Source organism: Vidua chalybeata, chromosome 4 (genome assembly GCF_026979565.1).
Source record: "Vidua chalybeata isolate OUT-0048 chromosome 4, bVidCha1 merged haplotype, whole genome shotgun sequence".
Taxonomy (NCBI): domain Eukaryota; kingdom Metazoa; phylum Chordata; class Aves; order Passeriformes; family Viduidae; genus Vidua; species Vidua chalybeata.
In genome coordinates, this window is record NC_071533.1 from 49,542,156 (window position 1) to 49,830,513 (window position 288,358).

The following is a 288,358-nucleotide window of genomic DNA, read 5'->3' on the forward strand; positions in this document are numbered from 1 at the left end:
TATTTGTACAGGGGAAAACTGCAGCTCTGTGTTGCAGTGTGGACAGAGAATTTAAAGCGTGCTTTGCAACGTGTCTCTTACATACCTGAGCTGCCATAGTCTGGCAGCAGACAGTGACACCTGCTAGGTTTGGGAAGATCCCTGCACTGTGATACGTGGATCCTCTGTTCTGCTTTTAGTCCTCCTGTCTGCATGTTGTAGAATGTGGATGACTTTAAGGATGTAAACTGAAGGTGGCTGCTTGGGTTACTCAGTCATTTGTCAGTGCTGCTCTGATTCCCAGGCTCCTGCTGCTTCTTCTGGTATCCTGCACCTTTGCAAGCTCAGCAGTTTTCATTAATCCCTCTTGACTCCTCATAAATTAAAATATATTATTTGGTTTTGTTTTGCAGCTTGCCTGATTTCTGCAGTGATCTGAGGGGTGCTGGTGCTCCAGAACTTGGTGCTCTTGTACGGGCTTTCCACAACGAGCTGGGAAGAGTAAGTAACCTGCTCCATGTCTGGGGATCCTCTAGGGTGGAGGCACTCTTTCTGAACCTTTCATGTCTCACATCTTAAACACTGAAGTTTTAGCACAGAGACTGGAGTTACCTGCATTTCTATGCAGTACTTACATTGTTTATCATGATATTCATGAACAATGGCAGTCTAGTTCTTCTAGTACTCCAGCAAGAGTTCTTGGTGTATCCATTTTTGCAGATTTGCTGTACTGTAACTTGCTCTGCCATCTCATGTGGGAAAAAGCTGTACTCAGCAGAGGTGTTTCACAGTAGTGCTGTTTCTCTGTGGTGTCAGCAATGCTATCTGTTAATGCAGACACCTGTGCTGCATATCAGTGTTCTGTGCAGTCTCCTGTGATGTATCCACATGGTTCTCTGTGGGTCTTGGAGTGGGAGGGAGGCCCACAGCCACAGAGCTTTGTGACTCCAGCTGAGGCTGCGGGTGTGCAGAGATTATCTGGTGTCATGCTCCCCAGCAGCATCTGATGCATTGGCTTTCCCTTCCTTCTCACATGAATTTACCAGGCTGGGGATGTATTTCCCAGTACCTGCCATGCCAACAGGGTTTCTCATCTTCTGAAATAAGGTGTGTGAGAAGTCTGGAACTGTCTGCCCACACAGCAAGTGCTGTTAGCTGGATGACTTGGGCTAAGCATGTCTCCTTGTCTGTGCTATGCAAATAGTTGTGCTGGCAGAGCCCCGTGGAGACACTGCTCTGTTTGCTGATAGGCAGGAAGATTTTTCCATCACTATTGCCCTCCCAAGTTTCTGGAATGCAGCAGCACCCTTTTGGGCTTTTGCTGATGTGATCCTTACAAGGGTGTTACTTAGTACAGTCCTAATGGATGGAGGTGACCTGGCAGAGCTTTCAGCTGTATGCCAGCCTTGTCAGCCATTGAGCAAATCCTACACATGCCATAAGTTCTTGTTTTACGTGTGGGATGCACAGCTGCAAGCTCTTATCCCATAGGTTTCCTCTTTAGCTGGTTAGTTAATATGCAGAGAGAAGATAAATGCTAGTACCTAGACCTTGATTTAGAAAATGTTTTTTCATGAGGCATGTTACTTTTCTTAGAGAATTTTCTTTCTCCTCACTGAGAAGAATGTCAGAGGCCTTTATGATTTTGGGCATTTTTTGATGGTTTTGTTTTTCTGCCCCTACATGAAGCTACACTCCAGTGACACATTTCTTATTAAATTAGCCTTTGTACAAAAAGAGAATGATGGGACTCCAGCCAGCAAGGGCTAGTGTCATGCTTGTATGTAGTTATGTGAGATGGGAATGTTTTAGCCAGTCCAGTAAAGACATCTTTTAAGGGCTTCTGGAAGGGTTCAGGATTAGTCATGGTCTTCCTGATTTCCATGAATGTTAATCAAGCAGACTCATAGTCTGTAATACATAGGAGGATGGGCTAAAGATGCAACTTGTCTTCCCAGGTTGTTGTTTAGTCTCCATACCTGCTGGACAGACCCTCAGTTCTTACATGGGAATGGGGCAGTATTCTTCTAAAACATGGAGTTGCCATGCAAGTTATTAATCAGCACTGGCTATCACAAAGTTCCTGTCATGCTATCATCTCTTAAAATCACAGAACCATAGAATAATTAGGACTGGAAAAAATACCTGCTTGTTTGTGAAAGATTTATGTTATTCACAAAATCAGGCCAATTTTCTGGTGCTTGAGTTTGTTAGTAATAGGTTGAGAAGGAAATCCTGGGGGAACTTCTCTACTTGCAGCAGGCAAAGCCTGTGCTTCTGCTCCCAGTGCTGCCATCATTCATCATTGCTTTTGCCACTGGTAACAGAAGATGTAGTACTGGATAGTGTAGGACATGATTCATCCTTTTGCACTAGCTTAGTATATGATATTTTCAAGAAAAAATAAATTTCTTGCTATATTGGTAGCAGTTGCTCTTGCAAAAAAGGACTCGGCTCTTGCCTTGTGTGGGGGAAGAGGGTGTTGAGGAGAGGAGAGTCCTAAAAAGTAACAATTGAATCATAGCTGGTTGATTGTCTTGAGGTGGTATTGTCCCCATACTCATCTTATTGGTCAAAAAATGGAAAAAGACACCATGACCAGTATTTTAGAAAGTATTAAATAAATTGCTTTTTAAATGAAATTGTACAATATTTAATGTGATTGTTTATGGCTGAGTTAGGATTATGAAGTGTGAACAACAACATGAAACTACTCTGATTATTCTGACAGATGTTTAAATATTTAATTATTAATTTTTTTTTCCTTAAGAATAAGTTCTCCCATCAAGAAAGGCAGAACTTTTATGTGATAACTGCAGGTAATGAACCATATGTTAACATGTGAATCAGTTAATAATTTTTTTTTTTTTTTGGATGCTGACAATCCTTTCCACTGCATTGTCCCCAGGTAAATACGTCATGTTGCATCTCAGTTTTATGCTGTTTTTTGGCAGTTGTCAATACAGTGTGGGTTGTGAAGGAAGAAGCACCCAGGAATATGCTTACAATATGCTCTAATGACTGTCATCCTTAGCTTTGCAGAAAGTACCAAAGAGCCCTAACAAGAGTCTGTCTCACTACTAGTCTATTTATGCAAGAGATTTGGGTGACTGACATTAGGATAAGACTGCATTCAGGATTCAGATGCATGTCTCTGTCATTTAACATCCAGAAAGGCTGTCCATATCTCAGTATACTACACATGGGTTTCAAATACTTTTTCACTTAAGTAAAGCTACAAATCCTGCATAACATGGTTTGTTTGTCTCTTGTCTTTGGAGGGCTTTCTAGTGTCTGTGGCAGTTAGAAACAGCTTTGGCTTGAAATCCCAGTCTTCAAGCAGTAGGTGGGTTCTGCTGTGCTCACTGCTTTCTTGAAAGGGTAGAACATAGGGAGTTCAGATTAGATTATTAAGATGCAAATGGATAAACTGGGAATTTTTGTCTTGAGTAATAATGCAAAGTCATTCTCTTACTTTTCAGTATTTAATGAAGGATACTACCAAGGTCTAGAAGGTGGTAGGTTTGGGTTTTGTTTTTCTGTCTGGACAGTTGACAAAATTTTGGGGTTTAGCAGATACATCAGTTTGGAGAGAGAAGTTGTAGCTCTTCACACTAGTTAATAGAGAGCTGGCAAATGCAGAAATTATAACATTTTTCTGGAGAATCTGGTTCTGCTTTGTCTCAGCTTCCAATTTTGCATCCATTCTTGGATGGGTGGCAGCAATGCTGTGTTGATTCCTACAAGATACAAGGAAGATGAAAGTGGAGAGTAGTGGTGAAACGCTACAACAGAAAACCTAGCTGTGCTTGGAAAGCTTCTCACAGAAATCAAGAGCACAGTGGCATCTCTAACTTCAGAAGAAATAAGTACCTTCTCATTTAGAAATACTGTTTTTACCAGACAGTCAGCTTTGAAAAAATACTCTTCATGGATCTTGGTGTAAATGAGGTTCAGAATATATGTCTGAAATATCGCCCTCTTGGTTCAGGCTTTATAGGGAGATCTGTGTTACCCAGTGATGACTGCTTTGATTGTGTAATGCCTTTGCACTTGTACAGCTGCTTAGCTTGCCAGGCTTCCTTTTGGCACACAGCCCAACCTGCTGCAGCCCCAGAGGCTCAGAGCACCACAGTTCTTCTCTTTAATGGGCAACATTACTTCTAACTTAACAAATCCTTACCAATGAGCAAGTAAAATTGAGATTGCTAACTGATACCAGTTCAGATAGCTGCACTGAGTGAATGAAGATAACTGTATTGTTAACAGACTTGCAAGTGCTATAGACAGTGCTTTCCTTTGTGTTAAAATATATATGTAGTTATGCACAGAATGTTCTGATTATTTCTGTTACTGTTTGGAGAACAAAATCTACTTTAAGATAGTATAGAATAAATGTAAAAAATATGTGTGCTTTACTGAGAAAGTATGTATTGTCTGTGCAGGGGGCTGTGGTCGGGGGACCATGAATGTTTTGAATTCAGCTTGCTCTGTGTGATCTGGCTACAGTAGAAAGGCTAAATTTCAGAAAAAACATGCTTTTGATGAGTTAGGGACTGTATGATAAAACCTTAAACAGTAGGAAATTTGTTCAAGTGATTAACAGTGATGATATCCTCCAGAACAGAGTGGGAAATAGCATCCATCCCCACATGGTGTATGGGAACCTCAACTAAACAGGCTGGCACAGTACCTGGAAAGGGTGACCAAGAAAAAGAAAAGCCCTCACGAAGAACTGCTCAATTATGGAGAAGAGGGAAAGCATCCAATCACAACTTGTTAGGGGAGAAATTGGAAGCACAAAGGCAGCCAAAAAGTATACAAGACAGAAATGCAAACAAGAATGTCTGCATGCAACAAGAATTTGAGTACTGAGAATTTGCTGGAAGGAGAAATGATGGAGTTGCCAGACTTTTTGGGCAGGACAGGACTTCCCAGATATCTGAGCATGTCAGGTCCAAGTGTGGTAAAACCATAGAAAATGCAGCAGGGCTGGAGTGCAGGCAGGACATCCTCTTGTCTGTGGGACTGTTCTTGTCTTTCCTGTTCCCTGAAAACTTTAATCCTGTGCCAGCAAGTGGAGGTGATGGGGGAGGGAGTTGTTTGGAAAGCAGGGTGGCTCTGTCTCTCAGCAAAGACAGGTGGAGGGGACAGCATAACCTCCTTGATGTGAGCATTGCCAGACAAAACTGGAAGGATGGATGAGGTCTCTTAGGTAACAGAAAACTTGGAAAAAAACCTTCCTGAAATGAAAATACCTATTTTTAAAAACTGTTGGTAGTTACTAGATGAAACTAATGCTTAGGAATTGTTGATGACCTCCAAAAAGGTAAAACATGTAATGATACAAGAGATGTGGCTAGTAGACAGCATTGTGCTTTCTCCAGGAGGCAGTTTGATATGAGAGATCCACGTCTGATAGCTGTTCTTAGTACAGAAAAGGAAAGTGCTGTCTCTGTAGGTGTCTCCAGAAATCAGCAGCACAACTTCCTAATGGCCTGGCTGGCACTTTGCTTGCTTGTTTGAATTGTGTTTTGCTACTGTTATCTAACAGGTGATGCTGCCAGTTACTGCTTTGAATGCAGGCAAAATGAAAACCAATAAATTTGCATAATATATGCAAATATGTACACAAAATCTGTGCGTATATCGAATTGTGATTTCTTAAAATGAGCCATCCACCAGTCTTACAGACTGATTTTTATTTTTTTTCCCTCCCTTGATTAGCCTCTTGCAGTGTCTGAACCCTTTGCTGTAATGGATCTGTTTTGTATAGGACCTGTGGGCTGTATGTGCTTTTAAAACAAGGCACAGCATTCCTCTCACCCATTCCTTAGCAGACCTATTTCCTTGTATTCAAAGCATGACTGGGAAGGTAGGATTGTATTGTTTGTCAGAATATCACACAGAGAGTGCTGGAGTGTGATTTCTTGAGTAGCTGTCCCCAGAGAAACATCATGCAATAACCTTTTCTTTCCCTACACTGTGTGCAGCAGTTCCTTGCAAGTGTTGAGTGATGTAGTCAGTCACACTTGGATGACTTCTGTAGCTAATTTGCAGTCATCTCCTTTTTTCATATGCTTTTTCTTGGGTATGTGAGGGTAGGCTGTGCAACAATCTGTTGTATGAGATTATGGCAGACAATATGAATGTACCTATATTTATGTTTGAACACAAATGTATTTATAGCAAATATTGCTTCTAGAAAACCAGGGAAGGTCAAGGAGTCAGCTGACCTCATAAGCAGCAGCTTGTGTGAAAAAATAAATTTGGGTGAAACACAACATAGCTTTAGTGACCATTAATAGTACAGAGATTGGACTATGAATTTTTTTTTTTTTTTCTGAAACAAAAGGGAATTAGTTCAAGCAAACTGGATTCTGTGTTCCAGCTGTATAGACAGAACTCTTGGTTTGAACTCACTCATTGGAAAAAAACAAGTCACGATGACTACCAGAATTTAGTTTGTCTTTTGTGATTTTTTTTTCATAGTATCAAAACATGAATACAAATAGAATGAAAATTTTATGTAGCAGTCATAAAACCTGAGAAATGTGGAAGAGTTGCAAGAAAAGCTCAGTAAAGAAAATGACAGTCTCAGTTGAAAGTCATGACATCTTTGCAAGATGAGGTATGTCCTCGTTATGTGTGATGATGAGTAGCTGGTAGCTCTGTCACCCAGCTCCCAAAAGGGACTTGGCCTGAGGTGAAGGGCTTTCAGGTGCTCCCTGGGGAGCAGGTATGCAGTGCTGGTGCTCAGGTTTTATTTCCATGGTTCTCTGTAACTGCTGCAGCATGGGGATGGCCACCTGAAAGGAAACAGGGAAGGTTATCAGGAAGGGACCAAAAAAAAAAAAATCTTCAGGCAGAGCTATATCAATTTTTTTTCTTGAAGAGAAGCTATAAGGCTATATGTCTATTTGTGTTTATGTAGTTTTAAATTGAACTATAAAGATGGAAAAATCACTATAAAACATTTTTAACCAATTTTGCAGTATAACAATAAGCAAAACACCACAGAAAGCTGTTCAGAAACATATTTGTTAGAAAACAAATGTGAACCAACAGCTTAAAAACTAATATGAAGACTTGATCCAGCTTATCAGGTACGCTCAGATTTAACTCAGATTTATGTGGAATTGTGGATCTCTAACAAAGTTCACCTCTATAAGTGGATGTGTTTAAAGAAAAGGGAGGTTGCTTTGGCTAGTCTGAACCACAAAAGGTGGTTCTTAAGGAAAAACAAAACAAAATGAAACAAAACCCAACAAACAACACAGAAAAACCCCAAAACCAAACCCAAGCAGCATCTTCATTTGACTTGATCTGGGTATGTCCTTGCTGGTACTTACAACCCAGTATCAATATTATTTTGCAGAGCAGTTTAACTTCACTTACTGTCTGACACCTACTTCTTAATTGGCATTTGATACTTGACTTTAATCCACTGGGTAAATCTTTGAAGTTCACACTTTATGCAGTAACTGATGAGACCTTTGCTGTAATGAGAATCTATCTTTATGTTATCTTTTCCACTGAGATTTATGGAGTTTTTAAATGTGATATTTAAAAATGGTCATACCTTTGGGTCTTGACTTCTACAAAGAGTGGTTTGCTCCCAGAGTGGGCACACTACTTTAGGAAGACCATACTGTACTTTATATTAGCTGTTTGACAGCATGATTGTAAGGTTTGGGAGTCTTAATTTTTATCTGTTAGGATTTTTTCTTATGGTATGGTGCAGAAGGCCCCCTTTAATACTGTGGTGCTGGGTAGAGAAGGAATCTCAACTGCAGACATTTGATATAATTAGATATAATAGACATTTGATATAATTTAGTGAGATTGCTTTGGGAAAGTGTATGCCTTTTAGAAAGACAACAATGTATTTATGAAAAATGAATAATCTTTCAGCTCCATACGTACTGATCAAACTCTTTCACAAGCTATGGAAAAGAATGGTAAATACTGTCTTCTCTTTACAGTCTGTTTTCCCCTCAGTAATTTTCTTTTCTAATCCTTGCACAGCTAAGGACTGTTTTGTTGTATTTTGTTATGAATTTATGAGTTTGGCCCATTTAGGGTGAGGAGATGCTTAATTTTTTTCAACTAATAAATATGTATTTTTAGTTTTATTCCTATAGAACAGGAAAAGGGAAGCAGCCATATGCAGGTTTGTTCCTTGCACAGCTTTACAATGAGTTGAGCTAGTAGGCCACCAAAAAAACTTGTAAAGGTCTCTTTGACCCATGGCAAGGAGTTGTCCCATATTGTCCTGCAAAAGAATGCAAAGATTTTTGAATCAATATTAATTTACTGCATACCACTCACTGCACTCACTTAACAGCAAGAGAGTTACTGTCTCATTGATTCACTGAACTTTCCCCATTGAGGGGAGTTGAACAGGACATGCTTTTTTAGCACTGATTTGGAAAGCAATGGAGATCTTTACCTGTTGTTTGGATTGTCAGGTGTACAGCCTTATAGGTGTCTATTTCAGAAATAATCTACAAAGGCTATGTAGCAATGTTATGCAATTGCATTTGAAGTCATTTTAAGCTCAGGCTCCCATGGTCCTATTTCTTCTGTTTTTTCTCACTAGCTACCAGTACTTGTTCAACCACCATCAGCCATTTCAGGAGCCTAATCTGACTGAAAATGTGTCTGTATAGGGAGTTTTCATCTGTGTTGGCTCCCAGACCACATCACTAGAGAATTGCATGGATGCTGGTATATAGAATAGGCTTATCTAATTCAGGAATAAGCTAGCATTGTGTTCAGTAACAGAACTAACCTTAAGATTTGGGGAGATCTCCCAGTTTCAGTGCAGTGCTATTTCGTCTGTGTCCTGATATTTCTTTTTATTTCCTGGATAGAACAAGTTTGTATGTGTAGCTGCAGCCTGAGACATTAAAAATCCTTAATGAACAAGGAAAAACTCTCCTCAGAATGCTTTTCCTGGTGTTTCCAGCAAGGGAACAAATGAAATAACAGGGAATGTATCTAAACAAATGATGTGGTTAACTTTCAATATATATTGATAGACATCTGAGAATATGAAGGCTATTCAGGTAAACTAAGAAAAAGGTAAAGCTGAAAAGCAATTGAAAGTCATATTTTGGTACAAAATCCTACACCAAATGAAAAAACAATGGGACTTGGTTTTAGACTAAAACATTTCATACTAGTGATTTGACAGCTTCAGTACCACTTCAGTTAAGATTTTGGATTTTTGTTATTCCAAACTGACCATAAGATGTGCCATGCAATTTTTTGTTTGCTTAGGGTTTTGATAGTGCAAGAAAATTGATACATGGGTTAATAGCCTGCATTCCTGTGAAAACTCTGCTGGATAGAACAGAATAGAACAAAGCAGTCAGTGTTATGTAGCAAGGATAAGTTTTGCTTCTATAGTAAACAATTCATAAATGATTGTTTAATGATTGCTTCACAAAATTTAAGACAAACATTGTTTTCAAGTCTCATCTACTGGCTATCTCTATTAAAAGCCAATAGCAAGCTCCTTCTTGCAGTGTTTGTTGTTCTGTGTCATGGACCAAAAGGAGCTACTGTATGACCTGAGATTTCTTTGTGTCTCAAAATTTATGTAAGCTTATTAGTGGAGGCCAACCACCAATAATAAATTTGTGCTGCATGTATAGCACAACAGTTCATCTCCTCTGACATCACGACTGAATAATTTATAGACGTAGTTATCCTGGAATTTGTAGGGATCATTAGCATTTTAATGAAAAAGATACAGCTGTTGTACTAAATCTTCACTTTTTTTTTTTCTTCTCCCTCAATAAGGACTTTGATCTGCACTCTGGAAGCAGCTGACAGCGTGTGGGAATGTGCTGACTGGCACTATGGGCAGGCGCTACCCAGGGGCTCACTATCGGCCAAGCAGCTCATGTATGTATGCAGTCGGTCTCATTTATTTGTTGCTTGGTTAATTTTGAAGGCTGCTAAACCTATCAATTTTGAAATAGTATTTATAAAGAATGCTGACTTATTCTAATCAATGGCAGCCCTTCTGTGTGCATACCCATATGGTAAGTATATTATGTTTAAACTGCAAAGGTACTTTCTAGAACTTTAAGAAGTGACTTGCCATATGATTTGACCAGATCTACTGCAGTGTGCTGTGGTTTGTGCTGTGGTTTGTGTTCAAGGTCTCCAGCTTCATTTATGATAGAGTTCTAAGCTTAGCTGCTGTTCCTCTTCCCATCTATCTCAAGCTTTTAATACCAGATACCTTCAAATTAACAAGCTACTGGAGCTCAACCTAAAATGTCACTGTGCACTGTGGCTTCAATTGCTTACAACTGCAGCTAACATCCCCAGCTCAGATTATTTATATTCTTGAGCTCAATCTTATTCACATTGTTTCTTTCCTCTGAATTGTATCCTATTGGATTGTATTACATCATCCCTTACTGAAGTTTGTCTTCTCTAGAAGTACAAAAAGGGAGTTTCTAGAATTTATCACCTCACTCCTTCCATCAGCAGCCACACTGCAGTGGTTCCACAGTACAGACCATGGGAAGTGAGCTGATGTGACCTCCCTGGAGAGCTGTGGGGTAGCAGCCCACCTCTAGAAGTCTGCTGCTGGTTCTTGTGCACTTTCTGTTGATCCCTCAGGCTACTGAGGTGAAGTTGTGGTAGGTTAACTTTTGTATGCACTCTTCCTTCTGCTGTAGCAAAAGAATATGATCCCACTGCATGGTAAGATCCTGCATTTAGAACCTGACATTTGGGGTTTTGCCTAACCACAGGGCTAAACCCTAGGAAGCAGTAAAGCATGGTTACTTTCTGCTGCAGACTAATCAGAGATATCCTAAGGATACACGTTAAAATGGTGCATTAGAGCCAGCTTAGATACTGTGTCCAAAGACTTGTTTGAGGGATATTGTCTATACCACAATGGAGGAAATAAATGGCTGTTACAGTTTTGACAGATCTTTAGTGGTCAGGTGCTGGAGTACTGAGTTGGACTAATCTGTTTGAATCAGTAGACATTAATTCTGGGCACTAGCTTTCAAACATAGCCTCTCGGTGTACTGCCAGACATGATATTCACATCCCATGCCTAGGCTTAAAGCTCAGACATTTAAGATATTCTAGTGTAGAATCAAATCCATTCCTGCTTAGAGAGAATGAGTAATAGGCATTAGATTCTTATCAGAAGAGCCTGAAATGCTGTTCCTGTTCTATAGTTGAACAGTTTTAAGCATTAAGAAGTAGAATTGTTTACTTGGGGAAAGGCTGGGGCTCCCACCATCAGCCAGGGCCAAAACTTGTGTCAGAATCAATTGGCACCAGAACTCCCTCAGTTTGAGGACAGAGATATCAAAACACCTACTTCATGAGTGCTTTGTGCTTTTGTTAAGCTAAGTTTCCCCTTTCCTTAACCTGTCAAGGTTTCTAAGCCAGGAAACATTATTTGTTTTTTGGTTTTGTTACTGTATGATTTGTGCAGCTTCCTGGTGCTTAACATAACATGTTTTGGACATCCAGCAATAATGGTATTGAAATTGCCCAGTATTTGGGAAATGCGGATCATAATGAAATCTCTGATAATAGATTAGATCTTGATGGAAGTGCTGGTAAAACACAGGATTTTGCTTTTGTGTTCTTTGCATAAATAATGAGTAATTGCACCATCTCTGTTACTGTATTTCATGTTTACAGTTGTTGCAATCTTAATGCTGTACATCAAGGACTTGGTGCTGCCTTAACCTTTAGTCCCTGACTTTTATCTTGTGTCTGTATGTATAGCTATACCTAAATAAATCTGTGAAGGGAAGAATTTGGTCTGTGTGGAATATAGCAGCTGTATTGCCTTTTAGGTGGTAAGGTAACATTTCATCCATTTATGGCATTGACTGTTTTGTTGAAGGATCTCATAAATTTATTGGATAGAATAGTGTGTGGTCTTATGAGAATAACAAAGGGTTTTATAGTCAGTTTAAATAGAAAATGGCTTATTTGAAGCCTAATGCTAGGAAATATATTTCCTATACAGGTGCTGAAGGTATAAAAAACAAGCAAGGTGTTTAAATTGTAAAATGGAGAGTTGTGAATTTAACAGGTGCCTGAGGTTTAAACTTTTAAAAAGTGTAATTAGAGAGCAATGATCTCCCTTGATTATTGTCAGCAAGCAAAACAGTCTTAGGCGTGTCCCTGGCACTATCTAATGCTGCTTGTGCTGATTGAACACTCCCTCGTGTGCTGTTTTGTTGGGTTTTCTTTTTCTGTATTTTCCTTGTGAAAACATACAGACTAAGGATGGATGTACAGTCTCCACCTACTGAGAAGCTACGTTTTGTAAACAGACTTCTTTCATTAATTTCTCCTGAGCTTTTTTATTTATATTTTTCTAATTCTTGCTCACAACTCCACTTTTCTGCATTGGCTGCAGCAGCTCTTGTGAAAACATGGTTCTGTTTGGGATGTTTAGGTAGACTCAAATTTTATTTCATACTATAATTTTTTCTGTGCACAAAGAGTTTTGTATGTCTGGAAAAAACCTTTTTAAAGGGCTTGTCCATGCATATCCTGTCCACAGCATAACAACTCATTTATTTTACTTAGTTGTAGTCTTTTGCATGACATTGAAATCTGACCAAGTGTTTTGAAGAAAATGGGTTTGACTCTAGTGCCTTCCTGCTGGCATTCAATGTTCCCAAAGGGCTTAAACAGCAGCAGCAGCAGCAACAACAACAATAATAGTAATAATAACAAAAATGAAAAATGCAGAGTTTTATGAGACTGTTTTAAATTTTAAAAAAAGCCCAGTTTCTCATTGGAAGTGAGAAAGTACAGAAGTAAGCAGGAGGTAGTTTTCAGCACTTGCTGACCTTTGGAGTGTTCGGGGTGGAGGCTCAGTCCTGCAGTGCCACATCAGCTCAGTCCTGCAGTGCCACATCAGCTTTCACTGCGAGGAAGGGACCTGCCTGCACCTGCAACTCCAAGACCAGCCCTCGCTGCCCAGAGACAGTGGTGCCACATGTCCCACCCTAAAGTCATCCTCTTGATTTGTGGCAGGTAGAGGTGGATTTCTGGATTTTTGACCTCTTAGTGACTCAGACTAAGGTCCATATGAAATGATTTTTTAATGTGATTCTGCTATATAATTATTAGAACTGACTCAGGTTTTATTTCAGAAACTTCAGCTGAAGGGTGACTTTTTCATCCCAAACAAACTTTTTTGGGGAAATGCCATTTTTCTGAAGCATTCATAAGTCAAGGATGACAATGAAAGGAAATATTCCTCATGAGACGGCACTCCCCTGGACTGCAGATGGGAGAGGTTTGAGTCTTGGTTCTTCATGATCATTTGCTTCATGATAAAGCTGCTCTTATAAAGAATTCGAAGTGCTTGAGGGCAGAAAGAGCAGGATTGGTTTTATATACTTAGAGTTTGATTTCCCTTGAGGAACACTCAAATTTCTGCTCTGCCTCTGTCTATTCAGCTTCCCAAGAAATGCCTAACTGTGCCTTTCATTGCACTGAGCTTGTAAGGGAGCTGCTGTTTTATTGAAACTGCTGGAAAATCTTAGTTTCACTGCAGTGAGATAAAGGAACAAATGTGAGAATGGTGACATAAATAACAGCAAACCCCTGAAAGAACCCCAAACTGCCAGTCTTGCAGCCAGTGCTGACAATTACATTGCTATCATTAGTGCGAGATAAGTTGGTATAAAAATGTCTTATGGTGTGGCTCTGTGGGCTTGCAGCTGCTCCTAGAATAGCAGAGTACTGACTCAGAGGCACCTAACCCCTAGGAGGAGGAGTGTATGCACTGTGCAACTCTTGGTAGAAACATCAGTAAAATTCTACATCTGCAAAATCCTGCCCTGTATCTCCTGACCTTTTCTTTCCAGACAAAGACATCTTGGTGTAAATGAGATTCAAGCTTTAGAACTGCTCAGATCATGCTTGGGCAGGTGACACTTTCCTGTAAAGTTTCCTTAAGAGCTCCACATAATAGCTGAGGAAAAGGCAGGAATACAGCTGACTGGTGGAGTGGAAATTGCAGAAGTACCCAGTGACACGTGTTGCTCTCTTCCTTAAAGTCTCTCTGGTTTCTGCCTTTACTAGGAGGCTGTGTGGAGACTGGCATAAGAACTTCATCTTCCTCTTGAGTGATCCTTGGTGAAGCTCTAAAGCATGTGCTCTTGTTGGCAGATAAGAGCTGACTCAGAGCCTGCAGATGAAAAGCTTTCTTTAGGGACTGTGTAGTGCTCTGAATGCCTGTTGTCACTTATGCACTTATTTCTTAGCATAATTAAATAGTAACCCTATCTCAGGATCCTGACAGGTCAATTTCTTCTTCATGGGGGGGTCAGAGATAGATGCTGAAGGTTTCCTTGTAATTCCACTTGGGGTTGCATATAGTCATGGAGAGCCACCACGATAGCAGATTTGCATTGTGTGTTTGTCTCCTTTCACAGAAACTCTAGTTCCTTTGGTTTTTGATACCTTGTTGAGATCTGTGAGTTTGTAGATAAGAAAGAAGAACAGAGAATTTTGGCTACCATGTCAAGAACTCAAGATTCTATGTTGTAGTTCAGGCCAGTAATACTGGTAGTTTGTTCTGTTCCACTTGTTCAATGTCTTCTACAGCCAAGTTTGTTGAAACTGAATCTACTTTCAGCTACACTTCAGTGTAATTAATATAATTGCCAGTAAGTGCAGTTGCTTTTCTGTTACGTTCTCGTTTCACTTTATTATGGATTTATCTGCTTAGCTTATGGGGGACCATAAAGCAAATACAGTAGTTGATTTCATTTTCAAGCATGTGGTTTGTTTTATATGTGAGCACTATGGGCAGAGCCTTCTCAGGGAGCTCTACTGGCTGCATCAGGCCAGGATTCAAGTTATTGCTGTATTCTATACCATAATGATACTGGGAGAGTTGCTGTTGAGTATGGCTCTTTCACAGTCATCCCTTGGCATTCTGTCAGCTTAAGCAGTACTGCACCACTTGGTTTATAAACTGTTGTATATTTAGAAATATTTGTCCCGTTGAGGTTTGGTTGAAGACAACACGTAGCTTTGCAGGGAATTTTCAACCTTGCTGAGATGTTTTGTGTAATGAGCCTTATTTTAGTTCAACCTTTGATGAAAAAAACAGACTGGAAATGTAGAGACCTTTTTTGGTTTGATGTACCTGAGCTCTGTTCCTTTACTGGAGGCAAGGAATATGTGGGTAGGACACGAATCCAATTTTCAGGCAATTTAGCAGATGTAGTTAAAAGTGCACATATATACTAACCTTACCTAGGTGAGGTACAGAATGTTTTTAATGTACATGGAACACAAACAATCTTTTCAGCATGCAAAATCCTAATTTGCTTTTCTTGAGAGCCCTGATAGTCTCATTGTGCAAAAGCTGGCATTCTCATGTTCTTTTCTGTGTCTGAGTCTTGGGCTTTTTATTTTTATTCACTGGTGTAACTAACTGGTTACTAACATACTGTTAGCAATTTGAAATTATTTGCAAACACTTAGGAATTAATGAAATTAGATGTGTTCTTTCTATGGATACTTTTGATAGAAACATACTTTTATTCTTTATTTCCATATAGATTCGTAGAGAGTCAACTGAAGGATTATTTTCCATTTTTTTAATATTCAAATTTTCATCTCTAGAGCCTAATTTGATAATAAGTACAACTTCACAGTAAAGAGAAAACAATTTTTGCTGTAGAATGCTCTTTCAAATGCTTTCTAAGATCTCGACTGTGAGGCAGTAAAAATAGGTGGGTCAAAACTATTGCTACCAGTCTGGGTAATTTGAGGATAAAAACATTTCTGGATAACCTTGTATGATAAAAGTTTAATGTATAACTAGCCATAAATTTTTAATATGTGCTTCAGAGGGTAAATGAAGTTGTGGCAGGTGAAATCATGATGCTAGGCCATGAGAAGTTTAAAGTAAATTGGTTTAAAAAGGGAAACTGAAATGTCTTTCTTTATGTGCATGCAGTTAGTTGTTCTTGGAGAAGCAGATTGTGCTCAGCAGTATGCAGCCTTGTTTCTGGGCTTTGTGGGAACAGGGAGTGTTTGCGAGCTGCAAATAGCAGGGCCATAGACAAGGTGTGTGGGAGGTGGTTTCTGATAATAATCTGTTTAATTTTTTTTTCCCCAGCGCAGCATCTGTGCTGGAACCTTAACCATTCCACCTGACAGGATCTCAGTTAACATTCTACCTACTTCTCTAACTATTACTGTGACCTGTGCTTTATGTCCTTCCCGCTTTTGGTGCCTGTGTCACCTGATCAAAGAGCTTGGGATTGGTCCAGTGCTCTTTCAGACAGCTGGAAAGCTGGTCCTGGACCTTGTGGGTTTCCTTAAGCCTGGTAAGGAATAGATCATCTTTTGAGTGGCTCTGTTTCCTGATTTAGGAACTGATCAAAGTTAAATTTATGTGGAGCTGAAAAATCCCTGGTTTGAAATCAGTCTGAATCAGTCAAAGTAATTTTATGTGCAAAATCTGTAGCCCTTGATTCGTTTTTAATGCTCCATCAAGCATATGGGTAGGCTGCCTGTCCTACAAAACATTTTGGTTATGTTTTTTCACTGAGACAGCTTATCCTAACTTTGTTTCATATGACATTTTGCTTTTGTTTTGGTATTTCTCATCAGCTTTGATTACACACTGTTTACCTTCAGGCTTGGTGAGAGTTATTTTTGGATGGCACTTGAGATTAAAGCTGCAGAATACCGAAGTCCTTCTTGCCTTATTGGTCGTCTCAATTGCAGAAATTCAGGTTACAATAACTGAGTTTGTGTTTCTGTTTAAGGAGAGTGATGTTTATGTTTGTGCCCTGTATTAGCACTTAGATTAAAAGTAGGGATATTTGTAAATTAGCAAATAAGTCCAAGGCACGATCCTTATTGTACAGATTGAGTAATTTATATGGCAATTAAAAAAGCAGAATGTTAGGGCTCAGCAGTTTAATTTAAACAACAGGATTAGAAAAAATTACAGCCATTCACTTAGCCAATGTTGCTGTGAAGGTATAGATCTAATGACAGGTCTTGTTATCTGTGATCACAAGTAGCCAGCAGATAAAAGACACTCCATCTTCTTGCTGTGACAAGACTGGTTTTGCCTACCAAACTGTTCCATTCTACACATGGGGAGAAATCTAATTAACGGGAGAAAATTGAATTTGGAAAAGACTTAGCATGCCATCTTGGTTTTTTCCCCTCATTAAATGCAGGATTAGTCTTTATGGCATGTCATGGCAATACCTTATATAAATGAAAGAATTGCTCTTTATTTCCTAAAGTGGTTACTTGATTTAAGAGTACTGTAGTAGCACAAGATGACCCATGTTCTCTGCTATATAAAGTTTCAGTCAGCTAGTCAAATATACACTGATTATTTAGATGTATCTATCTTAAATAAAAAACCGTACAGGAACAATGGATTTAGCTGGTTTCTTTTTGTCATTAATATTTTTTATTTTTTATTTTTCTTTTTTCTTTGTATCTGTTAGAATCTGACTCTGAGAAGCATCTTGTCTTGGAATTTTTTCTGGATGAGGAGTTTTGACTGGCTTGTGGGAAGGGGGAAGGATAAAAATGGTAAATGAGAAGGCATACTCAACTTGAGTGCTACAACTCATTGAGGATCTGAAGTTTGTTTTCCTCAATTATGCCACATAAAGACAGATCAGCTTTATGATTCTCATGAATAAGAGCATCACTAGAACAGAAACAGCACTGCTGCTAGGCTGTTGCAGTTCATTGGCAGCAAGATTAGCTCTAAAAAGAGAAATGTCATTCTTGTGGCAGCAGGGACTGGCAGGGTGCCTCTTGGGGATGGAGGAGCCAGGACAGAAAGCTGGTGGCCAGATGGTGATTTCAGTGGGACTAGGTGAAGCAGGAAATAGCTGGAAATGGGAGAAGCTGCATTTAGCAATCAGGTTGAAGTGGGGATTTTATTCTGATGTGAGGACAGATCCAGGGTGGAGTAGAGAGGGCAGCAGTGATTACCTGCTTGGGCAGGAGTGTTGTATTTGATGATCTGGAGAGGTCCTTCCCACCCTCAGCAACTCAGAGATTTGTGTGGTCTCATCTGCAGATAGATTTGAGAGTACCATGTGTAAGGTGCTGGCAGCCTTGCTCCTTTCTTGCTCTTGCATTCCCCAAACTGCTCTGCCCACCCTTCGTAATTCACTTTCTTGGCTTTCCTGAGCTTTCTCTTTCCAGCTTCCAAGCTCAGTCCAGCTAAGATGTCATTGCCAGAGGGAGCAGCAAGAAGAAGATCATTGGCTGTAGTCTCTGATCTACCACAGCACTGCATTTGAATGTTTTCTTTCCTTTTCCATTCTCAAAGTGTTAGGTGTTGCCTGGAATTTGTGTAGATATCTAGGTAAGAAGAATCAGATGGCATTTGATACCAAGAAAGCTTCTAGTCTGGATTCTGATTTCAGCTAATAATATAAATCTGGAGTTTATTAGGATGCTTTTGGCTGACATCTGTTTAACTATTACCATTTAGCTGGTCATAGAATTCACCCTTTGAAGTGAAGGGAGTTAACTGGTGTTGAGCTGCAATCATTGTAGCTCAATGATTCCTGCAGCTGCTTAGACTTAAACTAAAGCCCAGGTGTATAAGATCTGTGGCTGTAGCCCTGTGGCATGAAGATGTCATTAAATGTTTTGTGCTCAAGAGATATCCTTCCAGAAGGGAAATCTGTTTTTTGGAAAGATTTATATTATTTTTTTCCTATGTTTCCTAGATGCAGTGGCAAAAAATTTCATGAGTACCTTGTCTCTCACTGTGTGTGCCATTCATATCCAAATCAGAGACTTTAGGGCAAAATGGTTTATTTATGAGAATATGGCCAGGAAAGGGTCCAATACTGGAATTTACTGCCTAATTTTCTTTTTATGATCCCCTCCTGTGAGATCAACCCTGTGCTTCTTAGTTTCATATGCTAGATCTCATTCTGCAAATTTTCTTGTGAACCTGCCTTACTGCTGTGTTTTCTTTTACAATGCTGTGGTGATTTCCTGAGTAAGCTGTAATTGGAAAAACCTCATATTTTCCAGTGTAATTAAGTTTTTGCTACAGTATGTTGACTAAAACTGAAGAATATTTTTGAATTTGTGCTCCTAGTAAAGCTGTACATTAACAAAAATATAATAGTTATTTTTAATTACATGTTTGTGTTGTTGCAGACTAGCCTCTCCTATACTTTATTGACTGTCAAATATCATTAAAAACTCAGAAGATCCTCACTGTTATGCTGTGAGCTTTATTTAGAATGCTTAACACCTCTCTGGAGCTTCTAAAATGTGGTATTTTTCTTTTGTGTTTTTCTTTGGTTTTAATTCTTAAATGGTCCCTTTTTTCAGATTTCAAATTATAATCTATTTCCTGATGCATTGCTGACGCCCCGCGAGCCATGTCAGAAGTACTTCCAGGTCAGATGCCCTTTAAAAGATTCTGCTATGCAAATATGTGAAATTTTCTTCTTATTTTTCTTCTTCTTTCCAGGTCCATATTTCACTTTCATTTTGCAAATACACATGAAAAAGAGAAAACACTTCATTTTTTTTTTTTAACCGTGCCTTTTTGAAGAAAGTCTCTATTGAACTTTTTAAAAACTTCCTGTAGATAATACGATGCAAAAAAGTCATTAGATGGCAAAGACAAATTGGTCATGCACTATTCTTTGTTTGCAATGACATTTCCTCTCTCTTTCTTCTAGCTCTGAAAGTTACATGACAAGATTGAAAAACATCGATAAAAGCCATTCAAGTGATAGCATTATTTGTATTATTATGATCCTTAGAGAGTTGGCACTACTCTGTGTTAAACACATTATAGTGGTAAAAGTATCTTCATTTGTATCTGTAAGAATGTTAATAGTCTACAATTGAGGCTGGGAGTTCTTTTAAAAAGTAAGCAAGTTGAAACCCTTAATGAATTGCTGTGACAGATCTTCTACCGAGTTAAGTGCTGTCTTGAAGAATCAACAATTTAACCATATTATTATTCCCAGTAATGATAATGTTCTAATTGTTGTTAGCTTTTCACCAAAGTAGAATTTTTTTTAGTGTAATACCCTACTTTTACTCACAACTTAGCAGTGTTCCCCCACTTAAACTGAGATACATGTGTCAACTCGGTGATTCCTGGTCTAGTTGTCCATTTGTGTTTGCTTTTCAGCAGAAGGTAGAGAAATTGAAGATATGGTGCCCTGTGCCAGTAGCATGGTCCTTGCTGGTGGCCAGGCAGCACAAGGAGCTGTCTGAGAGGGGGATGGAGTCTGCCTGTGGCAGCCCTGGATGCAGGAATCTAGGGTTCCTGCATTTTATTGAAGTTTTTAATTACAAAGTTGGCATGTGCTTCCTCTGGGACAAGTGTTGTGTTTCAAGCGTCATTGTGTCCTGTATAAAGGAGGAGGGACAGGCTATTGCTCTTCTTCCTTACGCTGTTCTACTGCACAATCTTTCTTCAGTGCTCTTAGGCACTTCCTTGCATTTCAATTTTTCTGATGCTTTAGTTAGTCCCAGTCTCACAGCAACTTCTGCCCTTGAGATGGAAGATCTGCCCATCTTCTTCTCTTTTTTCCTTCTTTTCTCTTTTTTTTTTTTTCCTCCCTTTTTCTTATATCTGCCTGCTTCCAAGAGCAGAGGGAAGCTGGCCATGTGCTGGGAGTGCAGAAACAGGGCGCCTGCTCATTGATCATTTGATCATGATGGTTTGATCAACAGATCGCCTGAGATGAGGTCAGGAGGGGAGATGGTGTCTAGTGAAAGGTTTGTTTTGACATTTTTCTGTTCGTGGTCTTTACCAGCCCAACTTAACACCCATGTCACCAACACTTTGTGGGCCGCAAAGACTCCTTGGCTCAGGAATTGAACAATGTGCCAGTGTTCATCAAATTAATGGAGAGCCTTTATCAAGCAGATTAGTGAAATGTAATATATTTTGTTGCAATGCTTCCAAGGTGTTATTCTTAACAATATTTCTGAGCAATGAAACAATAACAGCGGGGACAAGTTAAAGATAAGCTGGCAAGTAAACACATTAACTTTATCTGGGAAGATTATTTTTTAATAAATTTATTCAGTGGCAAAAATAGTGGCAAATATTGCATGAAGTAGCTCATTTGTAGCAAAGGATAAGAATAAATTTCAGTCTTGTTCCATATTGTGGTAATTGTATTTTTTGGTGAAAAACATAAATGTTTGTTTTAATTTGCTGAAGCATGGAGTAAAATGTAATCTAGAGAAATCCCTAGATACCATGCAATTGCACAAATTCTAAAGGTCAGGCAGTGGGGTGAAGGGGAGTTATCCTGCCCTATTACTTTGCTTTTTTATGTGACTTTCATGTTGTCAGATTTTGAGTGATTCAGAAAAGAGTACAAAGCAGCCAGTTGATATGTAGAAGCTGTTTCATGTAAACATTTTGGTAACATCTGATCGGATGCAACCTTGCTTACATTAGACCTCACTGGTTTTGAACAAGATCCAGAAAGCTCTGCGTGTGTATATGACATGTTTATCTGAGAAGTAATTTATAAAGTTCCTTTAAATTTTTTAATAGTTGTGTTTTAAAGTCTCTTGTGGCTGAAGTTTTTTTCAGGATATTTGTTAGCCATTACCTAAGATGATGGCATGGCATGTCCATGGAGTGATCTGTCTTCTAAAGAATTTGCAGAGTTTTAGACTGACTGACCAGGGCTTGAGAAATTGGCAAACATGAAAAATTGTAAAATTTATTTTAAATTCTGTTTTTAACAAGTTTTAGAAATTGTTCTTCAACAGCTGGGTGGGTGATTCAGGGAACAAAGGGTATTATTACTTGATCTGCTTAGTTTCAAATGAACCAGAATGATGTTTGCAAGTGAGCAGCTTTGACAGCATATCAAAGAGGAGGGCAACTGTGCCTGCATTTAGGTAACAATGTGAAGTGCTCCTTTTCACTCTGTTTATGTATTATGTGTTCTTTTAAAACCCATATATTTAATCTCTTGTAAATCTGTAGAGCAGTCAGTTCTGTCATATATAAAATAGCCAAAGATGCAGCACAGCTCAACTGGAATGATCTGTCATCAGCTAGCTCAAATTACAGCTTTTCATTCCTGGATAAGCCCCTGATACCTTTTTATGTGCAACATAAGCAGTCAATGATAACTGAAAATTAGGAACAACAGAAAAGGTGTTTCATGTTGTGGCAGATGGGAGTGATTTATTAATTGGCCTCTAATTTAGTTGCCAGATATCAAACAACTGTGACTGCTACAGTAAATTGAGGTGTTCATGTAGTACTTGTGCAGATTAGTGGAAGCCATAAATAGACAGTACAGGAACAAATTACAGGGTTTTTTTAAGAGTTTTTTTAAAGAGCTATAATTTGATAATTTTTAATAGTCTAAAAATCTGTTCCCTCAATAAACTTAATATTTTTTCAAAATATGAGCTGTGCCCATGGCTAAGAAAAATCAGAAACTTGATTACAAGCAGGCAAAAGAATTTAACAGTGTAGTATGTTTACTCTGCCCTAGGATGTATGTTTTATCCTTACACTTGAACTTTGTGAGCTATAGAAATAGTAAACCATCCCTGGAGCAAGCCCTTTGTTTGAAGTTGATTGAATTCCAGCAGGGTATTTTGTCAAGGGATTTTTTTCCCTGCCCTTGAAAATCAAATATACCTTTGTGAAATAATCTTCTACTTGTACTCCCTGACCCTCTACTTCCCTTCCCTAAAAAAAAAAAAGGTGGCAGGAGAGGGAGGGGAAAGAAAGAAAGAAAGAGAAAATGCAAGTGTTAGGAGTCAACAACTGACCAGCCAGTCAGGTTTACCAGTAACAGCACTACCCAAAGATGAAAAAGAAGCAGCATCTGTCTGCAGTCTGCTTAGAAATAGTTCAAATTTCTGCTTCCTAGTGATGAGCACTTGAGGACTTGTTTCTCTCCTCATCTGAGACAGAGGTGAAATACTGAAAGAGTTATAGTAAGATAGTGAGAGTCCCAGGCATTTGTAAATGCCTGTCCCAGAGCCTGCCTGCAACACATTCAGAAATGAAAAATCTGCCCTAAAATTGTCTTGTATAGGGTCAAGCTTTCTGCTTCTTCTCATCTTTGTGGTCCTGATGATCTCTCTGTAATTTTTTTCTGCCTCTGTTCTTCCTTATTTAATAAGATGAGCTTTTGTCTCTTCTCTTACCCACCTAGGTTGTGGTAATTTTCCTCCTGTAAAACAATTACCTAAAGTGCTACATGCCTTCACCAGAAGCCCTAGCAAAAGAGTGTATGCAATGAATGTGTTTCACGAGTGTTCCTTTTGCTTTTCAGTCGATTCTGGTGTGGACGCGCTGGCAGTGTTTATGGCAAGCGGCAGCACGACGGACGCTGTGAACCGCAACAGCCCCGCCACCCCGCCCAACACCCTGAACCTGCGCTCCTCCCACAACGAGCTCCTGAATGCAGAAATCAGGCACACAGAGGCCAAGAACAGCACTCCTCCGAAATGCAGGAAAAAGTACGCGCTGACTAACATTCAGACAGCCATGGGTCTTTCCGATCCGGCCGTTCAGCCCCTTCTGGGCAATGGCTCTGCCAATATAAAGCTGGTGAAGAATGGAGAAAACCAGCTCAGGAAAGCTGCTGAGCAGGGACAGCAGGATCCCAATAAAAACCTCGGTACCACTGCAGGCGTAAATGTGACTTCTGAGAAGTTTGAAAGCAATGAGCCGATCCCGCAGGATTCCTCTGGCTGTGAAATATTACCCTCGCAGCCAAGAAGGACCAAGAGCTTCCTGAATTACTATGCAGATCTAGAGACATCAGCTCGAGATCTAGAGCAGGGTTTTGTTGGGATGGAAGATAAGTCTGCACAAAGCAACAGCCAGGCTTCTACCATTATTGTCAATGGGGAAGTCCTGCCCCAGAAACAGAACAAGATGCCAAGCCCAGAGGATGGCCAGGTTGCCACAGTGTCATCAAGCCCTGAGACAAAGAAGGATCACCCAAAAACTGGGGCTAAAACAGACTGTGCCCTCCACAGGATTCAAAACCTGGCCCCAAGTGATGAGGACTCCAGCTGGACTACCCTGTCCCAGGACAGCGCCTCGCCGAGCTCGCCTGATGAAACAGGTACACAAGCAAAGGCTCCTCACAGCCACTGTTTTAAAAAGGGATTGCTTAGCTTTTCTCAGCTGGTGCCAGGAAGGAGAGAGGTGGTTTAGCAGTTTCAGTGGGGAAGTGGATTGTATCAAAATGCAAGCAGTGGCATTGCACACAGCTGCTTGTCTGTTAGGGAATACTTGGAAGCTTCCTGGTCGATTGTAGCAGTTTTAAGAAAGGCACCAGCAGATGGCCTGTACAGGGTCCTAGAAATATGCTGACTGCACCTCTTGCTACTTTATAAGTAATTGTTTTTCAATAATCAGTGGGTGCATGTTGTGAGAAGAACATGGTTACTGGGAAATGCTGAACTACTGATAGCTACCTACTCACAACAAAAAAGCTTTTCCAAATGATGATTTTTAGGTTCGGTGAAGATTTTAACTTTTGTAATGCACAACTTTGTAAGTGTGCATTTGATGATGCTCCCTCCCTATGTGCCAACATGGGTAACGAGAAGCCCTTCCAGCTGAGAAGCTGTTCAGTGAGTCCTGGTGGTTTCTGTCCTGGAGGTCTGTGGTTTTGGCCATGGACAGGGCTCTTCACTGCCACTGCATCTAGGGCAGGAAGAGAGCGCTGTATAGGGTCATCACAGCTCAGTGCTCCCCAACCCTTGCACTTGTGCTCCAGTAGTTAGGGCCCAAAGAAAGGAAGGCATTTATCTAGGGGAAAAAAATATGCAGTAATGTTCTAGTCATATGTCTTGTGGGAAGTGAAGAAATCCCCCAGTACTGAGAACAGTTAATCCATAAAAGAATGTAGTCAGCAGATACCTAGGGAATTACTAATGTTCAGTCCAGAGATTGTATTTGGCATTTCAGTTTATGCAGAATAATTATAGAAATATGGTTTTCCTGAGAAGACACTGTTGAAAATAACAATATGCTTCTTTTAGGGCTTCTGCATTGTTTTGTTTTGTTCTTCCCACTCTTAACAGTATTTCATTATTCAAATCCTGGAAATCTGAATGTTGTTTTGTGAGGTATTTTTGTTGTTTTTTATTCATGTGTTTTCTTTTGGAGTTGTGTGATTCAAAAACCCTGAAATCTTTATTCTTAATTGATTGCACTCAGAATGCATCCTTATTTAGATAAAATCCTCATGAAGTCTGCTCAGGGCAGGATACTTCTACATGTGGTCTAATAAAAAGGTGCTTTCAAGAGCCTTGACCTTCTCTCTGAATGATGAGGTAAAAAATAAATACAACTCTATTTAAAAATACAAAACAACTGACTTATTTAAACACATGTTAATGCTGAGAAACAGATATGATAGAATCCATTAATAATGGGCACTGAACACCGCAAGCACAGTACAGTATAAGAAATATGTTTTGAGAAAACTCTTCTTCTCCAGCGAAACGTATGTGCATCTTGACAAGAACTACATAGACCTCAACTTTCAGATAATTTTATTAGCGCTTTCAGCTATCTAACCTTCTTTCTGAGATTTAGTACTTCAAAAAAAAAAAAAAAAAAAAAAAAAAAAAAGAGTCTGCGGTGATTTTAGAAGCAGAAAAACCTATAGTCAGCAAAGCAGTGGGATGTCATCGAGATCTTAGCACATGCCAAGCCCTAATGGGTTTTCAGGCAGCCTTCCTAGAGACAGGCAGTGACTTGCCACCAGAGCTGATTGACACCCAGCACTGCAGGCAGTCCCCCAACAAGGAAACCTGCCTCCCTTGGCCTCAGGCACTGCATCTCCCCTGGGACCTGCTGTATCTATGCAGCTGAATCCTCTGTCATTTTGGAGAGTCTTATGAAAAACCATACACCAGCTCCAGGTGCTTTTAATACTGCAAATGGACCAGAACTGGATTCACATCATGGGGAGTGCTTCCTCCTTCTCTCTCAAGAAACTTTCCTTAGTCTGGCTTTCAAAGGAAACACATCTTGTGTTATTACACCATCTACCTATTCCTTCTCTCTCTCTGTGTATTCATCAGTTTCACCTGGATAAATTTGTATGTTCTCATTGTATGAATCTATGTGGTGCAAGCAGCAGCAAAGCACATGCCCCAGAGCTCAAACCTAGGAGAGAATGAGAGTGATGTTTTCTGTTTGTCACTTGCTTTTTTTTTTGATGGCTTTTTGTTAAGAAGAAGGCAGGCACATTTCTTAAACTTTGTATCACCTGAAAAACAATTTCAGTGGAAAGTTATTCCGCCATAGTAAAGGGATAGTAAAGTAAACTGCTCTGTGTAATAATCTCTAATGAATTAGAAATGGGGATTCTTCAAGAAATAAAAAGAATTCTCTTTGTCTCCAAACCAACAAGAAAATTGGAATTTGCTTTTGCTTTCTGTTTTAATTTAAATAAACCCCCCTCCTTCTAGAACCAGGAATAGCCCCATAATTAGGCAAGTCCCTGAGATGTGGGACACATGGTGCTAGAGAGCCACAGACGTTTCTTGCTCTATGCCAGCTGCCCTTCTTGCCCTCTTTGGGGTTGTGGGAGGATGTGCAGGGGCAGCAGCCTCCTCTGGCTCCCTGGTCTCTCAGCCTTTGGGTCACATGGTGCCTCATTTCTCCCTACTTGAAGTCAAAGGGGTATTAAAACCACAATTGTCCTTTTTCAGGAGCGCTGCTGCTGTGTGCAACTGCAATATACCAATGCCTGTCTGCTGCTGGTCTCTGAGTAGATAGCAGAGGGCAGTTTAACAGCTGGTTACAAATAAACAAGTTCAATCTTGTGCAGAAAGGGCAGCTGGGAGAGTGGCCCTTGGGGATCAGGAGCGCTGCTCTTGCAAAGAGAGCCCAGTGTTCTGAAATAACAGCATGGCTGGGCAGAATGGCCCTCCTAATACAATAAAAATTACAGTAAATCATGAGCTTGTCAGAAAGACTTACAGCATGGTCAATTCTGCCTCTGATATTAACTGGCATCTTTGACCAGATTAAAATTGATGTCCCCTTAAATGCACGATTCTTCATTTGCAGTACCTATCTGATACAGACAATAAGTCTGTTACTTGCTCAGAACATGTTTTCTGTGTTCCTGAGTGGGGAAAAAGATTTATGTGCTAAAAATACATTCAGTTACCTTGTGGATTAACACAAGTCCTATAAAACAAGACAGAGAACTGCCTATACAGTTATAGGGCTCTAAGTAAACACCCAATTTTCAGATTTTTGGGAATAAGAGTCTCTGGTTCACACCTGCTGTGCATCCTAAAGACTGGCAGCTTTTAATATTGGGCTGTTGTATTTTTTAAAATCCTGCATGTTACTGATAACCATGTCTCAAGAACAGTGCATGTTTTATTGTCTCAGGCTTGACTGTTTGCTGACTGCTTATGAAAAAAAGAAAGGTGACTATTGCTCTATATCCCCAGTGTTTGTGCAGGTAACATTCTGCATGTGAAGTTACTAACTGCATGTTTGTCTCTATTTAGCCATCCCTATAAGAAGATTTTAGGCTCAGTTTAGAAGAAATAAAACTTCAAGGGCAGCCATGGTTATACAATGTTCACAGTATCAGGGTCTAGTAGTAGAAGGCTATAAAATAAATTTAACTTGATAGTAAATTGAACTTGAAGGATGAGCCTCTCAAGTACACATTGCCACCATCAGTTGCACAGGGAGGCTGCTTGCTGTGTTTAGGCAGTCAGGTTGGTTTTGTTCTGTGATTCTCAGTGGAGCTACCTAAATCCTTATCTTGGATGTTTGAGTGCTCCAAGTTGAAATCTAAAAATTCCACAATTAAGAGTAATAATCAGCAGCCTTTTGATTTGAGGTAGATAACAAAAATGGGTATGTAAAAGTGAATGAATGTGCTTAAATTCCAGAATGGGAGAATAGATGCTTTATATAGCAGTGATTAACATCCTCTTCAAAACTCTGTTTGCAATTACCAAGATTTGGGACTGCAGAAGAAGTTTTCCAGAATGTGTTGTATGGTTACAGTTACAGTTTTATACTTAACTGTTTGGCTAAAAGATAATGATTTTTCAGTTCATCAGAGCCATTAAATTTCCTCTCTAGAGTAAGCTTGGTTCAACTGCCCACCTGGTGTCCCTTGAGATGTCTGGTGGTATCCAAGACAGGCAGCAGAGAAGAGGCAAGAGCTAGGACTTGCATTTGGAGAAACAATCACAGGTTGAGCAGGATGCACATTAGGTAACACTCACAGATGAATTAACCAGCTGAATAGTTTGAAACACCTACCCTGTAGTGCAGAAATGAAATTCGTTCATTGACTGTGCCTTTGTTTTAAACATATGGTTAATGTTTAATCTCTGCTATATTGTTCCCAAAGGGTCTAGGATGGTTTGTCATATTCTTTGTAAAAACAGTTCTCTCCTAGTGTGGCATCTCTCCCTGGGTGCCCTGGGGCTGGGGGAGATTGAGTTTGAAGACAGTTGCCTTGTGGTGGCTGTGCTTTGACTACTAAAGCATTGCTGTGGCTAGCTTAGTCCTTTGGCTACAAGTAGTGTTAAATGTGGCCCAGTCCTAACTGACACAGCTTCATTGATTTTGACCTTACTCCAGCTGAACTTCTGGCCACTTGATGGGACTCTAATAACTGGGTTGTTTTGCCCCTGATATTTAATTTCTTGTTTGGTGTTTGTCTTTTCAGGGACACTTCCCATGCTACCTTAGTAAAGCACATAATACCTAATCCAGAAAATATCATAGTGCAGCTTTGTATAAGTGCAGTACTATGATTTTGAGAGTGTTAAAAATGAATATTTTTCTGTTCAGTAAAATGTGTAGTTGGGGGATAAACATATGCCTGCAGGGCCTGTGCCTGGAACATGTGGAATACCTGCATGGGAAAGCAAAAGGTGGCAATGGGGAGTCGAGGTGGTGCCAAGACAACACAGGGAAGTAAATACCAGCATCATGCTACTGCCTGAATGGTTCGCAAGATGCCCAGAGCACTGCTCATTTCCCTTAACTCCACAATGTACTTTACATCAATGTGTAATGTTAAGAGATATTAGGACATGCTTTTTGTGTGCTGTAGCAAAGTGGAAAACTGTTCTGAGCTTCTATAGGGCAGACTCAAGTTTCAGAAGTGGTAAATAACTTAACCATGTCAGGTACTTAACTTGATCAAACTGTTTTTGGAAACTTTCCAAACTTCTGAAGTTTAGGGAGAGAAGTGTGTAGTTCTGGATGCTGCACATCCTCTCTGAGGTTAAGTGCATCTTGCTGAATATCCTTCTGTGCCTAGGATAGGTCCTGGTCAGACACAGGACCAAAAAAAGAGGAAGGGAAAAATAAATCACAGAAGAGAAAACAGAGAAGGTAATGGGGATCCTGACTTCAGAGGGATGATAATGCAGGAAGTTGCACAGAAGAAAAGCCACAATAAGCTTATTGTTAGTCTGATACCAGACTAACCACCTCTCCTTAAAAAAAAAAAACTTTCCAGTTCATAAAGCTGTTCAAGTAATAAAAAATTATGGCCGAAATCGATCCAGTAAACCTCTGCCTCAGCACTTCTGAATGCTGCATAGAAGTCAGGCCAAACTTCAATCCACCTGATTGATGCTTTGAAATGGGTATAGATATCTCTGGGGAAGGGAAGGAAGAAACAGTATTACCTTTGGGAGGACACTGTATGTGCAGGCCCCTGTTTGTTAAGGCAAGCTGAGAACAAGGTTAGATTCTTCTAGGTGGGGTCTGTGTGCTCTGAAGCTCTTTGCAGCCTATCTGGGTGCTTGCTTGTTATCTTCTAGGCTCCTATAAATCAGCTGCAGGAGGTGTGGCAGGAGGAATGGTATAGCCACTCAGCAGAGTGAGTCTCTAGTCTTTGCAGTAGCTCTTGGAGAACATTGCAGTTGCTGGAGTAGCAGCGATTCACCAGGTGTACAAACTGGGGATGGCCAGCACAGTTTGGGGAGTTTCCTGCTCAGAAGATATTCCTGCCTCTTTGCGCTCTGCAGAGTGGAAATGCAAAGCCTGGGCCCCTGTGGTTGTTCCGGTGAGCACCTGCTGTGATCCCAGTGTCAGGCCCAGCAGTGGTGAGCTGGTCTCCCTGCTGCTCTCAGAGGAGAAAGCTGATGGGGGAACATGTGGGTTGTGAAGTGGGGAGGATAGGCTGGAAGATGGGAACATGACCTGGAGGAGGGATGCATTGGAGGGGGAAGCAAAAGGAGAGTAAATAATATGCAGCTGTGGAGATAAATAAGGACTTGGCACCAATGGCAGGAGAGCTGGAAGCAAGCAGGGATGTTTGTAGACAGTAGCTTAGGCAAGCAAGACTAGCACAAAGGCAATGGCAGTAAATCAGATGGACTAAGTTTGGCAGCAGAAATGAGTATTGGGGATTTTGCTTGTGCTGGGATGTTATTTCACGGAAGTTCTGAAAACTTAAAGAACACAAAAATTGAGAGCTGTGAGTTATTTAATTCTGAAGTACTGCTAAGAGAAAGTCAGATCTTAATTCAGGTCCCTGTGGAAGGAGATGTCTGTACAGTGAGGGACACAGACTTAAATCCTCCTCAAGTTCCTGATCTGGTATGTTTGCATGTGGAGGTATTTCTTATCTCCCCAAGTTAATGGCTCCTTTATACCCCAGTCTCTCAGTGCACTGGTTCTGCCTGTGCTGACTTCTGACATAAGTCAAGCATTAGCTAACTGAAGTTGAATTCAGCTTTAATTAGCAACATAGGATTGGCTGAAGTGGGCTTGTGGGTCCTTTGAGTCACAATGGTGCTGTTCAGTTATGGCATTGCACATAGAGAAATTTCCTATAGCATGTACCACCAAGACATGGACTGGATGGTGCTGCAGGCAGCTTGGGTTTGTTGCTGTGGCATCAGAAGGTGGGTTAGATTCAGAGCAGTACTGAGCATCTCCATGGGCCAGAAGAGGTGTTGTATGATGTGACCTGGCATGCTGCAGAGACCTTGCTCTGAACTCAGTCCTCGCTTGAGAGTGGATGTCTGGTCCCTGCCTTAAGGGGCATGAAGCCTTTTTTAAGCAATTCCATAAAAGCACCTGTATTTGCCGTTGAGACTCGATTGCTTCATTCTGAGAGCCCCTGGGTACTCAGGATTAGGCCATAAATGTCCAATATCTGGATGCCACAGAGCTCAAGATAATGACATTAAGTGGGTTCCTTGTAGTGTCTGGATCTGGTTTTGTAAACCCCAGCAGTGTTTGTCCTTTGGCTTGCAAAGTAAATTTGTCCATGATACTTTGGTGATGAGAAATCGTTGGGGAGAGAGGGAGAGGAGAACTCTAAATATAAAGCATATATTTTTGCTTCCTGCTTATAGTGTCTCTGGGGCATTTTAAACCATTTTTATGTGGTGGTGTGTTATAGGGATCATTTTTTAACTGCTATTCGTTATGTTGATTATTTTAGATCTACATAATTTGATACACTGGACTGATTTATTACATATTAAGACTATTTTGAGGCTTTAGCTTGAAAATTATTCTCAGAACTCTTCAATGGAACGGTTCCTTAACAAAACTATTTCATCCTAAACAATAACACAATTTAACTAAATGCATTTTTCCTGGTTTTAATTGCTTTTGAATTTAGATTCTGCAGAGCTCAGTTTAAACACTGCATCAGTTATCAACTCAGACATCATTGCAGGGCACTGAGAGAGGAATAGCACTGTCATAATCCACAAGTCAGAGCTTTAACTTTGTAGGGCACTTTTTTTTTTTTTTTTTTTTTTTTTTTGCACATAACTGATAAAAATACTCTGAATCAAAGGTTATGGCTTTTTCTTCTTGGAAGTGGATTTTGGGCACTTCTCTGAATCTGAGAAATTTTAAGTAATGAACAAAAGACCCCATCCCTCCTCCCCTACTCAGCATGAAAGCCAAAAAGGCACAACTCAGATTGGCCAAATTAATTTTTAAATTAGAATACCTTCCCATTCAGACCTTAATTTAATTTTACTTGTACTCTATAAGAAAGAGACAGTCAAGTTATCCTGGTCATTTTGGCTGACATGATTCTTGGCTTTGCTTAAATTATTGATTATAGCAAGGGGAGGGACTTTGCAATGAGAACAGTGCTCTCACTAATAGAAGCCTTTCACTAAATCAATTTCTACCATTCCTGCAATGCACCTTCAGGAAGTCGGAGGTTTAGAGCCTTAAGAAGAATTTTATCTTCAAAGAGTGGATCTTTGCTTTACAGTTTTTTAAAATTTTTCATTTATACAGGCAGCTGAAGAGAAAAAATCAACGTAAATATATTTCTGGGGGCTGATCTGCAGGATGAGGGACTGTTCTGGTTCCAAGTTGAACTGATTAGGTCTTGATTTGATTGTCATCTAAATCCTGTGGGCTGAAAGTACTGTTTCAAAAGCTTGTCTCTTAAACAGAGTCAGTCAGAAAATTCATCAATGTCTTGCAAGCTGGAATGAATTCAGTGGAGGATGCAGTATATGCACACACTGCTGAAATCCATGTATAGCCATCTCTCTTATTTTTTTCTTGGCTTATTAGAAAACGCAGTCATTTATATGGTCAACATGTGGTGTTTCCTCTGTTACATTTACCAGCACTTGAATGGGGGTGGCTTCTCTTCCCTCCCATCCAAAGTACTGCTCCTCATTTGACTAATTAAGTGAGTGTCTGTTCAAACACAGACGTGTATTTTCTTATATTTGAGTTGGAGATGCCACACAGAAGGAGAATATGAAGCTGTTGGGACATATATATAGCAAACTTAAAGGATGCTGGTAACAGATCAGTACATGTTGAACTATACAGGAGCATCTAGTAACTGTAAGTAACGCTTCTATTTTACTTTTTCATAGCACTGGTTGACAATGTCACTTAGGCCTGGATGCTGAATGCAAATATTTTATCTGTTAATAAAAATTCTGCTCAGTGGAAGATCAGTTGGTATCTGACAGTTTAGGTTGCAGTAGTATCTTCCTGAATGCTCATTATTTCAGTAGTGAATTGACAAGTGATGTTTTATACTTCTGATCCACAGAGCTTGAAGATCTTTACATAAATTTAAAATACATTAAAAACCAGACTTCTGATTTCTCCTTTACATGTGACAAATTCTTCCCCTGTATTTTTCTTGTAGTCAAAGGGAAGAAAAAATATCTCTAAACAGTGTGATAGTGGTACCCCTAGAGTTTAAGGTAAAGGAACTTTTGCAATATTGAGTGTGGGTTTGGGGATTAGAAAGATGAGGCAGTTTATAGCCAATATTGAATTGGGAGCTGTCAAAGAATGTTGACTAATATTTTGGATATTTTTTTGTCCTTCTTGACAGTTCTAAATAAATCAATTTGTTGAGGTAGAGAAAGGATGTCTTATTAGAAAGCTGACTCACACAAAACCTTTATACAAATTTTTCTTTTATCACAGGGGAACTGTAATTAAATAGCACGACTGTATTTGCTCCTTATAGAAACAAACTAATAATAAGAAACAGTTTGGTTTCGCTTTTGTAAAATTATTTGTAATTTAGTTCACTGTTTTCTTTTGTGGGTAAGCTAGCATTGTCACACTCCAGCTCTAGCAGAATTTCAAGATAACATTTGGTGTTAAACTCAAATTACCTTATTTTTCCTTTGTGCTTAACTAAATCAAAATAATGAGTCTCCCTTTTTTGCCCATGGAAGCTGTCAGCAGATCAACTAAGGAACTTTGTAGTCTCCTGGCTACATTTATTTCCTTTGGTTAATTGTGCTGAAATATAGCCAATGCTTTTTTTGACAAAGCTATCTGAAAAGTAGGAAGATGATGTCAGAACAAGGACTTCAGGGCTAAGCTTCCACTGGCATGGAAGAGGAAGTTTATTTCATTTTTCTTACAGGATTTTTTTTCCCACTAAAATGGGTGTGCTAGGCTTTGTAAAATTGTATTGCCTATGTGTATTCAGGGTAAGTATAGGAAGTAAGACTTTTGTGCAACATCAAAATTAATGTGTGATCATTAACAGAAGATGTGTTTTCTATAGTTCTCTTGATTTCATGTCACAGGTGAATTCTCTCTTTCAGAACTATACTCCAGATTTCTCTACTTTGAATATACCAAGCACCTATTACCTAAGATTTTCTAATCCTTCAATTGCTTCACAGTGAAAATGCAGCATCTCAAAAGAAGCTGCCTTAGGAATAGGGTGACAGTGGAAGTTTCCCCATTCTCTGTTCCTCCCAGTGGTTCCTGTCCACATCCACTTTAAGTTTCAAAAAGCGGGTCCAGAAAATAGTGGGGCGTGGTCCAGTGTACTCAACACTTCCCAGAGGAAATCACCCTTTTTGGTGGATAGGTCTCTCTGACTTGAGGGAGCCTGTTGTTAACCTGGGACAGGCTTTAGCTGTTCCAAGATAAAACCAATTGAGTAGTGACTCTACTTAGTTGTGGTTTTCCAGGAATGATGCAGGAGGGTAATTTTCTCTCTGCCAGAAGTAAGTGGAGACGTTATCTATGTGTTCAACCAGTGTTTGAGGTTCACTACTTCCAAATTTTGTTAACATCAGTGCAATAACTGTCGGACAGTATTTAAAAAAAAACACAGGCAAAAAGTTGCACTCCCTGCAGACCACACTTTAAAAATACTGTGAAAGTAATTATTGGTTGTATTTTAAGTATTCAAGTGTACTACTGAATGTTTATTGTAGATGGAGGAATACATCTAGTATTTGCACAGTAGACCTCTTTTGCTTTCCTCTGCAAACCACCCCATCTGCAGCCAGGTCAAATGGACAGATCAAGCACTAGAAGTAGAGGAGGGGGAAGGAGTTTTCACATGTTGCTCATTTTTAGTGATACATTTAATTTTACATCCTCATTTTCATTGCACAGGAGTACTTATAGATACGATGCATTTATAACAGCTAAGTAGAGATTAATAACTTCTTCAATATATGCCAGTAAACCAGTTAAAAACAAAAGGAAAACTAACATAGATTCTTCTTGGAACTAATACATCTTGTCCCCAAATGGGAGTTTAAAAACCATGTGTATTGAAAAGCAAGAATAAATTTCAGGTTATTGTTTATCTTCTTAGGGTTATGCTTTCATTTTAATTTTGTTTTTTCAGCTTTTACCTTTCTTTTAGAGGGAAATATGGGAGATTTGGTGAGTTGTAATGAGAGGTTTTTTGAATATTTGTTGGTTTGGGTTTTTTTTTAAGTGGACAAGCTGCAATTTTCCCATTGTTTCCAGGAGATAGGGAGACAAAAAGTTTCAGATATCACAAGCCACAAAGTTGTAAAAATTTCTGTCAAAAATGCTGAAAACAAGTGTCAGTTCACAAGAGTAGTGTTTAATTTCTTCAGTGTTTTATAAGTAAACCTTTTGAAAGGAATAAACCTTGCAGCTTGAATTTTGCAATAATGAACAAATCAACTACCTCATCTGGTAAAACACTAAAGCTCTTTTGGTGGGATGTGGTTTTATGACTTGCTGAGGGGTAAGGTGGTGGACCAAGTTTAAAAGAGGAAAAAATGTTTTCTCCTTCTGGTAACATTACTGTAAAAGGGTCGGTGTAAAGCCCACCACATTGGATTATTTTGACTTTTGGTTTATTGTTTTACAGGTGCTATGTCAGGATTGTGTGTTTGCCTGGCCACAGTTTTATCTGGGATAATTCCATTTTCAGGTGGCAGGATTCACTGAGAATTTGTTATCAGTGCATAAACTGAATTTCTGGCTAGCGTCTTGCTTACAGTATGTTGCTGTCATCTCTCCTTTCTACTTCTGAAATTTTCTGGAGTGCAAATAATATCAGGACAGCAAGACTGTAAACACTTTTTGACATAAGAGCTTTTTTGAACTGTAGTAATTGTTGTGTGTAAAAACATGTAGTGTAAGCAGTGCTAATTAGCTCTCCACAGCAGTTGTCCCTGCACTAATCACCAGACAGATCTGCTGTTAGTTAACTGCTCCTCAGTAGTTCAACTATGTTCCCCTTTCCTTATTCATACAGATATTTAAGACCAGCTGTTCTTTTTGTCTATAAATAAATTTATATTTGTTAAATGGTGATGCATAATTTACTATAAAAGCAGTAAAATCTTCCTTTTAGATATATGTTAATATAAATTGGAAGGGGACAAGTGTGAAAAGATAATAATATTCAGTCCCATAACTCCTGCATTTCTATTGTCATATGAGATTATTCTGTATCTTAGGGTAGGAAAGTTATAAAATACAAAATAAAAGTTATTTTGTATTTTCCTTCTAGGACTATGTATCTATATTTTTATATAAATCCCCTAGAGGAAGCTTGGAAATAATGGTTTGAGAATTCTTATATCAGATGAGGCTTTTTAATCTGATCCAGTATAACTGCTGTGGTAACTTTTATCAAAGTCCTTCAATAATGTTGTTAGTTCCACTATTTCCAGTGTAAACTAATATAGTAAATGGAAGGCAGAGCTTTCACAAGAGTTACAGTGTTTGCAGTTCCATGTTGTACATAACCAAATGGCCCTATATAACAGACCTTAGGCTCATGGAGTTCTTTATGGGTTGCTTCTCTGACAGGGGTCAGTAGCAGAAACTTATAGCTTCACTAAAAACAAAAACAGGGTTAGCATAAAGTGGTCCTCCCCCTATTATATCTTTTTCACTTTCAGTAATTGACAGTTTATGGACTTTCAGACTTGGTATGTCATTCATGTTATCTTCTTCAATTGCCCTTGAAAGACTTTTCTAACATGAATTTATTTAATCATTTTTTTCACATTTGTATTTCTGGCATCCACAACATCCTGTGACCGTGAGCTCCATAATCAGATTATCTATTATATGAAAAAGTATTTCCTTTTGTCATAAAATTGCTCTCCAATAATTTCATTAGATACCTCTTGCTTTTCTGTTTTAGGAAGCAGTAAATAACAGTGAATGATGATTTCCTTTCCATCCTTGCCTTCTTCCCATCATTCATGATTTTACAGATTTCTCCGACATCCTCCCCTCCTCCCTGTCATTTATTCTCCAAGCTGGAGGGAGAGCCCTACTTTACTGTCAATGTCTTTTCCTGCAGAAAGATTTTTATCTGTCTTTCTTTTCTAATTCTGCTGCATCCATTTTTATAGTAGGGCATATGAAGTGTATGCACTAGTCCTGTGATAGCTCAATCCTACATTAAAACCATATACATGAAGACTTTTATCTTGATCTTGGTTCCTAAAGTGTAATTTTTTCAACTGCCAGTGAGTATTAAAATGCTACCTTCAAAAAACTTTGTGACCTTGATCCTTCCAGAGTGGCAAAAGATAATTAATTGCCTGCCGTTGTATATGAGGATTTAAAGTAGCAGAAGAGTAACATTAAAGGAACTTGTAAGAAATTCATAAAAAAGAGGAGGTAGTTGTCTTTGTCCATTGAAGAAAATGAAAAGGTGAAGGTTGTGCATTGAAAAACAGCTCTTGAAACTGTGTGTATCCTAATCCTGTAGGATCTACCTGCAGTCTTTTGTTTTTGCTCAGCAACAAAGGTGAACAGAAATCCAGAAAGGGTACTCTTCTCATCCTACATAACTGGTTTTCCAGTTTTCCAAAACCACCTGCAGTCCTCTGGCATGTCCACAAATTATAAGGTTTCCACCAAAGATTATCTACTCTTTTCAGCTGGGGGAAAGGATCATTCTGTTGCTCGTGCATCTCTTGTTTTACTGTTAGTGACAACATGTGATGACAATCAGCTGTTTGTGATGGCAAACATCTTCAAGATTTTTTAACACCAGAAGGTCTTCTCCACAGTGCTTATAGAGCTCAGTGGCTTATGATTTATCATACACTGGAAATTTTGTCTATTGTTTTCCTGTGCTTTGGCATATTTTTACTCTTACCAAGCAGATGTTTGTGTTTAGGGGTATTCTATCTCAGGGTTCACAATATAAAAAACTTCTCAAGTTGTCCTCTGGGCATATGCATCTTTAAGGGAAGCTTATCCTCGTTTTCAAAGCATCCATTTTGCTAATGGGATTTTGAATTGAATGTGGTACTAATTGCAAGTGAAATTGTGTTGTGGTTCTGTGGAATTTTCAAATTAATCCGTTCATTTTTCTCTTTCAAATGCTGTCTGGCATAGGACTCTAGTTGCTGTGTGTTGGGTTTGTTACTGGCTACTAACTTAGACTTCCCAGGGTGATTTAGGCCAAAGTTATTTTTTCTAAATTTTCTTCTAATTCTTGCTAGTGCTTATATCAGAGATACCATTTGTATCTCCTTAAATGAAGATTTTTAAGTCTAGCTTCAATTACATATATGAATCCACTCTGTGAAAATTACAGAATTTTAATGCTGGAATGCCATGAAATAGATATGAGAATGAAAATACTGGTATTTCTAATGCTAGACGGATCCTTTCAAAGGTGATGAACATCTCTGAGATTTTTGAATACCAGAAGGTATTTGGACAGTATGACTAAAGATTTAATAGAAAATTGACATACCAATGTAGTGGTGTGAAATATTTGAATAACCTGCAGGGCTAAGAGACCCCTGTGTGCTATCAGCATGCTTCCCTCTTCCACAGCAGGCAAAACACAGCCAGCTCCTCTGGAGCTTCCATCTGCTGTCAGAAGCCCCCATTCATAAAGCCTTCCTGTTGTAGATGCTGTACATTGCACTTCATGTATGGCTCTATGCATTGTGCAGGAAAAGACTTAGTTCAGCTGAAGCAAAATTACTTTTGAAAAGGTTAAAGTTGTTTGGTTGTTGGCTTTCTTTTTTTATAAAAAGTCTCCAAGTTTGAAGGCTGGGAGGTGAAGCTTGAGTTCACCATCTTACAAGCCCTCAGCATGGGCTGGAGCTGCCCGACGTGCCCAAGCTTCCCCCTTAGTGTCTCTCTCACTGCAGGCAGGCCATGGGGCCAGTGTGCTGCTTCCTAGATTTGTGCAAAACTTCATGCTTATGCATCTCGAAGTGGATATTCACCATAATAAATTTTCCCATCCCTTCAGTACTGTAGCAACATGAAATTAATTTGCAGATGGGGAAATATTAGGTCTTTGGCTTCTATGCTGGAAAAAACCAGGAGCCTTCCGTTTGCTCTCTATTGCACATTTCACTACAGCTTTAAAGTGGCAAACAAATCCATTATCTAGATTGCTTAAAAGTCACGTTCCAGCTTTTACTGAGAGTACTAAACTGACCAAGTTTTGGCATACTAGAAAGAGCAGTCCAGACTGGAGGGTGGAGGGAATTCTGATGTGTAGTCACGCTGGAGCACAGTGGCTGATCTCTGTGCACTGAGTGTGTTTGTCTGGTGCTTGTGTGCACAGACCTGGAGTCTGGGCATGACTCCAGGGAGTTATTTAATGCATCTCAGACCTCTCCTCCTACACCTCCCTGACTTTGTTTAAAACAGGGCTTGCACTCTCCTGCCTCACAAGGTTGGTGTGAAGATAAAGCAGTCATTTTCATGGCATCCTAGAGCCTCTGCTGCAGTGTGTGAATTAAAGGATGAGCAGAGCTTGCATATGGGAGGGGAAATGACTTTTTGCAAAGTTTGCTTTTTTTTTTTTTTTGTGAAGTAAAACATTTAATTTCAGACAGTAGCTCCATTGTAATTCAATTTAATATTCTGTTTTCACTGAATCATTAAATTCAGAAAAAGGTTTTTCTAATGTATTTGCACAGTGCTCTAAATGAAGCTGTCAAAGAAATGCAGATTTTGTCAAGCCACCAGTTGAATTGTATGTCTGTGCCATTGGGTAACTTCACTTACTTTTTATTAGCCAGTCATATGCACAAAAACACTAATGAGCATGTCCCTAAAATTTCGGAGTATATCAATATATTTATGCAGGACATTCTCCAGAGAAGTGCAGTCCTTTCTCTCCATTGGCTCCTGAAGTCAGTAGGCCTCATTATATACAGATGAAGAAAATTACCTTTGCCCAGTACCTGACTTTTAATGCATATATTTTTTATGCTTTTCTTTTACTTGCTTTTCTAAAATGGATTTAAAAAATGGTGGTGACTGCTAGTCAGATTCTTTCTTCCTTACTCTGTTTTACTACTTGTGTCATTCAGATTAAAGAGACACATAACTAATACTCAATTTAAACTATTGAGGATACAATAGAAATAGAATAGAGAGCATAGAAAGCTATTCATCAGTTCAAACAAATGGGATCAAATGGTGGAGTCCAACCTTGTACCATTCTTTAGTACCAGGGATTAATGGCAAGTGTATTGGAGGGATTAAGATCTGTTCCTCTGTCTTTCATGGCTCGTATCAAGGTAAGAAGCACTAGCTATGAGCAGAAAGGGTAAGGGAACCACTTGTGTCTACAGCCAGTCCCAGTAAAATGGAGAGTTACAGGCTGGGAGATACTGAAATCTATTTGAAGCTTGCAAAACAACAGTATTAGCTGTAAGTAAAGCACAATGGTGCAGGAGTTCCTTTGTGGAGAGTGAAGCTGGTGAGGTGACCCTCCTGCCATATGCCAGACATTGGCATACCATCCCCTCCTGCTCTGCAGGCATCCTGTGTCTTGAAATCAGAAGGACATCTGTGTTTAACTTGAATACCTTTTGTTGTCAGTATTATAGACTGAACCTTTCTGGTTTGTGTGAAAATCCCTAACTATATTTGTTCATTGCCCAAAATTACTGGTTTATTCTGGTGGTGGTTTGACACTAGCATACCAATTCACTTTGAGGAGACAGGAGAATCAGACTCTTTATTTTAAGAGAGATATAAACAAATCCAGAACTACTACCAATGTGATTTTCCCAGTTTTTCTACCAAATGCTTGGCTGCAGCTGTTGTGACAGATGAATTTTGTGAAGGGAAGGAAGGCTGGACTCCATGCATGTGCACACTGCTCTCCCTTGGTGTGCTGTGCAGTGTGCCTCAATATGTTGTGAACCCAGAACATGAGATCATATGCTGCAGTTCTGCTCTCTGTGGGGAAAGGCATGGGAAGAAGAGATATTATGCAAGAAAAAAAAAATCAGAAAGCAGATGCAGATTGCTGCTGGGTTGGTTTAGCCCTGAAAGCTGACTTGCAATACCATTTTTAATAATTTGCTAATAATGATAATGAAAACACTCTTAAATAGCTCTTGATGAACTATTTGCTGCTTAGAGTACTTTAAGGTGAGGAGACCCTTTGGGTCACAATCACACAATGCATGATCACAGTGGGTTTAGACCAATTTAGAGGTATGCAGTGTGCTGTGTGAAGGACTACTCTTTAAGTAAAAGCTTTTGCCATCTAGTGGAAGGAGTAGAGAACTAGTGTTTCAAATAAGCTAGGAACTCACTTATACTGGTTGTATTCTTTACTGTGAGGGTGAGAGCATTGGAGCAGGCTGCCCAGAGAGGTTGTGGAGCCTGCTTCTCTGGAGATATTCTAAACCCAGCTGGGTGCAATCCTGTGTAACCTGCTCTAGGTGTACCTGCTTTAGCAGAGGGACTGGACAAGATGATCTCCAGAAGTCTCTTCCAACCCCAGCCATTCTGTAATTCTGTGATTCTGTGATATGCAAGAGGTATTTATAAGCAGTAGATCACTTGCTAGAACAGTAGCATATTATTCTGACTGCTTTGAAAATTAGTTGGTAGATATCTTCTAAGGTATTGGTGCACTTTGTTCAGACGCTGTCTCATTTAAGCACCAAGTTGGTGGAAAGGGCATTCATTTATATGTTGCCCTCACTTGTTTGGGACTCTCATTCTACCCCAGATGGTACCTACTTTCTTTTTCCTGGATCTTGGGTTGGCCAATATGCTTTGAATTGTGTGGTAGCTTGTTTCCTCCCACCAGGGCGGTGGGGAAGAGAACTGGAAGAGCAAAAGTGAGAAGTCATGACTCAGGGTAAAGAAAGCTTAGTAAGTGAAGAAAGAAATAATCATATATAAAAGGTGATGCAAACACTAGCACTAGCAGGCCTGCCTGCTTGAGGCTGAGAACAGAGACAATCTTGAGCCTATGCAAGCACTGCTCAGCAATAACTAAACCCACTTGTGTGTTTCCAGCACTTATTTTGGTTACAAATGTAATGTGCAGTACCTTACAGGTTGCTAAGAAAAAAAATTAGGCCAATTCCAGCCAGACCCAGTAGATCTTTTTAGTTGCCTAGCTCTCCTAATGTCCATCAGCACCCTCATCAAGAGATTGATCTCTTGTCACAGAGTAACATTTGTGGGAGAGCCGTAGGATGTGTCTCCAGTACAGCACCTTTCAGGTAGCAATTCATCAGCTTTTGCTCAAGCTGACATGATCCTTCCTGCATGTCTATAATTTCATGTTTTCACCACTGCTTCACTTGACTAAACAGCCACCCTCCTCCAGCTGGGACAGAGGTTGACTTCTTCCTGGTCCATCTGTTGCCACAACAGCTCCCTTGACACAGCAATTCAGGTCACCTCCAAGTCTTTCTTCCTTACTTTACCAGACTCTGTTTTGTTGATAGATGTTTTTGGTTGGTGAACAGTCTAGTCCTCTTGTGTTTACCTATTTTTTGCCCATTTTCCAGGAAGGAACATATAGACCTTTCCTCACAGTCTTACTGCAGTACTTTTTCGTGCTGCTGCTGCTGTTCTTATTAACTCCTGTAAACGCAAGCTGTGGTGCTGGCTTCTCACGGCTTCACCTCTGCACCTCAGACTGTACTGCCCCTGAGCAGACAACTTGGAGAGCCCCCGAATTCTCCCATTTGAGCAGGACAGCTAGTGTCATCCATCGCCCTCATCCACGGCTGTCATCAACAGTTCTTCAGAGTCCCTCTGCTGAAGTCACTGGCCCTTGTTTTCTTTGGTAATCGTGCTAGTATTGTAGTCCCTGTATCAGCAGCTTGGGCTTTGGTCATTGAAAGGGAAAATAAGCCAAGACAGCAAAACAAGTGGGTTTAGTTGTGGTCTCTGGATTTTTTTCCTGAATGTTGATAAATCTGCTTTCCTCTCCTTTCCTTTAGATTAGTCATCTCTGCTTGAATGCTTCTTCTGCTTGTAGTAATTCATTTTTGCAGCCAGACAAAGATCGCACATCATGAAAAAGAAAAATAGTACAGGCAATTCATCCCAAATTTCCTTAGGATTCTTACGAAGTCAGTCTTTTCTGATTATGGCTGATTTTACAGTTGATCAAAACAGCAAATCATTTTGGCACAGATAGAGTTTGGTTACATGTATGCCTGTAAATCCCACATTTCAGAATGTTTTCCTGGAAAGCGTTAGAGAATCTTCCTCTCCCCAGGTGCATGTGACTGGTGGCTGGTTCAGCAATTCGGCAGGGAGGATGACAGGGTTGCCATGACAACCAGTTACATGCTGTGAGCAAAGATGATGACAAATGACCAGCTTCTGGCTGGTTATCACTCCTCGTTGAGTAATGTTCCCCAAATTAGACAGACGTGTCTGATTTATGATTATTTGACCCGTTGACTTGTATTTTTGCTGCATTTGTTGCTGAGATAGCATCCATGCTTCTTGCAGTGATGCTTAGGTGAGGCTGCTTGCTGGCCATCACTGGTGTGAATTGTGCGAGTAGGTGAAGCTGCTGATTCGCTGTAGTACATAAAAAGTGAGAAGTTATCTTTGGAGACTTCTTTTCATTAAAACCAAACAATTTAAACTTGCACATTGAGCCCACTGCAGGAAATAGATGGGATTAAAATGTGCATGACTTGTGTTCTTCCTATTGTGCTATTGAATGGAGAGTTCTCCTTGGATTTCGCTTGCCCTCAGCTGTTAATACAAAGCCTTCCTCTTCCTTCAGTGCCTGATTTGATCATCAGTGTGTGTATGGGGGGGGGGTGATATGCTTCTCTTAGGCTGAAATCCTGGATCTGCTGAAGTCATTGGCATCTCTTCTAAAAGACTAAGTTTCTGTGGCCTTCTTTTCCTTTAGTTTTGCTTTTATTTAGATGCAGAAGGCTGAAGTAAAACATTTTCATTTCAAGATTTTGGAACTTCAGGAAAGAAAACAATACTTTCTCCCACTTTTTTCCTTTCATTAAAACCTTTTTAGCCTCCTGTCTTCCCAGTTCCTTTTTGTGCTTCCCCTTGGTTGCTCAGAGATGCAGCATCTGTAATACACATGTGATATGGTGGGCCAGCTCTTCATCATGCTTCAGCCCAGCTATGAAGACAGACATCAGATATGAAGCTAGTGAGTTCCCTATGGTGGCCAAACACTAGGACAACATGTTGGATACTGTTGCTGGCCCATTCTCTGCAATTGTTGTCCTAGGAAGCTTTGATGCAGATCTCTTGTTACAAACAAGGTGCTTTTCAGTTTGAATTCTTCATTTATATTGTGCATCCACTGCTGAAAAGTGAGCAATGGGAAGGCCAGAGATTCAGAAGTGACTTTAAAGATTTACTACTGGCCAGATTTTTTTTTTTTTTTTTCATTTGGAAAACACTGAAAGTGTTTCTATTTGTACCAACATGCTTCCAGCCTGGACAATGAACACTCCTTTTCAGTTAATTTTTTTACTGTGGAAGTGTACGTTTGTGGTGGTGATAGGCAATCAGTTTGGATCAAATCCGGTGTTGGGATGGTGTCCCTTTTCTTCAGAGGATCTTAACAGAAGAAAAATTGTTACAAAATCATCATAAGAATTGAGGTAGCTAAGCTAGAAATATAGAACAAAAAAGAGATGAGATATCTCATCTTTATCTCTGTACAGTGTGGGTATTTTATTACTTAACCTATTTAGATAGTGTAGATCAAGTGTTTGCCAGTATTGTTGAGCCTTGCAGACAAGCAGTCTCACTTGAGCATTCTGCTCCCACGCAGTGAAATAAGCCCTCTTTAAGCTAGAAAGACTGACTGAAAGTCTAGTGCTTCCACTAACTCCAGCAGAGCTGTATTTGCATTAGCCAGAGGCTGTGCACTCACATCTGCTGCAGTGCTTCCAAGGAGACAAAATGAGATCCCTCTGTTGAAACTAATCCCTGGAAAAGCAAAGCATGTGTCCTTTGAATGATGCAATGATATCTCTCAGATTTCCCTGAATATATTTTCTGTCTTAGTATGACTTTACCTTGCTGCTGTCTCCCAGTTTTCAAAAAATGTGGTTTTAGCATGTGAAATAACAGTTAAAATTGTCCTGTGGCATAGGAGCTATTACTGTGCTGCACCTCCCAGGAACAGAACTCCCAGCACTCTGATAACTCTGTACAGCATTTTTACTGTCTCAGTTTTGAAGTCATGTATACTGCCAAACTCAAGCCCTTTGGGACTACATTTCCTCTTACTCAAGAGTACTCTTTTTTGTCCATAAATTAGTGCCCTAGCCATGCTGATTGGTGGGATTTGTTTTCACCTGAAGAAGAGATGCATGTGCAAAATACAGGCTTTTTTTTCCAGTTCAATACAAAATTTATTGCGTTAGACATGTTGCCCTACTTAAGAGTATTTTCTTCAGGAAGGAAGTTTGCTTGGCCTTCAGTAAACCAGGTTCCCTCATGCACAAGGACCTAAGTAGAGAGGCACTGACTCTCTGTCCCCACACCTTGCTTATCATCACCACCAAGTTCTCTTGGAAGTGGAGATAACACCTAGCTGCTGTGCAGCAAAAATTACATGTTTTGAAATGTCATGCCATTGAATGGGGTCTTTCAAATTCAGAGGAAAATTATTTTTTACTGCCTGTAATTCCACATTCAAACAGAGTAAAGCCACTGATGTCCTGATATCCTGTAGTAGGTCTCTGGTGCCTCAAGCACATTTGTCTGTCTTGTTAGATTCTGTATGTTGATGATTATTTTGTTGTCTTTCTTTGTGCTGGTATCTCGTGTGATGCTGCATTACCTTTGACCTGCACACTGAGTGCTTTCATCTGTTAGAACAGTCAGTGCACTAGGGAGGCTTTCCAGTTCATGCTAGTAGGAAACCACAGCCTGTGAAAAGGTTATCCCAACAGTCTGCCATTCTGCAGCAGGGGCTGGGACACACATATGTTTTGGGTTTTTTTCAAGCAGGTTTGCATAGCAAACATGAGGCCTGGTGTTTCAGGATGAACACATGCCCTCTGGTGCTGTCCTGTTCAGCCATGTTTATCAGATGGTCTGAGACCAGTCTCTTTGCATGAGGAGCACCTGCACACAGACATAAATCAGTCATTTGGTGTGGGAAATGCTGCTCTTTGGAAATCCTCAGCTATGTTAATTGAAAATGAATCTAATTCCTGCTTTATTTCTCAGCATATGAAAACATATGTTGGTGTATTTATTTTTGCTAATGGATAAATTTTCAAAATAAATTAGTATTACTCAGCTAGGTGGTATTTTCTTATCCCAGATATTCTACTTTATTTCCTTCCAACTGTTTGCTCACATTCAAGATAATTTCTTGTCTTGTAACTAATTGTTGCAGAAATCTTCTTTGTTTAAGTGTCTGGGTTAAAAATTTTATTTCTGCTGTGAGTTTTTTCTGCTTTATTTCAAAGTAATTCCTGTTTAGGTCTTTCTGGTACTGCATGTCATTGCAACAGTAAATAACAATATGTTGGTTCCTCTGCGTCTTTGGTTGATTAGTTTGAAATTAGCAGTTTAATGCAACCATAGCTTAACACTTTGACTGTATGTTTGAGTAGCTGTGTATACATCCATATGTATGCATAGCAAGGACAGAAGCTGTGCCTAAACTTTAAACTTAAACTGGACTTGCAGATGTTGCACACATATTTCATTGTGATGTTTAGATATTTGATCACATTACTTCTTGCATGATGTGGCCCAAACTGTGGAAAGTGTTTTGCATTTATTTGCCTTTTATGTAGTTGAGAAGAGTGCAGTCAATTTATTCAGTTGGAAAACAAAGTGGGCAAGACTGAAGATGAATAGGCTTTAAAACATATAAGACCTTGGAGTCAGGAACTACATGCTTGAATGCCATAGAGACTACAAGAGAAGACATTTAAAAGCAAATGTTTAGAATACTTGTGAACTTCTGGTACTGATTATGGTAATGTTGCTGATTTCAGATTTGGGCCATAGGTGAGGCTTTTTATTATGTTTGAGTGTAATGATATAGTCTAACATTTCTTCTGCAGAATTTGCTTAGATTAGTCCTCAAATGGTAAATTAGTAATTTAATAACTTTTTAAGTGGCTATGGGGAAGAAATAGTCTGGTTTGTACCTTGGAGAGTAAGAGTTATTTCAAGTTATCATGACATTTCTGTGTCTGTTTGTGTGTATGTGCATAAATTTGGGTAGCAGAAATGAGAGATACTCGGAAAAAAGCAACCATAATAAAACACCTAGTAGAAAGCTTGAAGGATAGACTAAAAAGGAACTTCAAATTCCAAAAAGGGATTAAGAGCAGCAGTATAACAAGAGGTTATTCATTTATCATGTTACATTGAGTCTCCATAATTTGATATGTTTTTCTGGTGTTCATTTGCACAGGAACTGTAAAACAGCAGTACCAAGTATGCAGACCCACAGAAGAACTGTTTGTGTCTTTGTGTGATTTTTTTTTTCCTGTTCTCAGCAGATATATGGAGTGATCATTCGTTTCAGACAGACCCAGACTTACCACCTGGTTGGAAAAAAATAAATGACATTGCTGGGATCTACTACTGGCACATACCAACAGGAACAACTCAATGGCAGCGTCCTGTGTCCATCCCAACAGATCTCCAGGGCTCACGAAAAGGATCACTTGGTTCCATTACGCCATCTCCTACTCCAGAAACTGAGGTAACCTGCTGTATCTTCTTGTGGGTTACATACTGTAAGGAAAATTGAAATAATTTTTTGAACTTGCATGTTTAGCTGATGGCTAAGCTGGCCTGATAATGTCTCAAAGTGTAGCTACTTGTTGAAAATACCTCGTAAGTATCTATTCTCTATATTCATTTTATAATGGTGGTGCCTGATGAAACACCCTAAACTTTGGATGTGTAGGATGAAATCAGACATGTCTCTGATAAATTAGACAGGCAGTGTCCAATGAGTGTGAAACTTTGGCAGTTCTGAAGCATTGCTGCTTTATATGGGTACAGGATACATACAGTTTTTGCACGTAATAGAAGACTTTTGGCTGGACCCTTTGTTTGCATCTTCTTTTTGGCTCATTTGGTAGGAGTATCACAAAAGATGTATGAGTCTTCATTTGAGACATTAGTTCCTTTTCAGGGCAGTTTCTGTTGAATAAACATGTAGTGTTCTCAGGTGTAAGTCTCTGTGCATCCTGCCAGTACCAAATACCTATCAGGCTTTCACTAGAAACAGAGAGATACACTCTGCCCTCCACATGTGCTGAAAGAGCAGTACCTAGCACTGCCTTTCAAAATAATGCTTTCAGGCACAATCCAAGGGTTTGCTTGGTGTCATGTAAGTAGAAAAGTAAAATCAATTCTCATAAAGAAGAGCATGCTTCAAAAAATGCAATCACTTTGTTTTAGTATGCTGGGAAGACTTCTATGGAATTAAATACTAATATCAGATAATGTTGGTTTTAAATTATTTTTATACTGAATTTTCAGAAAAATGTCCACAGCTCTGTCAAGGGAAGTCTTTGTACTGGCTCTGAGTTTTGGATCAGGCAGTCCCTAGGGGTTTGTTTTTTTGTTTTTTTATTCATTTAGAGAGAATATTTTTTGATTTTGTTCATATATGCATCAAACTAACTTACATGAAAGTTAAGATGAGTTAAGGACATTCAAGTATGTATTACCATCTTGACACTAAAACTTTTATCCTGTGTAGGCTTAAATACCTACAATCTTGTTCATTATTTTAGAAAGGTTGTTCCCACATGTTTATAAATGCTACTCATAAGGTCTGCAAACTTGACCATAACATTTCAGTTATGGTTTACATCTGTCAAGCTCTCCTACTGTGCACCAGGCACGCTGGAAATAATTTCTGAGACGATTCATGGAGAAATGAATGTAAGATTCATGGAGGAAGAACTGTAACTGTTACAATTCTAATAGAAAACAAGAAAAAAATACAGAAATGCTGAATGTAAAGTGCTGCACAAGCTTCTAGTATAAATTCCTGTAATGTACATGTGAAGGATATAACTTTAGTATTATTATGTTTCTAACTCTAGAATGTAGAGAATGGGACCTTAATTAGTAAATTATAGATGGTTTTCACAAAAACCCAGAAATCAGTATGGTTGGTAAACTGCAGAGGAAAAAAGCTGTATTTTCATTTGAAATATTTTTCTACTTCTGTTTAAAGTGTCTTTACAATTAAAATTCAGACCTGCTGGTAAATGCATTACGTTTATTTTTAACTTTTCATGATTGTTTGCTTTAAATGAAATATAGTTTGTGATTATGAATAATAATAATTAATTCTTAACAGCATAATGAGAGTACAAAATGTATGAATTATAATAACATAGATTTTAATACAGTATAGATGTATTAAGCAAGACATACACATATGTGAGTACATAGTAGGCTCACCTAAGTTTTGATATAGCAAATTCTAATTCAGCAAGGAATTTATTCCAGCAAAGACTTATGCACAGACAGTTCTATGGCAGTACCAAGATCATGTGCTGTAAAAGGTACTATAGAAATAAGCACATCCCCAAAATTCATGCTAGTATGATATAATGCAGTTATTTTAATTGTAGATATAGGCAAAAGCATTTGCATTTTGTCAATTTCTACATTAATTGATCAGCATCTTAGCATTATTGAAGCAGTACTGGCTTTTTGACTCAATGATCATTAAGATAGCATTCCAATACAGTACCAGCAGTCTTGGAGTAGTGGAGCTCAAAACAAGAGCATGAACTGGGCTCGGGATTTTGTCCACTTCCAAATACTGAAACAGCTACAGAGGCTCTAGGTATAGCTGGAGTTATAGTGGGAACTGTTGGAAGAAGTCATGTGTTTCTTGAAACCACAGATGCCAAGCTTTAGTAAAAGGAAGTGGAGGAAGAATCTTTTGTGATTCAGCTGGTTCTGGACGGAACCTCAGTGCAGAGCAGTAAGAGAGAAATAAGTCATAGTGTGTGTTTGAGATAGGAGTAAGGGAATAATTTGACAGTGTCAGCTATCATGAGTTTTTAGGTTTTAGTCTCTCTGCAGTTGGTACATGCCTGCACTGTATCATCTCCAAGTCACTGGCAGGCAATATTTGTTTCAGTTCCTGTTCACTGCACTGCTGCATACCCAAGTGCTCCTCCTTTCCCTCCCTGGGAAAGAGTAATGCAGGTGTCTGTGATAAGGTCACAGTTCACAGAAGATTGGGAATTCAGTCTAGACTGGGGGCTCCCGAATGCCTTCATCCCAGCACTACCACTGACAGCATCACTTGTGATAAAGAGCCTCCACCTCCAAGCTGGACCCATGTGTGAGCTGTGTATTGCTGGTTCCCTCATTGCTCATGGAAGCCTGTACTTCAAAATAATGTGTTTTGAGAGGGCTGGTTTAGCTCATTCCCCCATGCCGGATTTGTATTGCTTCCTTCTGAAAAGGTTGGGAGATACATAGGTTTTAGGTGGATAAAAGAGTATAATCTAGGATTGAGGACTGGCTTGGGTAGTATTTGATATCTGAACCAATTGGCTTCTGTGAGCCCATAAAAATACTTTATCTAAATCACATTTGTCTGTAAAGGATCATGTGCCAGTCTTGAAATGAGTTTATTTGGGCTCTTTCAGGTTATGAATTTGTTGAACAAACATATAGAAACACCATTTTCCCCACCCCTCTGAGTAACACCTTTTTACCCTTTGTCTTGTTTCCTCCTTTTTTTGACTTCATTTTATTTTGTGTCCCTGTCTCTTAAATAATGTAATATACAGAAGCTTTGCTTCATTTGGTAGAATGTGGCTCACAGCTGAGGGCAGTCAACAAAGAACAGATCAATTCAGCCATTTTTGTGTTGTAGCTTAATCTGGATATTTAGCATAAAGAAAAACAGTTATTACTGCTGAACAGAGAATTTTTAAAAACTATAGGGAGGAATGATGCTGCCGTGCACAGAAATGGCAAAATGTTTTAAAAAGGAAAATAATGTGGAAATGTCTTACTTTTACATGAAATGCAAGGCAATTTTTCTTTCACAGGATAATCAGTAAATTTCAATCCAAAGCAATTATGGGTTAAGCATTATGCAAAAATCCTGCTGATTTAACAAAATTGCTAATAAATGCTAAATATGAATAACCTGAACATTCCTTCCCTTCCTCCCCCTCAAAAGCATGAAAATGTATTTTGGTTTTGCACAGCTGTTTAAATTTGACTTAGTTTTAGATCCCTCTTTTCTCTTGTGTGTTGTCAAATTACTTCGTTTTTGAATCCTTGTCTTTTGCGACATTCTCTTCCAAATTTTAGAAATTTTGCTGCCTCTTTCTCATTTCTTCTGCAGATAAAAATCTGTAGTGCTTAAGTTTCAATGAGAGCTTCTTTGAGATCATAGGAGAATTTGGTGATGGTAGTTGTGTCTTCTTATAGCCTAACTCATCCCAGGTCTTGAACACCTCTAGAGGTTCTTCTATAGGCAACATAACCACTAGCACCTAATAATGAAAGAGAAGGGGCTTGGGAGGAAAAGGTAACAACTCAATTAGTTCAAAGGCACATTAGGAAGGGGTTAGTCCTGAGAGTTGTTTACTACAAAATAATTCCTCCAGTGGGAATATATTGAGAATGCTTCTGGGGTGGGAAGTCCACGCTGCAGATGAATCCTTTGGGCCATATTAGTGGGTGCCACTTCACCTTGGGGCTGAGCTGGACAGCCCAGCAGAGCTCATCTTAGAACAGGAATTAATTTCAGGATTTCTTGATTTGGTGAAGCTATAAAGAGGTGGCTCTGGGTCTCCCAGCAATCAAATCTCCTGGCTTTTATTGAAGACTGTGGGAATTCTCCCCTGGTGAGACAGAGGAGAGAGGCACTTCAGCATCAGCTGTTCTTCTCCATCTTTATAGAAAAGCCTGCACCTCAGGTTGTGCTGAACTGTGTTAGTGCTAAACATACTGCTACTTGCTTGACTGTACCACTGAACACCTCTGAAAGTCTTTGAGAAACCTGAATGGAAAATGAGAGGGTGGGTGCTTTGTTTGGTTTGGAATTGTTTTTTAAAAATGCTGATGGACTTTTCAAAACTACTTTTTCAGTAAGAAACCTCTGCATTCCTTACTAACCCTTCTTCCCTTCTTGCCCTTTTCCTGTGCTTTCTCTCTAGAAATACTTGATCTTTACCTTATGTGTATCTTGCCCTTGTAGATATATTTTTTGTGCTTCAGTGTTTGTAGTTCCAGTACCGTTAGGGTCTTTTAACAAAAGTACCAATCAAATGGAAATCTTAATGTTTCCCCTTAATTGCTGTTGATCAAAGGCTGTAGCAGCTGTGGCCAACATTCATATTCAGATTCATTTTGCTTGCTTTTAAGATCATAGTTAAAGAGTAATTTCATTGTCTGTTCCTAATTTATATTAACTTCCCTTGTTTCAATCATTTGTTTTGGTAAGTAACTGTTAGAGGCATGTCTTCTCTCCCCTTCCCTCCAAATGCCATTATATAGTGGAGTAAGTAGTTGAAGTTTGAGGTGATCTGTTCCCTAACCCATCCTGTAAATATCAATGCTAACAACAGTGTCTTGTGTTTTTTTTTTCTTTTCTTTTTTTTTCTTTTTTTTTTTTTTATCAATGTGCTTCTTCCTGTGTGAATAATTATGTGTCTAGAAACAGCCATGGAGTGATTTTGCTGTACTGAATGGGGGAAAGATTAATAGTGACATTTGGAAGGCAAGTATATTGTCAGATTTTAGAATCTTTACTACTGTTACCCTTGTTTTTTGCATGGCAGTGGCTGTTTTCCCCTTTTATTTTTCCATGAATGTCATTCATAACCTAGGCCAAAGTGAATGGGGGTACTTCTAGTGACGTCTAGCTCACAAACATGCTGCCTTTTCTATCTTTCCACTTGGAATGGATTCAGTCTAAACTAGCAGGGCAAGTGCCATGATGTAAACAAATAAGATGCCTGCACTGAATAAAATGCAGCTTGAGAAATATATATATACATATATCTATATATATGCATGCTTCTTTTCAACTTCAGCCAGAAATACTATCGCTTCTTTGCAGGGAGGATTTAATTTTCCTTTGAGATAAGAAATAACATGATGGTGTACTTTATTATAATAGTATTAAAACTATACTAATAGCATTGCCTCTATCTCTAGGACCTGCATGCAGCCACTGTGAACCCAGACCCAAGTCTGAAGGAGTTTGAAGGAGCAACGTTACGCTATGCCTCTTTGAAGCTCAGGTACAATGACTTCAGAAGTCTCAGTGGAACGACCAACTCTGTTTTGTGGTGTGCTGTAATTTTCATATGACTTTAACACTGATCTTGTTTTGTTTTGTTTTTTTTTATGTCACAGAAATGGTCCACAATCTGATGATGATGATTCTTGTAGCATCAACAGCGATCCAGAAGCCAAGGTCTGTGTGAAGATCCACAATGGTATAACAATTAAAAATCTAGCAGTTGTAAGCATAAACTTGCAAGGTGCAAAATATCTCCTAAGTTTTGAAATTAAGTGTACCCCTCCTCTTGGCACAATGTGGATTGACCATGCAAGACTAATTCCATCAAAGGAATTTGCAGATCTAAAGCTTCATTCGGTTGGGTCAGGAAAGTGGGACTTATTTTGAAATCATGTACGCCAGGAAATTGGATTTTAGAGCTCAAGATTCCACTGTCCTACAGTTCTTGCACAACCAAATGAGTGTCTGTCTGAGAGAGGGCTCTGTTTTTTATTATCTCTAGATAGCTTCTAGGGGCATTCAGTGACAGAATTTGCTCTTTATTTTCAAGTTTGTCCCTTTTTAAAGTATTCTTCCTTTTTATGTCTGCTTCAACTTACAGCTACTAGCAAGGAAGTTACCTTTTAGAACAAGAAACTTCATTTTTTGGAAGAGAGAATGCAACCTACTTTGAGGATGCACTTCATAGAGAAAAATTAGACCACTATGTGACAAAGCACCATAATTAAATCAAAACTTTTACTGTTGGAGTCTAAGGGTTTTGAGGAGAAAGAAGCAGAAGAAAGTTTTGTATGCTTGCATATCTATCTCCAGATTTGTCTTGTTGATAGTTTTGTCTTTTGCTTGCATCTATTATTAAGAGTGTATATGAATCTCTGTGATTGAAAATACAAGTAATTTAAATAAGTATTTTGGCTGTGCCATACTGCTGCAGCAACTGACAGGATCTGAAGCTACTTATTTGCAGGAACAAGTATGTATGTAACAGAGTTGATAATTTTAATAGCGTTAATGATGTATTTTAAGAGAGAAAACAGACTGATCATGGCAATTAATTTTCTTTGTCATCTTGATTATCTGACTTGTGATATTTAATTCAGATGTAAATAGTTGTACTTTGCTTGGCTTGTTGGTAACTTAAAAGCAAGCGCTAAATTCTGAGCACAGTAAATGGAGTTGAAGGAGTGAAGAGCTTTAGGTTCCAGTCCTGAGAACAACAGAATTGTTCCTTTCATGATGAGCCTTATGGTATGGAAAGCTTTAAAGGGAGGCAGTATTTTGATATCTCTATGACTTTACCAGGTGATTTGCACTAAATATCTTTTGAACCATTCCTGCATGAAGGACCATAGCAGTAGTTTTGTGGACAAATAACTTGTGTCATCACCTCCCTTCCCTCTCCCACTTGCTGTTTAAACTTCAGTATTTATGGATCAGGTTCCTGTCTGGTGCCTGTGAAATGGGACAGTGCCAAAAGTTTGTCCTCTTTTGTCTATCACAACTGGTTTTGTTTTTCCAGTTCAGGCAAAACTATGCTGATAATGCATATAAGGGTAATCAAAACTGAGCACTGAAGCAGTCACAGAAGTGATTGAGAGAAAGAAATAGAGGAGAAACTAGACATGGTTTTGCCTTTTTAAAAATCATTTGGGTCAAAGCATCTTGCCTGATTTCTGCCCAATGCAGATGCTGTGCAGGGGCAGCAGTGACCACAGCAGATATTTTGTGGTTCTGCAGGTGAAGCTCAGCAGTGCTGACACTGATTTGCAGCAGGAGAGGCTGAGGGCAGAGCAGTTCAGTGCATCTGCCTCTGTCCCAAGGACAAGGCAAGTATGGCCCTATGTCACAGGAATGACAAGTGGTCCAGAAACAGCAGGGAAAATCTTCACCTGTGGAAAATGCTCTGAGATCTTTATTTCTCACATAGATGGGGAGGGGATGGGGTAGGTGGATTCCTTGCCAGTCCATTTTACCCCAAATATGGAGAGACTGAAAGAAGTCTGATAGGATTTGAAACTGATGACTTTAAAAAATCACATATTTTTAGCCTTTTAGACTCTCCCCTGCCATATTGTCTGCCTTAACTATCTTTGATTGAAGCTTTTGTGGGACAGCAAGCACAGATAAATACTTTTTCTTCATTTCATCATGAGAGAAGAAAGGTAGTTTTAACTCATTAAACTATCTATTGGAAGAATTTGTCAAAATGAACTTTGTTAGAGGTGTGTTAGAGATCTTAAACCTAATCATGACATTGGCCAATACATTTGTGGAAAAAACCAGCATCTCTATGGCACATTTAATGCTGTATTTCAGCAAAGGGAACCGTGCCACCTTGTGGGAAGCTTTAGTAGTTGTCTTCCCCCAGAGACTCAGCTTCTGCAAAGTTTGAAGCACCGCAAAAATGCCTGCTTTGGGAACAGCATGTCATATAATTAATGTAATTGTTGTAAAAAAAAAGTGACTTATGCAGCAAGGCATTTAAGTGTTCATAATTGTCAGTGAAGAACAAATGTTTCTGGATGTATCATGTGCTTAAGATGCAGTTCATAGTTTCACGTCCATGGCATCTCAGTCAGGTTGTCTACAGAAGGTCATAAAGATGAAGTGAAAAGAGGAGAATAATTACATCCAGCTTCTTGATACCATCAATTTATTTTGGTAGAAATTTCTTGAAGAGATGGCTTATTGTGCTTGATGAGGATCCTAATTCTGCATGTGAAACATGCACAGCTAGAAATGAGTTTTGAATTGGTGCTTCCCAGGAGACAGATCGTAACCTTCCTGCTTAATTTAAAGAGCAATGTGTGCCTTCCTAATTGAGTTTCAAGGAAGGCAAAAGATGCTTTTAACAATCCCAGACTGTAAATTCCTCTGGGTTGTCTTTTTTTTCATTGTTATAAAATACGATGTCCCTATTTAAAAACATAGGAAGGTGCTAAATTTTTTCTTATGTCCATATATAGAAGCAGAGCCTCCTGGGAAACCTGTCACTGTCCCTAGGAATGGCACAGATTTTCAAATTCCCTATCCACATTGGTCTGCTCAGCTAAGCTTTACTTTTCCAGCATCACCATTTTAGAGCAGTTTTAGCTATATACTATTATCTAAGAATGGGAAGAATATATTTAAATCTGTGCAAGTCCTAGGCTTTTACTCCAAAAGACTGCTTTCTACTTTAGAAATCAATAAATGCTCTGGATCTCAAAGGAAGAGAATAAGACTATTTCCAAGAGAGAGAGCATTAGGAGATGTTGATAACAAGTATTTAAATGTAGTGATTCACCTATAGGTGAATGAAAACACACTTGGAGTCATGGAAAGTGAGTTGGTGATGAATTTCTATGGATTACCTGGCCTTTAGCGTTTAACCAGATGGCCTTTGGTAAGCTGACTTATGGCTGTTGTGAAAGTGGCCTGTAAATCTAAATAATATATCTAAGCACTATCAAAATAGTTTTACAAAATACAATGTGCCCCCCAAAGATTTAATATCCATATCTTGGCTGCTTTTCTTACTATGGAAGCAGGTGTATGTGTTTTGGAGGCATTGTATTTCTGGTCTTTTCCAGAAGCAAATACCCTGCCTCGACACAGGATCATGTGTAAATAATCAGTGTGGGTGTTTGGGGATGGACATGAATCTGATTTATGATCCAAGTGAAGACCTAACCTAAGAGGAGCTTTTGCCATGTCCAGCAATCCTAATAAAGGATTCTTTTCCTACAGTCAAAGCAGCTTCTAAGTTCTTGGTGCAAGCAGGGAGTATTCAGCATTTTCCAGCAGTCCACCTCAGGTTGTATAGAGTCTTCTCATGAGCTCAAAAAATGCTGCAAAAAGCCTCAATTCAATTAATTTCAATTAATTAAATTTATTCCATCTTAAGTCTCTTTTCAAAAGCAGATTAAATCTAAAAGAGAAATAGGATATCTTCAACAGTTTTTCTTCTAAAGTGGTATTTTTGCTTGGTTTTTGGATTAGGAATTTGTTTCTTTCAAAACAATCTTTTGTTTTCATTCCCTAGGAAATAGCACTGGAAGAAATTTTTATCTATTTCTTTACCCTTATAAGGGAATCACAGTGTATAAACCCATACACATGTATTAATTTCAAGTTTCTTCTTAAGTGTGGGCCTTTTTTCTGCCTTCACTAGTCTTCCTGACAAACTGATTCAAGTGTAATCTGCCATTCCACCTTTGCACAGCTCCTGGGTAGCAATGGTGAGTGGTGGGGGTGGCTGTTTCTAAACTGGTTTGTTGTTCCTGAATTTGGCTGTTTGCCATTAGCAGCATTAAGGCACCCTCACATCTATAGAGCTGCTGCAGGTAAATGGTGCAGGTGCTTGAAAATGTTCTGCTTCAAAAGCAGTTTTAGAAATAGCCAACTAAAGCACTAAACTACGTATCCTCAATGATTTATTTTTTTAAATAATCTTTTTCATGTTGTGCATTAGACCTTTCAGAGAATATTTACTTGTTCTTTATCTCTGTGAATGATCATTATTACTATTGACATCCTGAATGTCATTAGGTAAAAACTCCCAATGTCATGATGTGATCTACATCATAATGCAGATTTCTGTCTAGAGGATATTTGCTTCCACCTTGTTCCTAAATGAAGTCTTGTTTAATCAAATATGAAGATGAGTTCAGGGCAAGGAAGGTGCAGTATTGTCCCAAATCTCATGGATTTACTTTATAAGGGCATACAGAGTTACAGTATGGTTTTCTGTTGTACTATATGTAAAATATAAATATCTGGGATAATGTAGCCTAATTGCTCAAGCCATTCAAGGTTATAATGAGATTCTGCAAAATATGACATGTCTTTCACTCCTAGGAATCCCATATATCTCTGGCATTGAATTAACTGTGAGCCTAACATGCACGATCAGGACATGAGTGCCCAAACAGTAGGAGGGATGTAGAGGAGTCTTTTTACTTGTAGCCTTCCTTAGAGAAACACATCACAAAGCCATTCCTCATGAGAAAGAGAATGGAAACTGCTTGAATATTTACCATTATTTTCCAGGTTTGTAATGCAAGAATTACATCTTGCATTTGGGGGCATTATCAGGATTTGTTTTGTTAAGATATGCTACACAAAAGGTTTGCACTGGGCTGTGAGATTTCTGCAGGATTGGGAAAAGAGAAGATGAATCATAGGGACCTTTGTTTCAAATCAAAACAAAAGATCTTCATGGCCAGTAAAGTTCCTGTATTGACAGTGGCTGCCACAGGTGTGTTGACCAGGAATTATTGCCTGGGTAAGAACATAGATGCCAAATGTGTGACAGGAGGATGAATGATGCAGATGGGAGATGTGTGGGTCATGCTTTACCCTTGGAACAATTACTGCCTTTGCCATGAGTGGCCAGGTTGTGTGGGCAGTTTGGGTGCATGCCAGTGACCACTGTCCTTGTGGGGAGGCAGCTTCCCTGCCTGCCAGTCAGGTGAGGTGACACTGGAGGGAGCCTTGCCTCTGGAATTGCAACTGTGAGACATCCAATGTGCAGCTGTGGCCCCTCAGGCATGGGATACTAGGAAGTGCTGGCTCAGTTTGAGAAAATATGAATATACCTATTTTAATTTTTTTTTTAAATGATGCTGTTTCTTCCATGGTGGAAATTTCTATGCTTCACTAGGTCAAAGTGCCAGTGTCATCCTCAGTACTTTTCTCAGGGAGGTGCACAGTCCAGTTTTTCTTGGCTGGATTCTGTGTAATGCATCTTGCTGTGTACAACCATATAACAAACTGGGGTGGTTCAGTAGAACACAGAAAATCCCAGGCTGCTGATCTAAACAATTTTTTTAAAAGAATCTTCACTTTCTAATATCTTAATGTTGCTTATTTTAGTAGTTTTAAGTCACAGTTTATTCACTGTTTTCTGGTGCAACACAGTAAACTTTTCATGGGCCAGCAGTACTTAGTGTGTGATTGTTGAAGGAACCCTAAGGAATGGGCAGAAACTGGCAGAAGCTGCAGTTCATCATACTCATGTGCCACAAGCAAAAAGTTTCTGTGACCATTCTGCAGAGCAATGATTCTGTCAGCAAGCAGCTCCCAGTTTAGCACAACCTGGGCTGATGCTGCTGGCAGACCTCCCTGTCAGCTCACCAGCAGCTTTGCTAGTACAGTGCAGAAGTAATCACAGCTTGCAACCCTTCATGCTCCCCACTTGAGACCAACCATTTCACCTCTAAAACAATCTATGTAGCCTCTGTCAGCTTCAGCTGTGGAATGGCCTGTTGACTGTGAATTGCCTCTTGAATGTCTGTTCATCAAAATACTACAAAATGAACTGACAGATATTTCTCTTCAATTATTTACATTACCTTGCCAGTTTAGGGCAGCTCAGGGAAGTAGCTTGTTCTAGTTTCAAATGTTACAGTGTTTACCATTCCGTGGCATAGATTTTTAATGGAAAAAAGTGGTTTGTTTTTATGTGTATATATAAATACGTGTGTTATGTTATGTATTGCACATACACGTTTTGAAACCAGCATGATACAAACTTGGTGAGTTATTTGTGCATTGTGGACTAGCTGAAAGGTGCATCTACAGAGGAAGTTCATTTAAAAATCAATTAAAGTGGAACATTGGGTTGAATGACAGAGCAATATTTAGATAGCTCTAGCTAGTATATCTATTTATTTTTACTTCTACTTCTAAATTTCACTTTAAAAATGAGAAAATGTCAAAATTTTCTGCATTTCATCCAAGAGAAGAAAGATATCTTCTCTTAAGATATGTAAAAGCATGAGATGTGCCATACATCAAAGTGCCATGATGCACAGTTATGCATTATTCCATATGTTTGGAGATGATGACTTCATGGTGCTTCAAGGAGACAGCGTGACAGTAAATGGGTCCTCAAATGTGGGAGGTCCAGGGTTTAAGATTGCTGGACTCTGGATTCATGCTTATTTTAGTCTTTTTTGAAAAGTGGGAATTGATCAATAGTGATTTAACTTCATTGACTTTGGATCCTGTTGTAAACATAATTTCTGCAGAAATCAAATTACTTGTAATAATGCTTCTAAGGAGACATGAAATTCTGACTTTAGGGAAGCTGGAAGGTTTTTCTCCATTGATTCAGAAGGTCAAGAGTTCATTTAAAGGTTGGGAGCTCTTCAGCAGTTTTTGTTTCTTTTAAAATTTGGATGTCATGCATATTCCCTTTGAAATTATGCACCACAGTATAAAATAAAGTACTGCTGGTGGCATTAGAAGCACTTATATTTCTGTCAGCCTGAAGAAGAGCCTACATTGGGAAAATACAATATTTAAGGTTAAAGTTAACAAGTGCAGAGCATTAGTTTCAAAGAAATAAATGCACACGTTCTTTATGTTGTGCAAACTCCTGCAGGGCTTGTCTCTACTGACAAGCATATGTGTGTGTTTGTTGAGGTCACTTGTGTGTCACAGAACAGTGGAATCTGCTTAAGTTATCCTACATTTCAGTTACTCTGCAAGGTAGACCCGAATTTTAATATCCTTTATTAGTTTCTAGTGAAAGATATGACTGGCTTTTCTTAAATGAGGAAGCACAGGTTTTATTTCACTGTATTAAAATGAAGCCCAAACTACCCTTAGCTCAAAGCTAAGTGCATAAACCCATCCCTTTATGATCTGAAGTCAAGGTATCTGTAAAGCATCTAAAATGAAAACCTGTTCTTGCTGAGAAGACTGGAGAAAATAATAAGATGATTTTAATTTCTTCTTCAGAAGGGGCTGTTAGAGAATAGTAGTGTCCATTCTATGTTTTACTCAAATGACTGGATTTTAAAAGATCTTGAACCAGCACAATGTTCCTGCAACATTTTCTTGCCTTGGTAGAGCAGATTTGACCTCTGGCTGTAAGCCAGGGGGAACCACTGAGACAGAAGTATTAAGCTCAAAATGAGAGAGGAACTTTTGTCATCCTACACATTGAGGTCTGCAGGTCTGGAAAAATGAGACTGTGGTGACTTGGAGAATGAGTAAGGGACTGAGAGCAGAAAATTGGATACTGACCTTCTCTAAAGAAGTAACGTTATAAAGGTTGTTTTATAGTATTTGTGAAGTCCCCATATTTAATTCTAAAGGAGTTTAGTTTATAATCATCTGCCTGAAAGAGCATTTATTAGTGGTTTCTGAATTCGGTCGTGACCTGAATACTTCTGTGCTTATTTTTGTATTTCATGTGCATTTTCAGTAATTCAAGTAATACAAGATGAACTGCAATAGGAAGCTGGAAATGTTGAAAAGTCTTATTAGTATGGTTTTGATTAAGCATTTTGAATTTTTTGTAGCTAAGAACTTTTATGTGACATCTGTGAATATTTCTTTGAGAAAGTAGATGCACTGCAATCTCTTCATGTCAATTAAATGAAAGTGCTTTTTCATTAATTGCATAAGTCCTTTTTATTCTCTTGTTACTCTATCTTTGATCTTCTCCAGTGTTTTCATCTGAAATCAATGTAATCTTTCTTGCTGTGTAACAAGCAAATAAACTGGAACATACCTCTTCCTCAGAATAGAAAGATATTATGTTATGCTTCCAAAGCATAAAATAATATGATAGGTTTTTTTTTTTTTTTCAAACTATCAAAGAAAATGCAAGTGAAATTTCAGAGGTTATGTTGGCTGCATAATAAATGGTTAATTATGTGACCTACATGCTGTGTCTCAGGCACAAACCTGCTCAGTGGTCTGTGATAAAAGGCCTTATTAAATATTGTAGTGATTTACGTCTCTGCAGGCAGATACAACCTTTAAAAAGGAAAAATATAAAAGAAAACAAAGGGAAACTACTCAAAACCAAGTCCTGTGGGCTTGGAAGTAGAGAAATAAGTAGCACATACTTAAAGCATCAAGGCAAACATACTCTTAATGCAGATGTGTTCATAGTGGCTGCCAACAGCTGTGTAATATCAAAAGCAATCTGTCTGTGGTCTGGTAATGTGTATTAGTTTGTACAGTTGTTCTAAAACTGATGTTCTAATTCATTTTCACCCTGTTGTGGGATCCTTTCTATCCACACTTTTATGATCCATTCAACTTCCAACACTACTCTGCCATCGGTCATGTGTACTTGATCTCTTGTCCTCTTTTTAGTAGGGAATTGTATTTACTTTATCTTTCTCAATTATTTTATTTTTATTTTCTTTAATGCTGCATGCTTAGCACTGCCTGAGGCAACAGCTAGAGTGTGCATTTTCTTATGGTTAGAACTTTGTCACAGTTCTCTGTCCCTGCCAAAGCTCTTTCCAGAGTTCCTCTTGGAAAAGCTGCTGCAGAGCAGGACCCTGTCCTGTGGTGAAGAGTTTGCAATGCCAAAGAGCAAAAGTGTAATCTATGGTTTGTTCATTTCTTCAATGCTAAAGTTCCACAGCTTTAGGCTATGTTTTGGATCAGAACTGTACTGCAAGAGAGGTTTACAGCTCTATACAGAGTTCAGATGACAGCATTTATGAGTTTGGTTCTTAGGTTACAAATCATTAACCTTGAAACATTAATTGGATTTGCAACTATTCAAACATAGGTTCCCCAGCATTGTAAAACCAAGCAGCAATACGTGTGTTTTCATTTTTGCTCACCTGTCTTTTCTTGAGCTAATGTGTGATAAGGTGTTTTTTTTTTCCTGTGTCTAACTTCTTTGCACAATGTCCTGTGTAGCCAGGCAGGAAATGTGAAGTCTCCAGTCAAGATAAAAACCACAAGATTATTGATTTACCATGGTTTAAGTGACATTTTTTTCATTCACTTTTCTCAGCCATGCAGTGTTTGTGGTAGTATCTTTGATCTTCCCAATCCCAAACAGCAATGTTTGCACAGTATACAATTCCAAAGTATCTTTCAACTTGCTGTATTTATGAACTTCTTTTGTTTTTCTTCAAATCTGTTTTTCTTTTCCAGCTCTTGAAAAGAGTCTGTGGGCAAGCAGACAGCCTGACCAGGCACAGAAAACTTTCTCTAAGAGAGAAAATAAATTAGACTACTGTAAGACAAAAGTTGACATTGGGATTACTTTGAAATTATGGCAGGCCAATAATTATTAATTGCCACTAATTATCTCTAAACCTTGAGTAGAGATGCATAACAAACTGGCATTGCCAGGAATGAGCTCATAGACTCTTAAGAAAGAAAAGCTACACTCTGTTTTTTAGCTTGGCTTGGTTTGCCTCTAGGTGTTAGTTCCAGAAGACAAGAGAGCATTATCAAAGCTCTCTGGGGTCAGAGGAAGTACTTTGTCTCTTGGCTTGTCAGTGTCATTGGTGGGAGGCAGGGAACCATGATGCTGTGTTAATGTGTTAGATTTCTAAGCAATTCTGCTCTCACACCTAACTCAGCCTGCCATGGTCTAAAAATTAGGTCATATCTGACTGGAGACACTAGGTGGTTTGTTTCTGCTGGGTTTTGTGCTCTTTTGTTTTAAAGAGAACCTCTAAGTCAAATAATGAAAGAGGAAAAAAGCAACCTACAATGAAACACAAAGTGGATCTCGTACAATCCAGCTGCTGGCAATATGCAGAGCAGACAGACATGCAGGCACGCTCAGACTCTCAGACTTCCACCTCTCTCCCACTCCACATTTATGTATTTATATACTTCTGCTCTACTGATGCTGAGTGGACCCTGACATGTGTCACATGTTACTGGGTCCTCCTATTTTCTAGTTCTGAAAATCTGACATGAGGGTCAGCCATGACTGCTAAGCCACATCAGCACAGATATTCACTTAACCACAAAATACAAAGTTTTTGGTCTTTAGGTGTATTTTGAGCAAAAGAAAGTTACTTTTATATATATGCAATATATAATGCAGGTACATGCATTGCCTTGTGAGTCTTTTTAGGGTTTATTGAGAGGTTTTTGTTTGCAGTGAGTTTTTGGGAAATTGGTTTGTTTTCTGAAGCTGTTCTGAAACATTTTATTTGGATTATGGTAAGGGCTTCTTGTGAAATACACAAAAACTTGTCAGGTGCCAGAAGCCAAGGGCTTTCTCATGCCTACCTCACTTGGAAGCACCAAGAGAGAATAGAAGCAGGGAAGGAAGCCAGGTCCTTCACATGGAAGGAAATATGTGGGGTAGACAAGAGTATTGTGCTCTGCTCACTGTTCTGCTTTGACAGTGGCCAGCATAAATACAGTGGATGCTGCCACCAGAGAATTTCAAACATAGAATAAAAAAAGACCAGGAAAAAATAGCAAAACAGTTTCACCATCTTTACTAATAAGAGATTTACCTGCTGTCAAGTTGAATTGATAGTCTTTCATCATTTTTGGCCTTCTTAAGATACACTCTGTTCAGTGCCAGGACTATGTAGGTTGGATGGACCTCTGAGCAATCTTGTCTGGTGAAAGGTGTCCCTTCCCACAACAGGGGATTGGACCTAGACCATCTTTAAGGTCCCTTCCAACCCAAAGCATTCTGTGATTCCATATTTATCCTTGTGTTCAGAAAGCAGCTAACAAATTGCAGATGTGGTTGAGATGTGAAGAGTAACAAGGAAACAGTGTTATTGTATATATTTAGTTCTTCACCTCTCTTATGATTGACAAAATGTTTCTCTCTGCTAGTGTTTTGCTATTCAATTTAATATTTAAATACTTGTAAAAAAACCCCTTTCTTCTGGTACAGTAGAATCAGTATTTTTAAAGCTTGCAAAGATAAATATTTAATACCCCAGTGAGTATAGCAGCACTTTTAGCATGATTTGTGAGCATCTCATGTGCCTGAAACAATTCTGCAATCTTAAGATTAGACCCCCTGAATAATTGTTTAAAAATGGGGGTTTTTTTGTATCTTGTGTAGCCCTGAGTACTGGCCCCTCCTTTGTCTCCTCTTTCACCTTCTCCTTCATGAATTGAAAGTCACCACTTTTGTGGGTTTCCAGCAGAGCTGGGTCAGGAAGCAGCAGTGTGGGAGAATTTGCATGTTGATTCCCTTGTTTGCAAAGCAAAGAAAAAAAAAATCAATCCACAAAAAGCTGGAGGCATGAAAGGCTTTAATTTTTTACCTACACTTGCTAAATTGCAGAGTGTATTTGCTGTCTGGTACCTGAGATGAGATGCAGCATTAGTGGCTCGTTGGAGTGGGTACCAGAGGTTCAGGAAGCAAGCTCTCATGCTTGGTGGAGTGAGCCTGGAGTGCATTGTGCAAACTGAAAGAAGGCTGAAGGAGAAGTTTTAAAGGGAGAGAGAAACTCATTAATCTTTTTATCCACTGGTGAATTTTATTCCTTCCTTAGTTTGCCAAAGTTGACACATTATGCATATTTAAGATACCTTGGTGTTCTGGGGTAGGGTTTTTTTGAGGGCAGCTGTTCCCAAATGACACACCAGTGATGGTGTGTGAGCTTGATCAACTCACTGACTTCACAGCAGGTTTTGGACAGTGGCAAGTGAAGACTTGGCTTTTGAGCTCTGAAGCTGATTTATTTACTGCATCTTAAGAAGGGTTGGTAGCTGCAGCATGGGCCTGCTGTTGCAGCTGCTGGGCTGTGTGCTGCTGGAGGCAGCAGGGCTCCCAGTAGTCACCAGCACTGCCTTCCTTCCTGCAGCTCCCAGCATCATTGTCTGCTTTCCCAAGGACCCGCAGGGTGCTGCCGACAGCAAAGAGAGCTGTGTGGCACAAGGCAGCAGCACTCAGCCAGGAGTGTTGGTCTGCTCTTGCTGACCCTTCAGGGACCATCTGAAGCATTTGGTGTGTCTGCTCAGGAGGTGCAACAACCAGCCTTTGAGCCCATTGCTGTAGCTCAGAGTGAAACACCTGTAACCTTCTCTGGAAGAAGCCTTGGTCTCATAGACAAACTCCTACTGACTTAGTGTGAGGTCTGTATTTCTCCCACCATAATTCCTGAGAGCAAATGAGCAGGTTTTGGTGTTGTTTTTCAGAATAAACACTTTTTATTCTTTACCTTAGTAAGTGTAGGGTAGAGATGGTGCCATCCAATTTCTTCCATTTTGTTTTGTTTGCAAAAAGTACCATATGTGCAAAATAATGGTGCCTTGGCTTGTTCTGCCAACTGAGTGCTCTGGTTGGCTAAACAACTTTCTGCTAACAAATGTATAATTAGAGTGTTTTATTTTAAAGGTAATTTTGAATTTCTTCTAGAAAAAGCCTGCTCTCCTCTTATGATAGCTTATCTTCTTCTTAGCTTGGAATTTGTTATTGTTTGCTACTTAGGTAAACTTACTATAGAAATGATTGCTGTAATCCACAGAAAGTGTATTTTTCTGGTAAAAAGCCAGACAGTGGATATCTCACAGGAGATATAATCCATTAGTGTTTCCTTTCTTTTCAATTAGAGCTCTAGATTCTAGCTAAAATTTCAATTCTACTCTATTCATAGTTGAGTTTTTTCCTTTATTGCTTTTGTATTTGTGTGTACCTAATATTTACTTTTCCCTTGTTTCCTCCTTTATGTTAACTAAATTATTTAGTTGGAAGGCATCACTGTTACCTCCACAGACACCTTTCATAGCAAGTCATGCATTCTTCTTTGTTCCTTTGAATGTTTTCACCTTGCCATTCACAAATTGTATTTTCATTTATTTATCTTTGAGTGTAAGCCCCTCTACAAGTCCTTAATTTTTTTTTTCAGTTCTAGATGGAGACCTTTAACAGTAAGTTCCTAGTTGCTGTTGTATGACAGATGGCTTTTGATTTATTTTTAGTGCTTCGCTGTGCGATCTCTGGGCTGGGTAGAAATGGCAGAAGAAGATTTGGCTCCTGGAAAGAGCAGTGTTGCTGTGAACAATTGCATCAGACAACTCTCTTACTGTAAAAATGACATCAGAGACACTGTTGGCATTTGGGGAGAGGTAAGAACAGAGGGAACTTCTCCACCTCTTGGAACATCCCTCATAAAACATCTCAAAGGAACAATTCTGTAGACAACTATTTCCATGTTCTGTGTTTGGGATTTCACTACCTCAGCCTGGCACTGCCAAATAGATAAAAGAGTTCAGGGAAAATGTTGACTTTTTTGTTCCAAACTGCTCAGGACAGCAGATGCCACAAAGAGCTTGCTTTCATGTTACATCTGTGCTAGCACACACCTGTGCCATGGCAGTGTTGGGGACACACAGGCCAAACTGCTGAAATTCAGTGTAAGTCTTCTTCTTGACCAGAGGTCTGAAAGTGATGCTTTGTAACAACATTTTCAAAGGTTTCACAGTGCCAAAGGGCTTTAAGGAAACCCACACTGGCAGGGCTGTGGTTCTGAAATGTATGAGAAGATTGGAGCTGATGGACAGATGGTTTATCTCACAATGATTATTTTATCAGTGTTTCAGAAGAAAATTAATTATATATCATCAGTCTGTCTGTTGGCTCCTCTCCAGTAACTTTTGAATCTCTGCACCAGTGTCATCCTGTTTTGAAGGATGCCAGATTCCCACACACTGAGGGAAAAAGAGAGAGCCCAGCTGTCCTCTTTCCTGGTTTGCTGAAGGGTCACTGTGCCTTCACTGACTGAACCATGGTTGCTCTGTGCTTCTTTCTGAGTTGGCAGCAAAGAGAGGATAACGCTGTGGGAACTCAGGGAAAATTGAAGGGAGCTTTAGGTTTTGTGATGTAGAAAATACTGTGAGGTATTCATCTGTCCCCAGGTGTGCTGGGGATGGATGAGGATGTGGAAGATGTTGAGGGGTCAGTAAGTGAAACAAGAAGGGAAAAGGTGGGACATAAGAGAGGGCATAGGAGAGAAAGCCATAGGAAAGCATCTTTGTTATTTGATTGTTCATGGAACAACTTAAACTTCTGCCAAATCTAACTTTCTACCCCTCTCCTGACATATGTGCATTGGCCACACAAGAGCTGAATACAAAACTGACAAAAGAGTGAATGTTGTAACTTTCCCTTGTGTGATCTAAGAGAAATGGCGCTGGCAAACGAAAAAAGAAATCAAAAGAAAGACTTGTCTCCATTTCAGTAAAAATTTCAGGAAAAAATAACATTCAGTCTCCCAAGTTATTGTTGCAGTCTACAGCTCAAGTTCACCATCCTAACTATGACCACAGCAATGCCGAGACGCTATGGGAGAGCAACTGGGAGAAAGTGCCCTTAAAAACAAAAGTTATGTATTAAAGAAACACATTTATAGTGTTCTATCAATGTATAATTATTTCAGAAGGATTTTTATATGTAAGAAATATATATTGTACATATAAATGAACAAACCAATATTGTTTTCCCTGCTTTCTTACACCTGGGAACAGTTTTCTTTAGATAATATAGCTAGACAAGCAATTACAGATGTGTCAGTCATGGGCTTTGGACTTACTGCTGACCCCAGGAGAGAAAAAAACCCAGTATGTACATGTATGTAAACTCATCCATATTTCAGATAGCAGCACTTTGATCAACTTGAAATTTATTGTTTACTTTGAACTCTCATTATTTGTTTTAAGATTAATGTTCACATTTTTTCTATTTCTCTCTGTCAGTCCCCTTATTCTTTGTTGGAAACCCTTGCAGGTTTTTGAGCTAAGCTGGTAAAAAGTTTTGGTCTCTTGAATGGATGTTTAAATTAAGAGTGCTATTCATTAAAAAAAAAAATCAGCCTGACAAAACAATAGAGACACTGTGCTTGAATAGGTGGCTCCTGAAGTAAATTGTCTTCCTGATTTTAAAAGAATTCATTACATGCAACCACATTTTCCTGCCTGCAATGTAAGGCTTCAAAAGTGATTAGAAGAGGCATGTTTTAGAGAGGAACCTGAAAAAATTATACTCCATCACTGATGTATCAGATGGAACAATTAAAACAGGAATCTATTATGAAGCTAAATGACTACATAAAGATTTACTTTAGCTAGAATGTAATGAAAGTGAAATTTGGGTTAGGACAAGCCCCAAGTTTTCATGATTTAAAAAACTGCAAAACAAACACAAAACCTCCCATACCCTGGGTAAAATCCTGACCCTGCAGAAGCTTTGTTAGTGGCTTTAATGTGGGATTTTGTGCCCTTTGCACGAAAAGAAAAGAAATTACCTATAAATTTTGAACTTCTACTGTTCTGTAAAATTTAAACAGAACAACACTGTTCATCTGTTTGTGTTGCTCTTTTGCCATGAATTACATTTCTGTACATTACAATATAAGTTACATGAAAAAGATACCTTCTTGCCATAGACCTATATATTGCAGGTTGTAACACTTCCAGAAGAACTGCTGGGATTGAGCCTCTCTTTCCTTTATTCACTTGCCCTCCATGGCTCTTCCTCATCTCAAACCATCAGATCTCTGCAGCTCTTCAGCAGGCTGAGACATTAAAGCCTATGTTCAAGCTCTCCTAGCCTAAATAATTTCTTTTTGACCTATGCAGTGCTTTCATCTCTAAAATAGCTTTTGTATAAGAAGGCAACAAAATTTTGCAAAATATATTGCTTCTGGCTGCAGACAAGTGATCCCCTGAGCATTGCAGAGATCATTTCCTGTGACTTATGTTGCTTATCTGCCCATTCTCCAATTTTCTTCCAGCTAATTTGGATTCTGTTTTGTTATTCTAATCCCAGTGTATTTTGCATGAATAACATATTTTTCCTTCTTGTAATAATTTCATTCTGGAACAAATATATACCAATAAAATGGGTCCAAAAAGCAATCTCTGTGACACTTGGTAGCATTCTTCACACAATTTATTTACTGCTTCTGTCCTCCAAGCAAATTTCTCCCTTTTTTTCTTCGTGATATTTCTTTTTCTGTCTGCTACTAACTACTACTATCTCAGTGCTGCTGGTTTACCCCATTTTTTTGCATGGCTATCACAGCTACATCTGTTTCTGCTTCTCTAGAAACATATATATCCAGCCTTGCATCTCAACCACAGATGTGCTTTTTCCATCAGGTAGAAAATGCTTGTGTTGGCTTTGCTCATACCAGGTGTCACCTGGTCTCCCACATCCCTCTTGGTACTTGCAGTGCCAGCTCTGTGTCACAGCTTCCCTTGGAATCCCTGTTAGGATTGGGAGAGGAGATGAGCAGTGCCTGCCCCTTGCTGCCTTGCCTACAAACAGTGGCAGAAAACCCTCACAGAGTGACATGAATGTATTTCTTATATAGACACAAAATTAGACATCAGAAAAACTTGAGCCTCTGTAACCAAGTGGGAAGAGGGTTTCTGTGTCACTGAGGTGAAGAAAAAGGTCAGTTTTGAAACATTAATCAGTAGGGATTCAGACCCATTCCATTCTTTCTGTTCATATATAGATTCTGGCACAAAAGGGAGGAAACAAATTACTCTGTATTTAGTTGATAGCTTCCACCTTCTGATCAGCAGCAGCTTGTCTTGCTGCTCAGCAATAGTCCTGGATCATTTCTGTGGGATCTCATGGTCTGAAGAGTATGTGTACAGCCTCCAAGAAGAGGGATATTACATGTGATAGAGGAGGCAGCAGACCTATTACAAATGCTGTCAAGAGGAGGAAGATAAGCATTTATGAATTAGCATCAAAAGGAGAATTTTCTCTAAATTTGTTTCCTGTAAGAGAAAAAAGCATTATCTTTGTTCTTACATGCCAGAAGAATTGTGGAGAAGTCCTGGCTCCAAGATTCTGCCGTCAGTAGCAGAATTCACATTTTAATGCTAGGTTTTCCCCTTTAATCTTTCTTCAAAGAGTAAATCCTTTGACATGTACAAATTGCTGTCTGTTCTCATAATCCATTGGTTAAAGTTTATGGTAACAAAACACTTTGAAGGAAGGAACTCTGCCTCAAAAGTACAGGTTTTGATACAAGCTTTTACTTTGAGGACAGACCATGATTTCTCATACATTTTGAAGAATTTACTGAAAAACAGATAAACAAATAGATTGTTGGATAACTCAGTAGTTTGTGTCTGAATGAATTGTATTTAAAAGACATCAAAGCTTTTTGTGATTGGGATTGTTTAAAAATATATTAGCAAGATAACATCTTAGAACTTTTTCACACCAGAAGCATATGAAGTTTTTTTCATTTGCTCTTGGAACAACCCAAAACTTTGAGTAAAGATGAAGCTAGTTTGAACAGCACAGATGTAACACCTTGAGCCCAGCCAATTTGAGAGGGTGATGTAGTGTGTAATTGTACTTTGTCTGGAATGGCAGGGCAAAGACATGTACCTTATACTGGAGAATGACATGCTGAACCTGATTGACCCCATGGACCGCACAGTTCTGCACTCGCAGCCCATCGTGAGCATCAGAGTCTGGGGCGTGGGCCGTGACAATGGTCGGTGAGTGTTCACTCTTCTTGTCTGCCTTGGTGCTATTTCAGTCTGCTAATACATAGTGCACATTATTCTGTCCCAGGGCCTATGATAAGGTGGGTAAATTCTTCTTTTTGTTGCTGGTGTTACTTTTTAAACTCTGCTTTTTGTAGTGTATCGCTTATATGCTGTTTTGTTAAACCTGCATTGAACAAGCCTTTCAGATTAACTCAGGTGCATAAAACTGCACATGTAACATTGATTTGTTTCAGATATATGTCATATTTTTGGTATAAAAGCATGTCTTCAAATATCTCTCATAGTATATTTCTCTTGCCTGTGTGAAAGCATATCTTCCTGCTCATCCAAGTAAATGTACTACCAATGCTCTGACTGTTTGTGTGTGTTTACACTTTACTGAGATATTTAATATGATGGAGAAAAAAGCTGGACTGAGGGAAAAATAATGGTCTTAGGTCATTATTATTACTTCTAGTTCTTGTTGTAAGAAAATCCCCAAGGGTGTTGCAAAAAACTGAGGTTTATCCCTGAAGTGTGTTTCCTGTGAGCTGAAGTTGTTCCTTGTGGTATGTAGCACACACCAGGAGTGTGTGCTAAAGGCCTTTCTGCCCTGGAAGCAGTCTTTCCTTAGGTTTCCTTCGTGACTGATCTCTTGGTAGCATTCTTATTTGTCATGTAACATTGCTGTGGAAACAGGGTTGCGAAAGTGTTACTTATTTGGAGCAGGACAGTGAGCAGTCTCCCAGTCTGATTGGGTATTTTGATGTAGTGAAAACATTGCCATTCACATTGAGAAAGTCCAGGATCTTAGCACAGTACCCATCCTGACACAAGGATAGTAAGGATTGAGTAACACTAGCAAGCTTCTGCTTTTTGTGTCCATGTGTTTCATAATGGTCAAGTAAGTCCTGAGTGACCAATACCAGCTGTAATGGAATAACCACATCACTGGACAAGGGAAGGGTTGCTGATGTCATTTATGTGAAAGGCCTTTGACAGAGTCTCCCACTACATTCTTCTTTCTAAATTGGAGAGAGATGGATTTGATGAGTGGACTGTTGGATGGATATGAAAGTGGTTGGACAGTTGCATCCAAAGTTTACTGGTCAATGGCTCAGAGTCCCAGGGGACATCAGTGATAAGTGGTGCCCCTCAGGGATCTGCACTGGAGCCAGTGTTACTTTGTATCTTCATTAATGGCATAGATGAAGGGATCAAATACACCCTCAACAAATTTGCTGATGGCACTAAGCTGAGTGGTGCAGTTGACACTTTGAAAGGACAAGATGCCATCCAAAGGGACCTGGACAGGCTCGAGAAGTGGGGACATGGAAATCTCACGAGGTTTAACAAGACCAAATACAGGGTGCTGCATGAGGGTCAGTATCAACAGGGGCTGGGGGATGAACAGATCCAGGACAACCCTGCCAAGGAGGACTGGGTGATGCTGTGGGTGAGAGGCTGGACATGACCCAGCCATGGGCACTCACAGCCCAGAGAGCCAAACATGTCCTGGGCTGCATCCAGAGCCCTGTGGGCAGCAGGGGAGGGAGGGGATTCTGTCCCTCTGCTCTGCTCTGCTGAGAGCCCACCTGCAGGGCTGCAGCCACCTCTGGGGTCCCAGCACAGGAAGGACACAGACCTGTTGGAGGAGGGCCACCAAGCTGATTAGAGGGATGGAGCACCTCTCCTATGAGGGAAGGCTGAGAGAACTGGGATTGTTCAGCCTGGAAAAGAAAAGGATTCAGGGTGACCTAATTGTGACTCTTCAGTACCTGAAAGGGACCTTACAGGAAAGATGGGGTAAGACAATTTACAAGAGCATGTAGTGACAGGACAAGGGAGAATGGTTTCAAACTGAAAATGAGTAGGTTTCAATTACATCTCAGGAAGAAACTCTTTACTGTGTGAGGATGGTGAGGCACTTGAACAGGTTGCCAAGAGAAGCTGTGGGTGCCCCAGCCCTGGAAAGGTTCAGGGCCAGGTAGGATGGAGCTCTAGGATACCTGGTCTAGTGAAAGGTGTCCCTGCCTAAGGCGGGGGAGTTGGAGGTAGATGATCTTTGAGGTCCCTTCCAACCCAAGCCCTTCTGTGATTGTCAAGATATTTGCAATAGTAGGGGGCTGGGGGTTTTTGTCTCTAACTTCTGATAGGAAATGTAATTTCAAACATGAAAAATCTTTACCAGTACAAGATTTTCTGAAACTTGTTTTATCTGCCTCAAAGTTTCTGATTACCAATGGCTAAATTTCTAAAAGGGAAGGTGACTCATTTTTTAGGTGACTAAAGGTTTCTAATTTTTTACTCTTAGAAATGACTGATAGTCAATTGAGCATGGGTTAACTGGCTTTCACTTCCATTGGTACACATTTTTGAGAGACCTGAAAGGGACAAATCCAGTTTGACATTCTGGGAAGTAAAAGGTTTTAACTCGTAATGAATAAACCATTGGAGTTCTTTGTTTGCATTGAAAATGGGTGCATTGCACATTTCCCTTAAAGTCAGTTTTTGTAGTGCCTTGCTTCTGTCAGAAAATAAATAGAGCATTTTAAGGGGCTCCTAAATGTGATGGGGCATTACAGAGTAAAGGATGCCAGCTTTGAATTTCATTTTTTTTTTTTTAAAGCATTTATAATTCTTTTCCCAAATACTTACATTCCTTTGTGAAACAAAATAATTCCATTATGTTCTTTATAAAATAAGATAATGAATCATATTTCTTCAGGCTGGCTACCTGCTTTTCCTAAAGACAGGACTGGTCATGGATGTTTTTAGGAAACATTTAAGAGAAATGTACCTTTTGCAATCATGTGGCGCTAACAACATTGGGTGCTTTTGGTGAAATGTGTCTGGGGGTGGGAGGCAATAGCAGACCCTCCTAGATGGACCTAAGCCCTATCAATAGGGCAGGAGTTGGGAAAGGCTGTGTGTGCACAGGTCACCCTGTCTGCCCTGACCTGCTGTGCTGCCCCGCGACATCTACCGAAAGCTGCGTGCGAGACACAGGAAATCTCCGATCCCACTCCTGCCTTCTTCATGCCATAGCTGGGGGCCAAAGGTGAATTCCAGCTCTGCTAAGAGTCCTGCAGAAACTTATGTCTCTAGTAAGAAAAAATGTTTAGATATGGAATATGTGGGAGAAGTGCAGGTCCAATTCTAAAAATACAAACAATAAGACCCCCTCAAACACAGTTCTTCCTTTTGGTCATAAAAGGTAGCCACTTTCTCAACTGTTTTCCTGAAAGGGAGTTTTGTGTGTGACACTGACAATACAGAGAAACTGGCAGAGGAAATAAACTAATTTTTTCTCATGTTTCTTGTCAGTAGTGGCAGTAGGCCTTTCTGTGTTCAAAGTGAACATCTCTTGTTTCTAGAGAGCATGACATTTCTTGATCAGTTGCTGTAAGGAACAGCAAGAAATAGTTTATTAAATTTTAATATATATTGTGTTTAGGTATTAAACTTAAAGTCAAAATGAGCTTTAATATTTCATTTGCTGGCACGTTAATATTCTTAGCCACTTTTATTGGAATTTGAGGATTTTTCATCATAAGAAATTTTATTTCATAACTTCTTATTCATAGCCATTTGTAAGAATTTTGATAGGCGCTTTTACAGAAATTTTCTGTCCAGAATGACTTTCAGGACTGGAGCCCACTTTTTTTGAAATTGAATTTGTTTAATGTTTTATTGACACATTTTACAAAATAAGATTGTAGGAGAAGCAGTGTAACTATTACTTGTAAGTAAATTCAGACTGCATGTGATGTTAAATAGCAGAAGATCAAAGTGGCAAGCAGAAAAAACAAACCTATGAGTGCATAATCAGATGTACAATGTGTTTCGGGCATAGAGATGTTCGGTGTAGGAAGCATGCTTTGAGAGGTAGCATAAAAGATGGAGCATTTGCTGAAGAAGTACTAACACACAAGAAAAAAACATTTTGAGACAAAACAAAAGGAGAACACAAGCTGAGAAAACCATATTGTTGAGCTGGAAACTGCACTGCAACTCTTTTCATGTATACATGCAAGCCCACAGTCCTTGCATTCATCATGGTAAAATCACCTGTTGCTACTAAGGTGAGAAATACCAAAACCATTCACTGACTGCAAAAGCAGCTTTCCCTGATTTTGGGATTAGCCATCACCAGAAAAAAAGCTAGGGATCACACTGCTGCTTAGGTGGATTAAGTGTTCATGAAGTTGATGAAATCCCAGTTTCTGGTGGGAAATTCTTCCAGAAGTTGTTGCACGTGAATTTCATTAATTAGTTATATCTTCTACAGTCCAAGAACCTGTATAATAAAACATATTGGATTTGTTGTGAAAGGTAGTATTTCAATTTTAAAATACTTTAGAAATGTATATTTCCCTGTATTTTGATCTATTTGAACTCCAAAATGGTCTGCAGGCCCTCCTTTTAATTCTTTTGCTTGTACTAATTTATTTGGGTAGTTTCTACTTTGGAAGATGAAGAGATTTTCTAATGACATGTGAGCAGACGATTTTCTAAGCTCTGCCATAATGAAAGATTGATGAAATACAGAGATCTGCTGATGAAAGTTTAATCTGAGGATGTGGCTGCTATCTCACCTCCGGCAGAAGCATCTTCCAGGAGACTGTAATCACTCTCTCCATAGGTTACACTATTATCCTGACCTTCAGAGTTTCTTATTTAACAACCCTGGGTAAACAAATGCTTCCTCATTTGGTTAACTTGGTTTGTGTAGTGATTATTGTGTTTCATCCCTTGTTTTCAATTGATCAGACAGTAAAATATGTTTGATTTTAAAAGGCCTGGAGTGCCTTCATAAAGCCATGAACAAAAGCAGATTCCCAAAAATTGGTGGGTATGCATGTATGTGTACATTGAGCTCCTATGTTTGATATGTATATATGGTCATTAAAGGAATGTAACATCCTGCACACGTGCAACCCTTTGGCAGACTTGGTTTCTTAGGTGATACCTTGTGATTTTTAAAAGTCAAAAAACACTCTCCTTTGTACAGTCTTCCTTTCCTGCTCTACTGAAAACAGTCATGATGATTCATTTAGTATTCTTTGTAAATAAGAACAGTCCTTGCAGTTGCATAAATAGTTTGATTTCAAGATCACTAAGGTCATTGTGACATGGAGGTGTCATAGGTGTATCAGTGAATAATTGTCAGTGCTGTGTTTGCTTCTTAGCAAGCCATGCATGCCATGTTTTTCTCCTCGTCGTTAAAAGTGTGTTTACAGCCTCAGCCCACTGAGGCTGTAAAAGGGCTGCTCTTCTCACTTGTGAGCAGCATGACTGTACATTAATCATTCCTCAGGTTGGGTTTTGTCTCTCCTCCTGGACTGCTGGTGCATGCCCTTTGCTTTCTGAGCAGCTCACTAACAAGGAAGAGAGAGAAGGCAATGGCTCATCAGTTTTGTAAATGAGATTCCGCTCACACGTTTCTGTTAATCCTCCTTTATCTTCGTTGCTCTTTCACCAGTCCAAAGCCCACCTCAAATTTTAAAAAATCTAAAGGACTTTAACTGCCTGAAAGATCACAATTTCTTCTCTCCTGGTGACTTCATACAGCAGCATTATATCCAGCTGAAAAATTCTGTAGTCAGCTAGCAAGGAGGGCTGCTGGTGAATTCAGGAGACATCTTTGATGGGTCTGAATATGGGACTGGATGGGGTGGGCACCTGGTATGTTGGACATAACACATAACATGTGTCTATTCACCCACTAGCTTTGTCACCACATGGAGCAGGTTTGTTTTCGATGCATTGTTTGTGTGTTTTCCTGACAGGCAGAGGAGGGAGCCTGGTTGCTTCTGGTTCTTAAGCGATGGGAGAGGCACATTCTCTGATATTAAAGTTTTCTTACCACAGACACTCTGACTGACTGGATGATGTGAATGCATTTTTCTCCTTCCTCTGCCTTAATGATGCCCATTTTATCAGGTGGGGATGTCCATTGCCCTGCTGCTCTGAACCGCTGCTGTTTTTCAGCTGCCTAGACATGGGAATAAAATGATGCTGAGATTCAGAAAGGAGAGAAAGGCAGACAGAGCTTTAAAGAAAGTAGAACAATGGATGCACCAAAGATGAGGCTCAAGCTGCCTCAGAAGGGGAGAGCAGACAACTGAATGAATAGATGCCCCAGGTCAGGTGGATGTAATCCTCTATGGCTGATAGATAAGAGAGTCCTGATAACAGTATGAATTATCTGAGCCCTGTTATCTTAGGAGCTGTTAGGACAAGATAAAACTTTTGGGGTGATATAAGAGAAAAATGGGACAAATCTGTGGCAAATGAGGACGATATGATGTAAAGTTATGGCTCGAATTCCTCAGAATATGGGGAATTAAAAATAGTATGCTGTCTTGCTTTTTCCATGGTTAAGAAAAATGTCAGGGTTTCAGAGGTGTTTAACACCTGTGCTGTCCACTGACTTCAGTAGGATCTCTGCACATTCAGTGTCTTTGACAATCAAGCGTCTAAATTCAGATTTAGTGCTTTCTACATGCATCATTCAGGAAGGTGTTTAAGTTTTTTTGGATTGCCTTCCCTCTGAGGTGATGACTGAATGTGCTCTCTGAGTCTTTTTTCCATTTTATGAGAGAAGCTTATCAAAGTGCACAAGATAATGAATAATAAACTTTCTTTTCTGCATTAGCGACATGGTCAAGAAAAGCAGAAAATAAATTAAAACTGAAATGGTGTTTGCACCTGCTCTTCTGAAAAGATTAGACCTCTCAAAGAATGTGTAATTTCAGCTGAGCTCTTCAATCTCTGAAACACCATTAATCAATATCACCTATTCCCTTCGGTCCCTGTAACCTTGGAATAAGGACAAAACATACTGTAAGGAATCACATAAATAGGGCATAGGTGAAGGATTACACTAGAGGAAAAGGATTTTACTGGCTTTTCTGACCTCTCTTCTTAGCTGGGTTTTTGCAGTTATCTTTTCTTTTTAGTTCTTCCCTAAGCCAGCTGCATTCAAAGACCCTTTTCGGTATGTTTTGGTAGCATTTTCTCTTCTCACTAAGAAATAGTTTAGATAGTTATTTATAAACTTCTCATTTATATCCATAAGTTCTGGCATTATTGTTTGGAAGTACAGTGTGTTCTAGGAGGTAGTAATGAAACAATACAGCTGTGAAAGGGGGAATCCAGTCAAGCTTACAGAATTAATATGTTTTAAAGCAAACATGCTCAAGTGGGTGCAAAAAGCTGCATGTGTGCATTCATACTTGGATTCATTAAACTGGTTTATTTTAGCTTTGGGTTTTAACATGAATGACACAGTGGACTGAAGATGCATTGAAATAGGCTGGCATTAACTTGAAATATTATATAATTTGAAACACCTGTAGTTTTGCACCAGTGGTTTTCTGTTGCTGGTGGTTTCAACTGGGACAGCATCCCCTATCCTGTCTGAGTTATCTCACTAATGAGATGAAAAATTATTACATAGAAACACAGAATCAATTAGGTTGGAAAAGATCTCTGAGATCATTGAGTCCAACCTTAGAGCAATCACCACCCTGTCAACTAGACCGTGGCACCAAGTGCCACATCCTGTCTTGAACACCTCCAGGGATGGTTACCCTGCCACCTCCCTGGGCAGTCCATTCCAATGTCTAGTCACTCTTTCTGGGAACAAATTCCTCCTGATCTCCAACCTGAACCTTTTTAAATAGCATTTGAAATTATTCAACTGTAAAAGTTTCAGTTAAGACAAATGACATATCTAGACGTGGACTACAAATAAGCACTGTGATATAGTCAGGCTGTCTCAATTAATAAGTTGGCATACTGGCTGAGTCCCTGGCTTGAAGCCTTTATACAAATTTGTGCTGGAAAATCTCCACACATTCCCTGTTATTTCAGCTATTAAACTCAAACACTTCAGGATACAGCTAGAGTAATCCATGAATTTAAGTGGCTATCACAGAGGTCCCTTGAGAACAGCTGAGCTACCTGTAAAAGCATCTGTGGCTCAGGAGAGCTACTGACTGTCATTTTGGGGTGGAAATCTGATGAGTTCTTCTACTGTTCTTTTCTCTGCATGTTAATTAAACAGATGCTGTGTCGAGGCTGGATTTCTGTAAGTAAAGGCTGCTTCAACTCCATGGCAAAACAGTGATGTAAGTGGTGCAGAAAGCAGCTGCTGTCCAGCTCTGTACCTGTCAACAGAAAACATCCATCTTCCTCCCAGACTCTCTACAACCCTCCTAGATTTCAACACCCAGTTAGAAGCTTTGATCTTACCTCACAGTCAAAGATGGTTTAAACTTACCTTATTTACAATGTGTGGTCACCACTTGGGTGCATATTCCTTCTGTTGATTCCTCTCCAAGGAGGCTGTGCAAACAAAAAACACCAACTTCCTTCCCAAACCAGCTGGAGTCAATAGAAGGTGCCTGTCTTTCATTCACCCCCTTTATCTTCAGCAGTGCTGAAGTTACTCTTAATTGCACATCTCTCAGAGGCTATATCAACATAGGGACTGTGTATAGAGGGAGCCACCTATGGAATAAATGGCTGTCAAATAATTAAATAACACTTTTCTTAAAAACATAGCAAAACAAAAAAGACTCAATAACAACTTTTTTGTATTATTTCATTCTCATCTCAAGACCTTTTCTAGTCTAAGGTCTCTGTAGCAGATGAGAGAAAACCAAATTAGTCCACTAGTGATTTCACTTTGTTAGTTTACTGTATATTGAAGCTGTTCAGTTAGTACTAAAGTGGATATATAAAAATCCTTTTGAGGAGAAAAGCCAAAGAAAGCATAGGCCATTGAAGAAAAGAGCAATGTTTTACGAAAAATTGTGCCAAGAATACTTACTAACACCTTGCTGTCTAAAAGTTCATGAAACTCTCTGCAACTTTGTAGTACGTTTGTATGAGCAGTAAAACACTTTTCTGTTGTGTAGTGGTTCACTTGAAAACGTCAGCCTTTTGCAAGACATGTAATTACTTTGCTTATTGTTTTCTATTGTAAGCAAAACTTTGAGTTCGTAGAAATTGTTACTGGGCAAATAATTTCAGAAAAAATAATTGAGAAGGAAAAATATTTGTGCAGCAGAAAGTATTTTATTCAATTATCTCACTGTTCTGCTAGTTAATAAAATATGGGAGAGTCACAACTTTCTAATGTAGCAAATTAAAAAGCAAAAGTACAGACAGAATGTGACCTGTGTCGCTCTTCTTCCTGCCCAAACACTTTATGCCAGCATTGTCCTGGTGGGTTAGAGAGAGAGTAGGATGTTTCTATGTACACCTTTACTGTGTAAATATTTATGTCCACCTGCATAAAAGCACTTTTGATGTTTGCATGAATGTTTTCCTGATATCAAGAGGATTTGTGGCATCTCTACATATTTGTAGACCACTGAATGTCTTCTGGCATTTGCTAGTAGTAAAATGAGGTACAGGCTTTGACCTGTGTCTCTCTATGCACACTCACAAACTCGACTACCTGCACTTATATAATAATTTGAAATGTGCCTCTAAGAGGATTCTCTTGCTATCAGTTTAGCTCTTCAATTATTTAAGTGTCACATCTACCTCTGGATGCTTTTTCACATTTGCTGCTAGATGATTGCAATTCAAATATTTATATGCAGTGCATGTTTATGTAAATCATAGCATATACTGTCTTATCCATTCCATGTATTTAAAAAGCATTTTCACTTCAGGATTATAATTTTGAGAATAGTATGGTGGCTTCTTTCCTAACACTGGCTCCACCAGGGAAAAGGGTCTTTGTTTGTTAGGGGTATTCAGCACAATTTGGCCTCTGGCAATGGAGGTAGATTACCTGCTGAAGCCTCTTTGATATGTGCAGATTGATTAGCAGAAATTTAAACACGAATTTGAGCAAATGAAAATAGTTTTGTCAACAGATAATTCAAATGTCTTAAATGTTTAGGGACTTATTTGCTGACTGACTTGGCTGTCAATTCAGAAATTGTTACATTAACATCTCTATCTTTTTAAAAGAATTTGTGCCTAGTGACATTGAAAAATTCATGTGCATTATACCCCTTCTGGTGGCAGTCATCTTCACACAAATGCTGTTCATCTTAATCCTATAAAAATGCTTTCAATTTCTAATCTGAATTGATGCATTAAACATAAAACTTAATTATCTCTAAAATTTCAGTATCTTATTGCTTGAAGTTCTCCTCTCCCCACCTTGATTTATTTCCAAGTTGGCTGGATGTACACTTGTGCCCTGAGTTGGACCAAATTCCCCTTATAATTGATGGGAAGTTTTCTCTTAGCTTCACCATGAGTTGAGTTAGTCCATAACTTACAGAGATGGACCTCCAAGACCTGAATATTGCTCAGCAAAATCAATGTAGTACCTCTGGGGCCATCAGGATGGTGTAAATGTTATTTCTTTAGCAGGACTAAGGTTCTCACACAAGCCAAAAATAGCAGGGGGAAAAGTAAGGAGCCTACTATGATTTTTAAAAGAGTATGAAAGAGTTAAAGGTCTGCAAGGTGGCTGTCTTCAATATTTGACATAGTATTCTCCTGATCCTGTGTTTAACATCAGTGAAGTGAGTTTTTCCACTTCAGACAAGACCCTGTGGAAGTCTGCTTGCCTGTGTTCTGGGATACCTCCTACTGGCACAGCAGTGTTTGTAATGATGCTGTATTTGCCAACAAGATGCAGAAAGAAGTACTGTAGATTGCTAACAGAATTATTTTTTAGTAGCTCAGATTGGAAGGGCCTGCCTGGGTCCTTATGGCAGACAATCTAAAAGCAGTGAAAGTCCTTTCCTTCATTTGGAAAGCTATCACAGGTGTAGTTCAGTTTGCTAAGGGTAAATTGAACTGCATTTGCTTTGCAGTTGTGTTTCATCAGTCCTTCTTCATTGATTAAAAAGTTTGTTTTCTGCCTGTTCCTTTTTTGCAGTGTCTGAAGAACCTAAAGAAACTTCATATATGTATCTCCAACAATGTAGATATGTGTTTAAGATTGATAGTTCCCATACCCAAGAGAAAATAAATAAGAAATATTCCATTTTTTTTTCTATTTGGAGGACACTTGTGTGTATTTAATTAATTTCTTATTAATAGCTTTTCATCTCTGCTTTTGCTCAACCACCATCAGGAGCATAATGAGATGGATTAGGCAAGCAAACTGAACAATTGTTCGTGCCCTCTGTTCATTTATGGATATCATACATGGCTTCGGGGGCCTTAATGTAAAAAAGACAAACAAAGCTCTTCTGGAGTTTTGCCAACTCAGGCCTTCACAAATGCTATATTCATTTTGTCACTTTGGAATGTTTAGGATTCAAGGTAGTATTTCAAATTTTCTTCATCTATCCATGGATTTTGGAAACTCATTTTGTGATGTGTATGGAGATTCACATATACCTGCCTGAATCCAAGATTTCAACCTTCTGAGATGTTTCCTCACTTGCCTCTCACCTTCTCTCCTCTTTTTGAAAATAACAGGAAATTTCAGATAAATTAGAAGATTGGCACTGCAGTTACTGTGTGATAATTTGTGTTGGAATTAGATGATCACAATGAGGGGAGGTTTTAAGTTTCTAGGTTGTTAAAGACTAAAGAATATTGTAGTGCTCTGAGGTTTGCAAAAGGGACATTTTTTTGTTTCGTGGAAGTGCCAAGATGTTTTGTGTCAGGGATAGGACGGATGCTTCAGAATAGCAAAAGGCAGGGCTAGTTTGGGAAGCATTTGTTTCTCTTCCTGTGGGGCAGAAGTGGAGCTTTTGAGTGCTGCAGTAGCATGAGCTGGGATGCAAACCTGTTTCATCTTTTACCTCAAGTGTAGGACTGCAAGGGTACAGCTGTGAGCCAGCAGTGTGAAGCAGCTGCTAGGACTGACTAAAATACACTCTTGGCCTCACAGTATGAATATGTTGCTATAATATAATTTTCCTTTTGCTCAAACTGAAGCAAACTGCAACCTGAATCCAAGTTGCGTACTCATAAACTCATTTTCTTTTTTCCTCAAAATTTTGTGTACATGAAACCCGTGGATCCAGTCCTTCCCACATGCTCAAGACGAGTATGAGGATCTCAGATGCTGACAGTGTTTTTGTTTCTTCAGCCCAGCTATAGCTCTGCTAGAATTACATGGGCTGTGTGTGATGGGACACTTGGTATTTCACTCTGAGATACAGATTCTGGCCATGCAATGGGAATATTTGGTCAGTTTAGGGAGAACATGATCCAGCCTGTGTCTAGAGGATAAGCTAATTTCATTTACTCAGGTGCCCTGCTGTTCACTGGCAGTTTAACCAGAGATTTGGGCACATCATTGCTACCAAGTGCATGGAGATGTGCCCAGATTCTTTAAATACCCATTCCCTCATTATGAGCTTGGCTGAACCTCATCCCCAGTGAGGAACACAGCAGCCTGGGAAACAGACCCCAGCTGTGGACCCGTGAGAGGGCAGCACAGGATAGCTGGGAGAGCCTAGAACAACACAGGTGTCATTTATACACCAGGCATGCCCCAAAACACCCCTTCTACCTTGATTTGGCACTTTTGGCAGTGCAGGAGTTGAATTTGTCGGCTCTTCACGAGCCGAGAGCTCTCGTGGGCTGTTTTGACCTTGCCAGGGCTGGCTGCTGGTGATGTTTTTGTCAGTGTAAATTTGACCCATTACTTGCTGTATTTGTTTTGCAGCCTGCAGGTAAATTGCAGTACAAAGATCCTTCCTGCCAAGGGGTTTGGCTGTAAGTTCGCAGTGCCTGGCTGGCAGTGGGAAATGGGACTCAGTGTGGTGTTCGTTCTGCAAATTTTTTCACTGTGTTTTTGGTAGCAGTTGTTGCTAGGGAGAGCTTGGCAGCCAAACTTGGCATCCAGTGGGGAGTTCTGTGACTTCCAGGACTGGTCTCAAAGCTTATTGATGATTATTCTTTACAATACAGTTCATGAAAGAAGACTTCTGTGTGAGCTTCACCTTTCATTTTCAGAATAAAACTTGTCCAAGTAAACTGGGAGAAATCAGAAACCAGATGCCACCCCTGAAGGCTATAACTAAAACTTTTAATTCATGTTTGAATTCACATTTTTGGGTGTGATTGAGAATTTGTAAAGCTAAGTTTTGCCACAGCAACACAGTTGGAGTTATTAAGCAAATTGTTTGTGCACAAATGGGAAGAGATTTGGCTCAGATTGTTTTTCATTTTCAGAAACTGCCTGCTGGTCAAGCCCTGGGAGATTTTCCTATACCTGGTGGCAGAGGTAAATCTGTTGCCCTTTTCATATGTATCAACTAGAAGTGACAAACTTGGAGGAACAGAGGGTGTGGGGCAAGGGAAGATGAAATGCTGAAACCAGGGCAAGTTATTCCTTGAAACATACTTATATCTAGCCATATCATTACTGACAGGTGCACAGGCAGTATGTGTGGCATCTAACAAAATATCAAAACCAACACAGGATTAGAATTTAACACCAGTTCACTTTTTGAAAAGCCAACTAATAACTTGAAAACTGAGATTTAGTTTTAATTATACTTTTTTTACAGGTTTATAAAGTTTTGCTGAATCTCTTTTTCTCTCTTCAGACTGAAGGATGATCAGAGAAGAGCAGTTCTCTCCCACAAACTGTTCCAGCATATTAAAATGGCAAAATCTGGCTTCTCTCCTTAAAAACTTCCAAGTAGAAGTCTGACATTGTTCTCATGAGTGCTGTTGTTTGGCCAGCTGGAAGGCTACCATACCCTCTTGTATTCTCCTTACCAAGATTAAAGAGGACATCAGCAATGAAGAGGGTTGTTGTAATAGTTAATAGTTATCAAATTAATTGTGTCCTCATTTTCAAATGTAAAGAAATTACATGGAATGCATACTGGAACCTAGATTATAAATGTAATGTGTTTATATTTTACCCCATTAACCAGGTAATTCAGGTGCCACTTTGTTTGTCCATAAAATGCCCCTTTCTTTCCCCACAAGTGAATTCCACACTTGTGTTAAGACTTTTGAGAAGTTACTTGGACAGTGCAAAAATTATTACATGGCTTTGAATTCTTCTTAGCAATGGGCATTCAGCACATCCAAGGAGCAGCTGGAGCTGTTTTATCTTAGGCAGCATCAACAGATTTGTTTATTAAATTCCCTCCTGTTACTCCCTGGAAATCAGTGGAAAGCTTTTGGGATGGCACAGGTTGTTGCTTGAGCATAACTGGTCCTGCCAAACCTTGTTGATGATAAGCTGGAGGAAAGGAAGGAAGGAATCCATCCCACTAGACTCACAGGGTATATTTAGGTGGTGAAAAAAACATCCTGCTCCTTATGCATCTGTGTGGCTGAAAGAAGTGATTGCCAGAAAATTGTCCTTAACTGCTTTCACACTCTCAGCTCTGCTGGTGGAAATATCCATGGTCAAGTTCCTTGCTCTACTTTCACTCACGGTGGAGTCAGATAATTTAGAAGGTTGTTGGTGGGCATTTTCGTGTTGGCTCATTTTCCCGGGAGATGACAGGTGTGATCCCACAGACAGCTCTGCTGGCACATTTGAAGGAGAAATTCCTTTGGATGGAGAAGAGTGACTTGCAGGGTCACCTGTGTCCTTGCAAACTTGGGGTTGTTCCTTTGTCAGAGTTTGCCTTGCCCCAGTCTTCCCCCTGCACCGAGGAGAAGTGATGTGCAATGTTGCAGGTAGCTGTGAAAGCTGAATAACCTGGAATGGGCTTTAAGCCCTGATACGTTTTAAGCGCAGTCCCTGCCAGAAGCAGGTCTTTGTTGCTGATTGAGCACATTTGATGGAGATTTTTGATAAAAACTAGTGCTCCAGGAACCTTGAGTGCAAGCAACACCTCTAAATTGGATTTACTATTACTGCATGCGCGCGTTCCGGAAAATCAAATTATTTGGTGTGTTTGTTTTTACAGCGCAACAAAAAAATCTCACTTCCAGCAAAATCAGATGTAATTTCATTGAAGTAAATGTAGCTGTTACTTGTGTCTGAATTTTTGGATTTAGCTGTAAATCTTTGTTGCCTTTTTAAGGAGACTTTCTTTCTCAGTTGCATTCAGTACAGATCTACGTAGTGTATGCTTTGCAGAGGTTTTGGAAAATTGAGAGGGGCAAGAATCCCTGAGCACTTCAGCTTTCCCCAAAAGAAAAAGATCTTTGTCACAAAAGATTAATCTTTGAAGTTTACTGGCTAGAAACACAATGCATAGCAGCGAGGAGAGAGACCTCTGCTGCGGGTCAGAGCACAGGGAGCACGCAAGGGGCAGAAGGGACGGGAAGGGAGGAAAAGACACACCCCTGATGGAGCCGGCCTTCCAGGGAGAAGCACCCACTCACTCACAGCTGGATCCGGCAGACACGAGCGTGCACAGTCCGTGGGGAGAGTGGGAGCTGGCATGATGTGCTTCAATGTGATGCAAAATGAATGAGCTGCTGTTCTCAGGGGTACTTGGCCCCCGTCGTTGAAGTACACGGCTGCATCCAGTGCACTGGCACCGTCGGATGCCTAGATACACGCTAGCGGAGATGGGGAGTGACTTGGGTGTTTCGTATGACGTGCTTGGCATTTAATTCCTGTTACCTGCAACAAAAAGGTAAGAAACTTAAAAAGTGACAAGGAAAAAACCTCAGCCCTTCCACCCCTCAGACAACAGTTTTGCGTTAGTGTAGCCTTTGTCTCGAGCCGTATTTTCAAAGCTATGGTCTATTAGTCTAAAGCTACTGTGCGGATGCCTGCAAGGCAAATTACAGCTCCTAGTGTGACAAAGGCAAGTCAGATTTCTTTTCTCCAAGAGCTGACACTTAACAACCTTCAGGAGAGCACTGTAGCAGAAATGCTGGACTCTGTGCAGAGCGGTAAGTATTTGATGCTGTTCTCCCTCTCCTTTATCCCTTCAGATGTTGCTCATTTGAGCAGTAAGCTAACTATGGATCCTGATGATTAATAGGTTTGGGGGGCTGTGTTCAGCTCAGAATTACATGTTCCTAAACTGGCTGTGGTTACTGACTGCATACTGACCAGCCTGATTCTCTAGAGGCTGATCATAATTTGTTTTTTCCTGGTAATGCCATGTTAATGTATGAAAAGATGCTGTAGTTAAGAACAGCTAAAGCAAAGAAAGCTCTGTGTGTTTTTGATCTCAACAATTATCTATGTCTAATTCCCAGCTAACTTCTAGCTAGACAGTCTGGGCTTTCTTTTTTTCAGCCCATAATTGACAATGAAGATTGAACAATCTGTGTAAATCTTCAAAAGATGTGAGCATGTTTAATGGCAAAAGTATTGCACTATATGTGGGTATACATGCATGTTAAATATATTTAGTTGAAGTGAAATGGTTAGCAGCTCTTTTGACAGAAGAGGAAACTTCATGATTAAATGTAATCTATTGCCTTGAGGTCTCTGTGCTTGCTTAATCCTATCTGAATTTATAAGAAATTGCAGCAGGAGAAATTTCATTGATTTGTTAATTGATATATAGCTTTGAATCCTTATTATGCTGGGTGCAGGGGGAAGGAAGGGAGACAAGCACATTTATCTATTTCTTTAAACTCAGCAGCTTCACTCTTCCGTTAGGTTTCTTGCATGTTATGGAACCTCATTGCTCTCCCTGTTCTGTGCAGTAATTTTTGCTTTCTTAAAGGATAGCTGAGTCTATGAGGGGAGTACATTATCTGTTCCATCTTTTAGAACTATGGCTTTAATTACGTTCTTGTAGCTGTTGCTTTGTGGTTAATGTAATTATAGTAACTTGTGAGTGAGGAAAAGAACATTATTTAGCCCTGGAGCATTTCTCAGTAAAAAGTGGCCTATTTATTTTCATAAGGATTTAAAAGAGAAAAAGGGAAAGATAGTGGGAGTTTCTTATGTAATACCACTTAAAATTTTTAAGGTTTTTTTTAAGTTTTAGCTTTTCTTTTTTAAAATGCAGGTTACTTTTCCCTTTGACAACAAGGGGGTGTATATACATAAACCCTTTCTATGAAGAAATTTTAAACATAGACCTGTTGTAATACAGATGGAGAACAAACCATTTGAATTAGTATTTTAGATAATCAAAGTGTGTATTCAAGGTCTGTGGTATTTCTTGTATTGTTGCAGTCTGTTGGGAATTCAGCAAGGCTTTCTGATTCATCATTCAGTTTCCTGTATTTCATGATATGAAGTAAAACTGTTACAGTGGACAAAGTTCTGCTAAAGTTGATATTAGAGTGCTAGTATTGATTCAACTGCATTGTAAAGCTTAAATTTGCTGTGATAGCCTTATTCTCCTGATAAAGTTAATATAGGTCAACTCTGAAATTTAACAGGGATACCAAGTCAGTAAAAAGTGTTATGTTTCATTTCCACCTATTAGAAAATAACTGGCATGACCTGGAACTTTTTTTTTTGTTTGTTTTTGGTAGTATTTTGATGTTGATGTGATATTAAAATCTTCTTTATACTTTTTAAAAATTTTCCTAAATTGGAAATACTTTTATGGCTTAATTTAGTAATTGTTTAATAACTTGAAATAGAAATTCTTATATCACAGATCACAGAATCAATTAGGTTGGAAAAGACCTCTGAGATCATCGAGTCCAATCTGTGACCGAACACCAGACCATGGCACTGAGTGCCACATCCAGTCTTTCCTTAAACAGTGACAGTCTTTCCAGGGACAGTGACTCCACCACCTCTCTGGGCTGCTCATTCCAATGCCCAATCACCCTTTCTGTGAAGAACTTCTTCCTAAATGTCCAACCTAAACCTCCCCTGGCACAGCTTAAGATGGTGTCCTTTTGTCCTACTGCTGGTTGCTTGGGAATAACCAATCAACCCATCTTAAATGGTGCTCTAGTGATCTGGGGGAAAGGTGGCCTGCTGTTCAACATTCTTTTTGTGCTTCCAGAAGTGTGTTTGTTTTCCCTAACAAGCCAACATGTCCTCATGAGAGGGAGATGATCTGCAGTGTATTATGGAAGATGTCTCTGGTTTACATCAGGGAGGAGGCACCTGGGGTGGCCGTGTGCTTCAGGGGGCTCTAAGTGCACCCACTCTTTAATCTCAGGTTTTCAGTCACTGAGTGTGTGCAGATGAGGGAAACCCTGAAGGAATGGCAGAATGACCTGAAGTTGCTCATTAATGGAGAGGACTTAAGAATAACAAGGAACCAAGCTTGTCAGATACCGATGTGATGTCAGATACCAAACTATGAAACTTTAATAGTTTGGGTCCTAGATGTCACATTGATACCTGACAAAATACCAAAAGCCCCAGTAAGTGGGGCTTACTGATTCAGAAAGTCTGTACTCAAAAACTCTTCTGGTTTTAAGAGTAAAATTTAGTCTTTATAAAACATGGATTTGTCAGGGTGCCTAATTTACTTTTTTATTTTAAAAATAGAATCTGATTTGGTTATAGTAGGCTTCATAATATATAATTAGCAACAGCATGCTAGATCAAGCCATCAATTTTTAAGCAGAGCTCTTCTTTGCTACCAGTGGAGAATTGCTTAAAAATTGATGGCACAATCTGGCACACAATGAACAGGGGATTCATGCAGAAAGCATTAGTTGTAATTCTACTCAGTCTCCATTCTGGTGGTGGCAGGGACCCAGAAACTCAAGACCAGTCTGCTGGAATAGTCTGCAATTTCAATACTTGTTGGGAGACAAAAGGCTTAAGGACTACCTGAAAAAACCCAAGCAAAGCCAAGCAACAAACAAACAAACAAAAAAACCAAAACAAAAAGCAAAAAAACACACAAAAACAAACAAAACAAAACAAAAAAAAAAAAAAAAAAAAAAAAAAAAAAAAAAAAAACACGCTAAAAAGTTACCAAACCCTTACAGAAATTATAAACCATAGCTATTTTCCTTTCATTAAAAGAAACTATTTCTTTTATGGCACACAAAAGTGAAAGACATAATCATTCTCTAAGCAACAGGAGGCTTTCAAATGCACAGAAATGAAGGCCGTTTCCTTTACTTTTCCATGTTGTGTTGTTGAGGTGTAACTACATTTTACATAGGGATTTTGCTGCATTAAGTGCTCCTAGACTTTGTAATTACAAAGTAGAGAACCAGAATGGGCCCTCTTCTGTGCCTCGGAGGATGTGCTCAGGCAAATATTGTAACTGTAAATAAAGATTAAAGACTCATGCAATGGACTGTAATTTTTAATAAAGTTAAATATGTTTTACTCCATTAAAACTCTACAGTAATTGACAGCAAAGACATTTCAACTGGTTATCTCTTAGGAAGGGAGATGGTCAGGGCTGCTGCTGGTGTGTGTAGTCCCATGTGAAAATGTTGAAGGACCATGGAAGTTGCAGGGCAGACCTTTGTAGTTCTTTGTGGTATAGTTAACACATGGCGTCCTTTTTTTTTTTTTTTTCCTGATCTGCTTAAAAAAGACAACTGAGGAAGTTGCAGCATGCCAGACTCCAGGGGAAGCTACACGAATGAAGAGGTGTGAAGTGTTAATAATGTCTTCACAAAGTTAGCTGAATGCATCAATCACAAAAATGATTGGGCTGTAAACCTCTGCCAGGTACAGGGGATTCAGCCCCTAACACTCTCCCAGGCTTATGTGCAGTGCAGTGCCACACTAGATCATCATCCACGCATGAGAACATCACCTTGATCCTTAAATACCTTTTTGGAGGTGACAAAACCAAAACCTGTCAGGTGTCTTGGTGTGATTTGCTCTCCATCCCATTGTAGTTTTACAGCAGCCCTGTTGAAGCAGAAGACACAACAGTAGCAACTGTGGAGTATTTGGAGTCCAGGCCAGCTCAGGCTGTCCCAGCCACAGGGTTGGATGCGTGGGGCACCTGAGCTGCTGAGGTTCATGTTGTTCCATCCCTGCCAGCTTCATTCTTCCCTCTTGAGACAGTCCCAGAGGTTGATCATCTGCAAAAGCACCAGCATCACCATGTCCATCAGTACAGGCATCTCAGATCTGTGCTTTGAGGTGTTTCTGTTACAGAGTCAGGGGAAAAAAGTTGTTCTGGAATGGACTGCAACATGTCAGCTAGACCAGCCTCCTGCCCAAGCCTGGGCAGGGTTCAGGATTACCTCAGAGCCACTTCAGGTTGATATTTACTCCAAGAACAGAGTGCACAGCCTCTTAGAGTATATATCTCTGGGTTACCTACTCTCTTGGCAAAGAAAATTGGATTTGCTCTATTTTTTAAACCTTCCCATGAGCAAGTGGGAGACATTAATTAAATCTTCTCCCATTACATCATCCCCAGGCTAAACAAGCCCACCTTATCTCCAAGCTAAACAAGCAGGGCTCCTACAGCCTTGGTTGCCCACAGCTGGGCTCACTCCAGTTTGTCACTCTCCATGGATTGGTGAGCCCAAACTTGCATGCAGAAGTGCAAATAGAGCCTCATGAGCATCATGTCAAAGGGTGTTCATTCACCTCTCAGTGAAATCTCCATCACCCTTTCACTTGTGAGGTGGGCATTGCACATCAATGTCAGCCCCCAGGATACAGTTTGCATCAGTCACTGATGTACAAAACGTGGCACTGAAAGAAGGAATGGTCTTGTTCTCAAGCAGTGCCCCATCACTTACAGTGCTCTACAAGTCTCTTGGCTCCACTGCATCCCTGGGCTTGGGGCTCTGGAGGAAAGCAGGGATTGGAGAGGCAGATGTCCTTCCAGTACTGCAATTCTCTGTCCCTAAAGACATTAATCAGAAAACAACCTGGAATAAATGAGCCTGGCAGAAGTGATGGGGAGGAAGAGACTGTTACCACCTTCCCTGGAAGGCAGTGTCCTCTCGGGGTTTGCTCCAGGAGGGAAGTCCTTCCTCACACCTCTGCAGGCTGGAAGGTCATGGGCTATTTTTCTTGGTCTTGGCCTTTTCCCCCTCAGAAATGAATCTCAAATCCTGTGTAGCAGCCCTGACACAATTTTCTGGGGATTGTCTTCCCAGGTTGTTGGCAGGCTCTGGCTTGACCCGTTTAAACTCAGTCAGCTTGGAAAGGGCACCACACCGAAGCACTTGTACAGCTGCTCTTGCAGCATTTCTGGCACTTAGAGCAATAAACAGAATCTGCCACTTGAACTGAAACTTTCCATATCAACTTTTTAGCCTTGGGGCAGTTTTTTTAAAATTTGTTTATTTAAGTTTAAAGGTAAATTATTTAACCATATTTGAGCTACTAGAATGTAAAGAGAATACAGGCAAATAGTCTTTTGTATGAAAATAATTAATGAATTACAAGACACTCTATGAGAAGTTGTTGGGTTAATTGCAAAGCTGTAATTAACTGATTAGAAACAGGAGGTAGCCTCCCCTGATTCATATTCATGCCACGGCAGCCAAAGCCCCACTCATTTCTGGATGCCTCAAGCTCAACTGCTTGTTTTTCTCTCACCTTCCTGAATTTCCTTCAGTGTTCTTTTCTCTGGGCTGGCAGCTGCAGTGGTGATTGTTCTGTCCAGTTGTATCTTGCATAACAATTGGGGAATTAACAGATCTCCCTTTCAGAGTTTGCTCCAGCAGGTCATGTTTTGTGTCTCTTTTCCTGTCCTCCCCCCAGTATGTTGTGTCTAAGTTACAGGACAATTTCCCCAGTGTAATGTTTTTTCTGGGAGATAGAAATCTCTGTTTGTCTACTTCATATAAAGTCAGTGATTAATGGATAGAGAAAAATAATGTATGTTTTACTTTTCACACTACTTAGAAACACTGTGTTTTCTCAGAAAGTGAAAGTGATACTACTTTTTCAATTCTGATTTTCATATTGGCACTGACATATTGTATCAACGGTGTTTAGGTTTGAAAGACTTCCAATATTTGCAATGTTGAGATTTTAGCCCTTTATTTTATAAAATGTTAGCAATAGTTGAAGTGCTTGCTGACTCTACAAAGCCCAGTAGAAAGCCCATGTAGCTGAAGCAAAGGAGTGACTGGGGTTTTGGCTGGGGAGATCCACACAGGATAAGGGGAAACTCCCAGTTCAGTGTATGACAGGAGTGGAGCAGAGCACCATGTGTTTCTTCTTTACAATGAAGCTAAGTTTCATGCTTCTGTTGTAAAATTTCTGGGAAAGTCCATTACATTTGTAAATATAGATAATTTTTCCAAGTTGACTGCTTTCTTAGAATCATAGAACAGCCCAGATTAGAGGGAATATGAAAAAACCATCTGATCCAGCCATTTATGGGAAGGGGAGCCTAAGTGAAATAATCTAGCACTCTAACAAATGAAACCTCCTGTGATGGAGCTCTGACATGTCCATGGAGAGGTTGTTGCAGTGAATTCCTGCTTGTCACAAGGAGCCACATAGAGATTATTACAAGGGACAGCAGGTACAAATTGCGACAGAAGAAGTTTCATCTCAACGTGAGAAAAAATTATATCTCTAGTTGCATGCGTACACATCTATTTTGGATGGCTTCATTAGGGAACCACATGCATGTTTAGCTAAAACCTGCCTTAGAAAACTTATGTTTATTCCAGATCTATTCACTAAGCCATTTCTAAGCAACAGATCAATTGCTGCAAGCTTGCTGACATGAGATGTCTAATGGGAATTGGATCCCTTCCCTTCAGTGTGCTCTGTCTTTAATCCTAGCCTTATTACTTGTTACATGATGATTTTTCCACTCCAGTTCTTCTTTTTTTTTTTTTTTCCCAATAGTCAGTTACAAGCTGGAATGATGTAGGGTCCCACACTTTTGTACACAGTGCACGAACCATGCTCAGATGCTCAGTACAGTTAAGCCCTTCTTAAAAAAGGGAAGTTGTGAGGTGCATGCAGGAGGCAGGAATGGGAGAGCAGGACTAAGTAGCTCTCTTCTGAGAATGGCCATTATCCCTGTAGAGACACTATGCCTTGCACAGAGTGACATCCAGTGTTTAAGGAGAGGTGCAAAGAATCAGGCAGCAGCCCACGTCCTTCCCCAGCCCAGCCAACCCTTCGTGGTAACATCCCAGGGAACTGTGCTTTGTTCACAGGACAAGCTCCAGAAGCACACGTGTCCCTGGCAGCTCACCCTACTGGGGTTTCGTGGTGGCTGGCATGACCTGGAAGGCAGCAGGCTGTGGTAGGTGCCAGCACCTGCAAGGAACCTCCTCCAGAGCTCCAGGGCAGGAGGCAGGCAGAGCAGGTCTGCAGGAGGAGGCAGAAGGGAAGCCACCAGCCAGGGAAGCTTGTGCCTCTCCTGCCTGCCTTCCCCTGTGGGAAAGAGGTGTTGGTTAAGTCATACCAAAAGTTAGTGCTTGCTGAAGTGTATTAGAAATGAAGGTGTGTGGTGATTTTATACATCCTGGCTTCAGTTCAGTGCTCGTGGAAGGTTGTTCCCCAGGCTGTCACTTCTTCAGGGTGCAACTTTCAGAGGACCCCAAGTGACCTTGAGGCATGAGCTTTTGGAAGAGGCATTTAAAAAACTGATGACAATCTTTCTTCTTTTTGAGTTTAAACAATGTAAGGTGTGCACAACCTGAAGAATTATTCTTGGTTTTTTGTCAGTGTTGCTGTAGAAAGTGTTATTTTGGAAGAAGGAAGGTTCATGCACTTTCTGTGTCTATTTATACTTTCTGCATACTACTTCCCAGACTTGTGTGTGGTATTTTAAGCTTTATTACCTCCCACTGTTGATATGTCTGCACTGCCTCACTGAATTCAGCTGATGCCTGTTGGCTTCATTGCATGTTTCCAAAAATACAAACTTTAGAGCAACAATATTCAATGAAAAAAAGGTGTTGAGAGGAAATGGTGGCCGTATGCTTGGATACGCTGTGCTACAAACAAACAGTGTACGGTAAATGTACAGCACTTTTCAGCTACCCTGTCTTATCATATGCTGGAGCTCTGTCTGCTTGAATGCTTCCTAACTTGCTCTTTCTGTTTCTTCATGCTTCCCTGGATTCAGAGAGAGGTAAATTATTTTCATTTTTCCATTTTTGTGTTTATCCTTCTGGCATGCACTGAAAAAATGTTGTATTGGTTTGCTTGTATCAGTGAACAGAAGCTCAACTTAAATGAATAAATTCATATCTGTCACCTTTTCAATTTGCTGTTAACAGAATTGTCCAATTGATACTGGCTGTTGGTTGTTTTGGTTTTTTTTTTCCTCAGGCCCCAAACCCTCTAATAACAGAACAGTTTAAAATCATGCAGTGCAGTGGATTTTAGTATTTGCTCCTAGTTTTGGGATTAAATTCAGATTATGATGTTTTCTGGAATCTGAAATGCAAGACAGTAGTGTTAAAATCCCAGCTTTTATTTAAAAAATTAAGGAAATATGGTACTGAGAGCAGGGGATTTCAGAGCTAAATTTAGCAAGATTTGAAAAAGTAAATGTTTATTTTATATTTTGGTATTTGTTTTGGGTCCATCTGGGTTGCTTGCTTGTATTTTAAGTTTGAAGAAAAGTTGTCCCCAGTACATTTGATTTGTGTGGATGTACAAAGGGATTGTTTGGAATTCTCTACAATGCTTCCTGTTTCATGGGAGCACAGACACTAAGGCATTGTAGTCAGGTGCTTTGTAGCACAAGGGCTGCAGCCACTCCAAAGGCTCTTAGCAATAGAATTGCATCCTCAGATGAGATTTGGGGTTTGTTTGCTCTTTTAAATTGCAAAAACTTGAAAGTGAGACTGGGTGGAAGGAATGTGGTTTAGAGATGCAGACTATTCCTTGTGTTTGCTTTGTGGAATATAATGAGAATAGTTTCCAGGCCTGACTTTTTTTTAATCAATTCTTCAGGCAGTATTGGCCTAGGGAAATATTTGAACTTTGTTGATTATGGTTTTGCAGTCTAATGTAGCTTTCATGCATGTGGAGAGTGATGATCCTTCCAGCCTAGCACTGGCAAAAGTCTGCTTCAAGCAGATTTGTGTGTAGTGTCTGTGCACAACTGCTGTGTTCTCTGTCTGAATAATAAAGAACAAAGGAGAACTAGGAAGCCTTGCTTATAAAACAAGTCACACTGGAGAGATTAACTATTCTGGTGTAGTCTTCTGTCTTCAGTTAAATGTGTAACAGAGCTTTGAGCATCTCAACTTCATGCATTTCTTTATTAAATCTTTAAATATTCCTTGTAAACAAAAGCCCATTAGATCTTCCAATTAGTTCTGGAAGACAGAAGCATTGTCAAAAATATCTAAATACTAATTTGTCAAAGTCAAATTTACAGGATCTGCTGCAGAGAAGCTGTCCAGAGGTTCACAGGCATAATAACACCTTCATTTACTTAAAGGAAATTCAGGATTCATCACGCTGGCCATCCTGAGGAGTTACATCACCACTTTACAATGCTTCCAGGGAGAAGCAGCAACTATAATGGCCTTGGCAAACTACCTCATTTGTGTGCCTTTTCTTTGAAAACTGCTGCACAAGGGTAGGAAGGCAGCCCCCGCCCGTGCAAATTTCAAAAATATTGTGAAGTAGTTAAGGAAAATACCAACATAACACCCTGAAAAATTTGTGTTGACCAAGTCAGTGGCCAGTGATTTTTCATACGATCTGTCCCAGACAGAAGTTCTGCCTTTTGTTAAATAAAACAAGCAGAGCTCTAAGCTACTGATGGACTTTTCAGTCTGCCATGCCTGTGTAGCAGTTGGTGAGCAGCAGTAAGCCCTGTGTGACCCCCAGGCCCAGCTGGATGTAATACACTGTTATCTGAGCCTCCTTGGGCTGCCAGGCTGACAGGAGCTCAGCTCCCAGGGCACCCCCTTGGTGGTGACCGTGGCACATGTGACAGACTGTCCTCCTTGCCATGATGGTGGTGCTTTGGCCATGTGATTGTGAGGGGAGGCTGGGAAGGACCAACATGGAACAAACATTTAACCTGTACAATCTGTACTGTTGTCACTGTGCTAACAGAGCTCATGATCTGGAGGATTGCACTGTGACATGACTCCAGTTGATGCAAACCTGTGGCCCTTTGCAGGAGTAGAATAAAACCCTTGGTGGCAGAGAGGGAAATGATTTGTAACATCTCAGAGCCACCTTTCATGCTAGTGAGGCAGTGGTGGTGAGGCTGACAGGGCTCCTGTCCCCTGGGCACAGGAGAAGGTGGCAGGCAGCACTGAGACCCTAAAAGCCCATCTGGGGGACCAACTTTTGCAGCTGCCTAAGTAAGCATCAGGCTGCAGGAAGGAAATTGGAGTGAAAGTCATGCAAATGCTTCCAGGCTTGGAAGTGCTGGGCTCTGAAGGGCTGAGCTGTGTACCAGACGTATCAGCTCTGAGAGGGTTTTAACAAATTCTGGAAGCACACAGAACTGTGGCAATGATAAGACATCAAAGAAAAACCGGCAGCTGTGAGTTTTAGAGCTGCCAGATTAAAGCCTCTGAGTATCACACAAAGTAGCCATAGCTCCTCCTTCAGAGTTAGCAAGTGACATTATCAAGGAATGAAGCAAACAGCCTTTCAGCAGGGGATGATTTGCCCTACAAACTTTATGCTTGAATTAGAAAAACAAGCTACACTCTGTCAATGCCGGACCATTTGAGGATAATTTATTAAAATGCAGAAGTGATGTTTTGCTGCAAGGAAATAAATTTTCAAATTGTGTAAAAACTGAAATAGAAAAGTCTCCCTCCCTCTTCTTGGGGAGGGCATTTTAACTACTTGGATCCAAAATTCATCATGTCATGATGGCCAGGTGTGCTATGGCTGGAGAGTAGCTAAAGAGGTGGAGGAGCTGTGTGAGGTGAAGTGCTTGGAGTGAAGAAAAATGGAAGGCTTTAATGTGTGTTTAGGGTTTCCAGCAACTGTCAGAAACAGAGGAAAAATTCTTTCTCCCCCACATCACTTTTAGCTCTCATCACTGAGGAGAGAAGGGTACATGTGGTTACTGTATAACAGAAATGGGAAGCAGAAGACTCTTGGGAATAGTTATTTTTCTTCCTCCTCCTCCTCCAGGATATGATTCCCAAGAGTTGGGTGTATATTCACCTAGAGAAGGGGCTATGAGTATCATTTGGACCAGGTGGAAGGGAAGCAGTGGTTTCACTTAGTATCTGTCTGGTATCTGGTAGTTGAAAGGTCCTCAGTAAATCTTTTACAAACAGATCTTGCAGCATTTGTAAATGCTGCTTGTTTCATCTAGTTATTGTTTTCTTACCTTTGGATTTTTCTCCCTAACTTTGCAAGTTCCTTAGTGTGACCATAATAAAAAGACAAGTGAACTGAACAGAGTCACAAACATTATTTCAGCCATAAGCCATTCTCCTTTCTCCTATGTGAATAAGAAGTATGGATAAAAAGCCTGAAATGTTAATCCAGAGGATCTGCAATTTCTAACATACATATTACTGCAGGGTTTCTTGTGCCTCATCTTCTCTGCCATTCATGATACTAGAATGTTTGTATGTCATGGAAAAACCCCTCCCAAGGATGGTCTTGATGGCATTATGTTTACCAGCTTTTATCACGTGCCTCCTCTCCCTTCTCTTGCTTTTCTCCTCCTCTGCTCCCATGGACATTCAATCCCGACAGTGAATGGCAACCCCCTGCCAGGTGCCTCTGACCCTGCTCTGCTGTAGAGGTGGCTGCTGTCCCCTTTGTGTTTCCTGCTTTCATAAGTCTCTAGTGAGCTGTTTCCAGGAAAGCAAAGTCAAGCCTGAAAGTTACAGACTCAGGAGATGGTTTCCTCACAGCCTGGCATACCCGTTCTCTGACCCTGCAGTTACAGGAGTCTATACACCAGTACAGAGAAATCATCTTCTGTAGGCTATTCTGGATGAATTTCAATCAATTTTAAGACAAACACAGAGAATATAATGTTGTGGCTCAAGGATTCCTGATACAATTTGTAACACATAAATCTGGGGGGAAAAAAATGTACATTTTCCTGCATGTGTATAATTTTAATGTAGATGTTTTAAATAGCAGCAATTTAATTTTATTGAGAAGAGTAAAAAATTTTTTTTCATACTTCAAGGCTAGAATGTTAGAAGTTTTTAACCAAAAAGAGTTCATGCAATTCTACATTCTTCTACAGTCCTTTGAAGAAATAAGTTTAATGTGAGAAGGTAATGGAGGATGTGCTACTCTTTTAGGCTGTACTTAATTGAGATGTCTCCTAGGACTTCAGCCTAATAGTGGCAAATGGTTATAACTGCTACTCAAACAGGACAGCATTAGCATAAATTGCTTTTAATGTGATTATATTCATCCAAGGTTGAGCAGCTAAGTGGTGGTTAGCCAGGTGTTAAATAGGTATGATTATCTAAGGTTTAGTCAATGACTGTAGGCATTTGCCAATTAAAGAGAGTAAAAGAGCAAATAGAAATTAAATTCCCTTCTACTTAGCACCTTACATTGTCCTTTCAACTCTCCAAATTGCTTTTAAAAATGTCTTTCTCTAGTTCTGTATTCTTTCAAAATAAATTACTATAAATTTTAACTGTTCAGCAGAACCAGTCTTATCCACTCTTGCACAAAGTAATTCTTACATTTTTTTTTTTGTTTTTCTAGCTTTTGTCCTGATTGCTGATTCCTATTCCAGTTCCTATAACTGGAAAGTTATTAGTGGATGATGTAGTGTGCAAATGATTTTTAAAAAATTAAAATTACCTTCTATGCAGTACTTCTCTATAATCCTGTACCAATTGAAGTGTTGCACTTGTGTTATGAAATTTCAAGACTATACAGCTTTGTTTGCAACATCATTCTCCCACTAAACACCTTGCTGCTCTCCCCACTGACATGGAATTAAATTTTACTAGGAGCTGTCATTCAGATCCCACCAACTTCATGTGCACACACACCCTACGGAGACAGAGACTCATCCAGCTGGATGAGATGTGATGTTAACCCTGTGCTAGCTCTCTATCCAGCTGTGGGCTTTGTAATGGCTTTTAAATTTCTTTTTTCACTTGTTTTCCTAGCAGAATGTAAAGGTAGGGGAGTGGTAAGAGGAGGCATTTGCCCTTTTCTGTAAAGTTCTATTACAAACACGTTGCTCAGCACTTCTTCATTATCCCAGGGGCCTGTTGTTGCACATAAATCTCACTTAAATGTTAATCAGCTTCAAGTGAGCTGCAGTCAAATGAAGCTTTATAGATGAAGCAACCCAGAAAAGATCTGAAGTGGAGGAAGAATCAGAGACTGGTCTTCTGGCTTACTTGGGATTCAAGGCTTTGGGCAAAAATTAAGCTGTTCCATTGTGGTCCTATGTAGGGAAACACAAAGCTTTTCCTAAGTTTTAATGTTGCTGTAGGAAGCAAATGCTCTGAAATCCTCAGAAAGCCATACCTTTCTTCTCCAAGACAAGCCATGGAGCTCTGTTCTCTGGGTGCCTAGAAATGCCTGAAGCAAGGCTCCTGCTGGCAGTGGAGGAGCCAGCTGCCACCAGCTGGTACCCCATCTCCAGCTCTTGGCTGCTGGGCTGCCATGTAGGGCTACTCATGCAAGCATCTAGGTGACTTCCATGAATTAATGGCATCAGTGGTACTGTCTGTGTGCTGCCAGAAGGGAGAAGGTTGGTTTGTGTGCTAATTTTGATTGATGATTTGAAAACAGATGGTGCTGGCAGGGTTGAGTGTGATGTGGTACCACAGGTTTAGAAGAATTCACCTTTCATACTTTGTCTCAGTAGATGCAGGCCCTGATCATCTAAAGCTTTATGTATATTCACAATCCATGAATGTGATTAGCTGATTTACTTTGTTCAAGCTGTTCAGGTACATAAAGTGAAACACTAGTGTGTGAGTCTGCAACACCACCACCAGGGTTCTATTAGCTCTCAGTACTCGAAACTGATGTACTGGCTGGTGTGTCATTTTCTTCTGTAATTGTGTTACAAAGCCTTGTTTATGACTGCATACCATTACAAGCAGAAATATTTACAGAAGCTCAGGACCAGGTGCTGGAGGGGCAGGACACAAGCCTTGCATGCAGCACTGCAGTACTGAGGCGTGGCCCAGGTGGTCCTGGCAGCTCCTTCCCAGCAGGCACCACCAATCCCATGAGGTTTTTGATATAGCACCTCGTTTCACGTTTTTTCCCCTTAGCTGCTAGTTTTTCATAGGCTACAGGTGATCCATACCCTCTTCTCCTGGAGTCCAGCTAGGAGTCTTCAGCCTGCTTTTGATGTGTTAAGCAAGGAGGAAACCATTCTAAAGAAAGGCTTGGCACATGTCCAGATGAGCCAAAAGCATCAGTCTTTTTCCAGGAGAAAGATCCCAGCTGAAACTCAGCATATTGCAGTACAAAAAAAGGGAACAACGTGCCAAAAAGCTCTTGTGGCCAAGGGACTTGTGGAGGAAGCCTTGGGGCATCGTTTGTAATAGACAGCACCTTCCTGGATTACTGCTTTGTGATTTTTCCTGCAGGTCACCATCAGTTGGGTAAAACACTGTCCCAAAGGATGCCTGTGTCTCACATGCTGGCAGGGCACTGCTGCAGCCAGTGACAGCCAATGCTGCCCATGGGCTGCATTCTCCATGCAGGGAGGGTTCAGGTGGCAGCACATTCCACGTGCTGCCCCACTGCCTCCTGTCCCTGCTGTGCCCTAATGTGTGCCATTGCAGGCTGGGATGCAGCGAGATGGAGAGGGGCCTCCAGCTTCACTGTGTTTCTGCATGCTTCAGTCACGTGGAATTGCTTTCAGATCTCATGCTCTGATAGTTTTGTGTGGCTTGGGGTTTTTTTTTAAACATCATTCATCAGGCTTCAGGTTGCAAAGCACTTAGATGGAGCAACCACCTGTACCTGTTACTGAGCAGCCCTTACATTGCAAGGGCTCATGAAGAGCAAAATCTGCAGTTCAATTAGATACAGGCACAGTACTGAACTGCAGGACAGTGTCTGTATCTTGTACAGAGCAGGATGGCCAGCAATCCATTTGTCACAGTCTCTGATTCTCCCTGGATAGCTGCGGAGTAAAATTCTTCAATTCACAGAACATTTTAAATGAATTTTAAAATTGGCTATCCATGCTACATTAAACCCTACTCAGAATATTTACAGACTTTTATATACAGAAATACTTGAATTTATACTAGGTCTGTGGCTTAGGAATATCCCTCCTATCTCTTCACCACTGAGAGCTTTGCTGGTAATTATTTATGTGTAAAGCAGAAAGGCACTGAAAAGAGACTTCAGGCATAAGAGGCTGGAGCAAAGTCCCAGAGTAATCTGAAGGTAGCAAGAGGATCACAAAGTAGGAATGAGCTGTGGTTGCTTGGAGGACATGAAAAAGCAGAGGTGCAAGACCAGCAAACAGAGTCTGGTATAGCAAGGATGGCAGCTGGGCAAAGCCAGGCTTCTTCCTGGCTCAGTATGTATCACTTTGACTGTTTCAGGAGAGCTCCAACTCTTAAGCAGGCTGAGAACAAATAAACCTAGTCGTGGCACTTCCTTCATCCATGCTAGAAAGCAATACTGTGTTGTGGTGACTAGCCAGTACCGTGCAAAAATCCCTTTTGTAGGGCAGCTTTATTTAACTTTTGAAAAAATAAGGTCAGAAATTTAGGGCAATTAGTGTGAGCAAAGCTCAGCAGGTTCACATCTCCCTTATGCAACCAGATCTCTAATTACTATCTGCATATTTTAAACACTTTATACAGTCCTTTGAAATACGATTTTTCCCTGACTACAGTGTTGTATGCTGTTTCTTGGGGTTTTTTAGCAGTTAAGAGCTGCATAAGGTTTCTGTCTTAATATGTAATTCTGTCTCTACTTCATCTTCAGTAACATATTTGAGTAAATTCTGCTATTTACAATTGCATTTGGAATTACAGGTTGTAACTTGAGTAAGTTGCATGGTTAGGAAAACATAATGAGCTTTTGAATTATATAGATTAGATATATGTTTCATGGGTAAGCAGTTTACTGCATTTGTAGACCTGCCTTGTTGAAGGCATGTATTTCATACCTTGAGAGCTGAGACATAAGCTGAAGTAGGACTTGCAGTTTTGGAAATACTACTGATTCTAATGTCATCAAATTTGTTTTGCATGTTTCTAATGTGTCCATTTATCTTGTTTACACAGAGACTTTGCTTACGTGGCAAGAGACAAAGACACAAGAATTCTGAAATGTCATGTGTTTCGGTGTGACACACCTGCAAAAGCCATTGCTACAAGTTTACACGAAATCTGCTCAAAGGCAGGTGGATTTAAAATCAGCTGCATTTGTCTGTTCAGAGGTCCTTGAGCCTTATACATGTAATCAGCAGTTGTATGCAGTGTTAGTTTAGTTTATATAACTGGCAATGAGAAACAGTGTAGAGAATTTGTAAGGGAAAGGATGCAAATGGATGGGAATTATGGGAGACTGGGCATTTAGATTTGAGGAGGATGATATGTACTTTTGATTTGACAAGTGTGTATAGAGGCCAAAGGCTTTCCTGAATAAAAAAGAAGCTGCAGGTTCAAAATGGAGAAACACAAAGGTTCAATTAATAATAAAAAATGATGTTAAACTCCATAAATACATCAGACCTTGTTTGAATGGTGTTATTCAGTGGTATTATCCTGCAGGACATAGAGGAAAATAGTTGCTAACTGTTAAAATTATTAACTGTTAAAATTGTTAATTAAAAAGAATAACCTGCTTAGTCATGTACCCTCTGACTTATTTCAGATTTCAGAAATAGGGTTGTAAAGGGAGTAGATTGTAGTTGCTGCTGTACTATATTTTTTTTTAAATGCTGTATTATCACTGTCTTCAGATTATGGCTGAACGGAAAAATGCTAAAGCTATGGCTTGCAGCTCATTGCAAGACAGGACGAATGTCACCCTTGATGTTCCTCTGCAAGGTACTGTGTATCACAGCTAGTATCCTCAGGATGCTCCTGGTTTAGATAAGTTTTGTTTCTGATGCAGATTTTGACAAAAATGGAGCATGCCAGGTGGAGAAGTCAGGAGTGTATTCCTGATGTAGCTGTAATATAATCTATTATATCATTAATCTATGATTAATGTATCTGACTGATTGTAATCTGTTCCTGTATTACTTTATGTATTTATCTTGGTTATGTTGACAGTTATGGAGTCCTGGTCAGTAATGTCGACTTGTGCATTTCCTTTTTTATTTTGAAATGCAAGTGTTTCAAACACAGTCATACTTATTTGTGGCTACTCAGGATATCGTATTTTTCAAATCAAAATACTTCCTGACTTGAGACTGCACCAGTTGGCCAAATCTTCCTTAAAACCAGAATATCCTCCAGTTACTCACTTGGATTCAGCAGTGCCATAGGAGTACTCCTAGGTTTCAGCATCTATTTTAGCAACTTCTGAGGCAAGGGTGCCAAGTGGGTTGTCACCCAACTTTTGCACACTTCACTGCATGGTAGAAGGAAGTTGCCTTTGTGTGCTGTTATTTGTCGTATCTTAGTAGCTGTTGTTTTGAAACTATTCCAGGAGAACACATATACTTTGCATTAGTTTTACAGCAAATTATATGGTTTTAGATCCACCAGTTTGTACTGAGTATCTTATTCCTAACCCATACATCAAATTGTGCAATGGTCTGTGTAATGTGTACTGTTCAGGTAGGAGTATTGATTACTTGGAGACTGTGTTTAACATATTAGCAAGGATGGTATTAAAGCAGATACGGATTTTACATAGTTGTTGCAGTGAAACTTAGGTTTATACATCTCAGAGACCCATTCATCTTTATTTTCTGTGTTTTAATATGCCAACATTATCATGTGTTTTTATTCTTAGCATAGACCAAAAATTCCTTTAGAAATTATTGAGGCTTGTTCTTGTTAGAAGGAATAAAAATTTCTTTAAATCGATGTAATACATTCAGAGTACAATTAATGGGTAAACAGCTTTATGTTACTGATGAAATGAGTGCTTTTTCCTGCTGTGAATGCTGATTAATAGAAATTGACTTTTGTTCCCATTGCAGTAGATTTTCCAACACCAAAGACAGAACTGGTACAGAAGTTTCACGTCCAGTACCTGGGCATGCTACCTGTAGCTAAACCTGTGGGTATGTAACACTTCAGTGAATTCCAAATTACCTTACTTAAACTCTAATGGCTTGTCAGCTGCCAGTGCATGACTTTTGGATGGTAGCAACTCTTCTGTTTCAGTCACATGAATCAGGCATAAAGACATCTAATATTCAGGGCATCACATGAACATGTGTTTTGCAAACAGGGTACTCTGGGAGCTGCCAAGAAGGTGGAGTTTCTTTCTACAGCTTTCTCTGAATGTGAGCTCTGCTACTGATCAGAAGGGCCCTAAAAAACTGAAACAGTACAAAAACTAAACAAGATGCTACACTGTTTTTTTGTAAGGCAGAGGCACCTGCTTTGGTCTTCCAGATGGAGAAATACAACTTCACAATACCTTCTTCCATGATCAAATTAATTTTAATAAGGAATCCAAAATAATCTGTTTTCTGTACTACTGTGTGAAGATTAAAAAATCTGTTATGTTTTATACATATTATTTTTCAGTAGCGCATTTTATTCTCTTTTAGGAATGGATACTCTGAACAGTGCCATTGAAAGTCTAATGGCTTCCTCTAGCAAAGATGACTGGTTGCCAGTTACCATGAACGTTGCTGATGCTACTGTCACAGTCATCAATGAAAGAGTAAGGCAGAGTGTATTGTTTAAAACACAATTAAAATGAGTGTTGAAACCCAGGAACACAGAAATGCTACTAGGGTTAATTTAAACTAAAATTCATTTGCTTATTTTGCATTTTATTTCTTTCCAGAATCTGAAGAGGCTCTTACTGCTCATATCAGTTTCAGTTTTATTTTTGAACATTCTGAGAACATTCCAAGCATGTTCTCAGAAATAAATTATTATAAATATTCATTAGATAAGTAAATTCATTGTTTTCCTTTGTAGGAATTTTGAGCCTAAAATGTTGTATGTTAAGGCCAAAGTAGTAGCAATCCTAAATTCCAAACTGCATTTGCCTTACTCTTGGTATGGAAGCCAAGAGTAATACAAAAATCTGTGTTACAGAAGAAAATGTAGAGCATTTTCCCATGGAATGAGACTTACTAATGCTGTATTTTATACATGTCTTTTGATGAGGTACTAAGCCAACATCTCTGTAACATACCAGTGATAGGGAAGCATGTTTTGGAGTCATTATACCTACGTTGTTTTGTTTCTTCACAAAACAAGCAGCTTCTAAAATGTACAACATTTTAAAATTCTGCGGTAATGCTCAAAGCCTCGGTGACAGCCTGGAAGGGGAGATCCAGCTGAGGCCTGAGCATGCTTGGTTTATGCAGATAGATAAGAAGGAATTATACAATACTGTATCAGGATATCCTCCCATTTAATCAAAATTGAAAGTTCCACAGAGTATCCAGTAGTAATGTCACTCCTTTGGCTCATGACCAGAATGAAGAGGAAGTCATGGTGGAGTGTCGTGTGCGGTTCCTGTCCTTCATGGGAGTAGGCAAAGACATCCACACGTTCGCCTTCATTATGGACACAGGAAACCAGCATTTTGAGTGCCATGTTTTCTGGTGTGAGCCAAATGCAGGCAATGTATCAGAAGCTGTTCAGGCTGCTTGTATGGTAAGTGACCTTCTTCAAAGGCATCTAACAGCACTTTAGATTTTCACTGCCTCCATAAATTACAATTTTTTATAAAATTTGTATATAATTACAATTTTTTTCAAATTAGTAATTATATTAATTTCAAGACAGAGAAAAGAAAGATAGAAATAGGAATTAATATTATGATATATTTAATCAATTAAAATCCAAACATTTTAATGTCTGAAGCACCAGCTTAGTGAACAATGGCCCTTTAATTATTTTCTTTCCTAACCTCTGCAACATCTATGTAAATTAGAAATCTTTTCTTTCACTACACAAGTTGCCTAATGCCAGAAAAACATTTTGCTTGGGGTCGTGTTATGAAATCCAGAAAATAATCCTTTTGCAAGAGTAACTGAACCCAGAAAACTTACTTTTCAGTTTTCAACTTACTTTTCAGGGTTTTTTTATACCCGTATCTGTTGTGTGCTAATGGATAGTTTCTGCCCAAACACTGACAGACCAATTTCCCATTAACTTCAGCTGAGCTTTTTGTCACAGCCAAAGCAGATGTTTGACTATATTTAATGAGAAAATACTAGAAGTGTATTTTAAATGGTCTGTGAAGTGATTTGATCCAGAAATGATTACAGAATGGCTTTGCTTTGTTGCAGTTACGCTATCAGAAGTGCTTGGTAGCCAGACCTCCTTCACAGAAAGTTCGGCCGCCCCCGCCGCCTGCAGACTCGGTGACCAGAAGAGTTACAACTAACGTAAAAAGAGGAGTCTTGTCCCTCATTGACACTTTGAAACAGAAACGTCCGGTCACCGACATGCCATAGCTGCTTAAGAGAGAAGGTTCTCCCACCATTTGACTGAAGACAGCAGTAGCTACGCTAAGGAAAATGAACGATGTCTGACCTTCCATTTCAGTTGCTGATGCTTTCTCTTCAGAGAATTTACCCCTATCGAAACAATGTTAGACAAGCATGTTCTCTCGTTCTTGCCACCATCGTGTGATATGAAAAGAAGCATGAATAATTTTTTTGATGTCAGTGAGTTACATCATGGGCAATGGAAGGTCTGTTTGATTGTAAATACACGAACATTACCTAAACTCACACAAAAAAGAGAATATGGCCACGTCCCTCCCAGAGAACTCATGCTAAAGTCCTTGGAGTGAATGATGCCTGAGTTAAAAGTTTCATCTTCTTGAGCTGGATTTGTCATAAACCAATCTTATATCCTACAGCACTTTGCTCTGTTTTCAACACTGGAATAGGTATCAAGTATTAGCTACCATTTAATTACTGTAGATTAAATACCAAGTTTTTTTTTTTTTTACAGAACTGCACCTGTTAGTTTTAAATTGTTTGTCAGCATTGGTCTAGCAACTACTTTAACACCTCCCTGACATGTTTTTGAATCATAGTGTCATTATGTCATCTTCTGGTTACACATTGTGGTCTTACAGAAGAATTTTGTTTAAAACCAAACCAGTGATGAAAAATCCAGAAGCGTTTTCAGTAATTGAGCTGCAGGGTGATCCACTGAAGCTTTTCAGCTTTAAACATACAAATTCAACTGCTGGCTGTTAAATTTATTCTCCTAAATCTATCATTAATTCATCAAAAATAGTTTGTTTAATGGAGGGCTCAAACCAATCAGGAATAAGAAGTACTTACTGATTTTTTTTCTCTTACAACTGTTATAGAGACTAAACTATTCCATACCTGTTCTATACAAGTGTTTGATTAAATGTTCAGTTCAGTGTCTGGTTGCATAATTCTCCCTTCCCTCAGAGTTTGTTGCTGAATACTTAGCATGCCAGAAGAAGAACAATTATATTTCTTGTTATTTACAAAACTTTGTGAAATTTATTTTACTTTTAATGCCCTTGTAACAAAATAAGAGAGTTCTTTTTTAACAGGATAGTGTTTCAGGTAGTACAATTGGATTTCACTGCTTTTGCTCCAAAGACTTCATCTAATTGATTTGCTTTACACAGCTGCAGACCCTCACAAATCAGCCCAGCATTGCCCTCGAAATTGTACCTCAGGCTGATTTTGAAATGCAGTCATGCATCTTCAGTCTCTCCCTTTGTCATCTTCTGTCTAAACCTGCAGATTGGTACAGATTTTGGAAATGGAACATTAAGTATGTTTAACTAGCGTTAAAAATGTTTTGCCTCCATTTATAGCTAGGTTCCAAACTCTGTCTCCCAAGTCTGCAAATCTTGTGATACTCCAATGCTAAAGAAGCCCTAGCAAAGTTCTTGTTACAATAACTCTTTTTTATTTTAATATGCAAGAGACTGTTATAAACAAACTATTTTCCTTTTTATTTCCTTGTTCAAAGAAATTAATGACCACACCTGGCAAAGTAACTTAGGAACACAACAGGAAAATAATGATGATTCAAGAAATTTCTGCACTGAAAAATGCAGGAAAATCATTACTAAAGTCAGTGTGATGTATGAGCAAGCGTCAGGTGAAGGCTGGCTATGCAACTATTGTAATTAAATTTAGCTTTCTACAATATCCTCTGAAGAGCTGATCCTCTATGGATCTCAGATCTCTTCATGACCACGATTCTGCACCTCAGGCAGTGAAGCAAGTGTTTCCCCCCTCAAGGCTCACACTCTTGCCACCTCCTTTGCACCACCTCTATTGCCTGTACAGCTGGAGATACTGCTTATGCAGAGAGAGCTGAGGGAGGAGTGCAAACAAACCCACCCCCTTTAGCAGTACCTGTGGTTCAACTGACCACAGAGCCAGGTCACAAAGCATGGGGATGGCAGCTTGCATATAGCTTCTATAGTTTCCAGTACTGATCCCAGTCACCTCTGTTAGGAGCAGTGTAAAACTCACTTCCTATCAGAGAATCACAGAACTGTTTGGTTTGGAAGAGACCTCAAAGGTCATCTCATTCCAATCCCCTATCGGGGGGCACTTTTCACCAGACGAAGTTGCCCATCCAACCTGGTGTTGAATATTTCCAGGGATGACTGCTCTCACACTGTGGTGGCTAACAGGTACCCTTAGGTAGGATTGTGAAGTTAAGAGATAAAAATTTCCTTGTTTGTCATTGTGCTAGTGATTCACATTTTAATTTATTTTAAATTAAATACTTTGACGGTGTCTTTTTAAAGTTCCTGCTGACATTCCTGTCGTGATTTGGGATTGGCAACTGTTGTACAGCAGTGAATTAATTTTAAACAGTACAATTAAATTTTGTCATTGCATCTGCACAGTGCTGATTAACTAGTGTTAAAAGAGAGATCCAGACTCTCTTTAACTAAACCACACTTAGCAAACAGAAGTGTAAAGGTTCTACATCTCTGTTGTCAAGGCTAGGAACACCTGGTTAGCTTCCATTAGCAATGTGTGCAACTGCAGGCAGGGCTGAGAAGACAGAAGGGTATTTGAAAAGCTGTACATCACTTGCCAGTGTATGTTTTAAGAGGTTTATGTCTGTAAACAAAATGCTGTTGATTTTGCAAATACTTAAGTAGTGTACTTGATGATTTGACTATATGTGGCCTTTCTGCTTCAGTAGAGCTCCTTATTCTCCAAAAGATTTAATATACACCAGGTGTTTGCAGAATCAGAGCCTAATATTACTAAGCCTATTATCTTTTGTTTCACAATATATTCAGACACTCTTTTTACCATGGCCAAAAAAGTACGTATGGAGTGTGGGTGTGTGTGTGCTTGAGCAATTGCAACTGTTTTAATTGATGTTATAGCAACCCTTCAGTTATCTATGCATTTTTTATAATACCTAGTCATTCTGTAGGCCGGCAGCCATGTTCACTATGCCTTGTATGTCTGATGCCATATTCTAACTTAACCTGTTAAATACAGCTTAAAATATTTTTATTTATTCTATTTTTACTGAAATATCCTGCTTTATTATGTTGATGTATTGTCTTTACTGGATGTGCTCTTGTAACATTCTCCACTCTGTATACTATAGGTTGCCTAAAAGAAGGCAGGCTTTGTAATTTTTTGTAGTCACATTTTTATTGAAGTCTGTAGAAGAATCATGTAAAGCAAAGCTAACTTTGTAATTTTTTTCAATGCAAGTAGTAACTTAGAGGTATCACATGTCAGTCAGTCATGTCATTAACAGGCTCCCTTGCAGAAGCAAGGAGATTTATATTCACAGTCAATGACTAATAGATAAAAGCCTTTCTTTTGAAATCTGTAGTACTGGCTGTAGGTTTTATTTAAGCCACTTACTGTTTCATTTACAGGGGAGCAAGGAGGTGTGGGAGAAGCAAGGCTATGGAGGCCACCTACAGGGTGGTTAACTGGGAATTACAAAAACAGCATAGGAACAGCATAGAATCCATTCACAGTAAAATGAGGTTTAGTGATATACTTCCTGTGCGGAGTCACCTGTACTTACAGAAATATTATGCCCTTCAGTGGCAGAGGGACAAAAATTGTGGAGTACCTAATAGCTCACACCAGTGCTGTCACTAAGGGTTCTACATTTCTTAATTTTATCAAGCATTTCATAGATCACTTGCCATGGAATCTAAAAGTGTTAGTACATCACCCGTGGAAAAGAGAACATTCTCATTTCAAGAGCCAGTATGGGCTCAGCATTTCAGCATTACCCCTGAATGCATTACTCCTTTCTTGGGCATGTTGATTAACACATTGCCACAATGTGTGCTGTCCCCTCAGCCCATGCAGGTTCGATTTAACAGCAGTAAGACAGAAGGAAACACACCACTGTTTATTAGCAGAGCCCAGTCTTACATAAAAGTACATGACTGACAACAAAAAGGACAATTTTCCCTGCTGTTGACCACTTCTCCATATTTAAATGTAATCTGTTCTGAGAATAAATTTAGCTGCATAAAGTGATTGTCTCAACTGTTACTGCTCCATGAAACTGCAAAATTATTTTGTTCAAATTAGTGGTTGAGGGAAGGGAAAAACATACTGGTGGTTTAGAGGCAATAGCAGCACTATGAGGGGTTTTGTATCTGAAAAGCTGAATCAACAGTTTCTATTTGAAAATTACAAATAAACAACTGTATTACAGAAAAATAGTTACATAAGATACAGTTTTACTGTAAAAAGTCATTGACTGTTACAGGCATCTACCTACAAGCCATCTGAAGTCAGTCCCAGATGTTGCCACCATGTGATGTTCCATGCTTACAAAGTAAACTGCTGACCTGCAGTTGAAATATTCACTCTCTGATATTCTTGGTAAGACATCAAGATTCTAACTGGTTTAACCTCCATACTATGTCAAAAATGCAAATTCCTGAAAGCAAGATGAGGCCGAGTGTGGGACATCATGACCCATATTACGCATGTAGCCCAGAAATTCTGCTATTAGAGACATGTATGTTGTTTTACAAGTAATTTTAACTTTAATAATGAATGATACAGATTTGATTTTTTTTAAAAAATCATTCTTTAACTGCAGAATCTCTTAAGTTTACTTTAAGCATTTCACAACCATATTGGGAAAAAAAATATCTCTATAGTGTCCATTCCTTCCATCCAATATGCAGAATCTCTCCTCCTCCTAGATGGTTTTGAAATAAAATAATTTTTTTTTCTGGTTCTACACTTGGCATGTGTACAGGTCTAAATCTATCCTTACAAGTTTGTTCAGAAATAAGAGTAGAGTTCACTGTGTTACTGGAACAGGTAAGGAGCATGGATTGCTCACAGGAATATGCAGAAGGTGAGGGATGTATAGTACAGGACAGCTGGCTCAGGTTAAAATGCTGAAAGAAATTTTCACTGATTCAGTGAAGCAATGATATTTATCAGATGAACAAGAGCCAGCTGTCTACACTACTGGGGTAATATCATTCACATCCTTTCTTAAAAAGGTACTGCTGATTCAGTGACACTGACTGGTGTGGGTGAAGACGAAATAGAGATGTTATAACATTTTCTCTAAATCCAGACCTGTATGTCAAATGGGTTAAGTTCCACACTATAGTGGTGATGCTCCTGGCAACACTCTTCCCAAGTATCTGAAATGGTTGCCTAGAGGAAAATTTCTGGGCCACAGATACCTTTGTCTTTCTGTATTGTTGTGCTGTCTCTTTCATTTTTACAAGTTCTAGATACAAATCAGATTTATTGTTAAAAGTATCTCTGTGCCTCCTTTTATCTTCTACTCAGATTACAAGACAGTTGTAGATATTTTACAGTTATTTTATCTTTGCTAGCAAAAGGGAGCAGCTTAGAAGCCCACAGCTGTTTACAAATACAGCTACTCTTTGTCCAGTCATTATTCAGCGGACTAGCAATAACACTTATAAAAATGTTACTTTGACAGTAGCAGCTCTTTTCAACTAAGAACTGTTTATGTTAAGAAATAGATAAAAAGCAGTTATGAACCATAACATAGTCTGATGTGACATTATGATGACAATTCAGTGTTTTTAACATGAGAATATTTGATCTATTTTTCACTGTTAGTTACTTCAATGAACACTTAAGAAGAAACCAAGACAACACATACTAGAAAGTTTGTGCATGGGCTTTAATGTACTTGGCCAGTTTCCTGTACAAAAATTCACATCTACTTTTAGAAATACAAGGCTTATTTTCCATGGAAAAGTGGAAACTCACAAAAATGGTATCTAGCACTTGTAAAGAAAAGCCACTTAAAAAAATTCAGTCTGATATTAAAAACATCAATTTGAAACTGATTACCTGTACAGGTTTAGATACAGTGAGGGGTTGGGTGTATGATTTAACTTGTCACTTCAAAGTGTATAGCAAGAGGCTATAGTTTTTTGACCTCACTTCCCCCAACAATCTATCAGCCTTAGGCAGCTCCATTCACTTAAAGTGTGATTACTGGATGAAAAGTTACTATCTAACATGGATGTTTCTATATATCTAGCACATAATATATCTTTCCCAAGGCCAGATTATCCTTGCATAAATATATGTAATTTAAGCCAATTGATTAATATACAGGAATCTTTACTTTCTTTACAAAGGGAGGCCAGAGTCTGAAGGTTCATACAGCCAAGTTGGCTTGACCATTTTTGACCAGGGTGGTGTAAATATCCAACCAGCTGGACGCTGTACTCTGGCCATGAAAGCAATGTTAAGTCGATACCCTGGGTTTGTTTCATTACAAGCTTTCATATGGTGTTATCAGTGAAGGCAAAGTGATTGTCAGGGACTTCAGTACAACCCTGTTCTCTTCTGCACGTGCCTTTTGAGCAGGTGTCTGTCTCTCATACACCTTGCCCAGAGGTGACAGATGAGATGTACTTTCAGTGCATTTTCAGTGGGGCTGTGTGTCAGTCAGGGTTCACAGATTTCTTCAGCTCAACACGACTGTCTGTTCGGGGCACGTTCTTTTGCTGTGTGTTACTGGCTGCTTTAGACGTGGATGTGCTGCTGGCTTCTTTAGCCATGGATACGTTACTGGCTGCTTTAGATGTGGATGTGTTACTGGCTGCTTTTGTCTGGTGCACGTTCTTTTGTTGTATGTTACTGGCTGCTTTTGTCTGGTGCACGTTCTTTTGTTGTATGTTACTGGCTGCTTTTGTCTGGTGCACGTTCTTTTGTTGTATGTTACTGGCTGCTTTCTTCCCAGGCACAGTCTTCTGTGGTGTGTGACTGGCTGCTTTTTTCCCGGGCACAGTCTTTTCTGGTGCATCACTGGCTGCTTTTGTGGGGCACACATGTTTTTCTTGTATCTTATTGGTTGGTTTTTTTGGGCACACATGCTTTTCTTGTATCTTATTGGCTGCTTTAGACACAGGAACTTCAGCCTTAACATCAGCTCCAGTATGGTGGTGAAGGAGTTTTGCAGCTTTTGGCTTACTATCACTAGCAGTAACCTTACGTCTACGTTGTTTTACTTTCTGCTTTTTCACTTCTTCTTTTGGTTTTTCTTCAACAATGCCATCTAGTAGACCTTTTGCTGCAGCAGAAGCCAAAATGTCTTTAGCAGACACTTTTTTGGAAGTATCTTTCTGAAAATTTCACAGAAAACAACAGTGAATTTAAGCCCCAATACAGAGCTTCTCAGAATTTACTCCATGAGAAAAAGAGCAGAATCTAGCAGAAGGACTTAAGTCATGTGTGATAAATGCTAACCAAATTATTTATTCACAAAATTAAGAACTTGACTTGTGTAAAGAGGTACTGGAGCATTTGCTCTTCAGAGGCTTTCTTCTCTACTGACCCAAAGAGGGGAAACTCAGTTCTGGGTTCTGTAATGTGTGTCTGACGTGTGTTTAACCCCAGCTGGTTCCAAGCCCCACACAGCCGCTTGCTCAGTCCCCCACCAACAGGATCAGGGAAGGAACTGGAAGAGTTCCTAAAAGCTAGGGAACTCCTGGGTTAAGATAAAGACTGTGGTTCCCTGGAAAGACCAGTGCCATTACTGCAAAAGTCCTCCCTTCTTCCTCCTTCCTCCCACTTTATACAGTGAGCATGATCTCACATGGTCTGGGATATCCCTTTGGTCAGTTTGGGTCACCTGTCCTGGCTGTGTCTCCTCCCAGCCTCCCACACACCCCCAGTCCCCTCACCAGTGTGGCAGTATGAAAAACAGAAAAGGTCTTGGCTCTGTGTAAGCCCTGCTCAGCAATAACAAAACCATCTCTATGTTGTCAACCCTCTGTTCAGCACAAATCCAGAACACAGGCCCACACCAGTCACTGTGAGGAAAATTAACTCCACCCCAGCCAAAACCAACACACTCCCACACTGACCTGGTCTATAATGTGCCTGTAAGAACAAAGCATCCATTTTTTGTGTGTGTGTGTGTGTGTGTATCAGAAAATACTGAAATTTCAGTAACATTAAATATGAATAATTTTCACAGTAATGAAAGTTCTTGCTCATAATACGTAAGTAAGGAACTCTCAAACTAGGAACCAGGTCAACATCCAAGTATATAAAGAGAAACTATGGGGGAGAAACTGTTTACAACTAGCTAAGAAGAACGTTTCTGTAAACAAGGAATTTCAGTTTAAATTGTAAGTACATGTTTTCTACTTTGTGGAAAATGTTCATCTGCTGATGAACATCTGCATTTAGGTGCTGAATCACCTAAAAATTGGCCATTGGAGCAATTGCTTCTTTGTATTAGAATTTGACCCAAAAAAATTACTTGAATTAACTACCTGCAACAGAAATGTTTGTTTCTCTGGAGAGAGACAATATGGTGGAGAGATGCACATAACATGATTAACTGAAACTCAGACCAAGTTAAAAATATTTAATATTGTAAAGAAAGAGGTCAATAATAGGTAACTTGAAGGACTTTTCATATGTTATTCTCTTACTTTTAATAAAATCTAACTTCCCCTAAGAGGCCAGCTTCTTTCAAGTGCTATAATTGCAGTATGACAGAAAATGGTACAAATAACCAAGTAAGATCTCCTATCTTTAATTTGCAATGAAATTGTGATTATTTCTTCCCCTCAGCCCTTCCACTTTTGATGGAAAAAATGTGTGTTTCTCTTAGAGACAAAATGTTGATGCTCAGAGATGCAAACTAGCCCTTTAAGGTCTTTCCTCAGGAATAATGCCAAGACTTTTCTGTTTACTCAGCAAAAGTGTCCTGCCTTTCAAACTAGATTTGCATATGCCTTAGTTTGGAAAGGAAGCATTTTCATACCTATTTAATTCAAATTATAATAGTGTCACCCATAGGGATTAAGATTTCAGCTGCTTGGATACTGGAAAACCTTGGTGACACATGGAACAAACACTAGATACCATTTATCCTGAGTCTAATCAAGCTCTGTATTTCATTCCAAAGTGTGATAACAGCAATGTATTTCTTCTAGGTCTTGCTGGCACTAACTTGGATCAAGGGTCTGCTCTGATCATGAGCTCCAGAAGAACAGGCACATCTTTTAAACCTGTGCTCATTATAAAACCCAAGAAGTGGCACATTTCAACTGCTCACCTGTCTTTTGGTCTTAAGACAACTAAAGAGCAGCCAGGAATTTTATTTCAATTGTTCCATTTTGTTTATTCTTCTGTGGAAAGTTGTAGTATCTTCTTCTATGAAGTGATTTTAAATGGTTATTTTCATAGCTTACCTCTCTCTCTAGAACAGCTAGGAAACAACCACTGGAAATTTCTGATGGCTCCATTTTGAAAAACATTTCAGTGGAAGACTCTGAATCAGAGCAAGAAGAAAAAATAGAAGGAATAAGCCTGTAAAAAAGAAATGGAAGAGCAGAAAATAATATTTAAGAATATAAAAGGAAATAAACATGGATACATTAAGAGTAATTTTCAAATTATGTCTTTCAATAACATAGCTTTATCATAATTTTTAAAAACTGCAATTCAAGAAAGGCATGAGAATTCATCTTCTTTTTAGAATTGAGTGGGATTTTTCTATTTTTTTCAGTAATTCCTTTTTTTTCCCCAATTATTAAGTATATTTATTACCAGATAATAAATACATAATATAACAATGAAAAACTGTGTTCTTTCTCATGTGTGCAATTATTGAGTTATCAAGTTGTCCCTGAAGTTGGGGAATGGTCTGAAAACACTAAGGAGCTTGCAGAAATTGTAGAGGTGTTAACTTCAAGTTATAATAATAATAGCAATAATAATAATAAATATAAAAATAAATACCTATCTAAGCTAAAAATCTTAGGTTAGGAAAATTTGCTATTTGTTCTAATTGAGGGCTTTTTCTCCAATATTACAGTGCATCACTGGGGAGGGAAGAACTAGCCTCTTCTCCTGTTCTTCTTGAATTCCAGAAATGCCTGGTTGTTATAAAGCAGTCTCAAGGACTTGGCTCATAAGGCTGACAAACTAGTACTAAGCTGTCTCAGTACAGAAAAACACTATCAAAATGCCCTTTTGTAATTATATCTCCCTCCTCTTCACTGAGGACTGTAAGATAGAGTCCTACTCATAAATGCTCCACTAACCCTCTGGTGACAGAGCTTTATTCAAAGATGGTTACAGAGAAATGTATTCAATATTTGAAAGCAATATCCTGATTTGGCTGGCTAGTTCACTTTTAATGGGAAGTCTGCAAAACTTTTTGTTTCCAAGTTCTCACTATGATCTGGATTTTTTTTCTGTGCTCCTTGGAACTTGATAAAAAGAGGCTACCAGGCTCAAATCCTCCTCATATTACTAAATAAAACTCTTATGTCTTATGACACAGATTTTTGATTTTAGATAAGCTTATTCAATGGGAAAAAAACTCAATGGTAATCTTTTGTTGATGTATACAAGTTACTGTTCACCAGAAATCCCTTCAATGACCCTGAAAAATTATGCAGAAATTAATTCAAATTTGATACACCAAAGCAAAATGCCCAAGTGGTTTAGACTACTCTATACACACCTGTTTGCCATGTGTACCCTCACTTTAGGTAAAGCTGTTGCTGTAAACTGTCATATCCTGAAGGTAAGTTCAGCTTAACCTGTGCAAACATGTTTGAAACCACCCTTAAAACTGCACAGCCCTAAGACCAGCTGTGTGACCCCAAACTCCAATACAGCCTTATTTTGTTTGGCACCATTTCAGTACTGCAGAGTAATTCTAAAAGATAAAATGCACATAAGCAAAAATGTAAGAGTTTCCTGAAAGCCTTCAATTTTCTTGGAAAAGGCAATTAATATTCAGTAGATCTTTGATGATCATACAACATGTTTTATTATGACTTGTCTCTCATACTACTGTGAACGTGGGGGCTAGTAACTGCAACAGCCTTTCATTCTATACTGCACTGGTTTAGTCAGATAAGTTCTCTAATTAATTCTAAGAAAAGTGTAAAAGGAATTTTTGTAAGTAGTGCAGGCATCTTAAATGGCTTGAGCTTTCATCTTAAGCATAATCACTCAGTGTATTTTATTTATGGCGTTCTATTACTGCTCTGTTTGTGCTGATTACCAGCAGCTTTAGTGTAGCAAGGACTACAATGAAACATCCAAGATATGGCATGACAGCGAAGGAGGGACTGAATCTGAAATTGTCATTCATGAAGTTCAATCAATCATCACTCAGAAATTTGCTCAGGTCTGAAAAAATCCTACTGTATTTTTATTGTCCTTTTCTTATCATCCAAGATTGCCTTTTTGAAAGTGTAATATGATTTAGTGGTTTGACAACATTCATGATGCTTCTGCAAAGCAGTGAACAGATTTTGGCTTGGCTTTGTGAGAGGGTGTTTCACACAAGAGGGATTTTTAAAAAAAAATAATTAAAGCACCAGGAACTTTTTTTTTTTAATAAAAAATATTTTATATGTTATGAATTTACATATTATTTATATTCAATAATTTAGAGACCATTACATTCCAAGGTCTCCTAAGTTCTCCGCATAGAGTAATAGCTGCACAGAGGTCAAGACAGACTCCAGAAAATTTCAAATTCCAAAAGAAAACACAAGCAAGAGGCCATAAATGCTTTTGATCTGGCACACCATCATTGACAAGACATACCCTCATTTCATCCCAATTGCTGTAAAAAAAAAAATCAAGCAGGCTGCTATTTTCTATCAGTGAATTTGAAGAAAGATGCACTTTGTTGCACTGTGTCTTATGAATAACATACAACTTTTAAACCTTTTTTGGACTGGCCACAGTTAATATTTACCATTTTAATCATGCAAAATTTACACTGAATACCTTGAGCCACAGTGCCTTTCCCTTTGATAGCCAGACTATTAACTAAAGTAATATAAAATCTAAAAATATAGTATTACTCTTCTGTGCTTTTTACAACATAAACTCTTTTAAACCTGCATCCTGTAATCCACTATTGTATCCATGTGCAAGTGCCAACTGTTTGCATTTATGTGACTGAAAGGAAAATCCAGAAAATACCCATCAGTCTTTTAACAATTCCTCTGGCTGACAGGGGAGACAGCTAACAGGTTACATAGGAAGTATACAGCATACATACTTTTTTCATATATATTTGTATTTTCCATGATTGCACAGGATGATCTTTACTGTAGCCTGTCCTTCCCACTCCTTCCCACAAGTCATTCATCTGAATACAGCAATGAGCAATCCTACAGCAAAGGGTTCTTATTCTTCTGTATGATTCTTACAATTTAATTTCTTTTTCCTTTGAAATTGATCATTCCACATCAGAAGCAGAGAGCATGCTAGTAAGTTAGTTTCATTCTCTGAATACTAATACAATAATAGCAATAGCTCTATCTGAAGAATGTTATTTCCAACCAGTGATGCTTTCCTCCCATCTTAATTTCAGATGAACAAAAATATTAGATGAGAAAGTCAATGGAATACTGCTAAGTAATCTCATAAACAGAAAGAATGGCAGGACAGGCAGCAAAAGCTATTTTAATTTAATGCAAGATACATATCAGTCTAGGATAAGAATTATGCTACAATTTAAAGTCATACTTTAATTTTTCCACAGATAAAACTACTCATTCTGTACCTATATGGTCGTACTTTATCTCCCTCCACTCCAGATTCCAGTGCTTTTTTCACTACAAGTTCATTTTCTTCTGGGTAAATTGAGCAAGTGCAGTAAACAATACCTTGTACTTTGTTAACTACAAAACAAAACACAACTTTTTTACTCTTCAGATTCTTCATACTGACAGTGGTTTGGTAAGGATTAAAAGCATCATAAAAATTATGTCTCTTTTAACCTCTTGATCTCTAGTGTTTTTAAATAATTCAAATATTTTCAAATATTTGAAGATTTCAGCACAAAGTCAAAGCTGTCTCCAGTCTTTTCATACAGCTACCAAAGGAGAGAGGAAAAAAGTGGCAGCATGCAGATGGAGGGAGACTACACTGCAGGATTTCTAAAGCAGAGTATAACTAAGCCATAAACCAGTTCTCTACACAATACTGAAGAGTATTATATTAATATCTGGTGGACACTAGGACATAGGAACACCTTCAGACTGGAGGAAATCATTGTTCAGGGAGTTTGGTAACATGCTTATTCTTAATTAATAGAGTAATTTGTGTATTTTTAACTATATTAGAACTGGTGATAATACAATGGAATTGATATCACAAAGTCTTCCCAGAAATTGGGAAACTAGCACACTCACATTTCAGTGCATGAATCAACTCGTTAAGCTGCCTCTCAGCAAGAATACTGAGTTTATCCTCAGACACAAATCCTTGGAAAAGGTCTCGTAGCAATCCTGCATCTAAAAGCAGAGAGCAGTAAATTTAGTCTTGCAATTTGTATTAGTGTCTGAAAATTCAGCTGTTTGCAGAAGCAGACCTGGTTATTACTGGTGCAGTGGGAAGATAGGTTTTACAAATTAGAATACTAAGGAGTGCCTGATTTATTTGCTTTACTTCTTTACCTGTAATTACTGGTGTCTCTTACTTGCTTCTAGTTAATGAAAATTGTACAGTGAAAGGACTAATACAAACAGTCAATAAAGGAATGTAATCAAATAGAAAATTATATACATATTGGTATATTGAAATAAATTTTCTGCCTATAGTCTTTTTACTTTAAAAAGAGCTATACACACTCTGCTCCCCAGAATTGCCCTCAAACTTTCATACTATCAACCTGAAGCAGTCACAGAATTGTGCAAATTAATTTGTATATTTTATGGTAATTGAAATAAGGAAGGTTTCTTTAAAAAAAATATACAATTTACAGAAGCACCTGCACAGTCCAGACCACAATACTTAAATATATTTCTACCAGAAAGCATGAGCTAGATATTGTATCAAAAGTTACCTCTGTGTTCACTTAAAATAAGCTCCATTGGATTGCCAGCACCCAGTCCAGAGCATTGTGGTAGCAGCAAAATAACTTTTGCCTTTTCAAGCCTTGAGTCTGTTGGCTGAAGCTCAATAAAGTCTTCATGTAACAACCAAATATCTGAAAATCAAGAAAAACTCAACACTTACAGACTGCAAGTAAGCCTGCCTACAGGTGATAGAGGTGAAGAGACTGTGGTATTACATAGAATTCAACAGAGCTAGAGCCTGCTAGATTCGGAGTCTCCATTAGTATGGCCTATGGATTTCAAACAGATTGAAAGGCTGCATCTTCTACTGAAAAGACACTTAATGGGGTTGCAGTATTGCTGCATTCTGTTCTGATAGTGTCATCCAGGTAAACTGGACAAGTGCATGTGTTTTGGATTAACACTCTCAAACAGCTGGAAATCAGACTGAAAGCAACAGCCAGAATACCAAAAGTTCCCCATTACCTGCTACACCAAGTAGCTACTTCTACAGAAAATATTTCAGGAACTTGCATCTATGATATGGTTAGACTGCAATTAACTTGACTGTAGCTGAAGAGCTATCAGCCCACCTTGTGGCAAAAAAAGGCTTGAGGCCATCCCCAAGCCTCCAAAGAGGGGATCTCTTGAGTTCTGATAGAATTAGTCAATATTTACAGACATCACAAACTGTATCACTGTATTGCAATACTTCTTCAATACCAACTGTTTTAGCACCTACTTTTACATCCCATGTGACTGAAACTGTTCCTCAGTTCTTCTTCTTTTGCCGAAGATTTCACACCACAAACAAAAATTCTGGAGCTGCTGTCATTTGTCAGCACTGACATATGGGCAATGGTCAGATGGGAGCCTATGTGAGCCATTATAATGTCACCACCTTCACTCAACAGCGCCTGTGCAGAGTGTACAGCAAGGCTGCGAGACTTATCCTACAAAACAATGACACCAAAATTAAGAATGATCAACTATCTTGGTTTCTGTGAATGCCAACCTTCTTCTCCAAATTAGGAAAGTCCTCCATTGTTTTCATAGGAAATGGAAAAGAAGGGAGGGAAAAAACTAACTGGGGATATCTGCTAATATAGAATTAAATACATTACAAAACCAAGCAGTCACTCAATAAATTTAAATAACTTAATTCTAAATAATACATGGAAAAGCCTAGCATCTATAGGTGAAAATAAAGTACATATCATCCTCATAAGGAGGAACTCCTAACAACAGCTTTTTCCAGAAAAGACAAACTTTGGCCACGATTCAGGCAGAATTCATCCTCTGAGGCAGCTTAAGAGAAATACAAAACTATTCACATAGCTCTTGATGATAATTACAGGAGAAATGTTGCCCTTGTAGATCAAAGATCAAGATTTTGCTGAAATTCGAACAACAGAGAGGCACATTGGAATGCAGAAAACACAGAGACAGCTCCACAAAAGTAAATGCTCTTGTACTACTGGTGATTAAGAGAAAACTTTATCAAATTACTTAAAAAGGCAAGAAGTGAAGATATTGACCACAGATACCAGGTCTTGCACCAAATCTGACAAACTGATGATAAATGGAAAGGGAAAAAGAAAGTGCTAAGCCTTTAAACTCACATCATTGTCTATGTACACACAGCATTCAAGCACCATCCACCTCACCACAGAGATGGAGGTTTTGACAGTTTGATTTACTCATTTTGAATACTTTTAAGTAATTACACTCAGAATTTGTTCCCATTACCTAGAGGGCTGTCTTCTATAGTTCTTTTCTCTAAGTACTGTATTTAAAATCTACAAACTGAAATGGAATATTGAATACTGAGTCACTTTTTAAGTTGAGCAATAAATTTTGAGGCTAAAGTTTTCAGAGATCTAGTGAAAATGCTGGTAGAAATGCTTCTGCTAGACACTCAAGAATCATCAGACCGTTCAGGTAATTCATGGTTATGTTGCATGGTTACTGCAAATCACTGCTCTAGAACAGAAACCTCCAACCAAACTTCACTGGGGAGTCTAACAATGACAAAAGACCAGTGGGGGTTATGGAGATCAAGGAACTACACTGCACAAAATACAAAGAAGTGTGATCATTCCATCACAAACATGTATTTGAAGAGGAAGAAATATAACAATAGCACATCACTATCTACTAACTGAAGGAAAGCATATGGACTTATATTGAAACTTTCCTCACATTTTCAGAAGTGAGACTGCCTCTTGTTGACCACTTTTTATATTTAGTTCAACAGCTCTAAGATTAAATTTAAAACATTCTACTAACTTAATTACAGCTATCAATTAAGCATTCACATTTGTATACTAAGTTTAGTAAGTGGATCAGTTTGTAACCTAATTATTACAAATGTCCAAAACCTTATGAGAGTTTGCCTGACTGATTTAATACAATAGTCACACAATACACAACCTCTTTCTAAAGCAAAGCAATTATTTCAATTATTTTATTATTTGCGGATCATCTGACTCAAGGCTGAACATCAACTCACCTGCAGTAAGAGTTTGCACTCCACAAAAAGATCTAAATTAAGCAGTTCTTCTCTAAGAGAGGAAGGAAAAACCAATACATCATGGCAATGTTGGTCCACAGCATACGTGTAATGCTCAAAGTCTGACACAGAGTCAACCTTTGTGAATCCCTTCATCTCCAAATCTCTGATAACATCTTCAAGGCTGTTAACATACAATTCTGACCATTAAATATACAAGAGTTACTTAAGCAATATAGTTTTCACTGATTATAAGAATTTTTTACTTCTGTTAATGTGTGTGTGTGTGTATATATATGCATACATATATAGGTATAAAATGCACACTGTCTAATGCAGGAGGGAAACTTACTCTCCTTTAGGCATGTAAGTTGTGGTTTGAAACACTTTAGTTAATAAGTCTGATACAATTAATTTAAAAAGAGGTATATGTCTCCAGAGGATGATTCAAAGCATCAAAACTGAAATGTCCATGTGCTCAGGAGAGGCTGTAGTAAATTTACTGCTGATATGCTTTAGTTCTTTCAATTGCTTTCAATTGCTTTCAATCTAGCCCAACTCACCAATAATTTTAATGGCTGACACTGAAAGAATCCTTGCGTACATGTAATGAAGGCATAACTGCTGAGGTTAGCAATTCAAATATCATAAAAATTTAAAGGTATATATAGCAAGAGATGTTTGTTAAAATGTTATTTCAGACAGTGACATGAGTTTATACAGTACATTAAACATGAGATGAAAGGAGCAGCTTTTATTTATTTCCTATTTAAGAGTTCTAAAGTCACACCTGAAATAAGGTACATTATCTTGAAGAGCCTATAACCTAAGCACTGAACACTGGTCCAAGACAAGAGTAGTAAAATAAAATTCTTGAAAATGTTATAAAATGGATTACCTGTCTAACAAAACAGGATAATCTGGTATGGTTCATGTATCAGTCAGTACAGAACTGGGGACTTCAGACTATTAAGATTTATAAAGAATATAAAGATTTTAAAATGCGTTTTTTTAATTTCAAGTTTACATTATCCTTACAGAATAAACAGCAGTATTGTATTTTAAAGTATTGTGTTTTAACACCCTTTGCCAAGATTATGGTTTACACTAATACACCTGCTTTTAAAGACATTTTCTCTTATTTTCTGTCACCAAGTTAACTCACCCATATGTTTTCACCCACATGTTTTTTTCTAATTTTATTTCCTCATTTATTTGGTGAAAGACCCACACAAGCAACAGAATAGTAAGAAGAACTGTTTCAAAACAGTGTATAAATACCACTAATGCAATAGATAAAAACTACAAAAAATATATAACACAATGGCATTGCACTAAGCATAATTTTCCTGTAAGAATTTTTAATTACTGGTAAAAATATAATCTGGAAATTCTAAAACAAGCATGCAGCAAACTATATCACTTCATATGCAAAAACATCAATATCAGATGATACTTTAAAGACCTTACCCGATTTTAAATGTGTTTATCCAAAAACAGACAGGTAAAGAAGAAGTCCTTTGTTCCTGCTTCGATATGGTTTCTGGTACAAAGTATTCAATTGAAAGAGCATCATATTTGATGCGACATCGTGCTAGTGCAGCTGCCAGTTTGGTCTTATACCTATAAAAATGTCACAAGTTTAGTAGGTTTTATAAATGTTTTCATCAGCTTTTAGCATGCAACATTTCTGTTACAAAACCATCTTGCTCACAAACCAAATCCCAAAGGGACATGTTCTTCTGCAAGCTGCAACAGGAAAAAGTTACAGAACATTTACTACCCCAGACAACAGCAGATGCAAGGTGGTAGTCAATAGCTAAGGTTATTTTATTTAAATCAGGCAGGACTGCAATTATAGCAGGGGACTCTCAAATGCATCCATTTTCTCAGATAGCTAAAAAAAATCTCTGTATGTTTTGGAACTGCAATGTGTGGAATACAACCATCAGATTCATTTGCATGTTTGAATATGTAAATACATACTTGTGCAGAATGAGCATTTGATGAAAGCTGCCCCATAGCATGTACAAAAACAATACAAGTATGATGGCAACAAGGAGTCACTTTCATTATTATTACATGAAAATGTCTGAGAAAATATTTCCAGTCTTTTCTTCCCACAAGCTTCATGCTTATTCCCGAGACTATATAATTCAAAATAAATAAAAATTGCTGGTGAACCACTTCAGATATCTTACTTACTGCCCTCCAGAAATACCTTGCACTTAAGAGATTCATGAACTTTTTGGGCCATTCTAAATCCAGCAGCCACACAATTTTGTCTAATAAATGCCTTTTTAGTTAAAGAAAATGTTGTTTGTATTTTGGTGGAAGAGATAATAAATATTAAAATGTTTCTGTATCCTGGTTTTTGTTCTAATTATTTAACATAATAAATATTTAACAAAGCTTCATAGTAGAAATACTGCAAAATAGATAAATATTATTCCATTCCATGACCTCTTGATTCTTTTACACTTGCATTTATGAATATTTACTGAATATTTAATTTCCTTCCTAGAATTGTATGAAAGTTTCAACAACGGCAAAATAAGATAAGATGTCTGCAAAAAACCCACAATATAAGGGTGGTTTCTTACCTGTATTTTTCATAACTATATAAATATGAATGTTTGCCTCTGAACTAGTCTCTCATTAAAAAAAAAGCCCACAAAATTTTAAGGTGAAAGACAGGTTTAATAATTACCTTTAAAAGGCACTAATTATACAAATCTTCATTTTTGCTGATCTGTAACAAAAAATAGCTCTTTGCACATATACCTGTATAAATAATGCCCTATTTCCTGAACTTCTGCTACAAGTTCCTCTTCAGCAAAAATCTTTCGTTTTTGAAACTTTCGGTCTTGTAGGTCATAAAGCATCACAACAAGCAAGCTGGTTAACTCATCTGGCTGCAAGAGAAAAGCAACTGGATAGAGAAAGTGACCCAAAGCATGCCTTATTTCTGCAGAAAGATCCATATCAAACAGCAGTCTTCCATGCAAAAGGCATTAAAAACCCTTAAATGCTTACTTGCAAGAATACGAAAGTAATTACTTGTGGAGCGTTAATAAAACACTTTTTTAAAAAATATTTTTTTAAAATTCAAATACATAACTTACAGGTTGTTTAGATTATCAAAATTAAAAATATTCTCTATGCACACAGATAAAATACTGTACCTTAACTTCCAATGTTATCAGAATTGAAACTTTGAAATTATTTTCTCTTAATAAAGTAGTTTGTTAAATAGCTAAGCTAACAAAAACTTCTCATCTATAAGTTCCTCTCTTGTGGGATTCTTCCATACATAGCATCCGATACACTCAGTGATAATAACCCTTCTGCTTGTGGGATACATAAAAAACCTCCTTTCTCTGTCTAAATGTTTAAACCAGGGAGCATCTTCTTCTTAAGGACAATAATTTCTTCATTTAAGTTATTCCTGTCTGCCTCTTTCCATGAAATTCTTACAGTTACTATGCCTTCTCAAATTCTCACCTTCTCACAGATATGACCAAAATTAGTTAGAAAGCTCAGGTTATTTGGGAAATATCACCAAACACAAGACGTTAGCATGAAAGTCTTGCTTCCTTACAAAAACAAGGCAAAGATAACAGTGGTAGATCATTTGCCTGCTCATATCAACCTCCACAAACTGTATCAGCTCAAGTTTATCTTGCAATTTTCAAAGGCATCAAAGACAACACTGGAAGGAACAGCAGAATATTCTGCCAGCTCTAGAATTTCTTTTCATATTAAAGCAGGAAAGCACGTTGAGAGAGTAAAATGGACCAGTTTTTGCCAGTATTATATTTGTACACAGTACTGTTTGCCCAGCAAATGAACCATGGGGTCAATGCATTTTTGTCTGTTTTTTATCACTCCATGTTTTCCAACTCCCAAGGATTGGAAGGAAACATTCTTTTCCCCTGCTCACAAGGGGACACAGCTGGGAAGGAAATCACATGGACATGGACAATATCACCGAGCAAGTACTATGCTGCAGTGAAGTTCATGGCTCGCTCTCCCAGCTTCTTTCTTTGAAGGTTTTGACTTCCAACAATCAGTTACAACAGAATCCCCCAACAGGCTTTGGGGATGGATGCTTTAGACAACTACGTAAGAAGGTCAGCAATATTTCAGTCTAAGGCTGTCATGTAGTTCAAAATAACCCAGGCTGTTTTGAAGAACGTGTTAGAATCCTCAGAAAAGGTACTAATTACATCAACACAGAAAACAAAAATGCCCCACAAAAATGTTCACTTACTATTGAGTAGCATGGGTAAACCTTACTATCTAACAATATTTCTTCAAGAAGATCTTGATCTGTAAAAAGAAGAAAATGTTGACAGTTTATGCCACTCTCTAGAAGATTCTATGGAAGTCACTAAATTGTAATTTTAAACATCATGAAAATTGAGGGCAAATTCAATCACCAACAGTAGCAACCCTATGTAATTCATTTACATGAAAAACAATAGGCTTTCAATGTTTGATTTCACAAATGCTAATAACACTTAGCTATATTGAAATATTTGAGGGATACGAGTAATCTAGTAAATATATATATTCATCCATAATTTGGATCTGAAAAGAACCACTGAGATGAGCTCAGCTGGTCAGAGCAACCACCAAGGTTGTGGATTCAATCCCCTTATGGGCCATTCTTGATGATCCTTGTAGGTGCCTTCCAATTCAGAATATTCTGTGAATTTGTGACTCTGTAATAACCTGAAGTTTAAAAAAAATTTCCCTAGATCTCTGCTGTCAGGCAGACATGGAACATTTCTTTTTCCATGTTTTCTCTGCTGCATCATTTCTGTTAGCAATTCCTGGGTAAGTTTTGTACTTACATTTTAGAGCATTGAAAGCCAGTTCATAAGATACACGCCTGGAATGCTCATCTTTAAAAGCCACCATGGGAGATTCGGACTTGTCGCCATACCGCACCAGGATTCTACCCGTACTCTTTTCGGTACGAATGCCTTGAAAAATCTTAGCTGCATTTATGTATATGGAGTCAGGATAGCCATTCTTCCCAATCTGAGTCACTGCTCTTTTCTTAACAGATCCCTTTTCATCCGAAATTTTCATTTCACTCAAGACTGAAGTACCATTTATAACATCCACATGTGAAGACACCAAATTACTTTCAGAATCTGGCATTTTTCCAGTTGCTGACTGTGTAAGTGCAAGTCACAATCCTGCTGCCTCTGCAAAAAACAAAGTTTGTATTGAATAATGAAATTTTCTTTCACTAGAATACACTTTTCCCTTCCTTTTAGGGTTTTCAATTGTCAGGCTCTAATCTTGCAAATACATATATATGTGTATCATCTGTATTTCTGTACATCTATCATCTTACACATCATAGAGAAGTATTTATAAGGGTTTTCTTACATTATTTGTTTTCACCAATGCACATGCAAAGACTGGTTACTTGTTTCAAAAAGGCTAGTGCTTTACAATCACCGGTCCTTTACGGAGTATACACACAGATCTGATTATCTGTGTCCAATAAGAACCATTATAATTGCAGCCAGAATAGCACCTCTTACTAGGAATTCTCCTTTAATAAAAAAGGCACCAAAATTTCAAAGCAGACATCATGTCTTCCAAAGAACCATCTCAAAAAGAGCTGCAGTAAACTCCAAATGTTTGTCCACTAAACTGCATATCTGCTCTTAAAAGTTGAAAACAGAGATCACCTAAATGTTAATGTATTTAATGTATTACCTAAGCACAATTTAAAATGCAGGAAGTCCATTCTGAGACTCTCTAGAGGTATTATCCAACTCTCTCTAAGCCCATGTGCTTTTCTTAAATTTTCTACACATCTTACATTAACATATCTAAAAATTACCTTCCCCAGAGGTGGAATAAGGCTTCAAGAAAATGAAAAAGTCCCAGAGTTAGTTGAATGCAAAAATATTCTAAAGTTCCACATAAAACATACCTAAAGTATTGGATTTACCCTACTTGCTCTGGTTGTTATAACATGCATTTATGATAATGCCTGGAGATGCAGAAGTCATATTAATTGTTCAGAAGTGGGTTAAGACAAAACAAATTTAAACACAGAACAAAGATCTAGTGTAACTAGTCTTCCTGCCTAGGAAAGAATAATACAAAAGAACTATGAAGAATTTAGTAGCTATAGCACAATAAGCTAAGCATGGATTTATACTGCCAAAGAATTCTGAGTATTTTAGGACTAATAGCACAAAATAGCAGAATTTGGTGAGGAGGGTGCCAGTTTAAAAATCAAGAAAAGAAGGTGCTATTCTGATCAAATGGAAGGCATCTTCTTTTTTGCTCTGTTTAGTTAATTACAACAATTCTCCAGCTTTTTCCCTGCACTCCCTAGCATCTCCTTTCCTGCCCCCCATCCCAAAAAACCATAGTGGCAATGGAGGATGGCAGCACACAGAGTTGGAGGGGCACAAACTGCTGCTTCTCCAGCAGGCAGCCATGAAATACTCCATGCTGAGCCAGCATTCCTCTATTCAAACTCCCTTTCCCAAACATGGGTGACACTCAGCCCATCTCTCTCCTCTCCTAGACAAGCACAAGTCAGTGTCTGACCAGCCCAGCATGCTCCACACAATGGACCAGTGTGGCTTCCTGAATTCTGGCAACTCATCTGGAGAAGGACACATCTCATTCTCCTTCCTCAGGATTTGCTCTCCAAAACTGAGAACTGCAAACCCTGCAGAAGCAACTCTTACTGTTAACTTTACAGAGGCCTCAGACAAAAGAGATTCTTCTAGCAGGAGTTTTGCTCCAACATCCTCATTAAATGCAGCAGTAATGGATCCATGGAGTGAAAATAAATTTACTTTATGAAGCCATATTGAAACAGAACAAGCAGTGCTATCAAAAGGAAGCCCTATTCTCCACTAGAATGAAGCACCAAAACTAAACCAAATTGAAACACTTGTGCTTAGAAAGGGAAAAAACCCCATAAATGCTTTCATGATCTTTTACACTATTTTGACCAGCAAACATACATCTCACAAAAACAGGGGCACCATCTCAGAGACCTGATACTCATATTCTTCTCCAGGTGAATGCAAATATTCCATTTTAGAATATGCAGCAAGTGAACTATGTCTATGGTGTAAGGACTTTGAAGATTTGTAGAGGTCCCAATTACTCTTTGTGACTTCTTTGCCAAAGCCATTTTTGCTGAGCCACAACACACACTGCTATTTGGATGATTTGATGAATATACTTTCCCAAAAGACAAATGTCATTCTAATAAAGATGAGATGCCAGCGTTCTGCCTTGTGCAGACACACTGCATGTTTGCAACACTGTAAATCACAGTCCGATTTACTGAACGCTGTGCCAAGCAGAGGACACCAAGCTGGATTAATACAAAGCTCAGCTGGGAAGAGCTTCCCAGACAAGGGAGAAAAGATCCTGCTTTTGTTTGTGGATCTCAAGCAGATTGCTCAGTTGACAGGGAAAAAAAAACCCACTCAAGATCCCAAGGTCTCCAAAACCAGAATGGCTTGAAGGATATCTCCAGCTTTGACTTAATAAACTCAAGCAGACAGAACTATGACATTTATTCATTGCACAGCATAGTGATTCACACACACACATCCGTGTAAAAATCACTAATTACTTTGTTTATATACCAGTAAGTGTATTCTTCCCATTTCTTCAGTTATCACCTTCTTCAGTAGACTCTACAAATAAGGAAAATAGATAAAGAGAAAACAGCCCCACGGCACTTGTGTTGTATCAGGTACAGCAGGCAGCCTGACCACGCAGTTCCGATTCACATTAACAGGGACCCCGTGAGAAGCGGGTTCGCGAGCATGGACGTGGCTGCTCACACACCAACGAACAGTAAATCCTTGACAGCCGTAGATACACCGTGGTTTTCGTCTCACTAACTCTGACATGGGGACACATGGCGGCATCTGCTTCCCACCATCACTGCGACTGACACTGCGCCTCAAAGCCTCTGCTGTCCCCAGCTGCAGCCAAGCTGGAGGGCAGCGAACACCAGAGAGAGTCAGGGAAACAAGTCAGCCACCACACCATTCCCCTACTGCGCTTTATTTATAAGAAACAGCTGAACTCGACTCACAGAACAAGTGGGGGGGGGGGGGGGGTGGAAGCAGCTATTTCTTTGTAAAATCAGGCAAAGCGTTCGTTCATTGAAACACTGCCCGGAAAGGCCCTGAAACGCAACCAGCTTCCCAAAGCCGCGCGGTCGCGGGCAGCGCCACTGCCCTTCGCCTGGGCAAGGGCCGCGGGGCTCGTACCTGGCCGGGCTCCTGCGGCTCCCTCGGGGCGCTACGGGCAGAGCTGCGGGCACCACCCCCGGGCCCGTGCCGGGCGCGGGTCGCCCCATGCCGGGCAGGACAGCGGGGCCCCGGCACGGCCCGTGGGCCGCACCCGCCCGGGCCCGCCGCGGCCCACACGCACCGCGGAGCCGCTGCGGGGGGCCGGGGCGCCGCCACCCGCCGTGCTCGGGCGGGGGCTCCGCCCTCGTAGCGCGGCCTGGCAGCCGGGCTCCATCCGCTGGGGCCGGGCCGAGTCCCCCGGCCCCGCGGCATCCACCGGGGCCACAGAACGCCCGGGCAACGGCACGCACGGGGGCTGGGGCGGAGAAGCGCTTCCAGAGGTTTCCCTGAACGGACCTCTAAGAAAATCCCTTCGCGGGAGCGAGAGCTGCTCGCACGGTCCTTTTGGAACTTTGGTTTGTTGGGTTTTTTTTTTTTAAAAAAAAAAAAAAAAAAAAAAAAAAAAAGTCCAAACAGCATTAATTGTCGCAAACTCCAGGAGCACGTTTACAGACAAGTGTTACCGACACTCACAGCATCGAAACGCCACTAGTGACAGGACTGGAACTCCCCAGAGTACAGGAATAGCCCCAGATAAGGAGCTGGGGTTTCACTTGCCCTTGAAATTGTAATGTTTTAGCTGTCTTAGCCTCTGCTTTTATTCAGAGTTTGAAAACATAATTGAAACATGCTTTAAAGTGGTTTCCAATTGTTTTGTTTTTTAAAAAAGGGAAAATGGGAAAAAAATTATTGAAAATATTCCAATAATCAATGAATCAGCCATAACCTTTATCAAAAACCAGAAATGCTTTTTCCCTATAAAGTTTGTTCCTGTTACATCAATGCTTTCATGAACAACTTTAATTCTCCTGAATAAAGGGAAAGTCACTGTGATTCTGTTAAAATCTGTGATGACTTTGGTGTGTTATTTCTCCAACAAGATCCTGCCTAGTACCTCACAAAAGCGTCTGTCACGGGTACGAGTGCCCTTACACAGGGAAGATAGAAGTACAGACTTCTGCAGCAGGGCTGCACAAAAGCTAGGTAACCAGGGCTTTGGTATAAGTCGGCTGCACATTTGGTAAAGCCAAATATATAGCCGTGTTTTTACAGATTGTGAGGTTACAGAGGTTTTGGGAACAAGCTGCATTGAATCACGCAAGCCAGTGCTTGTTATTCCTGCCAAAAACTTGGGTGTTAGCCAGATCCCTTTCAGGTATCAATCTTATCAGATATCTAAGCAAACCAAATGTGACTCTATGCAACCACATGCATCAGGACTAGAAAATTCGGGGAGTTAAAAACAGTGCTTAATCTGTTGATGTCATCCCTCTGGTCTGGATCTGCTACGTGCTCCAGCACGGCTGGTCCAACTTTGACAGCAGCAATTAGTTATAAAGCGAGCCAAATATGCTGGGTAAACTTTGAATCCTTCCTGATAAACGGGCAAAATACATGTTTAATAGGTTGTGTGGATCAATAGGGCACTATGCTAGCTGCAGTATAGATAAAAAGGAATTTTTTGTGCTGGTTTTTCCATTTTGTCCAAATAGCTATGGCAGCTCTTTTAAAAAGACACAGCTGGAAATTGCTGCCCAAAGTCAATTTCATTTATGTGTACTAACATTTCACCTTCACTTTGAAGTACTTTATTTTGCTAAAAGTTCTGCTAAGAATTTTCAGTACCTGGAGCTATTTGTCTTTTGAAAGAAATAAATATGTATTAGCACCACTATCTCATTTCCATTTTGTCTGTGACATTTTGATCTACTATCCCCACATAGGAAGCCCCTGTAAAACTCCTTCATATTTTAAGCTGGACTTTTTAGTCTACATGCTTTTAACTTATTCATGGACAGAGAAAAAAGGAAACAGTGTTCTGTTCCATCTGGGGCCTTTCTTCCCAGAGCTTAGGACGCTCTGGAGTTGAGCAATCTCATTAGGGTTAATTTGATGCAAGCTGAAGTGGCTCACTGGCTTGCAGACTCAGCAAGAATGAAGTGCTGACAAAGTTAGAGTAGAACATTAAGAATGAGAATAAAAGATTAAATCTCACTTCCTTTCAGTGTAACTTGTAATATTTGAGTGTGTTTGTTAGGCTAAATAATGTCAGAGTTGGTAAGTTGTTTCATTGAAGGTGAGCAATAGAAAACCATTAGGCTGTTTTATGTAAGATAGTGGTTTAAACTATATCTAGTACTACTCAAGGACTGGATATGGTAAAACTTGAACTTGGTGGCTTGAAGATGACACAATGCATTGTGTCAATCTTGCACAATCTTGCTCCTAAGTCAGAGCTTTCATCTCAGAGTCTACCTGCCTCTATTTGAAGCCAGGAATCTTTTTTTCCTATGTACATAATTTATCTGATTTTTATCTGATCATTTCCTCTGTATCATAATGTCTTTCTGACATAATTTCTAATGCCTTCCCTCATCCTCAGTACTCTGAATATTCTTATGTATTGGCAAACTATCACATCTCATTGCTTCTCTCCCTTTGCAGATTGTTGCTGAACAAAAAAAAGTCAGTATATAATGACTTTTATAATAAGACATCATATTCCCTTCACACCTTCCCTTACAATCTTTTCGCCAGTTATCCATCCATACAAGGACATTCTTTCATACCCTTCTTATTTTGAAATTACAATCCAAATATAATAAATTATGCCGTGGCAGAAAGATCAAAATCTGCCATACTGGTCATGCCCACAAACATCCACCTGCTGATATTGTCCATGCTAATTTCTGAAACTCTCAGTTTCTCCAAAAATCAAGAAACATCAAATATTTGATTTTTCTAGTGAAGTGGCAGGTGCTGACATGGTATAGTAAAACCATAGGAGTTTCAATTCATCTTAGCCTTTTACATTATAGAAGTTTTGATTACTCATTGAATCCACAGGAACTTGGGTTTAATGGCTTGTGAAGTTCTTCATAATTAAAGACCGGTAAGTAAATAATTTACTTAAAGCAAGTAAGATGTCATTAACATTCTATACCAGGATGCCTTGTGTAACAGCCACATCTGTACTTAGCACCACACTGTTACTGGTGGACGTGGAACCTGACCCTGTGTGGGGTTGCTCTCTTTTGGTAGCTCTTTCAGACTAGATTAAATACGTGAGAAAGGTTGCTATTTTTTTAACCCAACACAGGTTGCCAAATTAATATGTAAACAGACCTATTATGTAGTAAGTGGGAGTTGGTAAGTGAACAAAAACTTCACCAGTTTTGCCCCTTTTAATCACTCTCTAAGTAACTGTGGTTTCAGTGAAACTGAAAATAATTTTGATGCAGAAATGTTAAGAAATTGAATTGTTCAAAACTCATAGTCATTGTAATACTTTGTTTCACTCAAGGGTGTCTTTGGTTTACTTTTCAAACCATTTAACAAGTATCATGTGTTAAACTTAAAACCTTTAGGGAGCTATAGTGGGGAAAACATATGAGATGTTATCTTAAATTCCTTTTTTTTATGTCTTTCCTTCTTGTTGAAGTGTTACATTTAGTGTGAATTTCTGAAATACTCCTCAGTATGCTGGTTATGGTCAGCCTTCCTGCCTCAGAACTGGAAGATTTAAGCTCTAGAACAGTGTCTTTCATTAGATTTAGAAACTAATCTGAATTCAGCATAATAACTTCAACATTAAATCTTCAACTATTCAAACATACACAAACAGCTGCCTGGACTCATATGTAAGCTGAGAGCGTAGGACAGACAGGAAGCACAGGTGATAAACAAATCTTCCTCCTTTGCTTTTCTAGTTGATTTGCAAATCCAGTCAAAAATGTAAGGGGTTCATTTAAACCCCATTTTTTACATTTAGTTTCTCTAGATAATTTAATTTTATTTTTAAAGGTAATTGCCAAATGAGTGCAAAAGTTGCTAATGGCTACTGAATGATCAACTCTTCACTGGAAAGTTTGCCCAGGTATGTTTTATGCATAACAACTGAGATTTTATTTAATTTTTATCTCATTACACTTGCAAGAAATCTTGTATTAGGCTTTATAATAAGGAGGGAAAGTCTGTTTTGATATGGAATGTTATAAATTTACCTCATTCACACTTCTGACCAATTCTTTTACAGCTGGGAGGACTGTAACTCAGAGTAACACAGAACAACTAACAGGAGCTGACTTGAAACAAACAAATGCCCTGGTAGAAAACAGTAGGATAACTAAAACATTATTTTAGCAATTGGAAGTGTGGAGGACAAGGGAAAGCTGATGACAAGGAACGTTCAGGAAGAAATCTGAAGATCAGGCACCAGAATAGTTGCTATTAATAAGATGTATAGGAGTTTGAAAAAAGAATGGAGGAATATGAGCTGCTTAAGGGATAATAGGAGTAAGAGACAGAGGATAAAGAGCCAAAATTTCTAGCCAGAGGCTATCAGAGAAGGAGCAGAGCAAAATAGTGGAGTTTTCAGTCACACAGAAGCAAGGGGTACAAAAATCATTGCAGCAGAAATTAACATTTTGGTCACTCGTGACCTTAGCTTTCCAAGTCTTCAAATATTATTATTGATATTCTGTAAAAACACAGCTCCAGGGTATTAATAAAGCATTCCTCTTCAAATATACTCTTTCATTACAGTATAGATTATATAAAAGTATTTCTATCATTTATTTACGAAGAACATGCAAAACTGAGTTCCTTATTTCTCATGCTGATGACCTCTAGGTAATACAGTAATCATTACTGCTAACATTAAGATTCAAGAGTTATTTTCTGTTCACAAATACTTTTCATAGACAGACAGGCATAAATTCCTGTTGGCATGCATGGACAATTATCAAAATAATATTGTTTAGCAAAGCTAGACTTTGACATATTCATACAAAAAAACACCCAGTTCAGATACTCTTCATATAAAAAAAAAAAAAAAAAAAATATATATATATACATATACACATATACTTATAATTTATATAATATATATTATAAATTTATATTTTATATCTATATTTAAAGTATATATTTATAGTATATATATATATATATATATAAAATATTATTCCTGGAAGTTAAGAACAGGAGAGCAATGACCAGTACAAATATTTCCCTGTGTAATCTAATTACAGCTCAAATGTAAGGACATAACATATAAGTCACCTCAGTTACTAATGCTTATACTTTACCAAGGAAAATAAAGCTACTGCATACATTCCACAGAAACCATTTGTGCAAGACAATGTTCACTTATGTAAATACTAATAAAATTGCAAAGATGTCTGCCAGGAAGGTAAAGGAGATACAGCACAGAGAAGTACAGCACAGTCAGATAATTTGACACCAAAAGGCAGCAGCTATGTGGTCTGGCAAGATATAAGAGAAGACGTTCTTTCACCTTTCAGGGACAACACGTTCTGGTTTTAGTGATACAAACAGCTCCTTTAATTTTCATCTTGTACATAGGTAAGCACAGCTACACAGTATGGAGAGCCCTGAAGCTGTGCATGCATAATGAATCAAGCCTCAAAAGATTTGTTCACATCTCTAAAGTTGCAAAATTAAATAATAACCTGCCTCATTAGTACATATTTTGTGGTACATTTCCAAAGTGGTGCTCAACACTTCTGTTGTCTGTTTTCTTCCTTTCTTCTATAACTTAGGTTCAGAGACAATCTGAATGTCTAGGACAACTTGAGCAGGTGTGAAGAAATGAGACCTTCTGTTCTTTTCCAGCACCCCTGCACAGGTAACCCTAGACACCAAGACAGATTTAGGCTGCTGGAGGGGGGCCATTCAGCCTTTCACAACTTGCATCTACTAAATTTAAACTCTCCTACTGAGCTGAGTGATACAGGATCAGGCTTTGCCTCTGCCTAGGTAATATCCTCGTGTCGAGTTTGAGATTCTTAGTTCATTGTACCCATTGTTCCAAATTAATTTCATTCCATTCACAAGGAAATAGTAACTATCCAGTTCTTTGAGAGGACTGGTGTTGTAGGGTTGTACATTTTCCCTTCCCCACTCTGACATTTCACACTGTTGTTGATATCCCTCTTACTATGATTGCAGTTCCAGTTACAGAGACCACAGATCTGCCTGCCAGTTCTCCCTAAAATCCAAATTCACTGCTGCATATGTCTCTCCCCTGATCTTGTCTCTGCTCTGTAAATCACATATCAAGGCCAAGGTAAACCCTAAACAAAGCATTGAGGTATCTGTGATCTAAACCAAGTGAAGACACATACTGCTAATGCCCACAAGCACCCACTTCACTGCGTTTAATTTTTTTGTTATCATAATCAATGCTATGCCCAAGAATCTTCTTGAGCTTGGTTAATTTTTTCTCCTTTTTCTGGAGGGGAATTCCAGTTTTCAAATTCCTTCCATCTGCAAATGGGTCTCTAACCCCTTACAAAACTGAGCATCTATCTGCCAGAACAAACAGCTCTTACAGCTCTGGCTGTTTATACTGGGTACCTTGTAAGAACAGGGGTGATTTAGCAGGAGAGCCTTGCATTCCAGTAGTCTTCCCTGTGACTCACTAACATCTAATAGCACACTTTTCAGCCCAGACTATTTTCATGTGTCTCTTAAGAGTTTGTAATATGTGTTAGGCAGTGTTTATATAATAAATACTGCAAAGCCTAAAAAGACAGACATCAATACTCTAGGCATATGTTGTTATTATTGTTGTTGTTATTGTTATTTTTGCAGGCCAGTAGATTTTACAGGATCAGACAGAAAACTGCCGTCTTTGTGAGGGTTTTCCTACTTTCTCTCCCAGCTGGAAACTAAGTAGCATAGTAACCAAGAGTTGAATCTCAATTGAATGTCAACATGCTCAGTTTGCAACTTAAGATACACACCTGTGTTACACACACCTTTCTGATTAACAGCATTCATCACAGTGCCTGCATGCAATTTTCTCTGCTGATGAAGCTGATTTCTTTTTCAGAAATTTTTGGCACTGCTCTGCAGATAAGAATATTGCAGAGAAATCTGTGAGTCTAACTCTCCTTGGAATGCTGCCAACCATTTTAAGTCTCAAAATTAACTCAGCCCTATTCACGAGATCAATCACTTCTCTCTCAAATGTATTTTATGTGAAGCAGATTTGTGAAAAGTGTTTTTTAAGCAGTGCAATTTCAATGCAGCTATTGTGGCAGTGCATATGCATCATCAGATCATTGCCTAGGAATGGGATTGCTTGACCTATTATGCAGCCACAGCTGTAAGAAATACACTGTGCTCCTATTTATTGCTTTTTACCATTTGCAACTCGCTTGGTAAATTTTTTGAGTGAAATTGTCCATTTTTTCCCTTTTGAGTACTTCATCACAATTTTCCAGCAATAGTCTGTTAATAACATGAATGGACAAGTGTTTTTGTATGACCATTGCATTCTCACCAATACCTAGCAGAATTAATAATGAAAAGGCACATTCTTAGTCCTGGCAAGTCACAGTTGCATTTTTATGTTCTTGAACAAACAGGAATGAGACAGTCCTCCCAAAAAAAGATTAAAAGAATTTAATTCACTGAACAAGCAGAGGCAACATAGGAGTATTCATCAAAGCCAGGAGGATAAAAAAGAGAAACAGTGGTTTTGAATCACATTTCTGTTCTGGTATTATGCTGAAGCTCAATGTTGCTCAGGACATAACCTAAAATTAGAAGCAAGTTGTCACTGTTTGCCTTCTGATACATCTTAGATTAGTGGCTTTTTTTTAGAACTTTTGTCTGTAAAACAGGTAACCTGCATACCCCAGTGACTTCTAAAGCTGTCTTTATGTTGTGTAATAGAACACTGCTAGGGCTTGGAGCCTGTTCTCACAGTGCCCATCCTTTCCTCTCTTTGTGTTCCTCACTTTAAACCTGGTTTCTTTCAGGGAGTGAAGAACAGATGTGACCTGTTATGAAGTCTGGCACTTCCCTAGCCTGTATCCTGTAGTGTTTAAGTACTCTAAGAAATGGGGCAGGCTTTAGAAAACACAGCTTTCCAACTGATTTCATGCATCTAATAATAGCCTCTGAGGCAAGGAACTGTGCATGTGCCTTGTGCAAGCGATCACAGTGTCAAAGTAGACAGAGACATACAAGCTACAAACTAAGAAAAACAGTTTTACAGTAGGCTGCTGATAGGTTTCTATTCTTTCCATGCAGGAAAAGACATCAATTCAATATTGGAATGGCCAACATGGAGATAAGAAGACAATTTTCTTCCCCATGGTTTCAGTATAAAAGGATTTATGCAGTCCTCATTGAGGACTGGCCTGTGTCTTTCTTGTATGTGATTTTATGGCTTGTTTGCTTTTTTGCATTACTCAGTGGATGTTGGCGATAAGGTTGCACTTTCTGAGTGGTTAGATTTGTTAATATTAACAGCTAGAGATACCAAAAGCTGTTGTGCACTGATGTGATCGTATTAGCTTTCCAAGCAAAACTTTCCTGAACAGAAATAGCTTGTCTGTCCTAGATCAAAAGAGCCATCAGGCTTCCATTTAAAATTTCACTGATTCTGCATCTGTATTCTAGTCTGGTTCAAGCCAAAGAACACTGTGTACATTAGCATTTCACAACTTAGTAATTGTTCTCAAACATTATGAGTTTCCGTAGAGACTGTTGGAATTAGATCTATTGCTTTTCATAGGAGAAAAACCAGTTCTATTCAAAATACTGCAAGGAAACTAACAGGGAAATACTATAAAAAAGATGAGAGTATAAAAGATTGAGAGTATATTCCCATTCATCATAATCTCTTTTTTCCCCAAATCTTTACATATATTAAATTCTTTGTGAAGCACTCATTCAGTTATGCTAGCAAAGGATATCATTACATTAACTTGCAAAATGGCATGGAAGGTTGTTGCTCCTCTTCTTTCAGTTGTTAAAACCTTCAGTGATATTGTTAATCATCATAGAAGCACTGCAGCTCCCTGAGTTTTCATCTTTTTATGCAGGTGAATGAAACACTGATTGTTTGATATCAGTGTATTCATTGGAAATTTGAAGATTTGTTCTTTCTGACAGCGCTTCTGAATTTCCCTTGATCTGTAGAAATATCATTGAGAGGAAAATATAGGGATGCAAGTCTAAGCAGTTTTTTTCCTTTCTGAAACAAGAGTTCCAATAGGTTTATATTTAAGTTACAGAAAAAGTCCTCAATTATTTAATCTTTCTTTTCTAATTTTTTAAATCCCTATCTTGTTCATCCAATTCAACTCCATTTGGATTCAGCAGTGTATTATTGGTCATAGGAAGACCTGGGCAGCCAAAATACTACTTAGATCACCCAGTTTGAATTAAAAATATCTTTGTTACATGGAATTGCATATTTTCTTAATTTAAGTCTTCAGGTGATTGGCAGTTAGAAAAACTGACAAAGGTTTCTAGAACAAAAGAAGAGTATTTTACTTTTGCTTGAAGATATTCACCCTGCAGGTTCATATCACTTAATTAGTGCAACTTTTTACTTGAGATGTACCAGTGAGAAGGAGAAACAATTAATAATGGTCATTTCAGTGATATTCCAATAAGGAATCTGAACATTGTCTTCTAAACAGGCATTGGGTTACTGCTAAGAAATCTTCCAAATTAAATCTCTCAAGTTTGTGTTGCAAGTTCACAGCATGAAGTCCTATGATCCATCCAGATCTTACAGCAAAAATCTCATACTCTTTTTAGAGATTTCAGTTCTGGCACTTGGCTGCTTTGGCTCAGCAGTAACCTCCTGATGATGCGAATGATCCCATAATTCATGGAAAGGATATCTGTGGTGTAGGGGGCTACTCTCCTCATCTGAAAGATTTCTAGTAGTGATTTGTGTTATAATTTCAGCCAAGAGAACAGTTAATAGTAGTTTAAACCTGATCTGATTCTGGTGCTGAATTTCCTATGGTTCTACTACTTCCCGGCGCTGTTCAGACTCTTTCAGTTTACCTTGCAGAACTCAATCCACAGCTGTATCCTGATACCTACATAGAAGGAAACTGAAAAGAAGTGCCATCTATTTCTTCACATGAGAAGAATTCCAGAGGGAAAGCAATGTTCCCAAACTGAACTTTGCCTGAATGTTTTTTAAATTGAACATTACAATGAAATTCTGTAATATTACACTGAATTTACCATACAAATCATGTATATAATTTCAACAGAAGACATTGTCAATTTGGCAGTGTTTCATCAGACATCTTAGTTATCTGATTGCATTAATGCTACATATCCAAATTCTCCTTGTTCTGGTGGTATATCTCTCCCCACTGGAATCCAAGCCCTGGAGTCAAAGAAGAAAATATCCCCTACTCTTTGAACGTGTTGGATCAAAGGAATGAATGACATCTCTGATCTCAGAGAACAGAAAAGCACACACTTTGGTAAGATCTTGCTCACTGTTAAGAAACCATGACTGGAGACACAGCACATGGTTAAAAGAGTTAGGGCCAACCCATAAAGTCCAGAGCTCAAACTTCATCTGTAATTGAATTAATGTGATTTCTGGTGCTAATGCTCATTCAGTCCCACACTGAAAATTGCAGATCCAACATTTGTGTGTTTGTGTATTTAAATATCATAAAAGTCATTAAGCTTTTCTCTAGCTAACCTTAATTTAATCAGAGCCTTTCTGAGCCCCTTATAACAATCTGGGGTTTTTCTACTACATTCCTGATGCATTGACATCACTTCAACTGCTATGAAGAAATACCACCTTCAATCAAATAAAACAGCATCATTAGCTGGTTCAGCAAACTCCTCAGGCATTAAGGAGATGTTGTGGAGTCAAGTGCTCTCTGTTAATTGGTTCATTCAGACTGCTGGGGGAAAAGTGGCCATCTGCAGCATAGCGCATCCCAAAATGCATGCAGTCCATCAGCCCTCAAACGCTGGGGCTGTCAGGAGCAGACAGGGAGCCGTACCCCTGTGAGAGATGCCTGCCGTGCCCGCGGGAGCGCCGCCGGTGCCCGGCTCGGCATTGCCACCTCCCGGCGCAGCCGCGGCACTCGCGGCCGGCATTCTGCCGGATTCCTCTCCGTTCCGAGCAGCCCGAGCGTGGGCAGTGGCACAGGCGCTCCGAGCCGCCTCGCAGCGCTCCTGGCGGGTCTTGCCGCACTCTGGCCCTATAGGAAAAGCTGGTGAACAGGGCAAGATGGGACACAATGGCACTGGGAATCCCTGCGTGTGGAGCCCGTGTGACAGAACAAAGGTGTTTCATGTACGTGATGGTTTTGGGTTCACATAGGACACTGCAGGTCCTCACTGTATTTTCAAATGCTAAGCTATGCTGAGAATCCATTGTTGCACCAGGGACGTCCTCACCCATCCATTTGTCTTTACATGTTGCTGGCTGACTTTTGGACAACGTTCAGTATTTCTTAACTAGCACCCAGAACAAATGAGCAGTGGCCTCATTTTCCTTGCCTGTGCTTCTCCATTTATCTCACCCTTCTGTATAACCAATAGTTGGTAGCGACATACAACATTTGTCTATCACAAAAGTAAACCTAAGCCTTAAACATTTGTTCATTTGACAAATGAGTTAGAGCTAATGCCTTTTCACCACACCTCTTATCCTAAGATTTCTTATCACCTCTGTATCAGATATCATTAGTGTAATGGCACCTGAACACTCTGTGGCCATATCAGTGAAAAGTCTGACAGCTTAACTTAAGCTGTTGTGCAAGGCTGTTCAAGTGAAGCTGGGGGATATTGCATAGATGATAGAAAATGTCCACATATTTTCTTCCACCAGCAGAACAGAGAGGGACACACATTCAGAGGGGAGCATGCAGTTGGGAGCCATATGTATTGTCAGTCTCCGGTATTTTTTTCAGTGAATGCTTTGTGTATGACTTCCATCATGCCTTTCACTGGGGGCTTTTAATGAAAGTGTGCTTAGAGCTTGGTCTTATTTAGAGTCATTCCATTGAAATATTCCTCAGCTTGCTGTGTATGAAACATTTTAACATCAAATTTAGAAAATGCACCCTCCCCTTGCATTTTTTCAGGTGCATTTTCTATTTAAATCTCATTAATACATGAAAACATTAAAGTGCTGAGTGGTTAATAAATATAACAAAACCAGCAGAAAAAATTCTATAGTTAGCATTATATATCTTTTCTTCTGTGCCTCTGGTGGGATGAATATGCCCAGCTGAACAGCAGTCGAGGAGCCATTTTAATTAGAATTTAAATTAGATTTTGTAGGCCTGTGAGGAAGAAGGAGCCAAAAACAGGCCCAAAGTTACTACCAGCTGCAGAAACTCATCATGCACCAGCAGTGTCCTGGTAAATAATGTTCTCTAAAATGATGGCACTGGAGAACGAAGGTGTTGCAAGCTCTTTAGCAAAAAGAGTGCTTATGTGAGGACTTCAGACCAGCAGGCATGAAGAGGGTTTGAACCTCTCAGGAAGACACGTAAGACAGGAAAACCTGAGCTATCAGCAGTGGTTTAGATTTCCTGCATCAGTAGCTTTATATGTCGTTTTCCAAATGAAAAATTAATTTGATTAAAATTTTGTAGTAACCTATGTCAAAGCTAAGGCTAGTTTTTAGATACTTTTTTTTCTCTGGGTGAATAGCACATGCCAGTCTTTGGGACTGGCAGTTCAGCACTTCCACCACCTTTCCATTAAAAGGAATTTAAATGTTAAAGTAAAAAAGCCTATGGGTCTGCCGTTTCTCAAATGGAGCAGAGGTCATGGTGCTAATTGATAGGCAAACTTCTCAGATCCTGTTTTTTTCCTAGATGCAGGTCTTGAACTGAAAGTTAGCTAGATTCAAGGTACTGACTGGGTAAAAGCATCAACATTTGGGGTCCCACAGATCATAACATTTACTGCAAGGTCAATAGCTGTAATATGGATGCTGACTTTTGAGCTGTTTTTCCAGTTAGTCATCAGAGTGCTGTGAAATTAAGTGTCTGGATTGGTACTGACTAATGTGTGTATCACAGTAATTATCAGTGCATTCTGCCATATTTTTTTTTTTCTTGCTATGGAATCATCACAGTGTCTAACACGCATGCGAGCCAGAAGTGAACATTTTTTCTTCCATAAGGGCTAGTGGTACATAACTGCAGTATTTTATATCTGCAGATATTTTCAGGGTTTTCCCTTTATTAAATGACGAAAGGTTTCGTTCAGCTCGGGAAAATAACCGGTCTTGGCAGCTGCTCCCAAGAGCAGCGCAGAGAGTGAGGAGCCGGTCTCTCCTTTTTTTCCTGCAACTCTGCTTCTTTTCCAGCAGGAGGAGCTGCAGGAACAAGGAGCCAATTCCTCTCAAGCTTAGACTGGGGAAAAATACCTGGGAGCATTTGTCAGGAGAGTTCCCCTTCGTCTATGCTGCTGTACAATAGGTCAAATAGACGATATTTTTGAGAGAGTCATTTATTACCAACTGATTTGTTCTTCATTTTGCAAGGAGTAAAAGGTTTATCAAGTAATTAAGACAGTGTTTTCCAAGCCCCAGTGTTGAGTACTCATGTATAGCAAATCTTTTGAGTTTCAGCTGTCAATCATAAGCCACTGAGTACATGACAGCTCTGCAAATCCAGGTAGAAGAGACATAAATATGGTTGAAAGGGACAGTATAGGTTTAGCTTTTTATTACTTAGGACAGTATTTTTAAACAAACAGAATAGTGCAACTAAGCAAAGGAAACTGAAATGGCAACATAAGTGAATTGATTGTGCATAATAATAGATATTTAATTATGGATGAAAGGAAGTTTGGCTATCTATTCAGCATGCAATTTTTCCTGTACCTTTCTTGTATATTGGTCTGTTTCATTACTAAATGCATTCATCCTGCTGCCATATCTTCATCTATATCCTTACTCTTTTTCATGGAAGTTTTTTTCTTATTGTTCATTTGTCTTACCTTAGGACTCTGTCACGACCAGATCCTGTGACACATTCCCTGCATGGATTTGATTTCACTCCTACATGTGTACCAACAAACACTTTTGTACTTGGGAAAATTATACAATGGCAGCAAATGGACAACTTACATGCTCTAAGTTAAGCAAGTGCAAAGCTCTCTGTAGGATTTTGGCCTTATTCATAGTAGGTTTATCCAATAACTTACATCTGGTTAGGTTTTGCTGGCTGGTTTGGTCATTATCTTTGCTCCTCGTGTCTCTTTCGCAAACTGTGCAGTGTCACAGTGATATTTTTTCCCTCTCTCATTAGGTATTTGTTAGACCAAGACATATTACATTTCATTTACCAAGTTGGGTCCTGTAATAAACTGGAAAATAACTGGCCAGAGCCTAAAATCATTTGACATTCATGCACAAGGAATTAATATAAAGTTATTTGGCACCCCAATACCTGGATACCTATACCATGCTTTTTGCCTTGCTCCCTTTTTTAAATGCTCAGTGTGCAGCTCTGGTAGAGCTTTGCATTTTGGAACAGGATGTCACACTGCAACTTCCTTAATTAGGTGTGCTTTACACTGTGAAACAGAAGCAGCCTCCGGGCCAGGTAGAAAATATCCAAATCTAAACTTTATGGAAGTGTGGGTTTAGATATGAGTCCAGAACTTCACTATCTCTGAAGCAGTCTTTTTGGGTGGTTTTCTCGATGCTTCCCCAGAGTTCCAGAGTCATGCTAATGGGTGTTGATGTGGCAGTTTGCAGAATATATCACCTTCCAGTCATATTCATATGCTCTTCTGCCTGCTGGTTGTATCAGCCTGACAAGCTCCTAAATCCAGATAAAATAGTAGCAGAATATTACTGAAGTGCAGTTTGTCTTATCTGCCTGTTTCATCACATGGTCAAAGGATGCATTTGCAACCACTTCACTGAGAATAAATTTATGTTGGTCCTGCCACACACAGAGTTGTCACAGTCAGGAATTCTTCAGTCAGGTTGAGAGGGACAAATCCCCTTTCCAAAGAATGGGTGAGGCAAAGCCAGAGCTTGTTCTGGAAGCTTTCCAAGCCAGACTAGGCAATAATGTCAGATCCTCTCCTTCCTTTAATCAAAAGAGTGAACTTTCAGCATGTGTCACTGTGAGCATGTTTATTTGTTTAGTTACTTGATGAGGTGGAAACAGGACATGGTCACAAGGGATAACCACAGAGCAGCCAGGCTGGGAGTGGTCCTCACAGAGCTGTGCAAGTCTTCAACTAAAAAGGAAGAAAATATGAGGCTGGGCTGCCTCTGTCTCAAAAGGCAAGATCACAGTTTTGAGGGAGGAGATAATGAAAGGAGGCTGCAGCTGCACATATGTCACTCTGGAGGGGTTCTAGAAATTTCCCCATGTCTGCCTGCCCAAGATCCCGATGAGTGCAAAATATTGTGAAACTCTTGTGGATGTTTGTGTTTAATTAGGAAACTGAAGATCCAGTGTGTTTGGCATCTTTTCTTCCTGACTTCTAATATCTTTCAGGCAAGAATCTTAGGCTGGAAATAGGTGGATCTTGAGGTGTAAATCTGGTGTTGTTGCATCCTGATAGCTGCATGCACACACATACAATCTGGGCATTGAAATGCTGGCATTTGAAAATATGGAAGGGAGGAAAAAAGTGGACCTACAATTGATAGTATTGTGAAGGAATTGCTTCTGAAGATTGCCTGATGTCTGCATTTGTTTTGAAGTCAGGGCAACTAGATTTTTTCCAGTTTCTATGCCTGAGTTAATGTGCCTAGAGAAATACAGGGACTCTGTCCATCCTATTCTAAGTCTAGTTGATACTCAGAGATGGATGCCCAACATTATCTTCCTCACACTCATTTTTCTGGAGGCCCTTCCTTTGTTTACTGTCTCCTGAAACAAAATTTTCCTGCCACCTTGTTCAGACTACAAAGAAAGTGATTTTTGTTCCCCTTTCATCACTTGTATTTTATCAACTATCACCTTATCTGCAGCCTAAAAGGTGTCTTCATTTGAGTATAGCTCCAGGCTTCCACTTAAAACATTACAGACATGATGCTTTTGAGTCTGTTAAGAGCAGTGATCCTGGTCCAGTGGTCCTTTAAAATATGTAGATATAAAAAGACCACAATCAGTAATCCTTCACCTCTGTAAAATAAATACTTATTAGATTTTTATCAAAAATAAAGATGCTTAATTTGCTCTCTGAATATGTCTAGGGCTTACACAATTTTTTCATCACCAGTGTTCTAATTACATAAAATAGATGTGAGTGTGAACAAAAAGCATCTTTTCTCAATACTTAGAAAATATAAGTAGATATAAATAAGTACAATTTTGTGTTTGATTTTGAAAGAGAATAGATTTATCATCAAATGTCAGATAAACTCAGAGTTTGGCTTGATTCTAGCTCAATTTCACAAATTAAAGGCATTAAAACATAAGTTCACGGACTATCGTTTTAAATTCCCATCGCTGATGAATAACAGTTTTAAGGAAATAATCCCTGTATCTTTTTATTTTACATACAGTTAACTGTGTCAAATTTCTGAAGAAATGTTGCATCAAATGTGCATCTGTTGTTAGGTTCCCCAAACTTACAACAAACTGGGTAGAGATAAAAAACCAGACTCTTTGGTTTTAATACAGAGCAAAAGAATGTTGAAAGTATTCTTCTTTGATACAGATTCTTGTAGTGAATGGGTATCACCATCGGTGTGGAGTCTTATTCTGGCATTTCTTGCTAGAACAAGAAAGATTTGTATATTTTAATGGAGTATCTCTGTATAATAGTCTACACAAAGGTAGAGTCCCCAGTCCTTCTGCCTCACTCCACCCTGCCCTTGAAAAGGATACATTACTGCTGTGTATTTACTACAGTTTTTCTTTATCTTCATTTACTATGTGCCCTTTAGATCCCTGCTAGGTAATTAATAATATATTTGGTCTTGGGGTTATTTTTACTTGTAACTTTACTCTTGGGAATCTTAACCAGTTTGAACTGTATCTGACCTCATTTTTCAAGTTTTTCTTAAGAGCAAAGTTATTAATCTTCAGATTTTTCAAGCTGAATCATGCATTAATGTTCTCAAAGTAACAACCACAAAAAGTCCCTGCTAGCCTTTCACTTTTTTTTCCAATTTTATTTGAGTAGATACCCTACTAGCTAACCAAAAAAGGTAGTTTCAAGCTGTGGCCTCATGGATTTTTTTACACTTACACTTTTGCTCTAATGTCATGAGCAGTACAATGCTGGCATAATCAAAAGTATAGTCATGTCCTTGAAAGCTATTAAAATCACTTATACATTCTTTAAATCATGACAGCCATACATGCATGCTCATATGCACACATTCATGAGGATAAGGACTTTGCTAGTTTTAGTAGGAGTCACTGCAGTGATGCTTGTTACTAACTAAAACCTTAAAATAACAGTAATAATCACTACTGGACTTTCAGCTAAAATTTTTTGTCCATCTTTTGTATTGACATGCCTTCTCTTTTTTTTTTTTTTTTTTTTTGCCACAAAACTAGCAAACCTCTCCTTTCTAATGTAAAGAGAAGGAAGAGCATTAATTGTTTGAGTGGAACATGGGGATAACAATTACAATGATTCCCAGGATGCATTTAGTCATCCTGAAAGCTGAGCATCAAAGCATTTCCCTTTGTTTCACATTCTCACAAAGCAAATCTATAGAGGTACTTGATGAATGTAATTTTCCCCCTTTTCTGCTGCAAGGACTGTTCTGGCTTCCTGCTATTGTCCCTGTTCTCCATTTTGTCCCCATGCTGGTGCATGTCTGTGCCATGTCTGTGCCACTGATTGCTTTTGTTGGCATTATCACCTGTGCGGCATGTTGCCACACAGCTCCTCACCCTTCAGAAAACCCTTTAACTCCACTTGCTCCTCTGGTAGCAAGCAGTGTGCCAGCAGCTCCTTATTTTTCATATTTAAACCACCTAGGTTGTGTAAGAGGCACGATATTGCTTTGGAGAGTTCTTTGTGGTGGCTTTTAATATAGGAGAGCACAACCTGTACGTGGCAGAAAAGGCAGGAATGAGAGCTGTTTACCAAAGTGATCATTACTAGTCTGACCAGCTGCACCAGGTCGATGAGTGAACAATCCATTTCTCTCTGTGCCTGTCACAGCAAAAATATACTGTGTGTATATTTTTGTGTGCTGCTGATCCCAGTAGCATTGCTAATTTCACCCAAATTCATGTAGCTTGGGTTTTCAACTATGCATTAATTTTGGAGGTCCCCACTAGTGGTGGTATTACAGGGAGAGATTTCTATAGATGTAAATCCTACCCCAAATTCCTCTGAGGCAGAGAGTGTCCAGCTTTCAAATCTTCCTTTCCAGCTCAAGAGAAGGTGGTTAGAAATTACTCAGAATTTGTGAAACTGTACCCCAACTACAACCCCCATCTGCTGAAGAGCAGAGGATTCAGGGAACTGGTGTCAGTGGCCAGAGCCACTCAGTGGGAAAAGTTTTGCAAGGAAAAAAAAAAAAGGAAAAAGAGAATAATCCCTATTTATCTCCTCCAGAACTGACCAAGCAGCTGTATATCCTCTTTAGGGGTCGTACACAATGAGGACGGTAGGAGCAAGCTCAGCAGTTTCAGAGTTGAAAGCCTCTTGGGCAAGCAGAGGCTTTGCTGGTAGATGTAATGTTTGTGCTTCCTTAGCCTGCTTCAGTGAATCCATTCTTCACTGCTTGTAATCTTCAAGTATTCTAGATCTTGCTGTTCTGTTCTACAGACCTTTATTCCTTGACAAATAAATGAAAGTTGCAATTTGTGACCTTTTTCTGCCTCTATGCATGCTGAATTTTAAATTACCACTACAGTAGACCCAGGAACATTAATGTTTGCTCATCCCAATTAGATAATAAATAGATCTGCTGGTTCCTGTTCATGCAGTGGAATATTAGAAAACTGAAGTGTTTTCCTATGTCTACTACCCATGGCTGCTTATATTAGGGTATGCTTCCCCTACATGTCACTGTGGTCTTGCTTTGAAGTCTTGAACTAAAACCAGTAGTGCACTGATTTCCAAAGCCTTTGTGTACATAAAAGAGTTGCTCATGATGCCAAATACCACTAGCAAATGCTGGATTTCACAATGTAGAAGAGATGGGCTGGAACAGATTTCCAGGTTTCCATTCAAATGCATCATTCAGATGTCTCCTTAGGAAACAGGAGAAGCTTTTAATTCAAAAAAACAAGGCAAACCTTTTTCATGAGCTTACACAAGTCAGAGACCAAATGTCTGCACTTCACTTTGCTCTTAGGAATCTGCAGGTCCTGGTGCTGTTGAAGCTAAAGACTTGCATTATGTAGGTCTCATCACAGTTTTCAACAGATTTCTTTTAATATATGAGCTTCCTTAAATATCTTGATATCAGACAAAAGAGCCATTGTTTAATAATGTCAGATAATGAGATGGGCATTAGTATTATTCTACCAGTCTAGTATATGCCTGGATAAGAATTTTATTTCCAGTAAATTTTTGAAATTCCTTTACAAGGCAGAATGAACTTAAACAGAGGAAGTTGAACCATACATTTTCCTACATACGAATTCAACCCTGTACAGCTCCAGTGCAACAGAAATTTTGAATGGGACCTATTTTTAATTTCACCTCTTCTTTCTTCATAGATATGCTTAGGTACTCATTCCCACAACCGTACAGTCCCATCAGTTGTGCCTGCAAACCCAAAATTTTCTATGAGGGCTGGAAATGAGAACCAAAAATTCAAAAAGTGGGATAAAATGCTTATATTTGCAGTGCTACTGAAAAAAAGACCTGTGGAACCACAGGTGTACAATGGTACCTGGGCAGCTGTGAGACTGGTGTGGTTTTTATTGCAAACCTCTTGCTCTGTGGAAGGTGGACAGATAGTGAGGGTTTATCTCTTACAAGGTGAACATTTGGCTACCTCTTCTGTAGGAGTTTTTGACTATATCATCTCAGGAACACAAATACGAAAATTTGAAGCCAAAACAAGTCTTTCACACAACACCCAGAAATTACTCAACGCCTAGAAATTGCTCAGTTACCTGGTACTTTACAGTTCATCGAAATCTGGCCAATTCTTGAAAATAATTAAGCCAATCTAAGTCAAAATTCAGAAACATTCAGTCAGATTTATACTATGGCAAAATTTCACCAGGCTGGATCACACATCAGCTCTGTAATCAAGCAAAGGCTGTTATGCTGCTATTTAGTGTTATGCCAGATGAGAAAACAGAAGTGCTTCCACACATCACTCATTGAGCAAAGCTCCCACTAACTGCTTGTGGCAGGGAGAAATATCTTGAGGCAAGGAAGGATTCTCATGTCATTATGTGCACTTGATTTTCATCTCTCTATGTGCATTTGGCTTGTCTTCTATATGTTCTGTTTTCTAAAATGGCCTCACCTTTCTGTGGCCGGCTCATGTGGCTTAGCAGGAGATTCCATACAGCCTTTGTGATGGGCTGCATTATACAGTGCTGAGGTTCTGGGTTGTTGTGGAGGTTCCTCCAGAACTCAGCTTCATTTATCTTCCAGATGGTGTCCCCTTCTCTGCCAAGACATCTCCCCTGGTTGGGTTGGCAGCAGTGGCTGAACTGCCAAAGATGAATGACAGCTGCTACCTAAACTAGAATCAAACCAACAATTTGCAGGAAAAGCATCCTGTTCTGAGCAATCAGATTCCCAGTTTCAGGAAGAATTATCTGTGACACCTTCACACTAAGGCATGTGCCAATTTTTGGGTAACGAACATGGTTTTCTGCCATTCAAGACTTCCAAAGACTTTCATTTTATGGACAATCTAATTTGCTACATATGGGGAGGGAAGGCACAGAATTTCTGAACCTGTGTTTCCTGACAGTGGTAGACTTGACATGTTCTTTTTCCATTAAATTATATTGTCAGCTTTATTTTTCTTTTCAACTGTTGTATAGGATGTCGCAGGATTTGTTAAAAGGCCTTTGCTACTTGGCTGTATGTGTGAATCCATACTACAGCTGACTTTGAATAGATTGCTTTTCTGCATTCACAATCTATCTTTCAACAAACAGCACAAAAGAAAGAATCCAAGTAATGCTGATGGTTAGAAGTTTCCCCTGTTGTTCATCAAAAATAAGCACATTGTTAGCTTAAATCCAGCTGTGAGTTTTGAGGAGAGTGGAGAGAGGCTGCAAAACCCTGGTTAAAAATAAAGAGTTTTAAAAAAAGTTTTTAAAAGTGTAAATATAGTTTTTACAGATGTCAGAAGGAATTTAAGAAAGGTGCACTAGATCTTGTACTAGATCTTGTGTGTTTTTCTTTCACTGAAGTTTCCCCACATACTTTACAAATGCTTGCTTTAGCTGATGAATTTAAGACTATTATTCAGTACAATGTGTTTGCAAACACTGGAAGGGAATGTTTTTCTCCAATGAAAAGGGTTCTTTCACATAGCTGTGTTTCCATTCTTTGATGTGGGTGAGGTAATCTGTACCTAGTTAGTGCTTTGGAGTGTTTAAAAAGTGTTAAAAAAAAAGAAAAAGAAAATCTTCTATATTTTCTATATATTAGATCCCTTTTATCCCCTTGCAAGATGCCAAGAACCTAAACAAAAGCTTGTCTATGAAGAGAGCTATCGGGCCAAAGAGGGTCTCACTGAGCTTTTGTTCACCTGTTTGGTTTGTCTGAAGCCTTTCATGCGAGTCGCATTTCTGAATGCTGTTGTTCATGTTTTATGGGAATGGCTAGCTGGTTATACTGGATTTGTGAAATGCCTGCAGATAAAAAAAAACAGGTGATCATTTTAAAGGCTTTTGTAAAGGAGCTACCTTGAGATCTAGCCCAAGTTGGCCACAATCCTTTGCATTTGGGGCTTGAGGCTCAGCATGTCCTGTGCTGTTCCTGTGGTGTTTGAGAAAGCACAAAGGCTGGAGATCCCTCTGTTCCACCCTTGCTCCCAGGTATTAGCACTTAGCAGCAGTAACTAACCACAGAGGCCTTGCAGAGAAGCTAAACCCTATAAGCACAATTTGCATTTACAGCACAACCCCAGTTATGGCAAAGGAGCTCAGCCCTCTTGGTTTCAATTGCCATGTCACCCAAATGAGTTATGTCACCCTTGTATGATAAAACTCATTATGAGGAAGATAAGGTTATTCCCCTGTAACCTGAAGTCTGTGAGTTATATTGTTTCTGCACAGCACTATTATGTCCAACTTGAGAGACTTGCCTTAAACAGCCATTGCAGATAGGGATTTTAAACAGTTTTCTGTTGAATAGAAAGGATTTAAATTTGAAGGGTGTTTTCGGGCCTCAGCAATGCATTGTCAGAGTTCATATTCCTCTAAAGAGCTCATATTCAAAGGCAGCTGGTGCTTCTGAGCAGCTCTGCATTGCCATTGAGGTAATACACCAGTGCTAATACCCACTCTCAAGATCAGATGGGGTCATGGACAGGAAAAGAAAGCTTTTAGCTCTACATCTACCTCTTCCAGTTCTTCCCAGACAGCTTTGTTCAGCTCAGAGCAGGAAAACAGGAGGTCTGTCCTATCATTTCATACAGTCTCATGATGGACTTCCTGAGATGACACCAAAGAGACTCACCTGGAATAACCCTGGACTAAAAGGCTGCTGTGCGGCCTGCCAGATGGTTTGAAGGGATATTTTCATCCTTAATAAAAAAAGACCTTCTTTGTCCTAGTGTAAGGGGACAGAGGGAGACAGCATTATTGTTTCAGGAGCTCCTCATCAGCCTCCTCCTGGCCCTGGTCAGACTGATCTCACATACCAGCAGGAGAAGAAAGCTGTGTAGGCACCTTGGTGGCCTGTGTCCAAACCTAATCCTCTTGAGTCCCTGTGCAGAACAACCCAGTGGTGTCCTGTCTGGACAGCTTCAGGGAATGGTGGGTGCTCTCGAGGATGCTCTGCTTGCTGTCTCCTTCCAGTCCTCTACAGAACAATTTTTGAGTTTGTAACCTTTACACCCTTTCCCTTTTTTTTTTTTTTTTTCATTTGTTGTCTCCTGGAAACAGTTTTGGTTTGGGGTTTTGTGGCTTTGGTTTTTTGTTTGGGATTTTTTGTATTGTTTTGAGGGTTTTTTTTTAAGGCCTTTCCCTTCTGTTAGAGCCAGGAGCAGATGAAATGATATGCTGTCCTGGGTGCAGCCAATGGTTACTTGGAGAACTTGGAGAACTTTTGGCTGTGACCCCAAAGGTCTAACCTGCCTGGAGATAAAGTGCTGGGCTCCTGGGGCTGGCAAGAGACCAGAGTATGGTAAAAGCTGAATTGCCCAATCAGGCTGAAGGGGTAGGAGCTCTGCTTGCTCTGGTAGAGATGGGAGGAAATGTATTGCTCTTTTGGAACTTACTAGTTCTGTCAGAAACTTTACATCCCAAGAGAAGTGTGATTTGTGTTTCCTGGTAATTGTTTGGTGAGCAGTGTGGGAAAGAATATAGGAATTTTCACACAGTAGCTGTTTAATGGGTTTTCTTGAGGTTGGTAATGGCTGGGATTTGGCTCATGGTTTTGGAACCCCAGGCCAGGACACATAGAAGAAAATCTTAGCAGAAGTTTTTATCCAGAATGACTTTTTCTTTAGTTAACACTAACCTCACGGTCAGCTCCCAAACATGAGATTTCCATAAGCAGAAGATAACCAGCCCAGCTGAGAAGTTTGCACTGGAGATGTCAAGTTCGGCTGGAAGAAGTTTATATCTGGACATTTTCAGTCTGCTGAAACTCAGGAAGACAATTTCCCATGCAAAGCATTTAAGACTCTTAGCCTCAGACTGGATCTTGATGTTCTCTGGGACATTTGAAACTACTTGGGGTTGGAAAATATACCTGCAAATTGTAGGCAGTCATGTCTGATTGTGATGGAATTTCAGTTCTTGTAGCAGCCACACACACAAGTGGAGTATAGCTTGTACCGGTGCTGCCTGCTGGAGTTCAACTGGTGCGTGTCTTCTGCCAGGCCCCACAGCTAAATGTATGCCTAAATATTTAAAACACTGTGACAGTGTTTTTGAATATAGGGTGGCATTACAACAACTTTAGTCAGCAGTTTTCTGCAAATAATAGCTGCTTTATTAAAGAAATTCCAGATCAGCTTACAGCTTAACCCCAGTCATTGACAACCATTTATAATAACAAACCTCTACTTTTCAGCGAATGGGACTCATGTAAATTATTGAAAGACCAAACTAGTGGCTGACATACTTTTTAAAGATTTTTACAATTAGATATCTCAGATATCCTTCCAGAGTGAATTCAAATATAAAAGGTCTTTTAATCCTTCTGCAGGGGCTGCATTGGCAGCATGACCAAGTCTTAGCCAGGCCTGGAAGATTTGCATCCCCTCTATGCTTCTGAGCCCAGGGTGACTGCCCCTGTGCAGAGGGGTGCAAAGCAGAGGTCCCACAGTCATCACTGGTACAGGTGTTCATCTGTCCTTCAGCCACAATGATAGATGAAGAAAAGCCTGAAGATTGCTCTTCCTCCACCTCCCAAAGGAATTTTTTTGGCAGGTCTGGTTATTTCATCTAGACGTTAAATAGCTTTGTTTTATCTTCTTGCCATCACTGCCAAAAGCTCTGAATACTCTTGTGTGTCAAAAAACAGTATTCCTTTAGACCCCAGATAATTAAAATAAAATAGAAATAATTATTTTTTTTTTTAAGCTTAAAACCTGTGAGCTGAAATAAGCTGGAGATTTATTCATTTTTAAGAAATGGCTTCTCCGGTTGACAGGAGTTTAGAAATCTTCTTCAGGTACCTACAATCTGTCCATCTCTTAATTTCTTAACCAAGAACTGATGTTAATAAATGGAGAAGACATTAATTTCTTCACACACAAAGACTCATGTTGCCACATGGTCGCAACATCAACAGGGGCAAATTTTTCTGGCTTCACAATACAAAGACAGCCATCCACATTAGCTTAGAAACCTGGCTGCACTTAATGCTCTTTCTTTTTTCCAACAAAGGTTCATTCCTGAAAACATCTTGTTCTTTGAATAATGGCAATTTTTGGATGTTATTCTTTGATCTTAGTCTTAGCAGGTTGATCTTTGGTCTTAGGCTTAGCAGTTTGCTAGTGCTACTGTGTACCAGGCCTTCCCCTGAGGGACTCTGCAGTGGGTGCATTGCTGGTAACTGCAGCAGTTTGAGTCCATAATTTTCCTCTGAAATTTTCAGAAGCAAAATGTATTGCTCTTCCCACAGTTTTTCTTATTGAAATCTATGGAAAGTTAGACGTAAATTCACAAATGTAGCTCTTCCATTGTAGACAACAAAAACCCCTTTTGAGGAGAACTTTAAACCACATTGATATTGCTGTATTTAATCCCTCAAATCACTTCTGCTAACTAATAAGTAATTTAAAGAAAGTTTACATCAAAACTTAGGTACTAGGGTATTACTGTGCCTTCATACGGCAGGTTTATGTGCAACAGCTAAAATATACTTTTCATCATACTCTAGCAAGTGTATCAGGCTGGTCATGTAGCATTAGGTCTCATGTAACATAAGTCTCCTAAACCTTATGGACATAATCTTCCATTTTGCTCATAAATCAATAATAATGGTGCATTTGACTTCTAATTTTCTATGTTCTTCTGTTTCAGAACTAGGTCAGCAGATAAATGCATAAGTAAAGAAATCCCAGTTCCATCTCCGACTGTCTCTTCATAAAAGATTGCATATGCTGACAAAATACATAGTGTGACCTTCCTTCTGCATTTCTTATTTATAAGGTTTCTGGAGATGCACTCCAAAGATACATTTCTTATTTAGAAAGAACAATTTTATTGAAAGAGCAAATAATGACTCTGAACATTTGCTTATTCCAAAAATGTGCTTTTTCACAGGACCAGTCTGCTCCTCTATAGCAGCAGCAAAGTAACCTTTCCTGCTGTTAGATTATTACATCTTCTCTCTGCAAATTTTGCCATCACAGAACTGCACAGGGAGTGAAGGAACAGTGACAAGGATGGGGTGTGCCACAGGTGAAACACACTTCTTCCCATGTGAAAAATGCAAAGCAATACCCAGGAGTAATTCTGGTAGTCAGGGGCTTCATGGTCCCCTCCACTCCCAGTGCACCCCCTAGATGCTGGCTCTCCTACACGTGGCCAGCAGTGGCTGCCCCTCTGGCTTGGGCAGCGTGGTCTGACAGACAGGGGTTTCTAAGCATGCTAAGGAAGTTAAAACATAAACATTCCCAGAATAGCACGGTGGAATGATTCACTGATACACAGCTCCACTACATCATTAACTATCCCAAGTGATGCCCATGTCTCCTACATTTAATATGGAATTCTGTGCATTTTCTCCCCCTCCAAATAGGCGTTTAAAAAATGGTCAGTACAAGACAAATTAAATTATCTGTCTAATTACTTCTGGAAAGCCAAACTCCTCCTCTGACACTTTAAAGCTTTATCTCCAGCTGTGTTTTGGCATACCTCCTCTGGCCTGGTTTGCCTACACCCTCCTTGGGTATATTTTCACCATTAACTAAAGATTGTCCCCCAAAACACACCAGTGCAGCATCCTGTGTGGGAGCTGCAGCTCAAGAGCCTCCTGTCTCGCCTCCATTTGCCCTTCTGGTGTCTGCCAGGGTTTGCTCCAGTTCTGCTTATTTCAGGGATTCAACACTGTCTGCCCTCAAGTAGCTATGACTTTCCCGAGACTACTCCCAACTGTGGGAATTGTTCCCAAACATCTCTGCTGTTGCGACTGCCTTAGCCAGCATCTCTTTAAAATGCAGGCTCCAGGTGATTGACTTCCAAGTAAGAGGAGCTGAATGGGTTTAGACAGATTAACATTCTAGCAGTAAGTGGCAGTCATTCCAAGGAGCTAAATCAAATTCTCAAGTGCTCATTAGCAACAGGAGAGAAAGAAAAAAAAAAGAAAAAAGAAAAAAGAAAAGAAAAAGTAAGGGGAAAACTAGTTTAAGAACATAAAAAGAATGAGCACATAATGGAGAGAATTGGTGAAAGCTGTTTTTTCATTAGAGTTTTTAATTGATGGCCATCTCCCTAAAACACCAGGTCGTGGGGTGCTGCTGCATGGCATTTCCTTGTAACACAAAGTACGAAGGTGCAGTTGACCCAGGGTCACTCCAAGTTCACAATCAGCCCGGTGAGTTTGGCTGGCAGGATGTGTGTTAGCCATGCCGGGCTTCGGTGGCAGGGGGAGAACTACCGCAGCTGCCATTTGCTGTCCAGCCTTGGAAGAACTGCTCTGCACCCTGAAAAGCAAAATACAAGTCTGCTGCGATGATTTCACTCGGGTCATCCAGGGCACTTCGTGTGCTCGTAATAATTTGTCTCTTTGGAGTGTCCTACTAGGACAGAGTTGCAGCAATCGTTGTGAGGGGGAGGTAAGGAGGACGCTCATCACTTAGCAATCCGGGCAAGAAATACTGCTCTGTTTCGGGGCGTGTGGGGTCAGTGGCTTCACCGCAGGTTCTGAAAGGTGCACGGACACTGGCCATTGCCAAACTGTACGCTGAGGAGGACGGCACAAGCGGCCCTGCGGCAGCCGTGCCCCGCGCAGCCATCCTGCGCTCCCCTCCTGTGGCTGCGCGGCTCCCCTGCCCTCCGCTGCTCCCCGCCCGGGCACCCACCGCTCCTTCCCCTCCTGGCGCTCTCCTCGTCCAGGCTTGGGAGCAGGGTGAATCGTGGGTCCGAGTCCTGCTGGCGAGTGGAGTAGTTTACATTTATACAAAATATTTACACTTTTTTCTCAAGCTTGTTTTTCCTAGAGTTCTGCAAATAATGCAAACAGATTTTTGCAGTTCAGGCAGTTGCACTGCAGAACTTCACCTGTTCTCACTAAAAGCATATGAAAAGACATAAATAGGAAAGATTTGGAATTATTAACAACTCGTCCCCTAAAAGTAAAATCAGCTCTACCTGAGTGCAGAAGGAAGTCCCCATTTACCTTTGACATTTCAGAAAAAGCAGAGGCAAATCCTGCCTCAGGTTCCTTTTGCCGCTTGATTTACTCACAGAAATATTTTCACTGCTGTTCCACACAGCACTAATGAGTTTAAAACTCAGTGGGCTCACAGCAGCTGAATGGTGGTGAGAGCACAACCCTGAACTGTACCCAGCTACAGACTCGCCTGCAGGAAAGGAGGAATATCCAAAAGAACTCTACAGGCTTGAATACTTGAAGAAAAGTTGTCTAAGGGTTTGGCTTAAATCAGGCACCCACACCTGGTTTTGTACACACCAGAGTTCCTGATGCCAGCCCTCCCAAGTTCTACTTGGCTGCTGGCTCATGCTGCTCCATTCACTACTCTCTCTACCTGCTCTGCACAATGCACTTTGCCTAAGTGAATCTCACCCTTGGCACAGGAGTGTGATGGAAAGTGCCTGGGTGTTCTGGCAACAGAGTCAGCATTAAACCTGGAGACAGCTGAATACATTCCTTTGACTGGCACCCACATTTTTCAATACCTTTTAGAAAGCAGCTTTCACTGAAAAAAAAGAAACAGCAGCAAAGAGATCAAGATGTCAGGAAATGCTTTTGCTGACTTGGTGTGAAGAAAATATTTTTCTTATCCAAAACAGCAGAAGAAGCTGAATAAGTCACTTGACCTTCCTTCCTTTCCTCTCCTTACCCTCTAGGCCTTCTGCCTCTGCAAAGGACATTTCTTCAGCCATTTGCCATCCTGTCTAGCACATTTCTTCATTATTTTTTCCCTTACATAGTCAACTCCTTGGACTATTCAAAACACCTCTTGATTTGGTCCTACCTTGCATTGATGGGTATGGCAAAGTCTTCTGCTTGGATCCATCACACACACAGGGGTTATAGAAATTTGCTTAAACAGTAGCTGAAACAATAGTAAGTGAGTTTTCTTTCTGGTATTCCGAATCTCTGTGCTATACCCTCAATAGTTTACAAGCTGCAAATTTGTGGCTCAAAGCCCATTATGCTTGAAAGCACTGCATACTGCAAAAATTCTTGCAGGAATTTGAGTCATTTTGCTAGGAAGTGTCATGCATAGCTCTCATGATCACTATTACAAAGTATGATCCTAATTAAAAGAAACCTAAACCACAAAAAGCACCTTTGTGTTCAGAATCCTGATAGTTTGCTAGTGTAAGTTATTGTTTCTTTCCCTTCTCCTCTGTATTTCTTTGATCCTCTAAGCCAGTACAGGTAAGGAGCAGAAAGTTGGATCTTTTTTTTTTACTATATCATGCATCTGCACTGCAAGTACAGTCCTCTCTGCAAGCACTGTGGGCACAACATAGTCTCCAGGCTCATAATTAACAGTGATGGTTAATGGCAAAGTATGTCAGAAACTGTGGGAATAACTGCTCATCCCTTAAGGAAGAGGGATGCACAGGATGACCTCTCAAAGTCTCTTCCAGCACCATGACTCTGTGACAATACAAAGCCAAAAGTCCCCCAGCTTGTTTTTCTAGTAGTCAGCTCTTTGCAGGGCTGCAGCTAACAACTAGGGAAAACCATCCTTCTATCTGCAAGCAGAGCTCACTGATAGGTATGCAAAACTCTTCTGCCATGTAAAATTTTTATAAATATTTGTTTATTTTCTTCCAATTATTACCAGAAGTGTACTATGATCGTAGCTGCTAATGGCAGGCTCTCTGTTCAAAATTATGCTTTTTGTGACAGCTGTAAGGTATGGATCTAGAAATGGAGCCCCGATTGCAGTAGATGTCTGCTGTCTTGTTAGTTTAGAGACTTCAACCCAACGAACTTTTTTAGAATTCAGTCCAATGATATATACTAAAATTACTATTTTCTTACCTGTTACAATGGAAACAGGCTTATATTAGAGAAGAATGGAAATACCATATCTCTGAGATTTAGATTTTTGTAAAGCTATTTCCATCATTGCTTTTCTACCTTCCACAAGAAAACTAGGAACAACAGCATACAAGTCAATGAAAATTTCAATTTTTAGTAAAGATCCTCACCTTGAAAGGGGAAGATTACTTCACCTGGTGAAACTTTTATGATGCTGATATGAATGGAAGTGTGATGGCGTGAAACTGGTGCCACTGCAGTAGCTTGTGGGCATGAACAGGCTTGTTCCCAGGTGGTGACCATTCCTTGATAACTGAGCATTTATTTTCTCCCCTGCTGCCATCAGTGCACCTCCCTGATGGCTTAGGGGCTATTTATGCTGAGTAAGATGGCTCTGACCAGAACTACATTTTGGGAGTGCATACATGATTTCTTTGTCAGCTCAGCTTCAGCTTGTATTAGCAAAGTGGTAGCAGATGGGAGAGAATAGGGTCAGAGCACTCTAGGTTTTTGTGTGGTTTCTGTCTGAAATGTTTCTCAGGTGCTCAAAGCCTGCTTATAAATTTCTCCACTTGCTCCTGCACACTGGGTAGAATCTATGGTTTGTTGTTGTTATTTTTTTTTTTCCTACCTGCAGTTTAAACTGGTGAATTTTGGGAAAAACTGCAGCTGGGAGGGAGTGAGGAAGTGAGGAAGTGAGGAAGTGAGGAAGTGAGGAAGGGAGGGAGGGAGGGAGGGAGGGAGGGAGGGAGGGAGGGAGGAAGGAAGGAAGGAAGGAAGGAAGGAAGGAAGGAAGGAAGGAAGGAAGGAAGGAAGGAAGGAAGGAAGGAAGGAAGGAAGGAAGGAAGGAAGGAAGGAAGGAAGGAAGGAAGGAAGGAAGGAAGGAAGGAAGGAAGGAAGGAAGGAAGGAAGGAAGGAAGGAAGGAAGGAAGGAAGGAAGGAAGGAAGGAAGGAAGGAAGGAAGGAAGGAAGGAAGGAAGGAAGGAAGGAAGGAAGGAAGGAAGGAAGGAAGGAAGGAAGGAAGGAAGGAAGGAAGGAAGGAAGGAAGGAAGGAAGGAAGGAAGGAAGGAAGGAAGGAAGGAAGGAAGGAAGGAAGGAAGGAAGGAAGGAAGGAAGGAAGGAAGGAAGGAAGGAAGGAAGGAAGGAAGGAAGGAAGGAAGGAAGGAAGGAAGGAAGGAAGGAAGGAAGGAAGGAAGGAAGGAAGGAAGGAAGGAAGGAAGGAAGGAAGGAAGGAAGGAAGGAAGGAAGGAAGGAAGGAAGGAAGGAAGGAAGGAAGGAAGGAAGGAGAAAAAAACATAAAGCAAATGCCCATCTGCACCTTGGCTATTGTAGTAGCAAGTGCTGCTAAAAACCCAGTCATATCAGCATGGGCTTGAAGGAAGGTGCTCCTGACTCTGCACCCCAGTCTTTTCCATCACTCCTGCTTAAAACAATACCAATAGATATTTTGGCTGTCTCGAGGTTATTATTAACAAACCACTAATTACTAAGCTAATAGAATTAGAAGAAACACCCCACAATTAAGGCCTATAAAATTTATATAATCCCTTTACTTTTGTAGGAGCAGTCTGGCAGGCATGGCAGAGCCCTATTACATGGCACAGAGGGTGGCTGGCTTCCAGCTCGTCAGTGTAAGTCATCAGGTCTGTGGCAACTTGTACTTCTTACTGCTGTTAAGAGACTATTTTAAGGTGCACAGATTTATTTGACCTTCACTTACTAAGACCAGACTAAGCCATTCATTTTTCTTCTGGTGAATCCCATTAATTAACCTGCCAAATATTTCATCAGCATTCCTAATGGGAAAACCTACTGAAGAGCTAATGTATATTATGGTCACTAATGTGGCTTATCTTACTGTAGATCTGGAGGGACTTGGTAATGGATCAGGATCCTGTTATGCCAAATGCTGCCAAATGTGGATCACATCCCATGTTTTTCCCCACAGAACTTATCATCTGAATAGACTTTATCAACAGATCTTCTTTAGGGTAAAGTACGCCTGAACTGGAAAGATGAAACAGCAAGGATGGCTGTTTTTGTTTTGAGTTAAACAATATAAATATAACTTTAAAAGATTCATACTTATTGAAAAGTCAAACCTACTGTATCTGTGCCGCTCTTTGTGACTGTGTTCCAAATTCTTCCACTTGCACATTATGTATAATCAGAACCTATAGTTTTATTTTGATTTTATTCTTTTTCATGCCTCAGTTACTCATGGATGGGTAGACTGGAGACAGCTGAGGGCTCAGAACCTCCAAGCCAATGCACAGAAAAGAGAAAAAAAGCAACAGGTTACAGCAGTGCATGTGAACAGTCCTACTGAAAGCCTGTGGAGGAGCCTGGAAGAAACTATTTCATGATTATCTGATTTTTCCTGCATCCAGAAAATTCCTGGTTTTGTTGCAAATCACTAATTAAAAAAAAAATACCTGGCTATTTAAATCAAAAAGAAAAACAGTGTTTATTAACATAAGGCTTATGTGGCACAAGGGATCTTGTGTATCTGGGTGACCTTCCTGTCTGATGGCTTCCTTTTCTGCATTATAGTCCCACAGCCCATGTCCCTTGTCCTGCTGGAGTATTTCTGAGCATTGGCGCGTGGAAGGGGTTCAGTTCTCACCATTATTTTCAAGTCCCTGAGTCATCTGGATCCTTTTTTTCTGGTAACCACCCATGACTATTACGGGATGTGTGTGAACACCCCCTCCCTCCCACAGTCACAAACCTTCCTGGTTGCTCCTCTGACTTCTACTCAAGCTCACACCCAGCCAAGCAGATAAATGTCTACATGCACTGCAGTGATATCTGATGGTGTCTTGGTGGCCTCTCAGACCTCGCTGCTTATGTGTGCTGAGAGACAGAAGTGAATTTAGTCCATGTCTTTCCTCTCCTCCCCCTTTTTTCAAGGATTAATGAATAGCTGAATTCTACTTGGCTTGACTTTTGTTCTGTTCCTAGGTCTTGCTTCAGTACATAACGATAATTTCCTGCTGAACTGCTTCTGCTGCACTTTGCCTGTTTCACTTCCCTTCCAAAAGAAGTGGCTTCAGAGTAAATACCGAACCAGAACAGTGTGACTGACTCCCAGCCAGGGTTAAATCTGACCACAGAGCTTGTGATTTTACCCAGCTTCTGATTTCACCAGCAATGGCTTCCAGTTTTGAGCTAAAGTATGTTTGCTGTGAGGAGAGTGCCCAAGTTTTCAGCTGTGAATTCTCACCAATATGCAAAGAAGAAGATAACCTGTGCAAACTGTCTATTCTTCTGAGCTGCAATACTGTGAGACAAGGGTAATACTACATTCAGAGTGGTTTTCCCTTGCTTTTGCATGTCCTCATTTTATTATGAGGTCTGGAAAACCACTTTGTATGTGTGAGAGAGCTCCGCATAATAACAATGGAAATGACATGACTATTATTATTTCTGTGCTGGAGGTGGTGCTGCCTGTGGCTCTGTGAAAGCATGGAGCTCTCTTCCCTCCAAAGTTTTAATAAAATCAAGAGGGAAGAAGAGCAACAGCTTGTTGCGTTACTCTGTGAGTTGTGGGTTTGGTTGCAGGGTTATGTAAGGGCATGTTTGCATACAGCCAAGATGCATCATGCAGACACCCCTGAACTAAAACACCCCAATATCTGCCTCTGGCCAGAAACCCCCAAAGACTATTTGCTAGCAAACGCACCAGGAGCACGTGGCATATATACCAACATGCCAGCTGCCCTGAGTGAAGGGCTTACATCAAAGAGAAACAGCTGGAGCTGTGACACCCCCAGCCCAGGCTGATGGGCACAGAACCCCTGGCAGCTCACAGGTCCTGGGCCAAGGGAAGCAGCCATGGAGCCACTGTGGCTGCACCTCTGCTGCAGGGGGTTCCTGCACACAGCAGATGCAAACCCACTGCTTTGTACCCGGCTCCCACAGGTGTAAACGGCTGCACAGCGTGCACAGAGACCTGGAGCTGGGGCCTGGAGATGGAGGAGAGTTATTGCAGTGAGATGAAGGGCAAAGACAAGACAGCAGCTTCAGCACAAGCAGGCAGGCAACAGAGCTTCTGCCAGGGCCAGGTGAGGGCACACCTCCAGGCTTGTCCTCCCCATCCCAAAACACAACACTGGGAATCTCACTGCTGTCACAACAGATAGCCTTTAGGAGGGACTCAAGGAAAAGACACCAGTGGCTTTAGCTCATTCTTTTTTGGGGGGATTGTATTTGGTGCAAGGATGGCATGGAAGAACACATGAAGTTACTTGTAGAAAAGCAAATATTACCATGACCTGGGCTGGTGTTCCTGGAGTTGTGGAAAGACAGAGGCAAAGTGCTGAGATGGAGACATGAATAAGAAGGGATGAGAAATGAAGAGTTTAAATGAAAGCCTGAATCTGAAATTTATGTAGAGGAAGCAGCTTCTGAGAGGGGTAGGATGGTCAAATCACCAAGTAGGAAAGCAAGAGATACAGACTGGGAGGAGATGATGGGGGGGCCACAGTGACAGAGGTTGCAAACAGACTTCATGGAAGTATCACAAAGAAAACAAGATCTTTCTGAAGAAGAAGGTGCTGTGTTACAGAGTAAGCATATTGAGACCTTCTACGTAGGAAGGGACATGTTTTCACAGACCACTATCAGAAATGTTCACTCTCCAAACTTCAACTGGGAAAAAATCAAATGATTGCAGACTTATTTATAAACTCTTTGTTTACTGAACAATATTCAAATGTTTAACCTGTAGTAGGAAACATTCTGTGTTAGAAAACTTAAACAAAATTTAGAGTAGAAGTAGAGGCTTTTAAATTTTTGACAAAAGTAATGAGTGTTCTACTTCTCCAGTTACTTTTCTGATAATTAGAAATTCATTCTTGAGTAACATACACTCACTTTTTCATAGTTTCCCAATTAGAGAGAGAGGGAAAAAAAGTTTTGCCATAATCTCCTTAATGAAATGTACTCACCAAACTTTCAACGTGCAGTTTTCTTGCTGCAGTGAAGTCAGCTATTGGGCAGGAGTGACAAATTCTACAATAGGTATTTCACAGAACTGATAATACAGTAAGCCATATTCAGAAGGAAAAATTACAGTTCAGGAGACACAGCCCTCAAAAAACCACCCCAAACCCACTGACATTTTTAATTGCAATTTTAAGATCAGTTTTGGAGGACACCTTCCTTAATCAAATACTATTGCCTTTAAAGATCAGTGTTCACAGCCTAATCATGCTGCACTTAGCTTAATTTGCTTTGCTATGGTCTCATTAAATTCTTTCTTTTGGTCAGAAACCCTGCCATGGCTTGGCAGAAAACCAGGAAATTTCTTGTCCATGTTGGAGGGTTGTGACTGCTCTTTCATTTTAACACACAGACTGGAGGGTGCTGCAGCAAATTACATGTGGGTCAATCATTCCTTCCTATGTAAGGAGCTCACAACCCCTTAAAACACTTTGTCAGCTGGACAACTGGGACAAGAGGGAGAAAAATAATCCTTGTGTCAAAAATGTCTCAGACTGCTATTCTATCAGTTAGATCTAATGTTTAATTTTAAGTTACCTGAAACCTCAATGGCAACAATTCCTACAACTGATTGTTGAGACTGCTTTTATCTCATCTCAGCTTGTGATAGATTCAGCATTTGGTGGTCAAGAAGAGACTTTCCTGAATTGCTACTCTCCTTTGTGCTGAGAAAGTGCACTTAAGGAACCTGGCAACATTACCTGTTATTTGATCTGGAATCTGTGAATCAGAGTAAAGCACAAGTAATAAATAGTAGAGGTTTTGCACTATTGTTTTGCTGGCAGATGAGAAATGTAAAAATTGCTTTCCTCACCAAAGTTTGGAAGTCCATTAAAAAGTTGCAAGCAGATGTGTCACGATCATCCCTATGCCTGCAGGAGTATGCAGACAGATGTAGTACCTTGCAGTCTCAGCTGGGTCCATGGAACATGTCTCCTCACACAGATGGTGAGCAATAAGGAGTATTTTAATTGCTGGATGAGCTACTGCCAGGGATTAGATCTAACTAGACACCTCTAGTGCTGTCACGCACTTCACCTGCAGGTGAACTGAACTAAGAAGAAAATCGACCTCTTTCATATCTTTGGTGTCTTCCAAGGAAATCTATTTGCACAAGAAAGTCATGAGCTGGCTTTCAGAGGTAAGACCCACAAGCACATGTGCAGAGTCAGTAGAACAGGCAGAGCTACACTTTTAGCAGCATACCTTAAAATAGTTCACTTTACCACACTGGTGCAACCATGGCTTTTGGTAGTATTCCTGTGTTCTGGACATGCAGGACAATGCACTCAAATGTCTTTCCATTTTCTGTACTAGTCATTGTATTACAGAGATGCTCATTTAGATGTAATTTGTACATGTTTGCAAGGAACTACTTCTGCCAGTAAAGCCAATTCTCTCCTCTCAATGGAGCAAATGGAGCATAGGTTCTCTCTGCTTGAGATGGATTGCCTGAGAACTTTGTTGGCAAACTTACCAGATAAGGATTCTATGTGAAAACCTCCCTTTGGGTGAATGGGTCATGATTTTAAAGAAGAGTACTAAAGAATACTTAAGAGGTTTTTGTACCACTAAACCCCTCATTATTTACTATTCTGGACTATTTTTTCTTGAACAATTTAAGTGCATATTTGCTGCTAATGCTGAACTCACAATTTAATTCAAGTATTTTACAAAAGTTTTCCCCATGATTATTTGTTCATTAATGCAGGTAAGTTCTGAAAGTTTTTTTTTTTTTTTTTTTTTTTTTGTTCTTGATGCATTTGCTAAAACTGGAATCACATGCTTTTATCAACTTTTGAATTGCAATGGTTTAGAGAGAAAATACTGTTAACTTGAACTTTGCAATATTTGACTGTGAGCTTTACATATTATACCAGTAGTGGTTTGATTCATTGGTTTCTGCCTGCAGTAAAACTCTCTTAGGGAGTGAATGTGGATTTTCTTAGGTAAAACCTGTGAGATTTTTCTATACTTGAAAAATAATACAATTAGAGAGATTATTGTTTATAAGGACAAATTGCTTTCAAAAAGCATAGGTAATATCACAGAAAAAAAGGCAGTATGGTGGGTACCCGGCTCTAAATAAATCTTTTAGAATTTAGAAGAATTAAGAAGAATTCTTAATTAAAAATTGCTAAAGAATTAATTAAGAATAAAAAGAATTCTTTTTTAAATTAGGAGAAATTATGAAAATCAATTCCTTTCACTATTTTTGAGCTCCAATATTATTTATTCTTTAAAGATTTAGATTGCAGGACTTCTAATCTACTGCTGGGGATTTGAACTGTCCAGTTAGCCTAGGTGAAGATCCTCTGTCTACTCATCAGTTACAGATGTTAATTGGAGTGAGGGTCATGATACTATCAGTTGCACAAATGACCTACATGGAGAAACAAATAGATGAATAATATCTCCAGGTCACCACTAGTGGTAAATATTGCTTTGTTAAATATTTGCATGTACATGATGGAATATTGCTTGTTTGTTTTGGGATTTTGTTTGGTTGGTTGGGTTTTTGCTCTCCAGAAAAAAAAAATCATCAAAATAAAACCAAACCAAACAAAGAAAAACCCACCAAAAACTCCCGCATTTGAACAAAAGTGACTGAAGGGAGAAGCAAAACTTTTTTTTTTTTTTTTTTTTTTTTTTTCTGTTTCATGACAATGCTAGCAGGAATTACTACTTAAAAAAAAATCTGCTGGTGTGTGCTTCCTGTTCCAGTTTGTTTAGTCACAAGTCTGAGTTAGATCTCTCTTGGTTGGTTTCATTTACTATAAACAGGTCTTGTGCTTTGTTTCAATACATCAAAGCCCATAGCCAGGCACAGACAGGTAGCGTAAAAGGGGGGGAAGAAAGTTTACAGTCTCGCTTCATTGTTTCTTTAAGCGTTCCAGACAACGGTCAGAGGGATCACACGGAGTTTAAAAGAAGGCTTGGTTGTTGGTTTTTTTGTCTATATAAACTGGTTTCTCTTTTGTTCCTTGTCTAGAAACCACATGTAACTTTAGGTCAGAAAAGTGTAAAATGTGGCACTTCTTAAACCAGCGTTACCGCTGCCTTGGGCTAACTCGATCAGGCAAAGGTGCAGGCTCCTCTCCCTGCGACGCTGATGCCTGCTGCCGTCCTTCAGGTGAGTACCAGAGGTTTATTTTCTTTTCAAATATCCATCCACCTGAAGGAGGCAGATGGCTGAGAAGGGTATTTTCTCATGACTGACACTGCTAAAAAAAAAAAAAAATTCACCGTTTTAGCCCTTTAGAGATAAACGTGAATCACTCCCTCCCACAGTATTTTTAGTAAAGCTGCTCTAAAAGTTTGCTTCCTTCCAGTCCTTGCATCTCTCCAGGTTTTCTTCTCTCTCTCTATCTTTTTTTTTTTTTTTTTTTTTTTTTTTTTTTGACATTTAGGGTTTTTTGGGTTTTTGTTTGGTGGTTGTTGTTTTGGTTTGGTTTTGTTTCTGGTTTTGTTTTTGGAGTTTGGGTTGGGTTTTTTGTTTGTTTGTTGGGGGGGGTGCTGTTGGTGGTTTTTTTGGGGGGTTTTTGTTTGTTTGGTTTGGTTTTTTTTAATCTGCCCTCTTAAAACAACAGGAATGCTGGCTGGCCCTCAGCCAGCCAGAACTCGGCAAGCAGGGTAAAATTTCAGTTCAGATTTACGGGAAGGTGTTGGGAGTAAAAATCTGGTTTGGTGAGTTTAAGGCAGGGAGTAGTCCGGAGACAACCTTGCTACTGTGAGTGTAGAGAGAAAGAGAGGAGGGGGGGAGGAGGATAATAAAAACCACCCAGGCTGGAGATTAGAGACCAATTTTTCCCCTGTCCGAGTTTCAGTGCGTGTTGCTGAGCTCCTGCAGCCTTATCGAGTTTGCAGGCAGAAAGCCGGGTCTGGGGGTGCGAGAGCGGCGCGGTGCCGGCAAAGAGCTCAGCGCGCCGCTCAGCGCCCTGGAATGTGCGGCTTAGGGCAGGGGCGAGCAGGGGCTTTGGCTTAGCTGGTACTAATTGCAAGTTTTAGTGCTCAAAAACTCTGTTAAAAAAAAAAAAAAAAAAAAAAAAAAAAAAAACAAGAGCAAAGAAGCGAAGAGCCAAGAGAGGGGGTTAAGATTGGGAGAGCTGTTGCTCCCAGCAGCAGTGCAAGGAGTTGCTCAACTCTCACTTAGCAGCGCGGTAGGAAGGACAATGCATTAAGGTCGCTACCCCAAAACGTTGCCGTTGCTGCGAATGGTGCTGGGCGCTGAGGTGGGCTCCAGGTAGGTACCTTCGCTTTTCGGTTTGCTCTGCACTTCCTCCATCCTTAGCTGTGGATTGGGTTGTACTTACTCTTCTGTGATTGGATTGACAATGTAAACGACCAGGAGTTCACTCAGAAAATACATTTTAAAGTATTTTTGCAGAGGAGAGGCAAATGGAGAGAACTGCAGAGGTTTTCGGTGGAGTTTTGGTGGCTCTTTCCAACTGACAGATTTCTGGTGATTCTGAAGAAAGATGACAGATATGAGGCAGAGGCAGGTACTAAAAAAGGACAGATTGAGAAGTGATTTGCAGATCTGAGAATTTTAATTTAAAATATGTGTTTCTCCATGTCAAAGGAAAAACACAACGTAACTTGCCTAATGTCTTTGGAGTCAATTTCGGAAGTAGTGTTCCGTTTCGTGGCTGTTTTTTTCTTTTTGAACACTTAAAATGCTGTAGTTTGTACAGACCACAGAGCCGTGGCACAAGTGACAGGGAGGTGACAAGAGGGCTCTGAGTCTGCTGTCTGCCAATCTGTTATAGACATTAGCATAAGAATGGAATCTTATCTGTGAAGTTTCTGAAGACCATTTAGAATACCTGTATGCAACAGGAGGTCAAGCATCTTCTTCACGCTGAGATATGCGTGATTAGATGAGAAATACTAGGGTTCATGTTAAAAGAAGCAGCAGATTTTAATTTTTTTTTTAGAGATAAGGCTACACAGCTCATTTCTTCTCAGGAACTTGAAATAAAACTTTGAGTTAAAGCCAATCTATTATAATGGTTAAAGATGGTCTGGGACCTTACAGGTCACAAAATGCCTACTAAAATTTATCGGCTCAACTGGGCTGACCTGGCAGAAGGCAGGAGCATTAGATGGGGCTGAAATGAGCCGCCTGAGGCTAACGCAAGCTGAGTATCGGTGCCTCGATGCGTCTCTCATTCTGTGCAAATGATAATTTGGACAAGCCTGCAATTATTCTCTACCAGTCCGGCCGAGCTCACATGATGCGGGAGGGGAGCCGCGCGTGTTTCGCAAGGCGGCGGCGGCGCGGCCGGCCCAGGCGCGCTGCCAGCGCACGGGCGCGGGGTGCGCTGCGCGCCCGCGCCGCCGCCGCGCAGCTGCCAGGCCCTGGGGCCAGAGGTCGCCCGCGGTGTTAAGCGGAGCCTGGTATACAGCTGGAAAACTGGAAGGCAGCGTGCACTCTCAGAGAGGAGGTGGAGATAACGCCAGGAACGGGCCGCTGCTTGGTGTCCGGCAGGCTCGAAGCTAAAGCTAACAGACTGCTGTCTGCGAGATAAACGGAGAGACAAACACTCCTTTTGCACATTCGTTCTCTCTCCCGCCACCCCCCTGCATATTCCCGTCCTGTGAGAGGCTGTTCTCCTGGCTTGTTTCAAAGCTGTGCATCCTGCCGAGAGCTGAGGGCAGCTGTTCCCACCTCACCTCGCAGCCCGGGGAGAGCCCAGCACCTTCTTCTGCTTTTGGGGTCTGGCCCCTTCTGAGACACGCGCTCCGGGCCCTAAGTATTGTTAGGGAAATCTTTGGAGTTTTTGGACTGGCATGTAAATAGGGTTGCTAATAATTTCTGAGTGTCCCTGCTGCAGCTGAGGATGCAAAATATTTCTTTGAAATTTTAGAAAATAAAAGAATGTGCTGCCTTCAATACAACAGATTCTTTTAAAGTTGAAAATGTTGTAATAAAAATACTTAATATAAGCAGTGGAGATGGCAGAGCCTTCAGGGAATACTGTTTCTATGTTAATTTGGTCTGAACCCTTGATCTTGCATGACCCTCGCCAGGCTGGCTTCAGCAAAGCTATCCCTGGTACTGGGGTCTGCTTTTGCATCTTCCCACATTTTGGAGGCTTGGTCTCCTCCACATGGCAGAGCCCCACACTTCCTATGACTCTGTGAAATGCTACACCCTCTTCTGTGAAAGCTATGAGAGCATCTAAGAGCTAGAGAAGACCAGAGTTACCCTGGAATGGTGTGAGATTACCTGTTGGGTTACCATAGGAGCCCACAGCACTGCTAGGGTGACAGACTCCAGCAGAGGTGACACCACATTTATGGGTGAAAGAAAAAGGTAATCTTGGCTTTTTCATTCCTGAACCAATATCACTGTGATTTACTGAGAAATTTAGCAGGGGCAAGTATGTGCTCTTTGTGAAGAAACATGGCCAGATCCTATTCCTGTTAAAAAAAAAAAATAAATCAATGATGAACATAAAGGTGAACATAAAGATCAGGTTTGCTCTGTAGCAAGGAAGCAGATCTAACAGATCAATTGTAAAGAGACCATCTCGTGCCTGTAATCGGCTGTGTGTAGTTGCCTCTTTTGTCATGAAGCTGAAATCGCCAAATCACTGATGACTTAAACCAACAAATCCTTCCTTATATACAAAGTAGTCACCTTGAAATTTGTTTCATAAGGGGATTTTTAGGTGCAATTTCCAAGTTTGTAAAATGGATCCTGTGAACAGGATATTTTTGTCTGCTCCCTTAGCAGAGGGAAGGACTCTGACCTTTATCTTTCCAGTATGAGGCCTAAAATAATATTTCTTTCTGCTGTAGTAATTTTTTTTCAGTAAAATGCTTCTGGGTACACCTAGCTCTTGCCAAGATCAGGAAGATCTTAGTAGCCTTGCTGAGACAATGCAGGCTTTGTATAGCTATGGCTGGTAGGGCTTTGGTGACACAGTAAACTCAACAGAGAAAAGCAACTTTTTAGTAACTGCAGAGCTGACTACCTGATACTTGAGGGCATTTTTGTCCTTTCCAGGCTTTCATTTGCCCTGATTCCAAGTAAGATTTTATTTGAATAGAAGAAAGAGGTTTCTGATATTTTTAAAGTGTATTTTACAAAATATGCTTAGAGTCTGGATGTTATCTTTTGCTTAGGTAGGTCATAAAGCTGAGACTGAGTCAGCACAGATGAGCTTATTTGCCATGAGATGGAAAGAAGCTACAAAGGCATGAGGATCCTCAACCAATAATAATGTGGTAACAGTAACTTTCATGGATTTCCAAAGGGGCAACAGCTTAACCAGCCACTAACAACTGAGAGGCTTTTTATCCTATTTGCCAATGTGAGAGCCATTGGAAGGTTTACTCTGGAAAACAACACCCCAAGTGATGTAGCTCGGAGTTTACATTCATGTTTTGGCCTTTTGAGTACAATGGATGAGCTGGAGCTGTGCCTTTAGAAATAAACTGAGATACTGCTTCTGTCTTTTTGTCTTTTACCAAAGAAACTTTGCTCCACCACAAGTCAGGGTGTAGGCTGAGTTTCAGCAAGTTGAGTTCGCAGTAACATTCAAGATGTCATTTACGATTGCTGTGTCACAGACCTGGGATTCCTGACCTGGGTGTTTCTGCTGTGTGGACCTGCTTATACAGGTGGAGCGGAAGGGCTGTCACTGCCATGTGGGGTTTATGCACCAAATAGCTGGTGAGAGGCAAGAGATGGGATGGATGCAGGTGGAGCACAAGGAAATGGTGAGGGGTCAGCTGGGTACAAAGTGAGGACAGCATGCCAGCAGACTGTCTGCTCTTGGACTATCTCAGCAGCAAGGGAGAGATTTTAGAAGGAATTTAGGAGAGGTGAGCAAAATTCCTCTGCAGCTGTGACCAGGGAGGTAGTCCCAGTGAGGATTTATGAAGGAAAACAGAAGGGCATCAGATGAGAAGCATAAAGTTAGTGTTCATAAGCTGCAAAAGACACCTGGTTGTGCTATTCAGCTCTGCCTGCCTAGGCAAGTATTGTGCGTAAGGACACATTTTATTTTATTTATTAGAAGACGGAAAGAGGATCAACAGGAGCACAGAAAATGAGTGGCACATTCAAAGCTATGAAAATGACTCTTGAAGTAATATTTGGAAGATAAAACAGTGGATCAAAATCGTAGATCAACCACAGATCAAATTGTGAAAGAGCAAGAAGGAATGTCACCATTGATGAGTTAATGTGAGGATGAGACTCCAGGGAAGTATTTAAGTTTTGAGGGTAGATAGAACTGTCAATGTCTTTGACATGCATGCAGAAAGCATCAACAGGTCTTAGCTATACCTTGAAAAAAAGGCTGCCCAAATAAAAATTGTGCCCTGCCTGCAAACAGAGCAGTAATGGTCACTGTGGAAAGGAGAGAAAAGAGACTTTGGGTATTGCTTGAGAGGGAGGCAGTATTAGAGGCTCTGCTTTATCCACATATAGCTGGATGTGATGGCTGGGCTTTCAGCAGACAGTCTTTCTAGCAGAAGAGAAAAAACCGAGGGCTGTTGGTTGGGCTGGATATTATGGGGAAGAAAAGCAAAGAAAATTTAAATGAAGGGAGAATTTTGCAATTTAACTTGGTATAGAGGTAAGGGCTAAAAGCAAAAGAGAAGTCACAAGGGTTGATGGAACAGAAATTGCAAAAAGGCCGAATGGTGGACATAGCAAAGGAGGCTAATGGATGGTGCTGAATGGGACCACTCGTAGCTTAGCACAGGAAAAACTCAGCAGTAGATAGCCTCTGGACACTGCATGCCAACTAAACAGTCTTTTAATGGGGAAAAGGATTGGGGCAGAAGAGGAACAGAATTGGTTAAATGGACATAGCATGACAAAGAGGGTGATATGGGTCATCAGCATAAGTCAGCAACAAGAAGAAGAGAAAAATGGGGAATCAAAACCCAAGGAGGAAGGTGATGGACTTGGGTGAAGGGGAGGCATTTACACGGCTGGGAAGAGGAGGGAAGGGAGAAAATGAGAAATGACCAATCCTTGAAAAGAGGAGCAGAAGGAGCAGGAGGAGCTGGAAGGAGACAGGGCAGGAAAAGGTCAGCTCATTGAGTCTGATTCCCGATTGGGATCAGAAAAGCTGAGGCAAAGGTGCTTCATTAGGGTTTGAAAGCTGTACTCAAGATTTCAGGACCTGTAATGGTGGAATTATGAAGAGACTGTGGCTAACAGGTCTTTAAATCTGGAAGTTTTGCTGGGGGGTACAAACAGAGGATATGAGGTGTGAACAGCACACAAGGTACAACTGTGGGAGCTCTTATGGCTGAGGAGGGAGGAAGAGCCAGAGCAGGGAAAAAAGCATGAAAGGCAAGGAGGGAAGATAGAGTCAAACACGATCATGCACGCAGGGACATGTCCTCTAGATGTTTTTGCAACAAAAGAGCACGTTCAACTCACCTCAATTAAATATTAACATTATTACCATTACTTAAGGCCATGTTTCTGGTAGTAAAATTTCTGTTGACTGTATGCTGAAATTTCACCAGGGTTCATACTCTACTATCCACATCCTAATGTGAATGTTAGTCCTCAAAGGAAGCATTTTGCTGTCATTAGCATTTTCATTAAAGGTAGCACTAATATGGTGGTACCTGAAGCTGACAGGAACATAGTCACAGGTAAGGCTGCAAGCAGACCTAGACTTAATTGGTGAGTGTATTCAAACTTTTGGGACTGCATTATAGTCTGGCTCTTGAAGATGGATTCTGCCTTGGCTTCTTGACCTCATGAAGCAGGCAAGAAAAGACACAACTTATCTGACTTACTGAGTACACACTTTCGATGAACGTGGAGGTGCCTCTGGCTGGGTCAAGGAGATCTGAATGTGCTTGCTGTTGCTGCTGTTTGTGGTGTCTTAGTCAGTGTTTACGAAGTACATGGGATGAGTAAATGCTACTGACAAAGCTGTCTGCTCACCCTGAGCACCAGGCCAAGGGTGGCTGCAGATGTACCCAGCGGCGTTGCACAACCCCAGGGCCCAGAAGCAAGCTTCAACCTGGGCAGGGCTCAAAGAGGCCACAGTTGTCCTGCATGGAAGGAAAAAATGTGATTTTCATAGAGGATAATTGTATTGAGCAACAATAAACAAAAAGGCTTTTACATGCTTCTTCCACATACTGAAGTCCCAAGTCTCAACTTACCAATGAGTCACAGGTCAGACTGTATGTGTGCAGAATAAATCTTCCTAAGCACCAGAGGGGTGGCAAGAGGTATCTGGGATGTCAGCACAGTGCCCTGCCTCCCATGGTGTGTGATCAGTGGGAGCAGGGTCTGAGACAGGCAACAACTCCTGAACAGCTGTGTCTGTGCTGCTCTGCTTCTCTCTGCCTTGCCAACCAGGAGCCCTCCCTGATATTTTAAGGTCTGTTCTCTGACCTGTGTTTCACCACAGGTGTTTGCAGGTCCTCGCTGGAGGTGGTGAGAAGATGTCTTCCCATGGTCACTCTTTATTTCTCTTGGAAAGCTCTGGTTGTCTGCAAGCTTGCAATTTTGGTAAGCAGCAAGACAACTGGTGAACAATTTTAGTTTTTTGTTGTTTGCTAACTTTATGAGGCTAAGTAAGAAAATTCCTGTGCAAATTCCTGCACAAATTCCTGGCCATTCCCATGGCCACCTGCCTCAGGGAAACTTTATCAGGTACAGTGTCTGGTTGATATACAGGGCACTGTATAAAACCTACAGCTCTGAGGAATGTGGAATGAACTGCCAGAAGCCCTGAGTAAATACAGCAAGTATTGCTAAACCAAAGGCACTGGTGGTCTTGTCTGTTGGCTTTTGCATCAGAATGAGAAAAGCCCAGGGCAAGCATTTTGCTTGAAGATGAGTTTCAGGGCTTTTCCCCCCTCCTCTATCTGGAATATTATCTGGAGTTTCAACAATGGCTTTTTGATTCCTGTCATCTCCCAAAGATGGATTTGTGGTGGTGTGCCATTGGGAAGAGAGGCACCTTTTAAAAATACCAGGGATTTGAGAGGTGTTACCAGTGAATCCTGCTAGTCCCTGGGCTGTGGGGTTGCTGAGAGCCTTTACCAAGGAGACTGAATCCTAGTCAAATCCTAGCATTTCCATCTGTAGATCCCTGAGGTTTTGTGTTGTTTGTTTGTTTTTAAAGGAAAATATATTCTTTATATTTGTATATTTGTACACATATATAAACAGCATGTGCACTAGAGGTATCAAATCAGTCTCAGTGCTGGATTTTCAATTCCTAAAGCACTGTCAGTTACCATCTTTATCTCTGTTTCTGGGAGATGATCTTATGGGATCATTTTACCCACTGTGTCATTTTTTTTCTCTCCTCCTGTATACCAGAAATACTCTTGAGGAGTGCCACAAGAGATGAGCTGTTAAAGAATATACTACATATATAAAAAGGTGAAGCATGAAGCATCTCTGCATTTTCCAACAGATACAGCAGAGTTTTTGCCTAAATAAATAAGTTGTGTAAAAACTACAGGTTATCAAAAGGAAATATAAGCAAAAAAAGCTATATGTGGCTAAAGCAGAGCCTCTAATACTGCCTCCCTCTCAAGCAGTGAGGTCTATTTACCCATGGGCAGTGTAAGAAACTTAATCTTATAGAAAATGCCATGTATCTATAAGCCTAGAAGGTTAAGTTCTCAACAAAGCTATATACTGGTAATAGTGAAAATCAGTTAAAGACCTCAACTCTCAGTGCATGCTGCCAGTACACAAGACATGGACTGAACAGGGGGTTTGCAAGCTGGGGTATAAGTTTATAGTATCTTTGGATACACCTTCATGTTTTTAATACATAGGCAACTGTAAGTTCTCTGTTTTGTTGTACTCCAAAGCAACCACAAAGGATCCTGCTGCAGTTTGGGAGCCATAATTGTATTACCACAGGGTGGATACAAGGTTACCTGTCCCCTGTACCCTAGGAATACCCACCAATGGGTTGAACAAACCCTTTGCAGAACTGAGGCTGGTGCAGAGACGATTAGATAAGCTTGCTAGTTGTTGTGCTGCTACACAAGTTTCTTTTGGAGTTCTGTGTTTAAAGCTGGCTCACTGAGGTTCACCTTTGCCTTCTGGCACTAGTGCCAGTTTCTGGGTCTCCATGCTCCCTGCATGCTCTGTCTGTGCCAGTGAGTCTGGCACTGTGGCCAGGGATCCTGGCACAGGATATGTGCTCTGAACTGGCTTGTGTGTGCCCTGGTGCTCCACAGACCACCCGCTCTGCATCCTTGCAAACACTAGACAGCTGGATGTAGAGATGTTGGAACCATGGAGAAGCAAAAGGGATGAACCCCCTTCTGGCCAACATCAGGAGCGTTGAGTGACAGGCAAGGTGGATGAACCTGCCTTTCCTTTTCACTGCTTTTCTACATTGTTTGAATGTGGGTTTCAGCCACAATACCAAGACACAGAAAGGGCTTAGTTTCTGCCTGAGTTCTGATGAGGGGACACTGCTTTTGTGTCTTCTAAATCAAGCACTGTAACATGAACAGTGTGAGATGAACATAATTTTGTTCATCCTTCTGTAGCTCCAAAACACTTATATCACATTTCCTCTTCATCTAATCTTATCTGTTTTGTGTTGCAATCCTTGCTGTGCTTCCCTATTTCCAAACCAAAGCACAATCTTTCTGAAAAAGAATCTGAAAGCTGCTGCCATTTTGAAATATGGCCTTTTTCAAACAAAGAACATCAAGTGGTAGTTGACACATTGGTTCGTTAATCCTTACCTGGAAAGTAACTGATGCCAAAATCATTGCATTCTTAAAGCTCCTGCAAATGTCAATCACTATTAAATAAAGGTTTCTTTTGAGTTCACAAGTACTATTGTATGCATACGTGCAACAGGGTGTAGAATAAGCCAGGCAAGAAGCAAAAAGTATACAAATGACTGGTTTTGCAGGAAAAGCACCAGTACAAAACTTAGGAGAGTTCATGTCCCTGCCTTGCCATAGAAAATAACATGCATGAGTTACCAACAGTACAGTCCAGTGGTTTTTGTGGATATCTGTTTTGTGGTTACTGGTCTCTACTGGTATAGCTGAACATCCCATCGGGTTGTGAGGTCTGCTGTGGCCAGTCTATGGGGAACTTCAGCAAATCTCAGGGATTTTTCTGTGTTTGGCTTATGCCTCCATTTTGATAGGGTTGGGTCGTTGTGCTGTGCAAGTCCTAGGGAAGGATGAGACAAGGTGCCAGTCACAGCTAGACACCTAACCCGAACCTCTGGCAGCCCCTGGGCTCCTTGCCTCAGCTCTCCTTCCTTCAATCCCACAGCCCTGGGGTGAAGGGGACTCCATGAAGCACTGCAATGGCACAGCCTGTCAAGGGATGGGAAGGGGACACTGCCAGCATTTCATGATCCAGCTGTGTCCCCGTGAAGTGAGGGCAAGGTCCTGCTGACAGAGCAGTGAGCAGCACCTGCTGTGAAACTCCAGGGACAGGGGAGAGCCAGGAGTCCCCAGGATGCTGGTGGGACAAGTCCCAGGTTTCTGCTTCAGATCACTGGTTTTAGAAAAGCTGTTTGAAATGGACTGGTAAAGTGCCTGTAGCTTTAGTGTTGATAAATAGATATAACTGCTGTAGCCTACTCTGGAAAAAAGTGTCCACACAATATAACCTACAGAGGCCTGGGACTTTAACTGCTCCAAGTGCATGACATTTAGCATCCAAAAGTTTCCATTGTACAAGCAGATGTAAAACGAAGAAGACAGAGCAACTCTGGTTAATAAGGATGTCCTGCATTTTCTATTAGGAGACCATTTTTATTTGCTCATAATTTTGCAAAGCTTTGCATTGCATGGCAAGATGCCTGAGGCCTGTGAATTGTTCTGCATTTACCTGTATAGAGGCCCAAGAGTCACTTAGCCTAAAAGTATTTGGCAATTTCTGAAAATCAAAGCTAGAGAATTCACTTTTTTTCAAACTTTTGCAATTTATTCCTAAGGTTTCCTAAGTACTTGACCTCAGGCAGGGAAGTGGTTCTTGTGAAGGGGTCAAAGCAGGATGTGAACCTTTGAAAACTGAGTTTCCATGTGTTTACTGGGAACTTCAACTTTTAACTTCCAAGTCCCCAAACCCACTGTTGACACTGCCTATGCTCTAAGAAAACTTGAGTCAAAGTTCTAGCATGAGCCTGCTGGGCTCTCTGCCCTGTGTTCAAGAGCAGTCTATAGGGCATCTAAAAATAAAGCAAAGAAACAGGTACTGGGCCATGGGGCTCCAGAAGAACAGGTTGAACCTAGTGGGAATGGAAGAGGGAGAAGAGAGAAAGAGAGGCAGGAGAGAGAAGACCAATGTCTGCCTTGAAAAGCTGATGCAGAGTCAGAAGGCTGATGGAAAAGGGGACTTGATAACTCAGAAATGACTGAGAAGAGGTGGCTGGGCAGGGAGACAGCACATTTGGGAGCAAGGTCTGACATGGGGGGCTGCACTCAGAGCCAGCCAAGCGGGGGTTCTCAGGGCTAGAGACAATAACAGGAGGAAGGAAATGTGGGGTTTGAGGTACTGCTGTTGGACAAGGGCAGGAGCAGAAGAAAGGGCAAGTCATCCAAGGAGACTGGATGCAGCCCAAGCCAGAGCACTTCAGGATGTGAATTCAAGGGTATTCACCACTCCAACTTTCCCTCAAGAAGCTGTAAGGAGTCCCCCACTCATGCCTCTACCCTCTTTCTCTGCTGCTGCCCTGCCTTTGTCACTTACTGCTCCTTTGTGAAACAGAAGTCCAAGCAGTAAATATCATGTGCTACCCCTCTGGTGACACACACATCAGTAGGATGCCTCATGATGGAATTTGGGGTTGGGTTTCAGTTTGCATAAAAAAAAATACAGGGAAGCTTAGGAAACCACGCACAGATATACCCTACTCATAAAAATATGAAGTGCCAGATTTATAGTCTACACAATCCTAGTTTGCCTTCTGTTATATATATTATTATAGTATGATCGTGGCTTTTTGACACATTCACTGCTGATGAGGTTTTTTGAAGGAGCCTTGCCATATGCCTTCCATAAAAATGAGGGTGGACAATGAACTTTAAATATTTAATTTTTTTTTCCTGCCATTTGGGATGTAAATGGTTCATGCTCTTGAATTCCTTTGCTCTGAAGAGAGATTTATTACTCTTTGGCTTTTTAGTAGTGCTCATTACTATAACATTTAAATACTTAAAAACAGTAATGAGATAATCTGCATAACAAGCATTTGATATTTATGTGCTAAAAATAGGGACACAGGATATAAATGAAGAAGTTTGCCATAGTTTCGATTATACAGTTTAGGATGCCAGGGCCAGGCACAGGTGAACTTGCTTAGATAAAGGTCATTTTCACTGAACAGTGTACTTAAGGGTAAACAAGCTCTAGCTATAGGCTTATGTCAAGCTAAGAGGTTGTTTTGGGTGATCACAAATACATGTACACAAATAAGTTGATGTGTTATTTCCATGTTTTCAAAATTGTGCAATCTTTTTTTTTTTTTTTTGCCTTAGAGTGGAATTTCATTTAGAAAATATCACCAAATGTAACGATAGAAATGGGGTGAAGAATTCAGAAATTCAGTGTTTGCCTCGAGGCAAAACAAATCGTTCTCTTTTCTAGTTTTATTTGCACTTCAGCTACTAGTCACACTGCTCACCTCATGACTCTACTTTCCAGAAAACTTAGTTTTTGCTTAAGATCCACATTTTCAAAATGCATTTCCCAAACAGTTCCCTTGCAGCTCTAAGTGTTCATTGCTCCTGCAAGCAAATATCAGTCCAGAAAATGTTCCCATCTGGAAACAAGGAACATGCCACTGGTCACCATCTGTACAAAGCTTGGTTTAAATTACTTGGCCAGTGATACACAAGATCCATGTGCAGACCAAAGGCAGAAAGGTGTAACCAAGAGCCTCTTTATTTGCCTTAGCTGTGGGGTCCCCTTTCCTGCAGTGCATCAGGTGCTGTCACCTCCATTGTCTCTGGCAGAATGGTGGAGACAGCAGCCACTGTTGGTGTCTGAGCTCCTCTGCAGGAGCAAGGCCACCCTCTCTACTGCATGTCAAGCAAAGGAGGCCACTGTCTGCCATGAGGGTCCAGAGCAGCGTGAGATCAAACTTGCAGCACCCACGTTCCAAATATGAGGTGCTCCAGGGGAGAAGCTCGTTGCACCACTCACCCCCCACGCACACATCTGCAAGATTCACCCAGACCCAGGCTGGCACCTTCACTTGGTGAAACATGGGAGTGAGGGCAATGGTCCCTGGCATTGGTCAGGTTGGAGGGTACCCAAGGAAAGCCTGCAATGCTTTTGTCCCTCCTGGGCTGTAGAACTGTGTTGGGGTACACCAGAAATAAGTGGCTGGCTGTGGTGGGGAGATGCCAGCCCCCTGCCACTATGTAGTCAGGGATCTGTGGGGCCAGGAGGAGAACTCACAAGTAGAGGCATCCCCATCACCAATGGCTGATTAGGTATTGGGCTGGGAAGGGGAAATCCTGGGTTGTCATTTCTGTGCCATGGCCCCTTTCTGTGCTTTATCCCCATCCCTGCATGTTCATGGGGTAAAAGAGGGAGGAGCAAACCGTGGCTTCTCATGGTTGGGAGTCACTCACAGTCTGAATTGTGCTGACTTAGGGGCTGGCTTGAGGATGCAGTGGTCCCACATGCATCCCTGCTGGTCAGCTGGAGATCTAATGAGCCTGGCCAAGCAGCACAGGTGACCAAAACCTTGCAAGGCAAGCCTCTTGCACTGACAACATTACAACTTAAAAAACAGATGAAAACGTAAATGAGCCTGGTGTCCTCTGCATGGTAAGAAGAGATAGGGGGGTAAAGAAGGAAGACATATAGTGAAGAGTGTGCTGAGAACTAGGATATTACCTATGCTAAGTGTACTAGGGCTAGACATTTCCTTACTTAGGAAATATGTTCAGCATGCCTCTGGCCACCACAGTGTACCTCTTCTGTTTATTAAAGTGGCCTGTAAAGTGGCAGAAGTCAATTGTAGCAATTCACCCTGTGCTGTTGAGGTGTCTTACTCTCCTTTTCCTGGTGGATGACAGTTACAAGAGATAGCTGCCCAAAGTTAAGCTGTTTTCAGGTGAGGAACAGGAAATTGGTCAGAGACTGAGATGATGGGACTGTGGACTCAGGGCTGGCCACCACACAGGGCTGTGTTTCTCCTTTGCACTTTGCCTTCAGGCAGCCTAGGGCTGAGGCACAGCTGTACAATGGGGCTGCTTTCCCTCCTGTCCCAAAAGCAAATGTGACTCAAGAGAGGCGCAGGATCAAAGCCTGAATACATTGCATTTCCTAGCCAGTGCATACTGGCAAAGCTTTAGTTCTTTTTAAAGCAGACATGGACAACTGAGAAACACTTGTTGCACTGGGTGCCACAGCAGAGGGAAGGCACCCCCTGGTCAACCAGCTTGGAATCCAGGGTCAGAAATGAAGCACACCAAGCAATCGCCTTCATTCATAGCAAATGGCTGAAGATAAGGGTGAAAACTCCTGTCCTGGGTGGGCTGCAACATGCAGATTATGCTACAACCTTCATTGAGCAAACCTGAGGTAGAAACTAATGGATGAATGATTGACAAAGAGAGAAAAGGACTTCCCAAAAAATAGAAGAGTATGCACTTCAAATAGGGGACAAAGCAATCATACTCTTCTCTTAATCCATGGTGGTAGCATTACATTCCCTTTCATGTTCCTGTGCTTGTGCTCATCTGCACTTTCTCTGTTCTTCTGCAAGGCCACAGGCTCTAAGGAAGACCTGCAATACCTGATGATTGTTTTATAACAGTAGCTAATAACTTTTATATAGTAACTTCTATAATAGTGACTTTTGAAAAGATGCAGGATTGACATTATCATTTAATGTCTGTCCTTCCCTCTGTTCATTTAATAGAGCAATCATGGAGAATGCAAACCGCCCTCTTTTCGTCTTCAAAGCTTTTTTATCAGGTCTGTAGGCTGGCCCAGCTGTGTTGGCCAGATCATATTTAGTTCCTTCTTTGTGTGCTTCACCTCTGCTTTCTCCCACTGACAATACTAGGGGCTATACCTGACCACCAAAATTGGAAACATTCTTCATCTACTGGCCAGATTTCACCTGTCTAGGCTGTATGTGAAGTGTGCTGATACAACAAACAGGGAAAACACAGTCTGAGTTTTGTGTGAGCCAAGGCAGCTTGTGGTAGTGACCATCAAGCAGGTCACAGCCACCTGGGCAGTCTAAGGCCAGTAAGGAGAGCCTGTGTCTGCACAGGTTATGCCCACTTACTTGAAACTGGTGAAAATCAGCATGTGGTTTTCTGGCCTTCAAAGCTAAATTGATGTCAAACCCCCTGGAGATAACATGCATTATTACTGCAGTACTTGAGTGAGGCGACTTTTTTTTTTTTTTTTTCCCTTTGTATTTCCTCTCTATTCAGACTTTGATTTAATATTCCTTCTCTCCCTCTGTTTTGGTTACTTTGTGTCTTAGAGCTTAGAGATTTCCTGCCCATATATTGAAAGTTTTTAATGAAGAATTTCAGCGACATTCAGAGTTACCAGTAAAAGCCCTCTGCAGATTTTGACAGAAGGAGTTATATGAAATTACTTCTAATCTCTTTATCCTTGTCACACCACTCTGCTATGCAGTAATACACCAAAGAATTTCCAGAAAGCAAAGGTTGGCAACTTACAATACCTACTCTCTTGGTTGAAAAAAATAATTAATAAAGGAATTGGGATGTGAATTCAATCTGCTGTTTTGTTAGCTGAGGGACAAAGGAGGGGAAAATTGAGGAAAGAAGTCTGGAAAAAGTAAAAGGTTTCCCAGTTTAATTTTTTATTTTTTTCTAATAAAAACTTGAGGCCAAGCAAGCCATTTCCCTCAAAAGTTTAGATCATGTTCTGAAAGTTTAAAAAATGAAGTGTTTTGGTTGACTTTATCATGGCAGCTACCAATGGCACGTGGTTAATCCCTGTGGCAAAGCAGAGTGTAGAGTGGCAAAGCTGCAAAACAAGTAACAGTATGTCCTTGAGTGCACCAGTTCTGTGCCTGACAGGTTTTCATTTTTCACCCTGTTGCATAACGCTGGCACGCACATCTGACATGCAGTGTATGAAACTGTCTGAGTAGGGCTTGGTCCTGCTTCCATTCAAGTCAAGGCCAGTACTCTTCCAGCTCTCAACACAGGCAAGGTCATGGCATGTGCTGGAGCTGACAGCAGCCCAATGGGGAAGCCAGGCAGCAATATTTTGGAATAAGTCAGCTGTCTCCTACTCTAGTCCAATCTTACCTGCACTTGTGTAAGGACTCAGCATTTGAAATCCCATGACAACTAATGACTTTCGTCGCTTGTTTTCTCAGATTTATTTCCTTGAAAATAAAAACAAGAAAAAAGGGGAAAAAACTCCCAGATATTATTTCCTCCTGAAATACACACGTACAGAAAACAACATATTGATTTTCTTGTAGTCTGTGTTTGTCAATCTTAGCCAAGCATTGTGTGTAGGTGTAATGTGATTTTAAAAATAAGATGAAATGTGGGTGGGACTGAAAATGCAGTTGCTATTATTCATCCGTTTATGCCATCATACACGTGTGATCAGGCTGTGATCTTCTGCAGCAGCCTAGGAACCTATGAATTGCTTGAATCAACTTCTGTAAAAGAGCCAGGAGATTTGTTATTTAATACTTCTACTAGATCAGCAAGATCTGTATATACTACATTTGTATTTCATAGCTACAGCCAGCCTCGGCCCACACATGTGATGAAACATCAGCATAGAAATCCATACCCATACTTTTTCCCCTCAAATATGCAAGCTCATCAGGATTCCATCTAGGATAAAAATATGTGTAAACAGCTTCCATACTTACCAAAAGTGAAAGTTTTGTAAAAATAAAACTATTTGTAAGTTTGAGTCAAGTTTGCAAAACAGACTGATCTGTATAAAAATTAAAATTCCAAAGAAAATATTTCCAATTTTCAATTGTGAGCACTTTATGTGGAAATTGAAGTAACCATTAAAGTGCTGGGGGAAAAAATTAAACTGAAATTGATTTTTTATTTGGTTGAGAAAAGCAAGTAAAAATAATTTTTCTTATTGCTGTTTCTGGGGTCAACTTGTGATATTAAAAAAAAAAAAAAAAGGGTTGTTTCTACACCTTTAGTTTTGCTACACCTCCTCAGAAGGAGTAAAAATGTGGCACAGACACTTGTCAAGCCATCCTCAGCTGGGTAGAGTAGGGAGTTTTTCCATGGGAATCCAGTCCTCAATGATCCTTCAACTCTGTGGAAACTTACCTGTGACGTATGCAGACCATCCAAAAATCCTAGGTACAGATCCCTTATCTCGTTTTTGCAGGCTCAACCACATTCCTGCTTCCACAGAGAGCAATTCTTCTAGCTGCAGGCAGTACAAACTTGCAGTGCTAATTATTTGATCCGCCACAGTATTTCCAGATGTAAAGGATTTCTTTATTTTACTTGTTAAATAAGGAGTTTGGTTTTCTATCTCTGTTCCCCATTAGCTACATCTCTGCTAGTAAATCAAAGGCGCCCAGAATTGCTCTCTGGCACAGGGGCTGGCTGCCTCCAGAGGAGGATGCTGTGTTGCCTGCCAAAACCAAATGACTTCACCCACGCTGTGTGTAAGGTACAAGCCAGAGCTCACCCTAACCCTCGTTCTGTGCCTGCAAGAGTGATGATCTGCCCTCTGGTTTGGGCAACTGGTATTTAAATGACATGGGTCCAAAATGTGTCAGCTGTTCTGGACCTTAAAAGGAGCAATTGGTTTCCATTCCAGCACCTAGGAATGCTCACTGACATGGTTTGCCTTCACTTACTTCTGTAGAGGTAGTTCTTAACATCCCTCCCTTCCTCATTGGCACTGATCAGCTCAACAGCCTTCTTTCAGAGGCTCCAAAATCAGATGTATAGTTATTATGTCCCCAGGCACAGTGTTTGCATTCAAATAAAAGTATAATTAGTGCTAGCAGCTTTAGCAGGTGCTCTAGAATGAGGCAGGTAGGGGAGAATGAAGCCATCAAGATAAAAACCTGGGATCCATGGGATGTCTGCCCAGGAAGGAGTGAAACAAGGCAAAATGACAGGTAGCAGCAGATGCTGATGGAGAGGGCTGCTGGCTGCTGCTGAACTGAACAGTTTCACTGGGAATAAAGTCAAGAACTTCTAAGCAAGCAAAAGACATGAGTCTGTTTGCAGAGGGGGAGAAGGAGGAGTCTAGAGGCTCTAATGCCCTGGGTTTTGTGGGGTTTTGTGGGTTTTTTTTGTAGGGAGGAAACATTTTTTCGGCACAAATATGCTGTGGATCCAAGTTCAATTTTCCCTAACCTGTTCTAACTGGGGATGCAATTGCTTGCAGTTCCCTACTGGAAGAAGAAAATAGTTGACTTCTGATTCCTATGAAAATGTAAAAGAAGCTGATTCTTTTTAACTGAGACCTCCCCTGGAAGGACAGGGTAGAAAGTCTTTGAGAGGCACTGACTTCCCAGCTGGTCAGTACAACAATGAGACTCATCCAGTTTCTCAGTGTAGTAGAAGACAACCTTTCTGATCAAAGTGTGGAGTTGTGTTGTGCTTAGCCAGCTTCTGGGGATATTTGTATATACCTGTTTAGTCAATGAGCTACAGTAGTAAACCTATAGAATACCTACATGTCCTTTGCAAGAAGAATACAGGAGATCAAGACCAATTTTTACTAAAGCTGGTTTTGTCATTTGTATGTAGAATAAATATATTCCCCTGTTACATGGCAATATTGAATTCAAGGAAGCACTTTTTCTGATGGGATATACCTGTCATCTGAGACTTTTGTTTCACCTGTTAATTTTGTTATCCACTCCTTTCACCCGCACACAGTGGGGTAGCATTTTTAAGAATTAACAGCAGCAACTTTGTTTTCTCAGTTATGTCTAGTTTAACTAACATCTAATCTTCTTAGCTCTTATACCCTCACAAACAGGGGTTTGTTTGGCTAAAAACTTTTAATTAGCCCAATCACATGGAGCAGGTATTTAACAACCCCAAGGCAAACTAATTTCAGACATCAGAGGTGTCTCACCACCAGATTGGGAGAGCTAATTCTAGGAGCCTTTTGCTGCAGGCTGCAGAACTTGAATAACAGGGTTGGTGAGTGGCTGGCACCCAGTTTTTCTGCATAAGTGGGCAGCATTCTTTAATGGCAATTTGCTGGCTCCAAACAGCATTTCATGATCCTTCACTAACCCCTTGTCTCTGCTCTCCCTCCAAAGCAGCCCCTCAGTTTGTGCTTGCACGAGTCAAGCCAGCTCTGAAGAAAGGCAAGGATCTTCTCATGGGATCATTAAGACCTGTGAAGACCTGGCAGGTTACTGGAACAAATAAACACTTAAATGGACTGACTGAGCATAGAACCTGCTGAACGTTTGATCTTAGTAATTTGAATCCAGGAGAAACACGGCTTGAGCAGTATACGGGTCCTAACCCAGGAAGCACAGGGTCACTGCTGCAGGGCAGGCAAGGCTGGGGGGAGAATGCTGATGCCAATGGGACCTGTGCTCCTGTGGTGCGTGAAATCAGTGAGAAAAGGAGTGGCTATCACAAAGCAGAAGAATTGATACTTGTGAAAAAGCAGGAGTAAATGCTTGCATAATATGCTAAACATGCAGTTACTAACTTGAGACTAGCTCTGCCACAGAACCAGGGCCCTGGCTGTGCAAAGCCCACCCATGAGCTCATCCATAAGTGATTCTCAGGTCCAAGCTGTTTCTCCAGCAGTCTCTCTCAGAGGGATCCTTGGGGGCTATGTGAAGTATTTATGAGTGCTCCTCCAACAGGTCCCTGGGGAAACCAGAGCAATATTGTGATCGGTTGAGAATGGAGGGAAAGACCATGAGTGGCGACTCACAGGGGTATCACTTCATTGCACTTTTACAGCAGTATTATCTTCCTCTGCTGTGTCTGCTGCCACTGTGGTGTTTTGGAAACACCTGTGTCAGTAGAAGTGATGCTGATCAAGTCACCCCCATTGAGTGTGCTGCCATGGAGTTATTTCTGGTCTATACTGTCATCTTAAATTTGCTTTGGAAAATCACTAAACATAGTAAACATAAGTAAATAAGTGAGAAAAAATATCAGCATCTTCTATTTAAAGTTGTAGAAAACATAAGTAAATAAGTGAGAAAAAATATCAGCATCTTCTATTTAAAGTTGTAGAGATATAAGCCTTCTGTATCTACCACTTTCAGCCCTGTGTTTGCAATATCATGAGAGCTTTCCTAGGCATTAGCTTTAATTCATTGTCAATTAACCCGAGGTATTTGATACATTTGTCCCACCATTCTGCACGTATTCGTTCCTGGCTCCAGCTGCTCTTCTTCAGGATGACATCACTTACTCTCAGGGCTGGGTGGCCCTGCCTCAGCAGGGGAGAAGATGCTTGGAAGGTCTGCATAGTGAGCAGGGCAGGATATGCTTTTGGGATGCTTCACAGACCTGTGAGGACTATGACTGGCCAAGCTGATTTTTACAGATGTGGTTATGATGAGCTGCCCCTGCTGTAAATAATTAAAAATACCCTCCTGCCCCAGAATGGGAGGTAAACTAGGTAGCCATCTGGTGCACATGTAAACACGAGGTACCCGGTTTAAACATATTTGCTTGTGTTCTAGCTAGACATAAAATCAATTTTTAAAGCAAATGATTCTGATGAATGGATGTAAAATCAATTGAAGGTATGTCACCTGAACAAGATCTGCTTGATCACGTGATATTTCCTTTCCTGCCCACTTACTGAGAGAACTTAAAATAGCAAAAATATGGAGCATTAGAAATCATTCCTTAGGAAGCCAGCTTTTAAAAAAGTCTGCTGACTGAGCTCACACTGAATTTTTTGCTTTCAGAGGGCAACTGGAAAACTTACTCAGTAGCATCACATGCAGATATTTGCACAAAGCAATAAATATATGAGTGCTTGCAGTGCTAATGACCATTAAAAGTTCTGATTTCTGGCTTACTTACAACTAACTGAAACTCAGCCATAAAGCAAATTAAAATGTGGCAGAATGATGTGATGGAAGGGAAACATGATGTCAAGCAATATAATGAAAAGCTACTGAGTGCACCAAAGTAATGAGGGGATCTTACCTATAATATCCAAAATTTAATACACAGGTAAAGCAAAATCTTTGGTACTTTGCAAAGTACCATGAAGAGAGCAATTCAGCACTCACACTCTGGCAATTAAATATTCAAGACCAGTGGCCCACACCAAGCTTTGTGTGGCTGTTGTGCTCAATGTCCAACTAGTGGGTGAGGGCTGAAGTTTTGCCACAAGGATGTGCTGAGACCCTGGGCAACAAGATAATTTTAGTAAATTCCGTAACCCCTTGGAAAAAAGGCAGCCAAAACACATGTGATAGTCAGCCTCTGGCTGAGTAGGTTCAGGCTCAGGCAGAGACCACCACGAGGGTTTCTTTGATTCAGGTCTGTAAAATCCGGGGTGCTGTGAAGTGGGTGGTTTGGGGTGAGCTGTTCACAGTCTCTCCCAGTGCAAGAGGTAGCGACTGTTAGACAAAGATTTAGGAGCCATTTTCAGAATGAAAGGAGATATTTCTTCATGCAGCAAATACTGGATTTGTGAAACTCTTTACTAAAGGGTATGACAGTTGCAGCAATTTTTTTCAGACACTCAAGAGAAGACTGCGTAAGTACTTGGAAGAGAAGTCTACCATTGGGCAATCTAGATCAGGCTGGAGGAGACCCCTGAGCTGAAAATGGTTGGAGGCTGGGAGATGACTTGCAGAAATGATCAATTATGTTCATCCTATTGTTGCTATTCTTCAGGGGTCAGTTTTTCATCACTGCTGCAAACAGATTACTGGGCTACATGAGCCCCAAAAAATCTGAAATAATAACACTGTTCTTATATTTTTATTTGAATTGTGAGCCCATTGTATTGTTCACTGCAAGAGTAGGGTAAGCAGGGCTGGGAATCAACAGCAAACAGCAAACATGATCATCTTTTCTGAGAACCACTGGGAGTGAGGGCTGAGGATGTAGTGAGCTGGCACTGAACCAACAGCTGAGGAAATGGTGGAAGAAAGAAGGGTTGAATTTGTGGAAAATTAGTTTTTTTTTCTCTGGGAAAGAGGTTATTTTGTTTTTGACAGTCTTATTTGAACAGAAAGAGGAATTTGCCATCTGTGGAAATATCACTTCCATAAAATCTTAACCTTTTCTGATGTGTAGATGAATTTAAGGTGCTCTGACTTCCCATCTATGCCTGAGCTGGAGGGGAGAGCACTGCAGGGAGCAGTGGTGCCACAGTACCTCTGGGAAGCAAGTCATTCTGTCAGTACACCAAGGCTATAGGTACCAGATGCATGGGGAGACATAGCAGTAGGGCTCAGTGGCAAGGGCAGCATTGCATGATAGTGTATTTTGTCTGGGGTCCAGTAAATTGCAGGCTATGCTTTGTGAAGCCACATGTTATAGTGCTCCCACTTATTTACACTAGGATGATTTTTTAACCTTGTTAAACTGGCCTGACAAGATTGCCCTAGCCAAGAGGACCTTCTCTGTCTCTTCTGTCCCACTTTGTCCCTCTTTTTGTGCGTAGGAAGACTCAGAACTGAGATCTGTGCTTTCTTATATAAAACTAAATTTTTTTTTGAAAAGTTTGTGGATTAACAAATGACCCCAAGTTCTTCCTTTGTCCTCCAAATAAGTAAAACACACATCACAGCAATATAGCAAAACTTGGATTGCCCTTGTGCTTGAGAACATATAGCAAGAAACATTATACTCGGTAGTTTAAATTAACTTGCTTATCTTCAGAGTTCCAGAAAAATAAAAAAGGATGATTTATCCCTCTCTCTTATAGTCCAGCAAAGATAAGCACTTTGTTAAAAACATCAGTGCAATTCCATTGCCTTAAAATCTGAACTCTAAGGAGGGGAAGCTCTGACAAGCTGTTTCTGGCCCACTGTGTTGTGGGTTTATCATCTGAGTGACAATGTGGCAAAGTACATGCAATATGTCCTATGAAGAAAAAGCCCATTCTGATATTCCTATGGGTTAGTAATTGTAAAAAAATTATTTAAATAAGCATTCTAAAAATTTTTAAATATAATGAATATTTTTTATTTATAAATACTTTTTAAAAAGGGATACTGCAGGTTTTATGTAAACATATATGCACAAAATCATGAGAATTGTGTCAAATGTGTGCAGAGATGCATGTAGTCATAAGATGTGAGCTCTTCTTTGGCTGCAGGGAGCTAAGGCGTGTTTTCACATGGGCTTTTTTTGAGATATGTACATATCTGTACTGCCTGGAATACAGGCTTTTATAAAAGTTTTATAAATGGTATATGCATTATTTAAGGTTTTATATAAGCATTAATTGCTATAGCATAATTGCTTAATTGCTATAGCATTAATTGCTATAGGTTTTGTTTCAGAGGGGATAAAGCAACTTATTCCTGACATTAGTCACAGTGCTTGAAGGTCTGCTGTGAAGCCCTCTGAAACAGTACCTCTACCTTGACTCTAGTGGAACTAATTTGTTTTAATGAAGAATGCAGACTCATTAGGCTAAAAGAAGTTGTGTCAACCCATGATCTGATTTCCCAGGGATGTCAGTGAATTCTGACTGACACATGAATTTTCATGACTGAGCATGGTATTTTTCTTCAGGTTAGAAATGCAGACATTTATCTTAGATATTCCTTCAGCATCTTATTCACAAGGCAAAAAGGATCTTGGAGACACAGATTTCTGAAAGAATGTCACCAAAATATGATAGGGATGAAACCTCTTTTTGAGTGACTGCCATAGTCCCACCTTTTCCTTCTTCACTCAACCTGAATGAAATAAATAGAAAATTTATTTTCTAGAAATCAGTTTCCCAGGAATGTGTTTTCAGTGAGACCATGAGAATTCCTTTCACCTTCTCTGGAACATCTTATATCTTCTTTCCTTCCTTGCATATACTATTTCACATAGGTGTACAGGTGGCAAGGGAGGAATTTTAGCAGAGCTGAGACAATACAACCCCTTGCCTCCATTTCCAATTATTGTATAGAAGGAACAGGGATGGAGTGAACTTTGTTTTATCAGTAGAAATTCCTTGTAACAGCTCTGGGCTTATAAATCCATCTCTCCTTTGCTTCTCCCCTCAGAGATACAACATCACAGGTGAGACATCTGCACACCAAAGGAGCTACACACTACCATTTTATTTACTGTTCCTTAACAAATAAAGCAATCAGCAAGATGCTAACACCCAAAACATTGACTAACACACTGATGAGAATGAAGTTTCAACAAGGCTTACTCCATTTTTGTACAAAGGATCACTAAAGGCTCTGCCACACAGACTGATTCACAGTCTGGAATTTCAAGCTCATACACAGTGTGATCCCACAAGCTTATATTCATCGATGCTCTGCCTTGTTCATGTTTTTAGTAGGTTTAGCACTTCAAGAAAATAAAGAATTTCACTGATGATTTACTTAACCACAAGCAAATGAAATTATATTCAACCTATCAATAAAGTGACATCAGTGAAGAACAAGAAATGAGCTCAGCAACTTGGATTCAATCAATAACTGAACCATGGCATCCATTGTAATAACATCTAAGTGTCAAATGTACAGATGAAGAATAGCAGCAAATCCAAAAGGTGCATTTCTTCCCTCCCACTGTTCTTCTGTTTGTTTATTTCTATTGGCTGAGTTGCCCTCACTTGTTTGTGTCAAGGAGTGACAGTGTTCCAACATGCCGTCGCCTTTGTTCCTGAGAGCAGCCTCTGGTGAAGAAACACCTTACCTTTCCCCTGGATGTGCTGGGGTTACACCTCAGCCCAGGCAGGGTGGCAGGCTCTGGCAGCTCTCCCAGCATCCTCGTGGCCATGCTGGGAGTGAATGCTGGGGTGGAGGGAGGATCACAGGACATCTGCCTGGTGGCAGGCTCAGGTCCAGATGTTGAACCAGTGCCCCAGCCTGGAAGTGAGCTTGCAGAGAGGAGTGAGGCTGGTCAGAGCTGGTGCCAGCTGGGAGGGCAGGCTCACACCAGCTACGTGCAAAAGATGCTGCAATGGCAATTCTTACCTTGGCTCAAACAGACCCAGTGTCTAGCAGGAGATAATCTATCTCTTCTAATGAAGCAAGCATAAGTGGCAAATAGGAAATTTTTGGCAGCCTTGGCGGGTCCCAGACAAAACACAGCAGAGCCATTGCTCCTTATTGTGTTGGACCTATTCTTGTTCTCTGCAGTTCTTTGCTTTTGAGCAGCCTGGGGTCCCCACTGCCAGCCCAAGCAATGGGTAAAGGTATGGAAACACTTTTCATGATCTGAAGCCACTTTCAATTTTAATAATTAAATATATTATAGCATTCTGGCTTTTCCTGTGATGAATGGTGCTTGCTGCTGGTACGTTTTGTGTGGAAACAGTATTGTCCTTTAGTAAGAAGAAAAATATTTAGAAGTGGCCAAGACACTCAGTTTCCCATCCCTACATTTTTAACCAGTATCTGACTAATGTGTGAGATTAGATAAATGGCTATTTTATCACTCCAAATGCTCACAGTAAGCATAGTGAAACCAAGTATTATTTTTTAATTTCTGACATTAATCATTCCAGTATTCTCCTTCAGAGCTGACTGTATGTCAAAGGAGGTAAAAGCACCATGTGAAAAACAAGTGAGCTGGGATTCCTTCAAGGGAAAAGCTAAGGAAACGTACACCATAAAGAGGATTTGAAAGCCCACAAGTACATAGTTGCAACATGAAATACCAACTATCACTGCAGAATACTTCAGGATTATTCCAAACTACCAATCAAGTTTCAGTCTAGATTCAGGTGATAGATTGCAAAAAAAAAAAAAAAAAAAAAAAAAAAAAAAAAAGGAAAGTACAATCAATCATGAAAAAACCCTGCTAACAGGTTTGTAGCACTGTTTTCACACGTGGGGACAGGACACCAACAGTTTGGGGTCTGAATTTGATATTTTGATGGTGATAAATTGAGTGACTAAGACTGACTAACAATCTTTACTAAGGCATCTTCTAAGACCTTTCTCATAATCTGGTGATGCTTGGAGTCTTGACAATCATTAAAATATGGTTCATCATCTCCTTTCGCAGTGGTCTATGCCATCATTTGTATGGCTGTCTCTTTGTATGTTATTTCTGAATGGCTGTTTTCATACATCTACTCTGTTGTTTAAAAAACAGGGAAAAAATGTAGCTTTCCATGACTGATGTGCAGTACCATAAAAATGACCCAGCTAGGAGTCCACAACACAGGCAAAATTTCAGTGCTCTTCAATATCCTCATCGCAGGGACCGAGAAGTGGATCCATAAGGAACTCAAGAGGCACAAGTGCTGCACTTGGGTAAGGGAAGCCCCTGGTATCAAGAGAGGCTGGGGGACGAAGGAATTGAGAATGGCTCTGTGGAGAAGGACCTGGGTGTGCTGGTGGATGACAGGCTGGACATGAGCTGGCAATGTCCTCTCAAAGACCAGTAAGCCAACCACAGGCTGGGCTGCATCAAGAGAAATGTGGCCAACAGGCCAGGGGAGGTGATTCTCCCTCTCCACTCCTGTGAAACCACACCTGGAGTGCTGCATTCAGCTCTGGAGGTCTCAGCAAAGGAAGGACATGGACCTGTTGGAGCAAGTCCAGAGGAAGGACATGAAGATGATCAGAGGGTTGGATCACCTCTCCTATGAGGAAAATCTGAGAGTTCAGGTTGTTCAGCCAGGAGGAGAAAAGGTTCGGGGGAGGTCTTATAGCACCTTCTAGTAGCTAAAGGGAGAAAGATAAGGACAGATTTTTAGCAGGGCCTGTTGCAATAGGATAAGGGTAACAGTTTTAAAGTAAAAGAGGGTAAATAGATACATCTGTATCTATAAATGTTTATATCTATATATCTATATCTGTATCTAATATATCTATATCTATAGATAAAATATGCAGACTAGATATACGGAAAAAAATTTATTATGATGGTGGTAAAATGCTGGAACATGTTACCCAGAGAGATAATAGATGCTTCATCCCTGCAAGTGTTCAAGTTCAGGTTGGACAGGGATCTGATTAACCTGATCAAGTTGATATATCTATTCACTGAAGGTGCTGGACTAGATGTCCTTTAAAGCTCCCTTCCAACCCAAATTATTCTATAATTCTATAATTCTAGTATTATAAGATCTTGCTCTAGGACAGATGAAGCTAAATTCAAATGCAAACTTTTGTTCTCTGAGAAGGTTTGTTCTAAGCAGAAGACTTGCAAGAACAAACTGGTCCTGAGAGTCCTTCCATCTTGTGCGAAGATTAATGAGAGCACAATGTGTAACTCCAGTTCTAACATAAATTAAATCCAAGCCTCAATTCTGGATTGTAGCCTGCAGCTAAGGCAGACTGAGACCCAGCCAACCAGAAATATCTGGGACTGTGCTTATAAGTAGATTGCACTTTTTTTCACTGAAATACATGTATAGAATAGCTTCTGATTTCATAGTAGTGAGTAGCAGCAGGGTTCTGTATATCAGTTCTCAAAATACGTTGTCTGCCTAAAATGAAATGTTATAAAGTGAATTCTGCATAATCTGGTGAAAGGTTTTTAAATTCTAAAATCTTAAGCAGGAGCAAGATGAATTTTGTAACTTGGGAGTTTGAATCATGATTTTTTCACTAGCCATGCTGTTTGCCTCAGAACAGCCAGATTGAAGACCAGTTTGCCACTGAGCTCAGAAAATGCATCAATGTGCTTGCCAGAGTAGGCATTAGAGATTTGCTCTTAAATAATTTTTTTGCATGGAAAAATAAATCCACTTTCACTGTTACTAGAAGGTTTAAAAAATAGAAATACCATAAAATTACTCTGGGGAACTTATAGAATGGCTAAATGCTGCAGTTTTCTGGTACAGAACATTGTGTTACTCAGCTCTCCAGTTTTCATACAATAGATGGGAACTCTACAAGCAGAAACTATTACTGGTTGTGTGTGCATAGGAGTAAATGATATCTGGTTTTAGTCCTTACATAGGAAAAAAACCCAAGTGTAATAACATTATTTTGTTTGCACATGTGATGTAGCTATTGTAGAGAGGGTAGCACTGGTTCTTCTAGGAGCCTTTTATACGAACATTTTTATACGAACATTAGTATGAAAATCTGCTTGAGGGTATTTTTAGCATAAATATCATTTTACATTTTTATTCCTCAGCCGTTACCCCTGCAGTTCCCACTCCACCTTTCACCCTGGCAGCAGCAGGACCTGCCCTCCCCAGCCCTCCCTGCTGCCTTGGCAGGGGCCCATCCCCAGCCGCTGCTGCAGCCACAGTGCCCACCCATTTCTGACACTGCACCCCTGGTTGTCAGTAAAGGTTAACAAGATTGAGTCCGTGCAGATTGCACCCAGCACTGCCTCTCTTTCCTCCCCCTGCTCAACCACCTGCTGACACACTGCTCCCCATTGTTTTCCTCGCAAAATTTTGCACCTCAGGCGCTCTCCTGCTGCCCTGAAGAGCTCTCATTTCTCAGCACAGTGACTGTCATTCGATGTCCCATGTCCCTGTTAGCTTTCTACCTTCTCAGCCTCATGGCTTTGCTTGACTTCTTGAAAGGGAAGCAAGACTTCAACCTGGTAACAAAAAATGCTCCCTAACTGATCAGATCCCCAGAGGCAGTTTATTTTCTGATCTTTAAGCCTCTGAGCTCTCATCACTTCAGTTTTCCCACCAGTCCCTCTTGAATAACTTGCATCCTTCCAGCTTCATCACACAATGAATTTTGTCCCTAATATCCCTGTTTTAATGTGGTTCCGTTGCACTGTTCTCTCTGACCCTTTTCCATTTCTTTCTCTAAGTGGACTCCATTTCTTCAATTTCTGAGCAGTGTGGCTCCAGCACCCGGTGCAGTGGTGCCAGGTGCCTGGCTTGGAAGCACACTACCCACCAATTCTTCCTTCACCCAGGGACTAGATGTCCTTTTGGTTATGTACTTCCAGTATGCTATTATTTTACCTGACTCACAGGCACTCCTTCAGAGCCATCATCTGCACATCCTGTATTTGCTACTTCCTCTTTCCGATTCCACCCTCATTTTCTCCCTTCTCACAAGCATTACTAGGTCTCATCAGCTGTCCCTCCAAAACAACTTACTTTGCTCCAGCAGCTGGGTTGCCCCATCCTTTTTATTTTCCTTTCAGAAACTGGATTTCCTTTTATCTCTTCTACCCACAAGATGCCTTCTAGCTCTATCCCACCTTCCTCTGCATCTATCACTCACCCTATAAGCAGTTCCCAATATCCTGTTCCTCCTGAACCATATCTATTGATCTCTGTGGGTTTTCTCTTAACCTCCTTTCAGACAATTACCAAGTCACTCACTCTATCCTTGGCATTCTCAACTAACTCGTGTTTTTGTGGTAACCCATCTACCTCCAACTGTGTCTTAGCCATTCTGCTATTTCTAGGCAGGAACTCCTCATTGGGTTCCACCAAAAGAGAGAAGTGAGAGGCAGCCAGACGCCTCTTACCAGCAGATGATAGGAAGCCACAAAGCAAGAGGTCCACTGTGTGGGTCCAACATTCAGATCTTCATCCCATTCCTCTACAAATGTGTTTTCTTGTGCCTTGAATTTGGTGATGAGGTGGATGTGCTGTAAAAGGCATCTGTGTACTGAAGCTTTGGGATGTTTTGGGCTGCATGGAGATAATTAAGTAAATAATAGCTTCCAAATATGTAAGTACAGTCCTCAGGAACTGGCCTCACAGAGATCTGTATCAATATCTCCTCTGAGATTTTGAGTAAAGCAAATAAGAACAAAAATATTTCATTCATCATCTTGGCAGTATGTTCTGGAAAGGCTGATTCAGACACTGTCTTTTCCATTCAGCTATAAAATCTCTATATGTACTATCTTCTTAAGTGTTATTTTAAATTAGAAACATTATTTTTCTCCTGGGATTTATTCAAAGCAACTAGCTGCACTTGTAGAGTCTAATGAAGGTTCTTTTTGTCGTCAAATGTGAGGAACTGAATTTGAGAGCAAATATTTGCCCAGATTTAACATAAGGCGCTAAGGACAGTGTAAGAAGAATGCTCAATGCTAAAAAGGCTACAAGCTAGTTTCAGTTCCAATGTTAATGGCCAAGAAAGTAGAATTAAAGTATTGTTAACAACACATGTATTTGCTTTTATTAGAAAGTCTAGCTTTTTAGAGCTCCACATGTCCAGTCAGCTCTTATAAAGCATTTTAAAATCTCATGTATCGTGACATAAGGATAGATAATGGATAATAGATAATAAATAAATTAATGTCATGGTCCCTACACACCAATGCTCCACAGACACTGCTACCTGCAGCCAGTGCCATCCCAATGGCTGCCAGGCAGTTGTGGTGCCACAACAGAAGGCATCTCCTCCCAGACCTGTCCATTTGCCCCTCTGCACTTGGTCTTTACAATTGGATGCAAGGGTCCAGGGATAAGAGGACGACATTGTTAAAGCATCCAGACCACAAATACCCCTCCCAGCTGTCCAGTGAGGATCCTGACTAAATCAGCACCACCAAAGCCTGAGCTTCTCCCTGTTTACACAAAATTGTCCAATCAGCGAATCCCAGAAGCGGCTTAGCTGACTTTTACATTAAAATCAAACCCGTGGGGTATGTACATCCCTGATTTTAAAACATTGAGTTTCCCAGGTCCTTTCCTAAGAGTGACTGTGGGTAGCATCACAAAATGCAGCAATACATATAAAAGTGGTTTAACAGCTGTGTGCTCAGAAGAAGAGAATGTTTTGAAATACTTGTCCACAGTGTGAAGTTGCCAAATCACTAGTGTAGTGTGATCTTACAAAACAAGATAGAGTAAAAATAGGCAATACTCCCTGAAAACTTTGGATGATAATGTTTCACAATACTATGTTAAAAAAAATGCTACAAATAAGGGAGTGAACCAGAAAGGTGGGATATGTTGATTTGATTTTTTGAAAAAAAAGGCCTCTTTTTGTAGGGTGTTTTCTAGCCTGATATATGATTTTGTATCAGTGTTGCCCATTCTTTGATAGCAGCTCTGCGAAACTGCTTGCAAATGTTCTTGCCCAACAATATTTGGTTTCTCTGTGAATCATGAGCAACTTTTCTTATGTGTCTTGTATATTTTGCAAGGTCTGCTCCCTCTAAGGGAATAGTGATGACTGAAACTCCTATCCAGTGAAACCACAAGCCAAACAGCTCTGGGATCAGCTAGCAGCAATGTTTCGGTTTCCTTACCATCTCTTTTATCATCCAGAGAAGTATTTTGTCAAGTGCTGAGGACTCATTCTCTGATAGATGAATATCTACAGGGCATTTTGATCTGAAAGCTCAGCATAAGGTACTAAATTATGGACAAAAAGGATGAGTAGGTATGGCAGGACAGTAGATCTTGCACTGCTGGCATGTCCAGGTAGGATTTCCAAGAGCCCAGACACCCAATCAAACCCACAACAGGAGAGGTGTCCCCATGTGTGCAACATTCAGGCCACTGTTGAAATAGCACTCTCAATTCATACTTCAGGTCTCTGCTGTTTTACTGTGGGAAAGATCTTCCACAGCTCACAGTGATTATTTTTCCCCTCCCAGCTGCTTTTTAGCAGCAGGTAGTCACTAGTCCTTCTGCTCCACAGAAGGGGCTGTAGCTCCTGTCGGAGATCAGTGCTGTACCTGCATTTCCTGGGGAGGTAGTTTCGACACATTGCTTAGGGACGGGTCTAAACATATTCCTAATAGCCCCATGTGCTCAGATGCAGGTTCTTTACTGGGAATGGAAAATTTTCAAAGCCTCCACAGTAGCCCCTCTGGATCCACCTGTACTCTTTTCCAAAGCAAATGTGGCCCTGCAGGATGAAATACAAATGCATCTGTTGAAAGGGAACTGGAACAAAATTAAGCCCTATTTAAGATTCACAGAAACTTCCCTTCTGTTACCTGATACCCATGTTTTAGTTTTGTTGTTTGGTTTCTGTGTTGTTAAGGTTGTTAACAATTTGTAAGTAAATTGGTGTTTCATTGAAAGACCTTTGTGTATTTTAGGTGCTTTCTCACTTTTAATATCCCCATGTATTAGTTGCTCCCAAGCCAGTATGAAGTTATACAATGTCTGTATTAAATTAATGTTTGACTTTACAGTCTGTATGCTGTCCAACCTGGCACCTCCTCCATTTGCAGTAAGTAAATATACAAGTGTTACATTGCCCTTGAAACCTGTGCTCTGTGACAAAGGTTGCATGCTGAAAAGAGACTGAAATGCCAAGTTTCCATGGGCGCCAGTCCCTTCTGTGAGCTGTGTGTTAATCAGAAGCCCACCCCCAGAGACCTGCAAATGCCCGGTGCAGCACACTTGGGACCAGGTGACACCAGGGCAGACTTGGCCTCCTCAGAAGCATCCACCTCTCTCTGAGCCTGTGGGAACCTCATCTCTGAGAGGGGAAAATGTGTGAAAAACAGACTGAGTTTTCTCAAGTCGGTGGCTATATAGGGAAGGATTTTTTTTTTTTTTTTTTCTTGTGCAACAGTGAAAAAAAGGTTTGGTTTCTGTTGCTTTATATCAGCTAATCTACAAGGGCAGATTCAGAGGGAGGACCCATCAAATTTTCCACTGCTCTATTTGCCATGGGGGACATGATACAACTTCAGGTGTGCTGTCATAGAGCCATCATTTTTCTGTGGTAGCTATACCTGGCAGCTACAACTGATAACTGAGTTTCCTCGAAGTCCTCTGGCCTTGGAGTGTCAATACAACACATTATTTGACTCTCATAGGCTTGTACTAGGCTAACATGATTTGTAAAAGTGTTAGAGCTGTGGAAAATTGAGTATTTGTACAACCTTCCCATAACAGGCAGTAACTTTGTCTATGCTGCCAGGCAAACTAAATTTGAGCTGGCTCCATAACCCAAGTACCAATGTGCTGCTATTCTACTTCCAAATCTCACTACTGCAGCCTCAGTTTTCAACTTGCCAAAGACCAGACCATGGCATGGAATACAGCAGTGACAAAAATTATATCTGATGAAGATGTGTAGCCAGGTCTCTCCAGAGTCTTCTGTGAAATGCTACTGCAACCAGGAAATGTCAAACTGGCAAAAGTAAATATTTTCACAGAAACATGGTCTTTTCCAACTAGGCTTTGTTGGGAAAATCTGAGAGATCTTGAATGGGCTCCTTATCCAAACTGAAGAGAGAAACAGCTTGGCTGGACCTTCTCCCTTGCCTGTGTAGTGCACCTCTCTGAGAGCAGCATTCATTACCAGGTGGAGCAAGACTGCCATGAGAACTTCCTGCTCCTTAAATCTGGTTAGGCAGGGTCTTAAGCCTAAATAAGCTCTTTCAGATAAATCCCTCCTTCTGCCTGGGGGTCTTGGAGTTGATAGCCACAGCTGAGACTCCAAGTAGCTCTGTGAAATTGCAGGGTCTTCTTACTTCTACTGCAGTATCAGCAAGGCACAAAGAGGCTATCATGATGTGGCTTACAAGCCTGAGAAGCTGGCAGAAGAAGCAACAAAAGATGTGTCTCTCCCTCCCCTGCACAATTATTGCACTTTTTCTCACAGTTTGGGAGCAGAAGCTGTAAAGCAGCTGTGAGGGATTTTCATCCAGAGGGTATACAAATTGATGTTGGGAATTCATGAGGTTCGTGCAAAAGATATTGATAAGTCTTGAGGGTTGTCCTACAGCAGCAGGACTGTGTCTAGCAGCTGTAGGGAAGTCCACATGCCTTTTCTAATCATGCCAGCATCCTGCCCATTCCCAGTAAGGACCCATCCTAGCAGGCAGTCATAGGCTGCTGCCATGGTGGCATAGTACCACATGCACGAGACATTCCCCTTCTGCCTCACCTTTTCCAGGCAAAAGGGGAGGGGAGGTGAATGCAGACTGGCAGGAGGGAGCAACACACCTGAAAACACACAGAGCAAATGGACCTTGGAGAGCTGAGCAGACTTTTGTGTGCTGGGCACGCTGGGCATCTGGTATAGGCTGTAGCCACAGGGCTTGTGTTGCTGCAGCAAGTGGCCATGCAGCAGCTCCTGCAGGTTTGCCCTGGGCTCTGGGCAGTCCTGGCTCAGGCAAGGCACTCCTGATTCCAATGATACCTCTGCTCGAGTCAAGCCACAACCCATTGCTGAAGCAACAGTGTCACATGTGTGTGCAAGCTGTTGAGCTGGATTGAGCTGTGCTGCTGACTGCCTGTGAATACACACACAGCAGTGTACCAGCAGGCAGAGAGTGCCTCTCCAACCTGACTGGACTCAGCTGGTGTCCCTCAGCCCAGCATCATGGGGTATGGACATCCCCAGCCCTTGGCAAGGTTGTACAAGATCCAGGTCAAGAGCAACTCCATCATATGGACCCCATTACAGTGATCATTGTTGCACCATGTGGCACGTCTTAGCAGCTAATCTGAGTAGCTGGAGCAGCTGTGGTGTAGATTTTCTCCTTAAACATGTACTTTAAAATACACACTGTTTAGGCTGGGGATCCAAATGAGACAAAAGTAATTGCTCTTCCCCAAATCCCGCATAGGGGATTATTTTGTGATATTGGGCAATATCACAAAACCAGAACATACCACATAGCCTAGATTTTCCCACTGTTCCTCCATGAGCAAACGTCTGTGTACCAGGTCCAGAAAATGTCTCCCATGTTGGGAGCAGCCACTCCATGTTGAGTCTCAGCCTCTGGGTGCTCCCCAAGTTCAGCAGCTGCCCTTTCCTCCTCAGGAAGCAGCAGTGTCACCTTATCAGCACTGTGCTCAGTTGCCAGCCCATTTCATCTGCCCTCTGCTTGTAATTGTTAACTTCCTGAGAACAGGAAACCTCTGTTTAGCACAGGTAGAGCTTTAACTCTGAGGCACTCCTGAAAAGCCAAGACACAGGAGTGGAATGAGGTGTTGCAGATTGCTTTGGCCATTTCTTTCCCGTGTCTTTGTGTTTAGGCTCCCTTTGCATTACTTCATCATGCATTTCAGGTCTTTTTGTTATCATTTTGGAGTTTTAGCTGTCATTTGTCTGAGTGCTCTCTTGTGCAAAAGATTTACTTGGAAATTTATGTACTCCCACAAATCAAGCATTCACTCAGCCCTCAGCAAGGCACGCCTAGGCTTGCCTGCAACCTTAGAACAATACAGAGAAAGGTTATCATGACTTACCTGCCACAAATTATCTATTAATAGCACCACTTATGTACCTTTTTTTTACCCTTCATGACATGCTTTCCCTAAATCTCCCTCTTTGCAAGTTTTCATTTTCTTGAGTGCTTTGTTTTCCCTGTGGAGAACAGGGCAGGTAGAAGAGCACTGGCTCTGCCCCCTGGCCCCGGCACTGCCTTCTCCCACAGGTGTTTGCCAGGAGGGTGGGACAGGGGCTGTTCACAGCCTGGTAAAACATTGACCAGCGCAGGCAGACGAGGCGGTGGAAGCACAGGGCTGCCCAGGCAGGCAGGCAGGCAGAGCCCAGCGGTCGCCAGTGCCCACGGGAACTCACCAGCTTCTCCCCAGGTACCGTTTTCCACTTTCTTTTTCCCAGCCTTGAAAGGCAGAAGGGCAATGGTGCTGGGTTATAGGGTTTGCCAAAGCTTGTCTCCCTGGAAGTAGTAAGAGGAGTTAGCCTTGTTATTGTGCAGTTTGCTTTTATCAACTGTAGCTGGCTGAACCGTGGCATCTAGAGCGTGGGTTGATTAACTCACGCTTGATTAGCTAGTTGTTTGGATTTTGTTTTATCGTCAAATAAACAAAATTAGTGCATAATTGCATTTGAAAATGTCATTGTCTTCTAATAAAACTCAAACCTGACTTCTGCTCATCTTCTAACTGAAGAGTAGGAATAATAGTCAGAGATTTTAATGAAAATGTGTAATCCAACAGGGATGTGGGTAGTGACTCATGCTGAAAAATACATGCTGATTTTTGACCGAGCTTTGCAAAAATAGGCAAAGTGACTCATTTTTTCAAGATTATTTCCATGTTCCTTGGAACATGAAACATGGACACTAGACACAGAAAAAAAGCCAGGATTTAAGTTCCTAGTATGCACGTGCCACTCAGAGGGGTTTAGATGAATAGACTCAAATAATTGTTGAAATTTTTGCTCAGTGACTGAGAGTTTCTGCCAGCCAATAGAAATCAACTCATTCATGAGGGAGCCATCCTCCATGTGTGCTTTGCTGATCTGGATTTTCCTCAGAAATTACTTTTTACACCCCAGGCAACTGTTGAATAATCCTGAAGAGGGCTCAGTGTGAAGTAAATGACATGTCTGTATTCATGGTTTATCATCAGTATGTTTTCTGTGCTAAACAAAATGCAAGAGATTTTAAAAAAAGAAACAAACTTGTTGCTTCCAGTTAATCAGTGTCTGGCCCTAGCTGTGCTTGCTTCATGTTTAAATCCTTCCTGATGTGACAGAGATTTTCTTGATGTGTTTGCTAATTGTGCTTGCACATGACATGATATTTATGCTCAGTACATGCTCCGTGGTGTAAAGTTATAGTGGAGTGTGGTAACACATTTGCTTTATTAAAAGTAGTCTAAGTGTGGCTCCAACTCTTAGCAGTACTAAAACTCCTGGAGAAAAGTGCAAGGAAAGGTTGCTGGAGAGCAAAGCAACTGGATTCCCACAAAAGGCTGCTTTAAAGGATTGAAATATTATTCAATAAAAATTTTGCTAAAGGCTGCATCATAGTTTCAGTCTGTTGGTGAATTTGTAGACATAAAGCATGGCTATGATTAAAGCCTGTGATTTTCATCTGTGTCACCGTGTTGTGGGACTCTTGCCCTGTCCTCCCAGGAACAGTATTTGACAGTAAATCGGACTGAAAAAAAAAAGTGGTAAAATCCTATCTGACAGTTCACAGACAATATCTGTTCAGCCTTTAAGTCCTGTTTGAGACAACTTTCAGGATAAGGGAGCCATAACAATTGGTAAATTAAATTGTTTCAGTAAATAGTAACATATCATTGCATGCTAAAATGAAGCAAACCGGTTTCATCCCCTGTGCTTGGTTTTCAGCACAGCTGTTTACCAAGTTTCAGTTGGTTAAACCTGTGTACATAGACTGAAAGGGGCAGGGCTGCGCAGGGATCACAAGGACAATCTGGTCTGCAAAACCTTTTTCTGGATATACAAAGCAAAAAAGACTGAGGCTAATGTTTAGACTGGGCTAGTTATAGAGTTGCTAGTTAAAAACAAGTCTCTCTTCACTCTTGAAGGCAGTTCCTGTGACACAGGCGTTAATGCTAAACCTATATGAAATGAAATGTCCTGGATCCCACAAAGTTCACATAATGATGCTATTTTAGATTTCTAATTTATATTTGAACCAGAAATTACCATATTAATGGGGTATATTAAGTGGAAATGATCTCTTCAGATACTTTGGGAGTGATGCCCCCAGTCTGAGGGCCAGATATTTGAATGGCAAAAAAAAAACCCTGCCTAACAAAAACCCTCATGCACCCAGGATTGCAGAATGGGTATTGCAAAAATCTGCTGTCTCCTCCCTGGAAAGTGTCAGGATTTCCAAGCTTGCCCATGCTTGCCAGGGTCCCACAAGGTGAGCAGTGCCCCTTCGGATGCTGGAATAGCCTCAGTCCCTGCTCTCTGTGGGTGAGTGACAGGGCTGTCACTGGCAGGGTGCCAAGAGGAGCATCCAGGCCCTGTTTTCAGTGACCTCCTGCACCTGAGTGCTCGTTCTGGTGGCTTACATTTGCTTACTGTACTTGTTTGTGTAGCAGCTATCACACCACTGGTGAGATTCCCCATTACAAAAATGTTGACAACAAATCACCTGGATCAGATGGGTAACTTGTGTATTGCTGTGCTGGACCTTTTTGTTTAAGAGCCTACCCCAAATGAAAACTTCATAGTTGCTTTTTTTCCCCCTGACAGCCACATGGCAGCTGATTATGGCCATTGCAGATGCTTTGGGCTCGATGCAGAAGAGCAAGAGCTCTGCAGTCTCTGACAGAAAACTTATTCCTTCTATGAAGAAAAGTTACTGGCTTTTCTTTCTAAATATTGAGCTATCTTTTCTATAGCAGTCTACTTGTACATGACCCACATGACCAGAAAAACTTCTTTGTGTCACTTTGGGAGCAATTTAAATCACTGGCATTTTAGTAGCTTATTTCCTTAAGGCAGAAGTGTAAATCTTACTGGGGGACACTTTCTTTCATTAGGGTAAGAGTTTTCTGAGGGAAGTTGTTTGTTTTTTCAAAGCCAGTTGAAGAAGCATATTTTGAGACAATAAGCTGACTTTCCTCTTTCTGTTGCAGTGAATGAAATTATCAGGTAAAATGCAAACATTAAAAGACAGTGGTTAGTGGTTAGAGATAAGCAAACTTACCTTTGCACATTTCTAGCTGAGCTGAACTACTAGTGATGCATTAAAACCCCAGCTTTTCAATTTTGCTAAAATAACACAAAGTTAACCTATGAGTTGCAGCTGAATATGAAATACAATTTCCATAAAATGAAGTAACTTTAATTATTTTAATTACAAAAATTATTTTGTGCTGCATGCATGTATATGTGGTTCCCAACGGCGCCAAAGAGAAATGAGTGCTTCGATCTTGATTTAGTTTTTCCTCCTTTGCAATGTGTGCTTTCAGTGACATTTCTTTATGCAATTTTTGCTTCCTGTAATAACTTTCAGAACTTTTATTTCCTCAGAGGTCAGGTGCTGCACGGATCAGAGTGCAGTATATAGTTGATGATTGAGCATATCTATCCAGATGAATGGCAGTTCTGCCTTCCCCTCCTTGGTGCTGGGCCACAATGCTTCCCTTTAACTCCAGCATTAAACAACTGTCAGTATCAAACACCATTTGCGTACACATTAGAAGGCAGAAGTAGAAGTAACAACAAATAATTCTGCATAGATGTTTTTTAATGGCTGAACTAAACAAAGGCTTATGTCTCATACCACAGTATTCTGATTCAGAGATTTACCACTCTTCTTCCCTGCAACTCCCAGGCTGTAAGGGTGAAAAGCAAAAAGACACTGAGCAAAAGTGCCATAGTGCCATTGAACCTTTGTATTTTGAAAGAAACAACTTTGAGAGGTCATCAGATTGTATCTCTTGCGTCTAATGAGTATTTGGATTAAAAATGAAAATGCATTGTTCAAACCAAATCTTTTTGGTTTTTGAGTGAAGAGTCAGCCTCTACCAGCTTCTCATCCCTTTCAAAGAACTGTAGAAAACAGTTGTTATTCCAGTCTTTCCTACCTCCTGTGAAGATATTATCAGACAAAATGCTGTGGTACTATAGCAGCAATGTAGTTTTTAATGGTCTCTAGAAAAATTGTACATCTTGCTCTTATCTTCTTTCCTCTGGAAAATCTATGTTACTGCAACTGGAAGCAGCCCCCACAACAGCCCTTAAACAAATTGTTAGCTGGGATCATGCTAAGCTTTACTGAACAGAATACTTTCACCTGAAAAATTTGGGATGCTTTAAAAGGAACATTGCTATGTAAACATTCTGTAATGCAGAGAAACAGCTTTTGCCACCCTCGTTTATGGCACTTTTTAAAATGCTTCTCCAAGTCACAGCCACTCTTTCATGAAGCTCTTCCTTGAATGATTCCCAGAAATGATCAAACCACACCTGTAGTTAGCTCTGTATGGGCAAACAACTTTACAAATCTGAAAGTAAGGACTTGACAATAGAAAATTCATGGATAGGCATCTTCAGGATGAATTTAGCAGGATTACTTGGTCCATTATTGTTAATGGGAATAATTGATAAAATCTTGATTCTGCAACCCCCTCCCCTCTATCTGGTAGCAGGTTTATACCTGTTAACTTTATCCTGGGGACCTGCATTGCAATTACATCCTACATACTGAATGGGCTGTGCTCATGAGTAAATCTGAAAGGGCAATGCATGTCTGGGTCATTATATGGACATAACATCAGGGATAGCTCTGAATGGATTGCCAGGGGAAAACAGGCTGTAGTACCAAAAAACTAGTAGGATGTGCCTATGGACCCCAGTCTATATATTGCTATATTTTCATCTGCGCAACATTTTTATTACAGCTTCTTGTCAATCAGTATAGAAGTACAAAGCCTAGCTCTGCATCAGCAGTCGGGTGGGAATCTCTCAGCAGAGGGGACACTGTTTGAAATTGAGTAAAGCTGTCATTATCATACCACAGTGCCTGCAAAACCAATATCATAGGGGAGAGTGGGAGATGATGAAGTACATCTATCCAAATGAGCACCACTGATCCCGGAGATCTCTGTGGAGAGGACTTGATATGGTGGTGGACATGTGGGAACCCTGCTGCCCTTGGGTGAGAGAAGGCTGAAAGGCAGGAAAAGGCTCTGGACACCTGCTGTATCAGGACAACATTGAGAAAAATTCCATGGAAGGGAGCAATGTCACAGAAACAAGCAGGGAGAATGGTGGGAGAAGGGAGTGGGGGAGCAGTAAGATGGGCTGATGACCAGCTGCCTGGACTCCAGAAGAGCTGCCTGTTTCAGGGGTGTATCACACTCCGTAGCAGAAGAGTGTCATTTGGCTGGAAATCCAGGACTAGAGTGCTGAGGAGCAATATAAAGGGCCTAAAAAAGCCTGTCTTCTTGGCAACAGGCTCCTCCTTTTCACAATCTGGAGATAAGGGGAATGGTCAGTACATCCAGTGCAGATCTATTCTGACAGGCAGCAAAGACCCTCCTGATCCATTTTGTGTTGTGCAGTTGCTCCAATGAGGCTGAATAAAATTTCTTTCTGATCAGCCAAAGTGAAAACCACCACTGTGATTCTGTACTACCACCATTATGACAGCCCACATTAAAGCTAGAGTTGAGCACAGCCGTTGAATATGGTACTGTTCTATACGCCATTTTTCACTCTAGGAGTACTGCATTTTGTGGTGCAGAATATTTGGATGTAAATGGGAAGTTAGTGTCAATGTTGGATACAAATGCTATGACTTTCACTAACTGGAATAATGTACATACCTGCAACTGAGCATTTTTCAAAGTGACTTCTTTCTGCACAGGTGTAAAGGATATGTTTCAGTGAAGAATGTGTTTCTTTTTAGTTTGTCTTAAAAATGGTAAATGGAAAGGTGAGCAGCCCTTTGTAAATAGAAAGAGGATACACAGAGAGATTTATTTTAAACTTCATGATGACACATCTTCCCAACACAAGAAAAGAGGGAAGGCATGGAAATTAAATCCGGTTAAGGCACTTCAATTTATGTTCATTCAACACTGTAGGCTCAGCTCTGGTCTTCATTTGCAGTTAAACAAGGAAGTTTCAATAAAGGAATTGTTGAATTACTTGGGAGTGTCTTTAGGGCAATGTGAAAAGACAGTGAAAACTCTTCTGTTCATTAACCACAGTGGTAGGAAGTTTACTGAGACTTCTGGCTACATTTTGGGAGATGCAGGGAGCATCCACCCCCAACAGCACATGTGTAGTTTTAGACACAGTGTCATTTTGTTAATGTGATGAAATTTAAACTGTTTTCACTTGCTTAGATATTTTGCTGCATCAGGAGCCTAATTAGAGCTTTGTTTTTTGGAAAACTAAAGAACTAGGTTAAAAACAGGTCAAGGAGGAATAACTTCAAAAACATGCACAATAATCATTCTGAATCAAATTTTAGAATTTCTGATGGACAATAGCAAAACTGGTAAACTCATGCTTTCATGAATTCTTCCCTCTCTTTCCTTATGGTGATGAGCAGCCTTCTTAAACTCCTACCTGATGAAGTGAAGGGACTCTGTGCTAGCACCACGTAGCAGAACTTCACAGTGCAGATCTCCATTAGCCCTGGGTATGTAGGACACTCCTGTGACCTCACTAGACTTTGTGTCCAGAGTCCACGATTGCTGTCCTTGGCAAGTTATTAACTGGCACTTAATTTTATAATGGTGCTGCACTTTGAGGCCTGATTTTTTTGTTCTTGAATATACCATAAAGGTACATTAAACAAAAAAGGAGGGGCAGGAGGGAAGGGGGCAGGGAGGTTATTTTCAAGAGGTCAGATTTTTGCAGGATTTTAAGGAAGTAAATTTTTTGGAATAGAGTTGTGCTAACATGCCAGGCTATGGGAGATAGGATCTGTGTTTTGGTGGTTTTTTTCTTGTTTTGTTGTTGGTTTGTTTTTTTTTTTCCTCATGCTTGTCCAATCCAGTTCCAGGGATTTTGCTGTTTTGTTTAAACTCAGGTTTTCCAGAGTTGAAATTATGTAAAGTACTTAATGTTAATGTTATGTTTCTGAGAGTGAACTGAAAGCAATTAAAAAAAAAAAAAAAAGTCATTCTGTCTTGTAGATGAGTTGCTGTGCCAAGACAAGCAGGCACTGGAAACTTCTCTGGTTTGTGTCCTTCAGGCTGTTAGCAAGTAAGATCCGTGAGTTTGTGTGAGGGGGGTGTACACAAGGACCTGACAAAGAGATGTGCAAGCAAGTCCCTCTGCTCCTCTTCTTTAATCCCTCTGATCACCTTGACTCTGGAAGGCAGTTAATATTCAATATTCCTATATCTGCAGGTGGAGTTTTGGTATTAGAGATTAGGGCAATTCCTGACAGAAAAGCGATTGCACATAGCTCAGCAACTGGCATATGACCATTCAAGATCTGACTTTCACCTGATCAAAAAAGCAAAAAACTCTATTTTTTTTAATTAAGCAACTTTACAGATGTTAAACATTTTTAGCTGTGAAGGCAGCTTTTTGAGACCTCAGATTAGCATATTACATTGGTGGTTTTCTTGCATGCAATAGATTTTCCTGTTTGCTTATAAAAATATCTGGGACTGGCATTGCTTGCAGTCATATAGTTAATTCATAGCGTGCATAAGTCTGCTGTCAGCTCTATCAATAACAGATCAAAAGGGTCAAATATTTGGGTTTTGCTGGGGTTTTTTTGGAAAATTAATGTGGGACAGACTAAAGAGGCTGGGAGGTTGGTTTTTTATAAAGACCATCACCAGAACAAATGTACTCATCTGAAAAATCTCTTCCGCTTTCAAAGAGGATTTATTTCTGATTCCTAACACGGTCTATTTCTCATTTACTCTTCTGACTGCTCATGTGAAACAGAACAGACACAAATACCAGGAAGATGGGACCCCTTCCCCAGCCATAAAAGCAAGGAAAGTTCACAGGAAAGGACAGGAGAGCTGCAGCCCAGGTCACAGTCCCAGCAGTCCGGAGGGCCTGTGCATGGTGACTCCATACCCTGCTCCATAACCAGATAGGTCCAGTGGAGAGAGAGCAGTTTTGCCTTGCTGAGGAGGACACAATGCACAACCATGACGGATGTTGACTGGGCAGGTACTGAAGGGGGAAGTGTTCAACCCTTTGCAGCTTCTCAGATTATTATACAGCAATTAAAATAGCTCCCCCCATGTAAAAGCATGCCATCAGATAACAGGACACTCTGACTCATTAAATGGACCCTTGCCAAAATTGTTTCTGGAGTGTTCCAGTTTCTTGCTTGGGTCATGATGTTAAATCATTGCTTGTACTCAAGTTCTATGAGCCAACTCACTGGTTGAATAGACCCATAAACACAGCTGTGCTGGCAGCTACCTTTTAAAAGGTTTTATCCAAGCATTGGACTTGACTTTTAAAAATAGCCTGTTTCTTTTGCACAGCCTCTCATCTTCAAAGCATGACCTCCTTGCTGAAATCTGGGTGTGAAATATGACTTTCCCATTCACCTGCTAGCAGTTGGGATGCTTTCTGTGCAAGTTGGGTGTAATGGCACAGTATTTCATTCCTGTTTGGTGATTTAAAGCTCTCAGCAGCAGGCTGGGCCATGACGTGCCTCTCTCTCCTCTGCTTGCCTGTCTCTTCCCAGGGGAAGATGCCCTTTTCCATTTGTGTGGGGTTTTTTTAACCACTTGCACTGCAAATGCCTATGAGATGGGGGCAGACATAGGGACATTTGCAGCATCCTCTGATTGGTCCCATGCTAGATGCAATTTTCTGCACTTTTATAAATGAAATAACCTTTTAGTTACAGGCCACATTTCATACAACTACTCCACTTCTGAGAAACCAGAAGGAAAATTAATTTTGCCTCACCTGACCCCAGGGTAGGTTTTTCCTGGCAGGTTTCAGTAGAATCACAGGAAGTCATTTGGAGGTATGGCACCAAACATGTACAGCTTGCACTTCAGACTTCCAAATTTATTTTGCCTGCTAGATATTGTTTTTGTTTAGAGTAACTTTTGTAACCAGCATTTTTCACTTGTATTTACAAACTATGCTGTGTTGCTTAAGAAAAATAAAAGTAGGTAGCAGACAGTTTATTAATTTAAATTCATATCAATGTATTATTTGTGTCAGAAGCTGGAGGAGGCCTGCTAACCTCTCTGGAGCAGGCTGGCTCATCCATATAACAGGTATCCCATGTCTTCTCTAGTACATATGGTGACCCTCCTAGTTCTAAGGCATAATTATAATTTCTCATATGCTTTGTGTTTGCTGTCAGCTCCTGAAGTATAGCAGAGGGGTGTCATGAAACTGTGCATTTGACCAGGGCATAGGGTCACACAGGGTCACCTGGGAGTGCAACAATCCTCTTGGAAGATTCTGCTGCATCAGCCCAGGCAGCCATTCCTGGCACTAGCTGATCCATTTTGTCTGTCTCTGGAGCCACATCTCTACATTGGTCAGGAAGAACTGGCTGATTCTCTCTAAAAAAAGGACCCAAAAGAGAGCAGAGGGGTTCATTGGCTGGGAATGGACAGGACACATGTACCATCCCCTGCTGTCTCACAGGTCAAATGGAGTTGCAGCACAGGCAGTGGGCAAGTCCTTCCTTCACCAGGAATCTCCTACTAGGAGTAAAAGGGAACCTTGTTCAGAAGGGAGTTTCTGCAGCTCCTCTCAAGATATGAGAGCTAAAGTCCAGGTGATGTGCTTATGTTATGGCCTGTTGAGAATTTTTTAAAGGAAAACTCAGTTTTGGTGCAGCACATACATGATTAGAACCAAAAATGTTCTTTTAAAAACTCAGTTTTGATTGACCCTTCATGTCCAGAATGTAATTTATGGCCAAACCAAGAGACAGAACCGCTACAAAGTAGGGCAGAGAATCTATCTGAGTTGTGAGATGCCAGCAGTAACCTCTATCCCAGCTACAAAAGTTGGGGCTCTTGTGTGCTACTCTGCACAGAAATGCAACATATTCCTTTTCCCATGCCACATCTCCAGTTGTTTGTTCCTTTTTCTGAGCTAAGAACTGACACTGCATTTTATAAAATATTGTGCTCATAGCTTGACAGGCACTTGAAGAAACTCCTAACAGGTTTTGCTGCCATCGTAAATTTGCCCTGCTTTCACACTGTTCCTTATTTTCTTTTATCATCTCAGTCTAAAACATATAATTATATTCATTCTGGCTGTGCTGCTGAGGAAGCATTGACTTCCCTGTTCTGATGAGAAACAAGAGTAGTGTTTGATATTAAACAGTATGTTGTTTTGCTGCTTTTGCTGCTTTTGAGTGTAAGGGCATCAGAAACAAAGCCCTGTAATGGGATAATAAATAAACTGTGTTTTCCTTTTGCTGAAATAAAGGCACAGTAGCATGCAGTACATTAGCTGTCAGAGGCTTCCAAACCAACAGGCAGGCAAGCAATGGGATTGTTCCCTTATACATCCTTATCAGAAGATATCCTCTACTCTTCAGATTTCTACCTGTCCTCAGTGTTTCTTCCTTGTTTCATTATAAGGTCAGCTCTTCCAGAATATGTTTCTTTAAGTTTAGGTTAATTTTAAAATTATGCCTAATGAAATGAAGTACAGCATAATCTCAGAAAATTGATTTTTACTCAGGGTTAGAATGTTACTGTGTACTTTTTTTGATAAAGTTTCTGTGACCTGGGTAATATGTGAGTGATTGAAGTTTGTGTTTGAAAGATAGAACTGGCATTTTATATGTTGCTGTTTTAAGACATGAGTAATTAAAGTCAGACCTCCCAAGCCCAGTATCTAGGCACCCATACAGTCTTCAAAGGCTTTTGAGCATGCTTAGTTCCTCTTTATCTCAATATGTATTTGACAGACAAGGACTGGAGGATTTAAAATCATTACAGCAGGCTGATCTATGACTAACACAACTTATTAAGTCTGCTTTTCTACAATATCACTGTATGATTACAGAGCAATTCCAGCTTTAGTCCAGGTTCCCAGCAATTCCCATCCTCTCAGCCTCTCCCCTTTGCCCCTCTCTGCACCCTGTCCTGCAGGCTGTGTGGCTGCTGAGGGCCATGGGTGCCATCACCTGCACATTGTACAGTCCTGCTGGCCACTGCTTCCCCAAATAGCACTGGGGAGCAGCTCACCTCTGACTGCTTCTCCCTCAGCTTCATACATATGTGATCTCAGAGTTAGTCCTGGCTTTCCCAAGGCTGCATGAACTCTCTGAGATCTCTCTCCACCCATGAGTGGCTTGACTGCACCTAGTGAGAGATCCACAAGGGGGAATGTGGAGATGAAAGACTGGGTTTGTAGGCCCTGCAGGGGCAGAGTGTGGGACCATTTTTAGGAAACCAGGATGTGAACATCACACATTCAGCAAAACCAGGAAGAGCATGCAAGTGTTAGGATGTGCAAACAGGGAAATTAACTCAGGCAAAGACAATGAGTCTATTATTGCCTGTTTGAGCAGTTACAGCAGCAAATGTTGTTTGTCTTCTGTGTCAAAATGCACTCTCTCCCCTTCCAAATTTTACAGTAGTTTCTATGTGTATGTTTTCAGTGTCACAGCAGCTTTACTGCTAGAGTACCTGCCATAAGCCAGAGTGGCTTTAGCCTTTTAACCATGAACTGCTGCTGGACTTTGTTCACTTTGACATGCTAACCTTTGGCCAGCTGAAGTAGGAGAGAAGCTGGCTGCTCTTGACGAAACACGATCACAGTGTACCCAGGGAGGAACCTTTTGTAAAATGCCCTTTAATCAGTTCCAATCATTGTTAAGGGTTGTAATGATTTAGGTTTCGTTGATAGTTTCAGTAAGAGAGCATCTGAAAGCACAAGGTCTGTCCTGCTGCTTCTCTGTGACCTCCAAAGTCCCTGGCTGAGGTTTTGAAGCAGTGGATGGTGGGGTGCTGGGGACACCACATTGAGGGAGGCACCAGATGTGTGACAGCTTAGCAGGACACAAACCTCCTTGTGGCAGCCAGCTGAGGAATGATCTGCAGGTTAGTCACCATAACCCATGGCAGTATTGTGGTTGTGGTTATGTTTCCTATGGTATTTAGAAGGCGTTCAGGCTGTGTCAAAGGCAGCCTGGACAGTGAGACACCTTTTCAGTCTCTCAGGAAGTAGTAGATGCCCTAAAACGCAATGTTCATTGCGGATCTCAGATTATTTCCATAATCTGAGGGTATGGAAAATCTTGTTTCAGAAATCTGTCTTCTTAGCTATTAAGTGCAAGAGATTGCCTTATGCTTTAGATAGGGAAGTTGATCCTTTTGTGAAGCTGACTATGCTCTGAGCATGACTGAGAATCCCTGTTAGAAACAGGCAGTCACTGTGGAGGCTCCTGTTCTTCCAGGTCACAGCATGTACAGCTGTACATGTGCCACAGCATGTACAGCAATCCCCATGCTGTGCTCCCCAAGTGCTCTTTTAATGTTATGTTTTATCTTCTAAGGTGATCAATAATAGACCAAAAGTAACCTTTTCAAGTGTATAAAATGGTCTTTTCTGGAGTAAATACACAAAGACAAAATATTACATTTTTTTCCTCTCTGAGTGATACAGCTCAGTAACTATATAAAGAAATTTCTTTTGTTGGCATCATCAAGGCAATTTTAATCCACTTAGATTTCATTTCTAGCAATAATTGTTCCCCAAAGAATTGAGAGCTTCCAAAGAAAAACAGTTTAAAGCCTCAGAATAACCTTACTACTCTTCATCGGTCCTGTGGTACATCTTCAGAAAATAATTTTGCTTCACTTTTAAAGGTCAGAAATGAGAACAAGGCAAACCTCATGACCTGATAGCTTTATTTGCTTTTTCTGGCATGTGGTCTCTTTTACACACCACCAGGTTCATACCATGAAACATACAAAAAGTCAAATTCGTATGTCCTGATATGACATAGTTGATGTCAAACATGATGATGTGGCACCAAGAGTGTATTGGTTTCCTTCAAATAAACTTAATACACCAACAAAATTTCAACCACTTCTTCATATACACCCCTAAATAAAAAACAGAACAAATACTTTCTCCTACAGATAGAAAATTCACATCTCAGGGGTGATGTGAAAATCTAAGCATTTGGACGGATGACAACCTGGTGGTTGCCACATTAATCTACGTACTAGATAGCAATATATTGCATATTCATATTCAGACATCCTGTGCTAATCTTATGGAATACTCACCAGTGAGGCAGCAGGAAGGACAATGTCCTCATGCATAAGTCTCTGCCTTCCTCCTTTGATTCTCTGAAGACAGCACACAGCCCTACAAAGGTCACATTGCAGCCATTTTAGCTTGCATAGAAACTATTGCAGCTCTTTCTCTGGATATTTGGTAAAATGCTTACTTTGAAGATGTAACCTATACATATTCCCACCAATTAAATGTGCTTCCTTTAGGAGCGAGTTTACCTTGCTTATTTTTAGGATAGGCAAAGTCACTGACCTTTTAAAGTTCCTGAGAAGATTTTAATTTTTTTTCCCAAAGAAAGGGAGTATCTCTGCATACTGACTGCCATTTGTCACTCATTTAACTCACTGACAAGCTGCAATTTCCTGCTTAATTGCAGATTCATCCTTGCAAACAGCTCATATCTCAGGTGCTTGATGAGCATTATTTCTGCCCCACAGCAGAACATTTGATCACATGGATCATATCTCTGCTAACAAATAAAACATGCTGGGGTATCTTCATTGAACCCAAAGACAGCATAGCAGACAACCTTTTAGATGAAGCCTTCTCCTTCCCCCCAAAACAAGGTGGCCCCGACCACACAGCCTGGCTTGGGTAGTCCAAGTGTCAACATCCACCCTGTAGAAGTGAAGAAATCTGAGAGAGAAACATAGCAGAGCTGAGAGTGCAGATACTGCTCAAAAGAACTCATTTTGTGGCTCCAGCCCCTCCTTTAACCAAAGTAAAAGTATCTCCCTGTTTCTGGACTATTTCATGTAGCTTCCAAGTCTGAACTTAAGGATTTCGTTACTGCCAGTTTGGAAATGCCCTCTTGAAAATACAAACCTTCTCTTAGAGATAGGAAGTGTGGGACTTAGCCTCTTCCTGAATGAGACACATCTCCTGCTCAGGTGTTGTCAATGGCTCAACAGTGGCAGATCCTGGGTCATTGTAGAGATATTTTCTTTACCAAGAAAGGGAAAGAGCAATTTGGCTAGTGGATTTAATAATTACTGCAATTCAGACCATTCTTTTCATTCCTAGATATTTCAGCTATTACGGTCCTCGAAATCACAGACACTTTGCCTGGTTTATCTTGTCAAATATCTATTGAGGTATGTCACCAAGCGCTCTGAGTTTTTTTGGTTTTTTTTGGGTTTTTTTTTGTTTTTTTTGTTGTTTTTTTTTTTTTTGAGAAGAAAGCATTTTATAGCAGAAGTGTAGTTCTGTAAAAAAATCACCTCACTGTGGTTATTGAGAGCTACCCATTAACACAGCCTTTGAGCACTTTCAAGTTTAATTAGACTGGCTCTACCCCACAGGGTGACCTGGGCAGCTCTGGCAGTCAGGGGGACGATGCCTGAGAGTCCCACACCAGCAGTGGGCCCTGGCCCAGGTGCAGCTGCAGAGGTGAAAGTGCCCTTTTACTATTGAAGCATGTTTCATTAAGGTGCACATTTTTACCGCAAGGTTGCAAAGTTTCTATCAAGAGTCACTGAGGTTACACTTCTGTTTGTGTGCCATGCAGGTGGCTGGGTACAGATGTAGCTCTAGGACTTGCCTGTGCTGTTGATAACGTTTGGTGGAATAACAGGCAAATCCATCCTGTTTCCTACACTGCAGAAGCACACCTTAGACTGGCAACATAGTTCATGTCACCCCAAAACAGTGGCTCAGGAACAGTTTGTTTCTGGTACAACGTTGGCTGCTGAGAAGAAAGCTCAGCTGGAAGCAGGTTTGCAGCTCCAGTCCTGCCTGCCCATAGGGAAGGTCAGCAGTGGAGAGGAGCAGACAGGATGCAGAGGCTGGCAGAGGAGGAGCCAGAGTGCTGGGCTGAGGTTAGGCAAGGCAAGAGCACGTGACAGCATGGGTAAATCTGTGCTGGACCACGTGGACAAAATCTGCCGTGCCATGGGCCAAGAGATGTGACCCCACTCCTGCCTCGTGGCAGCACCCACCACTGATGGGTGACTGAGTCACAGCAAATTCCTTCCTTGTGAAGTCCCGTTACAGTCTGCTTAATGCAGACTTCTCTGCTAATGGTGCCTTTGCTGTGCATGCCAGTTCAGACTCTGCCGACATCATCAAAAGCTGCTTTTTCTAATCCTGATAGTAAATCTGTTCTTTGAGAAATGGAAGTTGTGGACATGTAATAAAATATAATATAAGACATGCTGGAGTTAATGGATATTGTAAATTCCCCAGCAGATCATTCAGTCTCCTGTAGTCTAAAATTTTCCTTCATGTTACTGGGAGGCAGAAAAATAAATTTGCCTTCCTAAAGGAAACTGTCAGTTTCCTTATTGGATAACTTCTTTTTACACACAATTTCCATGTGATACCTATTGTTTCATTTTCAGTAAGACATTAAGAATGAAAATAGAAAAGCTTATGCCCAGACCAAAGATGACGTCTGTTTTCTGGAGGAAGAGTTTTTCCCTTAATATACTTATACTCTCCTGTGAGCTGTAAAAAAGCAGAGCAATTACTGGAAGAGACTGTGTGTGCTAATCATACTCATTTTCATACCCTGATTCTGAAAGCTCCTGTAAATATACATTTGGAGGTCTTTACGCTCCTTTTTGTGAACACGTATCACATAACCCTGTGGTTTTCTTTGCAAAAAGGCCCTGCAAGGAACCAGCAAGAATGTTATTTGCCAGTAACCTTTTAATAATCAGAATTGGTTGGTACATGGTTGGCTTGTGCTGGTTGGATATCCCTGCTAGCCAAAGGAGGTGGCCACTGGGTACCTTTTGGTGACCTATTGAGCTCACACTACTGTGCTGCCCCTCCTTCCTTGATTCCTCCAGGACCTTCAGCCCCTCAATAGCTACAGTGCTAAAATTCACCAGCTGCACACAGACTTATAAAGAGTTGCAATTTGCTTTTCTACCCTCTGGTCTCCCTGGATGATTCAGTGAGCTCCTTGGTGTTACAGAAAGGCTGTCATTTACCCCATTGTGGAATCTCATTGGCCTCTGCAGAGGAGGAGCTGTGCTGTGAAACTTGATTCAGCAGGTTTTAAAAGAAGCCCTTCCCCTGTTTTCCCATGAATTTGCTCAATGCTGGTGACTTGATAAATGCTTTAAGCCAGCAATGCTGGCAGAGGGACAAGTCCCACCCTCTTTTACCCCTCTGCCAGCACAGGTGCTCAGGTGGTGTGGGTGGGTGCATGGTCCAGCTGCACAAATGCTTGTGGCAACACATGCAGAGGCTGCAGTAAGGATGGAGTGGGACCCTCTGTAGACAGCACCAGTTTACTGTGTTGGTGAAGCTGTGGTGTGAAAGAGTGGTCTGGAGCAGCCACATCAGGCTAGCAAGGACAAAACCTTTTTCCTATGGAGTGTTTTATTTACCCTAGGACTGAAAGGCAATTATTATATTAACCTCCCTTGTAGATATGTCTATCCAGAACCAACCCTGTATTTATTTTAATGGAAAGCAAACATGCCACAGAAATGTAATGGCTATGGCTATATAAAAACAAAAAAATCTACTTTGTGTTCTGCGGGTTTCCTTCTGTTGTGTGTGCTAATTAAAAAGCTATTACACTCCATGGGTTTATTCAGTATCTGTCTTCTTACATTTTGGAACCCAAAGCCTGCTTTCAAGTATAAATGAAAGCACAAAATTCTGCATGGGGAAACTGAGCCTGACTGTTACAGTGATCCTCTGTGCTGACTTTCATTGCAGAATGACAATAAAATTTATTTTAGTTAAAAATAGAACAAAACTCTTGCCTTGTGACTGTAATGGTTATCAGAGCAAATCCCACTGCCCATGAACTAGAAAAACCTAAGACTAAAAAACAATGGGAAAGCCCAAAGTGCCCTTGGCCAAATTTCCCCCTGTTGGTACTCCACCTTCAGGTCTGTAACTTTGTCATCTCCATGGTGAGATAAGGCATGTGGCTGGCTGGCAGAGCAGATGGGGAGTCTATCTTTAAAAGGGCAATTCTCTGTGTGGCAAGGTAAAGATGAAAACAATGACATAGGTTATGTGTAGAAGAAGCTTGGATGTGGGAGAACTTGGAAAGCTGTACCTGTTACAGACTTTATGTTCTCTGAAGGATCTCTCCAGGTTTTGGTCTGCAATAGCTTAGGGAAGTCAAGAAATGACAAATCTGCTGTATTAACTCACATTGTATAAGAACATGTGTAAAATAACATGTTATTAATTTAAATAAAGTGGTGTTGTCCCTTTAAACATTCAAATAGGCAATAAAATTGTTCTATAAACATGTGGGAACCTGTTCCACCAAATACAGAGTGGCTTTGTTAAACAGAGAAGGAAATTATAGAAAAGGAAATAAAATGTTGTTTGTTACATTATGAGATCCCAATTTTTGTGGCTGTGTTGTGACTGATGGGTTCATGTGTTACTATACCGATCAAGACTTTCTGAGACTGAGATTAGAGACTGTGCTGGTCACTCTTAGATTCATGTGTCTTTTCAGTGAAATATTTTACTTGATACATTCCCTTCTCTTTGATACATTCCCTTCTCTTTCTGCTGCGGTCTCTCAGTAGTTTTTGAAGACCAAATAAACCATAAAGGCCAACCCATTGCTCACTCCTTACTCTCCCTTCTCATTCTCATTTCACTTGCTCACATGCCTGCACTGTCACATAATACTAAGTTTCCATCATGAAATATCTCCTGAAAACCTATTTACTACCATAATCATCAAAAATACTCACTCTTATCTGGACAATGGCATCCTGCTAATAAAATTATGAGCCTGTGGTCAGCCTCTGGATCTCCCAAAGCATTTGGGTTTGATCTTTTTAAAAATCTCAGAAGCAGATCCAATGTTTCATTAGAGCTTGTCATCACACTGAGGAGCCCGGCGCACTCCATCTGTAAAGGCCAGTTGATGTCTACTTGTAGAAGAGAGACAGCTGAGGGGAAGCACAACAACCCATTGGAAGTCTTTTCTGCATCAGGGAGAAGGTCCCCATTTTACCCCATTCCCCATATTCCAACGAATATCACTTTTTTTCTTTACATTTCCAGCCTTTTCTATCACTGTGTTCAGGAGAATAATTATTTAGGAAAAATCTTTCATCTGCCATCCCACTACAAGAAAAAATAAAAGGCAATGGAAGGTTTGGACTGGTCTGGACAATTCCCTTTCAGATCTCTTAGGATTTAGCCCCTGCTTCACTCTCAATAACTAAAATGACAAAACAACTAAATATATATATTATTATTGTAACAGTGGGTGGGTTTTATTCATTGTAGTCAGCTGTACATTAAGAAAGAAGTGCTTATATTTTTACCCCCTAGCAATGGATGCTGTATGAAGAGAGGAACATGTGGTGTATATACAATCCATTCTTTCTGCTGCTTGCATGGCTCTGACCTTAACACTTTTCCACTCTTCCTTACGTGCTATCATAAAGAGGTATATAAAGAGTCATGCAATCATTATGAACACAGTGGTTTTGAAGTCAAAGGAAACCAGGTGTCTAATGTCAGGGAAAGCTGGGACACACACTGCAGAACTCTGCCCTAACTTCTGAAGTTTCTTATATAAGCACAGCCTGCAGGAAAAACTAATATATTTTTAAATTCTGCCACTGGGAATGGTAACACCTCAGAATACCCTGCAACAGATGATCCATTGATGATCCTTGCTTTAAATAATAATGGGAAAATAACTTGGAAACTAACAACAGGATGCAGCTAAAAGTGAACATATGAAATGAAAGCCATGGGTTCAAGAGGCCTCCCTACATGATCTTAATTGACACAGCATTTGAACAGCCTTCTGAAAATGAGCCCAACAGCTCACTAGCATCAGTGCTTTTTCACTTCCACCAGAGTAGTCTTCTCTGGGCATTCAAGTAAACACACTATTGTAGCTGATAGGATTCACTTTACAATATTTTTAGCTGTAAGTTTGGTTTGTTTCCAACAGAAAAATATGAAGTAAGAGAAAGACACTGAATTTTAAAAATCAATTAATTTGATGGAGTTTCACAAATTCATAACTGCCAATTTTTTATATTCACTTTCTTATAGAGATCAGTGGGATTGAGGCATGGATCTTATTTTGGCAGAATCTCCTAGATTTTTTTTTCCTAGTTTTGATACTGATTTTTTCCATAGTCTTGAGTAAACCATTTAAATTTCCACGCTGCAGCTTCCCTGCCTGCAGGGTAGTACCTGCTTCTCTGCAGCTCTTATAGCTTAACATTTGCAGGGATGAATTCTGAGGATGAAAGACTTGCACAGTAGACTTGGGCTGCTAGCACTCTGGGACCAGGATCCAGGTTCCAGGTGTGTTTGTACAGTGCCTAACACACCACAGCCCAGTACAGTGGATAAACAAGAATAAAAATCCAGAACAGAGTGATTGTAATCACCCATTGGTTTGCAGTGTAAGTAGAACAGGTCTCCTTCCTGTTTGCTTTCAGAAACCACCACAAAGATGCTTCTTTTGCCAGTCTTTGCCATCCTCCACATTTTTCTCTCTAACTTGGAGCCTTCTAATTTAGAGTGCTTATCTCTACACCCACTGACTCCCCTACCCCTCTTCCCTATTGACCAGCCTCTAACTTGGCAATATAAGGTTATTTCTTAAGTTTTACATGCCCAGACGAAAGGACTCAGAAGACAAGAATAAATTATTATGTAGGACCATCTCAAACAAACTGTCAATGCTTCCTCTGCAGAATATACTTGTATTTATGGTTTGTCACTGAGAGCTTAAGACACATTTTCTTGCACATGTGGATGCCCTGAGGTTGTTGCTGTTGTGCTTTGGATAGAGGTTTGGATCAAGCTTTCTTTTTGGGGTGGGAAAAACAGTAAAAAAGGAGAGAAAGAAGAAAGGCATGGTTATGCCTATAAAAAACACCTGGGAAAGGACTGAAAACTGCAGTTGTTTTGCTACTGCAATATGCTGTTTGCTTTTTGCCTTCTTCAGGCTGTCTCCTTTCCCAGAAATTAGCCATCTCCCAAGGTATGCCCTGCTCCCTCTTCTCCCGCCAGCTAGTTGTGCACACCGCTTGCCAACTGGGCAAATCTATCATCCAAAGAGTGTTTCGGAGCAGTTCCTCCTCTTGGCTGCTTGAGAAGGTGTGTTGTTTGCTTTGCCTAAGTGCTCCCAGGGCCTAATGCTCCGTTGTTATGTACAGACCATTTCTACTGTCATGAATCATGTTTTACCACCCCTGTGCTTTTACTTCTGCACCAGGTGCTTTTTTTCCTTTTGAGCAAACACATTGGAGTTTCCGTGTTTACTGCTGACACAGAGCATGTCGGGTACACGGCATAGGCTGAGTTATTCCTACCGTCCCACCGCCGACATGATCAGTAAATCTACTTCTCACTCCAGGAGCTGCAGACCCTTTGTTTTTCCTTCAACCAAAGGTAAATTGATTCAGCACAGCCTGAAATAATTTCGCCAGACACACATAAAGAAAAAAAAAAAAAAATTCACTGAAAAAGCCTCATGCAGTCAAGCAAAATATGCCCTTTTCTTATCTTATCTGTCGTGAGTAACCCAAGCTATTTGCACAACGCCTTGTGCTAGGAAGGAGTTGTTTGTACATGTTTCACTCCTTTTTTCCCAAGTTTTGAATTTTGAATGAAATCTTTCTCTTCAAATTCTTTTTACCTGCAAAAATGTTACAGTTTCTCTTTCCTATGCTTCCCCGAAGGTTGGACCCAGCCCTCCCTCCAAAGATCCTTTCGTTGCAGATAGTTTTCTATTAATCTTCAAACCACTTTGGAGAGCTCGCTGCGTCTGGCAGCACTAACATCCCCTCTCTCTCCCGTCCCACCCACTTAGCCTCAGCCTAAGAGCCCTTAACAAATGACTCCCAAGGAATTTAAATGGCTAACGCTCGCTGGCCAATAAAGAGATGCATAAACTCTATAACCAGGTTGCACAGCCCTTGCCATTAGGAAGAAAGGCTGCTCGGGCAAAGGCGTGAGTCCCCTTAACCTGTTGCACTTCGATCGCAGGAGCAGAGAGGTAAGGGAAATCTTGTTTGCTCTGTAGGACTTTTTATCTGGTTTTCATTTATCAGGGAGTTGAGACCAAAAGTATGTCATCATCAAGGTATGGGTTCAGGGGTTTGCCTTCCTTTAGAGGGTCCTAAGGGGTTGTTTGAGAATTAAGCAACTGCTTGTAAGATTGAGCTGTGAGATCAACATGTGAATATCTAAAAGAATTTGCATAGCAAATACCAAAACAAATGTCAGAACAATGAACACTAAACCACCGATATTTTAGACAGAAGAAAACAAAATCATGTTTCCGAGATATCTTTTCTGCTATCTTAAATTAACGAAGCAAAAGGTAGCCAATTGCAACTGCTTGACATTGTGTTTTCAATCAGTCTGTCTCTGCCGCTGTCTGTGCCACCTGGTATTTTGTTCTGCTTTTTCAAGAGATTGACATAAAAAATCAAACTTTAGAAGTGGATTATCAGTTTTTGGTGCAGAATTTGGGATTTGAAGGTGGCTAGGAAGGTTTAAGTAAACAAGGTATATATGCAAGTATTATTAATACAAATGAATCTATATAGCTCAATCTGCATACTGAAAATTTGAAAGCATTAAAGAAAGTCTGCTTTGATATTCATATTCTACTTAAGCAGCATGTGAAATGTATAAAACTTGTATGTGACTTTGGACACATGACACTAATCTGTTCGCCCTTATTTATTTAATTATTATTTTATTGTTTTATTGAGGTCAGTGCTGATAACAATAGTGAAGTTTGAACTTAAACCAGGAAAAAAATAAATGTAGTTGTTGAAAGTAAGGTTCAATTAAAACCAAAGACAAAAATGTCGGTTTACATGTGGACCAGATGCAGCAGATGTATGTAATGTTGTCCTGTCCTGAGCTAGGTGGGATTGAAACCGTGATTCAAAATGTATCTGTAAAGCACCCCCTCTCCCTTTGCACGTCTAAGCTTGCCATGGATGACAGCCTGTGCTCAGAATATTTGAGGGATGTCATGGCAAATGTTACTGCCATGCCCTGCAGTGCTCCATGGCCTGTCAGACTGGGTTGCAGAAAGGACATCTTTTTCAGTCGTTTTATCACAACTGATCTCTGAAAGCCTTCACACCCAATGCAGTCTGCAGTTGGTGTTAGCTGATGGTGTTGCACCAAAGACCTTGCCAGTGTGTGTAAGAGTTGAGAGAGTTTTCTAATTAAATTGACACGGTTAATCCAACAGAACATCGAAACTTGTCCTTTATGTTTGTCAAGACAAGGCCACATGACTGTCTGTCAAGAATTTGTTGTAATGTTGTTGGTTGGATTATTTTTCCACGGGTTTCTCATATAGCTTTGCACTGTATAATCAAGATTAGATAATATGTTGCATAAAAATAAAGTTAACAAAGTAGTCACGATTTTGCTACTCTTTTTAATGATTTCCATTCAATTCTGCATTTCACCTCCAGACTTTACTGAAAAAATTATGTTGAATCAAATTATCCTTGTCTTCTTTCTTCAGCTTCTAATTAAAAGAGAAATAATCTCACTTAAGGTCAACAAAAGGTGAATTTCAAATTATATGTGTCTTAAACCCCACTCCTTTTCTGGAGTGAACAGAAATTTCATTTCAAAATCATAGATATTTCCAAGTGAGCTGTAATTTCAGTAGACTTAAATTGCCTTGAATTAACCCAGCACAGGACAGTTGCCCTCCGAGAGATTTCCTGCCTTGGTTAAACATTTTTTTTAATTTATAATATTAACACTGGGCACAGGTAACGAGTGCTGAAAATCTCTTCCTTGTACTTGTAAACCTCGTTTCTCAATTCTCCAACCCAACGTTCAAAGGTCTGTACAAACTTCTTAGATCAGAGGTCAGGTACAAATTGCTGCACTTTGCAGCTCCTTTCTGCCGATATGACAGAATTTCACAGGAGACACGACTGACTTCCAGCCCCCACTCCTCCACACACAGGCAGCGCCAAGCAGTTAAAATGGTGATATGTACAAGTCAGCCATTGGTACCTGGGTTTAATTAATAACTAACTGGGTTTCAGTGGTGCAAGGTGCATATTATAAAAAGGGTCAAATGTCAGTGCACAAAGGAAAAAAAAAAAAAAAAAGACAAAACCCCAGCCACAGACTAAGCCAAATGCTTTGAGTTTAATGTACTTTTAGCAGTGAACATTCACATCCCAACTGTGGTTTGCTTTATGTTGATTTTCATTTCAGGGACTTGAGGGGGAGGGAACATGTTGAGCCACTTTCAGCTTTTCCTGGAATCTCTGCCTCCTGCTGAAAGCAGGGTTGCAGGTTGGGCCCCCTGCTGTTACAGTGTTCACGTGGTATACACAAAGCTTAGAATGTTGCAATAAAAGTAGTGCATGGGATTAGGGTAAACTGAAAATTCTGAAGCTATTTTTATTGTAATAAAATTGACTAAGCGAGTAGACTTTATATGAACAGGCAGGATGTGTTATGTTTCACTCTGGAATCTCCAGGAGAGTTAGAAGAAAAGGTTTGATCAGGAAAGCTGAAAAAGACAACTGTAGGTTATGAACTTTTTAAGATACTATTGGTAGCACTGCAGAGTGGAACATATTACTGTAATATTTGTGTAGACAGACAGATAGATACTGTGTTATAAATTCCTGCACCACAGAGTCCAGCAAATCCTTTGACAGATATTTTCAATTATTGAATTAAATCACCATGTTCATATATAAGATTTTTCTTCAGAAGGACAAAAAGTGAAATATCGTTATCTTTCCTCTGTAATGATTAACAGATGACTCTAGTTGTGGTTTTATTTTTCAATTGCAGAACATTGCTTCTCCTGTCCTTCTTATGGCAAAAGTTTGTGAGCTTCTAGTCCACCCTGAATGAAACTCTTCTCCCTTTCCAAGCAGAATGCTTTCTAAAGCAGGCACTTAATGGCGAGGACACATTTACCTATATCAGCACTTCTGCAGAGAACAGTGTTTAATCTCATTTTTGGTAAAGAAACACTGCAAAAAGTTTCCCATCAAGTACAGGTCATCCAGAATAGAAAAGACTACACTGAAATTCATATATCATGCATTTTCCTGTCTGATCATGGTAATGATAGACTTTATTGACTAGATAAAAATATGGAATTTGGGGAGAAGGGGATGGTTGTGCTGTTTCCTGATTTAGGCAGCTGATAATAGTAATTACACAAATCATGTCTTGTCTTCTCGGTCTTCCTCAACGTGTGGCTTCAATAATTGCAGGGTAATAACTTCAGCCTCAGCCAGTAACAAGTCCTATCAAAATAGGTCAGAGTTATGAATTAGTATCAACTGGAGTGGGTAAAAGATGGAGCTGGGGCAAACAGGATAACACAGGGGTTACACAACTTGTACAAAGTTCTGAATGACTTGCAGAGAAGTGCATTATAAAATAAGGGGGAAGACTAGGTTTTGCTTACCCAAACTTCCTTCATAAGTGGTTTCAGTTGAGGTGGCAGGTTTTGCACTGCAGTAGTATAAAAACACTCAAGAAACACACTGTGCATTAACAGAATTCACATTGCAGAATCAGGGTCATGTTAGCAGCATGCTCTAGGTGTTGGTGGTGCTGTGATACATCAATAACTTTTTCATCAGCATGGGTTCATTCTTGCCATGGTAAAACCATATATTCATGAACACATTTTGACTTGTGATCATCAAAAAGCCATGTCAGGAAACAAAGCTACACTCAGGAAAGTTTTCTGCTTTTATTATTTGAAATATCATTACTCATATCTCATTTAACATAATTTTTGCAGTTTTTAAGCAGGAGGTTGGGTCATTGAGGGATCTTCCTCCTGGGAATGTTCACTGCTCAGCATGGATAGTGCTTACATATAATGCAAGTGGAACACATGCAAGATTAAATACACCGTAGAAAGATGCCGAGAGGGTTGATAACAGAACAGGCAGGAGGTTTGCACAACACAAGGTGACTTTATTTTGTATGGGAATCATCATTTTAGCTCCATTTTTTAAATTGTACATAAAGTTGCTATGAGGTAAAATTAAATGGCCAAGGGAAATGATATAATATGGTTAAGGGAATTAGTTCCATGATTGTTGTTTTTCTAATGATAATGGTGAAAATAAGAAGTTTAACCTTCAAATCCTAGTTTGAAGCTGTAGCCAATAGTTGACTGTACAAATTCCTTGTTGGATTATCTGATTAGCATTCAAGTTTTAACCTGGGAAATTCCAGGATGTTAATTTACAGAAAAATTTCAGGTGTTTTCCTCCTAAAAAGGAGCAAGAAGAAAAAGAACAGATTTCTAGTAATTTTGTTACAGTTTTTTAAGCCAAATACATTGCTTTTGATTGGTGCCTGGAGAATATAACCTGTCCTTGCAAGACCTTTAAAGCAGGATTTTCTGTAGTGCTCATCCCTATCTTAAATATATCCCTCTTGTAGCCATTAGAGTCTCGTAACTGTCAGGGGAGTCAAGCTAGATGTGAGTACTGTTAGAAATATCACACTTTATTTTCTGTTTCTGTCTTTGAACCTAATACAATCAAAAGTTAAAGTCAACAAAATTTTGGTGAGTTTTAAATGGAATCAACCATTTTTAACATGTTTAGCTGCTTAGGACAAATTTAATCAACTGAAAACGATGCACAGACCCTCCCTGCAGTAAATCCAACCTGAAAACTGCTTTTGAGGCCCTGAACATTAACTTGCCCCATACAAAGTGAACATAACTAACTGACCAGAAATAAATTGAAGTTTAAGCATGAAATATGAACTCTTGCAATGAAATCAATGGTCAGAACTCTGATGATAGGCTCTAGATTAGAATGCCAATTGTCACCACAGCAGAAGTGGGAATTTCATAAAATCATAGAATCTTTAGGTTGAAAAAGACCTCTAAGATCGTTGAGTCCAACCATTAGCTGAACACTGCCAAGTTCACCACAAAACCCTGTACCTAAGTGCCACATCTACATCTCTTTTAAATACCTCTGGAGATGGTGACTCAACCACATCCCTGAGCAGCCTGCTCCAATGCTTGACAGCCCTTTTGACGAAGAAATCTTTCCTTCCCTGGTGCAACCTGAGGCTGTTTCCTTTTGTCCTAATTTCAGCAGCTAGCCTCAGGATGTAGAAGGCTGGTTTTATCCTACCTCAGGCACTGTTGCTCCCTGTATTTAAGTATAGTACTTCTAGTGGGCAGAGAGCCTCTGCTTGTGTGTGTTCTTGTCTGAACATACGTGGGAAATGCACAGTGCAGCAAATGCTGCTCCATGCACATCTCATTGTGTTTTGTGCAGCACCTGAGCCAAAACATTCCTGACCCTGGCTGGAGAGGCACAAGTTCGATGACCCAATGAAGGCATGCAGATGATGATGAGAATAAGCAGTCCTTTAGCAGTGCTGGCAGGAGGATAAATTGCACAGCAGACAGACATGTCATTGTCAATGATCTCTGAGGTTACTTTCTTCCAAGCCATTCATCACAAGCTACTCATCAAGTCTCTCCCCAGCTGTTGTTCCTGCCCCTTCAGGTCTGCTGACACAGTTCACCACTTTTCCCACTGAGATTTGCCAAAATGGTCCAGATTATGAAATTTCACCTAGCCTGGGGCAACTTCTTCACTCAGTTCAACTGCAGGTAAAGATACGTGTCTGATACCCTGCAGACATTGTCATGGCCTGTTGGCCTCAGTTATGTTTTTTTGTAAAAGGGTGAAGGCATCATCCATCCCATGCAACCTTCACTTTCCTGCCTAAATGACCTTCAGAAAAGGGCCTTGGCCAAAAAGTTGTCCTGAAATGCTACACACTATTGCACTGACCCACCACAAATTTCAGCTTTGGACACCTGCATTTCACTAATGGCAGAATGTAGGAAACCAGGTGAGATCCAGTTCCTGCTGATCCCCACAGTGGCCCCAGACCCTGCAGTTGGGTATGCCATGTCTCAGCTTTGGCAACAGTCTCAAAGACACCTGCTTTGTTCAGCTCATTGATGAAATTAATGAGGAGGAAAAGAGTGACAGCCTTGTCAAGAAAGAGCAAAGTGATGTATAATGATACTGTAATCATCTTTAAGCAGGGAGGTAACTTGCACATGACACTTGAAGCAATGTACAAGTCACTACCTTATTTAGAATTGATGAGGCCATTGAATTTTTCTGTTCAGCCAGTAGATCTCTAAACAGGTAAAATGGGTTTTCAGCAGAAGCATTTCTGGGGTGTCTAATGTTTGTGATAAAATTACACAGTTGTTCTTAGTAAGCTGCTGGTTTTGTATGCATTTTATGAATATAAAGTTGTCATGAGAATAGAGTCAGGATTGGAAAATAAAGACCTTTAATGACAGCCATGCTTTTAGAGCTGCTACCTATCATCATCATCAGGATCAACATTTTCCCTTATTACTTCAAGTAAAATACTAGGAAGGTCACATTTAAACCAGTAGCTGTTGTTTTCCTCTGCCAAACTCTGGGTGTATTTAAAATTTCAGCAACTGCCTTTCCCTCTGTGGTTTAAAATGCAAAGCTGTGGCAGTTTCTTGAAGGAAGCAGTAGCTGTGCAGAGTCCATGAGGACACGCCCGGTCAGCTCAGTGGGAGTTTGTACGGTACAGGGTCTGCAGGTGGGGCACAGGTGTCCCCATCCCTCCCCTGGACAGTTATCACAGAGACAGCACATCTCCCTGGTCTCTCCTGGTGCCTGTGGTGGTGTTGGCACCTGTCCCCAGGCTTTGTGACTGCCGACAGTTGTGTCACCCACAGATGATGCCACTAAATCCATGTAACACAAAACTGAAGGGATGAATCAAGTCCAGACATAAACAACCTCATTTTATAAGAGCACGTGAGTGAAGTGGACACACAGTTACTGCCACAAGGACACTGGCTGTGTCCCTGTGTTTGTAAAAGCCTGTTTGACCACACTAGGATCAACAGAGGAGAACGTGTCTGCCTAACTTCACAGGGCACTGCCCAGTGCTGGACTAACCCAGGGATAAGTTCATATGTGGACTTTGGGCATTGCTTTCTTGATGGGGCCCCAAGCTGCCTTTGCCCTGGGACAAGGGACATCACCATTTGGCCCTGTATTGTTGTTGATCAAGGTGTGGTATTTCTACTTAATAAAATACCTGCCTCAGCTAATCAGCCTGCTCACAGTATGCTTTGGGTCAGTCACTGCCAACACAGTAAGCTTGCCATCTAATATTCTGGGATGTGGGAAAAAAATAAGGTAATTAATGTTTAGGGCAACAACTATTTACACTCTTCCTACTGGCAGCAGAGGAGTTTCGTAAGCAAGGTGAACTGAAATTTGAATGGTTTCAGTGACACATGTATGTCCGAGTTCACCTGTGCAAGGAAGAGTCCTTGGAACAGAGATGCTGAGCTGAGGGGCTCATGAGCCTCATTCCTGGGTAGGCTGGCAGAAGTTAGCATCTGTCTAACATAGTGTGAACAATCAAGCAGGATTTACCTTTTTCTAAGAAGAAGCCAAGGACTTGTTTCAGTCCTGATAATGAGTCATTTAAAACTTAGCTGTCTCCAAAACACAACCTTTCTTGTTAAAAATATTTTTGTCTGTCTCTTTTTTTTTGAATCTATGTTATCAAGATCAGGTGTGCCTTCCTCCTCAGAGTCTAGAAACCAAGCACGTATATTTCACAAGACACTTCGTTTTAATGGAGATTAAATTTTTGCCTTTTCTAGCATTAATCTCACGTATTGGATGCTGGAAATCAGTCTGGCTTTATTAAGGCCACTAGGCCCATACTACCAGCCCATGCCTTGTGTAGACCCGCAACACACGGTAGCAGGTTTCCATGACCAGTTTACTGTTGACTTAAAAAATGCACAAGCAGGTTTGAACACTTTGGAAACTGGTATTTTCAAAAACCATTTTCTTGAGAGGGATTGCATTTCAGTCTGAAAAGGGTTAAATTGTGTTGGTAGCCCATTTTGAAAGACAGTAACAGCAGGAGAGAAAAGCTCTCAGACCAGACAGCCTGTGTATTTTCTCATCAAGCCACAGATGATCACTGGTGATAAATGTTCGGGTAACATTTATCAAGTTGTTGATTGTATAACATAGCAATGAACAAGTTGTTAAGTGTGTATTTAGTTACAAAAGTTAGAGCTATATGGGCTTTATAACTTTCTTAGGTAGTACTTACTTATGAAACCCAGTTCTATGTAGCTGCATAGAAAAAAAAACCCAAACCACATTTGATCATGAATCTTGATTCAAAATAAATTACATAGGGATAAATGCTTTTCAGGTTCACATGGAATTTTTAATTATGCACTATCACAAATGGTATGTGGCAGTGTCTGCAGCAAAGATGCCAGCAGCACTTAGAAGCAGCTTCATGTACAACTTGCAATATGAGAAATCATCTTGCTGGTGCAATGCAAAGTGCTGGAGAACATGCAATCTCCTGCATGGCCATTGAATTACCAACTGGTTTCTGGGGGTCAGGGGAGATTCGTTTCATCTCCCCTCACTCCACAAACCCAGTGATCATCTGTAGCTTTCCAGACTATAGCCCCAGACACAGAGCCCTGCAGATAACAGAGATATAGAGAGTTATTTTGTAAGTTGACATAAAACAGGTGGTTTGAATGGAATTGGTAATTTTTAAACTTAGCCAAACTTGGGGTGATAAGTCCTTGACTTGCCAAGAGGTGGCCCATGTAAAGGTAATGATTATTTCCCACCAAAGTGTTTGTATAACTACCTTTGCTTTTAGTCCACGAAAGGTGAAGTTACACTTCTAGGAGCAAATTGTCGAGTGAAAAATGAAGCTGTTTTACTCTACCTTAACTTCCTTAATTATTTCAAATAATTCCCAGGAATAAAATTGAAATGTCTAACTATTAAAGGGTAATATTAGAATCTGAGGGAAATGTGTATCAACATCAGTTCAAGAATCTATCCATGACAGACCTGGCTTCAAAGAAATTGTGTTTACTAAAGTATTGCCTGAGCATCAGCATCACTGTTACTGCCCTCCACTTTCTTTATCTTCTCCTCCATATTTTTAAATTAAAAGGCTCAGAAGCATCATCATGCAACACTCATGGCCCAAAAACACATGCAGAATCAGGTCCTACCACAGACCAAAGCTCAGAGGTCTGGTTTCCCAATCCCAAATGCATTTAGGAGATGAACCAGGCTCAACAGTGTTTGCCCTGACTCGCACAGAGGCACCTCTCGATATAGACCAGCACAATTCTGGACAGCTCAGGATGTTTACTGAAAAAAATCTGAGGTGCTGAGGTTATTAGGATTTAAATGGATTTTGTGAACCATACAAATCAGACTTTGGTGCCTAAAATTTGTGCTGATATTTTTGTGGACTTGGGCTTGCTGCACTAATGAAAGATCTTCCTTGGTGGTCACCAATGCAATTATGGGACAGAGAGAAACCTGTGTCTCACTGTATAAGATAACTGTATACAATAAATAAATCTCACTGAAACTTCATTCTTTTTTATTACAAAAAAAAAAAAAAAAAAAAAAACAAACAAACCTGTCAAACCCATATATTGGAGCATTTCTTATGGTGGTTTACAGTGTCCTACAAGGGTCAGTGTATTTTGACAGTTCCATCAACAGACTAGTGATGAATGCAAACCATGACAAATAAATCAGTGAAGGAAAGACTGATGGAGTTGTAAAACACAATTGTGTAACATTCAATAGGTAGGATTGATCCACTCAAAAGGCAGTTGGGATAGGGCTGAATGCAAGGTTGTGGCATTCAGGCATAACAAACACAATTCATACCCACTACATGGGATGTAAGCAGAGCAAGTGATGCTTCTATAAAGGATTTGAGGTTAGAATTGAAAAAAGCCACACCCAACTCCATGTGACTTGCTAGTGAGCAGGTATGAAGAAAGAGGATTTGGCAAGGCAGAGACATGGGGAGAAGGAGGGATGATCTTCACCCCTGTATATAGCAAAGGTGGAAAAGACTGAAACTCTAGAGAACTGCCCAAAGACCAACAAACAAGAATTCTAAGTGAAAAAATGACTAATTGTGAGCTCAGCCTGCAAATTTTATTCAAAAGACAGCGTTTTGTCATAATTAAGTGACATAAATATCACTACAAGGCATAAGCAGAGGTCTTGAAAGACTCTTTAGTCTATCTAATCCTATCTGGAAGCAAAAGCCAGACAAATTCTCATGAGAAATGCTGCACACTTGTTTGTATGATGGAGTGGTTAGCAACCAAGTCATACAGACATGACTGGATCCACAGCTCTCTGATTCCTTAAAGCCAGGGTCCTTGTGGAAGATACAATTTACTCTCATAAATGCTATAGCACCTAATGTGCAAATAACACTAAAAGGTAATGGTCCATGTCATATACAGTCACTTGTATTAAATTGTCTGATGGACCATTGCAGCTTTAAAAGTCAATGAACTAAATACTCTCAGAGTCCAAGGTGTCTTATTTAATTGTGCTCAGAAAGAAAGCCCACTGTCATGCAGTTTTGGTTATTAGCAGGGTCATTTCCTGCATGTCTGTATTTCCTGCTCTCTGCCTGTGTTCAAATGAAGAATAAGGTTTCTGAGACTTGCCTTCCTCTTGCTGGCTTGCAGTGCTGTGTTTGGTTTAAAGCACATAAAGGAGTGATTATCTTCGGCTGTGATTATCAAGTCCTGCTGTAATGGAAGAGACAAACAAGTCAGACATTGTAACACAAGCAGTAGGCAACTCAGAAGCTTGTCAGATCACTCCTTGCACAAAAGAACAAGAATTGTCCCCCACCCCCACTGCTAAAGTGTATTTATTATTTCCTACTTGGCAGTTACTGCAGAGGTCTAGAGGAGCAAGGGGTTGTTATCAAATGGAAACTGTCTGGTGCTTCTCATGCATTTGCCACCTTTCACCATGAAATATGGCACCTGGTGCTTGTGCTGTTCAGGATAAATGGATTAACTGATGAGTGACTGAGAGGGAGGAGAAGGCTCTGTAGGTGGGTACCTCTGGCTTCCTGTCAGTATCTTCTCTCTTCCAATTCTGTGTAATATTCTTCCTACCATTTCAAAGAAAAGACAAGGGTCTCAAAGGTCTTGGGATTCTGAGGTACTTGGCGTCATTATTCATGTGCCTTTGGTGTCCTGTGACAGCAGCTCTTGATGCCTGGGACATGTGGGCAGGTGATCCTTGACCATTCAAAGAGGAGCTTTGCCTATGTCCAGGATGCACTGTCCCTGAAGTATCACTCTTCAGGCTGGTGTGGCTTGTTCCTCTGTTTTTTTGCAGCCTTAGTCCCAGTTTGAAAAACAAACCTTCAGAACAGCTACAGGGAAATGAAAGAGAGAGGTGGGATTCTCACGGTAGCTAATAGCTTTTAACGAGTGTCCTCCTTCTTCATTTGCCCAGGTTTTATCACGCTGTGAATGAGTTTGACACCATGACCGCTGAGGATTCCACTGCAAGGATGAGCAATGATTCCACTAATGTGGCCACCACAAAAGTCCCTGAAGGTGTTGCTGGGGCGCCCAACGAGGCAGCTCTGCTGGCCCTCATGGCCCGCACTGGATACAGTATGATCCAGGAGAACGGGCAACGCAAGTATGGAGGCCCTCCTCCCGGCTGGGAGGGCCTGCACCCTCCTCGTGGCTGTGAAGTCTTTGTGGGCAAAATCCCCCGCGATGTCTATGAAGATGAGCTCGTCCCCGTCTTCGAGTCTGTTGGCCGCATCTACGAGATGCGCTTGATGATGGATTTTGATGGGAAGAACCGTGGCTACGCCTTCGTGATGTACACACAGAAGCACGAGGCGAAGCGTGCTGTCAGGGAGCTGAACAACTATGAAATCCGCCCCGGCAGGCTGCTGGGTGTGTGCTGCAGTGTGGATAACTGCCGGCTCTTCATTGGAGGCATTCCCAAGATGAAGAAGAGAGAGGAGATCCTGGAAGAGATTGCCAAGGTGACGGAAGGCGTGCTGGATGTCATCGTGTATGCCAGCGCCGCAGACAAGATGAAGAATAGAGGCTTTGCCTTTGTGGAGTATGAAAGTCATCGAGCAGCAGCCATGGCCAGGAGAAAACTCATGCCCGGAAGGATCCAACTGTGGGGACATCAAATTGCTGTTGACTGGGCAGAACCAGAGATAGATGTGGATGAAGATGTCATGGAGACTGTTAAAATCTTATATGTGAGGAATTTAATGATTGAGACCACAGAGGACACCATTAAAAAGGTGTTTGGTCAGTTTAACCCTGGCTGTGTAGAGAGAGTGAAAAAAATACGTGACTACGCCTTTGTGCACTTTACAACCAGGGAAGATGCCATTCATGCCATGAACAACCTTAATGGTGTTGAACTAGAGGGCTCATGCCTGGAGGTTACTTTGGCCAAGCCAGTAGACAAGGAGCAATACACTCGCTACCAGAAAGCAGCAAAAGGAGGGGCTGCAGCAACCTCCGAAGTAACTCAGCAACCTAACTATGTTTACTCTTGTGATCCATACACACTAGCATACTATGGATATCCATACAATGCCTTGATCGGGCCCAACAGAGATTACTTTGTGAAAGGTTAGTAAGCACAATTAGGGAATGTGATGGGCAGGTTTGATCTTAGGCTGATGCCAGAGGTCTGCCTCAGCCAAAGGTCAGCGAGTGCCATGCAATTTTTTCTTAATACTCTTGTATAGGCCTTTTTGTCATATTTCTGTTGGGTCTTACTTTAGTTCATGACCGCACAAAGTGTATTTATCTATAAATAATTGCAAATGTACAAGATAGTATGAGAGAGGTATCAAATATATGGTTAAGAATAGGTAAAGACAAAGCATGGGATGGGGAACAGAGGGATCTGGGTTTTATGAGTGATGTACTAAGTCTGAGCAAGTTTAAGGATTCCATCTTCTGATGTCTCCTTTCAAAGAGCTGGATCCTATGACAGAGTGCTCTGGAGGTGAGGGTATGGAGAGCTATCCACAGGGAAGGAGGTTAGGGAAAGCTTTAGTTAAGAGCTCTCTAGGTGCCATTTACCATCCACATTAAAATGACAGCAATGCTGTCCCCCATAAAGTCACTTGAGAACTACAAGCAGAAGGAGTCATGTGAGTGAAAAATAATTATTTTATTATGTATACCTTAATTAGTTATCAGTCACAGTCATTAAAATTTAACCAAAAATCACTTATTCATAAAAAAACCCTAACAGCTATAACTGGTATTATAACTACAATTATCCTGTACTTACAGGAATTAGAGTTTCCTGACATTTGATGTGTATTTCCATAGAAGAAGCAATTTAGCATAAATATATTCTTAAAGCACCCACAAAAACCGAGAAGTATTTTTAACCCTAGTCATTCAAGAATTTCAGCTTCTTCTCAATTTCCAGATTTTAACTTGCAATGAACTATGACAGAGTTGAGTAACAGTCTAAATATTCAATTAGACCATCAAAAAGTACATCAATACTGCAGTGTTCAAAGTACTGTCATAACACATTCACTAAAATGAATAAAGGCAGTATTTTTGGCAATGGGTTATATGCACCTAATAAAATAGCAGAGAAAACAAACAACATAAGTAAAAATATAAGCAGTCATGGGACAAAGTTGTTTAAAGGGCAGGTGTGACCTTGTGCCATCCCAGCAGGGTCCCATTGCAGCCAGTTGACAAGTTGGGTCTCCTCTGGAGGACAGCTGAAAGCAGAAGCTGTTCCTAAGGCACAGAAATCAGCCAGAGGAGCGCCTCGCTCTCTGCTGACTGCATTGAACCTGTAACACTTGCTACAAGAGTTCCACCAATATAAATGAGCAGTTAATATATGCTCACAAACATCAAAAGCTAAACAAGCATAGACTTACTGGATGCTTCTTTGGCACTTCTTGTTTTCCTAAGCAGGGTCACTAAGACTAAATCATGCTAACTTAAGCAGCCACATTTCTAAGTGCAAGCCTCCAGATTTCAGCCTGGAGTCACTCGTGCTCCCCACGGGGCTGTCACTCTCCATTATTCACCATCTTCTGTGTTGTTATCATAAGCAGGCAGCATACGAGGCAGAGGGCGAGGTGCAGCTGGCAACAGAGCTCCGGGTCCCAGGGGCTCCTACCTGGGGGGATACTCCGCTGGCCGTGGAATCTACAGCAGGTACCATGAAGGCAAAGGAAAACAGCAAGAGAAGGGATTTGAACTGGTTCCCAACTTGGAGTTACCTGCAGTCAATCCAGTGGCCATTAAGCCTGGTGCAGGTTAGTATGTGTAAGGAGGGGAGGAAAGCAGGGGTGGTGGGCAGGCCTCCGCTCCAAGCCCTGTCTCAAGCATGTGAGGACCCCTCCAGGGCCAGTCCAGGACTGCAACTGCAGCAGTGGGGATGGCCCCAGGGTTGGGGCTCAGTGCTCCCTTGTGCTGAGTGCCTCCTGGCCCTGGCCAGACCTTCACACAAGAGGCGGGATAGAGGACACAAATATCTGGGAGTTCTTCAGGCCAAAGTAAAAAGGACTAATAGAGGACACAAATATCTGTGAGTTCTTCAGGCCAAAGTTAAAAGGACTAAAGCAACTCCCACTCCTCCTCTCCCCTTTTGCATTTGTTTAGAAGGAAGCAGACTTTCCTCTCCTTCTAGTCATGTAAACCAGAACATGGTGACTAAGAGCAATCTTCCTCTCTTTTAGCGTCTTCAATGCTAATTTCACCCTGGGAGATTCCTATCCTAGATTTCCAGCCAGGCTGGAGCCCTCCCCTGTTTAGTCCATCTTGCTCCAGTGGTACAAGGCTGAGAAAAGGATCTGGGGCTTTCCCATTGTAGGAAAGTCCCTGGCTGAGGCAAGCTCCTCCATCTCCATCAGTGGCGTGGGGAAGGAGCAAGGCAGGGAGCCCTCAGGATCCAGCTTTGCAGCTGTGCAGTGCCACAGGAGTGCTCTCATCTCTGCTGGGCTCTGATGAGCCAGTCCAAGGGCTGGGGCAGGGATTGCCCCCTTCTGCTGCTTTGTCAGCTGAGTATCCAGCCCTTGCCATTCCCAAGTGAACAAGAGGAAAACTGAAGTTCTGCAATTTCTCAAGATCCTGTTTGGAAAGATTTTTATTTTAAAAAGTAGCCTGAAGAAGAAGGTCCTTGAAGGGGATGGGGACCAGCTCTTTTGCAGAAGTCCTGATGTCTTCTCTCCATTTTTCTTTACCAGTAAACTGTAATGGCAGGATGTAAGCATTACTTAATAGTAGAGCTACTGTGGTTTCCCAAAACATGTTTCATTTATGTCAGTGAAAATTACAGCTTGCATCTAATGAAGTCTGTGAAGAGTTCTTCATAACAGCTGGATGAGACAATGTCAGAAGTCTAGAAACAAAGGAAGGCTGTTAAGATTAGAGTTGGAGAAAGATCAGACTTCCTGAGAAAACTACCCACTCGCCACCAGAAAATATTACCGCTATGTGTGTTTGCAAAGATACTTTAGGAATTCCAGATATTACTAAAGGATGCTTGAAAACTGAGCTTGGAAATGCATGCTTATTAGTGGTGTCTATATTTCATTTGACTGCAAAACAAAATCTTGAAGCTCAAGTCAAAATATTTCTACACTTGAAGCATGTTGAGATTCAGGTTTTTTTATCAGACTTTCCCCTATCATATGGTTCCAGCACAGCCTCTGAGCACAGAAGCACCTGGTCTGTTTTCCCCAGTCAGATCAGCTGATCTAATAAGAGGTACCACACACAAGAGTTACCTCTGTTATTAAGAGGATATGACTTTGAAAGCACATTACCAGAACAGAGGAATAGAAATGCACTGACTGCAAAGTTCCTGCCCACTGTTTAGGCCAACCTTAAAGCTCATTTCTTTGCAAATAGTTGGAATACTCCTGGGAGGTCACCCCAATACCCCAGATGCCTGCTACTGTTTTTCTGCCAGAAGTTACTGCAGAATGGAGTATGTGAGCTCTTTGCCTTGGTGAGAAATTATCCAGGATATTTAAACCAGAGATAAAACTGGTATGACCTGACCAGGTGAACTTGGTGTAGAAGGAGAACTGGAAAACCTCAGGAGTTGGGAATCTCTGCTTGAGGAAACAGTGGTAGTCCACTGGTGAAGGACACATCTCTGCCTGAAAGATATCTGATCAGCTCCCTTGTTGCAGTCTCCAGGATCAGAGCAAGAGTATTGCTTTCTGTCACCTCCTACCACCAGACATAACTGCACACTTTAACAGTGCCGTTTCATTGCACAGAAATAAACCTGCATACATATTAGACTTAATTTCTGGCTTAGTGGCTGTACCTCCCATAAGTGCCAACATCACCCCTTAGTCCATCATCCACTATTTATTGATTACTTTTTTTTCCTTGTGAATAACCTTACTGCTAAAAAGCTTGCAAGCTGATTGCTGAAGTGTTCAATATGAGGCAATGATGGAAATCATAGCATCATGGAATGGTTTCCATTGGAAGGGACCTTAAAGATCCCTTCTAATCCAATGCTCCTGCCATGGGCAGAGATGTCCTGAACTAAATGAGGTTGCTCAAAGGCCCATCCAACCTGAACTTGAACACTTCCAACAATGAGGCACACAAAACTTTTCTGGACAACCAGTCCAGTGTCTAATCACCTTCATTATAGAGTATTCCTTTCTTATGCCCAACCCTTTTTCAGTTTGAAACTGTTACCCCTAGTCCTGTCACTACAGGCCTTACCATAAAGTCTTTCTTATAGGCCCCCTTTAAGTACTGAAAAGCTCCAGTAGACGTCTTCATCCCAGAGGCATCTTTTCTCCAGGCTGAACAACCCCAACTCTTTCAGTCTGACTTAACAGCAGAGGTTCTTCATCTCGTTTAACATCCTCTGAACCTGCTCCAACAGGTTCACATCTTTCTTGTATTGGGGGCCCCAGAACTGGACACAGCACTCCAGGTGGAGTCTTACCTGAGCAGAATAGTGGGGCAGAATCACCTCCCTCAACCTGCTGGCCACACTGCTTTTGATACAGCCCAGAATACAGCCGCTTTTTCTGGGCTACAAGTGCACATTGTCAGGCCATGTGCAATTATTGTGATTACTGGAAATGTTCAGCAAAGAATGTTTCTTCCCTAAGCAAGCCATGAAGCTCCATTTTGGACCATGTACAAACTCACCATTCTGAACACCATTATTCTGACCAGAGTGTTCTCCCTTTGTCTGAAAGACCATGGCTCTAATTCTATCATATTGTCTAATTATATCATTTTGGCATGAGGGAGAATTCCCTAAAGAGAAGTTTGTGGGGTTTTTTTTAATGTCATTATGTAGATTGATCCTGTAGCAGACAGATGAGATAAAACATATTTAGCCAAGCTAGTCCTGGGAAATGCTGGTAAACGAGCTGATATTTCACAGGATTGGCCAAAGGATGGCATGCAAAGCAGACCCATGGCTGCCTGTAACTTCTGCAGTACAAACCACAACTTTCTGTCCTGGAGCATCTCTTCTTATGGCAGCTACATATTCCTTGATGTCAACAGCTAGAGCAGGGACCTCACTGGGACATTACACACTCTTACCCCTTGTGTTCAGGACACACTCTTGGCCAGAGGGAAGGACAGCAGTGGTCAGAAGGAGCTGTGCAAACCTGGGTCACAGCTCCCAGTCCCCAGGAGGACTCTGGCCCTAGGATACTCATGGCAGGAACATGGGGCAAAATGCTGGACCAAACAGCACTGAGCCTGTCACTGTGCATCAGCTATGGTGCTCCCATGCATGGAGAGGGAAGAGGTGCCCCAGGTCCCCTGTCTGCACAAAAGGCTACCTCCCCTGATAAGAGCAGCACAGGATCACTGCTGGAGAGGTGGCACAGCTGGGAGGGAGAGCTCTTTGACAAGAGGTCCTGGAAACTGTCTCCCAATGTATCTGGTCTGTCTGGTCTCTCCTAGTGGCCATCCCTGCCATTGGTGCCCAGTACTCCATGTTTCAGGCCGCACCGCCAGCCAAGATGATGGAAGATGGCAAAATCCACACTGTTGAGCACATCATCAACCCTATAGCTGTCCAGCAGGACCCAGCTAGTGCAGCAGCTGCCGCAGCAGCCGCAGCCGCAGCTGTAATACCAGCTGTCTCAACGCCTCCTCCCTTCCAGGTGAGCTCAGCACAGAAATCCTGCTCCCCATACATCCTGCTATGCCTGCCCAGTGTGGGGGCAAAGCTTAGTCTCTTGCCCTGCTTCCATTCAGGACATGCTCTTGAGGATGTCACAGTGCCCAAGAGCCCTGAAATTCATCTGACCTGACTTAGACATCTGCACATTGGGCCGTTGCTTTCCCCACTGTGGGAGACCCAATCTGTGAGGAAGGGAACAGCCTCCCATGATAACATAACTCTCAGTCAACAGGGCACATACTGCCTCCCCTCTCCATTACCTCCTTCCCTTCCAGGGGGTTTGCCATTCAGGGCATGGAAGTGGGATGTCACAACAAAGTACTTTTTTTGAGGTCTGAACCCTTCCCTTCCAGGGCCGCCCCATCACACCGGTGTACACCATGACTCCCAACATGCAGCGGATCCCTGCCGCTGGGATTTACGGGACAAGTTATGTGCCATTTGCGGCGCCTGCTGCGGCCACGGCGACAATAGCCACGCTACAGAAGAACGCCGCCGCTGCTGCTGCTGCTGCCTACGGAGGATACGCTGGCTACATCCCCCCGGCATTCCCAGCTGCCACCATCCAGGTGCCCATCCACGACGTCTACCAGACGTACTGAAACTGTCGGCAGAGGAGGGTGGTGGAGAAACACACACTGAAGGAACACTTTACTATTTATGAAGAAAGAACTGTCTGCGAAAGAGTAAACATTTGGGCTTGGTAAAACAATGCAGAAAGTGAAGAATGTCATAGAAAAACATGTTTGAAATATTTTCTATGCTTGAAGTTTTCACTAACGTTTTTAGGCTATTTTTAAAAATTTAACATGCCTGTATTCATACATTTCCAAAGGACCTCGGTGCATCCAGCCCACCACTGACATGCATTTATATGCACTGCAGTAGGGTTGCATAGGGTCTTCTTTTTTTTTTTTAGCAATTATATTTTCAATATATTTGTGGTATGAAGGTTATTTTTTAGTAATTTCTGCACTCCAGAGATGTCTATTTTGTAGTGCCTTTAATAATATATCAGCTATATATTAAAAAGCACACCTGAGCAGCTAGGGAAAGTTTTAACAATATATTTTGAAGAGTATATTCAATATTTAAAGAATACATACCTTAGTTTTTTGTTTTGTTTTGTTTTGTTTTTTAAGAAGAAAACAACAAGTATCTTATTTAAAAATTATACTGGAAAGTGCAATTTGAAAAATGTGCAAGACCTCTGCATTTTTTGCTGGCATTAATACAATCTGCGCATTCTCATTTGAAATCACAAGTAACTAATATTGCCTGTTTGGAAGAAAGAGAAAAGAAAAAAAGCCTCCTCACACATACCTCTTCACAGTGTGATTTGCAGGCTTGTTTTTAGCTAAAGAAAGGCTTAAGTTTTACTTAGCAACTGGATTTTCTATTTATTGAAGCTACTTGTAGTTGCAGCATGTACAGAAACGAGTAGCTGATGTTTCGCGCGAGGTGTCTTGACTTAGATCTTCATCCAGTATAAAGCCAAGGCTTTTTCTCAATGCTCTTCATTTTATTCTTTGAAGTATACGTTGTAGTGACTGAGAACGTATGTTGCTGTTAGCAAGAGTAGCCATGCTCTCGCCAAGAGGATGTGCAGCCTTATTTACTCATTGCTCCATCATGTTCCATGAGAAATTTCAAAGGTACTAGGGGTGGTAGTGATACTGGAATTAGTGAAACAGGGCTAGCCTCCCTCCCAGCCTCCCTCCCACTTTTAATTCCCCTTCTCCACAACTGGAGTTGTACATGCACATCAGGGGTGGGAGTGATTAGACCCAATGATTTTAAGACATAGAACTTGTAAATATCCTTTAATATACATTTTTAAAGTCATTTTATGTTGCAAATTTACATGGTATGTGGTTTGCCACAAAACAAAAACCTTTTATTGCAATGTTATAAAAAAGTTTGTTTTATTAAGAAGTAAATATATTCTTGCAGTGTTTTGTGGCCTGTTTAAAGGCTTTTATTTAGTAGTGCAGTGAATGTAAAATAGAGTAAAATGGTAAAAAATATCTTGCCCTTTGTATGAAGTGCATCAGCTCTACAAACACAAGTCTGGTGACAAAAGATGAGAAGCAGGGAGTCAGTAAACAATGTTCCTTTACTTTTTGAGGTATAAGTACATACCAAAGGGGCTTCACATTGGCCATATTTTTACAACGGAACCACTTCCAGACTGTATCGAGCTCAGTTAAGTGACCTTTTTAATACGCTGCTTTTGCTTGCCTCAAAATTGAGCAGCTGTATTTTAGGTGCTCTTGCTCAGACAAGCTGAGCTCCCCTTAACCGTGTCAACCCATTAGCAAAATCACCGAGAGGTTACCCATTAGGTTGGACTCTGCCCCTCCACGCCCCTTCCCAGGAAACTTTTATTGTTTGTACCTGCACATCTGAAAGCACACCCAGACCTCAACCCCAAGGTCCTGCCCTTGTGTAGGGTGAGAGAGCAGGAGATCTGGGCAAAGCCTAGGGGCAAGCCCCCAGCCAGAGTCCAGCACTGCCTCCTCCAGTCCTCCAGTCTAAGGTCTTACATGGCTCAACACTAAACACCAGCGTGGGTCCTTGGGCCATGCACTGACTCCCCTGGGGCCAGGAAAAGCAGTCCAGTGGTCTGGGCCTCTGTTGGCCCACTTCCAGCCCCACACCATGGCTGACCCCCAGAGGAAAGAGGAGGGGCGATATCTCCCTTCCCACTAATCCTCTCCCTGCCAACAGGACAAGGGACCTGCCACTCCCAGAGATGGCAGGAAGAGAAAGGAGCCAATGAGGGAAAACTGTGAGGTGTGCCTGGCCAACAGAGGGTGCTGCCTGTGCCAGGGGGGTAGCAGGCAGTACCCAGGGATGGAGGCAGGACCCAGGCATGCAGGCAGCCAGGTCATACTGAGCCTCCTGCTCATGCCTGTCTTGACATTTACTTCTAAACCATTTCATGTACACTACTACTGAGGTAAGTCTAATAACTTGAAATGTGAACATCTTTAGGTTAAGAACAAACTATTCTAAGAAAAAAAAGTATATATATAAAAAAAAACAAAACTAGTGTGCCTTATTCTCAAAAGAGCTGATATTTTAGATATTTTATTGTATCTCTCTTCTCTGTATTGTCAGAAGCCTCTGAGTTTATATAGTTCTTGCTCCATTTATGGTACATTTCTAGGATGTAGTGAATAAAGCATTCTTTAAAAATAGAGACTGTTACTTCATTGCAACATCCCACTATGCCAAGGCTGTGCTCCCCTCCAAGCTGGAAAGAGGGTGTTCAGAGCAGGAGGGGAGCAGGGCACTGCAGCCAGCATCCCTTCAGGCTCCTGCAGGGAGGGGAGATGAACTGTCCCACTGACTCCTCTATCCCATCACCTGCAGAGGACAGTGACCTTCCCAGCATGCATACTGGGCATCTCTCCATTCTTCCAGCATCCTCTGAACAACCTAAATCTCCCCTTGCACGTAGTTTAAAGTTGGTGCCTAGATGTGGATGGAGCTGGAGCTAACATCTCTCTGTGCTTTCCATCTACCCAGTGCACAAATTCCTCTATCTCTCTTGTATGTCCTTACTGCCAGGCAGGAGCACTGGGAACTATTCATCCTTTTCATTTCAGCATGCTCCATGCTTCAAACACACAGAAAGATAAGCTGCACCTCATTTGCAGTGCTCTAGACTTCCTGGCTATTTCCTTGGTGTAAAAACACCTGGAGAAAATTTGCAGCAAATACCAAGTCTGTGGAGAAGAGAAGTCTGAGGCACTAGTCCTGGCTAACCAGAGAGGTCCCAGTTGATGGAAGATATCAAATCTGACAACTATCTACAAGAAGGAGTGGAGGAGAAACCAGGGAACTATCAGGAGTGACCCATTTAGTTGGTGATGCAAAGACTGTGGAAGTTGTCCGACTTTATTTTAGTAAAGTTAGACACTGTCTAACTTTGACACTGTCTCTCACAATATTCTCCTGGAGAATTTGGCTTCCCGTGGCATGAAGGAGCATACCATTCACTAGGTAAAAAACTGTCTGAATGGCCAAGCCCAGAGTTACATCCATGGATGGAGTTACATCCAGCTGACAGCCAGTCAAGAGCAGTGTTCTCTGGGGCTCAGTACCGGGGCCAATCCTATGGAATGTCTTTGTTGATGTCCTTTGTTGATGTTGAACAAGAGGATTGAGTGCACATCAGTCAGTTCACAGATGACACCAAGTTGGGTGGGAGTGTTGATCTGCTGGTGAGCAGGAAGGTGCTGCAGAGGGATTTGGACAGGCTGGATCAATGGGCCAAGGCCAACGCTGTGGGGCTCAACAGTGCCAAGTGCCAGGTCCTGCACTTGGGTCACAACAACCCCAGGTAGTGCTACAGGCTGGGGTAGAATAGCTGGAATGTGGCTCAGTGGAAAAGGAGCTGGGAGTACTGGCTGAGAGCTGCTGAACACGAGCCAGGGTGTGCCCAGGTGGCCAAGAAGGCCAATGGCATCCTGGCCTGTGTAAGAAATAGTGTGGCCAGCAGGATCTGGGCAATGACTGTTCCTCCGGTACCCAACACTGACACATCTCAAATCCTGTGTCCAGTTCTGGACCCCTCATCACAGGAAGGACACTGAGGGGCTGGAGCATGTCCAGAGAAGAGCAATGGAGCTGGGGAAGGGTCTGGAGCACAAGGCTTATGGGGAGCATCTGAGGGAGCTGGGGGGTTCAGCCTGGAGAAAAGGAGGCTCACAGGAGACCTGATCACTCTCTACAATTGCCTCAAAGGAGATTGTAACCAGGTGGGGGTTCTCTTCTCCCAAGGAACAAGTGACAGGACAAGGGGAATGGCCTGAAGATGTACCAGGTGAGATTTAGATTGGATATTAGGAAAAATTTCTTCACTGAAAGGGTGGTCAAGCATTGGAAAGGCTGCCCAGGTAAGTGGCGGAATCACCATTTCCTGGTAGCGTTAACAAAGTATATGGGTGTGGCACCCGGGGACGTGGTTTACTAGTGAACATGGCAGTACTAGGTTAGCAGGATTCAATGATTTCAAAGGCATTTTCCAACCTTAAGGATTCAATAATTTGGATGAGAAAGAAACCACCAGCAAACCACAGCCCTTTTTAGAAGTTTAAACATGAGGCATGACCTTCACAAAAAGCAATGCTTTCCAAATAAGATGAAATGTACCACATTTAAATGTTTCTGCTCTTTCCTTTTTCCCTTTACCCAAGCTACCCAAGATTAAAACTAATCTACACAACTTTTTCTAAACATACACTTTACAAGATTGTTTATTTATTTATTTTTTCTAGACTGCTGGTTTCTGTCTTCAGTTTTGTGAGATCTTAATTAATTATTAACTCATCATAAGGTTGAAATATGCAAGTCATTCTCAGGATATTAACATAAACAACGCCAGAGAAATGCAATTGTGCTTTCAAGATGACCTTGCTGCCTTGGGAATGTCAGGAGCTCTGCTGAGGCCTTGGGCACTGTGACAACTCAAAATGCTGGGACCAAGGTGATCCCATTCCCTTTTTGAATGTCTTTCTTCATGGCCTTGAAGAACAGATGTGGTCTTCCCACATCTGATATCATCCTAAAAACCATACTAAAAACCAGCTTTAGCTTTCTTCTGGAAACACTATTCAGTAGCACAACTGTGATACAACTATTACATGAACAGATTTAGAAGAAATTCAAGTGCCCCACTCTGATATGCCAACATCTCATCTATAAAACACTCAGAGTATATGTAAAACACATTTTTCATGCATACAAAAAAGTAGATGCAGTACTTCACCTCCTTCTCTGTGGCTGCTGTTACACCCCTAACATTTCTGGTCTGAATGAGTCCTGAGCACTTACAGGACTCTCTGCTCCCTGGATGCCAATCAGCTGCAAAACTGGCCCATCATGCTGACCTGTAAAATAAATAAACCCAAGACCTACATTGGAACAAGAGAAACTACCTCTGCTGTGCAGCTAAAAGGCATCAATATTCAGGTTTTATGCTCCAGTGTGTCAATTAAATGCTGAATCACACTTGACTGAGTTTTAGAGCCAAGTCCTGCCTGGCAGCAAAATGGTCGGGATGGTGTTGCAGGGAAAAGCTGCAAGCTAGGGAATAAAAAAAAGGTAGTTTTGTGGCACCAAGCCCCTCCCTTTTGGCACAAAGACAGGCTGTGCCATGCGATTATGATTGTTCAAGTTGCCAAAGAGGAAAGAGACAACGGAAAGTTTTAGAAATTTGGAACTGTAGAAGTACTTCCACACGAAATATTTTCTGTGAAACTGATGAATTAGATCAGTTTTTTTTCCTCCAGACAGAAGACAAGAACTGGAGTTCACTTGGTTCCTAATCAAAGAAGATAGAAGTTCTGTCTCACAATCCTCACTCAAGCAAAACTGCAAATCCTGCATGTGGGAGGTGACCAATTAAGGACCATCTGCATCAGAAAACTTTACAGGGAAAAATGCTCAGGTGTGCTCAGCTTTGTCCCACATGTAACAAATGCCTGTGTCTTCCCAACACAGTGTCAGAGGTCTTTGTCTCTTTGCCTAAACAGGCCGTGTCAGTTGTCAGACATCTCCATCTAACAGACTCTGAAACTTAAAACTCTGCCCCACAGTGGGCCCTGGGGCTTCACCTCCTCTGACCAGGGCTGCCCACAGCCACCTTTCCCCAGGGCATTTGGAGACATGCCACCACAAACCTGGTGCCCACCCTGACTGCTCCTGTGCTTCTGCACACAGCTGGTTTGTGGGGTGGTGGCTGCCCTGGAGGAAGCTGGGTCACTTCTCATGTTTTGGCTGACACCATCATACTTTTACTGTGAAGGAAAATATGCTTTTGTTCTTTTTTTTTTTTTTCCACCTCTTTCCAAACACATACACATTATTTTTACCAGCCAGGTTGCACTTTGACCCCATCCTTGCATGTTTTTGCAATGGCACAGCTCATCATTATCTCAGCCACTGCTTGCAATCTGTGCACTGGTGGGAAGCAGGAAGCCACAGGTAAGCCCATCTTCATGAAGCATGAAATAAACCCCTGCAAACAGCCTACACAACCCACAGAAGTGACCTCAAGCTAACCAGCAGGGAGAAAAATGCACTTAAGTCAGTCAGAGGCAAAACAGCCTACCCTGAAGCAGGTCCTTTGTTCCAAATCTTTGAAGCAGTAACTACAATAAGCAGTTCTCACTCCTGTAACAAATCCATAGGTTATGGACCAAGGTGTCTTACAGTCACTCCAAAGGGCATGTAATGACAAGGGATTACTTATTAAAGTTGTTATGCATGCATTGGCCGTGCACAGGGCATCCTTATTTCCTTGAGTCTTTGACTTTTCAGATGCTGTCCCTTGCAGGTGGCTTTCTGGCCACATGGATAAGCTAAGTATTCCCTTAAAGCTTGACTTCACTCCAGTAGATCTCCCTTGGCTCACCAGCCTTTGTGCAGGTCACAGAGGGACACAATCCTAGTCAGCAGCTGCAGTGCTGGCATCCAAGCAGCAATGGGGCAGCTAACGAGAGCTTGGCAGAGCACTGAAGCACTGAAGCTGCTTCCACCATAGTGAACGTGAGCTGCTGCTCATGGAAAAAGAAATCAGGAAGTCTGCTGTAATTTGTAGCTGAGAAGAAAAATCAAGTCTTACATGGCACTGTACTGTCTCTGAGTCCCAAACTCCTTTACACCCATGACATGACCCTTAGGAGCCAAATTCCCAGATGCTGATTCAAACCCCCAGTCTCCTCAGTGTCCAGCCAGGCTGGTGTTCACCAGGTTCAGCCACCTCACCTTTGCCTGAGCCCCCTGCCTGGGTCTGTGGACAGCCCAAAAACACAGGGACCTGCACTGCTCTTTCCACAAAGGGCTACATGGTGCACGAGGGTCTCATCTCACATTTCTGGACCTACTCCTTGCAGCTCATGTGAGGTTTTGAGACACTCTCAGATGAAGTGACTTCGTTACACACTTTGGCTTTTGTAGAAGTTTTTTTTTGGGCTGTTCCTTTTGGATTTGGGACTAGGACAGCAGCAAGGTCTAAAAGGATTAAATTTAAGGATAATAAATGGTATATCAAATTTACACCAAAAAAAAAAATATCTGCCTCCTGAGAAAATGAACTTCCTTGTCTTTCTGTGACATCTTTGTGAGCTATAGGAGGGGAGGGAGAACACGGAAATGTACAACACTTGGCACTGGCTACACCTCAAACTAGTATTTCAACATTTTACAATCAACTTTGGCCATGTGACCTATGCGGAAAGATAAACTGAGATATTTAATCCTATTTTTCTCGTCTTTATTTTTTTTTTTCAACATAAGGAAGTGAATTTCATGTAGTTGTTGTTAAATTACAGTACATTATTTGCCCATAAGAGAGGAAAAAAAACATTACAGAGTTGTTTAACATAGGTAAGGCTGGGACTGGGCGTATGTTTGTGACCAAATACTCTTTCCTACCTTGAAAACTCCCAGTGAGCTTCACTATTTCTCCCTGACTGTGGCATTTAGGGACATGTCAGCATTGCAGGTGAGGATTGCCCACCATTCGCTTTTGCAACCAGAGTATGAATAACAATTTCCCAAAAGCCAATTGCATTTTGAGATAAAGCAGCAGCAATTACTATAATTTCTGCTTCATCTCCAGAATACTATAAACTGTTGAAATGACAGCTGGGTATTTGGTGAGCTGCACACTCTGTTATACTGTGATGGGGAAAGCCAGTTCAGACCAACCAGAGACACAGGTCTGCCACCACCCTGGATCAGGAGCATGCTCCAAGAATGTGTGGAGATGCCAGGGTACACTCAGCAACTCCCTCCTAATGGAGCATCCCCAGGGACCAGCATGCAGCCCTGAAGTGGCAAGGGCAGTCTTGGCCCCTGAGACAGTGGGTGAGGTTATGAGTCCTTGGCAAGGCAATGTTTAGTCAGCATTGTCAGCTGAGATGAGGACACAGGCTGGGAAAATCTTAATGGGGACAGAAGATGTTCAAGAAACTCTGCAGACTGTGCCCATGACTTGCCCCGGAGCAGTCCGGAGGGTACGCTCTGATTTTCCTGTTAGCACGAAGAACGGACCTCAAATGACTGAGGGGTGCAATAGCTGTTGTCAGAGTGCCAGGCACTGGAGATTGTCTTCTTCAGCACCTAGGGTGGTGTGATTTCTGAGAACTGGAGCTTTTTGCTTTTGGTGTTTTTTGTTTGGCTTCACTCCCACATGCTAACACATGCCAACATCTTCTTTAGGGCAACATTAGTTTCATCATATTATTTAAACAGCTTTTTGTTGCTGTCCTCTCAATCCATGGACATGTTGGCCTAAGCGTGATAACAGCTAAAGATGAAACATACCTTTGTAAAGGCACTGCTGCAACCTCCTGGAACCTGCCAGCTGGACATCTATACAGGCTAAGCAGGGCTTTTCATCTCAGGTGTTATGAGAGAACGGCATCCAGGTTTCCAGACTGGAGCTGGCTCAGCTTTGTCCAGCCCAGAGCAGTGGCAGGTGAGCCACACACCCCAAGTACCTGTAACCATCCCCGGAGAACCGCTGCTGCCAGCCCCAGCCTGGCTCCACCAGCTCCCACCGGCCAGGACGGAATGAAAGGGAGGAGCGAGGGCTCGTGTTTAACCAGGCTCAGCTCCCTGATGCCGTCTGCCACATCCCCACAGGAACTGTTGCACTGACACAGGCAGGAGGCAGAGGGGTGAGCTGTGCAGCCCAAGGCAGTTCTGCAGGATCAGCCCAGCATCTGCTCCCGTCTCAGCCTGCCTGCATCCACAGGGCGATGCTGAGGGCACAGCAGCAGCAGCACACCTAGCAATGCCCTGGCAGGTAAGCACAGCACGGCAGAGCAATGTGAAAGCCCCACCTTTGGCACAGAAAACATCTTGTACGTAAAATTGGGCAACGCCACAATGCACTGTGACTCTGCCTGTCAGGCTGCTTCTGATGCTCAGCCCCAATATTTTCTGCTATGAGCCTTTTTTATTAACTGGCAGCTCTGCTGCTCCCATTCATTCTTGTGAGTAGGTTTATTACTAAGATAATTCTTGGGCCCAACACAGCCCCCGTTCCCCGGCAACTTACTCCACCAGGCTCCTCTCATCTCTTCTGCTGGCTCGCCCGCTGCTTGCACAATGGCATTACGCATCTGCCCAGGGCTTAGGAGGGGCCAGCAGCAGGATCCACCAGTGAGAGAAGGATCGAGCACCAATAGCTTTATCACACGTGGGCGCTGCCCCGGCGGCTGCTGCCCCCAGCTTACTCCTGCCATGGTCTCAGCATCCTAACGATGGCAGTGCTCCCACACACACCGCCACCACCGTCACCTTTAAGGGGTTCACCTCCAGTTCACTTGAGAAATGGATTTTCATGTCTGCAAACAGGGAAAGCTGTGGGGAGACCTGACCTGGCTGTTGTGATACACAGAGGCTACATTGCCTGTAATAGGGAACAGACAAAAATATTAATGAAAAACAAAGGATGAGCAGGCTTCCTGTGGCATCACTCCTCTGTGGGTCTGATTTGGCTGGTATATCAGACTGCAGCTGCGCAGAGGTACATTCTTCTCATCTTACCACAACCGTGGAAAATTCCCACCAAGAAGCATTTCAGGATTTGACTTTGGCAGAACTTTGGAACACCCTGGAACAGATTGTATAAGATAAGGGATCACATGTAATAGACTTATATACACATAACTCAATGACTTTGTATATTTCATGACAAGTCTTTAAGAAGAGATTACTAAAACATCCTAGCACAACATGTTATGCTGGGGAAAAAAGAGAACATGCCTGCCAAAAAGATGTTTCAGAACAGCTTTCTGATACTTCAGTTATAAATTAAAAAGCATTATTATAAATTAATCTTGACAGGCTTTCTTAGAGTCTTTCCTGTTTTCCCATTGTCGATTCCAGTCTTACCAGTAGAGTCCTTTTTTTTTTGTTTTTTTTAATTAGTTGTTACCTGGCTATTTCTTAATTGACCGATTGATAAGTTCCAAAATGAGTAGAGGGGATGGAAGCATAGTCATAATCTGACAAAATTCTATCTATTTCCTTGCAATCTGACATTACAACCTCAGTGTAATGAGCAGGACAATGTCACAGGGTTGGATAGGACTTAGAGGTCTCAGGTCTTGTTCCTTGCAAGTTTTCTGCTTTTGTTGAGTTTGACGTGAAAGCAACACAAAAGGGCCAGCACGTGAGCGCACATGGAAACACACCTCCCAAAACAAAAGATGAAAACTACTGTTTTAATGAAATCAGAAGGGGGAAGGAAAAAAGTGAAGGCAGAGTGGAAAAACCTGCAAGAGGTCAACAAGGAAAACAAAGGGCAGCTTTATGCAAGCAGCTATTTCACTCCAGAAATGGCAGGGCAGGCTAAGGAGCTGCTACCCAGTGTTTTTAATATAGCAATTCAATGTAATTAGGGCTTTGCTTGTTCCAAGAAGATAATGGCAGCCCAAAAGATAAGCTTTAATAGTGATGAAGCTTAAGAGGGCGGAGAAGAGAGAAAATAGACAACGAATGAGGCTCTTCTTCTCAAAAAGCAGAGGAATGCTAAGGAAAATGGAGATGATTCTCTACATTTTACTTTTCCACTTTGATCAGAAGGAACAAAAGCTTTTGATGACTGCTATAGGATCTGTTGATCAAAGATAAAAGCCAGGTCCAAATGAGCTAATATCTGATTGAAGGGTAAATATAGCAGATCACAATTTTCTAGTAAGAAAGCAACTTTTGGACATCTAGCAGATGGCATAAGACGCTCAAACTGATGAAAGCTAGAAATAGATACATTTAAATTGACATAAAAGGCTCAATAACGAGGATGAGCTGATACAGGAACTATGATACAGATGATAAAGCTGGGCAAATCATTGTAAAATTTCTGCCAAAAAGCTGTTCAGAGGCATCCACTTGAGCTGCATCCCAAACAGGACAGACACGTTGAGTGAGCAGTGCTGCATTGGGCAGCCATAGCGTCAGCCCCCGTACTGCAGCCCTGACCCATCACTTCTGCTCCCATGGGTTTAAGCTGCCAACACCTCTCCACTTGGTAAAGAGTTACCCTGGCAGCTTGCTAGATGACAGCTTGCTAGCAGGCTGTTGCCAAAGCAACTGCCTGTGTGAAATTTTGATTTTTGGTTGGACATTCCCATTATAAGGAGCCTCATGCAATGGCTGTTCTGGTCCAGTGTGCTATGGGGGCTCTCTGCCAGAACAGAGACAACTGTGACTACTTTGAACTCTTATTTCTACATTTGCTCAGCCCAAACTGCAAAGCAGTTCAAATGTACTCAACTTGCTTGCTACTAAAAGGAATGCTAAGAGAGAAGATGGTATTTCAGAGTAGCCCAAGATGAATAGTGGAGAAGAAGCAGAGTGATAGATTTGCTTCCACACCATTTACAACTTAGGAGGAATTATATTAACTCCCCAGAAAGATGGTTCCATCTCTTTAGCAGCTGCACAGTTAGAATTTATGGGTATCTGTGCTGAGTCTGATGCAGGATACATTTAGCCCAAGATTTAGTGTCAGAAGTCAATAACCAGAGAAGAGAAAGAACAGGACAAGTTTATCTACTGTTCCCCAGCATCCCTTCAGCCTCCAGGCAGTTCCAGCTTGGGGGATTTCTGCAGATGAACAGGTTTTCTGTTTATTTAGTAACTGTCAACACACAAGTACTCTCCCTCTCAAATAAAACAGATGGAAGCTCAACTAGACATTGTTGGTTTTTATTTTGTATAGGTACTTTGTACACTCCCTTTACCTTCCTGTCATTACTTTCATTTAAACTATACATGACCTTCCTGGGCCTGAAATGTAGAAGGAGAAAAATGTCTCATTGTGGGGAAGGTGGGAAGAAACATTCACCTTTGGAGACTGTGGTAGTTACTCTGACATGCTTACCCATCTAGCAGCATTTCTTCTGCAGTTCTGAAGATTTAGCCCTCATTCTGTCTTGGCTTTTGAGGCACTAAACTCAGTTTAGAGCAATGTGCCTTTGAAAATCTCACTTTGAGCATTTCTGGAAATGTTGGTGCTTGCTATCACTGATTTTAAGGAAGGAGTTATGGATGAGAGAGCTACTTTCCACAAGGTAATTCAAGATAAGCAATTGAGAAATAGCAGACACACTCTGTCTGCAGGAACAAATAAACCTTACAACAGCCCCAATATTGCAGACAGCAATTTTTGTTGGCAGATAGGTGGCAACTTCAGTGCCAGGGGCTGCCATGGGTGCTCAGGCTATTCAGATCATGCCCAAATACTGTACTGGTCAGGAAGACAGCCTGATATCTGGCAGAAATGCAGCAGGTGTAATGGACATACTGGGCATAGTACTGCTAATGCATCAAGTATGTCCTGTGTACAAGGGGCAACAAAGTCTGGCTCCAGCTGGGAATCTCATGTATCCAAGATCAAGGACACACTGCAAGTGATTTCCAGGCTGGGAAGTGATAGAGCAGAGGAGCTGTGAAGCTGGGCTTTGGAAAAATGAAGTGCCGCGACTAAGTAAAGAATGAGGAAACATGAGGAGTGGATGTTCTAGAAAGAGAAGGCAATTGCATCTTAAGAATAATTTTGAATGTTGCCTTTAGATCTTGCTTGGAGGGCCTTTTTTTCTAAAGCTGCCCTTACTTTCACTACAGTGAAGTGCCAGAAATGCTGCTTCAAAAGTACATTTTAATTATTGTATTCATAAATTCTGTGCTAAAACATAATTCAGCAAAAGCACTGGAAACAGCCGAAATCAGTTTTTCCCCAGTACAACAGGACACAGATGTTATAGGGTACATTTCTTCTTCAAATGCTCTGCAAAACCCCCCCAAAGGCTTGGACTTGCATGGAGAAGAGCAGCCAGGGGTGGTCAGGCAGCTGCAGCACTCTGGCCCCAACCCCTCTGCCTGAGCTGGGGTTCAGCACTGGGAATTGGATGAGCAAAAGAGCTGGAGAGGGACTTTTCACAAGGGCATGTAGTGCCAGGGAAAGGGGAAATGGCTTTGAACTGAGAAACAGTTAATTTAAATTAGGTATTAGGAAGAAATTCTTCACTATGAGGGTGGTGAGGCACTGAAACAGGTTGCCTGGAGAAATTGTGAATGACCCATCCCTGGAAATGTTCAAGGCCAGGCTGGATAAGGACTTGAGCAACTTGGTCTAGTGGGAAGTACTTCTACCTGTGGCAGGGGCTTGGAAGTAGATGATCTTTTATGTCCTTTCCAACTCAAACCACGCTATAATTCTACAAATGCAATGATTATATCTTGCCTTGTGATTTATATAGCCATATGTATACTTTATTGCCTCTTTTTAAAATTATAATCTACATTTTAGAGGTACCACAGTGGCTTTGTTGCAACTGCCTTGGAGATGATCTTGGTAGGAATGGCAAGGCTGCAATGTGAGGCCATAGGGACCCCAGACCACAACAAGGAGATATTTGAGATGTCCCTGGGTTGATTACCTCTGCAGATAGTGGCCTTCTCTGCTGCAGTGGCTCTGGGGAGCTTTCTAAGCTTCAGCACATCACAAACAGCTATACTCCAACAAGTCCAGAAGAGCGGCCATGCCAGCTTTGCAATGCTGTACCCAGTGCTAAGGCAAGGTAAGGACCACCTCGGCAAAGAAAAGCAGGAGGGGACAGCCTGCAGAAGGGACAGGGGCTTTTGCTTTTACACATCCTCCCCAGCAGCTCACCTCAAGGGCTATTCTGCATGATCTGGAATTAACTCAGCTGTCCCCACCCTGCTGGACTCGGGCAGTGTGACTGTCAGGAACAGCAATGGAGATGGCATTTCAGTGCAAGGGAGCAAAGGCTAACCAGGAGTGCTGGATGTAAGGAACAGCAAGAGACCAGCTTTCCATGACAACATCCTGCTCCTAGCTTGCTTCTGGTTCTCTCTAATAGGAATAGGTTCGTTTAGGGCACCAGGTCCCGTGTTGGCACTCAAGCATAACTTTGGAAAGAGTATCTTATATTCAGAAGCACACATTTTCATGAATGAATTTTCTGCAGGGGCTAGAGTGAACGTTGAGTGCTGGTTTGTGTGGCTTTAGACATGAAAACACTGTTGTTTTATTCTCAGGCATTTTCCAGTTTTATTCTCAGGCTTTTTTCCAGTTTCATTCTCAGGTTTTTTTCCAGCCCAGAGATTTTCCTAGCAAAGGCAGAAAGTTTAGAGGGAAAGCAAAACCAGCAACATGCCTTCCAGTCTTATGAAGAAGAGGAAGGCATCTATGCAAAACACAGTTCAGGATCAGGTTTATGTTTGACAAACATAAACTCCTTTTACCATCTGATTGTGCTCTAGTACAATTAGAGGTTCCTAACCCAGCCCTGAGATATGATGCAAAAATTTGATGGAAGTGAACTACAAAGGCAAAAGAGTTTTTCTTTATGATGAAACCTCAGAAGAGTAATTAATTTAATCAGCAGAATTCAACACTGCCTTTCATAACCTGAAATGTGCCAAGAGGTTAAGCTATAGGGGCCAATCTTTATCTTTGTGACCTTTACCACCAGGAAAATTTACAAATGGCAATTAGTAGATTCAGAGGCCAAAAAAATTAACTCAGACAGAGAGAATGTAATAAAGCTCTGGCATTTAAGCCAGCAAGGTTGAAAGCAAAAAAGCCAAGACAGAAGTTAGGCTGTGCAACATCCACCAACAGCAGCAAAAGGAATTAGCATTGATCTCAGAAGAAGCATGCAAAACATCAGTTGTTGTATACTGAGGTCATAAAAGTAAACACACTTATTTCACATGGAATCCAGAGTTGCTGGACAGTATTTAAGAGAACAAAAGCAAAATACAAGTGATTGTATAGATCCTTGATAAGATACTTTTTCTCTTAGTTTTGCCATGAACCTTGGAACTTCTAGCTCCCTACCAGAGTAAAACCCTTTTCTTTCAATAGCATGCAATTAGGTGAATTACCTGGTATAGATAAAGCTGCTCTTTGGAGAGATCTTACTTACAGTGAGACACCATGATCCATAGGAGCAATAAAAAGAGGGGAGGCTCACATACCAGGTAAAAAGTCAGAAAATTCTTACAAAGCTCTGTTTTGTTCAACATATGCTCACCACCACAGCTCTTCCTGGACAAAATGAAGTCTCTATTCCCTTTCCCTACAGATTTAATTCCTTTTAAGAGAAATCTTTATCTCTGCAATAGAAATTGCCTGTGTTTGTTTATTCAGCAATAATGCCTGGGTGCACCTGAAGGGTCGACACTGAGAACTGCAGAGCTGTAGGAAATCCTGCCACACTTGTGGGGAAATTCCAAAGTGGTGGTCCTGCTGCCAGGGCATGAAGCACCTCAGCAGGACCCAGAACTTAACCAAAGTAGCTATTCAAAACAATGCTCTACTTCCACAAATGCCATCTCTAAAGTTGCCAAGAGACACTTAATTTTGAAAGAAAAAACAGCTACAGTCGTTAAGTAAAAGGAATTGGGAAATCACTACCAATACACAGTGTCCTAGCTAAGCACCCCCACTAAACACAGTGAAGCAGGCAATAAAAAACCCCAATATCATTCTGTTCTTGCATTCACCCCCATCTAGAGCAATTTATTCATACATCCTGCTAAAGAAAAATATATAGGTTGCTTGCTGATATACAAGCCACAAGAGCAGGCCTCAGTCACAGCAAGACAAGCAGCAGCAGGACCATGGCCCAGAGCTATAATAATACTTTGCTGCCTCATCTTTAAACAAACATCTCATTAAAACTACATGCCACACCACTGCAGATCTGCCCATTGGCTCTCTCCACTCTGTGATAAAGCCCTATTACCTATGTGTAAAACCTGCAATTTTAGGTCCCACTGCATCTCCACAAGGTTTTCTTTTTTTGAGTTAATTGCTTGTAACTTTTCTGATGTCTGCTATGGACAGAAATTTCTGAAATCAGTAATTGTGCCATGTTCTTTCTCAATAGGCAGGTCTTTGTATATTTAATGGATTGAAGACAATATTGATACGGGTCTGATTAACATTCACCTTCTTGTCCCAGCTATTTTTTCTGTTTGTGGGTTTTTTAAAGAAAATACAAGTTACAGAAGAGCAATGTAACAGTCACAGTGCCAGCACAGTGGAAGTGAACAGTGACTGATGTTTTGCTGCTGCTGCACAAGATGAAGTCCTTCCCCCCAGGCAGGTCATATCACCATTCCAGCAAATACAGCTGGACTGATGACAGAGTCTGGTGGTGTGTGCAGCCATTCTGCCTGCTCAGTGTGTAATGGCTCTGGTGGTGTCAGCAGCTCTGCCTCCTCCCCTCTGCCATGTGCAGGGAGAGCTTCAGGTGTGAGTTCCCCTGGGATGGAGAGGGAAGGGGAAGGAGTCACCTGCCTGGCTGGGCTCGAGAGGACCACCTACAAAGCACATAAGCAGGTGCAATGGAAACAGTGTCATGGGGGAAGGTTAGAGTATAAACCAGGCCCAGGCAGTAGTTAAAGTGTTCTGGCTCTCTTGAACTGGACCAAATTACCTTCAACACAGTCTTATTACATCTATTACCTCACAGGAGCACTTGCACAGTCTCTACACTTCAGGAATTCTCCAGAGGATGGTAATCTGATGCACCAGTGAAAGTTTAAGTTGGTATGGTGGGTTGACCCTCACTGGACACCAAGTGCCCACTAAGTCACTCTTACCATTCCCCTCCTCAGCAGAACAGGGAGGGAGAAAATAAAGTGGAAAAAAACCCTCATGGATCAGGATAAAGGCGGATTAATAAAGCAAAGGCAAAGGCTGTGCATGGAAGCAAGGGAACAAAAAGATTTATTCTCTACTTCCCATCAGGAGATGGTGTCCAGCTTCTTCCTGAGGAGTAGGGCTTCAGTACACATAGCAGTTGCTATGGAAGGAAAATTCCCCACTCCCTCCCTACCACCACCCTCCCTCCCTCCTTTCCCATAGCTTTTATAGATAAGCAGATGTCTTACATTATGGAATATCCTTTGATGAGTAGGTCAGCTGTCCTGGCTGTGCCCTCTCCCAAAATCATGCCCTGCTCCAGCTTCCATGGCAAGGGGAATGTTGGAGAAACAGACTTGATGCAGTGAAGCACTGCTCAGCAGCAGCCAAAGCTCTGGGGTGTTAGCCACACTTTTCTAGCTACCAATGCAAAGCACGGCTTTCTGAGGGCTCTTATGGAGAAATTTAACTCCACAACTTGGTCAAGGGCTCAGGTTCCTCCTGTCATAGCTCCAAATACTTCCAGCAGGTATTTTCTCTTGGTCCCAGCGATATACTAGACTATTCTGACCAAGTGTGGGGACCAACCCCCACTGCTCATGGAACCTTCAGCCTGCAGTACTTCAAGGGCTAACAGCCTGCCTGAAATCAGATCTCTTCCTAAGACTGTTCACAGCCCCTGAATCACACTAGAAATTAAAGCACAGCTTCTGAGGAAGTAATGAAGCAACCTTTCAGAACAGCAATCTTTGTCCTTACCCATAGGATAGAATTCTTCATTTACTTAGTCCTTAACAAAGGATTAACAGGAGCAGCTGTGCTAACAAGGCTGCATCACTTGTTGCATCTTGGAGAAAACGGCACATTTAGGGTTAAGAATGGCGCTTTTTTTTGTTGTGTTTTTTTTAATTGCCTACAAGCATGGCCTTGAAGCACCCCAGCAACTAGAACAGTACTTGTATGACCCCTAGAGGTCTCAGGATTTAGATGAGGAACTAACTCCTCAGAAGGAATTTTTGCAAGATGCATTCACAGCAGAGACATTTGAGCCCTGGACATATTATTTTCAACACCCTTCACCTCTCTACCATTCCCCTGAGGGCAGGACCCCCATACTGGTTTGCGGCTGGTGCCTTAGGAATCCCAGTACTAGGGTCCCAGTATAATGCTCCTGGAGACACAAAACTTGCTGGCTTGAAGCACTTGTCATGAGAGCTGAGAATTCATGCAGCTCAAGGGTGCTGTCCCAAACAACACACTTATCCAGCCCAGCCCACTTTGAACCAAGGTGTTGAGAATGCTCTTTGTTGCAGGTCAAACAACCTCTGCAGGGTAGTGAACATGGCATTCCAAAGCAGAACTGAGACACTGTACCTGAAGGTGACTACGTTTTGCCCATACCTGAGCAGCAAACCCCTGAGGTCATTTGCACTCCTGCAACTGAAACTACTGTTTCAGAGTGAGGGAGTAAGAAGCCAGTTCACCCTTGGGTTTGGGATTGTTAGTGTTAAGCCTTTTTCATAAAGTTTTTCATAAACTCTCATCCTTTAACTATGAGGAAAGAGATTATCTTGTGACCACCATTCTGTTTTCAGCTATGTTAAAATCAGTAGATAAAAGCAACAGAAGTTTAATTCACCACAGTTATCTTGCTGGCATTCACCTAGAATATTAAATTGCTAATCAAAGGTAGGCACAACCTGCAGGACAGGATAATACACCTATAACAGCTATGAACCATGTCAGGCCTCCTGTGGAGGAAGCTACCAACTTCCTGTGAGAAAGTGGGTGAGCTGGACAGAAAATTATTTGAATAATCATGGTGCCAGAAGGAACTTAGTGCTATTAAGTAGCCCAGAGAAAGCCAACCTTCCAGACCGTGGAAGTGACAATTTTCATGCTGAAGGTCACCAGACACTTACTTTAGGAACTGAGCAGAGAAATGATGTAGATCTGCTTTACCAGTATGTGATGACTGTGGGTCCTCAGGGTCCCACCAATCCATCAAGCTAGTGAAGGCTTGGACACCTCATCAAGATTCAGGGTAAGCTGGCACCCTTGTCCTTGACTGAGACAGTCACCCCTTACCCCACAACAGACCCACTGCTGTGATGCAGCCCCAGGATTGCTAACAGCCCACCCCTGGACACAGGCTGGCTAGTGAATGGGACATGTAAAATTAAAGTAGCTATCCCACAGCTTGAACATGCTCTAGTGAACTCACAGGTGCTGAAAAATAGTCTCAGTAATTTTATATTTTTCACTTCATGTTTGGTTAACTTTTCCCATCTCTTTACTCTTCTTCATTTTGCTAACATTATGTAGCATTATTTTGCAACACAGCTGTGTCTGCTACCATCCTCTAACCAATTGTGGCCCTATGGAAGTCAAACCAACACTGTCATCCCCTTTGAACATGGACTCCACATTCTAGCCAAAGGATTTCTCTGTAAAGGTCTTTTCTAACTGCTGGAGATTACTCCAGATGACTTTACCATCTATTTGACGTTATTGTTAGGGTATGCTTTTGCTGCAGTGTAACATTAACAAAAGGCACTCTTGTCACTGAAATGTCATGAGAGCTTGGTACTGCTCAGTTAGAACTGAAAATACAGAATGAATAAAAGAGCCAGATCTATTATTTATCTATGGCATATAACAACAGAAGCATGCAGATGTGTGCATTAATGACACTATCATTCTTCATTTTTTCATATTATATTGTCTCAAAAAACTTCCTGCTAACTTGTTGTTAAGCATGCTAATGGAGAATTCAAAAGCAAACAAAACCAGAATATGATGTGATTATACAGTAATTAAGACTGCTATTAATCAAGTTGTCTGTTAGTGGTGACAGACACATAACAAGCAAATACCCAGTGAATCCAGTTCAATAATTCTATTCAGTGAAACATTCTGCCTACAATAATCTGGGTTAAGTTTAAGTAATTTTTTTTAAAAGACTGTGATTTTTTGCTCCACTGTTCTTTTGCCATCTCTGGCATTGCATTTAAATTAATCAAAACTGGTGTGTTCTTCAAACGAAAGTGAAATGTAGGAAAGACTGTGGTGTGCAGTCTCCCCAGCACTCCCAACACCATAGATAAAATCTTGTTCAGTGAAGAGAGATATGAATAAAAAGAATGACCTATGAACATCTGTTTCAAGTTCTTTTAAAATAAAGATTTGTTGTGAGTAGCTGTGTGAACGTCAAGACACAGAACATGTTAATGGCAGATGAAAAAAACAACATCTGCTCCCCAGAAAAATCCATAATCCTAGATGGGTTACTTAAAAGTTAGTACTAGATCACCTTTTAAATAAATGTCTTCAGAAAGTAGAATAAAAACCCTACTTGAAATTACAGGTGCCCTTTTTTAATCTCGATTTGCATTTTCTGGATGTTCAGTAGATGGACTTCTACTCTGAAGCAGGAATACTCAAGAAGAGACCATGGCAGCTCCAGATGCCAGCTTTTTCACAGACCCTATTTTCCACCCTGCTATGCTCCCCATAAGCTCACATCCCACCCTCTACAGTTAGATTTGTTTTTCATCCTGATGCAAAGGTACCTCTGGGTTGCCTTCTCAACAGCAATGGCTAGAACATACAGTACTGTCATGGCCAGACAAAGCAACTCATGTGACTTAGGCATGACTTAGTTCACTGCCAATGTCCATCCCTGCACCCCAGCTAACCAGAAGGCACCACCTGAGACACTCACCTTTGTGGTGCAGTGTATTCCTGGTGGCCTTGCAGATCTTCAGTGATCTGTGGCCTGCAGACTAGGAATCAAAAGTGTTTAGAAAGACAAACATAAGAACAAAAGTGAGCTAGGTACTTGCTATCCCTGTTATTCCTTACTGCAAAGGTAAAATGGAGTTCTTAAAAAGTGTCTGGAGACAATGAAGCCCTAATTTGCATAGCACGAACTAGATACAAACACCTTCACTACCTTCTGTGTCCCTTCCACAGAGTTGGACTTGTCTCTAACAAAGAAGAAAGATTTCTCCTTTTTAGTAGGCTTCAGAGAACAGTGAGAAAATAGATGTTCAGCTTGCTCCCCTCCTTTAATTGAGCTCTAAGTCACTCACTGCCTGCAAGCACAAAGGAGGTGGCTGCACACAAACTACAGAGGTCACCTTTGGTCCTATATATTGTCACTGATGAAAACATGTTAAGAAAGAAAACAAGAGTCAATATATTCTTTTCTTCAATTAATAACAGAAGTTTGCAAGAAAAGATGGATTCTTCACACTTTTGTAAACAGAATGAGAGGAGTTGCCTTTCACCCCATAGTCTCCTTTTCCTTTCTCCAAAACAATCATACTCAGGTCCTCAGCTTCTCAAACTGGGACTGGTGCACAATCAGGAATTCTTGCCACACTCCTGCATTTCTTGAGAAATTACTGTGAGACATGTATCATAATCCTGGCAGTGTCAGAGAACCAAGCTTTGCTAACCAGACAAAAGATGTAAATGCATAGAATGTGACATCTGAATTCCTGAAGCATGGGAAAAACCTCTTCTCTCTCAGAATGTCATTTATTGTTCAGGATGATCCTTTTTTGTTTAGTCTGAACCCTCTTGCTTCAATTTCCATGAACACAAATAGATTTCCTCGGTTAGGAAAGACCATCTTTTACTTTTCTTCATCGTTGAAAATTCAGCACCCCAACATCCCATTACACTTCAGCTCTGTAATTCTGCTTGCAAAAAGAGCAGTGAAGGCATCACAAGAGACAGTTTCTATTTTTCCTCATTTCAACACTGCAATGACTCAGTACAAGAAAGGAGAGTTCATCTCTCTGCCAAGAGATGGTACAACAAAAGAATCTGTCAGCTCATCCCTCGAAGGCCTCTGCAGCACACAGATCTACAACAGTATTTTTACAGCATCATTGTCTTCCTCAGTAAATAGAAAGTCACCCTGCTTCCTTCATGGTAAACAGAGTTACTCAGTGCATAAATAGCTAATTTTCTGTTACTAGAATCATAGTTATTAATAATTTCTGGATTTCATCTTCCTCAAAGATTACTGGATTTAAGCACAAGGCACACAAAGGAAAGCGGAAGAGACCAAAACAGATAGAATTAGATTAAACAGTCCTGTCTCACTCAGCACTACAGCTGTCATGTACAGTGCTGCCTAGTCACACACAAGACTGATTTAAAGCAAATTTCTTCTTGATGAAATTTCTTCTTGGAAAGGGTTGGCATGAACTGCCCAGGGAAGTGGTGCAGTCATAATCTCTGGAGGTGTTCAAGAAACAACTGGACATTACATGATGATCTCAGAAGTCTTTTCCAATCTAAATGATTCTGTGATTCTGCAAACATTAAGACCTAAGCTACTGTCCCTACAGTTTAGTCAGAAACTCCTGAGCTAGCTTTAAGCCAAGTAGCCCTTGCATGGCAGTAGCATGGGCCTTGGGTCAGCCTTGTCACCATGGCATGCAGTGTCACATCATGTTTTTTACCCTGAATGATGATCAAGTCCAGAGACATGACTCAAGGGTCCTAGATCACAAAAATTCAGGGACCAGCTTCTACTGGTGCTCATCATCTGCTACTCACAATCCTTACCAAATCCAGGACTCTTATGAACTAAAAATCAAAAAGTCTTTCTTACAAGATCAAGAAAAATCACCAAATGTAAATAAAGGGTGAAAGAAACACTTGAGAATGTCTGGTGATCCAAAGAAAAGGATAAAAATTTAAAAGAAAATTTAATAGTTAATAAGTTTAAATCATGAGAACTATTTTTCAAATCATATTCTTACAAGGAAGGTATTTCTTATACCATCACATCTTCACATAAAAAGTATTAGGGAATTGCAAAGCATGATTTCAACATCATCATCCAAGCATGCAGAGCACTGAAAAGCACCAGCATGACAGAGGCCCACAATTCACCCATGATTGCAAACTTTCCCTTACACATTGAAAACCCACCAACTGCAGCAGTTTGCTTTGAACAGAGCGACATGGACAAAATCTGAATTTCTAAGATATTCTGAATCAGACTAAAGGGCTGTCTAAATCTTGAAGCTGCCTCCAGTGGGTGCCACCAGTGGGATGAAGAGCACTGAAAACCATGTAGTCATGAATCCCTACAATATCACTCCTCCTTTAAATGCTTGGTGACTCTATTTAGAAGTATGCCAATAGATTTTTCTTTTTTTTTTTTTTTTTTCTCTCAAGTCTTGAAATCCAAATAATCTTTTGGCATTCACCAATCCTGGTGCAAAGAGTTCTTCAGCCTTATCATATGGTATACAGACTCTTCCACTGCCACACACTGTGTACATTTCATGTACCCTGTTCCTATATTGTAAGACACTGTGAACAGTAGCTCTTTATGCCACCCATAAGCCTTAAATAAACCCTTGGTCATCAGTTTTCCATGCTGAAGACTCATGTTCTGAATATTTTACCCTTATCTTTAAATACCTTACTCCCTCAGCTTTACAGACAATAATTTTTTCCACAACAAAGAGCAAACCAGTTTCCTAAAGCAGGCAGTGTAAGTGCCAAACCCTGAACTATGTGGCAAATGGATGCAATCGTTTTTCTGCACAGTGAATGAAAATGAACAGTGTGTCTTCTAAAGGAGCTACTCAAAGTTACCCTGGTTGAGTGGGAGCTGATAATACACAGGGAACACACTTGAGACTTTTTCCACATACTGAGTTTATTCTTGGCTAGACACCCAGTTTAGCTTTACATTAAAACCTGGACTTTAAGGCTTGCATTATGTATGAGAATCCAGATAAGTTTACAGTGTTAATTATTCCACACAAAAGAAAACCTGCCATTAGCAATTCAATGCATCATTTACATCATCAAAATAAAAATAACAATTCCCTTTCTTCTAATAAATCTGGGCATAACAACTGCATCACTTTACCAGTTTAGCTCCTTGCTTTTAAGTTACTGATTCACAGGTATGCTCCTATTGACTGCAACAATTATGAGAATTTGTTTTATCACATGAACTTTTGACTGGGATCCATTACAATGCCATTCTGCCTCTCCCACTGCATCTAGAATATCATGGTTTCAAAGTTCAGGGTGCTTTGCAAAAGCAATTTATTTGCCATGGGTATGCCCAAGGTACTGGTTTCTTACTTTGTTTCTTACTGTATTACAAGAGACATCCTCCAGAGCTCTATCAGTCTGAGAGGGTTAACAGAAATTAACAGACAGGAGAAGGGTTTTTGGTTTGGAAAACAAACATTTTCCCATATATGTAAGAACTAAGGTGTTGAACAAGGAGTGTTGATTATGGCACTATTTTAAAGGGTCTGTAAATCATGGTTTTGTGTTAAGTAATGCACAGAGCAACCTTGGCATTCCTGTAAACTGTTTAAAATTTAAGTATTAAAGAGCTTGTAAGAGTGAACCAGAGACACAAAGGGTGAACACTGGCAGGTAAATACAGTGAGAGAAGACAGAACCCACAGCCTCCTATTTTAGCAGTCTCAAGTCTCAAGTTTAAAGGCACATCTTGAACAAATGCCCAGGGCAATGAGACATGTAGGAAGGACAGGAGAAGTTCTTCCTATTATTATGCTCAAGAGAAAGAATCGAAAAGAGGCCCTCTGACTCAGTGAGGAAGAAACCCTGGGAATCTGGCTTACTTTAGCCATGGTGACAATACATTAACATCCTGCAGCAGAAAATGATAAAGAGGAAGATCATATTCAGTAAGCTCAACCATATTAGAAGCTAAAGGCACAGCATGTAGAGCCTATGAAATGAGCAGTAATCAGTGAGCTGGAACAAAAACCGTAAGTTTTCAAGTCAAGCTAAAATAAAAGAGAAAAAGGCAATGCCATGAAGGGATGGTCTCCAGAAAATGTCACCATTTCACAAATACACTTTTTTTTTCGCCTGGGAGAGAGAAAGGGCTGATCAAATTGCACGGTGCAGAGATGCAGCCCTGTGAATACACAGCTCCCTGCTTGGCTGTGTGCTCCACTGCTGAAATACTCTAGCCCAGACAGCCTGAAGTCATGGCCACCACCCACCAAGGTGACTGCTTATCCTGCAGCCTCATCAGCACACCTATACTAAAAGGCAAGGACAGTTTTCAGCAAAGTCCTCAGTTTTCCAATGTCTTAACTCACTGTCACAGCCTACAGAGTCAATTTGTTTATTGTTATAGAATGCAATACAAAGATCTCAAAAGCACCCCTATCACAGAACTCCTCCTAAACAAACTAACATAGAATATTCAGATTTACAAAAGGAACATATTCATTTTCAGTTAAGCAGCTTTCCCAATGATCAGCACACTCATAAAAAACACCATGATAAAGAAAATCCACATGAAAAACCTGTCCATCACTTTTGCAACTTTTTTCCACTCAATTCCTTTGGCCCGGTTAGCTTTATGGTCTCTAACACAATTAGCAATATACTCAATATTTTTAATTAGCATTTTGTAACAAGAACAGCAATTAGCAGTCTCCCTAACATTTTCACCATGAACTCCATAGCTCTTATTCCAATTTCCATTGAGCTTCTCCTTGAGATTACAGTCATCATTCCTAGTGGAAAGAGGACTCCTTTCCTCTTTGTGCTTCCTCTGACACCCATCATCCCCCTCTAATCTACATTCTTCTTCCTTCTCTCTTTTTGGACTTGTGCAATTTTCACCCACATCATAAACAAAAAAGATTTTTGACATATAGTCCAAAATAACCACCTTGGCCCACTGCGGAACAGGCTTTGCTTCTGAGCCACAATGATGGAGATTCATTATAATGATTGTCAATGCAGTAGAAGCTGTGATCATGGTCATAGTTGCTATGTAGTACTTCCCTAGAACACAAAATAAAATTATATTAAAGATGTTACTCTAATAAAAAAATTTAATGAGAAGTGAAGGGTGACAACATAGTGTTAAGCATAAATGCAAGTGAAATAAAACTTTAATCACCTTAATTCTCTTAGATCAGGATTCACCATTTAAAAACAAAGATAAAAGCCATTAAAATAAAATCTCATACTCATTACTGGCATGTCTTTATCAGATGAGTATATGACTACTGTATTAGCATGGTAAATATTGGCAAGCTAAAACCTCTGATTATTTGAAACACATCCATTCAGAAACCAAATCAAAAATATTTCTCAAGAGCCTTGCTCTTTACATAGTATCTGCAAAATCCCCATGCCAATGGCTTCACATGGCACCTTGGAAATCCCATTTCCTCAGGTATTATGTGTGATGATCAGACTTTGTTTGAGCTATTGATGCACCCACACCAGCAGATCCATGCTTTCACACTCAAACATGTCAGTGAATAGGCAGATTTTGCTGTATCCACAACCAGTGTGCTGCCAGCTCCAAGGTCAGAGCACAGAGCTGAAGAGAATACAAGCTGTGCTCCTCTGTCTTTGCTTTTGGCAAGTGAAGTACACAGCTGAGCACCCAACCAACCTATGCAGAGAGGCAGCTCCCAGCCCTGCTCTGCAGCCTCTGCAGGAGAAGCAAGAGCTGACAGCAATGACACAGGCAGGACATGCCACAGACAGGTGTGACGTGAGCTCAGTTCCAAAGAGATTGGAACGGATGGCAAGGGAGAGCGTGGGAATAGAGAAAACAGACTGAGCTAGGTTCCTTTCATGGCACATGAACTTTCCTGAACACCCAGACATAAATTAAATATCAGCATAATGAATTCCCAACAACTATAATCCAATGTAGCAATTGTCAGATATTAAGTCAACTGTGAGTATGCCAGCCAGGCCATCCAACCGTCTGGATTGGACAGAAACATATCTTGAAACAGTCTGACCTGGGGCTTATAGCTTTTGATTGTACTTCATGTGTTAGTTCTAAAATTGTTTTCCATTACCAGCTTTATTTCAAGATGTGATAGCATAATTCAAAATATCTAACTATATTTAATAAATATAAAACAGCTAGCTAATGTATGATTTCAAATAAACACAAAATAACTTCAAAAACCTGCAGGATACCTATACAGATTCCACACATATTTTAGAGTACTTCACTATGTTTCAAAAATGTAGCAAATTTATCTTCCCAGAAATCACAAATTACATGAAGATTCCCTGACATACAGCCCTGCTATTAGTAAGTCATGCTTAAAGACAAAATGTGTAAAGCTCACCTATCAAAGGTACATTTTCAGATGGGGGCATGATCTCTGCAACCATCAGCTGGAACACAGTCAGAGCAAGAAGAACTGTAACACCCAGAGACACTTTCTCACCAGAGTCTGCAGGGAGATAGAATCCCAGTGGGGCCAGGAAAGAGATCAAAATGCAGGGAAGCAACAGATTAAATATGTAGAAAGAGGACTTCCTCTTCAAAATCAGCGTGAAGGTCACATCTGGATAAGGCTCAGAGCAGCAGCCATAAGTGATAACATTCTTAACTGCTGGCATACCATGAATCTCCCATTCCACATCTTCTATGAAGTCAGAGAGGTCGCCACTATCAAGAGAATTGATGAGGTCTACCTGATTACCATTATAGGTCCAGGACCCAAAGGTAAGGTTGCACTGCTGGCTGTCAAAAGGAAAATAAGACACATCCACTACACAAGAGCTCTTTGTGATAGCAGGTGCATCCCAAGTGATTTTTCCGTCATATCTCAGCACTACATTGGTATTTACTGGTTCTGAAAAGTCATCATCAGCCCTAAAAGACAGAAAAATGGCAATCAGGATTGACAGACAAAAACTTAAGGGTGAGGGCCAGAGAAGGTGGGCAATGGGGAAGACCCTCCTTTCACACCATTAAAAGCATGCTTCTGAAATCATATTTACACTGAATTTTAGTAGACACTTACTATGAACCATTATTTACAGGTATGAATGCCAAACGACAGTTCTGCTAAATTATGTTGTATTTGTTTGCCATAGTTCCTTCAGAATTGCCCTCAAACAGAACACAGTAGGATAAGAGTCTATTAAAAGATGAAAACAGTCTGCAGGTCATTATTGGCCAGGCAGAGCAGACAAGGAGTGCAGCCTTTATGTATCATCTTTTTGTGGACAATCTTCCAGAGTTCTCTAGGAGCCTCAGCAGAAAGCATCTCAGACAGCCAGGGTATTCAATTTCCAGTGCAGAGAAATTCAGAAAAGCTTTGTTGTGTAGCATAATTTTCAGATCTTGTCTATTGCAAAATTTGCTTTATTGCAAAATATTTAGATTATCAACAACAAATGTTAAGACTACAAACATACCCCTTGCTAAGGTAAGGTAGAGATGAAAGTTCAGACTCTGTAGACCAGTTACTCCTTTAACCCCATCCCTCCCTCAAATATGCAAGCTGATTTTCTCCAGCCACACTCACTTGTTATATAGGACAATATCTGGTCTCCAAACCAAATTGCTTGGAATCCTGATAGAATCTAACCCATCATATTTATCTTTGTCCCATCTGAGGTATGCATCATACCAGCTTTGTCGAATCCATAAGTAAGCTGACAAAATTTGGTTCCTTTCATCCTGCATAAAAATGTAGAAATATTTTTAGCTGAAGGTGACAAAATCACATCTTAGACAAAGACAGAATTTGTGATATGGCTTTGATGTAGTGCTCAAAACAGGCCAGAATACAAACAGGCCACAAAATAATTCCCAGACAGTCATCTAGGCTCATACACTGTACATTGGTTTGGACTTTCACTTGTGCAAACCTTCATCTATCAGCACCTTCCCTAGTTTTAATCTCAGTATCTAATGCTCCCAGATCTTCCTAATTTCCTTTTGCGAGCTTCAGAATAGCAAATAGCTAACAGATCCAGGCTAAGAAATTCTTTGAGAGCTTGGTGAGGCCTTGAAATTATAATTCAGAAGTCACAAAAATAATCTTTCCTTCTCCTTCCAGACATATTTTCTTTTGTCTTAAAAGTGTATCTAAAAAAAACATATTTATAAAAATTACTGAAGGCTAATTTTAGGGATTTTATGTAAAAAATAATTGCAGCTTAGAAAAAGCATTTGCTGTATTTAAAATTCAGCAAAAGTTGCCTAGAGGGTATGATACCAACACCTAACTACAAAAGAAGTCTTAAAAATTCAGCAGCTCTAAGTTTCCACATTTTTAATGAAAACCTTAAATGATGCAGCCAGAGAAGAATGTACAAAAACCTGGAGAACAGAACACACCTCCAATCCCTCAGGCCACCCCCTCTCCCTCGCCTGTGAGGAAGTGTTTCTGAAGTCGTCACAACAAAATGAAGGTTGCTTTTCCTACTCCAAACAAAAGGCTTACATCCAAACAAAAAGCTTGCATCTAGTATATTCCTGTATATTTTTAGAAAAACAGAACTCTACTTTTACTCACCATGTCTTTAATTTGGGACAAGGTGATCTGAAGGGTGACATTCAGTACTTTATCTGTGTCTTCCACTGGTCTCAGAGCATTGGAGTAGTCTTCAAACAGTTCATTAAACAGCATGTGAGCATATTTTCCTTTGGCTGATTCTACAGCTAGAAAACATGTACTTGTTCAGCACATTAGATTAAGCACTGAGCTGCATCAGAAGACACCTTCTTTCTACTGCTTCAAGCAGTATTTGCTATAACCTTATTTATCATTCATATATGGTAGAATATCATTAGTTCAGATGCCGAAGAGTGCCTGATGAAGTTATTCAAATAAAGACAGCGTTCACCTGGAGCAAGGGAAGAGCTAACTTAAGCTTTTCACACCCACTGAAAAACACTCTATATATAACGATTCCTACATTTTTTGAAAGTAAACATAATTACTTTTATTTTACCAATGACTTTCCAATTACTTCCAGTCAGCAAGGTCTGAAATTACACTTACTCACGGGCTAATGGCTTTTGGTGTGTCCCCACATGCAGCACTGGTAAGATTCCTGCTACTTCCAGAATTTAGTCTTTTTCTTTTTAAAATACCACCTGTAAAATGTCTGAGCTGCTTTTCTTCACAAGCTGGCAATTGCTTAATGTGTGAATACATCTGTGCACCAACATCTTTTCCAAACCATGTATTTGGAGATGCTTCTTGCTATCCAGACTTAGATACTAAAGGTAATTGACTGAAACTCGAGGTTTTAAATGACACTTTTGCTGTTTCATAGAGCTTTGTACATCACAGTTTCTCTAGGCAGCCTCTTTACATAGATACACAAATTTCTGCAAGCAAAGGGCAAGGACAACAGGACCTCTCTGTTACAACCCACCCCTGAAGGTGGAGTAACTGAGGTTCTTCTTAACAGATCCCTTGGGATGGATAAGAGTAAAACAACACTGAATTACTAGTTATGTATAAATACACATATTTATGTATGGCAGGTTCATTTTAGAACTATTTGATGCAATGGTGTCACTGAAACTACAGGGAAAACAGAAACTCTCCAACAACGTCTTTTCCATGTTAGAGAATTAGGCATTACTTTATTCTGGGCAGGATGTTATTCTGAGCAGGATATGCAATAGAAATTATTTCATCCACACATGCCCGGGTTGTGCAGTGAAAATCATTCCATCGTACATGGTTCTTTACCAGACTTTTCACCTATTTATACATAAAAACCCCAGAGAAATTCCCGTTCACTCTTTTTAAATGACACAATGTTCAATCTTCTATTGGTTATTGATCCCTTCGCCTTCGATACTAGTTCGGACCTCATTCCTTGTTCTCTTATCAACCTTTTCCCAGACCAAGTGTCTCCGGGGAAGTAATGCCCCTTAATGTTCGTTTCCTTCCTGTGTACCTTCTGGCTACTCCCCGTCTGTAGTTCTTAAACTCGTCAGACCTCAGCAGGTCTTTTGAAGACAAACTTCAATTCCCCTACCCTCGGGCAAAGGCGAGCAAACCCCTGACTAAAGTTACAAAAAAATTTTTCAAGTTGCATCAATTCCAACTAGAGGTACGTAGTCGTATCGGTTATTATCTATAGAAATGAAACAATATAAGAGCATAAAGATTACACTTAAGAAAATTCAGAAGAAAGAAAAAGAAAGAAAGGATAAGAGCAGATAATGGAGAGGACCGATATCACTATACACGATTAAAAGTATTTATCCCGTCTCACAGGGTCGGCTTTTTATCGGTCTTCTCCCTTATCTGGTTCAAAGCCCAGCTTGTTGCTAAACAAAGGCTAATTTGCACTGGTGATCTCTGGTGATGGGCGCTCACCGCTCTGCGCCTGCCTTCCTCCCCTTCGGCTGTGGGGTGAAATCCGACCTCATCAGAGCCCCCGCTGCTTTCGCAAATGGCCAATTGCTGGAGCCATTCTCACTTCAGCACTCCCGTCTCTCACACACTGGCAAGACTCGCGCAAGTGCCAGGTGGCAATTTGTAGGGAACAAGTGCTTTGGAGTACATCTCTGGTGATTCACGCCGACTTCCTGGACTAATTAAGAGTTCAAAGCAAATCTTCCTGACTAAAAAGATATCCCAACAAATCAAAACTTCCCGAAGAGCACTGCAATTCTAGTCGTACATGATCATTTTGTGTATGCATCAGTGAGACGAAGTTAAACTAAACAGATTAAACGCTTCTGGGGCTCAGCCATGTAGGGTACATCAGGTCATAAGATCCTATCAGAATAAAATAAACTTCAGCGCAACATTTAACTAGCAAGCAGTATTCTCACCTTTGAGTATCACTGCTGTGAACAGCAACCACAGAGAGACGTAAAAGGAGGAGAGGCTCCTCATCTTCATTTCTGGACCTTAAATAAAACTGTTCACCCAAGGGCACAGAAGTGTTTACCACCATCCAAAACTATCCAAAAAAAGTAAATCAAGTTGTACAGCAGCATCAAGGTGCTGATACACTGATGCAGTTCTAGAAGCAGCTCGTTCGTCCCTCAGCAGCGATCATGGGCTCCGTCCCTGCCGCCGCCTGGGGCTCTGCTCAACCCTCCCTCCCTCTCAGTAACCTGAGCGCTGCCTGCTCTCAAGCTAAGGCTGAGACAGAAAACCAACTGATTGGGTATCAGTGCAAAAATTGTATTCCATTGCATTTTTACTACAAATGCAAGATTTCGTCCAATTTATGACAAATCCTTTTACAGTTCTCTGGAGGGCTTTGTTTTACTGCACTTACATTCTGCAATAGCCCTCTCAGAACCAGTTCTGTGGAATTTGCGGACCTTCACAAAAAAGTGATCTGACTCAGTACTTTAATAGGAATAGTAACACTGTACCTCACACATCCAATATCACACAAGAAAAAAAAAAATACCCACGGCCACTTCCATGATGACAAAACAAGGTTTTCATTACCAATGTGTTGCCACATGGAAGAGCTGCACCAAAGTCACATTTAATAAAAAGACACATTTAATATTTGCAGTAGCCCAATATCACTGTGCAAACAAGAACTTCAACAGGTGTAGACAACTTGAAGACCAGTACTCAGCACAGTAAATCAAGAGCAAAACTGGACTTTGCAGGTAAAATGCCATTTCCCTGTTACAGTACAATTTTTCACAGGTAAACTTGATTAAAAAATTACAGTTACTGGACCACACTTACATCTAGCCAAAAGATTTTCAGGAGAAAAATATGAATATGAAACAATACCTCACCTGGCCTTCCATCTCACTCTGATGGTCAGAACTTCAATAGCTCTGTCTATATTACTCATGTTTTCAAGTTGGCTTCCTAGTACCACAGACATTTTCTTTCAAGTTTCTCAGACAAGAGATTACTTCCTCCTCTCCACAGTCCAATCCATCCTTCCTGATACACTGCAGTCCATTCTGCCTTCCTTTTAGAACAGATAACAGAAAATAGTCACTAAAACAGAAAGTGAAAATATAGAATGAGCTACCAGGAAAAAAAATGGTCCAGAATAGTCCTGATCCACAGAGGACATAAAATATTGTTGCTTTACTCCTGCACAGTCTTTTGGCTAGAAGAAAAGTTATCCCTCCATACACATAATTTCTACACAGCAGCACTACAAGCAGTCACTGGCTAGTGTTTGGCTTTTGTGGGATTTATAAATCAATTACATTTATAGTCAGGTTTACTAGGTAAGCAATAAATAATTTTGGTCAAAGTACCTGTAATGAAATCCATCTCTGTCATTTCATTTGCTGAATTGTCAAAGGAGTAAAAAAGTAGAAAACTGTTTAAAAGTCAAAAAGGTCAGCCAAACAGCCCTTAGGGAGTATGCAGTAACCTGCATTCTCTGTGGGGTGAAGGTATATGATGCTAGGGACAACAAAGGTTGTGGACAAAAGACGAAAGATTTTTTGATACAGTCAGATAAGTCAGATTTTGATACATTCTCAGGGGATAATTTTAGTCTACAATAAATTTCCATTCTGTCAGCAAGGACCTACTGCATAACATCTCTTGCTCAAATCACAAGAGTGATGAGTGGTACTGCTTTAAGATTAGAGTTGCTATAAACACTACTGGAACCAGGACTAGCCTTGCTCTGCCACAGGTTTGAAACAACCATGTGACCTGTTACATCAGCAATACATACATGTCAAGCAGTGTGGAATGATGTACTTAAATTAAACATACAGACAGGTAAACATGAGCACACATTTATATTAGACATGTTTGTTACGTTTGAAACACTGCATTGATTGCACAGTGCTTGCAAAAGTAAACTAAAATACTTCCAAAAGCCTTTTCAATATTGAAGACACAAGAAATTTAACAATGTTAGTATGACAGACCATTTGGCTTCTTTATGTTTGTTCACAAAATATCCGATTTGTATTTTTAATCAAAATATCCCTAATGCATCTATTTTGTACGAATGCCGAGCATTAACATTAATTTATGGTTGATCTGAGAGATTCTTCTACAAACCCACACTTCCTCGGGACATAGTTTTTAAGTTTTGGCATGATCTAAGGCAATACTAGCCCCAGATCAAACATCCCATTTAACTTTTGAATGAAGCTTAAATTTATAGTTGAAGAGTTGTCTTTTTTGTAGTAAAAAGTTCTGCAACCAAATCAGAAATTAATACAAGATACGAAGCCGCTTACAAAGATAATTTAAGAAGAGTCACGGGTGTTTGGAAGTTGGAATGAAGCCATTAACCACTCCCAGAGCGAGTTCCCAGCGGAATTCCCGGGATGCTGTCGGAGTCCCTCTGCCAGCAGATGGCCCTGTCACCCAGCCTACTGATCCAGGCGGAGCGACGAGGCGGCTTATCACAAAAATCACATCGCGTTACAGCCTACCTCCATCCGTTTCGCAGATTATTTGCCTTACATTTGATGTAAGTCGCAGTGAGACAAGATGTTCTTTTAAAGAGAAAGATAGGCAGAAGGAGCAAAATCGTTTGGTGGCTGAATCCGGGGACTTTCCGGACAGAGGCAGCAGAGCTGAGACCAGCCACGGGAGGGTTCCGAGGGAACGAATTCCAGCCGTGGAATTCACCAGCTGGGAGTCGGGACAAAACCTCGTCTGGAGCACAGGCTGCTTCTGCTGATGTGGAGAGTGGTTGAGGCCCACGGCACAATAGCCAACCCTGCTCCCCCGTGTTTTTTTCGAACATTTGACTTCGTGGGAATGAGTGTGGGCTATTAACAGAGCTATTAGCACTCAGTGGGACAAGAGTGGACCATTAACTGGTGCACTGAGCTTGTACGCCACTCCCATAACACATGTAACATTTTGTGCTTCTAGACACACATATACTGTTATACATCATCAAAAATATAAATAGGGCAGACTGAAGTGGACATGACATAGATCTCTTTCATATTAAAACTTACAAAGTTAGATATTTGTCTTAGCCAAACTATAAGTAATGTAGGTAAGTGTAAAAACATATTTAGAATTTTGTTCTTTCAATCCTTTTTCTCCTGCGTAACATAATAATTTGCTCTTGAGCCTAAGGTTTTTACATGCATATTTTCAGAATTTTTAATGGATTCTTACCCTTTTTTTGCATAAAAACCATTAAGAGTTTTCAAGCCTTCAACTGGAAAAGCTGCAGATACTGTACTATCACAGCCCTCAAGGCCGTCTGTACCATTTATAATCCATCCCTTCATCAGAGAACAATAAAGAAGAACAGATTGGTTTCTAAGCACAGTTTGTAAGAAATGTCTCACAGTCTGCTTCTACTTGCCTTCCTGCCAATTTTTACCCACAGAAGCTGTTGCATTCACTTTCTTCACAGCATTTGCTACTGAATATTATCTTGTGATAGGGTCACGCAGCACACTAACTGTTCAGAGTCAGACTTCTCTCCTGAGACTAACTGGTCTTAACAGCACGGGTAACAACAGCTCTGGAGAACACAGCACTTCATTTAGATGCTACATGTTTCTCTCCACCTCATGTTTTCTCACCCACCTACTGCCTCCTCCTTCCTTCTCTCTCAAAATCCCCTACCACTCGAAACCAACACACTCATTCATATTTTCTTCCACCCTGCTGTACACACAGAAGATAGGAGATACATTAGGAGAGTTCACAATTCTAGTTCATGAGATAATGTAGAATATTAGCCACATTTTCCAGAGGTGGGAAATCCTCATTTGAATGTTACAGTTCTGGGGTTTACTGAATATCAATTTTTTGGGTGCACTTACACAGGCAGCTCTGCCAACCACCTCCCAGACCCTGAAGAGAAACTTTCTGAACCTAGAAGTCTGGTATTACTTGATATGATCTAATATGGAGCAGGTTACCCCTTTTCCACAATGCTTACAAGCTCATTAGTATTTTGTCCATCAGCATCTGGCAGGGTGAAGGACAAAGCTAGTTTATAATTTTAGGTATCAGAAAGCTGTTTTATACACTGTCTCATTGGGATAATTTCCAGCTTTGTAGCATACCTTTGAATGGCCAATTGCAGAATCTGTGCTTTGCACAAAGGCAACCTCTGGGCCTAGACACAAATCACAAGTTTGCTCTGATAGGCAGCCTGATGCTCCAAACCAAACTGAATTAGAGAAAAATTTATACACTGCTACAAGTGTCCTGACAGACTCGAACATCTTCCTCCTGATGATCACTCTTGAGCCATGGAAGTCACCACACTACCTCAGCTTTTGGAGTAGAGGGAAGTCTCCCAGCTCCCATTGCAGGCTAAAGACAGCTCTAGGTGCCCCAGCTTGTATGCATAGCACCAAAAAACCCCAGACATTAAACCGATGTCTGAAGAGGTGAGACTGAAAGGCAGCAGTTTAGGCACTAACTCAAAACTGAAGTTTCACCCTTTCCAAAATTGAGTGATTGAGAGGAATACCCCTTTAAAACACTACCAAAACTCATCATGACCACAGGAGTACCTGCATAGAGGGTTTAGCATTTCCTGAAAAGATATGCTTTCCTGGTAAACTCACATCCACCTTGCGACAAAAAATACATGGGGGAGGACACAACTCTAAATAAACACAATGCATTTAGGCCCTAACAAACCTCCCTATGGGATAAAGCAAGCAGCAACTACTCATCTCTGAGGGAAAAGAACTTTTGATAAATCATGGGTTTAGCTACTGAAACATCTTGTGGTACATGGGCACTGACATTCTTTAAAATGTCCTAGCATGAACACACCTACATTTTGCTATGTGTAATGTGGATATTCTCAGCTCAGTCAGAGAGAAAGAGAAAGGTTTTCTAACCAGGCAAGAGCCTGGGAAACAGTTGGGAAAGAATGTAAATAATTCTCTAATCTATCTTGTTATTCACATTGTTTATAAATATGTTCTGCCACTGTGCGTCATTCACTGCACACCAATGGTGACACATGTTTTTACTCTAAGACCAATGAAATTAGTCTTCTCGATGTTCTCTATATACAGAGTGGTATATTTGAAATAAATCAGAGCTCATTTTCTTTGCCTTCTGATCTGGAGTTCTCTGTTCCCGTCCTGCTCAACAGCGACATGTAATATGTAATATATGTTTTAAAATAATTCGTGCTAAACTAAATTAAAAACCACAGCATCTTGTGTACTAAAACCAGTGTCAGGCAACAAGAAAGCTAAGTGATAGAAATCCAAAAAGACACTGTCTCCAGAAATACATATTCCAAGGGATTTCTCATCTGATAAGACCCCAGCTGGAGACATTTCTGATAGGCATCATCAGAAGCTTATCCCAGAAATTTTCACCTGACAGGATTCCAGCAATTTTCCACCTGTTCCAGGAAAAGCACGATAATATGCTAAAGAAGACCCCTTTCCAAAGCCCAAGAGACTGCATAAAAATGGACCCCTTAGAACTGACCCTCAGAGACCTACGGGGACTTTGGTGTGACAGAGGCCAAGTCCTAAGTCTCCTCAACACTCAGTGTCGAATTGCTTGTGGCTTTCCTTTTTTTCCAAATTTATACTTTGATCATTTAATAAATTTCTTTAATTATTAAATTGGAGCATTCATTTATAATATATGGTTTAAGCAAAAATATTTCCTCCTGAGCAAAACGTTGTAGTAAACCTGCTGATTTATTCAAACTCTGCAGCTACACTCATTCTGGAACAAGAGAGTCATTTATATCTTGGGAACAAAGCACCACCATTTCAGCTGAATACAGCATCCCTTTTCTGAAGTATCTGTAAGCACAGTGGCTAGTTAGGAAAGGCTGTATTCATGCTGTCAATTTTCATCTGCAAAATTCCATGCAATTGTCCAAAAAACATTATAGTGTTTTCTTCTTTTCAACCCATAACAAATGTATTGAAATGAAGTACTTCCAGGGGGGAAAAATAAGTTGAAGTGTTAATAAAGGGAGTCAGCACCAAGGAACATCTTTTCTTTGGCTGAGTGAGCTGAAAAAGCTTATTTTGCCAATAAAGACATAGGATTCACCATCTAAAAATGTTGGCCTACAACACTGACCTGAATCTTACAGGCTTAAGTATGCTTGTAAGGCTTAACTGCTATTTTTCAAGTACTGTGGAAGGTGCACAGAATATTCTTAGCTGGAAGGGACCCACACGGTGATATGAGGTATAAAAGCTGTAAAGGCAAAAAAAAAAGTGTTTTGACATTAAATAACTACTATAAACACATATCATATCTGATTGGTTTGTGTGCTTTGGAAAACATTTGCTCCTTGCTTGCCAGCAATTGGCAGGGGGCTGTGAAGTATCTTTGCCAATTGCTCAGCTGCCTTTAGCTTAAGGAATTGCATTTTATTCTGAAAGAGAACCAAAATGCTGGACAAAATGCAAGAGGGACTAGTGCAGTTTATAGCTAACAGAGCTATGAGAAGTCAGACTATCCTACAATCATCCTGCAGTGATTGTAGCTTTTGGGAAATGTATATAAAAGCACAAGAACCCGTTCCTCAAACTAGTAGCAAAGAGTTAGTATAAGAGCATTCCTAGAATATGGAACAATTTTAACAATAAATTCCATATTGGCTTTACTCCTGGGCTCTAACAAAAGGAGCATATTACATTGCCATATGAGACAGCTGTTTCTTATCCAATGACTGAGGTAAGGTCTACACTGGAGTCTGATGGATAATTTATTTGTTCTTGGTGGGAAGCTATACATAAAGAAAAAAGTCTGGGACTTATGGTACACATTGTTCTGTAATTCTTTCTCTTCTGCCAGTATTTCAAGGCAATAGAGGTAGCTGGTATGGTTAAGCAGCACATTGCTGTGAATACACAGCCAACCTCAGAGAGCAAGACGGCAACACATTATGACATCTCACTGGAAGAGATGGTTCAGTGAGCAATTGGTGCATTTGGCACTATGCTAATGCTTCTAGCCAAGCTTGCATCATAACCTGTCAACATTCACCTATCTTGACTGAAAAACATTGCTTTTCCTTTTGATATCTTAAAATACTTGTAGTTTCTAATTCTATATGGTTTCAAAGTCTGCAACATTAGAAATCACAAACCTCCTGAGGAGGAATGACTCAAGAATATGAAAGGAAACACCTCCAACAGAAAGCACGAGCAGGGTAAGCAGAGCAGTGGTATGCTGTGCCCAGCATGCTGCTACTACAGCTGCTGAATGTCAGTGTCCTCCTTGCTACGGGGAAGAATGACCAGGTGTCTTCAATGTACAGGCAACATCACAACTGATGGATACACATATCTGACAGCAAGTAGAAGGAAGAAGTCAAGGCAACAAAGACTTCTAAGTAGATATGTGAAAGGCACTTTTCAAGTAGCAAATCAATGGAACCCCTCAGTTTACAAGGGTTCTCTTTTCCTAGCTACATTTCATCCAGGTATTGGTTGCAGACAAGAAACAAATATGGGAGACAAAATTGCTTGCCTTAGCAGTCTCAAAAATTCTTCTCAGCACTTTTTATATCCCAAATAATTTTCCATATAACCACTATAAAGAAAACCCTAAGAGGTTTAAAGGCATTTGACTATTTATTCTCCATTTTCTGGACTTGTATCTTGGCTATCAAAGGACACTGAATGCTGCTTAGTCAGACTGGCAGAGATGCTTTCATTATGCAAGCAAGAAATACTCATGGATCCTAGTGTGAAACCTGGCAGATATCTGATTTTGTTATTTACCTCATATTTAGTAAAAAATAAGTAAATACTTTCAAATCTAATCTCTTTCAGGATTATGAATTCTAAGGTACAATTTTAAAAAATAAAATTTTAGCTGTATAAGGACATAAAATTTACAGTTGTTTGATTAGTACTGAAGTAATGAGCAGGCCACATTACTCCTGTCATTCTAAGTATTTGATATAAGCATCACAATCAAAATGGAATTAAATGCGTACCGACCAGGTGAAGAAGAAAAATTTCTCATCTTTTTAATGAATAAAACCCTAGGCACAGATATGTAAACCAGGAAAGGAACCTCAAAGAAGGTGAAGCCTCCCTGAAAAACAATGTTAGAAAATTGGTAAAAATAGATGAGGAAAAGGCTGAGGTATTCAACAAATTTTTGTTTCAGTCTCTAATATCAGCCTCTCTTCCCACACCTCTTGAGCAGGTGGACAGCAGGATGGGGAGTGGGGAAGCAGAGCACTTGTAAGAGAAGATCAGGTTTATGACCACCTGAAGAACCTGCACTCACAGAAGTCTATGGGACCTGATGAGATGAATCTCAGAGTATTGAGACAATTGGCTGATATAGTTGCAAACCACATTCTATGATATTTGAAAAGTCATGGCAGTCAGGTGAAGTCCCAGATGACTGGAAAAAAGGGAAACATTGTACCCATCTTTAAAAAGGGTAGAAAGGAAGACCCTGGAAACTACCAACCTGTCAGTCTCACCTCTGTGCCTGGGGAAATCATGGAACAGATCCTCTTAGAAGCTGTGCTAGGGCACATGGAGAACAGGGAGGTGATTTGAGGGAGCCAGCACAGCTTCATCAAGGGCAAGTTCTGCCCGACCAAATCAGTGGCCTTCTACAATGGAGTGACTGCCTCAGGGTACAAGGGAAGGGCTCCAGACATCCTTTATCTGAATTTCTGTAACAACTTTGACACAGTCCCCCACAACATCCTTCTCTCTAAATTGGAAAGAGATGGATTTGATGGGTGGACTGTCACATCTACAGGATAGTGGTCAATGGCTCAGAGTCCTGATGGACATCAGTGGTGCCCTTCAGGGATCTGTACTGGGGCCAGTGTTATTTAATATCTTCATTAACGACATAGATGAAGGGATTGAGTGCACCCTCAGCAAATTTGCAGATGACACCAAGCTGAGTGGTGCTGTTGACACTCCTGAGGGACCCAATGCCATCCAGAAGGGCCTGGACAAGCTTGAGAAGTGGGCCCTTGTGGTTTAACAAGAACAAGTACAGTGTGCTGCACCTCAGTCAGGACAACCCCTGGTATCAGCACAGTCTGGGGGATGAACAGATCCAGGGCAGCCCTGCCAAGGAGGATTTGGTGGTGCTGTGGGTGAGAGGCTGGACATGACCCAGCCATGGGCACTCACAGCCCAGAGAGCCAAACGTGTCCTGGGCTGCATCCAGAGCCCCGTGGGCAGCAGGGGAGGGAGGGGATTCTGTCCCTCTGCTCTGCTCTGGTGAGAGCCCACCTGCAGGGCTGCAGCCAGCTCTGGGCTCCCAGCACAGGAAGGACACAGACCTGCTAGAGGAGGGCCACCAAGCTGATTAGAGGTATGGAGCACCTCTCCTATGAGGAAAGGCTAAAGATTTGGGTTATTCAGCCTGGAAAAGAGAAGGCTTAGCAGTGACCTAATTGTGTCCTTCCAGTACCTGGATGAAGCCTAAAAGAAAGATTGAGAGGGATTTTTTACAGGAGCATGTAGTGGCAGGACAATGGAAAATGGATCCAACTAAAAGACAGCAGGTTTAGATTAGACATTAGGAATTTTTTTTTTTTAGAGAGTGGTAAGGTACTCCCAGAGTTTTCCCAGAAAAGTTGTGGATGCCCCATTCCTGGAGTTATTCAAGGCCAGCATGGATGGAGCTCTGAGTAACTTGGTCAAGTTAATAAAGGTTAATAACGGTTAATAAAGGTTAATAAAGGTAACTTGGTCAAGTTAATAAAGAGAGGCTGGAACTGGATGGTCTTTAAGATCTCAACACAAAAAGTTCTGTGATTCTATTACTTCCGCTTCTTTATTCTTGAAGAGTCTAACTGCTTAAATTAATAATTACAAATTCTAGAAATTTTAAGAGTTTGAGCTTCCACATGAATGACTCACCAGTATCACCATAATACAGTGAAATCCCAGAGCAGAGAGTCATCAGTAATACAAGACTCTCTTGGTTTGAAAAGACAGGTATCTGTTAAGGAAGGCAGGAGCTTCTCTTGAAATGGAAAATGTAAAACCTCTCTTTCTGAATTATTATAATTTTGAAATTAAGGGGCTCTCAGGCAAAGATATGGGAATAGGAATAACAGGTTTTTATTAGGAAAATTAAAATAAAAATGCAGTAATACAAAACAACAGTGACAGAGTCAGAATACAACCTGACAACCTGTTAGTAGCAGTCTGATTAAATGGTGGCTGCAGTCTTTTTGGAGTGGCAGATGTAGTTTTATTGAAGCAGTGATGTTGTAGAAGGGTGTAGTTTTCTTCTGAAGTTCTCGTGGTGGTGTAGATGGACCTGGTCTTCTGGTAAATCAGTGGAAAAAGGCTCTCATGGTGTTCTAAATTTTAGACTTTTATCCAGGTAGGAATGCTTGGCTCTTCTTGAGTGGAACATCTTACAATGTGATGATGTAATTTTATCAGTTATGTAGTGTGACTTAATGGCCTATTAACAGAAGATATTCCCTTGGACAAAGGATGGGTTGTAGAAGAGATAAAGAAAACTGCCCCACCTGGTTTTAATAGCTGGCCTATTCACAGAGGATATCCCCCCTGGAGTTACGAGGGATGGGTCATGGAAGGGATAAAGAACACTGCTCTACCTGGTTTTAACATAACCAAACATACTTTTGGTTACATCTTGCATTGCAACCTATGATGAAGAGTTTTTCAGCTTTTTCTAGAGTCAGTATGTTTAGCCTTTCACCCTTAACATGATAAAAATGCATGAAACCATTAATAGGGGAAAATGTGACTTGAACTAGTTCCCTATTTTACACCTTGAAGTAAATACCCTTCTTATTACCTATTCTTTTTTCTATGTTTTAGAACAGCTAAATGAAAAGAACTAGTGTATTGGGTTTGCATGACCAGGTTTTGGTAGCAGGGGGCTAAAACTGTGGCTTCTGTGAGAAGCTGCCAGAAGCTTCTCCCATGTCCAGCAGAGCCAATGCCAAAAAGCTCCAGCACAGCCGTGCTGCTGGCCAAGCCTGGGCCAATTAGAAATGTGGTAATGACTCTGCGACAACATATCTAAGAAGGAAGAAAGTTATTGTGCAGATGTAACTGTGGCCAGAGAAGAGAAGGGTGAGAATATGTGAAAGGAACAGCTCTGCAAACACCCAGGTCAGTGGAGAAGGAGGGAGCAGGAGGTGCTACTTCTGAGATTTTACTGCCACTTAGGAGTGGCACAAGATCAAAACTTTGGCTACAGCTACAGAATGTAGGCAGAAATAAGAACAAAGATAATCCTCCTTTTTGCTTCATGTATCAGAGACATAGAAATTACAGAAAAGACGGGCATCCATTTTCCCAGTATTCCTGAATCATTACATTTGTTTGCCAAATACCAGGTTCCCCAGACTTACCTATAAGCTTTCAAAACAGCACCTGTATTAAAGATGCAAGCATTAATACAGCCATTCCTGTCTGCTTAAGACAA

At 40.6% G+C, this 288,358-nt stretch overlaps 4 protein-coding genes across 9 annotated transcripts; 2 read left to right on the top strand and 2 right to left on the bottom strand.

Moving 5' to 3' along the window:
* The first annotated feature begins 393 nt into the window (after nucleotides 1-393).
* On the top strand, nucleotides 394-111,091 carry APBB2 (amyloid beta precursor protein binding family B member 2). Of its 3 annotated transcripts, XM_053940277.1 has the most exons (16): nucleotides 394-484; nucleotides 9,790-9,894; nucleotides 19,363-19,431; nucleotides 23,319-24,119; nucleotides 47,509-47,717; nucleotides 52,677-52,739; nucleotides 53,180-53,265; nucleotides 53,381-53,441; nucleotides 66,933-67,079; nucleotides 71,350-71,477; nucleotides 103,398-103,512; nucleotides 104,078-104,165; nucleotides 105,272-105,355; nucleotides 105,851-105,966; nucleotides 106,737-106,916; nucleotides 107,555-111,091. In XM_053940277.1, exons 3-16 carry the CDS (start codon nucleotides 19,413-19,415, stop codon nucleotides 107,720-107,722), a joined length of 2,265 nt encoding a protein of 754 aa, XP_053796252.1. In that variant the 5' UTR covers nucleotides 394-484; nucleotides 9,790-9,894; nucleotides 19,363-19,412; the 3' UTR covers nucleotides 107,723-111,091. The 3 variants fall into 3 exon arrangements, with proteins under 3 accessions (XP_053796252.1, XP_053796250.1, XP_053796251.1); XM_053940275.1 differs by lacking the exon at nucleotides 52,677-52,739; XM_053940276.1 differs by lacking the exon at nucleotides 52,677-52,739 and having other exon boundaries at nucleotides 47,512-47,717.
* Nucleotides 111,092-113,392: 2,301 nt separating this feature from the next.
* On the bottom strand, nucleotides 113,393-132,505 carry NSUN7 (NOP2/Sun RNA methyltransferase family member 7). Of its 2 annotated transcripts, none has more exons than XM_053940274.1 (12): nucleotides 132,379-132,505; nucleotides 128,950-129,309; nucleotides 128,364-128,422; nucleotides 126,875-127,005; nucleotides 125,561-125,713; nucleotides 124,091-124,274; nucleotides 122,321-122,531; nucleotides 121,587-121,730; nucleotides 120,934-121,035; nucleotides 120,303-120,420; nucleotides 116,953-117,070; nucleotides 113,393-114,867 (listed from the first exon to the last, which is right to left on the bottom strand). In XM_053940274.1, the coding sequence occupies exons 2-12, from the start codon at nucleotides 129,260-129,262 to the stop codon at nucleotides 114,187-114,189; spliced, it is 2,214 nt and encodes a 737-aa protein (XP_053796249.1). In that variant the 5' UTR covers nucleotides 129,263-129,309; nucleotides 132,379-132,505; the 3' UTR covers nucleotides 113,393-114,186. The 2 variants fall into 2 exon arrangements, 1 of the variants encoding a protein (XP_053796249.1); XR_008430458.1 differs by having other exon boundaries at nucleotides 114,780-114,867; nucleotides 116,953-117,032.
* A 38,631-nt stretch (nucleotides 132,506-171,136) lies between these two features.
* RBM47 (RNA binding motif protein 47) lies at nucleotides 171,137-247,707 on the top strand. Of its 3 annotated transcripts, none has more exons than XM_053941433.1 (5): nucleotides 171,137-171,280; nucleotides 237,800-238,959; nucleotides 240,426-240,632; nucleotides 244,282-244,484; nucleotides 244,858-247,707. In XM_053941433.1, the coding sequence occupies exons 1-5, from the start codon at nucleotides 171,252-171,254 to the stop codon at nucleotides 245,104-245,106; spliced, it is 1,848 nt and encodes a 615-aa protein (XP_053797408.1). In that variant the 5' UTR covers nucleotides 171,137-171,251; the 3' UTR covers nucleotides 245,107-247,707. The 3 variants fall into 3 exon arrangements, with proteins under 3 accessions (XP_053797408.1, XP_053797410.1, XP_053797411.1); XM_053941435.1 differs by having other exon boundaries at nucleotides 240,429-240,632; XM_053941436.1 differs by lacking the exon at nucleotides 171,137-171,280 and adding an exon at nucleotides 205,508-205,564.
* Nucleotides 247,708-270,489: 22,782 nt separating this feature from the next.
* On the bottom strand, nucleotides 270,490-276,910 carry CHRNA9 (cholinergic receptor nicotinic alpha 9 subunit). The gene is made up of 5 exons (XM_053941243.1): nucleotides 276,841-276,910; nucleotides 274,553-274,698; nucleotides 273,557-273,711; nucleotides 272,366-272,898; nucleotides 270,490-271,046 (listed from the first exon to the last, which is right to left on the bottom strand). Exons 1-5 carry the CDS (start codon nucleotides 276,908-276,910, stop codon nucleotides 270,490-270,492), a joined length of 1,461 nt encoding a protein of 486 aa, XP_053797218.1.
* Nucleotides 276,911-288,358: the final 11,448 nt, after the last annotated feature.

What these genes read in the sequence shown, in the direction of transcription:
- APBB2 (XM_053940277.1), top strand. An exon ending in CTCCTACTCCAGAAACTGAG is followed by an intron (nt 47,718 to 52,676) that starts GTAACCTGCTGT and finishes TTATGTGTCTAG; the next exon opens with AAACAGCCATGGAGTGATTT. An exon ending in TCACAGTCATCAATGAAAGA is followed by an intron (nt 105,967 to 106,736) that starts GTAAGGCAGAGT and finishes GCTCATGACCAG; the next exon opens with AATGAAGAGGAAGTCATGGT.
- NSUN7 (XM_053940274.1), bottom strand. Translation starts at nt 129,262, where the DNA reads ATGCCAGATTCTGAAAGTAATTTGGTGTCTTCACATGTGGATGTTATA. An exon ending in TATTTTAAGTGAACACAGAG is followed by an intron (nt 121,036 to 121,586) that starts GTAACTTTTGAT and finishes CTCTGCTTTTAG; the next exon opens with ATGCAGGATTGCTACGAGAC. An exon ending in TAGCTGTTCTAGAGAGAGAG is followed by an intron (nt 114,868 to 116,952) that starts GTAAGCTATGAA and finishes TGAAATTTTCAG; the next exon opens with AAAGATACTTCCAAAAAAGT.
- RBM47 (XM_053941433.1), top strand. Translation starts at nt 171,252, where the DNA reads ATGGTGCTGGGCGCTGAGGTGGGCTCCAG. An exon ending in CAGAGATTACTTTGTGAAAG is followed by an intron (nt 238,960 to 240,425) that starts GTTAGTAAGCAC and finishes TGTTATCATAAG; the next exon opens with CAGGCAGCATACGAGGCAGA. An exon ending in CAACGCCTCCTCCCTTCCAG is followed by an intron (nt 244,485 to 244,857) that starts GTGAGCTCAGCA and finishes CTTCCCTTCCAG; the next exon opens with GGCCGCCCCATCACACCGGT.
- CHRNA9 (XM_053941243.1), bottom strand. Translation starts at nt 276,910, where the DNA reads ATGAAGATGAGGAGCCTCTCCTCCTTTTACGTCTCTCTGTGGTTGCTG. An exon ending in TGTCCCAAATTAAAGACATG is followed by an intron (nt 273,712 to 274,552) that starts GTGAGTAAAAGT and finishes ATTTTTATGCAG; the next exon opens with GATGAAAGGAACCAAATTTT. An exon ending in GATATTGTCCTATATAACAA is followed by an intron (nt 272,899 to 273,556) that starts GTGAGTGTGGCT and finishes TCTGTCTTTTAG; the next exon opens with GGCTGATGATGACTTTTCAG.